Source organism: Syzygium oleosum, unplaced genomic scaffold (genome assembly GCF_021117445.2).
Source record: "Syzygium oleosum isolate NSW1041296 unplaced genomic scaffold, Sole_v2.1 Sole_v2.09, whole genome shotgun sequence".
NCBI lineage: Eukaryota > Viridiplantae > Streptophyta > Magnoliopsida > Myrtales > Myrtaceae > Syzygium > Syzygium oleosum.
This window is the reverse complement of record NW_026607493.1, coordinates 1,453,503-1,698,575: the sequence shown is the minus strand read 5'-3', so window position 1 is coordinate 1,698,575 and position 245,073 is coordinate 1,453,503. Positions and strand designations below refer to the sequence as shown.

Sequence of the window (245,073 nt, the reverse complement as noted above, 5' to 3'; positions counted from 1 at the left end):
CTAATAAAATCAATTCAAATCCTAACTAATCTTTTTTTTGGAATTTTCTTTTTAAAGGAAATAAATCAAATAGACAGATAACCACCACGATCAAAACCAATCCACGCGATCCGCAAGATTTGTTTTATTATCTTTGAATTAGGGAAACGATATAAACCGTGATCATATCCATGTGGTTATGGATATTGATGGAAGGCTATTCGTTTGAATTTGGAACAAAATAAAATCTACTATCGTATCCAAATAATTATGGACCAGGATAAAGATTTTCCGTCTTTTCCGGAAGTATCGTATCTCATGGTTGAGATCGGATAATCGTCCCGACACGTTGTTAAGTTAGGAATTTCCTAACTTAGTATTTTGGAATCTTGCGAATATGCCATGCATCATTCGAATATATCCTAATAACTAACTCAAAGACAAAAAATCACTCAATTCGGAAAAATCGAACGCTCTCTATTTCGGATAACTTCGATACTCTCTTTCCTTTCCAAATTTGAATCTCCGTCTCGACGTCCACGGTGGGTGATCGACGTGATGAAGCCTGATGAAAGAATCAGCAACGAGGTCTTCGAACCTCGTGAACAGCAGCAGCTCACCACGGAGGTCACCGTCATGCAATCGTTCGCTCGGGGACCGTTGGCTCCACTCGAATCCCAAATTTTCTTTGGTCCTTTTACTGACCAATAACAAACTTTGATAACCGCTTACTCTCTCTCTCTGTTTGCTCTCTGTGTCTATTTCTCTCTCAATTCTAACTCTCATTCTCAAACCCAACATCAAGTTCTCTACTCTCTCGCTAACTACCACTGGGCTATCGCCGTACAAAAAAGTGTCAGGCGGTGAGCCCCCCTCCCTGCTCTCTCGTGTAATCGATCGTCCACTTGCTTCGTCTTGAGAAATCCTTGATTCCGTAGCTTTAAGGAACTGTTGATCCGAGTCCATGAGCATTCCCGGTCTGGTGATGAGCGGATGACAGTGTGAATCTTCCAGTTTCTTGGAATTTTGCTGCTTCTGAATTGTCTATTTTTGCGGAAAAATGCACGAAATGATTGCGATTAGATTACGAATGACTGACTGACTACATCAGCTGAAATTTGGAGCTTGTAACTGTGCGTTGCTAGTTCTATTGAGGATTGAATCTAAAGATTGATTTTAACTTTTCCGTGAAGTATTGACAGAGATGAGGAGGCCTTGAAATTTTAGGAAAATCTGCAATTAGATGCGGCATCGTCGTGCGGTTCTCACTCTCGGTTTCCTTTTTCTCTCAAGTGACTTGGAAGAGATTGTGCCTCTGAGATGCTGTGAAAATAGGAATTCGGCTGCCTGTGTTTGCGTCCTCATTTATCTATCGGTTCTAGAGTAATCTCACAACTCACTTTAATAGAGATTGTACTAATACACCGACACTACAAAAAAACAGGGGTTTTGCCACGAATTTTGCCACGAAATTAGTGACGAAAAAATTTCATTGCTAATTCGAAGTACGTCGCAAATTTTGCAAACAAAAAAATTTCAATTTTCGTTGGTAATTCAGAGAACAAACCGCGCCCGCCACTCCGTCTTCCCTCTTCATGCCAAGTTCGTTGCCGCTCTCTCTCCCTCTCTTCCTTTCGTGCAATCGATCGTCCGCTTGCTTCGTCTCGAGAAATCCTTGATTCCGTAGCATTAAGGAACTACTGTTCTATGTTGATCCGAGTCCATGAGCATTCCCGGTCTGGTGATGAGCGGATGACAGTGTGAATTTTCCAGTTTCGTGGAATTTTGCTGCTTCTGAATTGTCTATTTTTGGCGGAAAAATGCACGAAATGATTGCGATTAGATTACGAATGACTACATCAGCTGAAATTTGGAGCTTGTAAATGATTGCGATTAGATTTCGTTGGTAATTTGCGAAGAAAAAAATTTCGTAGATTAAATTCGTGGGAAAATTCGTTGCAAAAATCGTGGCAAAATTCGTCAGTAATTATTCGTGGTAAAATTCATGGCAAAGCGAATTTCCGACGAAATTAGCGACCAAAAAAAATTCGTCGTCGGAAATTTAGGCGACAAAAAATTGTAATTTTCGTTGGTAATTTGCAACGAAAAAATTGTTCAAAATTCGTTGCAAAATTTCGTGGCTAAAATTCGTCGCTAATTATTCGTTGCAAAATCGTGGTAAAATTCGTCCGTAATTATTCGTGGTAAAATTCGTGGCAAAACGAATTTCCGATGAAATTAGGGACGAAAAAAAATTCGTCTCTAATTTGGCGTCGGAAATTTTTGCGACAAAAAATTGTAATTTTCGTTGGTAATTTGCGACGAAAAAAAATTTGTAGCAAAATTTCGTGGCTAAATTCGTTCGTTAATGAATTTAACCACAGAAAAGTAAAAAAAAATATTTTTTTTTTGAAAAAAAAAGTATATAAAAAAAATTCGTAGCAAAATTGGTCGCAAATTAGCCACATAAAAATAAAAAAAATTTTGAAAAAAAAATTATATAAAAAATATTTCGTGACAAAATTCGTCGCAAATTCGTCACAAAAAAATAAAAATATATTTTTTTTGAAAAAAAAATTATATAAAAAAAATCCATGACAAAATTTGTCACTAATTTGCCACAAAAAAATAAAAAGAATAAGGTTTTTTTGGTCACGTTTTTTGCGACGAACTTATTCATGGCAAAATTCGTCGCTAATTTGCCACGAAAATTTTTTACTTTTGCAACGAATATTGTTCCGGAACGAATTTAGCGACGAATATTGTTTAGGGACAATTTCGATTTTAATTTCTAGAATTTATATTTAACATTGATTAAGCAGTTAATAACATCAAAATATTATAATGATATATAAATGAAATACATTCATCAACATTTGCCACACGAATGACAAAGTTCAAAGTAATTCACCTCCTTCATCGATGTCTAGATGATAATTTAGAAGCAACTATCAGTGTTTCCCTCTCGCCTACTCCCACTGTGTTCAACACAACATATCAAGATTGATTGAAAACTCAATAGCTTAGAGTAGATCGCATATTCTGAAGAGAGTGTGTTTGAAGGACTGCCACACATTGACGTTATTAAGTACTTCAAGCAATCTTCTTGGATCTGAACAGCCATCACGAAAGTATTCAGCAACCGCAATATTGTGGAGGACCTGCATTGCACTAATGTTTTTAGCTCAGACCATGGTGATTTAGGCGAGTTATACAAAAAGAATAACTTCGTTATTCAAGAAATTCCATATATAAGCACTAAAAGAAAAGGCAAAGCACGCACAGTCAGGAACAGCCCAAGTGGATAGGAAGTCAGAATTTCAATCAAGACCCAGAAATTAAACCTCAAACCAATAGAAGATACAGCATGCTTACCATGTAGAAGAAAAGCTCACAACAGACCCAATGGATAACTAAACATGCGAATCCGAAACTAGAATTTGTTTACTGATCAAATAAAGTAAACTGTCTAAACTTAGGCATACAGAAAACAAATATGGTGCCATTATCGAGTATACAGTGCAAGAGCTAACCCTTTTGGAAATTTGAACAATGCAAAAGCTAACCCTTTTGCTCGACATGTTCTTTTCAGATAAAAGGGTGAAGAATTTGTTGGTTGTCAGGTTTAATTTCTGATGAAAAACAGTGCAAAAGCTAACCATTTTGTTTCAAAGAGTAAGAGCTAAACTTGACAAAATGAAACTAACTTGCTATTGCCTCTGCCACCTATTACATGATTTTACAGTGTGAACCCAATGTCATCACAAGTTCTCACCAAAATGACAATCGAGAATGCAGCAGCAAAGTGTTAAACTAGAGTTGCTATTTCTGTATAAAACTCACTGAAAACTTGTTTACCACCAAAAGAGCTTACATACATCATCATGGACTCAGCACCAATTTAAAAGGTCAAATACAATCGGCACAGTAAAACATACCTGGTACATCTTTAATCCTGTTTTGTTATTTGAAGCAGGGTTGGCACTTCCAGGCTCCAATGAATCATCTTCCCCATTGGCAGCAAAAATCCCACTACCGGTGATTTCTTTCAACTTGTAGGCAGAACAAGACTTCCTAGAAGATTACAAAAGCGCTATTCTATGAAGAAGAAGACAAGGAAAAAGCCACAATAAGCGGAGTCCAAGTGCAAAGGCATTATGAAAGCTTATGTAACTCTCTTGACAAGGAGGATATAAAAAGGTCACGTGTGCATGAGAGCGTGCCCACAACCAAACATGCATGCTTGTGCGCCTTTGTGTGGGTGCATGTGCATTTGTGCCAAATATTCATCCCCATTCTATATGTGTACGAAAAAAGATAGATAGATAGCCAAGTAACTGGCTTTTTAGATGGACATGTTTGTGCGTGCATGTATTTGTAATTGTATATGTAATGACTTTTCTGTATGTACATACTTTTCTGTATGTACATGTTATCCATGGATTGAACCTTTTCCTAATCTAGCAACAAACAATTGTTTCTATTGCAGCACTTTTTAGAAGGATGTTGACGATGCACTATTTGTGACTTACCAATCCTCAGCAAAATGCCATCTCCTTTCCATGAATGGACTAAGAACAACCTACTCTTACATGGACTAGAGCTTTCACATGTCAATAACATATTTCACATACGCAAATTGAAAAGACATCAAAAATAAGTTCGCATCAGCTAAGCACCTATTACAATTGTATCTAGATCAGAGTTCGGTAGATTGTCAATGGGATGATCAAATCGGCATTTTCATGACCGCAGAAGTTCAGCAGACATTGAAGGAGCCCCATATGATAGTCGCCAAAGAAATGTTTACTTCTCGAATCTGGACATCTAAGGAACTTACGCTGTCCATCTAATTACTATTAATTGAAGAGCCATTGAATGGAAGGGGAATGACTGGACTATCTCAATTAGACATGAGGGCTTGCAATAGAATCAAGCTCAAGAGGCCAACCAGACTTCTAAGGCCAAGGAAGATGAGCAAGCTCGACCTACCAAGGCATCTGAAGTTCTAAGATCCACCCAATTGACCAAGATTACTCCATCAACAGCCACCCCCAAAAAAATTTCCCTTCTTTTGTAATTTAAATGAAGGTGGTAAAGATTATCATGTTGGATTCAAAGTTTCTGCCCTCATTCCCCGCAGATCGATCACTACACATCCACATTGAACCTATATTACACAATCCAACCATAATTTCTAAAGAAAGAAAATCCAAAGCATTGGAGAACATGGAGAGAATGCGGACAAATAGGTAAAACGGTGGCGACCCATTCCGCCAAATGAAACATTGCATTTAAGGGGAAAAAACACAAAACGTCATCAACAAACAAGGAGAGGGGAAAAAAACCAAGAAGAGCAGATCTAACCTTTTGTTCAAATTCTCAGATTTCTCTGCAGTCACTTGGACCTCCAAACACCACCTTGCTGATCCCATCCGAAGGCTAACAGCATCATCCCCCAGAACAACCCGTTAAAAAAGGAAAGCCCAAGAAGATAAAAAAAAAAAAGGCAGAAGGTGATAGCGAACGCCGCACCTGGTGAGAGCGAGCATTGGAGCGAGAGGAAGCCGAACCGGGCGCGACCGAATCGTGGGGAGGCGGAGTCTCCGACCACGTGAGCAGATCTGAAGTCGAAGTGTGAGGCTTCCTCACCGGCGTACTCCTCTCCATTTTCTTCCTTTTCCCCAGAAAAAAAAAAGGAAGAACACCCAAGAAAGAACTCACGCCGATTCGAGCCTCGCCCCGCTCTCGCTCTCCGCGAACGCGGTCCCGAAGAACGGGCTCCGCGCGGCGATGCAGAGCTCGCCGATCCCGCCCCCGACCACCACGCAATCAACCAGTCCCCCGCCGGCGGCCCTCGGCAACGAAGCACCGGATCCCGGCCTCGCCCATGGCCACCGCTCGCCCTCGCCGTCGCCCAGAGGTCGAGCAGCCATGGGCGAGGTCGAGCGGCGGCCATGGGCGAGGCCGCTCGACCTCGCCCAGATCTGGGGCGAGGGAGGGCTGGTGGGCGCAGAACGGGCGTATGGCAACGGAGGACGAAGCGACGGCGATGGTGGTGAGGGTGGCCATCATGGCTGGCGGAGGGGAGGGGGGAGCGACGGAGAGGTGTTTGGCGGAGGGGGGATCTGAGGAATAGCAGAGAGAGAGAGGCAGAGAAAAAAAATTAGGGTGAGGGCGGGCAGATCTGAGAGAGGGCGGGAAGCAAAATCAGCGACGAACGTTATCTTTCGTGGCTAATTAGGGTGCGCATGACAATCATTCTGTACCTCATAATTATTTCTACTCAGAAATGATTCTATTTTATTCTGTATCCGGAAATAATTTCTGAGCATTTGAAAGCGTTTGCTAACTATCCAAAATTTTTATTCCTGGGATAGAAAAGAACAGAAATACGTTTGGTAACTACACAAAATTTCTTTTTATTAATAATATTTTAATAATATTTTAAATTATTTAATATTTTTTTCTTTTTTTTTTTTTCTACCCTTCCCTTCTTTGGCCATGGCCGGTCGCTGGCCTTGGCGGCCAGCCACGGGCCGGCCACCGCCGCTCGCCTCACACGCGCCGCCTCGCCGCCGCACTGCCGCCTCGCCCGGATCAGCGAGGCGAGCCTCGCCGTCGGTTGCTGACGGCGAGGTCGGCATCGCAGGTGGGTCGCGACGGCGAGGCCGACCTCACCGTGGGTCGCGACGGCAAGGCTCGGCCTCGCCCGGATCGAGCGAGGCCGAGCCTCGCCGTCGCGACCCACGGTGAAGCCGACCTCGCCGTTAGTCGCGACGACGAGGCTCGGCCTCGCCCGATCTGGGCGAGGGCGACCTCGCCATGATCGACGGCAAGCCACCTTGGCCAGGCGGCGAGGGTCCAGCCCTCACCCTCGCCGGCAAGGGCCGTGACGCCCTTATCGGCCCTGGGCTATGGCCGGTCGCCGGCGACCGGCCACAGCCCAGGGAAGAACAACACAAAGAAGAAAAGAAAAAAAAGAAAAAGAAGAAAAAGAGCTTATTCTCAAAATTATGCTGAGAAACAAGAAGCAACTTTTTTTTACTTCTTATTTATTTTCCAAAACTGTTTCTGGGCACAAATTTTTGCAAAAATGTGCTCGGGAACAAAAAGTTTACCAAACCCATTTCTGTTCCCAAACTATTTCTGGGAACAAAAGAATAGAAATTTTCACTGTTTGGCACGTTACCAAACGGGCCCTTAGCGACGAAAAAAAATTCGTGGCTAATTAGCCACGAATTTAGTGACGAATTTGACCTCACAAAATTTAAAAAATTTGCGACAAATTATTTTTCGTGGCTAATTCCGTCGCAAAATTTTTTCATTTTTTTTAAATTGATAATGTCGAGTTCATGGCTAAATCCGTCTCTAATTAGCCACGGATTTTTTTCGTGGCTAAATTCGCCGCAAATTAGCCACGGAAAAAAATTCGTCGCAAATTTTTTTTATTTTTTAAATTGGTAATGTCGAATTCGTGGTTAAATCCGTTGCAAATTAGCCACGAATAATTTTTGTAGCAAATTAGCCACAAAAAAAAATTCGTCGCTAATTAGCGACGAATTTTTTTTTCGTGGCAAATTCCGTCGCAAATTAGCGACGAATATTTTTTCGTCGCTAATTTTCGTGGCGAAATACTTGTTTTTTTGTAGTGAAACAGTGATGACAGTTTTATATATGTCCTTTTCATTGATTTGTATTTGCCAAAATCCTGATTTCATATAAAATTTATAAAATAATTTTGAATTGTGTAATCTATTCTATAAGTCTTTTTTATTAGGAATTGGATATCTTATCCATTTCAGAGTTGTATTTAAAGGTTTATAGTTGATTACCGATATTGGAACTCCTCTTTCTAATTTAGCATTTTTGTTTACATAAAAAACAGAGCAACTCCAAGATGATTGGCCCTTTCTAATGAGATTTTTATCAAGAAGTTCTTGGATTTCATTTTGACAAAAATTCATGACTTCCTGATTTATTTAGGAAGGTCTTGCCTTGGTCGAGATTTCTTTTTCAAAAAATTAAGATTCATAAGGTAAATCAACTATATGATATTTTTTAGACCAAAAAGCATTAGGAAGTGTCGAACATATAGAACTTTTTATGCAAATTTCAAGATTAGCAACTATTTTCTTAATAGTAGAATCAGAAAAATTTTGCTCAATTCTTTTATGTTCAAGGTCTTCTTTTAAATATTGAAGGTGGTTTTCTTATTTTGGATAATACAATTTATTTCAGAAACGGATTGTTCCTGAAGTGTACTTAAGTTCTTGGTTTGTGGTTTGCTTATAATATTAAAAATTATTTTCCTTTTTTAAAAAATTTGGTCTCGATACCATCATTAGTAATTTTAAAAGGTTGTATAAGTCCTATAAAAGGAGTCCCTATAAGTCCCTAAAATGATAATTTTAAAAGGTTGTATAAGCCCTATAAAAGGAATGAAGTTTTATAAGAAGTATTATCTTTTATTATTTCGGCTTCTGGAATCTTATAATTAATATGTAATTTTGCGACGAACTTTTTTGTTCGTCGCTAATTAGCCACGGAAAATAATTCGTCGCAAATTTTTTTTTATTTTCTAAAATGTTAATGTCAAATTCGTCGCTAAATCCGTCGCTAATTAGCCACGGAAAATAATTCGTAGCAAAATTTTTTTATTTTCTAAATTGTTAATGTCAAATTTGTCGCTAAATCCATCGCTAATTAGCCACGGATTTTTTTCGTCACAAATTTTCTAAATTGGTAATGTCAAATTCATAGATAAATCCGTCGCTAATCACCACGAAAAATAATTCGTCGCAAATCTTTTTTATTTTTTAAATTGGTATTATCGAATTCGTGGCTAAATCCTTCGCAAATTAGCCACCAATAATTTTTCGTCACAAATTAGCCACGAAAAAAAAATTCGTCGCAAAATTTTTTTATTTTTTAAATTGGTAATTGTTTGTCAGCTTTTTTTTAAAAAATTTGTGGCAAATTTGCCATGAATTTCAAAAAAAAGGTATTTATTCTAGTACTATTTTCGTGGCAAATTTGCCATGAATTTTGCCACGAAAATCAAGTCTCGTGGCATTTTATTCTAATATGTTCTATTTTTGTGGCAAAATTCGTGGCAAATTTGCCACGAATTTCAACAAAATGCATTTATTCTAATATGTTCGACATTCGTGGAAAAATTCGTGGCAAATTTTCCACGAATTTTTCCACGAAAATCAAGTTTCCGGCATACCCGGCTTAATTTGATTTTTCGTGGCAAAATTTGTGGCAAATTTACCACGAATTTCGAACATATTAGAATAAACGCCTTTTTTTGAAATTCGTGGCAAAATTGGTGGCAAATTTGCCACAAATTTTACCACGAAAAATCAAGTTTCCGACTTACCGGCTTAATTTGATTTTTCGTGGCAAAATTCGTGGCAAATTTGCCACCAATTTTGCCACGAAAATCAAACATAGTAGAATAAATGCCCTTTTTTGAAATTCGTGGCAAATTTTGTCACGAATTTTGCAACGAATTTCGAACATATTAGGAAAAATGCTTTTTTTGAAATTCGTGACAAAATTCGTGGCAATTTTGCCACGAATTTCGAACATATTAGAATTAATGTCTTTTTTTGATTTTCATGGCAAATTTGCCACGAATTTTGCCATGAAAATCAAGTTTCCTGCATCCCCGGCTTAATTTGATTTTTCGTCGCAAAATTCGTTGGCAAATTTGCCACGAATTTTGCAACGAATTTCGAACATATTAGAAAAAATGCTTTTTTTGAAATTCTTGGCAAATTTGCCACGAATTTTGCCACGAATTTCGAACATATTAGAATAAATGCCTTTTTTTGAAATTCGTGGCAAATTTGCCACGAATTTTGCCACGAAAATCAAGTTTCTAGCATACCCGGCTTAATTTGATTTTTCGTGGCAAATTTACCCCGAATTTTGCCATGAATTTCGAACATATTAGAATAAATGCCGCGTTTTTTTAATTTGTGGCAAATTTCGTGGCAAATTTGCCACAAATTTTGCCACAAAATTCAAAAAAAGACATTTATTCTAATATGTACGAAATTCGTGGCAAATTTGCCACAAATTTTGCCACGAAAAATCAAGTTTCCGGCATACCAGCTTAATTTGATTTTTCGTGGCAAGTTTGCCACGAATTTTGCAACGAATTTCGAACATATTAGAATAAATGCCTTTTTTGAAATTCGTGGCAAATTTGCCACGAAAATCAAGTTTCCGGCATCCCCGGCTTAATTTGATTTTTCGTGGCAAAATTCGTGGCAAATTTGCCACGAATTTTGCAACGAATTTTGAACATATTAGAATAAATGCTTTTTTGGAAATTCGTGGCAAATTTCGAACATATTAGAATAAATGTTTTTTTTGAAATTCATGGCAAATTTTCTACGAATTTCCAACATATTAGAATAAATGCATTTTTTTGAAATTCGTGGCAAATTTGCCGCGAATAATTTTTTCATGGCAAATTTGCCGCGAATAATTTTTTCGTCGCAAATTTGCCACGAAAAATTTTTCGTTGCTAATTTGCGACGAATTTAGTTTTCGTGGCAAAATTCGTCGCAAATTTGCGACAAAAATTTTTTCGTGGCTAATTTTCGTGGCAAAATCCTTGTTTTTTTGTAGTGCGAGTGACGAGCAGTATACATTTGATTACCTATGACAGTTTCCTGTCCTCCATGTTACAACATTTCATGCTAGTGTCTGTGTAGTCATCTGCTCTTCTTATGGAAGGAATGAAGACCAAAATTGTTGAAGTCCACTGTCTGGCTTCTTCACATGAAAAAGGGGTGGAAAGTTACACTCCTAAATGTAGCTATTGCAATGTCTTTGGCTTTGGCTTGTTAGGAAGTTCTTGGCACAAATGTCTTTATGCGGTCATATTTAGAAATTTTGAACAACAGGTGAAGGTTTCCACTTTCTAGTCTTTGGCTCTGGCTTGTTAGGAAGTTCCTAACTTGAAGAGCAATGTCTGAACAGCAAGTTGAACTTGTGTAACATATTACAATGTGGACATATGAAGGTTGGTGGGTCCGGTTCCATAGACCCACCCGGGAACCGGACCGGACCGGCGGTCCGATTCCCGGGTGGCTCTATGGAATCAACGGGCGGTTCCCGATTTTAGGGTGGGAACCGTTCACTCGGACCATGCTCACCCCTAGGGGGAATATCCCTTTTGAGGAAATTTAGGGTGCATTTGGTAACTTGCCAAATAGTGATTGATTCTATTCTTTTGTTCCCGGGAACAAAAAAAACAGGAATCCGTTTGATAAGGCACAAATTTGTTCCCAGAATCAGTTTTGGAACAGAATCAAGAATAAAAAATTTGATTCTTGATTCTGGGAACAAGAATCAGAAATAGAAGAGATATATATATATATTTTTTTTTTTCTTCTTTCCTATTCTTCTTCTTTCCCAGTCGGCGACCGGCTATAGGCCAAGGCCGGCGAGGGCGAGGGCTGGACCCTCACAGCTTGGGCAGGGTCACCCTCGCTGGCCTTTTCCAGTCCTCGCCCTCGCCTAGGCTGCGAGCCTCGATGGTGGCCCTTGCCGGCTCGAGTGAGGGCTAGAAAAAGCCGGCGAGGGCCGCCCTCGCTGGATCCGGCGAGGGCCGCCCTGAGGGCGACCCTCGCCCAGGCTGCGAGAGTCCAGCCCTCGCCTATGGCCGGCGAGGGCATGGCCCTCGCTGGCCAAGAAGGAAGAAGAAAAAAAGAAAAGAAAAAAAAAGAAGAAGAAAGAAATATTAAAATATTATTAATAAAAAAAAATTTGAGCGATTACCTAACGCATTTATGTTCTTTTTCTATTTCAGGAATGAAAATTTTGGGCCGTTACCAAACGTCTTTAAATGCTTATAAATTATTTTCGGGAATAGAATAAAAAAAATCATTTATGAGTAGAAATTAATTCCGGAAACAGAATGGTTACCAAATACACCCTTAGTTTACAAAAATTCGGCGTGATGAATTTTCCTCGAATATTTAAATGCGATTCATTTATCGAGATTGAATTTTTACAAAGCACACGTGCGATCTTGATTCATCGGGATTGCCCGTCACGTGATTTCGTAATGCTAGCGATTGGGTCTTGAATCGCTTGATTATATAACAAGTTGACTCATTTAATTTTTTCGCCATAGCCGGCTCTCGGGAAAAACTGATTGCTCAATTTCGGGCTATACACGACTTTAGTTGGACACGTCTTTGACATGGAAATATAAAAATATTTAAAAAACCTCTCATCAACAACATTTGACGACAATGAGATAATTTTGCATCAAATAAGCTATACAATCTCAATTTTAAGGAAGCTCGTTCTCACTATTATGTCTATCGCATAGTAGGGTTTTCCACAAAGAAATGTATTAAATTTCACCCGTAATTTGACCCTCACTTTCAAATGCTATATCGGAAGGCATTAACGATAGAATCACTGTTGAAACATGCGTACCTAGAGTCTGATGTGGAAATGGATGCTGACATGGCTCATATGAATAGAATTACATATAACAAAAACAGTGACTTCTTCGACCGAACCAATGATAACCTGGAGTCGCTTTAAACAACATTAGTCCCACTCTCGCTAAACAAGTAGAACGACGTCATTTTTTAGCTAACGATCAAGGTTTCCAGCAAGCGAGATAGTTATATATACCCGAACCAGGACGAAATTATCCAGTGAATGTGCTTCGATCCTGTGCACTGTGCAGAACCCTAATCCTCGATTCACTCACTCCTTTACGCCAATTGCTATGTCGGCATCCTTCTGCCACCTCTCGATAGATGTTCTAATCGCAATCAAAATCATCCTGCGAATGAAAATTAGTGTCTTTTCAAGTGATACTCCGAAATTATGTTTTTTTTATGCGACCCAAAATTGTCCATATATTTTTGTGGTCAAGGCCCTAGTATATAAGTTATAGTGCTCTGGTTTTTATTGAAAAACCCCTTCATTATTCATAGTACTACTAAATATCCTCTTAAGTAAGAAGTCAAATTGCTTCGTCTTAGGATTCATGCGTCGAACAAAATCACGACGCCAGAAAGGGAAAAGGACAAAGACCAGATAACGACGAAAGAAAGAAAGCCTCTCTCCTCCCCTGGCTCGCTCTGCCTCCCTCAACACGCAGCGAAGCGAACTCCCTCAATAATTTCCTTTCGCCAGTCGATAATTCAAATATCTAATGAAAATGTGATTCTACAAAATGTTTTAAATGCTAATTTTTGGTATACACGTGGGATTGAGCCTGAAAGGTCACCGTGTTCTCTGCCCCCGAGAAGATGACGTGGCATTAAACGAGTTGATCTCTTAATGGTTGTGAATTCAGTTCACGACACGATAAAAGATAGAGAAAGAAAAACTATAGCAAATCTCCTCAAGTCTCATTTAAACGACATAGTCCGTGAGATTTGAAAATTAATGAAACAATTGATCAGAACGGTAGACCACAGGCCAAAACAAAATTCATCAAAAACCATATAGCAACTCGAGAAATCAACGTGGTAAACCGACGTCCGTTAAAAACGTGATTTCCCAATTTAACGAACCAAACCTAATTAGGAGTTTTGGAATTCTTCTTTCCGTGACATTGATGCTAGAGATTATTTGTAGGCTGCATACCAATTAATGCGTAAATAAAATCATAGGATGTCTATCGAATCGTGCAAAAAAGACTAACTCAACAATATATTGTGTACACAAGTGATGCCACGTCGCATTTACACTAGTCCATTCAGTGAGCCCACCTATCAGAAATTGGTAAAGAGTCTCCCCTCTCTCTTCACGGTCTCTCTCTCCCTCCTAACTCACACACTCTGCTCTCTCTCCCTATCGACTCACAGCAAAAAATTTAAGGAGAGATGAGCAGCGATCTGGAAATACAAAAAGGACAATTTCTGATAGGTGGAGCCAAAAGCGACACGTGTCGCTCACTGAACGAGCGAATATATATATACGACGTGACATCACTTGTGTACACAATATATTCCACGACTCTGGTCCGTCCTTAGCTCTCTTGTTGTCGTTGTCAAAGGAAACCAAAAAAGATAAAAAAAAGATAAATAAAAAGGAAAAGAAAAAAGAGAGAAAAAAATCGGGACCGCGAACTGCAAAGAGGGGGAAGATAGTTCCAAAAGGGGGAGGCCACGTGACTTCATGAGGGAGATGACCGAGGGGCCATGTGATCTCGACACGCGTGTCTCGATTACGGCATGCGGCAAAATCAGCGCCAGTTTCGCTCCTCCTCAGTGCGGGATAGATACAGAGGGATTGTGAATAGACGAGATTACCCTCGCGCTTCAAAGGGGGGAATATCCTTTTTGAGGAAAGTTAGGGCATGTTCGATAACCGGTCAAATAGTGCCTAATTCTATTTTTTTATTCCCATGAACAAAAAAAGAACAGAAATTCATTTGATAAATTTTTTGTTTCTGGGCATAAATTTGTTCCTAGAATCAGTTTTGGAACATAATCAATAATTAACTTTGTTTTTATTCTTGATTCTGAAAACATGAATCAGAAATGGAAAAGAAACTTTTTTTTTCTTTTTCTTCTTTCCTAGCCTATGGCCGGTCGCCGACACCAGCGACCCGGCCATGGGCCAAGGAAGGAGAAGAAGAAAAACAGAAAAGGAAAAAAAAAGAAAGAAATATTAAAAAATTTAAAATATTATTAATAATAAAAAAATTTATGCAGTTACCAAACATATTTCTATTCTTTTTCTATTTCAGGAATAGAAATTTTGGGCAGTTACTAAACGTCTTCAAATGCTTAGAAATTGTTTTCGGGAATGGAATAAAAAAAAATTATTTCTGAACAGAAATTATTTTCGGGAAGAGAATGGTTACCAAACGCACCTTTAGTTTACAAAAATTCCGATGTGATGAATTTTCTTCAAATATTCAAATGAGATTCGTTTATCGAGATCGAATTTTTACAAAGCGCACATGCGATCTTGATTTATCAGGATCGTCCGTCACGTGATTTCGTAATGCTAGCGATTGGGTCTTGAATCGCTTGATTATATAACAAGTCGACTCATCTGTCAAGTTTAATTTTATCGCCATAGCCGGCTCCCAAGAAAAACTGATCTCTTAATTTCGGGCTATACGCGACTTTAGTCGAACACATCTTTGACATGGAAAAATAAAAATATTTAAAAAACCTCTTATCAACAACATCTGACAACAATGAGATAATTTTGCATCAAATAAGCTATACGATCTCGATTTTAAGGAAGCCTGTTCTCACTATCCCGTCTATCGCATAGTAGGGTTTTCCACAAAGAAATGTATCAACTTTCACCCACGGTTTGACCCTAACTTTCAAATGTTGTATCGAAAGGCATTAACAATAGAGCCCACCGTTGAAACATGTGTACCTAGAGTTTGATGTGGAAATGGATGCTAACATGACCCATATGAGTAGAATTGCATATAATGAAAACATAGTCTTTTTCGATCGAACCAATGATAACCCGGAGTCGCATTAAACGACATTAGTCCCACTCCCACTAAACAAGTAGAACAACGTCGTTTTTCAGCTAATTATCAAGGTTTCCAGCGAGCAAGAGAGTTATATATACTTGAACCGAGGCAAAATTATTTAGTGAATGTGCTTCGATCATGTGCACTATGCAGAACCCTAATCCCTAATTCACTCACTCCTTGACCCTAATTGCTATGTCGGCATACTTCCGCCACCTCTCGACAGATATTCTGATCGCCATCAAAATCGTCTTGCGGATGGAAAATTGGTGTCTTTTCAAGCGATACCCCGAAATTATGTTTTTTTTATGCGATCCAAAATTGTCCATATATATTTTTGTGGTCAAGGCCCTAGTATATAATTTACAGTGCTCTGGTTTTTTTGTTGAAAAACCCCTTCATTATTCATAGTACTACGAAATATCCTCTTTAAGTAAGAAGTCAAATTGCTTCATCTTAGGACTCATGCGTCGAGCAAAATCACGACGCCAGAAAAGGAAAAAGACAAAGACCAGATAATGGCGAAAGAAAGAAAGGCTCTCTCCTCTCCCCTGGCTCGCTCTGCCTCCCTCAACACGCGGCGAGGCGAACTCTCACCTCTCCGACACCATTTCCCACCTCCCTCCTTCTCTCTCTCTCTCTCTCTCTCTCAATTCGCTGCATAAGTATGCAGAGAGCAGCACGCAGAACGCAAACCAAAAGATCTGATTTTTAACGAGGAAGAAAATCCAAAGCCTCGGAAAGTCCCCACCCTTTTTCACCCTTATCCGTTTCCCACAGATTCCCCTCTTCTTCATTCATCCCTGTCTCTGTCTCTCTCTGCGTGTGCTTAGTCAGCATCGAGCGTTTCACTTCACACGCCCTCTTCTGCTTCCATTAACTGATCCCGGGGCGATTAATGAAGTGAAGCATATCTGTTCTTTAACTCCCCCCAATTGCGCGACCACGCCGCTGATGCTTGCGGTGGCTCTGTTTCCATAAGACTCTGCGTGGGGGGGTTCGTGGGTTCCTCTCTTTTTGCCTCCCGAAAGGAGCGTTCTTTTCTTTTTCCTTTTAACGTTCCTTCCTAATCCTCTGTCTGCCGATGTTTTGGACGAAATCAGATCTTCTTTTTTTTACTCTTCTCCAATTTTGTCTGCATCTTTGTTTGATGTTTTGGGTGCAAGATGATGATGAACTCCTTTTGGGTTTATTTGATCCCAGAAGGTTGTGGGGGGTTTTTAGCTTGGTGAATCTTGTGGTGAATTCAGTTCATCCAGCAATTAACACACGTTTGCTTAAATTAATGCGTGATTAGATAAAATTGATATATCTGCAAATCTTGATCCAATCACCGAGGTCTCTTGAGATATAAAATCCACCTGTTTGACGGTTCCATGCTTTTGTTTGATTTGGACACCACGAGACAAAAACGACACGTATCAAAGCCCAAGGAAAAGAGGTTCGGACTCCTGAGCGGGGTAAGGCCCATATCAAAGCCCAATACGGGATGAGGGTATCCTCTGCTCCGTACACGTGTCTCCATTCCGTCTCCGAACCATTCCGACCGTCGATCCGTTCGACCTCACACCTTTCCTTTGTCAACAGACATTGGCCGGCACTCAGCAGTTTGAAATGGCTACTTGGGCTATACCATGTACGTATTGTCCATATCTATGTATGTATATATGTATCTGCCCCCTGATTACTATCATACCGTACATCTAAAAGTATCTCTCCCTGTTGTAAAATTTGAATCTTTTCCATCTTATGAATTATCGTACAAAAAGAATTTCAAATTTCGTCGGTAATTTCCTTTCACCAATCGATAAGTCAAATATCCATTGAAAATGCGATTCTACAAATTGTTTTAAATGCTAATTTTTGGTATACACGCGCGATTGAGCCTGAAAGGTCATTGTGTTCTCTGCCCCCGAGAAGATGACGTGGCGTTAAACGAATTGATCTCTCGATGGTTGTGAATTCAATTCACGACACGATAAAAGATAGAGAAAGAAAAACTATAGCAAATCTCCTCATGTCTCATTTAAACGACATAGTCCATCATAATAATTTTTGATTCATACAAAAAATCTCGTGAGATTTGAAAATTAATGAAACAATTGATCAAAATGGTAGACCACACCCCAAAACAAAATTCATCAAAAGCCATATAGCAACTCGAGAAATCGACGCGGTAAACCAATGTCCGTTAAAAACGTGATTTCACAATTTAACGAACCAAACCAAATTAGGAGTTTTGGAATTCTTCTTTCCGTGACATTGATACTAGAGATTATTTGTAGGCTGCATACCAATTAATACGTAAATAAAATCATAGGATGTCTATCAAATCATGCAACAAAGACTAACTTAACAAAATATTGTGAACACAAGTGACGCCACGTTACATTTACACTAGTCCATTCAGTGAGCTCACCTATCAAAAATTGGTAAAGACTCTCCCCGCTCTCTTCACGGTCTCTCTCTCCCTCCTAATTCACACACTCTGCTCTCTCTCTCCCTCTCGACTCACAACAAAAAATTGAAGGAGAGATGAGCAGCGATCTGGAAATACGAAATGTAGGAGACAGACGAGGTGGGGGCGGCGTGAAGAGAGAGGGGAGAGACCATGCGTATTTCCAACAAGTGGAGTCAAAAGCAACATGTGTTACTCACTGAACGAGCTAATGTACATATACGACGTGACATCACTTGTGTACACTATATATTCCACGACTTTGGTCCGTCATTGGCTCTTGCGTTGTCGATGTCAAAGGAAACCAAAAAAGATAAAAATATATATAATAAAAAGGAAAAGAAAAAAGAGAAAAAAATCGGGACTGCGAACTGCGAAGAGGGGGAAGATAGTTCCAAAAGGGGGAGGCCACGTGACTTCATGAGGGAGATGATCAAGGGGGCATGTGTGTGTCTCGATTCCGCCATGTGGCCAAATCAGTGCCAATTTCGCTCCTCCTCAGTGTGGGATAGATACGGAGGGATTGTGAATAGACGATATTACCCTCGCGCTTCAAAGGGGGGAATATCCCTTTCGAGGAAATTTAGGGCGTATTTGGGGCGCGTTTGACAAGTTGCTAAATAGTAACTATTTTTATTTGTTTGTTACCGGAATCAATTTTGGAACAGAAATCCATTTGGTAAATTTTTTGTTTTTGGACACAAATTTGTAAAAATTTGTTCCCAGAATCAGTTTTGGAATAGAATTAAGAAGCAAAAAAAAAAATAGTTTCTTGATTATGGGAACAAGAATCAGAAATAGAAAAGAAAATTTCTTCTTCTTCTTTTTCTTCTTGGTTTTCTTCTTCTTCGTTCCTGACCTGCTAATGGCCGCCAGCGACCGGCCATAGGCCAAGGCGTGGCGGCCCTTGCTAGATCCGGCGAGGGTGGCTCGCGGCCTGGGCGAGGGCGACCCTCACCCAGGTCGCCGAGGGCGGCCCTCACCCAGGCAGCTAGTGGTAGTCATGGCCACGGGCCGGTTTCGACCCGGTCAAACCAGGGCTCGGCCCGTTGACCGGGCCCGCGGTTCAGAACAGAAATCGGAACTGGAACCGACGGTTCCGGTTCCAGTTCCAAATTATTTTTTTAATAAAAAAATTCATTATTTAAATTTTTTTTATAAAACAAATTGAACTCTAATTGCCATGCATTGTAAGTGCATTGATCTCCAATTACAATGCTTGGCTTGGGTGTATTGAACTCTAATTACAAGACTTGGCTTGGGTTATAAACAACCCCTTTGATTGTCTCTTCATTCCCATTCGATGTGGGACTCTCGGCTTGCCTTGAACACCTTCAATGTGAGACTCTTGGCTTGTCTTCATGCAAATGCCAAGAGTCCCACATCGAATGGGAATGAAGAGACCATCAAAGGGGTTGTTTATAAAACCCAAGCCAAGCCATGAGCATATGAAGTTGTATGCCTTTTATGGCTACGATCCTTTGCTAGTTAAGAGCAAAGGGTTCCATTTGACCGCCTAGAACCGCACTGGACCAATGGTCCGGTTCCCGGTTCTATGATTTGCCGGTCCGGTTCCTAGTTCTAAAATTAAAGGACTGGTCTTACCGGGTCGGTTCCCTGTTCCGACCGGGGACCGATCACCCTTACAATTTTCATTTTGATTGTAATTTATATTGAATAATTCATTATTTCATATTTTTATGATTCATTATTTTTTTATTTCATAATTTATTTTTAAAATTTTTAAATTATGAACCGGAACCAGAACCGCCCAGCGGTTCCGGTTTCGGTTCACACATGGCCACGAACTGGAACCGGCCGGTTCCGAACCGTGGCCATGACTAGCTAGCGGCCCTCGCCCAGCCGCAAGCCGCCCTTGCCTAGGCGGCAAGGGTCGCGATGCCCTCGCCGGCCATGGCCAAGGAAGGGGAAGGGAAAGAAAAAAAAAGAAAGAAATATAAAAAAATTCAAAATATTATTAAAATATTATTAATAAAAAGAAATTTTATGCAGTTAGCAAACGCATTTCTGTTCTTTTTCTATTCTAAGAATAGAAATTTTGAGTAGTTGCCAAATGCCTTCAAATGCTTAGACATTGTTCACGGGCACGAAATAAAAAAAAATCATTTCTGAGCATAATCAGCTTCCGGGAATAGAATGATTGCCAAACGCACCCTTGGTAATTTGCCAAATAGCGATTGATTCTATTCTTTTGTTCTCGGGAACAAAAAAAGAACAGAAATCTGTTTGGTAAATTTTTTGTTTCTGGGCACAAATTTGTTCCCAAAATCATTTTGGAATATAATCAAGAATAAAAAATTTGATTCTTGATTCTAGAAACAAGAATCAGAAATAGAAGAGATTTTTTTTTTCTTCTTTCCTGTTCTTCTTCTTTCCCAGCCGGCGACCGGCTACAGACCAGGGCCGGCGAGAATGAGGGCTGGACCCTTGCAGCCTAGGCAATGACTGGACCCTTGCAGCCTAGGCGAGGGTCGCCCTTGCCGGCCTTTTCCAGCCCTCGCTCAAGCCGGCAAGGGCGGCCCTCGTACACACTGCTCTCTCTCCCTCTCGACTCAGAACAAAAAATTGAAGGAGAGATGAGCAGCGATCTGGAAATATGAAATGGAGTCGACCGACGAGGTGGGGGCGACGTGAAGAGAGAGGGGAGAGACCATGCCAATTTCCGATAGGTGGAGCCAAAAGCGACGCGTTTCGCTCACTGAACGAGATAATGGATATACGACGTGACATCACTTGTGTACACAATATATTCCACGACTTTGGTCCGTCCTTGGCTCTCGCGTTGTCGATGTCAAAGGAAACCAAAAAAAATAAAATAAAAATAAAATAAAAAAGAGAGAAAAAAATCAGGACCGCGAACTGTGAAGAGAGGGGAGATAGTTCCAAAAGGGGGAGGCCACGTGACTTAATGAGGGAGATGATCGAGGGGGTTCGTGATCTCGACACACGTGTCTCGATTTCCGCGTGCGGCCATACCAACGCCAGTTTCGCTCCTCCTTAGTGCGGGATAGATATAGAGGGATTGTGAATAGACAAGATTGCCCTCGCGCTTCAAAGAGGGAAATATCCTTTTTGAGGAAATTTAGTTTACAAAAATTCCAACGTGATGAATTTTCCTCGAATATTCAAATGCGATTCGTTTATAGAGATCGAATTTTACAAAGTGCACGTGCGATCTCGATTCATCGGGATAGCCCCTCACGTGATTTTGTAATGCCAACGATTGGGTTTTGAATCGCTTGATCATATAACAAGTCAACTCATCCGTCGAGTTTAATTTTATTTCCATAGCCGGCTCCTGAGAAACGCTCATCGCTCAATTTCAGGCTATATATGACTATAGTAGGACACGTTTTTGACATGGAAAAATAAAAATATTCAGGAAACCTCTCATCAACATGTGATGCCGATGAGACATACGATCTCGATTTTAAGGAAGCCTGTGCTCACTATCACGCCTATCGCATAGTTGGGTTTTCCACAAAGAAATGTATCAACTTTCACCCACGGTTTGACCCTAACTTTCAAATGTTGTGTCGAAAGGCATTAACAATAGGGTCACCGTTGAAACATGTGCACCTAGAGTCTAACGTGGAAACGGCTGACATGACCCATATGAGTAGAATTACATATAACGAAAACAACGTCTTTTTCGACCGAACCAATGATAACTTGGAGTTGCTTTAAACGACATTAGTCCCACTCCCGCTAAACAAGCAGAACGACGTCGTTTTTCAGCTAACCATCAAGGTTTCCAGCGAGCGAGATAGTTATATATACCCGAACCGGGATGAAATCATTCAGTGAATGTGCTTCGATCCTGTGCACTGTGCAGAACCTTAATCCTCGATTCACTCACTCCTTTACCCCTATTGCTATGTCGGCATTCTTCTGTCACCTCTCAATAGATGTTCTAATCGCGATCAAAATCGTCTTGCGGATGCAAAATTGGTGTCTTTTCAAGCGATACCTCGAAATTATGTTTTTTTTATCGACCCAAAATTGTCCATATATGTTTTTGTGGTCAAGGGCCTAGTATATAAGTTACAGTGCTCTGGTTTTTGTTGAAAAACCCCTTCATTATTCATAGTACTACGAAATATCCTCTTAAGTAAGAAGTCAAATTGCTTCGTCTTAGGACTCTCATGCGTCGAACAAAATCACGACGCCAGAAAGGGAAAAAGACAGAGACCAGATAACGACGAAAGAAAGAAAGGCTCTCTCCTCCCCTGGCTCGCTCTGCCTCCCTCAACACGCGGCGAGGCGAACCCTCACCGCCCCGACACCATTTCCCACCTCCCTCCTTCTCTCTCTCTCTCTCTTATCTCCCTCAATTCGCTGCATAAATATGCAGAGAGCAGCACGCACAACGTAAACCAAAAGATCTGATTTTTAAGGAGGAAGAAAATCCAAAGCCTCGGAAAGTCCCCACCCTTTTTCACCCTTATCCGTTTCCCACAGATTCCCCTCTTCTTCATTCATCCCTGTCTCTCTCCCTGTCTCTGTCTCTCTCTCTGCGTATGCTTAGTCAGCATCGAGCGTTTCACTTCACACGCCCTCTTCTGCTTCCATTAACTGATCCCGGGGCGATTAATGAAGTGAAGCATATCTGTTCTTTAACTCACCGCCCTTTTCCACCCCTCGCCCGACCCGACAAGGGCTGCCCTCGCCCAGGCCACAACCCTCGACGGCAGCCCTCGCCGGCTCGGGTGAGGGCTGGAAAAGGCCAGCGAGGGCAGCCCTCGCCGCTCGCCTAGATCGCGAGGGTGCAGCCCTCGCTAGATCCGGTGAGGGTGGCCCTCGCCCAGGCTGCGAGGGTCCAGCCCTCGCCGGCCTTAGCTTGTGGCCAGTCACCTGCCATGGCCAAGAAGGAAGAAGAAAAAAGAAAAGAAAAAAAGAATAAAAAGAAAGAAATATTATAAAATTTGTGCCGTTATCAAACGCATTTTTGTTCTTTTTCTATTCCAGAAATGGAAATTTTGAGCCGTTATCAAACGCCTTCAAATGCTTAGAAATTATTTTCGGGAATGGAATAAAAAAAATCATTTCTAAGCAGAAATTGTTTCCATGAACAGAATAGTTACCAAACGCACTCTTAGTTTACAAAAATTCCGACGTGATGAATTTTCCCCAAATATTCAAATGCGATTTGTTTATCGAGATCGAATTTTTACAAAGCACACGTGCGATCTTGATTCATTGGGATCATCCCTCATGTGATTTCGTAATGTTAGCGATTGGGTCTTGAATCGCTTGATTATAAAACAAGTTGACTCATCCGTCGAGTTTAATTTTTTTGCTATAGCCGGCTCCCGAAAAAAACTGATTGCTCAATTTTGAGCTATACACAACTTTAGTCGGAACACGTCTTTGACATAGAAAAATAAAAATATTTAAGAAACCTCTCATCAACAACATCTGACGACAATGAGATAATTTTGCATTAAATAAGCTATACGATCTCAATTTTAAGGAAGCCCGTTCTCACCATTACGTCTATCGCATAGTAGGGTTTTCCATAAAGAAATGTATCAACTTTTACCCATAGTTTGACCCTAACTTTCAAATGTTGTATCGAAAGGCATTAACGATAGAATCACCATTCAAACATGCATATCGAGAGTCTAATGTGGAAACGGATGCTGACATGGCCCATACGAGTAGAATTACATAGAACAAAAATAGTGTCTTTTTTTGACCGAACTAATGATAACCTAGAGTCGCTTTAAACGACATTAGTCCCACTCCCGCTAAACAAGCAGAACGACGTCGTTTTTCAGTTAACCATCAAGGTTTCCAGCGAGCAAAAGAGTTAAATATACTCGAATCGAGGCGAAATTATTTAGTGAATGTGCTTCGATCATATGCAGTGTGCAGAACGCTAGTCCCTAATTCACTCTCTCCTTTACCCCAATTTCTATGTCGGCATCCTTCTGCCACCTCTCGATAGATGTTCTGATCGCCATCAAAATCGCCTTGCGGATGAACATTGGTGTCTTTTCAAGCAATACCCCAAAATCATGTTCTTTTGATGCGACCCAAAATTGTCCATATATATTTTTGTGACGTAGGCCCTAGTATATAAGTTACAGTGCTCTGATTTTTTTTGTTGAAAAACCCCTTCATTATTTATAGTACTACTAATAAATATCCTCTTTAAGTAAGAAGTCAAATTGCTTCGTCTTAGGACTCTCATGCGTCGAGCAAAATCACGATGTCAGAAAATGAAAAAGACAGAGACCAGATAACGACGAAAGAAAGAAAGAAAGAAAGGCTCTCTCCTCTCCCCTGGCTCGCTCTGCCTCCCTCAACACGCGGCGAGGCGAACTCTCACCGCCCCGACACCATTTCCCACCTCCCTCCTTCTCTCTCTCTCTCTCTTATCGCCCTCAATTCGCTGCATAAATATGCAGAGAGCAGCACGCAGAACGTAAACCCAAAAGTTCTGATTTTTAAGGAGGAAGAAAATCCAAAGCCTCGGAAAGTCCCCACCCTTTTTCACCCTTATCCGTTTCCCACAGATTCCCCTCTTCTTCATTCATCCCTGTCTCTCTCTCTCTCTCTGCGTGTGCTTAGTCAGCATCGAGCGTTTCACTTCACACACACCCTCTTCTGCTTCCATTAACTGATCCCGGGGCGATTAATGAAGTGAAGCATATCTGCTCCTTAACTCCCCCCCATTGCGCGACCACGTCGCTGACGCTTGCGGAGGCTCTGTTTTCATAAGACTCTACGTGGAGGAGGGGTTCGTGGGTTGCTCTCTTTTTTCCTGCCCCGACGTTCTGTAGATGGCGGTGGTGCGTGCCTTTCCGTGATCCTCCTGTCCCCTTGATTCCCCGATATCCCTCTTTAATTCCCCTCCTTTTTCGCTAGCGCCCCTTGTTTTGGGATTTTGCGTGAACTTTTCGTGCGTCTGCGAATATGGAAATTATCCTCTCGCTTTATTTTCTTGCTCCTTGAAGCTCCCCCTGCCCTTTTCGGAACAGAGCACGTTGGTGAAAAGTCAAGTGGGTGTGTGTCAAAGTCGTCGCTTGGGCTGATTTTCTAAAAGCGTTGGCCCCCTCTTAAATTCCGTCGGAGCGGCCGCCCTCGGTGCTGCGCTGGGAGCGTTCGAGATGGACTTTGATTTGGAAGCTTCAATGGCGTTTTCGAGAGGCTGTGACCCGCCTAATCTGCAATGCTTTCTCGACTCGATCACTCCAGTCGTTCCTTCAAGAACAGCTTCTCAGGTAAAATTTTTCCGTTTTTTTTCCCCACTTCGCCTGCATTTAATTATGATTCTGACGAGAAAAGTGTCTGTTTTTCCCCGTGTTGTTTCTGATTCTTTTGCTCGATTTTTCTTTTCTCAATGTTGGTTTCGCTCCGAAAGGAGCGTTCTTTTCTTTTTCCTTTTAACGTTCCTTCCTAATCCTCTGTCTGCCGATGTTTTGGATGAAATCAGATCTTCTTTTTTGCCTCTTCTCCAATTTTGTCTGCATCTTTGTTTGATGTTTTGGGTACAAGATGATGATGAACTCTTTTGGGTTTATTTGATTGCAGAAGGTTGTGTGGGGGGTTTTTAGCTGGTGAATCTTGTGGTGAATTCAGTTCATCCAGCAATTAGCACACGTTTGCTTAAATTAATGGGTGATTAGATAAAATTGACATGTCTGCAAATCTTGATCCAATCACCGAGGTCTCTTGAGATATAAAATTGGTTATTATGTGATCATAATGTGGACATCCAAAGTGTCAACCTCAGAAGGGATAGACACAGGATCTGCTCAAGAGTGGGCCATGCATTGTCACTAGCGTCGACCCTCGTGGGCCTTGAAAGCCCTTGAATTTCTTGGTACTTTTTCTTTTTCCGTGGAAAAATTTCTTGTACTTTTTTTTTTTTTGGCCTAAAAAATTTCTTGTACTTTAGTTGGTAATATTCCTTAGGATATTCCCTTTTCGGTACATTTTACCCTCTCTACGTTGCCTATGTGCTCTCCTGCATTTCGTAGTCATGCCAATGGATGCGGCCATAATTCCGTTGACTATTTAAAGTATGCCTGTGATGAGTGCAAATATTGTGGATAATTGGAGAAATCTATGCGGCAAAATGCCTAATATAGTTTGATCATTTTAGCACCTTGAATTGACCTTGACTAGTGTTAACACTGGTTTAACACTGACTATGTGCAATTAAACTACTGTTGTTTGATCTATGTCGGTTTCGGCATGTTATAATGCTTCGTTTGATTTAGGACTTTTATTAGATCCACTGCCGGTATAAATAATTTACACACCGACCATTAGATTATTGACACGTGGAAGAATTAGGTTATACAATTAAGTTGCGACACACATGTCACTCATCCATTGTGGATGTATAAGTTTTCTGTTACACTTGCGGTAAGCCTAATCTGCTGATTTAATACATGACCTTTCTCTCGGCTGAGGTGGAACATCCAAGATCAGCATATCCAACCCTCAGGAAGGCTACAATCTGTATGATTATCTCATACTTTTCGGTCAACCGATGAGTCGAGTCTTACATGAGTAACCGATTGATTTTCAATACCGTCGTGCAATAAAGTTGCGTGAGAATCAACTTCTTGGATGATGACAATGACATGGGTTCTACGCGCACGTGGAGCGGATATGTTGAATGCGCATTAGACACCCGTGGGACATAAACTCATGGCGCTGTCTTTTTCTCTGCTCCTTTATGTTCGAATTCTTTAGATTCTGAATTTACATTTAAGAAATTCAATCATTCCATATCTAGAAACAGAATATCTTAGTCGTTCTAATTAGGTGAGGATCCCTGCCTAGATGAAAAAGAATGCATTTCTTAGGTGCAAGGATACACTGTGAAAATCTTACGACTTCTCAGCATCTTTTAAAGTTTGAGGCTGATTTGCAGGCCATTGTCAGGCAGATGTAGGATCCATTATAACTGTTAAGTTGTGATCCAGTTGACTGCATGGGGAGATTACGATTTACCAGATCATTGTTTGCTTAGACCAATGTTATCATTACGGTAACCCTACTACCCGTGGAAAACGGAAAGATCTGCCTTTGCTTTTAACTAATCTGTTCCAGTGCGTTACTTTTCCATTTCGCCCTTCACTCTTTCAGAATTCTAGGACTTGAAATGAAACCTCAGTCCAACAGGCTTAGGGAATTGAAGCTGCCATTATTTTCTCAGAGTCACAATGTGGACTCAAAAAGTCATCTTGGTAACTCGTATTCGTTAACTTGGGATCCTGAAAATGTCTGGCCAATTGTCCATATTTATCTGAATGTTGTTATTTTGATAAACTAGAGAAATGCATTAATGACATCAACAATCGCCTTACCATAGTTAACATGAAATACCTGCAGAGCCACATTCATGATATCAACCATCTATGGCAACCTGCTGGTAAGGAAATGATCGAGTACTTTGAACTGAAAGACCTTTGGCATAGCTATGAAGAATGGAGCGCATTTGGTGCCAGAACTAAAGTCGCGTTAAGTACTGGACAGACGGTTAAGCAATATTATGTGCCCTATCTCTCAGCAATTCAGATTTACACTAACCTGTCCATTGTTTCCACCAGGTACTTCCGATTGCTTTTTTAGTCATTTCATTCATTTTTCCTTGCTTCTTTTCTCCTATTTTTGTCCTATTTCGTCCAGTTATATTGTTTCGTCCGAGGCACACTAACATGTCAGTTACATATAATACTTGATTTATTGGAATTTACTTTATTTGGTCGTAGGAACAAAGCGGAGGGAAATGTCGCGGTGGAATTCGAAAGTGACTCTTGGAGTGATGATAGTGGGAGTGATAAGCTATCAAGGTCGTTAAGCAACAATTCGAGCAAGGCTTGGGATAGCATCTCTGAAGATTCGAGCCCGGACCATCCAGTTTCATGGTCAATGAGGGATAAGCTTGGCTCCATCTACTTGGAGTACTTCGAGGCATGTTCTCCTAACTGGAGAATTCCTCTGTCGAATAAGGTGATCCTCTTTGACTGGTCACATCAATGAAGACACATTCTTATACGAGCTTCCTCCAATCCCTTGTCAATGAATAGAAGAGTTGTTAGTTATAATTTAGCAGTGCAAGATCTTGTTCATTGAATGAAACCGTGGTTCTGTCTGACTCAGATAACCGAATTAGCAAAAGATCATCAGGCACTGACAACTCTTAGAAGCATGGATATATCTCCAGCGAGCTGGATGGCTGTAGCTTGGTAAGTTTTGTGGCATTTCTTTTCATATTCTTGGCCAATTTTCGTCATGCTACATTAACCAAGGAATGTTCGACATCATGAATGTTCTCTTCATACTAATATTTAGTCGTTCAAGCCTTTTCTGTTATTTCGAAACGGAAATGAAGTGAATGCTTTTTCTCGACAGGTACCCAATTTACCATATTCCAAACAGCAGCAACAATAAGGACTTGCAGACTTGCTTCCTGACTTATCACACATTGTCCTCATCGTTCCTAGGTACACGACTCACCACGGCTTTGCCTGAAGGACAAATTTATAACGTTAGTCATTGGCTGAAAAGTGTGCGTAATATGTAATGGGCTATTTCAGTCGATCTCCATCGTCATTTATTGTATCAAGAAAACAATAGCAGGTTTCCTCCAAGACTCATGCACTGGCCACTAAACTAGCAGCGTCCTTACAAAATTCTGATTGAGGCCTGTATCAATGTGTTGCTTTAGTAAACATTTCGAATCAAAATGGGAGTTTTTGTTTGCTTGCATTTCTAGTGACAAAGATGGTTCTCTTTTCTTTCTGAATCATAGTGGTAGAAACTCTTGTCAATTCAGTAAACGTGCGACGTCCACCACTGATGTCATGCTGTTTCTTCTGCGATTTCACAGATAGTACTGATGATTTTTATGAGGACGACCAATGCCATCCTCTTCACATGGACACTAAACTGAAGGGGGTCGGTTCTGACAAGATTCCGCTTAGTCCGTTTGGGTTGGCTACGTACAAGATGCGAGGCGACCTCTGGGTGAAACCGGACACGTTCGAGCATCTCAAGTTCACCCACCTCCACAACGCAGCTCATTCCTGGGTGAAGCAGCTCAACGTTTACCATCACGACTTGAACTTCTTCAGCCGCGACTCTATTGAATAAACTTGTTCTGTAAAGTAGCTCTTTTTCAACCGGCTTTTTTTCCTTTTTGTCAAATAGAGCGCTCCAGCACCACCCCCACCTAATTCCGCAACTTAGAGGATGCAGCAGAGGGCCCCAATTCTGGTTGCAGCATGAAATGGAGGAAACGGTTTCATGCTCTCTTGCTATGGCTTTGGTTTAGGAAGTTTTGTTGGAGAGGAGCTAGCTGTGGACACAGTTTGTCTAATGTTCATGTACCAGGGAATCTAGGTGAGCGTACTTATGGTGGTGATCTCATTGCAGGACTTTTTTAGATCTCATGCGTTTTTTCGCTTTCTTTTTCTTTTTCTGCTTCATGTCGATGCGAAGCGCTGGCATGTACATTCGAACTTGAGGATCAGTTGCAGATGATGCTCTCTATGTACAAGGGTTTTTCTGTAATTGAAAAGGGTTACTCCGATGTCTTGAAAGGCTCTTAGATTGTTTGCACTTGAAAAGAATGGATGCATCGGAAACATAGCGTTCACTTGATTTCTACTGTTGCTGCGTTAGAGGACATTCTTGAAACGAAAATGGCAAATTGAAGAGGGCAGAGTAGATAGTTTGGCCATGAAGTTTCCTTTGAATTGTCCTCTCAATTATTATTACCCAGTTTTTACCCTTAAAATATTGATCTGTTCATGTTCCCCGATTCTTCAAAAGGAGATAAATGCTAATTAGTGCGCATGACAACGATTGTCCTGGAACATATTCCTGCTCGAAATGATTCTTTTTATTCTAGCCATTGATTCTCGAGCATTTTAAGGCGTTTGTTAATGGCCCAAAATTCCATCCCGGAATAGAAAAAACAGTAAATGCGTTTGAGAACGCCACAAAATTTCTTTTTATTAATAATATTTTTAAATATTTTAATATTTCTTTCTTTTTTCTTTTCTTTTTTTCTTTTCCTCCTTCTTGGCCATAGCCTGTCCCATGACCGGTAAAATATTTTTTTATTAATAATATTTTTATTAAAAGTATTTTTTCTTTTTTTTGCCATGGCCTGGTCGCCGGCCATGACCAATAAAATTTTTTTTTTTATTAATAATATTTTTTTATTAAAATATTTTTATTAAAAATATATATTTTTATTTTTTTTGGCCATGGCCGGTAAAATTTTTTTTTATTAAAATATTTTTATTAAAAATATATATTTTTATTTTTTTTTGGCCATGGCCTGGTCGCCGGCCATGGCCGGTAAAATATTTTTTTTATTAATAATATTTTTTATTAAAAATATATATTTTTTTTGGCCATGGTCTGATCGCCGGTCATGGCCTGTAAAATATTTTTTTTATTAATAATTTTTTTTATTAAAATATTTTTATTAAAAATATACATTTTTTTTTTGCCATGGCCTGGTCAGCGGCCATGGCCGTAAAATATTTTTTTATTAATAATATTTTTTATTAAAATATTTTTATTAAAAATATATATTTTTTTTTTTTGCCATGGCCTCGTCACCGGCCATGGCAGGTAAAATATTTTTTTTATTAAAATATTTTTATTAAAAATATATTTTTTTCTTTTTTATGGCCATGGCCTGGTCGCCGGCCATGGCCGGTAAAATATTTTTTATTAAAATATTTTATTCTCGTCAGATCCGGTGAGGCGGTCCTCGGGCCGGACATTAGAAGCTAAATTAAAAACTAAGAAAATGAAGAAGAAAAAAAAATTGATTCTCAAAATTGTTCCCAGAATCAAGAAGCTACTTTTTTTTTATTCTTGATTATGCTCCAAAACTGATTATGGGAACAATTTTTGATAAAATTGTGCCCAGAATCAAAAAATTAAACAAACGCATTTCTGTTCCCAAACTGATTCTGAGAACAAAAGAACAGAATCAAACACTGTTTGGCAAGTTGTCATGCGCAGCCTTAGCTTACCGAGTAACCAAAAGAATAAAAATTTTATGCAGTTACCGAACGCAATTTTCTTTTCAAGAAACTCGTTTATGAAATAAAAATAAAAAATTATTCTCGAAAATAGGAAAGGTTAGCAAACGCACTCTAAATAGTTGCTAATTGAATATTATGTTGGAAAATTTGATATTATGAGATGGAGAGAGTGGTATTGGTAAGTCCAATTTTAATTTCCTTTTTCACGTTCTAAACATTAATAAACAAAAGATTTCTTATAATAAGATCCAAAGCCGAGGAAATATGCGTGGAGATTTATAGCTACCGTCTAATGAAAAGCGTAATTCTACCAAAGTTCATGTTGTTCGGCTAAGTTCGTATATCAGAAATTAAAATCAAACGCTACGAAAACTAACCTGAAAGCAGTACAACCAAATAAGCAGAATGTTGATCCGAGCCCAACGAATTAACGTCGTGTCCTTAAGACAATTTGGCCCCTCAATCGCACCCGAGGATATTGGACAATCGTCTCCCATGATAGAACGGATCTCGTTTCTCCGAGCGGTACGTATTCGGAAGACTCCAACGAACGCAATTTTGCGTAACGATCGCACCAAATGACAATGATGAAGTGAATATGCGTAGAGTGCGTCGGGAAAAAATGAATGCCACGAAGTGATATTTTTTTTTCGAACTAAACTGCTCGGTCCTTATTCAAGTGGCGAAAAATGAAGAGTTGCGAGTTTTCGTGAACAGTAGCGAAGGTTCACTTGAACCGGTTTGATTCGTGAACAATCGCGAAGGGCTTCGGTTTTCCGTTCGGCGAACCGAACCTCACAAAGACATGTTTATTTGTCCAAAAAATAAATAAATAAATAAATTCTAAACAACGTGTCTGTTCGGAAAAATAAAAACCGATGGAGAGTGGACCGGAACGGAACCGAGCCGGCCGACGGACGGCGGCGGCGGCGCACGCGCGGGGGTGGACCGACCTAGCTTGACGTAGGTCCTCTCTCTTCCACAAAAGTGGGGTATCCCTTGGGCCCAAACCCATTTGTGAGGCTCAACTATTTGAACCCATCTCCCATCTCTCTCTACCCTATGTGGGACACTTTCACCCACACACTTCTCATTCAATTCTATGGGATTTTGGTGCCAAAATCCCAACAATCCCCCACATGAATGAGAAGTTCAGATATCACGACTCTTCGTGTATGCATGAGATGCAATGTGCGATTATTCCATGAGAAAACGTTGCATCGGGATAAGTAGTCGAGACCTTGAACTTTACTTAGTGAAACCTATCGGACTTACTCGGTCAATCGATAGACTTGATGTCTTTGAACTGTCGACCTTTGGTGTAAGCCTAGACAATAGAAATCACACAATTGTTTCTCGAACAAAATTGGTTCTCACCGTTGTGTTCGTTTTGGCCATGAACACGCCTTGGTCTCATGAGTGTTTTAGAGAATTCGGCCTTTTCAATTCTCACGAAGCGGCCCTCACTTCACACTCACATAGGTGATTTCGAACATATAGTATATCACATACTCAATTCGGAATCATTAAAAGCCTTTGCTTAACCTTCACATATTAGTACTTGTCTTCATCCAGGAATGAGTAAAAATTTGACAGACTCTACACTGTCTTCATAACTTAGTTGTCCCTTTGAACCTAGATCTTGGGATCTCCAGTCAACTAGGTAGGGTTTCCGCTATGATGACTTGTTTATAGGCCTTAAACCCATTCCCCTTGATGTTTTTGCAACCATCTCTTTAGTTAGGCCTTTTGTCAATGGATCCGCAATATTATCTTTTGACTTCACATAGTCAACGGTGATAATTCCACTAGAAAGAAGTTGTCTTATCGTGTCATGTCTTCGACGTATGTGTCGAGACTTACCGTTATACATGACATTCCTTGTCCTTCCTATTGCCGCTTGACTGTCACAATGTATACAAATAGCGGGCCTTGGTTTAGGCCAATTAGGAATATCTTCCAAGAAATTTCGAAGCCACTGCTTCTTCACCGGCTTTATCCAAAGCAATAAATTCGATTCCATAGTGGATCTAGCAATACAAGTTTGTTTGGATGATTTCCAAGACACTTGCCGCTCCCCAAGTATGAATACATATCCACTTGTCGATTTTGTGTCTTTAGTGCGGTTATCCAATTTGCATCACAAGATCCTTCAAGTACCGCGGATATTCTGTAAATGCAAAGCATAATCTTGAGTATGCTTTAAGTAGCCCAATAAACGTTTCATAGCTTTCCAATGATTTTCATTTGGACTAACTAAATCGACTTAGCTTGCTAACCGCACAAGCTATGTCCGGCCTAGTACAGTTCATGACATACATTAAACTCGCCTAGTATACTAGCATACTCATTTTGAGCCTTACTTTCACCAGTATTCTTTGAAGATGTAAATTAACATCTATCGGAGTCTTTACTGGTACAATATCTAAATTCTTGTACTTTCCAAGAATCGTCTCGATATAATGAGATTGTGATAGAGCTAATCCTCCATATGTTTTATGGATTTTAACTTCTAAAATAACATCTGCAACCCCCATATCTTTCATATCAAATTTACTTGTGAGCATGCGTTTGGTCGCCTTAACAACCTCACTATCGCTGCCCATTGTAAGCATGTCATCTACATATAAGCACAAAATGGCAAAACCATTATGAGTGTTCTTAACATATACACATTTATCACACTCATTGATCTTGAAACCATTCGACAACATGACTTGGTCGAATTTAGCATGCCATTGTTTCGGTGCTTGTTTCAATCCATAAAGTGACTATCTTGTCTTGGAACAATGAACCCTTCGGGTTGTTCCAAATATATTTCTTCTTCCAAATCCCCATTTAAGAAGGCCGTCTTAACATCCATTTGATGGATTTCAAGCTTATACACCGATGCTATGGCAATTAGCATCCTTATAGATGTAATTCTAGTAACAGGTGAATAAGTATCAAAATAATCAAGACCTTCTCGTTGCTTGTATCCTTTTACTACAAGCTTAGCCTTATATTTATCAATAGTACCATCCGCTTTCATTTTCCTCTTGAAAATCCACTTACATTGTAGTGGTTTATTACCAGAAGGAAGGTCAACCAATTCCCATGTATGGTTTGACAAGATGGATTCAACTTCACTATTGATAGCTTCTTTCCAGAACGGGGCTTCTGGCGAAGTCACAGCTTCTTTGACTGTCCGAGGCTCATTCTCTAACAGATACGTTAAGAAATCAGGTCCAAAAGACGTGGAAGTCCTTTGTCTTTTACTACGTCTAGGTTCATCCTCAATTGGATCATTTCTAGATATAGTATCTCGAGACATCTTATTATTATCAATTGGCTTATATACTATGTTATACGGAAATATGTTTTCAAAGAACGAAGCGTCCCTTGATTCAATGATCGTATTAACATGTATATGGGATCTCGACTTGTGAACAAGAAAACGATATGCATTGCTATTCGAGCATATCCAATAAAGACACAATCAACAATCTTTGGTCCTATCTTAACCTTTTTAGGCTTAGGAACCGCAACTTTAGCCAAACACCCCCACACTCGAGATAATTCAAGTTAGGCATTCGCCTTTCCATTTCTCATAAGGAGTTTGTTGTGTCTTTCGTGGGTACTCTATTTAAAATAAAATTCGCCGTCAAAACAGCTTCCCCCACAAATTCTGTGGTAAACCGGAACTATTCAACAATGCATTCATTGTTTCCTTTAAAGACCGGTTTTCCTTTCCGCCACTCCATTATATTGCGGCGTATAAGGAGGAGTCATTTGGTGAACGATACCAAACTCAGCACAAATTTTCTCAAAAGGAAATTCATATTCACCTCCTCTGTCACTTCTTATCATTTTAACTTTCTTATTCAACTGAGTTTCAACTTCGGACTTATAAATTCTAAAAGCATTCACAGCCTCATCTTTGCTACTAAGCAAATAAACATAACAATACCTTGAGCAGTCATCTATAAATGTGATAAAATACTCATTACCACCTCTTGACGGTATTGATTTCATATCACATATATCTGTGTGTATTAAATCTAAAGGTTCTGAGACTCTATTGTCTATAGAATAAAACGGAGGCTTAGAAAATTTAGATTCAACACACACTTGGCATTTCTCACTTGAACAATCGAATTTTGGCAATAAACCCATGTTCATTAACTTCTTTATCGACTTATAGTTAACGTGTCCTAATCTAGCATGCCATAAATTAGGAGACTCAAGCACATAAGCGAAACAACTTTATTTATAATATCATTGGGTACAACAGTCATTACATTCAACTTGAAAAGACCATCACGAGGTAACCCTTTCCTACATACATCTCATTCTTGGAGAGTACAAACTTATCGAGATACAAAAACCAACTTGAAGCCATTCTTGCTAAGAAGAGATCCGGACACTAAATTCTTGCGTATGTCTGGCACATGTAGGACATTGTTTAGTGTCACAACTTTCCCAGATGTCATCTTTAGAGCAACCTTTCCAACACCTTCAACCTTAGAGGTCGATGAATTACCCATGTAGAGTTTTTCATCACCTTCCATAGGCATGTAAGATGAGAACATTAATTTATTGGCGCAAATATGACAAGTTGCTCCGGTATCAATCCACCACTCCTTGGGGTTTCCCACCATATTACACTCGGATATCATAGCAGTTAGATTGATATCATCAACACCATTGGAAATTTGTTTCACCACATTAGCCTTGAGTTTTCTGTCTTTTCTTGGCTCTGCTGAGTCTTTGGCTCGATGTCCAGACTCTTGCCATAGTTGAAGCACTTGCCAACGAACTTCTTCAGGCCTTGGGTGAATCCCTCTCCAGACTTGCTGGGCATTTTCCCTCTTCTTGTTGGGTTTTGATCCTTCTTCAACAACATTGGCTCTTGAGACCGCCAAATTGCTGCCAACTTTCTTTCGGAATTTCTATTGTCTTCCTCTATCCTCAACCGAACAATCAAGTCTTCAAGTGACAACTCCTTTCTCTTGTGTTTGAGATAATTCTTGAAATCTCTCCAGGATGGTGGCAGTTTTTCAATGAAGGCAGCCACTTGAAATGTCTCACTTAGAGTCAGTCCTTCAAATGAATATCATGTATAATCACTTGAAGCTCTTGAACCCGACTTAAGACGGTCTTTGAATCAACCATCTTGAAGTCCGAAATTTACCGACAATGGATTTCTTCAATCCGGCATCTTCGGTTTTGTATTTCTTGTCCGACTATCCCATAACTCCTTAGCCGTTTTAGCGTACTATAGACGTTATAGAGAGTATTGTCCAGGACCGTTGAGGACATAGTTGCGACACGGGAAATCGAATGATTCCATGCATCCACAAGCAGAACCTTTTCTTTATTTGTCTCTCCAACATCCAATTTAGGACCATCCTCATTGAGGAATCTAGCCAAGTTCAAGGTCGTGAGATAGAACAACATCTTTTGTTGCCATCTCTTGAAATCAGTACCATTGAACTTTTCTGGCTTTTCTCCGTGATTCGGAATAGGGTTAACCGAGTCGAAGCCGAAGCCATTTCGAAATATAAAAATAGAACATATTCACAAGCGAGAATCGGAATTATATGACTACGAATAGAATCGTTTGTTCATGAACAGAATTGAAAATTTTAATATGAACCGGAACGAAAAATTGTACCAAGAACAGAATGTGTGAAAAGAATGTACGAACAGTACAAGCGGATCGAAAACAAAATAACAATTCAACGAAAATTCGTCTTAAGATTGTTGTTCGGCTAAGTTCATATATCAGAAATTAAAATCAAACGCTACGAAAACTAACCTGAAAGCAGTACAACCAAATAAGCAGAATGTTGATCCGAGCCCAACGAATTAACGTCGTGTCCTTAAGACGAATTTGGCCCCTCAATCGCACTGAGGATATTGGACAATCATCTCCCAGGATAGAACGGATCTCGTTTCTCCGGCGGTACGTATTCGGAGGACTCCAACGAACGCAATTTTGCGAAACGATCGCACCAAATGACAATGATGAAGTGAATATGCGTAGAGTGCGTCGGGAAAAAAATGAATGCCACGAAGTGATATTTTTTTGTCGAACTAAACTGTTCGGTCTTATTCAAGTGGCGAAAAATGAAGAGTTGCGAGTTTTCGTGAACAGTAGCGAAGGTTCACTTGAACCGGTTCGGTTCGTGAACATGAAGGGCTTCGATTTTCCGTTCGGGCGAACCGAACCTCACAAACAGACATGTTTATTTGTCCAAAAAAATAAAAAAATAAATAAATTCTAAACAACTCAATCAGTACCCGAGGATATTGGACAATCGTCTCCCAGGATAGAACGGATCTCGTTTCTCCGAAGCGGTACGTATTCGGAGGACTCCAACGAACGCAATTTTGCAAAACGATCGCACCAAATGACAATGATGAAGTGAATATGGGTAGAGTGCGTCGGGAAAAAATGAATGCCACGAAGTGATATTTTTTGTCGAACTAAACTGTTCGGTCTTATTCAAGTGGCGAAAAATGAAGAGTTGCGAGTTTTCGTGAACATAGCGAAGGTTCACTTGAACCGGTTCGGTTCGTGAACATTCGCGAAGGGCTTCGATTTTCCGTTCGGGCGAACCGAACCTCACAAATGAGACATGTTTATTTGTCCAAAAAATAAATAAATAAATAAATTCTAAACAACTCAATCGACTCGAGGATATTGGACAATCGTCTCCCGGATAGAACGGATCTCGTTTCTCCGAGCGGTACGTATTCGGAGGACTCAACGAACGCAATTTTGCAAAACGATCGCACCAAATGACAATGATGAAGTGAATATGGGTAGAGTGCGTCGGGAAAAAATGAATGCCACGAAGTGATATTTTTTGTCGAACTAAACTGTTCGGTCTTATTCAAGTGGCGAAAAATGAAGAGTTGCGAGTTTTCGTGAACGATGGAAGGTTCACTTGAACCGGTTCGGTTCGTGAACGTCCTTGAAGCGAAGGGCTTCGATTTTCCGTTCGGCGACGAACCGAACCTCACAAATGAGACATGTTTATTTGTCCAAAAAAATAAATAAATAAATAAATTCTAAACAACGTGTCTGTTTGGAAAAATAAAAAACTGATGGAGAGTGGACCGTACGGACGGACGGACGGCAGGCGCAGCGAGGGTGGACCGACCTACTTGACGTAGGCCCTCTCTTCCACAAAAGTGTGATGCGCGCAAACCCATTATTAGGCCAACTATTCGACCACATCTCCTATCTCTTCTACCCATGTGACACTTTCACCCACATATTTCTCATTTAATTCTATGGGATTTTGGTGCCAAAATCCCAACAAGTTCACGGAGGTGAAAGTGCAGAAAAGCTGAAATAGATGAGGCATGAGGGATAAAGATTCCTACTTTCCGTTTCTTTATTGTAAATTCTTTGCTATAAATCGAAATTGCGATTCTGGGTCGGGGAGATTGCGCTTCTTTCTTTGAAAGGACGTTCGCTTTTCATTCTTGAAAAGTGGAGAATCTAGGAATGAACTTTTTTTCATGTCAACGACATGATAAGAAAGGTAGCTTGAATCGGACATTGCAGATTAACTAACCAACGACCCGACCGAGGATTCTTGATTTTTGGTCTGTCGTCTTCTTCGTCCATTCAATCCAACACCCAGGTACTTGCCCCGAGTTAACAGCTATCTTCTACTGCAATTCTGGATCTATTTCTCGGTCGCTGTAGAATTTTCTGTACCAGATGAAGAATTAGTCTTCTGTCGACAGTTCTTTGTGAGCTAAAAGTGATGATTATCTTGAATTCATTGCTGGGTTTCTTGATGGCGAAACCAGTCGAATGTGTGAAAATGCATGTGCTGTGTGATTGCTGGATGATGATACACAGTTGTACAAGAATTCATTGGATGATTATAAAGCAGACCAAGCTCTTGCACAAATTTCACGCCTTTTTGTCGAGTGATTGATATATTGATAATGGGTGGTTGGTCCTTCCCTCAGTGTAGATCAACGGATTAGAATGGTTCTGAGGTTAGCCTCCACTTATACGAGCTTACCTCAGACCCCGCGCGGTTCAAGCTCTCTTTCCCAACGCATCCCTTTGAGAAAATTTGGAAAGATGTGGAAGAGGGGTTGCACTAGGAGGCCGGATATATTACCTTCCCTAAATGGAGATGACGCTCGTCTACGTGTTTTTGTGCTCTCGGATTTGCACACAGACTACTCGGAGAACATGAAGTGGGTCGAATGCCTGTCAACTCTAAAACACAAGAGAGATGTGCTTCTTGTTGCCGGTGATGTGGCAGAAACATACAACAACTTTGTCCTAACGATGTCCCTCTTAAAGGAGAGATTCGAGCATGTCTTTTACGTGCCTGGAAATCATGATCTTTGGTGCCGTAGAGAGTCTGAAAATTATGTGAGTGACTTCTATTTATCTTAGTGTTTCGAAGTTTGCTGAGTAACAGTTGTAGTTTTACATCTCCTCTTTTGAATCCGTGGAGTACTGTGGCAAAGTGTGTGATTGCTGTTAGTGTTATACTCAATCCTTGTGTATAACCTGTTGATATATTGTCCTCGGATGATGTAGGAAATCTATGATAATCTTGTTGCCTTTCCCTTAGTCTAAAACTTGATTGCTGGCCTTTTAAAGAATGCTGGCCATCTCCGTACAACTCAAAATCCTTAAATGATTTATGACATTTACAGTGTTTCGCTTTTTCCTTTCAGTCTTTCATCTCTGGAATGTGGAGAATTGCAAATTACTTTTTTGTTTCTCAAAGGAGTCTTGTTTTGCCCTTGCATGGAGACATTGTTGATGTGGCTTCTTTCCTCCGTTGCCAAGCTGACTAAGAGAAATGGAGAGAAGGCTGCTGAAATTCTTAAAACTGAATTTGTTAGATTCATGCTACCCAAGCTTTATCAGCTCATATGAAATATACCTCATAGAAGCAAATTAAACATCATATGAACTGACTGTGAAAATATGATACACAGCTTGGTTCTTTGGAAAAGCTGGAGAAACTACTTGATGCATGTAAAAGACTTGGCGTAAAGACCGATCCAATGGTTATAGGCAGCTTGGGAATCATTCCTTTGTTCTCTTGGTATCACGAGGTGACTGAGTGATCTAAGAGATTGTTACTACACATATTATTTGATAATTTTCAGCCTTCTGCCTTCATTTAACCAAAGAGTTATGCTTCCTTTTAGAGCTTTGACAGAGAGGAAGACATAACCAGTTTCCGCATCCCCCCTTTGGAGATGGTGATTCACTTTCCTTTATGCTTGTAAGAATTATTAAGGGCTTCACTTATGACAGTAAGCTACAGTCTCTACTGATTGATTATAGAATAAATTTCAGACAGTGTAATTTATCTGTGATGTTTAATCTATTCTCGTATGATTTGCACCTGCAACCTCAATTTTGTCACCTAACATGTATATTGCTCTCAAACACATCATCCATCGCAGTCCAACTCCAAACATGTTGCCAGCAGACTAGTCAAGGTTTAAAAAATCTACTCAATTTTCACTATGATTTGCGTAGTGATAGCCAGCAATTAGTATATAACTATAGATAGAGTGCAGCACAAGCTCATCCTGATATGTTAAGTTCTGTGCTATGTTGAATTATGTATAGATGCAGTTGCAGATAATATTGGAGATACTTGCTCTTGTCTTTCACTTTCTCGAGTAATATGCCTGAATCTCCAATGTCGCAACAAATGATGTATTGTCTTTCTGCTCCCCTCAGTCTTATTATACTGTGTTAGTCAGCTTGAGCCAGAGAGAATTTCCTCAGATGGAAGATACTCCTGAGTTTGTTGGAGTAGGTGTCTACTTGAACTTCCTCATAGTTCTATCATGCGCTCGCCCTTCATGGGTTATTGAGTAGATTCTCTTCCATGACTGGTTTGTCCCTTTTCCACTCACTTCTTCTGTAGCTTTTCCATTGTACAAAAATGATTCATTCCAACCTACACTTCTTTTCTAATAGTGTCCTAACTGATTTGCTTGACCCTTTTCCTTTCTAAATTTGGGCAGCTTGCATTTGTTAGTCATATTGGCAGTAGCTGCTTAAATACCGAACAAAATCGAATTTCCTCGGTGCAGGCATGTAAAGACTATCATGCATGCAAGTGGCCAGAGGAGCTTTCAAACAAAGATACTTCCCTAGCTTCCTACTTTGATGCGATGAATGAAGATAATATGGATGTGATGGAAGTTATCAAGAAGACATGCGAGCAGATCATCACATTCTCTCACTTTGTTCCGAGGTAATTTATTTCCTTGTAAACCAAATTCCTATTTAGTTTTATCGTTATGATTATCTAGTTATTTGCCCTGTAGTAGTAATTTTGTCTTATTTCCATCCTTATTGGAAGCCTACTTAGTAGTTCTTGTCACTCTGCCTAGCTTAGTTTGCTTCGTTTATTTTAATACGACATCTTATAATTTTCTACTCTGGATATCGATTTGGTTGTCTTGTACCATACTTTGAGGTGTGAAGTTTTAAATATGCCCTAACTGTAGATTAGCCGAAGGCCACCTTTGTTTGTCAAAGTCTCCCTAGATGATGATTTTGAAGTCATGTAAACTTCATCTCTTCCAGGTCAGCTCTTACTGAAAATCATTTTCCTTTCTGCCTCGTCCGCAGAGGAGCAACTCACTGGTTTGGTGAAAAATTTTGGAAATGTGTCAAACGGTATAATGCCCATGCTTGAATATAATATTATGTCTAGAACCGTGAAAGTATTGTCCAGCTCCCTGATACTATTGCGTAAGCTCTTTACCAGTGTAATGACTGGAGGGAAGATGACAACTTTCTTGAATATGTATATGGCGAGCAATTTGCATTGCAGACTTCGAGAAGAAAGATCAGGGGACGAACTTGATGGCAGTGTTGTGCGACTATACAGTTTAAAAATGTCTTGGCAGTTCAATTTTTTGCTTTCTTTGGTAAATTGTAGCTAAGTCTCACCTATTATCATGAGTTGGATCACTCAAACCACTGCAAGGTCTGGCAAAAGATATCCACGTGACGCTTGATATCTAGTTTTTATATCCTTTGCTTGGTCTATCTGCTCTTCTCCTTAGTAAAACATGGAACGATGGCCAACTTATGCTCATTGCTATATTGCCAGACAAGAGTTATGCCCAGAAAAAAGGATGTTGTTCTATCCAAATCTCCCCAAGATTATCGGTTCTGATAGCCTCGAGGTTCGCCTAAGGTCCATACACGGGGCCGAAGGGAGTGGTTCAGCTTGCCATGTCTTTGGCCATACCCATTTCTGCTGGGACGCCACGCTCGACGGAATCAGGTACGTTTGATTTCTTCTGCCACGACCTAGTGGTGAAGCTTTTGCAATCACTTCGAGTTCAAATGATCATTTGTTGTATCAAAATGAAGTTTAATGTTACATTCATGATCGATGTGGCTTACTGAGTTTTATCGCATTATGTAGATATGTGCAAGCGCCTCTGGCATACCCAAGAGAACGGAAGAGAAGGATGAATGGCGGCGAGAATTGGCTACCCTTCTGCATCTACTCCGACAGCGAGTTTGCCGAGAGGCTCTCACCATGTTACTGGTCAGATTACTACTCTGTAAACCCTCGACAATCCCATAACACTGAACTTGCACCCTGGGTTGCCAGATTCTACAGCCAAAGAATAACCACATGATTACTTGTTGTCAATATTGTATTGAGTCGAGTTCATATGGAGAAGAGCCCTTCTTTTGGTGTCACCAGCATTTTCTCTGATACAATCAAGGTACAAATTTGGAAGTTGTGATCTTAGCTCCATTTGTATGTTTTTTTCTCTTTTGATTCTGATCATGCTCTCTTGCCACCTTTAAGCCTTGATTAGACAATGTAGGTGAAACGAGATCACCAAGTAGTATTGTGATTTTAGCTTTGCCATCTCTGATTATTGCTTGATCTTGCGAGGTGACATGATCATAAAATGAAGCATTCATGAAATCTGATTGAGGCACTCGGAAGGATTTGGAAATCAAAACCAGAGACCAAAGAGAGGGTTTCACCAAACTCATATCCTATATAACATTCCTCAGTGAACCTTTATTTCACATGACTACAGGAGTTCAATAGCAAAATGTTTCGACCCAAAAAAAAAATAGCAAAATGCACTGAAATTCAGAGTGGAGAGATGTTGACTTCATGACATTACACACAGACAAGTTCACAGAAGTAGAAGGTTATACAATGCATTTGAATACAAAACCCAACATCAACAGGCATAACTCAAAACTGAACTGAACCCACATGACTCGGCTAGTACGTAGTCCTCAGGAGCCAAGGGCTGGTGGTGAGTGTGAAGTGGTGCCTCGGTCGGTATCACCAGGTACTCATATATCAACCCCGCGAGAGCTCCTCCAATGAGCGGGCCGAGCCAGTAGATCCAGTGGTGCCTCCACCTCCACCCGACCAGGGCTGGTCCAAATGCAAGGGCTGGGTTCATGGCCGCCCCATCGAATGGCCCACCCACAAGGATGTTCGCCGCGAGGATCAGACCGATGGTGAGCAGGGCTATGATTCCCAAGCTGCCCCTCCTGGGGTCGATCGCCGTTGCATAGACAGTGTAGACCAGCCCGAATGTCATCAGTATTTCCATGAGCAGCCCATTCACTTCTCCCACCCCTGATCCAAGGATGAATCCAACTGGTCTCTGCAAAAGAATCAACAAAATTGATATTGTTGTCCCAAGAAGAAAGGAAAATGCCCAGTGACACAAAAATCAAAGTGGTTTTTCAGTGGAAATGGTTCGACCATTTACTAAATTCATTGTCCTCATGTATGCTATTGGAAGCTCAGGACTGACTGATAACACGAAGGATAACGTAATATGAACATGGCCTAATTCAAAACAAAACAAGCGAAAAGCTAACACAAAACCGATGTGGATCGACCCATTATTTGAGATGAATATCTTGTTCTTCACTCGCTAGAAATAGCAATACACATTTTGAGAGTCGAACAGAGGAAACTGATTTTGTTTTCGAGCACTTAAGAGTTGAAGTAGCAACAATAGCAACAGAGGTCATATTTTAAGGCTGCGCATGGTAACCATTATGTACTCGGGAACAGATTCTGCTCAGAAATGATTCTTTTTTATTCCGTGCATGGGCACAATTTCTAAGCATTTGAAGACGTTTGGGCTGCGAATGGTAACCATTCTGTTTCTCTATTTCTATTCCAGAAATAGGTTTGGAATAGAAATCTGTTTGGTAACGAAATTCCAATTTCTATTTCTGGAACAAATTTTTGTTTCAGAAATAGGTTTGGAACAGAAATCAGAAGTTAAAATTTTTTGCTTCTCTATTTCTTGAACAGAAATGAGAAACAAATTTTTTTTATTCTTCTCATTACTTTCCCACACTAGCCCTGGTCGCTCACCCGCCCATCATTGCCGCCGCCACTCGCCGACCGGGCCGCTACCGCCGCCGCCGCCTACCCTCCTCCCCCTACCGACGGCCGCCACCAACCACCGTCTCCGCCGCCACCCGCCTCCCACCACCAGCCTCCCTCCTCCCGCCACCGCCGCTCGCCTTTGGCCGCCGCCCACCTCCCACTGCCGACCGCTGTGGGCCGCCGGCCTCAGTAGGCCGGCCACCGTCTCCCGCCACCACTCGCCTCCCACCCAGCCTCTCTCCTCCCGCCACCACGCCCACCTCCCACTTTGCCCGGCCGCCATCCACGGCCACCATCTCCCACCACGCCGCCTCCTCCCGCAGCCGCCGCCGCCGTAGTCCATCGGCCACGATCTCTCGCTGCCGTGGTGGCCACTATCTCTGCCGCCAATCACCTCTTTTGCGCCACCACCTCCCACCGCCGGCCACCGCCCGCCATCCATCGGCCACCATCTCCCATCGTCGGCCACCGTCCTCCCACCGCCGGCCACCGTCTCCCGCCACCCGCCCTCCTCCCGCCTCCATCCACCGCCCGCCAACCACTCGAGAAAAAGAAATTTTGTGCTGTTATCAAACAAATTTCTGTTTCTAGAACAGAAATTTTGTGTTGTTATCAAACGAGTTTTTTTTGCTAAGAAACTCCTCTAGGAACAGAAATAGAAAAATCAATTTCTGGCCAGAAATTGATTTCTGAAATAGAATGGTTATCATTCGCAGCCTTGGTAACTGCCCAAAATTTCTATTCTTAGAATAGAAAAAGAACAGAAATGCGTTTGGTAACTACACAAAATTTCTTTTTATTAATAATATTTTGAATTTTTTTAATATTTCTTTCTTTTTTTTTCTTCTTTTTTTCTTTTTTTCCTTGGCCATGGCCGGTCGCCGATGTCGGCGCCGGCGATCGGCAATAGGCCAAGGCCGGCGAGGGCGTCGCGGCCCTTGCTGTCGCCACCCCCGGCGACGGTGAGGTCGAGCCTCATCTGGCCAAGGCGAGGCCGACCTTGCCGTCGCCACCCCCCGCGACGATGAGGTCGGCCTTGCCATGGCCGGGCAAGGCTCGACCTCGCCCAAATCTAGCGAGGCCGACCTCGCCGTCACCGGGGGTGGCGACGGCCAGGTCGGCCTCGTCAGATCTGGGCAAGGCCAACCTCCCTGTCAGCGAGGGCCACCCTCGCTGGTCGCCGATGGTCGGTGGCCGGCGGCGGGTAGGGAAGAAAATGAATAACAAATAAAAAAGAAAGAAGAAAATCAAGAAGAATCAGAAATGGAAAAATTGTTCAAGAAGCTACTTTTTTTTGCTTCTTGATTCTGTTTCAAAACTGATTTTGGGAACAATTTTTTGCAAATTCGTGCCCGGGCACAAGAATTTTAACAACGGATCAAACTGATTATAAGAACAAAAGAACAGAAATTTTTACTATACGGCAAGTTGCCGAACAGCCCCCTAAGCTTGTCACTACCTGGAACAGTGCATGAAACAGCGTTTTACTTTCACTAGTCAATCCAAGTTGACCAATTGAGCTAAAGCATTTCACTCATGATTAATGAAGAAATGAGCTGATGACAAATGACAAATCACTTGATATAGCTTCAAATTTCAACGTTAATATACAGGCACAATAGAAACTAGACCTCTCTGAAAAAAAGGAAGAGCAATTTGGACTTGAGATATGGAAGTGTTTACCATTCCGGCAGTTACGAGCCTCAACATGAGTGAGGCAAATATGGCCCAACAAGAGCTGAGCCACCCAATAGTATATGGCTTGGATAAACGAGATCCTCCCTCCGACGAGCGAGCCGAGAGTGACCGCAGGATTCACATGGCCTCCCAAGATGTTAATGCTTGACGCGACCGCTGCGAACAGCGCTAGCCCGTGTGCAAGTGCAATTGGCTATCAATGAAGATGCTGGTCTAGTTACACCGGTATCTATCGGGTACATTTTGTCTACAAAACGGAACATACGTATGGATGATTTTTAACATGGCTTGCACGTATCATCTAATCTTCACATTTTAATACAGTAAAAAGAAAAATAAGAGCTTGAACAATTATAAATAGATGGCTTGGACTTTCATGCATTGTGGTCCGTGTAATTGCATGCGAAACTTGATTGAATCAGTTGTTTACGAGTGCTACTCGGGTAGCGGGTATAGTGAAAACTCGATGTTCTTGGTCGATCATCAAAATCGATACGTCGAATCCTCTCGGTATCACGAAGTTTGATACTCAAGACTGCCTTGTTTATGTAAAACCCATTTCACGCAGCCATCTTTTACGGTCTAGGAGTAAATGAAAGAGCATCATTAAATATCAAAACCATGCACTCACAAGACAAGTCTCAAACTCGTTCAATATCTACATGTTAAGCGCCATCCTCCTCCAATCATATTAAGAATTCGATGGTGATCGAAGAGAAAGAGACATGGGGAAAATCAACATACCGAGAGCGAGAGCCGAGCCCTCGCCGGCGAAGATGAAGATGAAGGTGGAGAGGAGCTTGGCCAAGGTGGCCCTCATGGAGTCCGGATGGGTCGCCTCGTTGGCCCTCCCTCCCGAACACGTACGCACGAGCCGGAGCTGGCATTTTGAGCTTGCCTTGCCGCTTCAGAAAGAGAAACTATCCAAGCGTTGAGGGGTTTGTGAAGAATCGAAACAATGGAGAAGGTGAGCAAGATGGAAGATGGAAGATGAAGACGGAAGGTTGGTGATGAGAGAGAGGGCTTCTGCATGGGCGAGAAGTGGAGGGAGTGTCTGCATAAAATGGACGAGGAGAGGCTTAGAGCCATGTGGGACACTTGTTGATGTTCTTTGCAATGGAGTTGCCACGTTGAGAGCTTGGGGTGCTGAAACCTCCCCCGTCTCTATCCCTTTCTTCTGCTTACTTCATTCATAAGGAGTTCCAAGCCTCACCTCCTTGTAAGATAATGAGCGACTTGAAACAGATTACTTTAAGAGACTCGTGGAAACATCCTGTAAATCACACGACCAGCTCGAATGCAAGTTTTGGTCCACGCAAGTAACGTCGATCTGGATCAGCTCGCATGCAGTTTGCGAGATTTGAATGGGCTATCAAAAGTTTCGGGGCGACCTGATTAATTACGTCAATTCTGGGGATGACAATCGAGAGTTTAAATGTGGTTTCACCGTTAAATTATTGTATCGATTGAACTTGACAATGAAAGAGTACTTCATAGTGAGTATCATGCTTAAAAATATACCATCGTACATACAAAAGGAAAATGACACAAATAGTCCCTAAACTTTGGTCAAATGCTTCATGTGTCCCTATATTTTTAATTTGTTCAATATGACCCTTGAAGTTTCCCCCAATGTGTAATGTTGTCTCTGAAACTTTTAATCAGTTCAGTGTGTTTCCTGGTCATTTGGTACGTGTTCAATTTTCAATTTCGTACCTGAATTATATGTAAATGTTCAATATTTTCCTTGAACTTGAATTAATAGAAGGACCATGGACTAAATCGAACATGTACCAAAAGTCCAAGTACAATATTGAACAAATGAAAAATTCAAGGACCGCATTTCATATTGGGGTAAAGTTCAGGAATAACACTGAAAAAATTTAAATTTTAGGGACCACATCACACATTATGCCAAACTTGATGGATCATTTGAATTATTATATCTCTATGTAAAAACAGGATCGCGATGAGTCTCGTCCATATATTTTGAAGAGCCCTATTCGATACGCATTAACCATTTCATTAACAAGTATGCTCGAGGCGTTTGGGAAACAACAAAAATGAGAGAATTTGGAAATTTTCGAAAATTATGCTACTTTTTTGGAGAGTTTATATGTTCTTACCAAACATATCTAACTAACTGAGATTGTTTAATGGGCGGGCCGACACCAGTTCGGGTCGGGCTTTCAAAAAATGATTAGGATTGTTGAATCCCTTGATCAAGAAGACCGGACTGCCACTAACGAGCTCGCACGCCCATTCGATGCCTGCGAATCCCGTCTCCCTCTCTCTCTCTGCACGGAGAGGCAAAGCTCAAACTGCACTCCTCCAGTTGATCAAGCGACGGCAAGCGATGAGATGAAAGCAGTAATCTTTATCCCTCTCTTTCGATTTGGAAACGTCTTAGGGAATCTAGTTTCTGCCGTGCGTTCTTGTTGTTTGCTGATCTTGTGGTCTTCCAGATCAGTTTTGGGCCTTCCTGGTTTTGAATCTGTTTGGAGAGACGAGAAAATGGATGGCCTGGTTGTTGTTTATGCACGTGACTGTATGGATATACGCTCCCCTCATTGAAGCGGCCATGGTTGGCGGGTTTTAGGTTTCTGCTGCAGTCGCTTCGAGAATGTCTCGTGCACTGAATTGGTTAAGATACAAAACTGAAAACACCGAACGCGGCCCGTATCTTGCTGTTGTATTTCGTTGTGGCTTTATGGGATTTTGCTTTATCAGTTCTTGCTCTAGTCATGTGAACTGATTTTTGAGTTTCCAATTCTATGCACACCCGCAATTTGCCGGCTCGTCTTTACATTAATAGCTTCTTGGGGGGAGTTTCCTGATTTTCTCGTTTTCGAATCATAAGTTTTATCACCACACCAAGCCTTACGGCTTCTGTTGTGACGGAAATGTTGCATGATTCTACCACTCTTGCACCCCCACCAAAGGTGTATGTAGTTTACTTTGTTTTGGGGAAATCCATATTCCATATCTGTCTGCTAGCTGCCGCTGCTGCTGCCGCTGCAGCATCACATTTCCGCAATAGTTTCTCTCTTCTGCTGGTCCTTTAGGGAGGCATAAGTAGATTACTTTGATATAGACCATAAAATGTTTGAGCTCTCACCTTGATCTCATCTCTTGTAATGATCTTCTTGATTTTAGGGTTTCCTCCATGCCCATGGTTCTGATTCACTCTAAATCAGTGATATTTGAAAAAGTGTAGCGATGGAAGGCTGGACTGGCAAGGACTATAAGCAAAGTTCAGTGGATGTTACAAACACTGAGGAAACTAGTGGTGTGTCATTTCACTTCAAAACGATCACCTTCATGTGATGATTATCTATTTTAACACACTTTTTCCATACTTCCGTCTTTTAATATTTATCTACATCGGTTGCTATTCTCTTTAACTTATATATCTAGGTCTGTGGCTTGTCTAACTTCTTAACAAATCAGATGCGGTGAAAGAAAGGTCTAGAGATCAGAGACTGGCTTTCCCTGGAGACCCGAAATGTGTGATATGCGGCCGCTATGGTGAATACATATGTGATGAGACAGAAGATGATATTTGCAGCTTGGAATGCAAACGGACTCTACTTAGCAGGATCAGTAACTCTTCCAGAGGTGGTCATCCACCTTCAAAGAAATTACCGACAATTGACGAGTGCTATTATGTTAAAGATGGCAATGATAAAACAGGATCTCAGTCTTTACCTAGTGACCAATCTGAAGTGCTTAGGATGAGACTTGGCATCCATGTGAAGGGAAATTCAGTTCCTGCACCCATTTTGTCTTTCCCCTCTTGCCACCTTCCGCAGAAGCTTCTAGAAAATATCGAATCTTCTGGGTATGAAATGCCCACGCCTGTTCAGATGCAAGCAATTCCTGCGGCTTTGACCGGCAAAAGCCTGCTTGTTTCGGCTGATACAGGGTCAGGGAAAACAGCAGCCTTTTTGGTTCCTGTAATTACATACTGTGCAAATAATGGCCTGCAGAACTCTACCAATGGGAGAAAGCCCCGTGCTATTGTATTGGAACCAACTAGGGAGCTCTGTATACAAGTTGAGGAGCAAGCAAAGATGCTTGGCAAGGGTTTGCCTTTCAAAACTGCACTTGTGGTTGGAGGTGACCCTATGGCTGGACAACTTTATCGCATTCAGGAAGGAGTTGAATTGATAGTGGGGACTCCAGGAAGACTTATTGATCTATTGACCAAGCATGACATTGAACTAGACGACGTCATGGTTTTTGTTTTGGATGAGGTGGATTGCATGCTTCAGCGGGGCTTCCGTGATCAGGTGATGCAGATCTTTAGGGCATTATCACAACCCCAACTGTTGATGTATTCAGCAACTATCTCTCCGGAAGTTGAGAAGATGGCAGGAACCATGGTCAAAGATGTAACTGTTGTCTCCGTCGGCAAGCTCAATACTTCAAATAAAGCAGTGAAGCATATAGCTATCTGGGTGGAGACAAAGCAAAAGAAGCAGAAACTTTTCGATGTGCTGATGAGCAAGCAGCATTTTAAGCCACCAGCAGTGGTGTATGTGGGTTCTAGACTTGGTGCAGATATGCTAGCCAATGCAATAGCTGTTAAGACTGGAATGAAAGCCTTATCAATGCATGGGGAGAAGTCTATGAAGGAGAGGAGAGAAATCATGCAGTTATTTTTTATGGGAGAATGCCCTGTCATTGTTGCAACTGGAATTTTAGGTCGGGGAGTTGACTTGTTGGGTGTGAGACAGGTGATCGTTTTTGACATGCCAAATTCAATTAAGGAATATGTCCACCAGGTTGGGAGGGCATCTAAGTTAGGTGAGGAGGGTACAGCAGTTGTGTTTGTGAATGAGGAGAATAAGAATGTGCTCCCTGATTTGGTCGAACTTCTAAGAGCTTCCGGTGCCCCTATTCCTCGGGAGCTCCTTAATTCGCAATACATAAGGAGTTTTGCTTCTGCTGGCAAGGGGCAGAAAAAGAGGAAGCATCGCTACTAAGGTTTTGATCATTATTTTCTCACGCTGCTTTATTCCAAACTAGTTCTGCGGTCCTTTCTTTTAGTGGATTTGTTTTCTCTGCTATGGTAATAAATCATTTACAAGTCGAGGAAATCTGATAAACGAGGTAATAAGATACCGATTTATTTACCTTTTACATCCTCTGCTATCCGGGTTCCACTAAAGCAGTGCTTTATTTTTATGGTAGAACTTCCCAGTCGTCTGCTTGAGTGCCGTTTTTGTGCTGAGTTAGAGGGCCTTGTATGTTGGTCTACATTGGTAATTCGTGGGCGACATAAACAGAGAGCGAAGTGTATTCGTTGGAGAATTTATATGATGAAGACTCTCAAGGTTATGTATGCCACGGCTTTTTAACTTCCCACCACTAGGATGATGTAATTCTATCATCATGGAAAACCTTCTTTCAATTTCTAAGTCAAGTTTGAGGATGAAAGGTACCTGAGGCTGTTCTACTTCTATATACTGGTACTGTTACTTGCCAGAGATGAAGAGCTAGATTTGAGATTCTGGTGGAAATACCCCTTTACATTGATTTTAGTTTCTAAGACACACGATAGTAGTATCAGCTGTTCATAATTCAATCGAGAGACAGCGATCGCCTGTGTTTAGGATGAGTTGAACCTATGGGAAAGGTTATGTGCAATGAGTTTCCAAATTAGCAGACATGTTGGTGATGACAGAAACCAGTTTGTTATCATCCAGCCATCTTCAATTCCTGGTTGCGTTAGAATGTATGGTCTTTGTGCAGCTGAAGTGCCTCAAACAATAGTACTTACATTGGAACTGAATGTCTTTAGGTGAATGCTTTCCAGGAACAAAAAGTTCTTATAGCAACCTCTCGTCATGCAGACATGATGTCGCTTGTCACAAAAGATGGGCGAAATATAGTGGTATGTTTCTCTTTGTTTATTTTTCTGCTTGATCATTAGGAGAGGTTATCATCTGTAAACCATGTTTCCCATACAGGGGGATGTTAAGCGGTTTTGACCAAGCTACGAACATCAATTTCAATGAATCTCATGATCATGTGTGTCCTCTACCATGGTTTGTCTCCGTGTGCGTTGTAACAATTTGCAAGTTCCTTGTCTTCTCTCTGTGCAATGGCTTTCGAGGATCTTCTTAGTTTCTGTGAATGGTTGCTGTGATTTTCTTGGATTGCTTCAGTTGCCTGGGAAATGTTAAACATCTAAAGCTGGTACGATAGTTGCTACTGTGAGTGTTGCGTACTTCTTTGAGTTTCCTACCCGTGTATCCTTTTCCCTCTCTGGGCAGGATCAGTTTCTGAGTCATATGTTCTGATCTGCAGGAGCTGTGCAGCAACTGGTGCTGGGTGTCTACATAATCTGGGGAGACTAAATTGTGATGCCATATTTAGGGTGCCTCTTTACTTTAGAGAAAAACGATTGCCTCGACAATAGGTGCATGTTGAATCAGGATCATTGCAGCGTCATTAACGGGGAACTAACTGCTAGCCTTGATCTGTCTGCACCGCTAGGGACTAATTCCTTGGAAATAAGATATCCAGTGTCCACCGATAAACGGCGAGATCGTCTTTCTGGGGATAGCTGCAGATTATGCTAAATGTCATGTGAAGATGACAAATACTAATGCTTTACAGAGAATTCCTCCGTCCCAACGTCAATGGATGCGGATGACTAGAGCTTGAGCTCGACAATGTTCAAGTTTTGTGTTGGATGGAAGGAGGAGCTCGAAGTTGATCAGTCTTTCAAAACTATTAACAAAAGTAGCAGTGACTCTTTTTTTTTGGACGAAAGAAAATTGTATTAATTGTTCATAAGAATACACGAGAAGTACATAAACCTTTCATAGCAAGGCAAATCGAAGCATAATAATACCCATAATACTACAAAGTAAATCCAAATCTAGAAAACAAGGAAGGTCAATAGAGCACTAAGTACACACTCTTTCCATATAGGGATAATGACACAAACAGTCCTTGAACTTTGACTCAATGTTCAATTTGGTCCCTGAATTTTTAATATGTGTTCAATTTAGTCCCTGAACTATATAAAAATGTTTAATATAATCCCTGCACTTGAATTAATGGAAAGATTGCATTGAACATTTTTAAATAGTTCAGGGATTAAATTGAACACATATTAAAAGTTCAGGGACCACATTGAACAAATCAAAAGTTCAGGGACCAAATTGAACATTAGGTTAAAGTTTAGGGACTACATTGAACAAATTAAAAGTTTAGGGATCAAATTGCACATTGGGTCAAAGTTCAGGGACTGTTTGTGTCATTTTCCCTTCCATATAATGGACATGTCAAGTAAAATAATCAGTGACCGAATATTGGATTTCGTATCATTGTCAGCCTACACTAGAAATGGCAGTGTAGCCTAGGTTTGGCTTCCTTTTACACTATTGCTGTACGGGGACAATCAAAATAGGTTGAACAAACATAGATATAACGTTTGGAAGTACAAATTATTATAGTTCAGTAAGAGGCCAGAGCTCTTATGATAACCATTGAAACTAGAGATAGAGGACTTGTGCGACTTCCAAACTATTATAGTTCAGTAAGAGGCCAGAGCTCCTATGATAACCATTGAAACTAGAGATAGAGAACTTGTGCACGTACAGAGTATAGGGGTATTGAATCTCCAAAAATATTATCAAACTCCCAAATCTAAATCATGAGAGGATAGTTCCTAGATCTCAGATTTAGAACTAGATCGGGAGAAAAGAGCTCTTAAATCTATATCAAAAGAGATTAACAAAAAATAAGAGAAGAACAAAAAAATTCAAACAAAATCAACAAGAGCGAGAGGGGAGGGTAAGACAGCTCAAACATACTTCTCCCATGGCTGAAATTTGAAGAAGACCATGAGGAAAATTCTGCTTCAAATTCCTAATTTTTGAGATCAAATTCAAGGGCAAAAACAAATAAAAACTCGATGTCGTCAAAATAATATCTTATCTAGCGGAGGAATAAGTAATAATAATGGCGCGAATGGTAACCATTCTGCTCCTGAAATTAAATTCTTGCCAGAAATTGATTTCTGGAATTCTTGCCAGAATTAATTTTTGGAGGAGAAATCTGTTTGGTAAAACAGAACTAAGGCTGCGCATGACAACTTGCCAAACAGTGTTTGATTCTGTTCTTTTGTTCCCAGAATCAGTTTAGGAACAGAAATGCGTTTGTTTAATTTTTTGATTCTGGGCACAATTTTGTCAAAAATTGTTCCCAGAATCAGCTTTCAATAATAAAAAAAAAAGTAACTTCTTGATTCTAGGAACAATTTTGAGAATCAATTTTTTTTCTTCTTCCTTTTCTTGGTTTTTAATGTAGCTTTTAATGTCCGGTCCGAGGACCGCCCTCGCCGGATCTGACAAGAATAAAATATTTTAATAAAAAATATTATTAATAAAAAATATTTTACCGGCCATGGCCAAAAAAAAGAAAAAATATATATTTTTAATAAAAATATTTTAATAAAAAATATTATTAATAAAAAAAATATTTTACCGGCCATGGCCCAAAAAAAGAAAAAAATATATTTTTAATAAAAATATCTTAATAAAAAAATTTACCAACCATAGCCGGCGACCAGGTCATGGCCAAAAAAATAAAAAAAATATATTTTTAATAATAATATTTTAATAAAAAAAAATATTTTACCGGCCATGGCCGGCGACCAGGCCATGGCCCAAAAAAATAAAAATATTTTAATAAAAAATATTATTAATAAAAAAAATATTTTACCGGCCATGGCCGGCAACCAGGCCAGGGCCAAAAAAAATAAAAATATATATTTTTAATAAAAAATATTTTACCTGTCATGGCCGGCGACCAGGCCATGGCCAAAAAAAAGAAAAAGTACTTTTAATAAAAATATTATTAATAAAAAAATATTTTACCGGTCATGGTCGGCGAGCAGGCCATGGCCAAGAAGGAGGAAAAGAAAAAAAAGAAAAAAAATATTAAAATATTTAAAAATATTATTAATAAAAAGAAATTTTGTGGCGTTACCAAACGCATTTCTGTTCTTTTTCTATTCCAGGGATGGAATTTTGGGCCGTTAACAAACGCCTCAAAATGCTCAGAATCAATTCCGGGCACAGAATCAAAAAGAATCATTTCTGAGCAGAATCTGTTCCCGGGCACAGAATCGTTATCATGCGCAGCCTAATTCTGCTTCAGAAATTGATTTTTGGAAAAGAAATCTGTTTGATAAAATAAGAGGAAATTTCTACTTCTGGATGAGAAATACATTTGATAACGGCGCGTCAGTTCTATTTCCGCAACAAAGATAGTTCGAACTCAATTGAAAAATATTATTTATCTTAACCTATAATGCATGATATTGAGGTAAAATCTAGTACATTTTTTTAAATCCTCAAATAAAAAGAACATAAATTCCAAAATAACATGTCATTACAAGAAGACCTGGTACCAAATCCTCAATTACACATAATACGAATCCTACAATACAACATTACATTATAAAAGGCAAAAAAAGCAAATAATCAACAAAAAAACGATTCTTTAAAGCCGCAAAGGATCTCTCAATGATATTCCTTAATGAAGAATGCCTGTGGTTGAACAATTCCTTTGCTGTTGTTGGTCCCCCACTTCGTCGAAGAATGCATGTAGGTAGACTTAGAGAAGGCACCAAAAGCATAGCTCCTGAAGCAGTTCAGCACACTAATATTCTTTAATTAGAACACATTCATACACATCTGATCAAGACATGTACCAACTTACCCTCATAAAAATATTGTAAAGGAACTTCTTATGAAACAATATCCAACACTGCACCCACCAACCTCTCACACGTGAACTTTAAAAGTTCGTACAATGACATCACCAACAAAAAAGGGTCACATATCCCTTATTTCTCTTATCATTAAGGGCGCGCATGGAATCCATTCCGGAGTAGAAATTCTACTCCAGAATGCATTCCGGAACAGAAATGCGTTTGTTAAAAAATTTCCGGAATGCATTATGGAGCAATTTTTGCATTCTGGAATAAAAATGCGTTTGTTAAAAATACTTGATTCCAGAATGCATTCTTGATTCCAGAATGCATTTTTTATTCAAGAATAAGTTTTGGGCAAGAAAAAGAGAAGCTACTTTTTGTAGCTTCTTTCTTCTAGAATGCATTCTCCCTATTTTCTCTCTTTTTCTCACTAATTTTTTTTTCAAAAAATGCATAAAAATTGAAAAATTCCAGAAAAATTCATAAAAATTTCCAGAAAATAAAAAAAAGTCAGATTTAGGGAAAATAGGAAATTTGGTGAATTTTTTTTCAAAAAATATAAAAAAATAAAAAATTTCAAAACTTCACAGAATGGCTTAGAATACCTTTGGGCACCCACTTTGAGTGAAATTTAATTTTTTTGAGGTGTCCAAAAAAATAAAAAAATCAAAAATTTCAAAACTTCACAAAATGGCTTAGAATACCTTTGGGCACCCACTTTAAGTGAAATTTTTTTTTTTAGGTGCCCAAAAAAATAAAAAAAGATTTCTGTTCCAGAAATCAATTTATAGAGTAGAATTAGTCATGTTTTATCAAACAGATTTCTCCTCCAAAAATCAATTTCTGGCAAGAATTTGATTTCTGGAGCAGAATGGTTACCATTCGCGCCCTAAGTGACTGATCCACTTCAGTAGACATTTCAAAGATAATCCTAATAAAGATATCATATGATTAAGTAACATGTCCTAATGCTCATTATTATGCATTCAAATTGCGTTCACATTAGAAATGATGACAAGCATCCTGCCAATTAGCCACCGAAGCTATATACCTTGCCAACTACAGTTTCAGATACAACAGTTTATTCAAGTAGTCTTCTACAATCCATTTAATAGTGCCAATTAAACAGGGCTGGACCTTTCTCGTTCCTACAAATTATATTTTCACTAATTGCCACTACACAGGAAAGTCAAAACCACATGGCACACATGCCTTTCATAATTTCTCATCTAAAACAATTTATCAACACAGTTTATGCATATGCTAAAGCTTCAAAATACCAGATTATGTTGGAACTCAACGATAAAATTATTCTTGCATGATTCTCTATATGCCTTCGGATCACATATTATGCATTGTTACTATTCTCCAAGATCGTTATAACTTCGGTCGAAGCAGCAAACATTGTAGTTGGCAAAAATGACATCAACAGCTAAAAACACAATTCAGGATAGGTTGAATACGAACTCCAATACCACCAACTTGGATTGGCTATTGCACCCTACATAGTTGAGTATCATCCTAGTCCATATTCTTTGCATGTTCAAGGCCCTTTTCTGAAATTTCTGGTGCCTACTCAGAGTTGCCTAATCCCTTTGACATAGAATATGTCCAGGAAATTGCAACCCCACACAGGAGAATAGTATGAGTCGAGGATAGCCTTCGAAAGAGATAAATTGAATGAAATGTCATGGTTTCCCCTCACTATCTCAGGCCAATATCTTTCACTTGTAGGCCGTCCTCCCAATCCATAAAATTTAACCTTCCCGGGGTAAACCCATCATCTAGTGCCTGTGCTAAAACCAAAGCCAGTGCTTGAGATGCCGCCCAGAAATGATAATCCAGATAAAAACGAGACAAAAGCGCCAACTACTTGCGGCAATTCGCCGCGAACCGCAGAGCTAGACATGAATGACGAAACAAACCGATTTAGCCACACAACCCACACATCATAGCCCTTTCGAAACCGAAATCCCACGGCTCGATTTCAACCTCAACCTCAATCCGCAACATGCTAATCAAGTTCTCGCCATACCACTCCGCGGCGTCTCGTTCCCTCGTTCTGACTCGATCGAGCGAGATTCGCGCGGGCCGCGTGCCCTAAACGGGCAGCCACGTCGCACACCGCGGATTGCACCGAAGGAAAAAGCTAACGAGAGGAGGTGAAACAGTTGGAGGAATCGAAGACTCACCAGCTACGCATGAAAAAACGGAACCAGCGGAGATAGGGAGAGCCAAATCGATTGCCGCCGTGTGAGGTGGCGGTTCCGGTGAAGTCGCGAGGAGGGATGGAGGGCACGAAACTGAAGAGGCGGGTTCTGGTGCAGTCGCGAGGAGGGAAGGGGAGGACACGAAACTGAAGAGTTGAACGAGATGGAAGAGAAAGAACGAAATTAGGGCTAGAATGAATTCCCAAAGAGAGAACGAGATGGAAGAGAAAGAAAAATGGCCAGAATGAGTTCTGGAAAGAGAGAAGCTACAAAAAGTAGGGTGTACAAAAGAACCGGGACCCGCCCGGACCGTCCGGAACCGCCCGGAACTGGACCGGAACCGGTGGTTCCCAAGGGAACCGGTCCGATTCCCGGTTCCAATTTTTTGGAACCAGTATTGTTTGGGCCGGTTCCCGGTGTGGAACCGCCCACCCGCCCACCCGGACCGGACCGGTAATATAATAATAATATTTTTTATTTAATTTAATTTTTAATTAAAAAAATCTGACCAAAAAAAAAATTAAAAAAGAAGAAGAAAATTTGTTATCATGTCTGAAGCTCTTGTGTAGTTGGGATACCTTTGTCATTTTTCCCAATAATTAATGGGTACCCACTTGATTTATGGATGATGTGATTAATATAATCGATCATAGTGTAGGAATTGTATGAAAAATTATGTTCTTTTTCTTTTGTTCTGTTGATCCGATGTTGGTTCACAGATTTTTTTTTTATTTGTCTAGAAAAACTTGTTGAGACCGGTTCCATGGACCCGCCCAAGAACCGGACCGAACCGGCGGTCCGGTTCTCGGGCGGGTCCATGGAACCGACGGGCGGTTCTCGGTTCCAATTTTTGGAACCGGTCCTGTAGCGGGCGGTCCACGGTTCCGGGGTGGGAACCGCCCACCCGGACCATGCACACCCCTAACAAAAAGTAGCTTCTCTTTTTTGGTGGAAAACTCATTCTGGAAGCAAAATTTGATTCTGAAATAAAAAAAAAGAATGTGTTTTTACCAAGCGCATTTTTTATCCAGAATGCAAAAATTGCTCCATAATGCATTTTGGAAATTTTTTAACAAACACATTTCTGTTCCGGAATGCATTCTAGAACAGAAATTTTGCTCCAGAATGGATTTTATGCGCGCCCTAAGTATCCGTGCTGAACGAGAGACTCGACAACATCCTTACCAAATCCGGACGAAGACGATAATCTAGCATAACCGCAGCTTTATTACATCAATGTCCAAATCCACGCTCGCACATTTTTTTGGTTTTTAATAAGGAAAACCGGAAAAGACAAACCGGCGACGGGACAACAACGCCGAAGGCGGCTCGCGCTATACCTCGTCCGCCGGTCCACATTGACTCGCCAGCTCGTTAAAACCCTCGCTCTCGTTTTCAAAAACCCTCCCTTTCTCTCTCTCTCTCTCTCTCTCTCTCTCGGTGACATCGGTGTTGTCGCGCGCGCAGAAGAGGTGGCCGTGTACGCGATGAGCAGAAGCTGAGACCGAGATGAGGATGTTGCGGATCGTAGCAAGAGGACGGCGACCGACCCTTCTTCTCAATTGCTCCGCTGCTGCTAAAGCTGGTACCTTTTCTTGTGTCCCCCCACCCCTTTCTCTCCCTTCCCCATTTGGTATATCATCTTTCGTCTTCCGCCGTTTTCAGTTTTTTTTTATTATTTTCTCCATATCTGCGTCTCTCGACTTGAATGGCCGGCGCTTTGAAGGAATCACCGCCGGGTCTGTTGTGGGTCGCGGAACCCGAAGATGTTCTAATTTGGATGGAGGGCTCGTCTGCTTTTGGTCGCTTGAATGTGCAAAATGCAGTTGGTTCCTTGGTTTTGTTCTCGAATAGGTGCGTCTAGGCTCAAAGAAAAACCGGAGAGGGTCGAAAGTCGCGATATGAGATGAGATGAGAAAAGGCTTGCTGGAAAAGGATTGTGTTTTGCTGGGATGGATGTGTTTGAAGTCACTGCTAGTAGTGCTTGAAGTTCTGTATGATTAGACCGGCAAATTACTTAAAGGGTTGAAGCGGATTGAAGAGCTTTTCTTGATGTTGGTGCCTTTTTGTGGAGAACCCAGAACGTCTATTTTCCTTTAGGGGGGCGGGTGACATATGTAGAGGTGATGTATCAGGAGATTGACGGTGCATTTTCTTTTTCGTTCAATGAATTGCTTTTGCGCAAGGACATATTATGAACACTTAGGGTATTGCGGATGTCGTGTAAAGGGTACGTGTACATCCCCATTGCAGTTGATGTTAACAGACTGACATTGTGACTGGGCAGTTACCGGGGATGATATCTGGCTTGGGCAATTTTTAAGTAGCTATATCAGCCTTATTGGGAGAAAAAAACGTGGATTATTCTGGTAGAAGGAGGGGGTTCTTTTAATGTTGTTGTCAACTAGATGAAATCACATCAAGAGATCGACTCTGGGGGGTTATTATGTGGTTAGTCAGTATCCAAAATAGAAAAAAAAAATTCAATTGCCTATCCCTTGCACACACCGACTTAATGTTGCGTTCAGGCTAGGTCTAGATATGAGCGTTAATGAGAAATCAGCATCCAGTTATGACTCGTGAATCTACTTTCATCTCTTGACATCTTTAAGAATTGAAAACTTCTAATATTCAGTTTTTAAATTTCCATTCTGCATGGAAACTGGTTGCCCGTTCCTTTTCCGATCATAATTCGTCTAATTCTAGTTCGATATCTGACAGTATTGACCAACAGAACCGATGCTCATGGATCAAAAGTTCAGTGGTGCGCTATATCGAATGCCGCATCTGTTTCTTCTGAGCTACCAATTTCTCGTAAAAGTCGCAAGCGGATTCCAAAAGATGAACGTCAAGCTATGGTGGAACGTTATGTTAATGAGTATGTATAATAATGCTCTATCCTTTTTACACCATTTTAAGAGCAGGTGGTATATCTGTACCACTTTCTATTATGCTATGCTCTTCATATATGGTAATTGTGTGAATACCTATCAAATTTCCTCTCTGGAGCTGTTGCTTCTTATACAAAGTTAACTGAGATATTTTTCTCTTTAGAAGACCGTGCTTACTAATTCTAGGTGGCTGTTTGTTACGTGAGGCTCTCGAAAGTGAAGTAGACTGCTTTTTCACTTTGAAGTTTTTCTTTGCTCCATCCCTTGAGAACTTCTTTTCATTGCCTCGGTGTTAGCACTAGTTACATGCTTTTGCAGATTTTCATGGATTCAAGAGGAGATTGGCCATTTTAGGATTCACATACAGATCATTTGTAGTGATATGCCGATATGCTGAAATGAGTTTTTAGTTTCGAGACCATTTCCTAGAAAATCATAAGAGTAGAAATGGTTGTTGCTTTTCTGTCGGTAAACGGTAGGAGGTCAGGTAATAGATTGATAGTTGTCCATTGGATTTGAAAAGGAGCTGTCCTTTCTACGTATGGCATTGCTCCTCTTCCCTGGTCTAGTAGAAAAGTTGTCTTGTCAAAATCACGTTTCTTTAATGTTGCTTCTGACTATCATTCTCTTAACGTCAAAGAATAGTCAATGCTTTCACGTAAATTCATTCCCATTTTAGATCAGTCAAGAGCTGGGGAGCAATACGATGCAGGTATCCTTCCCTGGAATGTTATTGTTTTGACTAGCGGTGACCATTTATATTGAAAATAGCAAGAGAGAGTGGCTCGCATTGGTTTTGTTATCATGGTTTTGCAAATTGTTATTCTCCGTTTGAGCAAGTAAGAAATTTTACAGGAATCGCCTTTGCAGGTACAGAGTAAAGAATGCGGGGAAGTTTCCAACTGCTTCTGATGCTATGAATCATGTTGGTGGTTCTTATTATGTCATTAGAAAGATTATTCAGGAGCTAGAGCACAAATCCAAGTTACCTCAATCGACTAGCGGAACTGAAATATCATCAGGACCCAAGCTAAATCTTGTGAAGAAATCCGGGACTAAAGTTGACACCTATAGCAGCAAAGTGTCTGTGAATGCTGTGACTGAAGTTGAAGATGATAGGTTGATGATTGTTGTTGCTGAGAGTCAGGGTTCAAGAGAAGAAATTACAGATGTTTCTCATTTGAGTCGTGACAAATTACAGGATATTAAGAGGAAGGAAGTATGGGATGATGATAGCGATAGTGTAGCTGAGAAGAGTAGTGTCGAGATGGAAGTACAGAATGTCTCTTTGGATGTTCATCCACATGAAGATAATGCTAGGGATTCCCTCAGAGAAAATTTGACAGATTCTGGTGCTTCAGAGCTGCGAAAGGAGCCTTCACACGATGTTGAGACAGAAGAATCTGTTAAGTAAGTCTCACTGTCTATTATCATATCATCAATAGGGCAGTTCAGGCTCATCCCTGTGTTCTTGCATTGCATCCTCTTTTAATTAGGCTCAACCAGTCTTTACATGCAATATATTGAATGCCCTACAATACCTCAAATAAAATTCTGGAAATATTGACTCTCATATTAGAATTGGCAAATGATAAAAGGTAAAAATATTAGAGTTATAAATGACAAAGCCTCCTGATAGAAAATGATGAATCCTTATTATGATTTCTTCTGCATTAGAGTTTGTTCTGCATGCACCAAACCTGCTATCTGAACATTATTGACTGTCTTTTCTATTGAGAAGTATATTTTTGTAGAAGACCCGAGGACATCTGTGCTTTTCTCAGATTCAATCTGTGTGTATGCGTGCGTGCATGTGCATTCGTATGTGTGAGTGCTCTCTAGTGCATACTCAAGCAGGCATGAATGCATGCGCTAATATGGTCATGTATGTATGCGTGTTTGGATGAGCACACCCATGCAGAGGAAGGCATGAAAGCATCTGCACACACTTGCATTTACATGATAAGCATCAAATATTGAGTTATCCAATTGTGACTGCCTCTGTAGGTAGGAGTTTAGACTTAAAACATATTTCTTTGCACGTCATGAATTATTACCGTCTTATTATTGGCTGCATGCTAACTAGAAACTGTCATTCAGGAGGAACGATGACGTGGACGTATCCAGAGAATCATCTCTGTGGGCAAATCTTAAATCTTTTGCAGTAAGTATCTGGAAGAAACTGTAAATTCTCGAGGTAATCGTTTGGACTTTACAGGAACCTGTTTTTGCCAAATGAGGTTAATAGATGGATGTCCTCCTTTAGTCTTCCCGGTATTTCTTGTATGTTTATGGAGAGAGAGAGAGAGAGAGAGAGAGAGAGAGTATGTAAATACATTTCAGCGGCATCCTCTGTGGAGCCACGGGGTCTGGCGCTGACCTTCCTAAAACTAATGAGTGACGAGTCGCTCACAAGTTAAATATGAACTGCTCATCATCATTTCAAGAGCACACAGTCAGAAGACTCGGAGCCCCAAAGATGGTCGACCGGCCTTACAAAGCCCGGCAGCCAAGTCTCTTACGATGCCAAGAAACAGGGGCACGACGAGAGTGAAATTCTTAAGAGTTGAGTGTGGAAGCATCGCTTTGTGCGAGGACTCGGGGAGAATTTCTCTTTCTTATCTAATACAGAGGTTCTGGTGGGGGTAAGATGCCGCTTTGAGCTGCGAGGTTTGTCTCGTGAGCAAAGGGTCTCTTGGAAGATGTTGTAATGTTCCTGAAGGTTGTGCTGAGCACTTAGAATTGTCAATATGCAAAGAACAAACACAACAATTTATGTAGCTCTATGCCCAGGCAGGATAACGGTCGTCCCTGGTTTCCTCAGCTTTGTACCATCTTTCTGGACTCTTTAACTAGCTTTATAGCCCGCCCGATGCGGAGACTGAATGATAATAATTTAAACTAGGACATATGTAGAATTTACCTATGGAACTTCATGTTCTCAAAGTCCGCTTATGCTACGTTTAATGGAAAGTTTTAAGATGAAACATTAGGTTTGATATTTTAAGAAAATAAAGGCAGGGTAGAATAATTTTCGCGTAACTTTGTTTTTCTAACATTCCGTATTTTCAAATTTGACAACTTCATCTTTCAAATTTTGTCTAACATCGGATACGTTGTACTCTTATTTCTCCAAGATCTTAATTTGTTTCTAAGTTCCGATTACCCGTTTGTCACTTTAATTTGAAAATTGACGGACCCGATCGAATGAAAGGATTTGAAGCAAGGAAAAATAAATTTCGAAGGCCAAAAAAAAACTATATTGTCTGAAAAATTTATTCGTCCGGGAGCTTATTTGCAACAATACTTTTTCTCGAGGGCCCAAAAAAAATCACTTTTCGTTAGTTATTAAGTGAAATTGGGGGACTTGTCCGCTTCGAGAAGTATTAAAAACAAAACTACCTTATCATTGAAATCTCAAAATGGGGGAGATGCTGTCGTGTAAACCGCCGAAGCAAAGCAGCCATTCTATTTCAAGCTTCTCTTATCAATGACAACAATTCCAAAACCAACTGAACAGACTCTGGAAGCCTTCCTAACCAATTTCCTTAAGCTTGTTTCCCATTATTTATAAGCCCTTCCCTTTTACGTTTTGTTTTCACTAGACGCTTAACATGGGTTCTCCTCTCGCCATGACCACCGTCACTTGGCACTTTGCCTTGGCATTCTTCCTCATTGCCGTCCTCTTCTCTCCGACCCCGGGTCTCGCCCATGGATCGAACGTGATCGACCAGTGCTGGAGGGGAAACCCCAACTGGCGGAGGCAGCGGCAGCAGCTGGCCACCTGCTCGGTCGGTTTCAGCGGGAAGATGACCGGCAACATCGGCAAGGGGACCTTGCGGTACACCATCACCGACCCGAGCGACGACCCGTTGAGGCCGAGACCGGGGACTCTGAGATATGGGGCCACTTTGATAAATGGCAAAGTGTGGATCACGTTCAAGAGGGACATGACCATCAGGCTCCAGAAACCTCTCCTAGTGAGCAGCTTCACGGCCATCGATGGCCGCGGCACGAATGTTCACATCACCGGAGGTGGATGTTTGTTGGTCTATAAGGTATGTCCAAGCCTTCCTGCATTATTCTAGTTTCCTTTTCTGTTTGAATTTGAAAAGGTTGCATAAATACTTTGGAAAGTAACTTCCCTAATGTGATTATGAGAGATTTACTTGCTTGTGATCAGGCCACGAATGTGATTATCCACGGCCTATACATCCACCACTGCCAAGCGCAGCCACCGAGCCAGGTGATCGGGCCGGACTCCAAAATCCTGCCTCTCGGCCAAGTAGACGGCGACGCCATCCGGCTCGTGACGGCATCGAAGGTGTGGATCGACCACAACACGCTCTATGCATGCCAGGACGGGCTCCTCGACGTCACGCGAGGGTCCACCCAAATCACCATCTCCAACAACTGGTTCAGAGACCAGGACAAGGTCATGCTCCTCGGCCATGACGATGGCTATGTTCGCGACCGCAACATGAAGGCCACCATCGTGTACAACCACTTTGGCCCTAATTGCAACCAGCGAATGCCGAGGTAGTAGCTAAGTTCTCGGTTATTCATGCCGACGAGTAGTTGGTGATGTCATTGACCGGAGATCATCTCCTTCTTCCTATTCGCTCATTGACGGATTCATTCTTTATGTGAACTAGGGTTCGACACGGATACGCACATGTGGCGAACAACTTGTACCAGGGATGGGAACAGTATGCAATCGGAGGAAGCTCAGGCCCAAGCATCAAGAGTGAAGCAAACCTGTTCATCGCGCCAGAAGGAGGCAACAAGGAGGTATATGAACATGGATCTATCGCATTCAGATCAAGCGCTTTTGAAGTTCCATTTTTTTCGGTCACAATCATATCGGTGAAATTGGTGATTTCCATGATGTTGATGCACAGGTTACATGGAGATTAGGAAGCCACGCGAGCAAAAGGGCTTGGAGCTTCTACTCAGTGAGGGATGTGTTTGAAAACGGAGCTTCTTTCACGAAACAGGGAAGACTCGGCGGCGCGAAACCTTGCTACAATAAGCAACAGAGCTTTACAGTCGGTGACGCGCAATCTGTGAGATCGCTGACAAGCTCGTCGGGCGTTCTCAAGTGCTCTAGAAGATCGACATGCTGAGCGATACCCAGAAGCTCGATCTAACATGGCGAAGAACACGGATCGATCTGTGCTCAAGGCTAAATAGAACTGGAAGTGTCTGCATATTTCAGACTCTCGTCTATGTACATGACAGTTTGGAGAATGATAATAAGCATAGCATTAGTCCAATATTGGTGTTCTGAACTGTAATGTCATGTATTTGATTCTTGAACGTGTTCTTGCTCCATTTAGTTTTTGATTTGATTTTTCATCGCATTAACAATTAGCCCATGTTTAATCAAATTATTGGATATAATACAAATAATTCTCGTCTTAAAATAAAATAATTGTCAAATCATTAGTGCAGCTTGGATATTGATAGGGCAATAAACCTAAATTGATGCAACATTAAAAAATTTCATTTTTCCACTTCGAAATCATTGTAGTGTAGCAATACGCGCATATCTCGTCGGATACAAATTTCGCGTGATTTTTTAATTGAACAAGTTTCGAATCCGATCGTCCCTTTCTTCCTTCTTAGCCTCGAAAGCGCAAGAGAAATTGCAAACGATACACAGAGTGAAATTTTGATTTCTGTAAATGTGGAAAAAAAAAACATAAAGTTGAGAAGTATTTACAACAGTAACAGTTTTGCAGTCACTTGGGTGATCGAATCAATCAGAGTTGACTTTGCCTGTTCAAGCGCACTTGGAATCCGTTGACTAGCCTCGCCGATGGGAAGAAGGACATCCTGTCTTCCTTCAATTGGGTCCACCTGCTCATATTAAATTGAGTTTATCAGAATTAACTAAATTTATAAACAAAGATGCTCATTCTCTTGATATTATTAGAAAAGAGATGGAAAAATTAACCTGTAATTAGTCACAAAATAATGGAGAAAGAGAGCAATCTGAAGTCGAGCTAGCTCTGCGCCAGGACAAAATCGAGCACCTCCACCAAACGGTGCATAGAATGGACTATTTCTCCAATTTCTCTTTTCCTATTTCATGTCACAACAATAGTATATGTATAAAGAGTTAAATTATCGAATGCTTCGAAAACACTTATTAAGTATACTTAATGAAAATATTACAATTTTCAAGAACACCGATCATACATTATGTAATTGTAAAAGTCACATTGTCGTATATGGACCGACCTGATTTTCGGGGTTTAACCATCTCCAGGGATTGAAGCTGAGAGCTCCGGGGTACAAGTCCTCGTCCAGATGAACGGCCGAAAGGAATGGGACGACGAAGCATCCTTTGGGGATGACATAGTCTGCATTGGCGGTATTATTGTAAATCCCGCGTGTTTAATTCTTATCCAATTAAGAATACCAAAAGAAGAAAATGTTAAGGGAGAGAAAAACTAAATAAATTCAAAGACCTTGATATGCAACGTCCTCCTTGGCTTCCCTCATCAACCAGATTGCAATCCCCCCAAGTCGCAGTGTCTCGTCTATCACCTGCACCAAAAAGATTAGGGTTTCTGAGTATTTGGCGTCAGGACAAACTTTTAAACTCGGGAAACATCATTAATATCATAGATTAGGTAAGACGCGAGCAACTTCTAAACAGACGTTGAGGGTCAATATACCTAACGTGGACGTTAACTAATCTCAAGACTAGGAAGTAAATTCTTGATGAGATGGCCGGAAAATGGGAGTTTTTGCATTAATGATTTGATAAATCGGAAAACCGGGTTTTTTCTTTTTGGGAAAATTGTAAATATATTTCCCTTCTCATTTCCTAGGGAAAAAGCAATAAGAATGACTTACACATTGTGTGAAGGGCATTGCTTTGTAGTCCTGCCATGTGAGCATCTCAGCTTCATCTGCATTGTGCCTCTTTAAACCCTCTTGCTCTTCCTGTTCAAACAGTAGATTCACCCTTTCAAGAAAAGGTCTTTCTTTCACTAAATTAGAAGAGAACATAGTTTCTTTTTTCTTTTTGGCTAATTGTTCTTTTGGCATGTTTGTTGTTTACCTGGAGTTCCTTCAAAGCTCTAGGGCACTGAGTGAGGAAGTAGACGGCGAAAAGCATGGTTTTCGAAGTGGTCTCGTTCCCGGCAAAGATCAGATTGATGACAAAGTCGGCGACGGCTTCGTCGGGAAGGCTCTCTTCGTCGAGCAGTCTTCCGAGCACGCCATTGCCCACGTCTGCTGAGTCTTGAAGTTTCCTGATCTTCGCGATTGTCTCGTTTATCTTGCTCACTATGTTGCTCCTAGCCTACCAAAAGTCATATGTACATAATCTCATCACTTTAGTCCTAAATTTTGGTGTACAAAAATAAGAAATTTATTCTTACTTTTTATTGAAAAATTAGACCGATTATAAAGTTTGTCTACGCCTACCAAATCCAACCAATAAACTTTATCAATAGGCCTATTGACCCACCAATCGGCTCGGGTCAAGTGGGCCCAACACTATTTTAGGCTGGCCTAGACAACACGTAAGGCCTAATATCGGCTTGGACTCGATCGATGATCATCTTAGCAACCCAACTTTAAAGTATAAATTGAGCGAGCCTGAATAAGCAATTTCCTTCTTAATAAGTCCACTCATACATAATCTTTTGTTATGCAGAACATTTGCATCTCATAAATAATGCGCGGGTTTGGGTAAGTCTTTACTGTTTAGGCCTAGCGTACGGTTCGTCCATTGATCAGGTCATTTTTACTGATGTAAATACTTTTTGACAACATAATCATGCAAGTACATGAATATACCTTCATGGCAGTGTGGTAGGCAAAGCCGGGCAAGTTGATGGGAAGAGAGAGACAACCATCGACGAAGTCGGAGAAGAGCCGAGCCATGTCGTCGATGTCCGACTCGCTGGTCATCCCCAGCAGTTGATTCACCATCAGGTTTATTGCCACCTGATTCATCATCAACCCAGAAAATTGAATAACCAAAGCAGTCACTCTAACATAAAATCGCTCATGTCACTGTGTATTCATGTCCTAGAGTTATTAAAGTCCGTATTAAAGCTGTTAAACTTGCCTTTCTGCAAACATCTTGGAGGACGATGACTTGATTGTCCGGAAACTCACAGATGCTCCGGAGCATGACAAGCTGAATGTCCTCCAGGAAGTGGCATTTGAGCTTCTCCAGGCGCATCATGCTGGAAGCGATGCCGTGGAGCTGCCTCTGCTGCTCTCCTTGGGCCGTGATCACTCCGTTCTTTCCCACCAGGTCCCGGAACGACTTCGGGTAGCTCGATTGGAACAGCTTCCCCTCATGCTGCATCACGAACCGGTTGAATGCCGGGTCCGCCGACACCACCGCCCGCTTCCCCAGCAGGCTGCACGAGAATATCTTCCCGTACCTGCTCAAAAGAGAATCGACCCATTCGTAGCGAAAATTCATTATTCTTGTGTGCATCTTCTCTTTCAGAAGATTGACCATAACATATTTGAATACTCAAAGTCAGCCAAAGTTATGGTATATCAAGGGAAATCGCATTAAACATAGTTCATAGCATAACATAAATTAACAAGAATAGCTTTTAGTGTCTTTTTAATCTTATCTATTGTAAAACTAAAACAGTTTCCATGATAAAGGCCTATGTACTTATTCAGCATCATAATATAACATTGTAAAAAGGAGTTCGACGTGGAAAGATTTTGCTTGTCTGAAGAAAAACTAAGATTGATGACAAAGAATACTTAAAGTGAAATCAACCTACATCATTTGTCCTTTGGGCTAAGAAAATGTACGCATGCATACCTTTTGACTTGTTGCTCGACGAATTGAGGCGGGTGCGAACTCGCCACTGCGCCGAACCAGGCGAAGGTGTCTCCGACGAGTAGCCACCCCGTACTCCCTGGTGGCATCTTGCACCCGCCACGGCCACCTCCTCTTCCGCTTCTTCTCCTCTTCGTCTCCGAAATCAACTTCACGAGAAACCCGATAAATACTAGCGTCGTCGCGAGGATGATCGCGTAGCTCAATGGCCAATGATCTCTTGAACCAGTCGTCTTTTCTCTCATGGTGGCGAGTAGATCAACTCGGGAGAGGGATCGGAGCAAATCTGCCGGAGCGACGTTCGTCGTCATTAATTGTTGTTGTGCAATGGCTTAATCACTTAGTGGAGCAACACATATGGTATATTATATACGTACTTGAGAAATTTATATTAAGCACAGAAAGCGAGGGAATATAAACAAGATGTTGTTTATAAGGTTGGCAAAAGCATGCTCGTTGACCTAACTCCGAAGACCTAAGATGGCCACGTATGTATTTGTACTTGAGCAAATTTAATAATTGTTTTGTGTTCCTAGAAAATTGGTTAGATGATCAGGAGAATATATGTGATAAGTCTTAATGGTCGCCATTGTTCGCCAGAATAATTTAAAAAAAAAAATTGGGTAAAAGGATGGCGAGATCTTGCTGATAAAGAAGTTTATTTTAAGGGAAATGATGAAATTAGCTAGGATACTCAAATTTTAATTACCATGCATTCCTGTCTAAATGGTGAGAAAAACAATAGAGAATTGACATTAATTATAAATAACAATCGAAGCTGCGAAAGATTATCTAAATTCGTTCTTTTCGTATGTATGAGTTGTTATCCCTGTAAGAAGAGCGCTAGGTTTGTAAATACTACATTTTAGTTCACCAATATATAAGCTTGGCTTATATGTCAATTTTGACCAATATATAAGCTTGGCATAAATGCAAGCCGGATTAGGAACGGCATGCGGAATTTGACTAATTGGGAGCTGCACATGTGAATGGGGTAAAATATGGTTCCGATACGATATTGGAAAGCCTAACAAAAAGACTTAAGCATATAGGTGGAGGGAGAATGCTTGCATCTGAAGAGCATATAAAGCCGTAGAAATACTTTAACAGTACTAATGAGTTGTCATCCCAGCAATAAGGGGACTAATTTAATAGATACTAACTTCGAGTTCATCAATATAAAGGGTTGGCATATATGTCAATTTTCACGAACCCTTACAATCTTTCTTTTGATTTTTTTTTTCTTTTACTACGACTATTTGGAACCCTAGGTACGTAATTTTGGTCTTCATAATTTTAGTCGAGTTACTGATGATGCGGCAAATCACCTGTTACTAAGTAACTCTTCAAAACATTGGGTCATAACTCATTAAACAAAGGGTGGCGGCTTTTCTTCACTTCATCTGCAATAAAAACTCAGCCGTGTGCCATTCAACAGGCACGATGAACTCTTACATAGCATTAGTAGCATCTCCCAAGAATGAAATTATCATAGTTATTTTCAGCAAAATCAAAGACGTGATTTTCTTTTCTTTTCTTTTTACGGAAAAGACAATGAGAATCGCGACCAGGGTTTGCAACCCCATGGGAGTTATTATAATAGGAGCTTCACAGTTGTTGCAAGCTATCTCAATAACGTAGGATTGTAATGAACTTGACCGAGAAAGAACCTTCTACAGATATTATAGAGAGGATACCTCAATGTGTGTAAGAGTAGCAGATGAAGTGCGAATAAACTTCTTCTGGCTCGTTCACCTCCAATAACAATTCCAGGTTTCACTTGGCAGAGAGGCTTCAAACTTTGAAGCGAAGTGGGTAGCAACCAACTCTAGCTTTTCTCTATGCTTCTCTCCTTAACTACTCCAGTTCTGAATCACCAAGGAGAACAGAACTGTAGCAGATTAATATAAAGAAGAGATCCAAAGAGAGGTCAGTGTAAAAACTGCATATTAACTTCTTCCCAACACATAATAGAAGCATGTGAGGTCAGTGCAAAAACTTTATATTAACTTCTCCTACCCATATAATAGAAGCTTGTGCTTATCTTATGGAGAAGAAGAAGACCCACCGCACTTAGAGAGAGAGAGAGAGAGAGCATGAAAAGAAGAGCTTGATTCTCTAAAAGAGACATGATTATGAGTACGTGCTACAGCTGAGCCTAGGAATATATGGGTGATGGAGAACAAAATGAAGCAAAAAGCAGGAAGGATAAACAAACAAACTATGAATGGAATAAAAGAGAAAGCTAGAAAGATTATTCTCTAATGATAGGCGATACTAAAATAATCTCTATATGAATTAAACCAAATTAAAAAGAGAACCAAGGGATCTTATAACCAATGAAATGAATAATGGGTGCAGTAATACGGAATATATGCATCACATGCATGTGCAAGAGAGTAGATATAAAGCAAAGCAAAGAAGACTAGAAAGCACCTCCTAGATACCTTGGTGTGGAAGATAGATACTGCAATTCAGTTGTTATATTATTGCTTCTTGGCTGAGGCGTGCCAAGAAAGAATATATGATCTTCCCACTTTGAATCTAGACAATAGAAAAATTAACCATAATCTGTCAAATAAACAACAACACTCTTTTGTGGATGCGTTTGATGTTTCAACAACACTCTTCAGTAGCTCTGAGAGTCCCTCCAAAGCTTCAAGAAAGAAACTGTGAGACCTGATAATCAATGCGAAACCACACAAACGTTATCTTTATGCACGAGAAAAGGCTTCAAACATCATATATCGGCAAGCGCGCAGAGAGAGAGAGAGAGACTGAAGTTGTTAATAATTATGCTTAACGTCTGCTCCCCCAAAACAGCATAAAACCAGGTGAGTAAGCTTCAAGTTGGAGAGATTCCCAAGAAGACAAGTTTGATCATCAGACTCAAAACCAGTTTGACTCGCATAGTCTAACGTTTAAATTACAACAGGCCACATTGGACTTGCCACCTGCTTGAGTAACATCTGCGCATCATAATTCACGAGAGAGAGAGCGAGAGAGAGAGAGAGAGAGAGAGAGAGAGAGAGCATTGACCAGTTATGAGCTCGAGACTAAAGAAACAGCTCGCCCGTGCTTTTTCCCCAACTTCCGTGCGGTTCTTGGTATAATTACGTTAAACTTCTTCATGCATGCGTCTTAAGGCAATACGACTCTTTTACCCATCAACCTGCCCTGGAGATGAACGCCATCCGGGTGGGTAACAAGGTCATTGCAGGAGGGTAAAACTAGGGTTATCGATGAATCCTGGAGCCACTAAAAACCCGGTCAAAGAAGAACGTGCAAAGGACAGTTTGAAAAAGGTTCAGATGTAAAAAGTTTACAATTTTCTAAATTTCAAAGCCTAAAATTCTGCCGAAATTTAGCCCCCACATCATCGAAATCATCATGACCAAGACGTGCCAAACCCTAATAAAAAGAAAAAAAAAAAGGTTTGCTTCCTTCGAAGTGGCATAAACACTCCAGACCAGCTTCCATGTAATTACATATACAGAGTCTTGCCCATTAGGGTTTGTGCATGTGCATTTACATGTCTCTCGGTCATGCATGATGTGCGCCATAGTTTAATGCAGAATCCAAAGGTGATGACTATATATTAATTGTGCTCGCACATCTTTAAGCAAGTCTGTTGTTAGGCCTTGACCATCCCATTTTATATATATATATATTCATAGACATCGTGCTCATTTATTTTATGTTCACTATGATTGTATTTTCGAAAGTACCGATATATATATATATATATATATATGTTTTATATATTTTCATGGACATTGTGCTCATTTATTTTATGTTCACTATGGTTGCATTTTCGAAAGTGCCATGTTGGTCCATGTCGTTTTCTTGAGATAGGGTTTCTCTTTCTCTCATCGTCTCCCTCTTGTGCCGCGACTTTGAAGGTCCATCGAGAAGGTGCGCCCTACATGGGAGACCATATGGTTTTAATTAATTGAACAATACGTCTAGTCGTACTTTTGTCATTTTCTGACCTTTTAAATGTGCTTCTATGGTTTTATTGTTATAATATTAGGAATTAAATTAACTGTTTGGTGTCTTCACGCTGGGAAATTTTCATGTAGTTAAGAGTGTAAAGGTCTTTTTTTTTTTTTGTATTTTCCTTTGATTATTTGGATGAATAGATGATGTACATTTTCCACTCATGACGTTCAGCGAATTGCCAACGTTCTTCTTTTTTTAGTATAATTTATTAGCACTTAACAGAATATTTACTAGCCTATGACTAAACATGGATTTGGTTAAATAGTAGTTTGTCAATTTATTTGGTAAATATCAATATTTGTTGGTTGATATTTGATGAATTTAATAAGTAGAGGTTTCGATTTATCCATAACTACCATTCAACTATCATAGAATTTGCAATGGGTTAGCATGCTTCCGTTTTCTCTAGTATTGGTAACATTCATCAGTGAGTAAACATGTAAACATTAGGTATGTCTTCATTTCTTATGGTGAAAAAAAAGAGTATTTGCATATGCAACTAAATGCTTGTAAATACCGTTTTATTTGGTTAATTGCAACATCCACTAAATCTTTGCAGAAAATTCTATTTTTTGTCCCTATACTTTCAAGCCTTTTTCTTATCATGCTCATTGTTAGAGTAATTAAATATTAAACCACGCATGCATCTAAAAACTTAAGCTTTTAAAACAGTTGACTGTAGTCCCACAAAATCTCTCATGATATCAGAGTTAGGCTCCGAGTTCAAATCTTTGCGGACCCTATTTGCCTCCCCAATTAAAATGTCCATGCCTAGTACTAAGCAAAAAGACCAGACAAAGTGTGAGGAAGAGTGTTAGAGCAATTAAATATTAAACTACGCATTCATCTAAAAGTTTAAATTTTTAGAATAGTTGGTTGTAATCTCACACTCATGTACTTTTAATATATCCAATCAAGTTCTTCTATTTTTACAAACTTTTGACCAAGTCCATCCAACACAAGTTCTGACTAAATTCAATCAACATGGCCGTCAGACAACCCCAAAATATGATGTAGATCAAATATATGAATACCCACACGAATGTGTGTGGAAAAATGTAGCTAATATAGATAAAGTCAATGTATGATGTAGATAAATTTAGCCAATGTGGATGCCCACCCCATGGCCATCCATATTGATCAAAAACACATCAGTTGGATTTGGTTTGATTTAGTGTCGGAGATTTTTAATTATAAAAACTTGTAAAAGTAAACGGATCTGTTGATTAGATAAATTACAATGCAAAGACTTGATCAAAAAATGTGTGAAAGTACATTGACGGAAAGCCGAATTATTCCATAATAATGGTGATACTATGAATCAGCTTATTTTTTGTTGGGTTAGAATTTTCCGATACCCTTGGTAAATATGAGTATTATCAACGCTTATAAGTAAATTTTGGTAATGATCAAATATATTTCATAAATCTCTTATCCTTACCTATTTTCTCAAATAATTTTCCATTTCATAGTAAATAACTTATTCCCTGTTGTTAAAGAGTAATAGTAAGTATCGGTAAATAAACTTTAATATATTGGAACTTCTATAGGATAATGGTAAAATTTTATTCCTTATGCTAAAACTTAGGTGCGACTGCTTGATGAGGCAGTAGAAATCAATATACAGTGATACTTCTTAGCGTGTTTGATAACCCCTATTAAGTGTTAAAAAATAAAAAATTCAGCACTTAATAAGATTAAGATTGTTTGATAACCTTAAGCCGAATTCAATTAAACATAAAATCCACTTAATTTGGTAGATAAAGTTACTCGATTCGTTTCATAGAAAAAAATTTATTATGATTAGAATCATGTCAAATTTATTGATAAAACCTACCAATAATGGTAATATTTTTATATTTGGTAAGAGCTTAATAGTATTCAATTTCCAATTGTAACAAATTTTTATTTCTATTTTTACACTTAAGATTATGAACACTTAAAATTTAATATTTAAACTTTTAGCTAACCCATGATTTTTTAAGGTAACTTAGGATGCGTTTGGTAACTATTCTATTCTCGAAAATAGTTTTTGCTCAGAAATAATTTTTTTTATTCCATTCCCGGAAACAATTTCTGAGAATTTGAAAGCGTTTAGTAATTGCCCAAAATTTCTATTCCTGAAATAGAAAAAGAACAGAAACGCGTTTAGTAATTGCACAAAATTTCTTTTTGTTAATAATATTTTGAATTTTTTAATATTTCTTTCTTTTTTTCCTTTATTTCTTTTCATTTTTTCTTCTCCTCCTTCCTTGGCCCATGGCCGGCAAAGGCGAGGGCTAGACCCTCGGAGCCTGGGCAAGGGCCGCCCTCGTCGTCGCCCTCGCCAAGCCGCAAGCCACCCTCGCCGGATCTAGCGAGGGTCATGCAAGGGCGACCCTCACTCAGGCAGCGAGGGTCCATCCCTCGCCAGATCAGGCGAGGGCGGCCCTCATCCAGGCAGTGAGGGTCCAGCCCTCGCCCTCGTCGATGAGGGCCACGACACCCTCGCCGACCCTGGCCCATGGCTGGCCATCGGCCAAGAAAGAAGATGAAGAAAAAAAATTATTTTTCATTTCTAATTCTTGTTCCCAGAATCAAGAATCAACTTTTTTTTTATTTTTGATTTTGTTTTAAAACTGATTTTTGGAACAAATTTGTTCCAGGGAACAAAAAATTTACCAAACGAATTTATGTTCTTTTTTTGTTTCTGGGAATAAAAGAATAGAATCAAGCACTGTTTGGCCGGTTACCAAACAGGCCCTTAACATGCTAGAAATTTAACAAAGACAGAGAGAATGTACCAACAACCTTTTATAGTCCACTTAACAGAAATTTAAAATATAAAAAAATGGGCAAAAGCCACCAAAAATCGCAAACTATATCCGCTGTGACATATTTACCCTAAATTGTTTTCAGTGACATAAAAAATCTCAAACTTGTAAGTGTGCAATACATTTACCCTCAGTCAAAGTCCTGTCAATGAAAACTGTTAAAAATCTTCCTACATATTGGAAAACAAATGTTGTTGACATGGCGCTTACGTAGTTTAAATGAAATAAAAACGACAGTTGTTTTGATTAAAAAATCATATGATAGAACCTTGGTAAAGGGTAAATGTGTCACAAGAAAAATTTTAAAGTAAATTTATTTCGGGTTTTTTATGTCACAAAAAAAAATTAAGGTAAATGTGTCATAGTAGACATAGTTTTGGATTTTTTGTGATTGTTTCCCTAAAAAAGGTTAGAGTCAACTTTTAATCTAAGTTGTTTTTTTTTTAACTTTTAATTTGTCTAGTTAAATCAGTGAATCAAACTTTTCTGATTAAGTCCTTGCGTTTGCAAATTAAATCAACGAGTTAATATTACTATTTCAGCCTACAAGATTACTGTGAGGGAAAATTCTAAATAAAGGTCTAAAATGTCCTCATTTTATCAAATAAGGGGATATAAACGATTTACTGACAACGATTCTTTGTTTAAAATTATTCTTTTTATTCTCGGGAATCGATTCCCGAGCATTCGAAGGCGTTTGGTAACGGTCCAAAATTTCCATTCCTGAAATAGTAAAAGAACATAAATGCGTTTGGTAACGGCATAAAATTTCTTTTTATTAATAATATTTTAAATATTTTAATATTTCTTTCTTTTTTTCTTCTCCTCCTTCTTGGCCATGGCCGGTAAAATATTTTTTTATTAATAATACTTTTATTAAAAATAATTTTTTTATTTTTTTGGCCATGGCCAATAAAATATTTTTTTATAAATAATTTTTTTATTAAAATATTTTACTAAAAAAAATTTTATTAAAAATATTTTTTTCTTTTTTTTCGCCATGGCCTGGTCGCTAGCCATGGCCAGGTAAAATATTTTTTTATTAATAATATTTTAATAAAAAAATATTTTTATTGAAATTATTTTTTTATTTTTTTCACCATGGCCGGTAAAATATTTTTTTTTGTATTTTTTTTATTAAAATATTTTAATAAAAAATATTTTTTTATTTTTTTGCCATGGCCTGGTCGCTGGCCATGGCCGATAAAAAAAATTTTATTAATAATATTTTTTTTATTTTTTTCACCATGGCCTGGTCGCTGGCCATAACCGGTAAAAAAAATTTTATTAATAATATTTTTTTATTAAAATATTTTAATCTCGCTAGATACGGCGAGGGTGGCCCTCACGCCGGACATTAGAAGCTACATTAAAAACCAAGAAAAAGAAGAAGAAAAAAAAAACTGATTCTCATTTTTGTTCCCAGAATCACGAAGCTACTTTTTTTTTATTCTTGATTCTACTCCAAAACTAATTCCGGACACAAATTTGCAAGAATTTGTGCCCAGAATCAAAAAATTAAACAAACGGATTTCTATTCCCAAACTGATTCTGGGAACAAAAGAACAGAATCAAACACTATTTGGCAAGTTGCCATGCGCAGCCTAAGAGCCTGAAGTGGACCTTATTTCAAATAAGAACCTGAAGTGGTTTTGTTTTCTCAAATAAGGGTCTAAAGTGAATTTTGTTTCAAATAAGGGCCTAAAGTGATTATATCTATTTCAAAAAAGGGTCTGACTTTTCAGGTGATAAGGGCATTTTTGTCATTTGACTTTTTAAAAAAAAATTTCCCTTTTTTCTTTCTTTTTTCCTTTTTTTCTTTTTCTAGTTTTTTTCTTTCTTCTTCGGTGGTGGTCGGCGAAGCCCGAAAAGGGTTGGGCGAAAGTCGCCCTTGCATGATCAAGCGAGGCTGTCCCTTGCCGACAGCTGGCAACTAGCAAGACGACCCTCGCCCAGATCTGACGAGGGCCAGTCTCCCCCATGGCCAAGAGGGTGCCCTCACCTAGCCCTTTCCTGGCCACTGGTGAAAAAGGTGGTGAAAAAGAAGAGAAAACCAGAAAAAGGAAAAAAATAATATAAAGGAAAAAAGAAAAAATAATTTAAAATTAAAATTATCTTTGGATGAAAATGTCCTTGACCAATTGGCGACCGGCAAGGTCAACTCCTTATTTGAAACTATCATGGCCACTTTAAGCCTTTATTTGAGACTGACATGGCCATTTTAAGCCTTTATTTAACACAAAATCCACTTCATGCCCTTATTTGAGAAAATGAGGGTATATCAAGTCCTTATTTGAAATTTTCCCATCGTGTAAAAAGAGCTTTTAAAAATGTAAAATGTTAGCTAATGCACGGGATCAAGAGTCTTGAAGATGAAAACAATGATCACAAATTGAGCTAACAAATCAACGTGAAAAGTAGAGAGAAATTAATTTAGAAAGTCTTTCCGATTAAAGGACATGGATAAACAAATTAAAAGTATTAAAGTTTTGATTGAAAAAATGTGGAGATTCAAGGACTAAAATGGATTTTCGAAAAGAATACAATCAAATGAAACTAGAAAAATATCGTGAAAAAAAATGACGTATTTGTTCAGTTTAGATGAAGTGATTAAGGGATATCGAAAGGATTCACATGATTTCGAGAAAAGAAAAGAAAAGAAATTGAGAGATTAAATTAAAATGTTATACGAGTGTTAACAAGGAAAAAAAAGGCGACTTAAATATCTTTTAATAATTGTAAAAATTGAAATAAATATAATAATTCATTTTTTTCGCGAAAAGCATTTTCCTCATTTTGCGACGTTTGGATCACTTAGGAAATTGAATCAACGAAAAAGGTTTTCCTACACAAAACTTAAGTTCAGAAAAATAATTTCATTTTTAAGAAAATCGAAAATCATCTTTTAAAATATAACTAGATATGAACGTTTGAACCAAAACTCTGCGCTTGGGCACAAGAACCCCAACACTTGTTCCCAGATCCTTGGTAGCTAGGTTGGGACTAGAAGTTAGGGCCTAGTCCCCGATGCCCGGATCCGGGACCATTGAAGCCATGCATAGGATCCCAACGCCCTGGCCTAGGTCTATCTAGGCACGCCTGAGATCCTGGCAACCGCACCCAAGTCCATCGAGGCTGGGCTCGAGTCCTTGGTGCACGTGCTCGAGTCCATCGAGGCCGAGTTCGGGATCCCAATGCCCATGCCTGGGTCTCCTACTCCCAAGCTCGGGTCTTTTGAGGCTAGGCCGGGCTCGGAACTCCCATGCCTAAGCGCCATCGAGTTGGGCCCGGTCTTCCTAGACCCGAGCCAAGGCACCAGGGAGCCAAGCACGAGCACCGAGTTCTCAAGTTCGATTTTGGTGGACCCAAGATCAATGCCTTTGCTTGTCCTTGGGAGTCAGAGATCCGGGCTTGAGACTTCAGTGCTCGTGTAGATATATTTTCTAGTTTATTTTCAGATTTCAGTCAAATATCGAAAAATATTGTAATTTTTGTAAGAAAATGACTTTTGTCAAATTTTTCACGAAATAATATCAATGAAAAGGAAAAATAAACTTTTTTAAAATTGCACGAATCCCTCCAAATCTCTCAATATTCGGAGAACTACACTTTTGCTGTACTAATCTCTGTGGAAATAGACAAAGTAGCGGTGCCGGCGATGGCGGCTGCGAGCGCCGTGCATGTGGAGCAGCTCGAAGTAGACGACGACGGCGGCGGCGAAATGGTGGTGGGGCTGGGTTCGTACGGAGGGAAGGTGAGGTTGCTGGGCTCCGGCGGAGGTTGCGACGAGGAAGGAGAGGCGGCGGCGGCGGAGACGATGCTGCTGTGGGGGATCCAGCAGCCGACTCTCGCCCGGCCCAACGCCTTCGTCTCGCAGTCGTCTCTCGCCCTCGCCGTCGAAGCTTGCGGCCACTCCCTCTCCATCCTCCAATCTCCTTCTTCTCTGGTACGGTCTTCGTTCTCGCTAGGGTTTAGTGGAAGCGGAACTTTTTCTTTGATCGCTCGATTCGATGATCTGAGTAATCTGCTAATACAACTGCTATTAGAATGGAAATTGGGATTCGTAAAAGGTAGAAATTTCATACCTTTTGGATTTCTATGACGAACAAAGAGGTCCGAGTGATTGATTTGTGTGTCGAAACAATGTGACGCGTGAGAACAGAATCTTCGCTGATCAATCTTTGTGGTATGAATGAGAATCTACGGTGCTTTTTTTTTTTTCCTCAAATGATTTGTTTTGATGTGGTTATAGATTACTCCTGGAGTGACTGGATCAGTGATGTGGGATAGTGGAGTTGTGTTGGGGAAGTTCTTGGAACATGCCGTGGATTCCGGGATGCTTCTTCTTCAGGGCAAGAAGGTTGTCGAATTGGGCTCTGGATGTGGATTAGTTGGGTATAAATATCGTAATCTTTTGAGTCCTGAGACACATCGAATGAAACACGGATTCTTACTTCGTGCTCATTGCAAAAATTATGATTTACGACGAGGTTAACTCCTTGTGTCACAAACTTATGGAGAATATTACAAGTTTACGATGAGTTGGATATGCTGACCTGTCTAGTTGTATTCTTGCCTATTTACATCTTGGCTGAGTGGTTCCGTTGCTTACTCGAGGGTGCTTTGCATTTGGTTTCAGCTGCATTTCAGCTCTTTTGGGTGCTCAAGCGATTCTTACTGATCTACCAGATAGACTAAGGCTTCTCAGGAAGAACGTCGAGACAAATTTGAAACATAACGATATGCGGGGATCTGCGGTCGTGAAAGAACTGATTTGGGGAGATGATCCTGAAAGAGAGTTGATTGAGCCTTTACCAGACTATGGTAATGGTGCTGTGTCTCTTCTCCCTCAATTGATAAATTTTTTGTCCTTCTCTATGCATTCGAATCTTGTACAAGAGACATATCAAATTATTAATTACTCCTTACCAAAAAAAAAAAATTATTAATTACTGGTTATCTTCTATGGAGCTTTTCCTCCTACCTTTAATTCTTTGTGCCCGTGTGCCTCTGCATGGGTTGATCTTGTTCGAGCTAACCTCTCTTTGATGCATTTGCCGGTTTTGTCATTAGAGAAGAAACTATTTGCCGGTTTTGTCATTACAGAAGAAACTTACTTTTCATGATCAAGGATTTTCCCTAATCAAGTTCTCATGCCTTTTTCCTCATATCATTGTTTTCATTTCCTGGGGTTCAGTTCCTGCATTTACACAGAGGGAGTCCTTCAGCTACAAGAATTAAGTAATGCCTGCGGGGCTTTCTTCAATAGATTATCTGCTTATGGTTGTAATATTACCCGTCTTTGAAAGAAGAATGGTTCTTAGGCAGAACTATAATAATCTATACCTTGGTTCTTAGGCAGAACTATAATAATCTATACCTAACTTTTTGGAAAGGAAACACTGTCTCTTGATCAAATGGCAACAATTCTGTTGCAAAATTGTGTGATTGTGAAAGAAACCATACATATGTTCTAAGTTTCTCTATTTCTTGGTTGATGATATTCTTAAAATGCTTCCTGTTCATTCATAAGAACTGGAGATCATAAAATTCTATGTGATTTAACTGTGCTTGCTTTGTCAGTTTTGGGATCTGATGTGATTTACAGTGAGGGAGCAGTAGAGGATCTGATCGAGACATTGCTGCAACTTTCTGGAACTCAAACAACCATCATTTTGGCTGGAGAACTTCGCAATGGTATGCTTTCCATTTGTCCACGTGTGTGCACGGGTGCATGTTTGTGAGTGAATATGTGCATTGGGCAGGGGTATATATATTGATTCATCTTCTACTTGGCAGATAGTATCCTCGAATACTTCTTGGACGCTGCGATGAAGTATTTCATTGTGGGGCGCATAGATCAGGCACAGTTCCATCCAGATTATCACAGCCAGCGAGTAGCAATGTATGTCCTGGTGAAAAAATGAAACTTGCCGAAACTGAAGATGGCTACGACTCGGGGAGTGAGTTCTGTTACAAGAAGTCAAACGGTTAGGCATACCAATGCATTGTGATTTTGGATTGATGGAGATTAGCTGTTACATTTCACATACATGTAGCAAGTAGCATGTCTCAACTTCTAGAAAAATCCGGCCGTCTCTTGCCATCTAAAGGTGGATCAGTGAGATGAACATTTGTGTCTCGGACTCATGAATAGTGTATTTTAAGCTGTCAAGCCAAAATTGTCTCTCTTCAGCATCAAAAGATCTTTATATTGAAGGTTAAATACATTAATGCTGTCGCTAATCTTCGCTGGGTCTTGCCTTGTCAAAGGGTGTGCAGAACCTTCTTTCTGGAACTGAACATCCCAATTCATTTCAATCGATTTTGATGGAAATAAAAAAATTATTCTAATACAGACGTAACATCATACGGGAGCAGTACATTGTGTAAGTATTTGAAATGGCAAATGAACAAAGAGGAGCAACAATTCGAAGAGCTTTTCTACAATTCGCTAGACGGTGGCCAGAAAACACATTAGTCACCAAGACAAGACCGAGTGAATTTTTCGATAATCGCGCATTGAGGGAACTCTAATCAGATCAGACAGTTCTTGCCCAGAGCAAATCTTGTATTACAGCACCCACGACCCGGCAGATGCAAGATCAGATGGCTCTTTCAGTTTTCTCATGAGTTAGAAAAATTCAAGAAAATTAGAATGAAAACAGAAGAAGTAGAAGCATCAATCTACTCCCACTCACCAACTAACCCCAATCTCTCTCTCTCCCTCCCTCTCTCCCTCCTACCTACCACCAAATGACACTATAGAAACGAAATTCAACGTTTCAAGAGGCTACGTTGAACCCATCATCTTCCTTCCGACTTCTTTGCTTTGCCTTGAGACTTCACCCACCCAACGCTCGCGCGCGCATCTCCCGCTTTCCAGCCACCATGCCGTCCTCGCCCTCCGTCATCACATGCAAAGGTTGAATCTTTTTCTTTACTTTTGAGACATTTCTCTGATTTCTCTGCCTTTTCTTATGTGGTCTTGTTGGGTGTTCATGCGTTTCTTGATTCGATGTTGAAACCCAAAAAAAAAAAATTTAGCTGCGGTGGCATGGGGAGCTGGACAGCCTCTGGTGATCGAGGAAGTGGAAGTGAGCCCGCCTCAACCTCAGGAGATCCGAATCAAAGTCATCGCCACTTCCCTCTGTGGCAGCGACGTCTCCGCTTGGGAATCCCAGGTAACTTCTTCTTGTTGTTGTTTCTTCTTTTTGTCTGTCAGCCTGAGCCCGATATCTAAACAGAGAAAGCATGGAGGCATCGTTCATGTGAAGCTGGGCCTGACAATAAATCTAGAATTGGGCTTAGTGTCTTGTCCTGCCATCGCTATAGTCACATTTTCTTTAAGAAAATTATCAGGTAGAGTGCGTTCTCAAGCTGCATCTTGAATCCACCAGAACCATTACATGCAATGGGTCTTAAGTACGAGAACTTTTTTTTCCCTTTTTGGAGAGACGATGGCCAGATCGGATTAAATCTATAATATGAAAGCTACCCCAAATGGGACACAATCTTAGAACTTTGGTTGCATTTGGTATCAATTTACTTAGTCGGTAACATTAGAATTCTTCTCTCCCACAAAACCACTGATTTATTATTACCCCTCCAAACTCTATATTATTTTACTGCATCATATATTCTTGCTGTATAATTACGATTCACTTGTTTTTATATATTGAGCTTAACTTGATCTAAATTTTTTTCGATGTTGCTTTTTAGAAAAAGCGTCTATTATCGCTATATATGAATTTGAGAGGTACTAAATTATTCGTGAAATATAACACGTCACTTTATGTTTGTGCATTTCTATCCTTGTACTAATTAGTTGTTCCAATCTTTGATAACTTTATATCTGTGTATCTTTTACAACAAATGATACATTGAAATTACATCGTATTTCAACTCATGGATTTACATCCAGTTGTTGAATGAATTTGAGTACACCACCGGTAGTCGGTACATGCAGTAACATCTCGTAATGTTGGAACCCACACTATACTAGTCTACCGGAATATGATTGGTTCTGTTTGTTACACCTCCTCTAGCGTTTGCCACATCACTTATCGATTAAGTGTACACTGTTAGAAAGTTCAACTCTATGCAGGGAGTCTATCTGAAAGTGTAGATCATGGTAAACTTTATATAAGCAAGTGACGCCGCATATCTTTACATACACAATAATTTTCCATGGGTCATTGTTGCCTTTTACAGGGGGAAAGAAAAAGAAACATACTCTCTTGGTAACATATAAGGAAGAAAAAGAGATAGTTGATCTGAAAGCTCACTCTCTGTATGTATAATATCAGGTTAAGTGAGAGATGCAGCTCGGTTAAGCAAGCCTTGAGCCTTTAGAATGAGATAGATACCTTTTGCTGTGCTGTGAAGTAATGTAAGTAGAATGACAAGTGACTGCAGTAGAGATTCATTCCAACCGTTGTCATTTCGGGAGGCTAAGCAAGTGGAGGAAAGACTAATCGTTCTTTTTGGTTTATCTTTTTGTTCATTCTCGACTCCATGGCATCTCGAACCACATATGAGGAAAGGTGCTGCTCTTAGAAAATGGGGTCATACTTGGCATTGTTTAGACCCACGTGCTGCATTCGGAATTCTGAGTTTTTTATTGTAGAGTAGAACACTAGAATGTTTTTGATAAATGAGTGAGTTGAAGGTGAATTCTGCTCTGGAGTATCAACTGTTTCGGAGAATTCCAAAGCACAATATTGAGGAGATGTCCATCATTCTGATTTTCCAATAAATTGTCAAATCATGGTGAATCACGGCCAAGTCGGGAGTGATGTTCATTTAGTTGATTTCGACAGTAATATTCAGGTGCCTTGCAGAATGAACTCCTTAGCTTCTGCCTATTTTAGATAACTTTTCCAGCAAGTTCCCGTTTGTTCTGATATTTGCCTATCAGTTTGTCGTCTTTGGTGAAGCAACCTGCGACATAAGTCTATGGAGTCTCTACATTGATTTTTTTTTTGTCTATTCTTTAAATTTATTCCTATGTTATGAGATAATTCGTTGAACTTGGGGAGGTATGACTATTTGGAGGTCGCATATTCACAACTCTTTTGATTCATCTTTTAGTTTTTAGAATGATATTCTCTATTCACGTTTCTATGATTCTATCTTCTGAAGAAACTGTACTTGACTAACCGGCAAACTCTTTTCCTGTGCAGCCTATTTTTCCTCGCATATTTGGCCATGAAGCAGCAGGGTATTATGCTTCTTCCCTCTTTCTCCTTGTGCCGCTTCATTTTATGCTAATCTCTTTGAGTTCGTGTCAAATATTATACGACTGCCTATTTGAACAGATCTCGGTCAATATAGCTCATGTTAGAGAGAGCAGGACTAGTCCTCCAGCATTGATTCTTGATCAAAGAACAGATTGCTGAATTAACCAACAAGAAAAAAGGACAATTCTATGTTAAGACTTTTATCATTGAATGATGTTAACTTATTATTAACTTGATTATGCAGGATTGTCGAGAGTGTTGGGGAGGGAGTGACCGAATTCAAGGAGGGAGACCATGTGTTGACGTTGTTCATGGGAGAATGCAAGAGATGCTGGCACTGTACATCGAATAAAAGCAACATGTGCCGAGCACTTGGGTTGGAAAGGAAAGGTGTAATGCACAGCGACCAAAAGACGCGCTTCTCCATTAGAGGCAATCCCGTATATCATTACTGTGCCGTTTCGAGTTTCAGCGAGTACACGGTGGTGCACTCGGGATGCGCTGCCAAAGTCAGCCCAAAGGCGCCTCTAGAGAAAATATGTATTCTCAGTTGCGGAGTAGCAACAGGTAACACATCTTACCCAATAGCACATGGAATCAAGTTGGTCACAGTACAGTAAGTTCTCACTGCTGACATCCTTGAGCAATGAGATTACACAGGTCTAGGTGCAGCTTGGAATGTGGCTGACGTATCCAAAGGATCAAATGTAGCAGTATTTGGTCTTGGAACTGTTGGTCTTTCTGTGAGTGCTTTAGATAACTTCCTGTTCTTCCCTTATCCAATGAGCATTGCCCATCATTGTTGTAACTTCTCTTAAAAAAGGTTGCGCAAGGTGCCAAACTTCGGGGAGCTTCTCAAGTAATTGGTGTAGACATTAATCCTGAGAGGGGCGTGAAAGGTAAACAAACGGATATATTTTCTTTCATTCTGAGAACATATCTTGTGCGCCGAACTAGCCTTGATAGTGATTGTGCATGCTGGAGCAGCAAAAGATTTTGGAGTTGATATGTATCTCAATCCAAAGGACTATGATGAACCCATTCACGAGGTATTTTATCCCAAAAGTATGATGCAATAGTTATGATTTGCATAATCTGTCGAAACTGATCTCTGGAGAGAATCAATCACTGAAATTTTTAATGCTTAGGTCATCAAGAGGATAACTGATGGGGGTGCTGATTACTCTTTTGAGTGCGCCGGCGATACAAGAGCAACGACAACTGCGTTGCAGTCTTGCTGTGATGTAATCTTTCTTTCACTTAACCTCCTTCATTTTCGTTAAGGAATGTTTTCAAAAGGAAAGTAGTGAAACCTCTTGTCCAATGTTTCCTTAAGGGATGGGGTTTAACTGTGACCCTTGGTGTGCCGAAAGCAAAGCCAGAAATAACAGCTCACTACGGACTGCTGCTCACCGGGAGGACACTGAGAGGTTCCATGTTTGGTGGATGGAGACCAAAATCCGATATACCGTCATTGGTCGACAAGTACTTGAACAAGGTAGTGAGATTCTATACATCCCTAAGTTCAATAAACATGAAGTGGCGTCCTGTTGCGGCAACTTGCATTTTCCCTGGGGAAAAGCCTACATATTTTTGACATGTCCAGGAAGTTGCTAATGAAAAAAATGGAAGTTACTAAAATCAAATTCCTAAGACATTTGGGTATTAACCATCCCTGGTTAAAAATCACCCACCACGGATGAAAAATCTATATAGCCAACAGATCTGTAGAATTGACCGTGATCAGGTAACAGAAGGCAAAAAGACCATCCCGTTTTTGGACAATAGAAAATGCGCCTTCGATGTGTATTAAGAATGTGCTTAATGGCGTTGTTATGCAGGAAATCCGGGTGGATGAGTTTGTCACCCATGATTTGCAATTTGAGGATATCAACAAAGCTTTCGAGCTCATGAGGGAAGGCAAGTGTCTGCGCTGCGTCCTCCATATGCCAAGGTAGATTGCTTGCTTATGAAGAAGACGGTATAGTTGCCAATTCCCGGCAATGCATGAGGCTAAGAACGAATGTTTGGGAAGCCTATTTCACCAGGAGAGAGGCAGGAACTTTGGTGGCCAGAACCATTCTTTTTGTTTCTTCTCTCTCTCGTGAATGGGAAAAATTAAGTCTTTGTAATCGAGTAGCTGCTAAGCAGATTGACACTTCAAAATTCTGAGACCGGTGGTGCTGATCCTGTCAGATAATGATTTACCAAAACCACGTAGATTCAGCGTTGGAAAGAAAAATTAACTGCTCATCTTAGACTCTGGCAATCATAAACAACACAATTTTATCGTTCTGTGTCCAAAACTACGGATTTTTTCACCGGTGATAAGTTTCATCAATCAGTGGTCGTGAGTGTCAAGAAAAAATGTTGGTAGTAAAATGATTGTGACTTTGTTCCAGGTAATTTGGTGGTAAATATCTATACTTTTCTGGGCTTGCCTTTTTTTTATATAATTTGTATATCATCGGTTTTGATACTAACTTACCAATTTTGATTTGCATAACTTACTAATGTTTTGAATTTACTAATTCTTATACGAAATTATTAACTTAAATTAAGGCGTCGTTACAACTTTTGTCCAGGTAACTAACTCTTATTGGAGTTTTTTAACCAACTTTTATTAGTCTTAGTCAGCAATCTCTTATGTTTACTGACTCCTTTTAAAGATTACGAACTTTTCTCATATTAAGATAGTAACTAATATTGGGCCAACCATTCCATTTGTATTACTTATTGACGTTTATTAATTTTTTTTATTTGTCAACTTTTCTTCACTTTTACAAACTTTTATTTGCATTCATCTACAACGCTTTAAATTTAACAACTCTTCTTTTGGTAACCCAAAACTAGTTGTAACTTGATCGAGAAAGTTTTTAATTTCTAACGGGTTGGTAATTAATGTAAATAAAAGTTGGTAACTCAATAGAAAAGTTGGCAAATTCTTTCTTTAAAAAGCCAAATAATTATTAGTAAGTAACTCAAGTGAAAGAGTAAAACCAAAATTAGATCATAATGTAAATAAAGAAAATTCGATAAAATGAAAGAAGAAAGGTTGGTTTTTTTTTATAATTGAAGGCATATGTGAGAAAGACGGACAAAAATTAATAAAAGATAAAAAAAAGTTGATCAATTATAAAAAACCAATAAATTAAAAAATAAAAACCGAATAAACCTGGTCAGTAACTTAAATGGAATCCAATAGGAGTCCGTAATTTAATTGGAAAGAAGTTAGAAACTCATTCAATAAAGATCAATAAATTCATATAAACTTGATAAATTCATAGCATTTGAAAGAAAGACAGATAAAATTTGATAAAAGTAAGAAAAATTCGTAATCTGAAAACTGCGAGAGCGAGTTGATAATTTCATTAAAATGTCAGCAAGTTACTAATAAATAACCCGTTTTTTTCTTTTCCTGACATAGTTTTGACACTAACCAACTTTTGAAACGGATTAGAAGAATTGTTCCAGTTAACTTCCGTAGACCCTTGATAACATCCGATGTCGAGATGAAATCCCTGCTGATATCATCTCGCAGTTTTCCCGGGCGAATTGGCACCTTGAAGTCCCAAACGCATAACGTACAAAATCTTGTTTAGAATAATTGGATAGAGCCACTTGGCACAATCCCAAAACAGTGTCCAAGTGCCAAGCCTGTCCAAGTGCCAAAACCAAAAAGTAGCAAGAGCTTTCGATGATTAAAAACTCAAATCAGCGGGACTTCTTTCTTCTGTTGGTGTTGTTTAACTCCTCACACAATCAAATGAAACGATTGTTAGATGAACCACCCCACGCAAACTTGCCTTGTCTTTGTACGTCTTGGTAGGTGGGGAAGTTGGAGGACCTGGAGAACTGTGATCCTATATCCACTCTGAGGAACACATCAACCATCTCATCTCATCAAGAAACTTGTCTAGGTACCGAAGGTGCTTATACAATCAGCAGGAATTTCCGGAATGCATCGTCAGGTTAAGTTTGCTATACCAGAAGCAATGGCAGATAACCAGAGAATTCATCCAGTGGTTCCGGCTGCAACGAGCGCCACGGCACCTTCAGCGCCGCCGAGCTCTTCTGTTTCAGCAAAAGGAACCCAGGTTCACCGAGCTTTTCCATTGCAAGGTGGCAGACCCGTGATTCCCCCGAAGCCAAGGAAACGAAAAGGCTGTTGCTGCAGGTTCTTGTGCTGGATCATTAGCCTCCTCCTCCTCATACTGATCCTCATTGGAATAGTCGCAGCAGTTATTTACTTTGTCTTCCAACCAAAACTTCCACAGTATTCGGTTGACCGCCTTCAAATAAGTGCTTTGAGGCTCAATTTCGACCTGACCCTGTATGCACAATTTGACGTGAAGATTACGGCCACGAATCCAAACAAAAAGATTGGAATCTATTATGAGAAGGGTGGCAGATTAAGCGTGTGGTATGCAAATGATAAGCTATGTGAAGGATCATTGCCAAAATTCTACCAAGGTTACCAGAACACAACAAGACTCGGCATTACCTTGACTGGCCAAAGTGAGTCTGGGAGCACCATAATGACAGCACTGCAGCAGCAGCAGCAAACAGGAGAAATCCCTCTTGATCTAAAAGTTGATGCACCGGTGTCAGTTGAGCTAGGCACAATGAAGTTGAGGAAGGTTAGAATCTTGGGCAGATGTTCCTTGGTGGTGGACAGCTTGAGTACCAATAGCATGATCAGCATCAAAGCAAGTACATGTAGGTTTGGGATGAAGCTTTAAATTGTATAATTGTCATAGTTACTTCTTTTTTCTTCAGTTTCTTTTGTAGACTCAATTTCTTGTATTCTGTAGACAGAGAAGGTTCATTTAATACAGATTGTCGGAAACTATGATTTGTCAGATGACTTCCTCCCTCCCTCCCTCCCTCCCTCTCCGCGCGCACGTACAAGGAATCGAACATTTTGAGAAGCATACATGGTACCTGAGAATACAAAAAAGACAACAGTTCATCGGGAACTGCCTCAACAGCTAAGAAGCAAGGAATATGGTCCAACCATTTTAAACGATGCGCATGAATCAATCCTCAGATGAATGACATTAAAGTCGCAATGTTTCTATGTTTCTGTCACTAAAAAGAAAAAGGGAAGTATAAATGCCATCAATTTCGGCTATTCACCTCAAAGGAATTCAATTCTATCATAACAATCTAAGAAACTGAAAATTGAATATTCTGAGTGCAAATAATGAGCTACAGAGGAAATGTATCCAATATATTGCAGTCTCACAGGAACAGAGAGAGAAAGTCCTACACATCTCGCATTGACACATTGTCCCAATTTGATTAAATTGGCAGTCCAGAATTTTTTGGTAATCATCAAAATAACATGAGCATTGAATTTACGTCAAAATTTGCTTAATCTAATATTTAATAACCTTCCTTTTCCAAGATAAATTCTGAAACTCTACTAAGATTTTGTGTTATGCTATTAGAAACAATGTCGCAACAACATCTTGCTTAAAATGCTAGATCTGTCTTCCAAAAAATCAAGTTTTAAATTCCAGGACTTCAAACGGTGAAGTAGGCAGAACTAAATCAGGCTAATTGGTGTGGGGTTGAGGCAGGTTTTTCTTAAGACATTTTAACAGTTAAATAATAGTTGAAAATATGTTCAACAGAAAGGTAACACATCACTCTGCAGGTAAGGTAATCTATATACAAGTTTGGACCAAAAAAACAAACTGTATACAAGTTAGTTGCACATATTACCTTGAAGTCCACTCGCAAATACATGTCGAGCCACTTTCAGAAAAAAAAATTGTAGCTAATTTCCAGTCAAAGCACGCGGTCTATGCTCAATCGTATGGAGAGACATCCCGGTCTGAGAAACTGCTCTAACAAAAGCCATATTTGCAGTTAAGGTCGGCGCATGCCAGTAATCTCCAGTGCCAAAAACGACCTTGTTTTTTAGAGCAAGCTTTCTGGTGGTTAGAAGGCCGATCATGCGATCTGAAGGATTATCGGGAACAACACTGTTGCAAATCTAACTCGTTAGCTCAGTGAATTGCCTTTGATCAATATTACCTTTATAAGTAAAGAACAAGAATGATGCGGTAACTGTAAAGCAAACATGATGACCAGAAACTATAGAAGATTGATTTCGCTAACACCCTCATCTTATCCTGAAAGTGAACAAGGGACCAACTTACGTAAGCCATTTTAGTATCTGATCTGCTCTTAGCTTCTCCTTGGTCCCTCCATACATTGCTATTAACTCTTTGAACTCTGAAAGAACACTTTCACATATCACACCATTCTTTCCACAAATTACTGCACCCAGATCTGGAAGGATTGGTTTCTGAATCTCGGAGTTTGCCTGGAAATTGTCAAAGCTGATATTACTGATGCTGAACATAACACTTAGGAGATAAAGGAGAAACCAATGCGTTCACTCGGTAAAATTAATGTACCTGTGCAATCACAAAAGGCAAGTTGCCTTTGAACCGCTGCCTCAACTCACTTTCTGCCGCATTCAAAAGTTTCTCCGCACCACCATTACTAATGTCTGATACAAGAGCAATTAGAGCTGTCGTATCAAAATTAATGAGATCACCTCCACTTAGTACCTCTCTTGTTTTAGCAGAAGCCATATATTTCCCTTTCATGGGAGGTCTCAAGCCAGAAATTAGAGTGTCAAAGGTAGCAGGACAATTCAGGTTCACATTTCCCTCCGGATTCTCTGCCTCTCCAGCACCCAGAATTGATTCTCCAGCTCCCCATTCTGGATCTCGAGCCGGTTTCTCAAAACTATCCACCTTTATTTCTAGCGCAACTGATTCTTGGTAAGACCTTGCAATTATATTTATCCACTCACCTTCCATTTCCTCCAAAAAACCAACAATGGAAAGGGGGAAGTCAGCTTCCATTTTATACTTAATGGCCCCAAATTCGTCGACAATCTTCTTGAGAATGGAGTCGGTCACACCACGTGAAAAGAAAAGAATAATCGACGAAGGCCTCAGCGTCCGTGAGAACTGAGCAGCAGCGACAACTTGCTGAATTCTCAATCTCAATCCCTTGCCTCTACGGCCATCGTGCCAGGATACATAGCTTGGGTTCCTATCGGACACAACGACCCAAACCGGGTTTCCTTTCAGCGTGCACACGACATCGACATGAGCGAACTTCGAACCAACATCAGTTCTCCGCACCTTGCCGCTCGCGGGCAACAGAGGGACAGGCTTGCAAACGCGCGAAACTCCCGTGACCGGAAGATGCCGGAGAATGTGAACAACAGCTTCGAGGTGTCCGATATTAACACTGCCACACATATTACTCATAAGATTGCAAAAACCATCCGAAAAATTTTCTCAACCAAAACGAAGTTTCACTTCTACAGACGAACTCGACAAAGAAAATGGAGTTCATCCTGTTCCTTCGACCTCCGCCCTCAATAGAGGCAATCAACCGGATACAAATCAACGATCGAGCAGAGCAAGGATATAATTGCACGGGCGACTTTGCCCCTATTGCGTACGAGATTTGAGAGCGCCGCCAACGGTCCGATCGTCAAAGACAAACCACGAGCTGAGAAGGACGCGGGGGGACTGACCTGAGAGGCGAATCCGAAGACGGAGAAGAAGAAGAGGCGCGTCGGGAGAGGAAAGAGAGCTCGGACTCGGCCAGCTTGAGGAGCGTGCGCTTGCAAGAGCCGGCGAGCAGCGACGGCGGCAACCGGCCGATCGCATCGGCGAGGCAGAGGCACCTCCTCCTCGCGTCGTCCGCGGGGTTCGCCTTCTCCGCCATGCCTGCTCTGGCTACTTGCTCGACCTGGATGAAGGAATGGCGGGAAGGAAGGGAATCGAGAATGACTGGGGAAGTGTAAAGGCGTGTGCGGTGATGAAGATGAAGATGAATCCTTCGATGTCTCGCGATTACTTCAAAACGACCTGCCGTATGAATCGGGGGCAACTATAATATAGGTTCTGATACAAATTTTAGAGAGCAAAAATATAAGGAAAAATGACACACGTTATCCCTACACTTTGACCTATATATGAACTTTAACCTAATATGCAATGTGATCTCAAAATTTTTAACTTGTTCAATACAGTCCCTAAATTTTTGGTACTTATTCAATTTAGTCCCTGAACTATATGTAAATGTTCAATGTTATCACCGATCTTAAATGAATGGAAGGAGTATTATAGTTCATATACCAAAAATTTAGGGACCGCATTGAACAAATTAAAAGTTCGAGGACCACGTTGAATATTGGGCTAAAGTTTAGGGATCACATTAAACAAATTAAAAGTTTGTGGATTACATTACACATTGAGTCAAAATTTATGGACTATTTGCGTCATTAGAGGGAATGGATAAAAAAATACAAAATGCACATGAATTGTGAAGGTTAAAAGAAAATAGTAAGAAATGATGAAATATGAACAGGATTGACAAGATATTTCAAGGAATAGAAACGCAATTAGAATGAAAGAGAAACGTCTCAATAATGAAAAGGTCAAGGAACGAAAATTGGATAGATCAATAACAAAAAAAGAACGATGGATCCAAAAACCAATGATTGGATAACATAAAAATCCGACTCTGCATTCTGTCAACAACGGCACGCGAATCATATATGCAAAACTTAGTTCGTTCTTCACATCCATACACAATTCTCTGACCCTTCTCACGGTCGACACACAGGCTAAATTTTCCGCTTTCACTGAATTTCACATCACACACCAAGTTGGCTTTTCGACAGCAAGACAACATTGCTTTGGTCGAGAAGGAAGGGGCCGCTTCTTTCCCACCGGAGTTGAAACAAATTACACTCACACCATATACTTGTACAATTTCGAAGGCCTCTCTTGAACTGGCTGTGCTGTGCCCGCGATAAATACAGACCCAATAAACACACAGGAAAACCGAAACTTAATCTGAGAAAAATTTCTGTCGTTGGATCCGAAGGAACTTCTCCGGCAATCCACTTTGCTTCTCTGTATCTTCCGCATCCAAGTTCTGCAGCGTCCCCCGTATTCACCGATAACATAAAAATGTACACTTCATCTTGTGTCCTTGGGCTGGTTGGCCTCCGGCTTGCCGCTATTTGTTTTCTCCTGATTCCAACAGCTATGCACTGAAGGGAGTTGGTAGTCGTCGGGTTTTAAGGCCAAAGCAAAATCAGGCAGGGTCGGTGCAATGTCCGTAGTCCTGCACAATAGAGTAGTACCGCAGGCGATCGATCAAATTTTGCTTGTGCTAAGATTCTTTCACGTTGTCTAGGACTTACTTATCTTGGGAGTACAGATCTCTGTTTATCCGCACTTTGGCGGAAGCATCGTTTGGGATTTTCTCAGAGATGTACTTTGCGGTTCCCCAGACTGGTGGATTTCTGCAGCAAGAGAAGTTGTTAGGTTCTTTTTTGCAGCTAGAGGAAATGCTGGTCTCTCTCTCTCTCTCTCTCTCTCTCTCTCTCTCTCTCTCTCTCAGAGGCACACACACAGACACACACATCAAGGCATAGACGCAAAATGCGGTCACACTCTCGAGCAGATAAAGCCAACTAAAGCAAAGACTAGTGCACCAAGCGATGCTGGCTAGTGGCCACAAATGAGCACTAACATAGTATAATTATAGCAGTAGGAAGGAGACTGTTTTTTAGACGAAATTGATCAAGTGTGAACCATTCAACATTTCGACAGGCACCTTGGTTTTTGCTCGCATCTTACCTAATGCATTGGGCGAGTGGAGTATTTCATGGGTTTTATATGAATACATCCAAATGATTCTGTTTCTATCATGGGTTACTAATCTTAGCCATAAACGAACTTCTAAACCTAGATCCTCTCTCTATCTGATGGACTACCAGGTTTGCTTAGTCAGCAAATGGTGATTTTCTGATAAAATGGAGAAAAGGAGCCACCAAAGTTGTAAGCATGGTAGAGATAACAAACTAATTCCAGTTACTGGCTGAGAAAATAAGGAAACTAACAAAAAGCAGCGAACAGGAAATTTCCAATTTGTCACCTTGACAGAGGAGGTGTTGCGTCAAATGCTGCAGAGAGCTTCTTACTTTCTTCAAGAGACTCGACTGCTACCTGCAAAGCAGCTGCTGCCATTCCATGGGACTTCCCCTCGTCAAGTATCAGACCATGGAAATAATATGCTGCAGCCTGGTGGAAATATATTGGCATAGAGAAGATTATTATAGATGAAACAATAAGAGATGTGATACCCCCTAGATATGGAAGAATGAGCAATCGTCGCATGGGGTTTTATCCCCTTATTTCGACCTGAATTTCTCTCTTCCTAGATGTTCCCAAATAAACTAATTAGTCTCTGGTTTGGCATGCTAATTTAGTATATCCTACATAATAATAATGGTAATGCAATCAACTACCAATCACCTTTTTTCATGCCTAGTCAATTACCGATATGAAGCACTAAACCCAAGTTTCTACGTTGAACAGGTAGCTATTTCATTGGTTGTGAGAAAAGGCAATGGGATAGTGATTTTCCAACCACTGGTTTGATGATCTTTGTTTGAAGGCCCATATGATAATGAATGCTGAGAACCAACTACAATTCATATAATAGAGCATTTTTCCTCTGGTTCCTCCTGATGAGACCGCCAGTCAAATGAGGAAGCTTGTCCATGTGTGTGGTATAGGCTATAGCCTCTCCAAATAAGAAAAACACTTACAGTTTCAAACTGATAATATTATCTGTAAAATTTGGCCTTAAAGGTGATGGAATAAACATAGCTTGGATGCATGGATGATGGAATGCATATGAAAGATACTGCACAACAGTAGCAGTCCACAAAAAACCCAGAATGTTCATGCTGTCGGATATTTAACACTCAACTGATTCAACCTAGAATAATACACCAAAGATTTCGTATGATAATGATTCCTTTCGTCCTGAAAAAGTTTAAGACGCGTATGCGCAATCTATCAAGCAAAGGGATAAAAGAGCTAAGCAGAAGAAAACATGCCAATACCTTTGCTTCCACGTACTTCCATTTAACATATTGGTGGTGCTTTTCTCCCCAACCATTCACTAAGGGAAGGTTCACAAGATTCTCTTGAGCCTTTAAAGCAAAAAAGCATTGAGAAGCCCATTCATAAGTCAGACAAAGGGTGTTCCAACGCCCAAATCAAAGAATACAATCATATCAAGAAGAAGTCAAAAAATGAAGAAGGCGTCATTTTGAGATTCTATTGGGCCTCTGAGTAATTGGTTCAAAGTTGGCAGATCTTACCTGCTGCCAGTATTTTACCGTCTCGCAGGCAAGCCGACGCTTCACCGCCAGAGTGGCTTTGGAACTGGCTATGGCCATCCCAAGTTGAATATCAGCAGCCTAAATCAGTTCTTGCAAAACATTATCCAATAACTCAGAGTGAAATAGCATGCATTAAGAAACAAGGAGTGGAAAAAACAATTATGCCACTAATAACAAAGGAAGGGATGCCCTTCTATATTCCAGAGCACTTCAAACAGGGCAAAAGAGGCCCTCTGAAGAAGCACCATACTAGATTTCTTGACACACACACACACAGACAGGATCATCCCCTAATTTGCAGTTTGTCCAGTGAGCATAATCTTTTCAAAAAGAGATACGGTGCGAACAGCATATGTGAATCAATACAAGTACCAAGTACGGGCACATAGTTGACATTATCAATCTTATGACCACCGCCCAATTAAATTTGGATCAGGTGGATTTTGCAAATTATAGTCTCTCCCCAACAGAGTCAAACCTAGCCCATTAATTCACTAAATCTTTGAGTTCACATAAAATTGTTCATAGAAATCTCGCATAAAGCACTCAAACTGCTATCGGGTTTTAAAGGTTTTAGCCCCTGTGATTAAACAAAAATGATATACAGATCACTGAATCTCTATCTAAACTGCCAGACATTATCCTTAACACTATTCTCCTCTACAATAAGTTCAGAAATTTAAGTGAATGCAGGTTTTCTGAAGTAGAAAAATACTTCAATGGTGAGAGTTGGTCTAAAATTGTTAAGCATTAGCAACTTGATTCACAAACTACATCTTCTCGGGAAAATAAACGTAATACCTGCCCCAGTGCTTGGAGGCAAAGTGCTTGGAGAACTCCATCTTGAAGGTCTACCGGTAACTCTCTCCTAAGATGCAAAAGAACCATCCACATAATTAGTACACATTCACTGCCCATAAAGCTGTGTATTCATGTAATGTTTGCCTGCAAACCTGAGTTCAGCAGGGAATTGAGGAAGAACATGCCGAACTGCATAGTCCAAGAACCCAGCTGCCTTTAGGAAAACATCGACAGATGCTCTCCTACATCCTGTGGCAGAGAGATAGGGAGGAGTTCAAACATACTATGAGGAAAGGAAGAAAGAAAACAGATGATAGGTGAGAGATCTGTTAAAAAAAACCTTACAGTTGTATGGCATTATAATAATCAAACGCCAGTAGACAATATCAGACTACTTTATCAGTATGATCCCATAACTAGATTTGTCCTTTTATAACCTTAATTGGACTTCGAAAATGCACAAGCTGTCCTCTAGTGAAGCTTTCTCCCATCTTTTTTCTCTTGTTAACTCTCACAATATCCATGCTGATGAATCCCAACCTAAATTATGTAAACTATGCTGAAAGTGCCAGAGGTGTCCCTGGCCAAATAAACAAGATCAAGCTCCTTTTCTCCACATTCCTTTATCGTAACCTATTGATGATTTTTTGTCCAGGATATCCTCCTACAACTACGGAACTCCCCAGGGGCCCAGAGTAGTTCAAATAGCCTAACGAAGGACAAACCTGTCTAATACAACTGTAGTTCTCTATGATAAACATAACTGTATAGAAGTCGCTATGCCATGACGGAAACTTTTCTAGGTAATTTGATTCGCGTACACTAAAAGCTGCTTCTCGTAGTGCTGAAGGTAGTATGGGACCAGACTGAAATATTCCCTTCTTATGTTCTGGTAAGTGCTTAACAGCCGCAGTGCGGAATCTTTAGCATCTCACAACCACCTTTTCAACCAATTAAAATGGACAGCAACATTCATGTACTAAAATATCTGAATTAATTCCTATAAACTGATGAATTAGAGCTATAATTTATGAACCATAGGAGAACAAGAAGAAACGGAAATTACACTCCACTGCATTCTCTTCCATCCACCCAGATATACTCGAAAATCATTGAAGCCTATTGGTCCAAATGCAAATTTTCAGTGGATACAGGTCATAGTACCAACCTTCGGAGACTTTTGACTGAATGCCATCGGCTGATGTCTTCGGAAGGAGCATTATGTTAGCTTGTAACAGTGATACAATTGCCATCATATGCAAAACTGACAAAACCTCATACCAAGCATTAGATATTGCGGTTTCCTGCAGATTACAGCTCACATCAATCCACCATAGCCTATCATGGCACCTCAGAAACAAGAATACAAAGTTAGTTCCTGACCTCTGCTTCATCCTCCTGATTAACCCAAACAAATTGTACTTTATGCATCAGATGGTTTCCTATAACATAGACATTACCAATAAGATCAGCAAATCTCATCAATCGCACACATTCCAAGAACACCAAACTATTTGACATTTACCTTCTTTGACCAATCCCAATAGTACGGGCAAGTATTCTTCCAGAGCATACTGCAGATCAGTCAAAGTTGAACCTCCTGTAAGAAGTTCATAAGTAGGTCGACAAATTGAGACCACAAACAATTGTAATGTGAAAGAGCAAAAAAAGAAAACAAGGTAATGTGTTGCAGGGTAGACCATGCTGAGTGGCATTTTTCCTTGTCGATGTCTTGACTGTAGGGACTCCTTCACCCGCCAGCACGGCAATACGGTTCCTTAGGGTAGTCAGGAGTTGCACCAAATTCCACGATAAATTGCTGCCCAGTGGCGGAGAAAAATTGACTGGTTTAGGAATCCGGAGACCCGGAACATAGACGGAGACCTCCCCAATGTCTCGTGGCATCCTTCTCATACCACCATTATCCTCCGGTGTTGACACCAAGCATCCCATATCTTGAGGCTTGGTCTATCTGTAATGACGACACAACTGATTCAATTTAACATGTGAACAGATTGAATTTAACATGTCGAAGAGACTCTCTCTCTGTCTCTCTCTCTCTCTCTCTCTCTCTCTCTCTCACACACACACACACACACACACACACACACGTGACACACACACACAAGCATCAAGCGTGCGCGCGCATGCACACAACCCGCCCACGACGCTTGCACGAGAAGGAACATGACGAACTCAAAAGTAAAAAAAAAACTCTCAGTTTATGAACTCCGGAAGCATTTCCAATTAAGAAGAGACAAGAACAGAGCTTCTTCTTTGTAAATTCACCGTATAACTAAGAACCAAATGCTAATCACGCGATCACCAGGACCAAATGCAGCAAACCCCATAAGCGGAGAGAACAAGAGAACCAGCGATTGATGAGGTAACTGCATAGCTAAGCATTTCTACGAACAACCAAAAACTACTCTCTTTTTTATTGGAGCAGCGAACATTGAATTGCGAAAGCCATGAACACGCACGCCGAGGCCTCGAAACCGTACTTTCCATCGGTACTACCTCAAAAGAATGCCGAAGCTCGAACGGCGACGAACCCCAACAAAAAAAAAAGAAAAACCACCTTGTCCCGACAGAAGAAGCAATCGCAATGCCCGAAAAAGGACACAGCTTTCCACTCGCCGAGGGAGAGAGAGATCGTGGAAGGTTCCGATCGAACTGTTGACAGAGGGAATAGAAAAATGGGTTGATGGTTGGGAAGACGCGATTTTTAAACCTTATTTTAAGAGTGGGAGGAGACCCATGTAACCCAATGACATACTGGCGCCAACCCACACGCCACCATTTTTAAAGCTCTCAAGCTCTCTCTCTCTCTCTACTGTAGATCTTCTTCACGTCCTTTTCATTCCCCTTTCCTGTGTTCCCATCACAGTCACATCCATGGAGGGATCTATTCCCTCGTTTCAACTTACCCGGTCAAAACCGGTCACATCTCCCCCATGAGCCAGAAGATAAAGAAAAAATTCAGTCTCCATCGTTTAAACTAAACCTATGGTGTGTTTGTTGCAGCGAAAAAATAGTTCGCGGATTTAACGTTTTGCTAAAAATTATTAATCAATAAAAAATTAATTACTTAAAATAGAAAAAAATGAATTTCCTAATTTGAAAGGAGAAAAGTGTTGTCCTTTGGAAATGATTTTCTTGAAAAAGAATTTTTCTATATTGTGAAATTTTTCCCTAGACAAGCGTGCACCGTTAAACTTGTCTTAAATTTTTTAGTAAGAGAAGCATATTCCAATATGCTTTGCAATGCATTTGTTTATGTTTGATTTATATTAAGGAAAAGACCACAAAAATTCTTAAACTATGCCTATTGCGATATATTTACCCAAAAAAAAAAAATTTGACATAAAAAACCTCAAACTACGCACATTGCGACACATTTACCTTTCGTCAGAGTTCTGTTAAAAATCTCCGTTAAAACTCTGACGTGGCGCTGACGTGGCGCCACATAAAAAAAAATCAAAAAAAGTCACTATTTATCGCGAGTTACTATTTATCATCTTCGAAGTTACTGTTCATCGTCTTCTCACTCGGCCAGCTCGCTCGGCCAGAGCTATTCCGGAGCTCGTCCGTTACTACCCACTGCCGCCTAGACCTCCGAGAGCTTCGTCGTAGCTGCCGACCATTACGACCGCGAGCTCAAATGGCTCCACTCGAGCTCGAAGTTTGGTCATGGCAGCCGCTCGAGCTCGAAGCTTGGCTGATCTTCGCCTTCCGGGAGCTTTGTCGCCGCAAGCTCGAAGCTTGGCCATGGCGGCCGCTCGAGCTTGAAGCTTGGCCGAAGTGGATCTTCGCCTTTCGGGGGCTTCGTGGCCTCAAGCTCGAAACTTTGGTCATGGCCGCTCTCGCGACAACGAAGCTCCCGGAAGGCGAAGATCCACTTTGGCCAAGCTTCGAGCTCCAGCAGAGCGGCCATGGCCAAGCTTCAAGCTTGCGGCCGCCATGGTCGGCAGCTACGACGAAGCTCCTGGAGGTCCAGTAGGCAGCGACGGACGAGCTCTAGGAGAGCTTTGGCCGAGCGAGAAGACGATGAACAGTAACTCGCGATGATCGGTGACTTTTTTAAAACAAATTTTTAATGTGGCACCACGCAAGCGCCACATCAGAGTTTTAACAGAGATTTTTAACGGAACCCTAACGGAGGGTAAATGTGTTACAATATGTATAGTTTGGGGTTTTTGGTGTCACAAAAAAAACTTGAGGTAAATGTGTCATAATGGGCATAGTTTGAAATTTTTTGTGGCCTTTTCCCTTTATATTATTTGCGATACACATATTGTTTCTATCTAGTCTACCCCATACCGTCCTTTTGATCCTTCCCTGTGTTTGCATTTACTTTATACGAAGACAATCGGAATAAAATCGAAAAAATGGTTAATATTAACTGATGAAATATTTAAATATTAAATAACAGTCAACGCATGAGACCAGTGTTAAAATATATAAATAAGAATATTTTAATATATTAAATCACGATTTCATTTAAATTTGCAGTGATCTTACTAACAAACGAATTACATAATTAATAACCACACTCATGAAATTAAAGATGCATACCACAAAAAACCCAAAATCATGCATATTGCAACACAAATACTCCAAATTTTTTTTGTCACCAAAAATCCTAAATTTGCCCACTACATCACAAATATCTCAACTTTTTTTATGTCAACCCCAAACTTACACATGCGTTTCATCTAGGGTATATTTGTCGCATTGATATAAGTTTTGGATTTTTTATGACACAAAAAATTATGGGTATTTATATCACAATGGGTAAGTTTAGAGTTTTTAGTAATACAAAAAATATTCGGGATAAGTGTATCGCAATGTGTATAGTTTGAGGTTTTTTGCTACGTGGACCCAAAAGTTAATAAACATGCATGGAAAACAATTCCTTTTTGCGCTAAATTCAAAAATAATCGGTGTCTACCCGCTCGACCGTTAAAAATAGTATCTCTGCTTCAAATTCAAATGAGTGTCAGAGAACGACAAGCCAGCTCAGGTCAAATTTCTTGTTTCTGATACCTCGTGTCTGCCCGTAGTAAAACCGACACGTGGCAAGGTCCCCAATTGTTCGGGGGGGGGGGATTAGCAATAATTGGCGGGGAGCACGACCCATTTGCCGGACACGTGTCCTGCACATGGGAGTCCCATGGCCAGGACATCAAACGACCCACCACCAAGCATAACGTTGTTCGATGCTAAAGAAAGCAGAGAGATTGATCTATACTTCTTTTTTTCTGATTGGCGATTGACCTATACCATATGGGGTAGAATCTCGTCGAACGCACGCCGAAAATGATTCACTTTTCTAAATAATCACTCTCGATTTTTGTAAAAGGCTACTATAAACCAATCTGTGCACTAAATTACGGATACATAACATCAATTTTAAATTTTCGAGACTGAATGATCACCTCTTAGCATGGTTGATCAAGTTTGAGCAATCGTGGTTCTTTCTTTCTCTTTGTTGGCAACATCTGACTAGCATAACAAAGTGTCACTGGTTCACAATCGATGATATCATCTGTCATTGGTTCCCCATGGGTGATGAATTAGATTATCCGTTTATTACGATTATATGACTCATTTTTCAATGTAATTAAAGAGACATCGGGGATTATTTTGTGCTGTTATATGTTTATCCCGTCCCATATTTTATATGGGTGGATAAAGACATCCTTGAATTTTACTACCATAAAAAAATGTACGTTCCAAAGTTAGATATCGATGACATCCAATCGCGATGCCTTAAATAGATGTTGATTCTTTCTTTTTAATGACGAGGAAGTCTACCCCAAAACATGTAAGCTTCGTGTTTATTAAATGTTCTGCTAATTAATCTCATGAATTGTGTCGAAAGTTTGAAGCAATGACTCAAACTTATCAAGGCGAATCTTATACACCCGAATTGGTTCGTTCTTTAAAGTCGAAAATATATATTAAAAAAAAAACATACATCACTTTTGAATTACATGCCTTTATTTTTGTAAATACCATGTACATACCTCTAAGCAAAACCTTAGATCGAAAAAGACCAAATCGCCCCTCCTTGCGAATTTATTTTAGTACCTAGCTTATGGCTTGGCTAGTTGATTTTGAGTTAGTTTTGAGCGTTTTGGATAGGTGCAATAATTTCACATTCGAGGCTTGGGCAGTTTTTTGAAAAAAAAACGACGCTTTAGTAAATAAAGATATTGCAATAATTGATGTGAACGTGCAAAGCCTCTCAAAAGATAAAACCCGAGTTCGTACTTGATATTCTCGAAGGTGAAAATGTAAATGGTTATTGCTATCCCATCTCCAAAAAGCTAAAAAGGTTATCGTTGAATGTTCTCGACACATGATGACAAACTCGAGGACAGCTTCCAAGCAACAAAACAATCTTGACTAGATCACGAGTATCCAAAGAATCCTCCATCGAAACGAAGGAATAAAATCGTGGGGAATTGGGAAAAAAAAACAGATCCAGTCGCCTTGCTTTTTGGCGAAACCTACAGCTCGGGATCACGACGCGCGCGCGCGACCTTTCAGGAGAAAAAGATCTCTCTCTTTTAGCCAGCACATCTTCCACCACGTTGCGGCCCCCGTCGATACGCGGGGCCCACCCGTGCCCTGATCCCCACGTACGCACGCCACCTGGCCGCCGCCCAACGCCCTCCGTCCCTCCACGTGCACGGACGCGTGGACGCGTGGCCTGTGTCCCGGTCCGTGACGTCACTCTCTGCGCGCGCGCCCCCTCCCACAGCTCCCCGAGCGTATCCGTATCCGCGCTCCGATTGGTCAATTCGCGAAAAAGGACGGTGATATTTTGCGAAACACGGTGATAAGAGAGCGATCCAGGGAGCGACACGCGTCGTCCCGATCTGCAGCGCCGCGCGAAATTACCGTTTCAGGCCGCGAGCTGACGTCACGTGGCGTTTGCCGCCAGACAGGGCTCGTGATTATCGAGGTTTCTGCTTTTGTTTTTTTCTTCTTGGGGTGGGTTGGAATTCTGTGTCCCTGCGGAAGGGTTGACTTGGAACGCAGCGGACGGCTAGAACATTGCCGCGCGGAAGTAGGCGCGACGTGCGTCCTTCGCAAGAGCCATGATTGGTGCGAATCTCGCCTCGCTCCTTCAAAGTCAAGGTCCAGCTGGAGGGCCGACATAGGTGCCACGTGTGGTCTCCCGTGGACCGTGCCCCGCTGCCAGAAAGATCCCCGCTGTCATGGCAATCCAACCAACATCCAATTCATCCTCGCGTGGCATGCCCATCGGGTCGTTGTCCGACGGGACGAGGAATGGCGTTATTAGGTTGACTTCCACGTCGATGAGCTGATCCATCTTTGTCTTGCCCTCCTCTTCGTAACACGTGGATAGCCAGAGCTAAGCACGAAAAATTCAAGTCACGTCGATTCGAAAGGGATCCGTTTTATTGAACCGTGGAACCGATCGTACATGAGAGATGGAGAGACTCTTAACTCCATTCAAGGGTGATCGATTTTGGAGTAAGCCGGTTCCCAATCTCGAAACTACAAATTGGATCGGGTTTGGGTCGGGTCCGACCCATATTGATACATTTAATCCATTTTGATTCGTTTTCATGTAATGTAAATCTAATGATTCATACCCGTACTCGATATATATCAGACCTGACCCGTATTGCCGAAACACATTAATATTTTAGGAAAATCCATACCCAACCATTCAACCCATTATAAGCTATTCACATGTATATGTTACTTGGTCAAATTAGAAAAAGCAAATTAATCAATAAAATTGGATAAAACAGAACAACAATTATTGAGTGAGGGTAATATGGGAAATGAAGACTCATTAACTGCGCTTCTCAGCATTCTGAGACAGCTGAAAAGTTGAAGGCGGTTTTAGCAAAAAAGAAAGAAAGAAAAACCGATGGCGGTTTTGTCCATGCCTATGGAGAACTCCTTTGCAAATGCATTAGATTGGACGGATGAATTTTGAATTTATTTTAAAATTTCGTTTATTTAGTAAAAACATGATAATTTAATAAATATTTTCTTAATCACATTAATCAATAATTTTTTTCATTATTGACAATAATTTTGTGTAAACATTTCTTGATGATTGAAACATTTTGCGTTCATTCATTCTTGTAGATGATACGAATAATTATTTTTTTCGTTATCAATAATAATTTATGTCTACATATTTTCTTGAATATTGAAAATATTATTCGTTCATTTATTTTTTTAGGCGATACAAGCGATCATTCTAAGAAAGTATTTTTTAAATCATTCATTTTTCATGGAGCTAACAAAACCTTAATAAAGGCATGAACTTTTTGTCGAATGCCTTGATGGGCTCAATGTGTTTTGCTAATGTTTTGCCAAATGGACCCTCAATGTGTGTGGCTCAGAGTAGATCGATTCTCAAACTCATAAGATCTGAACCTCGAATTACCAAAGAGAAGGCACTTAGTAGCAAGCGATTTTCCAGTTGAGCTAGTGGGGCAAATCATACATATTCGCAAACGCGAATGACTAAATTGCGATATCTTTGTTCGATTCGTAAATTTTTAGATATGCTTTTCTGACCAATTAAAATTTAAATATGGATATATGGAGAATAACAGAGAAACGAGAGATAGAAAGAGAGAGCGAAGTCACAAGATAAGTAACAGTAATATAAATAAATACGCGGGTTTCTCTTATTTGTGATTTTTAAATTATGTTTTTATCCTCAGATGTAATATATCTTACATAGAAATCAATGGTTTTTCAGAGGGAAATAGAAGCACTCACCTAACTAATGCGATGACCTAAGCTATTAATATTAACAAATGTTGAAATCACTAAAGAAAGTAAAACTTTGTTTATTCATTATCGCTTTGAGAATTGTGCAAACCATGCAAACTTTGTGTAAATAAAGAGGAAAGGAGAGTGGAGAAGCAAATGAGAAATTGAACGGGTGAAACTCGTGGCACTTTTGTGGATGTACATATTTTGATGTTTCTTTCCTTTGCAAATTTTAAATTTATATACATTTTTTCATATAATTAGGGAAAATTGTCCAAAAGAACGACCGCAAATTCAATCATAAATTTTACAATCTGGCCAATGCAATCTTAAATCTTTTGACAATTTTCCGATGTAATCCATCCAGCCAATTTAGACCGGAGCTAACATAGCAGTTAAGTTAGCGCTGGTCATCCTATGTAACACGGCCGGCAGCTAATGCGTCTTATCTTAAATGAAACAACATCGTTTTGCATTTAAAAAAAAACTTAAATTATCTTAAATGAAACAACGTCCTTCTTTTTTAACCCATATATCAATGAATAGGTCATAAATGAGTTAGTTATATTCACTAAATAAGTCATAAATGGGTATAAACATAATATGAGTGTTAAATATGTTGTAAATGGGTCATAAATGGATTTACAATTTATTTAAACTCAATTCATCTCTCTCGTCATTATTCAATCTTGCGCTCATTCACTTCGCACTCTCATCTCAGTTTGGATTCGTGTTTTCCTAAATTAAGTTAAATATGTAAGTATTTTAGCAATATGGGTCGGGTCGGGTATGAGTCATAAGATTTGCATTACATGTAAATGGGTCAAAATCGGGTTATTCGACCCGATCCAAACTCGATCCGATCCACCCGTTTGACAGGTCTACTGCTCACCGAGGCCTCAGTGATGGTTGGTGAACTAAGGCAAGTCCAATGAGGGAAGATTTGGGCGAGGGTCCCGGCCATCATCGATCGAGGGCCCTGGCGACCTCGCCGGCCGGATAAAACTCATAAAATCCTGGCGGCTCCAGCAATGCCGTACGCACACCGGATAAAACTTATTGGGCCTGGTCGGCCCAAATCCGTTGCTGTCCATTAGCAAAAAGCGCGTCGCAACGGTCGAGAAATGTACCTGGCGGAAGTAGAAAAGGGAGCGCGCGTAGCACGACAGCCTTAACAGAGTCTCTACGATCGTCGGGGCGAGGGCAGTTTCGTCCGATCACATCGGGTTTTGAAGGACCTTCGTTATTTTTCCCTCTCTTCCACTTCCCCGACTTCAGTCCCTCTCTCTCCATCTCTTCGCTCGGATCAGACAGACAGAACCCTAGGGTTTCTCCATCTCTCTCTCTCTCTCGCAATCGCGCAGGTCCTCTTCGCTTCGATCTTCCACGCATCACGCGATTCGCGATCGTTTTTGCTTCCGATTAGCTCCGGTTTCTGTTGCGATCGCCGTTCGACGATGGATCAGGAGAAACGCGAGGTGAGCGGAATGGCGACGAGCTCGGAGGAATCCGCGTTGGCGTCGCGGACGCCTCGGAAGGTCGGCGAGCCTCTGCGGAGCCAGACTGAAGTCGCAGATGAGTAAGGACCTGGACGATGCTTTTTGCTTGTTCTGTCGAGGATGCGTTGTGTTTGTGTGTGTGTGTGTATTTGTGTTGAGGATGATGATGATGATGACGTTTCTCGTAGCTTTAGGTACGAGACGATTGTGGAGCTCTTTGATCGCATGACCTGCTCGCTGAGGTTGCTTCGTCTGTGTAAGAAGTCTCCCACGTTTTGGAATGTCAGCGCTCAGGTGGAAGTTCTTGCGAAAAGGTAATCGCTCGGAACCTCCCTGCGGTTTCCTCGCTCTAGCAATATATCGCCTTCACGCGTATTGTCATGTTGGAAAGAGGTTCTCGTGCGGTCGAGGCTGTTGTGATTGAAGTTCTGAATGTGCTGAGCGTGTTATCTTGTACGCTTGTTGTTGATGATTTTACTGTAGTATGTAGTATAGTCCCTTATACGGTTCTTTTTCTTTCCGGTCAAAAATAGGGGGAATTTGATGAACATGTGAGATTTTCGTAGCGACTATTACTTGGGATTCTCTCGGTGAATATTTTCTTTAGTTGCTCACAATGTCCTCTCTCTCTCTCTCTCTCTCTCTCTCTCTCTCTCTCTCTCAGAAAATTTCTATACAGCCATCTTGCACAGATTAAATACTTACTTCCTGAAGTCATACAGCTAGAGAAGCTCCTTATATACGATAAGAAAACTTCATGCATGAGGCCAGATATGAAAATCACAGTGCAACTTGATGCCATTGAGATTTGCCGTGAACAATCTGGCTTCGTGGCACTGCGGGAACTTTTCAAGTTGAGGCTTGTTGATTATTTCACTGACCATCCGGAGGTACTACTGTCCTTTTCTAGTAATTTTTGCTTAAGATCATCGTGAAAGGCATTTGAATAAGAAAAACCCTTGACAAATGGAATGAGGCAAGCTTTTAACAATTTGATAGTGGTTTTGCTCTATCGAATGGTTGGAAATGAGAAGTAAAGTTCCATATCGTCTGAACTGAAGTCCTTGCACAAACTATGCTGCAGTTATAGGTTTGACATTTTGAGAGAGTAAGAGAGCTTTAGCCCACAATGTAATTCAATCGGTTGACCTGATTATATATTCTTCCGACTCTACTAAGGAAAATGGGTTGACTTGATCAAATAAGTTGGTAGAATAAACAAAATACTTCCATTAGCTCCTTATTTGGGTCATTATTGCTCTGAAATAGAACTACAACTTCATTAGTCTTGTCTCATAAAATAGGATTATGCTCCTGCATCAGTATGTCAGGTTGAGTGTGCAGTATAGATTTGTCTGGCATTGACTTTCTTTATGTGCTCATTTAGCTTCTAGTTAAAAAAATTGGAGATTTGAACATTTGGTCATTCATCAGCTATTGTGTTGTATCCTCCTCCAGGCTTCGGTTGTTCCGGGGGCCATGTTACCTGGGCCTTTTAACCAAGGCAATCAGATCATCGCCGTCCAAGATACTCTTGGAGATTCTGCGTTCCAACGTCAGTCAACAGTTGCTGATGGTGTAATATTGTTGGAGGCATCTGGTTTACCCGAGTCTTTTAGCAGACACTTCTCTCAGAAGGTTGTTGTATCGGAGAAAACTCAACTTTTAGCATCACCGGTTACCCTTTCTTCTTCCTCATGCACCAATCCTACCAATCGGGAATTGCAAGGCAGACAAGAGGGACACTTAAATGGCGTATGCCCTGAACCTATCGGTGAGATTAACCACAATATCAGTATGGAGCTAGAGGAAGAAGCTTCTTCCAGTTGTTGTACGTCCACCTTCGTTGTTCCTAATGTTGAATCGCCTTATCCACACTCATCCGTTGACCCTATCACCAAGGAAAGTCCTGCAGTCAGGTTTTCCTCATCTTCTGGAACTTTAACGATTGACACACCGGCACAGATGACACCAAAGAGATCAATATCTGGTTGTGACAATATTAAATCAATGAGTAGCAAACAATGTCAGTCATGTCAGAAGCCTGCAAAAAGGTCTCTGGACTTCTCTTCTCCAAAAGGTGATAGAAGTTCCATGGATAGATCAGAGACCTGCAAGCATGTCCATGATTACAGCCCATGCTCTCTGAAACTTGTGGAAGAAAAGAATCTCTCAGGTTTTGCAGCGGTATTGCATCAGGTGTGTAACACTTTCATGGTTTGCTTCTTTTCAGTTCTTTGTAGACACAGCATCGGGGCCAAGTCTAATATCTGGCAAGGCTGCGGATTTGTGTCCTGTCTGTATACTTGCATTTATGACGTGGACTACATTTGACATTGATAAAACTGGATCAGCTTTTCCCTTTTCCCCTTTTCCCCAAATAGAAGTTGAAAATTTAGGACAAGCTGACATGATGCCCCTCAAAGCGCTGGTTTATAATAAGATAAAAAGCTGGTCAATGATGATGAAGCTTCGTGAGAATTGTTCGCTAAAATGCAGGATTGAAAAGAAGTTATGTTCCTTTTATTAGTTGAATCTTCGCGGAGCATTATGAGCATAAATAAATAAATAAATCTGTATGAAAAGAACTTAAACGTGAAATTAAATGGTAGTTATTATTTTAACAGAGAATTGCATTAGGAGTTTATTACATGAACAGGATCTATGGTGCTTTTGTAGACCATCCATTATTTGATTGGCGATAATTATGTGCTCATTTTGCATTTTTGCACACTTCTCTTAGAGACAATTCATGCTTGTACCACACTTTGCCTTGACCTATTATTGCCTTGACATTTACAGTCACAGGAGAATGAGAGAGGTCATCTTTCCAAGGCCGAAACTTCGACCAAAAGAAGTTTAAGAATGTGCGAGGACCTTTCTTACTTGAATCGAATTGCTGCCACTGTAAATTATGTTTTCCAGTCAGTTGGCTGCTCTTCAATCACTAGAGAAGAGCTTGTACACAAGATAATAATGAATAACTTTGAAGTTCTTGAGAGAAGTATGTAAATGCTCTTTAGCTCTGTAATTACTTTATATTAAACTTTAATTATTTTATATCAAACTTCAATTGTGATGATTATAATATCCTATCTGCAGAGGAGGTTGAAGAGCAGGTTGAGCTTCTTGGGAAATTGTTTCCTGATTGGTTCTGCCGAAGATCAACACATGGCGGAGATATTTTGTATAGGTAAAACCCTAATGCTTTCTTGTAATTACAGCACAAAATTATAATTTGCTCGTTCCGAATATACACAGTTTTGGGTTTAGATTTGGCGGAAGAAACACGAGAAAGTGGAATTTCAAAGTTATCAAGTTGTTTACGTGGATGACCCAACCTGACTTGTATTCTTTTTTTATGGAGTTGTGAGACTACATATAGAGAAAGCCTTTTTTAAGGTTCGGAATAGCATGGGATTGTTTGTGGAATCTCTTCAGTGTTGAAAATGAAGCTAGGACAGTATTTTCTGATAGATTTTTATCTCTGAATTTAGCTCATACTTTCAGACTTTCTACAAAGTATTTCCTTTTCATAAAGCTCTCTTCAGATTTCCTTGAGCTTAATCAAGCAATTCATATCAGAATTAAGAGTTCTTCTCCATGACTGCTTGAGGTTATTGCTGAGATTTATCTATCATTATTATAACTATAATTATTAAAACATCATCATCGTTTGCACATGCATCATCACAGAGACCTTTTTAACCTTTTTGTTGCTGTTACTGTATTCTCGCGAATCTACACTTACATCGTACTTCATGTCATTTCTCTTGCTGTGATGCTGTGGCCACATCATGAAACTCATCTTCCTTTTCGGTCACCTGCAGCATAAGGGAAGGGACAAGCCTGGAGTCAATTGCGTCGAGGCTCATCAGCAGTTGACAGTGTTGGGAAGCTACCGCAACTTACAGCAGGTATTTCATTTTGTTGCAAATTAGACTAGGAGGAGAAGGTGCCATGAAATGGTTCAGTTGACATTGCTTGCGTCTCGAATATATAGTCGAGGTTGTACTTTTTAACAGATGCAACAGATTCCCTGATTACTGCCTACTTTTTAACAGATGCAACAAATTCCCTAGTTACATGTACTCGGTCCAACTACATTCTCGATTCTTCTTCATTGCATCTATATGTTTTTTCATTACCACACTCCAATCATGTACACATTTCCTCATCATGCATTCTAGTATAAATAGTTTTTTATGCCAAAGTTTATGTTCGATCGGCTTTGAGTAAGTGGAAGACAAGTGACCACTATCAGCTACCATTCACATTTACTGGGTACCACCAGAATCCTTTATGGGGTTCAAAATTTTAAGCACTACCCAGAAGATGGTGTTTTTAATCTTGACTTTCTAGTTTGATTGGGGGTCGTGAATCTGTGATCCAGATCATTATTCACATAAAGACTACTGGCGATAAAACTTCTTCGTGTGACATTGATCCGATACAAGAACGAGTCCATTCGGTCTGTTGTCAACTCGAATACGCGTCCCGACATGCCAGCCGAAAGACGGCTCAAGATTGGATCATGAGACGCGAAATTGTCCAGCTTCGAGCATGCATTTTTCACGGCATTTGTCTCTTACCATGCTTATTTCGCGTACTCATGTTGATGTCCATAAGCTCTTGCCCCACCTGTCCGTACTTAAAGCCCGCGGAATCTGGAGCGCATGATGTAATAAACGGGGCGGTGTACCGTGTTCTCATCCGGCTCGATATGGCAAGTACCCACGTGAGGTTCAGTTTGGAGGATTTGTCATCTGTTTGACCGGAACACGTCCAAATCGGGAAAGGTCCATCGTATACGGCCAAGGACAGATCTCCTTATAGATGGATAAGGGACGTTGATCTTTTTGCAAATCATCTCGGACTTGTCCTTCCCTCCGTTGATTAGTCCGACCTTCAAGAACAGATCAACCCCGACTTTCAATCCATAGCCAAAATCGTCCTCTTATTACCTAAGTCCCCAACGTTATCATCCTTGTCAAGGGGTTATTAGTTACCAGTTTTCGATGTCGTAAACTTCATTCCTAGCGAGTTCTGAATTCCATGCATGTGTGAAAGTCAAACCACATGAATGCATCGTCACCCACCTCGCACCATCCGTGCTTTCATACCCTATCCCCATATATCTACAGTTCACGCCTACACATCTATATATATATATATATATATATATATATATATATATATATATATATATATATATATATATATATATATATATATATATATATATATATCGACTCACCAACGTTTCTCCACACAAATCAATCTCGTCACCACACCATGGACATGAAAACTCCACTTCTCACCCCACTCTCTCTCCTCCTCTTCTTCCTCCTCTCCTTCTCCCCCAAACCCTCCAATGCATCATCCCTGGTCCTCGACACTGATGGCCACGAGCTCCAGACCGGAGTTGGCTACTACGTCTTCCCGGTCATCCGCGGCCGAGGCGGCGGCCTCACGCTAGGCGCCTCAAGGAGCGGCACCTGCCCACTTGCGGTTGTCCAGGAACAGAACGAGGTCTCCAATGGCCTCCCCGTCAAGTTCTCCCCTGCAGATGCCAGCACTAGCGCCGTTCACCTCTCGACTGATCTCAATGTTTGGTTTGATGCGGCGACTATTTGCGTGCAGTCCACTGTGTGGAGGCTCGGCACCTACGACGAGACAGTGGAGCAGTACTTCATCGTGAGCGGCGGGGTTCTGGGGAACCCGGGACGCGACACCGTAAGCAACTGGTTCAAGATTGAGAAGATGGACGAGGATTACAAACTTGTGTTCTGTCCCACGGTGTGCGACACTTGCAGGGTGATATGCAGGGACGTCGGGGTTTATGTGGACGGTGGGACACGGCGTTTGGCCCTGAGCGACGAGCCGTTTAGGGTCATGTTCAAGAAGGCATGAGGCGCAGGTGTGACCGAAGTGCATGCAGATTACGCAAGGCATATTTTAGACAACACGCAAAGGGAAGGAATAATAAGTGCTAAATAAATAATTTTATGTAAATCTTATCTTTGTAATGGTATTTCAAATAAATTTCTAATAAGAAGCCCGTGAGCTGAATAAATTTCTAGATTATTGAGTCGTAGTATATTCTAATTAGAAATAAAATACACTGTATTGAAATCAATTTCGAAATTATGTTCGAGGGAGTGACACGTGTAAATTGATCAGATGCATTTTTATCATCCTTTCGACTGCTAATGAAAGAGACACGTCAAGTAATTTCCAGTCAGTTATCTCGTGCATACTTTACGCTTCCGCATGTTTTTAGAATACATGAGTAAATTTATCGAGTTAAAATGGATTTCTCTCTTTGTAACCGTAGATCCTAGCATGCTTATTCTTGCATAATTCCAGAAACAACATTAACTGCATCGCGTTCGATTTGAATCCATTTTGTCGAATGCCTTGATGGGCCCAATGTGTTTTCCTAGTGTTTTGCCAAATGGACCCTCAATGTGTGTGGCTGAGAGTAGATCGATTCTCAAACTCGTAAGATCTGAATCTCAAATTACCAAAGAGAAGCCACTTAGTAGCAAGCGATTTTCCAGTTGAGCTAGTGGGGCAAATGATACATATTTGCAAACGCGAATGACTAAATCGCGATATCTTTGTCCGATTCATAAATTTTTAGATATGTTTTTTAGACCAATTAAAATTTTAATCCGGATATATGGAGAATAACAGAGAAACGAGAGATAGAAAGAGAGAGCGAAGTCACAATATTAGTGATAGTAATATAAATAAATACACAGGTTTCTCTTATTTGTGATTTTTAAATTATGTTTTTGTCCTTAGATGTAATATATCTTACATAGAAATCAATGGTTTTTCAGAGGGAAATAGAAGCACTCACCTAACTAATGCGATGAACCTAAGCTATTAATATTTTCAAATGTTGAAATCACTAAAGAAAGTAAAACTTTGTTTATTCATTATCGCTTTGAAAACCATGTAAACCATGCAAACTGTGTGTAAATAAAGAGGAAGGCAGAATCACTAGGGTTTGCCCTAGTGGCCACCCTATTTACTTAGAAAGGGGGAGGTGGGGAGTTCGAATCCCTATCTTCTCAAGGGGGGCTAGGGGTGGGGACATGTAATTTCAGATGTGGATTTCGACTCCCACGTCCTGCAAAAAGTATGGTAAAAGTCTGAGAGTGAGTTGAGAGTTAGAGTAGGACGGACAAAAAAAAGAAAAAAAGAAAGGAGAGTGGAGAAGCAAATGAGAAATTGAACGAGTGAAACTCGTGGCACTTTTGTGGATGTACATATTTTGATGTTTCTTTCTTTTGCAAATTTTAAATTTATATACATTTTTTTCATATAATTAGGGAAAATTGCCCAAAAGAATGACTGCAAATTCAATCATAAATTTTACAATCTGGCCAATGCAATCCTAAACCTTTTGACGATTTTCCGATGTAATCCATTCGGCCAATTTAGATCGGAGCTAACATAGCAGTATAGTCAGCGCTTGTTATCCTATGTAACACTGCCGGCAGATAAGGCGTCTTATCTTAAATGAAACAACGTTGTTTTACATTTAAAAAAACTTAAAATTTCCATTTTTTTGCCGTTCCATTTCTTTCTCCTTCTTTTTTCCCTTGTTCTACTATTCATCTTCTTCACTGCTCGTTAGACCTGTCAAAATGGGTCATAAACTCATTTTTTAACCCATATATTAATAAATGGGTCATAAATGAGTTAGTTATATTTACTAAATGGATTATAAATGGGTATAAATATAATATGAATGTTAAATAGGTCGTAAATAGGTCATAAATGGATTTACAATTTATTTAAACTCAATTTATCTCTCTCACCATCATTCAATCTCACGCTCACTCGCTTTGCATTTTTATCTCAGTTTGGATTCGAGTTTTCCTGGATTGAGTTAAATATGTAAGTATTTTAACAATATAAGTCGGGTCGGGTATGGGTCATAAAATTTGCATTACATGGAAATCGGTCAAAACAGGGTTATTCGATCCGATCCAAACCTGACCTGCCCCACCCGTTTGACAGATCTACTGCTCATCGAGGCCTCAGTGATGGTTGGTGAACTAAGGCAAGTCCAACGAGGGCTTTGCAAGCCCTCCCCTTGGTCGCAACCCTCACGAGGGCAGATTTGGGCGAGGGTTCCCGGCCATCATCAATCGCGGCCCCGGCGACCCCGCCGGCCGGGTAAAACTCAAAATCCTGGCGGCTCCAGCAATGCCGCACGCACACCGGATAAAACTTATCGGGCCTGGTCGGCCCAAATCCGTTGCTGTCCATTAGCAAAAGGCGCGTCGCAACGGTCGAGAAATGTACCTGGCGGAAGTAGAAACGAGAGCGCGCGTAGCACGACAGCCTTAACAGAGTCTCCACGATCGTCGGGGCGAGGGCAGTTTCGTCCGATCACATCGGTTTTGAAGGACCTTCGTTATTTTTCCCTCTCTTGCACTTCCCCGACTTCAGTCTCTCTCTCTCTTTCTTCGCTCGGATCAGACAGACAGAACCCTAGGGTTTCTCCATCTCTCTCTCTCTCTCGCAATCGCGCAGGTCCTCTTCGCTTCGATCTTCCACGCATCCCGCGATTCGCGATCGTTTTTGCTTCCGATTGGCTCCGGTTTCTGTTGCGATCGCCGTTCGACGATGGATCAGGAGAAATGCGAGGTGAGCGGAATGGCGACGAGCTCGGAGGAATCCGCGTTGGCGTCGCGGACACCTCGGAAGGTCGGCGAGCCTCCGCGGAGCCGGACTGAAGTCGTAGATGAGTAAGGACCTGGACGATGCTTTTTGCTTGTTCTGTCGAGGATGCGTGCGCGCGCGCGCGCGCGTGTTTGTGTTGAGGATGATGATGATGATGACGTTTCTCGTAGCTTTAGGTACGAGACGATTGTGGAGCTCTTTGATCGCATGACCTGCTCGCTGAGGTTGCTTCGTCTGTGTAAGAAGTCTCCCACGTTTTGGAATGTCAGCGCTCAGGTGGAAGTTCTTGCGAAAAGGTAATCGCTGGGAACCTCCCTGCGGTTTCCTCGCTCTAGCAATATATCGCCTTCACGCGTATCGTCATGTTGGAAAGAGGTTCTCGTGCGGTCGAGGCTGTTGTGATTGAAGTTCTGAATGTGCTGAGCGTGTTATCTTGTCTGCTTGTTGTTGATGATTTTACTGTAGTATGTAGTATAGTCCCTTATACGGTTCTTTTTCTTTCCGGTCAAAAAGAGGGGGAATTTGATGAACATGTGAGATTTTCGTAGCAACTATTACTTGGGATTCTCTCGGTGAATATTTTCTTTAGTTGCTGACAATGTCCTCTCTCTCTCTCTCTCTCAGAAAATTTCTATACAGCCATCTTGCACAGATTAAATACTTACTTCCCGAAGTCATACAGCTAGAGAAGCTCCTTATATACGATAAGAAAACTTCATGCATGAGGCCAGATATGAAAATCACAGTGCAACTTGATGCCATTGAGATTTGCCGTGAACAATCTGGCTTCGTGGCACTGCGGGAACTTTTCAAGTTGAGGCTTGTTGATTATTTCACTGACCATCCGGAGGTACTACTGTCCTTTTCTAGTAATTTTTGCTTAAGATCATCGTGAAAGGCATTTGAATAAGAAAAACCCTTGACAAATGGAATGAAGCAAGCTTTTAACAATTTGATAGTGGTTTTGCTCTATCGAATGGTTGGAAATGAGAAGTAAAGTTCCATATCGTCTGAACTGAAGTCCTTGCACAAACTATGCTGCAGTTATGGGTTTGACATTTTGAGAGAGTAAGAGAGCTTTAGCCCACAATGTAAATCAATTGGTTAACCTGATTATATATTCTTCCGACTCTACTAAGGAAAATGGGTTGACTTGATCTGATAAGTTGGTAGAATAAACAAAATACTTCCATTAGCTCCTTATTTGAGTCATTGTTGCTCTGAAATAGAACTACAACTTCATTAGTCTTTTCTCATAAAATAGGATTATGCTCCTGCATCAGTATGTCAGGTTGAGTGTGCAGTATAGATTTGTCTGGCATTGACTTTCTTTATGTGCTCATTTAGCTTCTAGTTAAAAAAATTGGAGATTTGAACATTTGGTCATTCATCAGCTATTGTGTTGTATCCTCCTCCAGGCTTCGGTTGTTCCAGAGGCCATGTTACCTGGGCCTTTTAACCAAGGCAATCAGATCATTGCCGTCCAAGATACTCTTGGAGATTCTGCGTTCCAACGTCAGTCAACAGTTGCTGATGGTGTAATATTGCCGGAGGCATCTGGTTTACCCGAGTCTTTTAGCAGACACTTTTCTCAGAAGGTTGTTGTATCGGAGAAAACTCAACTTTTAGCATCACCAGTTACCCTTTCTTCTTCCTCATGCACCAATCCTACCAATCGGGAATTGCAAGGCAGACAAGAGGGACACTTAAGTGGCGTATGCCCTGAACCTATCGGTGAGATTAACCACAATATCAGTATGGAGCTAGAGGAAGAAGCTTCTTCCAGTTGTTGTACGTCCACCTTCATTGTTCCTAATGTTGAATCGCCTTATCCACACTCATCCGTTGACCCTATCACCAAGGAAAGTCCTGCAGTCAGATTTTCCTCATCTTCTGGAACTTTAAGGATTGACACACCCGCACAGATGACACCAAAGAGATCAATATCTGGTTGTGACAATATTAAATCAATGAGTAGCAAACAATGTCAGTCATGTCAGAAGCCTGCAAAAAGGTCTCTGGACTTCTCTTCTACAAAAGGTGATAGAAGTTCCATGGATAGATCAGAGACGTGCAAGCATGTCCATGATTACAGCCCATGCTCTCCGAAACTTGTGGAAGAAAAGAATCTCTCAGGTTTTGCAGCGGTATTGCATCAGGTGTGTAACACTTTCATGGTTTGCTTCTTTTCAGTTCTTTGTAGACACAGCATCGGGGCCAAGTCTAATATCTGGCAAGGCTGCAGATTTGTCTCCTGTCTGTATATTTGCATTCATGACGTGGACTACATTTGACATTGATACAACTGGATCAGCCTTTCCCTTTTCCCCTTTTCCCCAAATAGAAGTTGAAAATTTAGGACAAGCTGACATGATGCCCCTCAAAGCGCTGGTTTATAATAAGATAAAAAGCTGGTCAATGATGATGAAGTTTCGTGAGAATTGTTCGCTAAAATGCAGGATTGAAAAGAAGTTATCTTCCTTTTATTAGTTGAATCTTCGCGGAGCATTATGAGCATAAATAAATAAATAAATGTGTATCAAAAGAACTTAAACGTGAAATTAAATGGTAGTTATTATTTTAACAGAGAATTGCATTAGGAGTTTATTACTTGAACAAGATCTATGGTGCTTTTGTAGACCTTCCATTGTTTGATTGGCGATAATTATGTGCTCGTTTTGCATTTTTGCACACTTCTCTTGGAGACAATTCATGCTTGTACCACACTTTGCCTTGACCTATTATTGCCTTGACATTTACAGTCACAGGAGAATGAGAGAGGTCATCTTTCCAAGGCCGAAACTTCGACCAAAAGAAGTTTAAGAATGTGCCAGGACCTTTCTTGCTTGAATCGAATTGCTGCCACTGTAAATTATGTTTTCCAGTCAGTTGGCTGCTCTTCAATCACTAGAGAAGAGCTTGTACACAAGATAATAATGAATAACTTTGAAGTTCTTGAGAGAAGTATGTAAATGCTCTCTATAGCTCTGTAATTACTTTATATCAAACTTTAATTATTTTATATCAAACTTCAATTGTGATGATTATAATATCCTATCTGCAGAGGAGGTTGAAGAGCAGGTTGAGCTTCTTGGGAAATTGTTTCCTGATTGGTTCTGCCGAAGATCAACACATAGCGGAGATATTTTGTATAGGTAAAACCCTAATGCTTTCTTGTAATTACAGCACAAAATTATAATTTGCTCGTTCCGAATATACACAGTTTTGGGTTTAGATTTGGCGGAAGAAACACGAGAAAGTGGAATTTCAAAGTTATCAAGTTGTTTACGTGGATGACCCAACCTGACTTGTATTCTTTTTTTATGGAGTTGTGAGACTAGATATAGAGAAAGCCTTTTTTAAGGTTCGGAATAGCATGGGATTGTTTGTGGAATCTCTTTAGTGTTGAAAATGAAGCTAGGACAGTATTTTCTGATAGATTTTTATCTCTGAATTTAGCTCATACTTTCAGACTTTCTATGAAGTATTTCCTTTTCATAAAGCTCTGTTCAGATTTCCTTGAGCTTAATCAAGCAATTCATATCAGAATTAAGAGTTCTTCTCCATGACTGCTTGAGGTTATTGCTGAGATTTATCTATCATTATTATAACTATAATTATTAAAACATCATCATCGTTTGCACATGCATCGTCACAGAGACCTTTTTAACCTTTTTGTTGCTGTTACTGTATTCTCGCGAATCTACACTTACATCGTACTTCATGTCATTTCTCTTGCTGTGATGCTGTGGCCACATCATGAAACTCATCTTCCTTTTCGGTCACCTGCAGCATAAGGGAAGGGACAAGCCTGGAGTCAATTGCGTCGAGGCTCATCAACAGTTGACAGTGTTGGGAAGCTACCGCAACTTACAGCAGGTATTTCATTTGTTGCAAATTAGACTAGGAGGAGAAGGTGCCATGAAATGGTTCAGTTGACATTGCTTGCGTCTCGAATATATAGTCGAGGTTGTACTTTTTAACAGATGCAACAGATTCCCTAGTTACATGTACTCGGTCCATTTACATTCTCGATTCTTCTTCATTGCATCTATATGTTTTTTCATTACCACACTCCAATCATGTACACATTTCCTCATCATGCATTCTAGTATAAATAGTTTTTTACACCAAATTTTATGTTCGATCAGGTTTGAGTAAGTGGAAGACAAGTGACCACTATCAGCTACCATTCACATTTACTGGGTACCACCAGAATCCTTAATGGGGTTCAAAATTTTAAGCACTACCCAGAAGATGGTGTTTTTAATCTTGACTTTCTAGTCTGATTGGGGGTCGTGAATCTGTGATCCAGATCATTATTCACATAAAGCCTACGGGCGATAAAACTTCTTCGTGTGACATTGATCAGATACAAGAACGAGTCCATTCGGTCTGTTTTCAACTCGAATACGCGTCCCAACATGCCAGCCGAAAGACGGCTCAAGATTGGATCATGAGACGCGAAATTGTCCAGCTTCAAGCATGCATTTTTCACGGCATTTGTCTCTTACGATGCTTATTTCGCGTACTCATGTCTATGTCCATAAGCTCTTGCCCCACCTGTCCTTACTTAAAAGCCTGCGGAATCTGGAGTGCATGATGTAATAAACCGGGCGGTGTACCGTGTTCTCATCCGGCTCAGTATGGCAAGGACCCACGTGAGGTTGAGTTTGGAGGATTTGTCATCTGTTTGACCGGAACACGTCCAAATCGGGAAAGGTCCATCGTAAACGGCCAAGGACAGATATCCTTATAGATGGCATCGTATACGGCCAAGGACAGATCTCCTTCTAGATGGATAAGGGACGTTGATCTTTTTGCAAATCATCTCGGACTTGTCCTTCCCTCCGTTGATTAGTCCGACCTTCAAGAACAGATCAACCCCGACTTTCAATCCATAGCCAAAATCGTCCTCTTATTACTCAAGGGTCCGTTTGGTTCAACTTTGAAAATGCTACTTGGGGGAATATAAATACCTTTGGATGAAAACCCATATTACTTAAGGGTCCATTTGGTTCAATTTTGAAAATGCTACTTGGGGGAATGTAAATACCTTTGGGTGAAAGTCCATTGGGGAAATGCAAATGGTGTTTGGTAAAAATATTTTGTAAAGCTACTTTGGCCAAAATATAGTGTTTGGTGAATTATTTTTGCAAATGGATTTTGGAAATAAAAACCCTAACTTACCCTTCGCCGGAGCCGGCGCCGGCTGGCCACCGGCGAGCCATATCTGGCGCTGGCAACTGTCACCTGAGGTCGGGCGACCGTTGGCATGGGCCGGGCGTCGCCCGAGGCCGGTGACCCTCGACGGGGTCGCGGGACCGGCGGCCGCCGGACGCGGGACCTGACGGCCGCCCCGAGGTCGCGGACGACCAAGTGGCCGCCGCCTGGTCCCGTGACCCTTCGCGAGGGTCGCCCGGCCTCGGCGACGGCCGCCGCCTCTTGCCGATCCGTCCGTGCGTCCGGCGCCGGCCACCTCGCCGGCCACCTCACGAAGAAGAAGATGAACAATATACACGAGGGGCAAAACCGGAATAAGCCAAAATAACTAAGGGTAGTTTGGGAATAAAAAATTTGGGTTCAGCATTTGCCAAACGCTGAAAGCCGAAAGCTCGTCCGGACTAGCTTTTTGGGCTTTCAGCATTCCAATTGCTAGCATTTGGCAAATGCTGATCCAAACGGTTCAGCATTTTGGCCTTTCGAGGCTAAAAGCCCATTCCAAATGCTGAACCAAACGGGCCCTCGGTCCCCAACGTGATCATCCTTGTCAAGGGGTTATTAGTTACCAGTTTTCAATGTCGTTAACTTCATTCCTAGCGAGTTCTGAATTCCATGCATGTGTGAAAGTCAAACCACATCAATGCATCGTCACCCACCTCGCACCATCTATACTTCCATATCCTATCCCCATATATCTACAGTCCACGCCTACACATCTATATATATATCGACTCACCAACGTTTCTCCACACAAATCAATCTCGTCACCACACCATGGACATGAAAACTCCACTTCTCACCCCACTCTCTCTCCTCCTCTTCCTCCTCCTTTCCTTCTCCCCCAAACCCTCCAATGCATCATCCCCGGTCCTCGACACCGACGGCCACGAGCTCCAGACCGTAGTCGGCTACTACGTCCTCCCGGTCATCCGCGGCCGAGGCGGCGGCCTCACGCTAGGCGCCTCAAGGAGCGGCACCTGCCCGCTTGCGGTTGTCCAGGAACAGAACGAGGTCTCCGACGGCCTCCCTGTCAAGTTCTCCCCTTCAGATGCCAGCACTGGCGCCGTTCACCTCTCGACCGATCTCAATGTCTGGTTCGACGCGGCAACGATTTGCGTGCAGTCCACTGTGTGGAGGCTTGGCACCTACGACGAGACGGTGGAGCAGTACTTCATCGTGAGCGGCGGGGTCCTAGGGAACCCGGGACGTGACACCGTAAGCAACTGGTTCAAGATCGAGAAGATGGACGAGGACTACAAACTTGTGTTCTGTCCCACGGTGTGCGACACTTGCAGGGTGATATGCAGGGACGTCGGGGTTTATGTGGATGGCGGGACGCGGCGTTTGGCCCTGAGCGACGAGCCGTTTAGGGTCATGTTCAAGAAGGCATGAGGCGCGGGTGTGACCGAAGTGCATGCAGATTACGCAAGGCATATTTTAGGCAACACGCAAAGGGAAGGAATAATAAGTGCTAAATAAATAATTTTATGTAAATCTGATCTTTGTAATGGTATTTCAAATAAATTTCTAATAAGAAGCCCGTGAGCTGAATAAATTTCTAGATTATTGAGTCGTAGTATATTCTAATTAGAAATAAAATACACTGTGTTGAAATCAATTTCGAAATTATGTTCGAGGAAGTGACACGTGTAAATTGATCAGATACATTTTTATCATCCTTTCGGCTGCTAATGAAAGAGACATGTCAAGTAATTTTGCAGTCAGTTATCTCTTGCATACTTTACGCTTCCGCATGTTTTTAGAGTACATGAGTAAATTTATCGAGTTAAAATGGATTTCTCTCTTTGTAACCGTAGATCCTAGCATTGCTTATTCTTGCATAATTCCAGAAACAACATTAACTGCATCCCGTTCGATTTGAATATATCTTGCATACTTACAAAATAGTCGCATATATTCACCCATCTAGAAAGTGCTTGATGCTTATAACACAAAATTGGATGTTCTGCTGCAGAGCATTCTTCCCATGCCCTGCATCTGAAAACACATTACACTAGCACAGAGGAGTCCACTAATTTCACTAAGTTGACCAAGATCATCTCGTTGGCCTTCCTTTACATCCGATTAGCCACTGTCATGGCCTTCTCAAGATTCTTGAAGGCCTTCTCGTACCTCAAGAACCCCATGAACCAGAACTCGTAGTCATCTTCTGTGAGTATTTCTATGTACTTCTGCGCTGGATTGTTCACGTTCTCGCTCCGGTTCGCTCGCTTTATCTTCTCCGTCGGTATCAGAACCTGCAAAGATTACAACAATCGTCCATGTCATTCGTTGATTCATTTCGTACTTTATGTTCTTTAGAGTAGGTTTTGGAGCTTTGTTTTTCACTTTAGAAGAACTTCCCCACAGATTGCAGACTGAAAAGGTTTTCCCTATACATAAGCGCAACCCACTTTTCCATCACAGTTTTTTCAACCCCCGAAAAAGAGAAACTATCTGCTTTATTTGTGTCTTTGGAGTACCTTGTAAGGTGATCTAACTAGCTTCCCATTAGGGGAAGGGAAGGTGATGGATCTCTCACTGCAGAAGGCAATCTTCTTGGTGGAGATGAAGAGGAGGCCAGCAATTGGGCCAGCAGTGGTTGACAAGTAGCACTGTGAGGCCTTGAGGAACTCCTCTCCTTCCTCCATCCGAAACACCTGCTTGAATATGCTCTCTCTCCCTCCTCCTTGCACAATTTTTGCCCCCAATCTCAGCTTGCCCTTCACCGTCTCCGATAGCTTCGGCCCCAGTTTCACTGCAACATGTTAGCGTTCACTATGAAGGAAGGAAGATGTTTCGTTCTTTAAGGAAAGTGCACGAGTCTCATTGTACTGTGAATCTCAATATGTTCATGGTATGATACCGTGGTCGCGGACTCGGAAGGCGAAGCTGCTGCTCTTCCTGCCAAACTTTCTCTGGCGCCCCGGGTAGGTCTCCTCTTCATCTGTGCATGCCGAATTTTGCTAATTATGTAGGTTATCGAATTCAAAGATAAGCCTTCTCCTTTCCAGCATCATAATCAGATGAGAGTTCACATTAAACCCCGATTCACCACGAGATCTTAGCAACTGAGGGTTGCCAAGAACTCATCGTTCGGGTCAAAAGAGTGATTTCATTGGCATGGGACAATTCGTAGATAATAGACAACTTCACACGGCATATATCAACAGGACATCCTCAATATTCAGCAGAATTTTAAGCAAAAGAGAAGCAAGCCATGACCCATGCCTTGTGGAAATGCCTTGTAATTACCACAAGCGGTTCCAGAACAGCGAAGATTAGCATACCTCATGGATTAAAAGGGCAGTTGACATTAAATTAGCAGGCTACTCACTATGTCCTAACATAATTTCCGCTGATTCTAATACAGCTAAAGCCACCATATCTTTGTCTAGTGTCTGTGTAAAAGAGAGGGGATGCACAACAGTTGCATACCGATCTTGAAGGAGTTGAAGCCATCTGAAGAAGAGGGGCTCTGGATCACACTGGCCGGTTCAGACACAGAGAAGGGTCTCTCCGGAGTGCTCTCATATGACCTCATCATCAATGGACTCCCAATGATTTGTTCCTTCATCTCTTCTTGCTCTCTCTCTCTCTCTCTCTCTCCCCTCTCTCTCCCCACAAAAGCAGCCTCCTTTTCTTTCCTCGTTATTCTTGTCCCTCTGCAAGGGAAAGTGCAAGTCATGGAATATATAAAAGCCGCTGAGGGATTCTGTTAACTCCACGTCACTCTCATTCAACCTAAACAAAAAGATCAAAAAAAAAAATTTCTACATCGCGGGTACCCGAACCTTTCGGTTTTTCACCGATCCTGATGCACGCAAATTGGGCCGTCCACGTGAATCGGGTAAATCCTCTACACACAGGGTGGCAAGTCCGACTCCCGATCTTTCAACGTCGCTTAATCAAGAGCTTAACCACTCGGTCAACAGGGCTTTAAAAAGTTGTAAGATGAACGACACACCTCATCAGAAGACCATTGGTCGGCTCAGGAGGTTTTTCCAACTTCTTGTGGCCTTCTCTGCACCCTCATCTCAAGATTCTGAATTTTTTAGTGACGGATAGAAGCATCTGTCGTGCAGGGCCTCGCTTTCCCAGCAGTTTCTCGTGCTTGAAAAGTGAGCCCCGCTTCCCCTATTCCACGAACAGGTTCCCGGGTCAACATTAGTGGGCAGATTAAAATCAGTTCTTGTTGACTAGTTTGCCAGCTGCGACCGGAAAAGATCGAATAGAGATATTCAAACTTGCTTTGGGGTCAGTGGAATTTAGTGGTGGGTTTCATGGAGAGGAAAAAAACAAGGGAAGGTGAAGAAATTTCAGGACTTGATGAGTGATCACGTCATTGTTTACGCGCTCAAGCTTTGAACCGAGGAGGAGGGACTTGCGAAATCTGACTTTGACCGAGTGACACGGACCAATGTGCACTAAGAATTTCTGGGAAAAGTACTAGGAAAAGTCTTAAACCTATTATATTGGTATCAATTCAGTTTTAAATCTTTCAATTGAATCAATTTATGGTCCTAAACCTTTTTCATATTGGTACTAATTCAATCCAACCGAGGAATTTAGGCCGGAAATTGCCGACGTGGAGGTTGACCGTCTTATGTGGCATGGCTGGCGGACGACCAATCCTGACGTGGACCTTTCAAAATAATTTTTTAATATTTTATTGAATTTTTTTAATAATTTTTAAAAATTTTCCCTTTTTTCCCTTCTCTTTCCTTGACCGCCCACAAGCGAGGGCCGGTGAGGGCATCGCGGCCTGGGCGATGGCTGCGACACCCTCACCGGCCACATGCCAAGGGATGGAGAAAGAAAAACAGAGAAAGGAAAAAGGAAAAAAAATTTAAAAAATCCAAAAATTATTAAAAATATCTACGTCAGTGCCGGCGTAAGACGGTTGGCATCTACGTTAGTAATTTCTGGCTTAAATTGGCCAGATGGATTGAATTGGTACAAATGTGAAAATATTCAGGACTAAATTAGTCCAATTAAAATATTTAGGACTGAATTGGTACCAATACAATAAGTTTAGTACTTTTTTTATACTTTTTCTTGATTTTCTTACTAAACTTTGTAGGGACTGTTGATATAACTGCAAGTGAGAACTTGAATTTAGTTCACATGACTCAAAACAGACTTAAGGTGACTCTTGCAAGGAGTGAGTTGCACTTGCAACGACTCTAAAATCGCTTGGATTTGCATGTGATTTTCGCAAATTAATCGCCAGATTGCCCATTTAGCGGTACCGTCGAGATTGTATAAGAATTTCGCAAAGACATCGAGAATTTCATTAGGAAAAAACATTACTGTGTTTAGTGATTCTCTGACATTTTATCCCTTGGAAATTGCTTTGTCTTTGGGAAAATTACCCAATCGGTCCTAATAAATTATACGTATGTTAGTTCAGTTTCAAACTTTTCAATTTGCCAATTTAATCTTAAATTTTTGCGCAAAATTTCATTATAGTCATTATGGCAAAAATTAACCGGAAGGACTCGCCGGCCATAGGTGAGAGCGTCGGGCCCTAGCCTAGTCTGGACACCCTTGCCCCTCGCTTGTGGCCAACGAGGGCATCGGCTTTGTTGCGGCCCTCGCCCTCGCCAGACGTAGGCGAGGGCTGCGACGCCTTGCAAGCCACAGGCAAAGGCCACCCCTCGCCGGCCAAAGGTGTATGAAAAAACAAAACAAAACAAAACAAAACGGAGGAACAAGAAAAGCAAACATTGATAAAAAAAATTCGAAAAATATTAAAATATTATTAACGAATGTCCACATTAGCATTGTATTTGTGCGCCACATGGGAGGACCAGCGACCACTTCATCAATTTCCGGCCAAAATTGACTGCATGGTCTCAATTGACAAAACGTGAAAATATTTAGGACTCAATTGATAAAATTTAAAAAGTTTAGGGCATAATCGGTAAAAGTTGAATAGATTCAGGACTTTACGAGCAATTTTCCTGAGAATAGACCGATCCAATGGGCCGTCAGCCCACGATCAGCCACGCAAGAGCGGTATAAACGATCCCGAGACCGACCTCCACAGCTTCTTCTCCGAAAGAGATTTGAGGAAATCTCCGCGACCTCTCTCCCCGCTCGCGCCGGCGAAAAAACCCTAAGGGTAGAGAATCCATGGACCCTCAGCCTGAACCAGTCAGCTACATCTGCGGAGGCAAGTCGTCTCCTTCTTGTGCTTCTTCTTGAACAATCTCTCTTTCGATGCTACGGTGTGGGGTCTCCAGGTTTCTAGCTCGGCGATTCTGGTGCCTTTGTTGGGTTTTTGTGATATGGTACTGAGTTGGCGGCGGTTGCTAATGGTGGTTGCTAATGGCGGTTGCTAATGGCGTGCAGATTGCGGGATGGAGAACACGCTGAAGCCCGGGGACGTCATCCAGTGCAGGGAGTGCGGCTACCGCATCCTCTACAAGAAGCGAACCCGCCGAAGTAAGCTCGACGTCGCCCTCCCCTCAGCTTGCTCGACCCTGCTCTCTTTCATTTTTATTTCTTTTTGGTTCGCGCCCTGTTCGGCACTTTTGTGTTTTGTTTATGGTGTTGTGCTTATCTGCGTGGCTCTGCGAATCGCGATCGGTCGGACCGAGGGAGCAATTGCCTTTTGGGATAGATAAGTCTTGGTTGATGACTTGTACTGCTAGTTTGGGATGTAGTGTGGACTGGGTTCCTTGTGTTGTCCATCGAACTGAATTGGCTTTAAGTTCGATTGGTGCCGACGCGGCTTGGGGTGGCCTTCTTGTGTTGGTGCGCGCGGGGTTTTGCTGTCGATATTTTGGGTCCTGAACGAGTTGAGCTTGGCAGGTCGTAGCCATCATGGAAAGGGAATTGACCTAGCCGGTTTTGCAAGGTCCCATAGCAAAGTTTCCATGAATGAAATTATCTACATTTTGCTATTATGAGGACCTTTTTGTTGAATGGGCTCGACTAAGTTCTCTAGTACCAGTACACAGAGAATCATATTCTGTGTTAAGAGTCAGGTTAGGAAGCTACTAGTATCTTTAGATCATCAGCTTTTTGTCGGGATCCTAGTGGTTTTCAATATAGCATGTACACAAATTCAATTTGCTTTAGTTTTGTGTATTGAGCTCTCTATTTTGAATAAGTCATCTACGGACTAAGTAGCTTCGTTTCTCTATCTTGTTATGGTAGATTTACCTCATTAAATGAGGAGTTTATTTGGAAGGTTTCTCAATCATGGTTATCTAGGGATATCTTGCAAAGCCTCACTGGACAATGGGATATTGCCACATATGCAAGAAGGATCTTTGATTTCATAATAAAGTTAAAACACGTCCAGAATCTTTTTTGAAATTCTTTTGTTACGCTCCATGAGTTTATTTCTGCTTGAATTTGGGAAGAATGAAAGGTGATTGCTTTTCGTTTTGCCGGTTGGAGAAATTACTATCTGGTTTGTATAGGTTGTACCGCTTAGGATCTTTTCTAACGAAAGAGGGCCAACCGCTATTCATGATTATGAGTCTGCAGTGAAGGTCCATGCCCTTAAAGCTATTGGAACCTGGACTCCATAGAATTGGTGACTTATGGGCACCTGTGTTTAATCGTAATAAGACTCATAACCCTCTATTGCAGAGTCTTTTGCGGTGTTGACACAGTGATTTTGGTACTTAGATCCATGGTCTTATCTATATTCAAGATCGTAAGGTGCACAACTATCAGATCCAGACAAGTTCAGTTTGAAGTTTTCTAAACTGAATTGGACTTAGGGACATTTTTCTTGTAGTTGATGAGGTTTTATGGAAGGATACACACTTTACCTTTAAATATTCTGCAACTTCCATGGACCCATGCATGTGATATGATTTTTACGGGGCTGAGTCTTCTCTCTCTAGTCTCTTAAATATACTCTAGCTCTTCTTTCATGTTCTTGAACTTGAGTTTCTCTGTGCTTTCTACTTCTTTCGTGGAACAGACAATTGCTTACCTCTTTTGATTTGTGATTCTTGCAGTCATTCAGTATGAGGCCCGCTGAAAGAACTTGAGGATTCGAGCTTTAATTGCCGTACAGACTTCTTTGTCATTGTGACTGGGGCACGCTGTATGTCTTTGGAAGGTAGTCATTAAAAAAAAAAAACAGAGAGGTAACTGCTATGCAGTAAGCATGTGTGAGTGCCAACTTGTCAAAGTGTGGATAATGTGGATATATTTTTGGAGTCCCTATTAAATGTGTACTGTGACACCGGTATGTTCTAATTTTTTTCTCTGGTGGGAGCAGATTTGTCTGTCGATTAACTCGTCTTCATATAACCCGGTGTCGGAAGTTCGCATGACAAAATTGATGCAATCAGATCAGCGTTGAAATATCACATTGGTTTGCGCTAAATCTTTTGCTGTAGTTGCGGCTGAGGGGGATTAAGAATATTAGCGTGTTGTTTCAGAATGCATTTGAATGGTAAATCACTAAACGATTTGTGCAAATGTCTAGGTGAGTACCTCTGCTTTCCAAGATGCTTGACAGTTTTGAACATGAAAATCTGTGAGGGCTCAACTTCTTTCTTCTGTTGGCTTGGGTTAGATTTGCGTGAGTCGAAAATGAGTCGTACAAATTGACCCATTTTGCCCCTATCCTTTTTTGTATAATATAGTTTTGGGAACTCATACTTGACTATACTCGGACCCAACCCGTACCCATCCCGACCTGATGTCTGTTAATTTTTCTTCCTAACAACAATTTAAAACCCAAAAAAGCCTAAATGTTCTTGGAACCACAAGGTGGCTAAAGAGCCACCATATGGCTAAAAATTTGCATACATGGCAAATAGAAATCTTTAGCATCATCGAATGAAGAAAAAGAACTAGTGTTGAGTGCATCAGTGAGAGAGGAGCATGATTCGATATGAACACTTGCGTCGTCGAGGGCAACGACAATTGAAGAGAGAAGGGCACGAATGCTTTGACTTGCTGCAGAAACTGGACATTGCTCCGGCGACTCCAAATGTGAAATCAAGCTACCTACAAGCGAGACCGGCAAAAACAGGAGAGGAGAGGAGAGAAGAGCACAGATTTTGGTTTTATTTTCTTCCGAGTTTCTTCTAAGTTAAGCCTCCACATCATCCGTTTTTGTCTTAGAAGGCCAAACGAGTTAAAATAGGAGTCATTCAAGCAACCCATCATGACCAGTTTTACCGGGCCTTGTTTTTTCGTTAATTCATTTTGCCTTACTTTATTGCCAAACAAGTCAAACACGAGTCGCAATCGGGGCTCTAGCTCTAGCTAAAAATCAGACACGCGCAACTTCAATCACCAGTCACGATGCTCAGCCCTCTTGAAACAAGGACTAGTCTTTCCATTCCATCGAATCCGGCCTTAATCGTGGTCTGAACAATTCAAGTTCCTCGTTTCGCTAAGATCCAATTTCACAGCGAGCTCAGCGAATGTGAATCCCTTGACTTCTCGTTCCCATCCACGTCGTTCCCCATCATCAGGCTCTTGAGCCTTGATCAAGAAAGCGATACGACGGGGACACACTCTGTTTCGTGCGTCGATGTGTTCTCCTCTTTGCCGAGATGGAGACGGGGCGGAAGAATCATTCTACGCTCTGAATCTTCCCACTTCCGATGAAGGAGGAGGGCATTGAAGATTCACGAGATGGAGACAGGGCAGAAGAATCAAACGGTCTCCAAAGTCCGAGCAGCGTGCTGAGCCATTCGGAGCCGAACTAGATTGCGACTCGGGTTCGGAATGTCCGAAAACATCCAGCTGCTTGAAAATCACCTCTTCTTTGAAAATACCAGTCAGTCATTTGTCTTCTGCTGGCTAAGTAACTGCGGACGACGTGATGTTTTGATTAAAGGGAAAAAACTATCAAAAATCTCAAATTATGTTTGCTATAATATATTAAATCATAAACTTTTTTGGTGACACAAAAAATCTCAAATTTATATCAATGACGCATTTACTCTCTATCAAAATTCCGTCCAAAATCTTCATTAAGCCATATTGATTACCCTATAATCCCCACTATAATACATGGCGATGCAGCTAATTACCAAAGGCATGATAGCACCGTAAGTTACATCAATCACAAAACAAACACAAAATGACAGGCCAAATTTTTAACACACCCGATTCATTCCCCAGAATTACATTAGATACTAAAAACGCCCACGCGGTAACTATGTGGTTCGACGATCTTGAGCTGTTCGCATCGACGAATTTGATCGACTTAAAAGAGCCTAGGCAATCTATTGACATAGTTGTGATGACAAGCTTCAATGCCTCTCCCAATGTTGTTTCGGGTCGGGGCATTCGATCGATGTGCTCCAAAGGGATAGTTGTTTTTGCGGTGTGACCGAATCTAACCTCTTTCGACCAAAAAAAAAAGAAGAAAAAGTAATCTAATCTCTCGATAGGGCGTTTCTAGAGAGATTACTTGCTTGGGAGAACCAATCATGTGGATCGACGATCTCGAGCCGTCCCCATCGACAAATTTGATCGACCAACCCCCCATGTCGTTCGGGCCGGGCATTCGATCGATGTGCTTGAAGGGATCGTCGTCTCTCGCGGTGCAAACCGAATTTGAATCTAACGAGCGCCAAATTCGAAATGAAACCCGTGATTTTTCGAGCTATCAAACTAATCGATGTCCTTGGGATGTTGAGCCAATTATCACTGATTGTATTGGCCTCTTGGCTTTTTTTGAGAGTCTAGAATTGATCATTTACACCCGTGACTCAAATAGATGAGCAGACTGGGTTGTAAAAGCGTCAAGGTGTAAGATCCTCCCTCGAAACTGGATTTGTAATCCCCCTTCCCCTCTTTAGGAAAATCTGTGTTTTGATGCCCCTTAATCCTGTAGGTGGGCCCGGGTTTAATGAAATGATATCTCCATTTCGAAAAAAAAAAAACTAATCGAATCTCTCAATGGAGCACAGCAGCTAGAGAGATTACCCCGCTGCGGGAAACCCACCGTTGGCGATTGGTCTAAGGAACGGAACGGCGGGGGATCGGAAACTCACGAAGACACCGGCGAAAAAACACTTCCGGATGGGCCATGGAACTTCACGCCGGCCATCCCACGACGGAGGGAGCCGGCGGAGGGGTCAACCTCGTCTGCTGGCCAATCGTCCTCACCGCCGCACCAGCAAGAAACGCCATCAAGATCCGTCCTTTTCCCGACATCATCCGTCGTTTCCGCCCGTCTCGACCTCATCGAAGTACGGCAAGCGACGAGGCGGGCGTCGCTGTCACGGTGTGAACGCGCCAGGAGTAGGAACGGTGGACCAACCGAAGTCGAGCGAGCTTGACCCGTAGCTAGCTCGCTCCTTTAAATTCGCCGCCTCGTCTCGCATTGTCGCCGTGACGGGCAGGGGGGAGGGATCGATAGCCTTAGAGGCGCAGGCGGAGGAGGGATGGGTCTCGCCAAAGACGAGCTGGAGATGGCGGAGCCAAGCGATCGCTCGACGGACGGCGGGAATCGGGGGAGGGACGATCCGGATTCCGCGGCGAAGGAGGAGGAGGAGAAGAGGAGCGGGGAGGACGTGGGCGGCGGCGGCGGCAATCCGTCAGTGGAGAGGATCTTCGAGGGGCTGGAGGTGCCGCCGTGGAGGAGGCAGCTGACGGGGAGGGCGTTCGTGGTGAGCTTCGCGGTGAGTGTCATGTTCGCCTTCATCGTCATGAAGCTGAACCTCACGGTGGGCATCATCCCGTCGCTGAACGTCTCCGCGGGCCTCCTCGGGTTCTTCTTCATCAAGACGTGGACGAAGGTCCTGAACAGGTCCGGGCTGCTCCAGGCCGTCCCCTTCACGCGGCAGGAGAACACGGTGATCCAGACCTGCGTGGTGGCGTCTTCCGGCATCGCTTTCAGCGGTACGTTCCCCTCGTCTTTCGCTCTCTGGCTGCAATTCGAATGGTGCGAACTGTGGAGTGGAAGTGCTCTGTTTTAGCAAAGCTTTGTCTGCTGACATGCTCTGTCCCTTTCGTGAAGATTTCAATTGCTATAATGATGATGGGTGTTTCTTTTTAACGGTTAAATTAGACAGATTGCATTGATGCACTCTTTTGTGATCGAAATTAAGCGTACATGATTTCACCCTCCAAACTTTTTTGCTTCTCATAAGTTGAATAGCCCAAAGTTATCACTGTAGCCACAACCAGAACAAGCGCCATCTTCTACTTGAACCTCTGCTGAATTGAGGAAGGAATCCTGGGTTTCTGATGGAATCAACAATGCATAACAACGCCAAATTTCTGATGTCATGTTTCATTTTTTGCTTTTTTCTTGAGCTGGTTCTACTTCATTGACTGTTGGGTGGAGAATCAATTAGGATTCGTATATGGGTATGGAATTTTCAAAGCTTTCCTCCTTAGCATCTTTTGTAATGAATAAAAAGTCTACGAGTCAGCAGTCAAGGTTCCCTCAAGCTGTGGTATCCTTTTTATCTAGTTTGGGGTCCACCACGAATGGTGCTCAAGCCGAACTGCTCCTTGGTCCACAATTTAGGCTCTTTGAAAGCGGCACGGTCCTTGCATCCCAGCATGCATATCAAGGTCAACTATAGGCACCGATATTTTGAGCCAGAAAATTTGGAAGAACTCATAATTAGATGGCGAAAAGAGAATTTCAATGCTACTCCACCAGTTTTTTTCTTTGTCATAATTCGGGAACTTCTGTCTAATGGGAGCGCTGTTATTTTACTGAGGGGAAATTTATGGAGGTGTAAGGGTTCCAGGAACGCCATATGTTTTTAGTCAAAAGGAAGGATTGGCTTTTTCTTGACCATGCCAAACCAATCTCTATCTACATCGGGTCTTATCTTTGTCCATCTCTTTCCTTGGACATGTAGATGCCATTAACTGACTTTAACACGAAGAGGCGGGATTGTTTTATTTGATATCTTTTTATCTCTTCTCTAGCTGGAGAAAGAAAAGAAACTGATTGAATAAAATGACAACAGAACCATGAGATGGTTATAAGACGCTTTGTCTGATAATGCTTATATTTTGTTATTGCTGTTTCATACGATTTTCGGAATAAGTTACATAAAACAAACTGAACATGGACAATTTGCGCTCAAGACATCAAGAAACTTAAATGAGACAGACCTAAAAGTTTGCTCATTGATTTAAGAGTCTCTTTTCATCTATATGACCTCCTTTGCACGGAAACACCCGTTACTCAGAAATATTTTAATTTCATGGACTCTATATGAACTGTACTGCATATACACAGATGACATGTATGATGGTTGTTTCTATACAAGCAACGTGATGTAGGGTACTTGGCCGTAACCATATTGAACAGTCAGCACACTAATTTCATGTGCATATTTGAGGTCACGTGTTTCTTGGAACATATTCTGTGATAATCAATGCCAATGAGCTCAAGGGGTATGCAGAGATAACATTCATGTATTCTTTTGAAGTAATTATTCAGATGTATGGATGCAACTATGCAAAAATGAAGGAACCTGTCCTAAGTTTGAGTGCATTGCTCATTGCTCATTTGCTAACCATCTCCAAATAAAATCAGTTGCAGATAGCGAGTTTACCTATTTTCACCACTGCTTCTATTTCTTTTGGGCCAGACCACTGCTTGTTCAATTCAATTCGTTTTCCCAGTTTATTGTCGTGTGTCTAGTGTCGTTTCAGTTACATGCTTGAAAAGTATTTCAACTGGAAGAGAAAGAAAAATATTTTGACTGGAAACTACTATGAACCTCTGCTTCTCTCAACAAAACAGATAGAAAGGCTCTTGCTTCTGTTTCATATGGAATATTTATTCAACTACAGTGGTCTGTCTTTAGTCATTGACCTCAACTTATCACGTGTTAAAAATAACCGGTGACTTCCTATCCAATAATAATCTCCTTGTATTTGATTAAACTTCTATTGGAAGAAAGTAATTGTAAGAGATGTAACCTTGCGTATCATTTTTGGATGAATAGCTAGAGCTATTTACAGTGTGGTGCTCTGTGATTTTCTACGAGCAGGAGGTTTCGGGAGTTATCTCTTTGCAATGAATGAGCGAGTTGCTAATCAATCAACGGATAAGCAGGGCGCTCTTGATTTCAAGAACCCATCACTGCCGTGGATGATTGGTTTCCTATTTGTTGTCAGTTTCCTTGGCCTCTTCGCCGTGGTTCCTCTCCGAAAGGTACTCTTTGCATGTTGCATTTTTTTTTTCCCTGTAGCACTTGCCCTTGAAAATGTGGTTAGTGATTGCCAATTAATCTCCACAGTACACTTCACTTGAAAAAATTCTCTTTGGCCATGAGGAATCAAACTGTGGGGGTGCTTGCATGTACTGTTATGAGTACTTCACTCACGCTTGCCCTTCTCTGGTTTCAGATTATGATTATTGACTTCAAATTAACGTATCCTAGCGGCACGGCAACTGCTTATCTTATAAATAGTTTCCACACACCGGAAGGAGCCAAGCTAGCTAAGTAAGACACTATAAGCTGGAAAGCCTTCTCATTAGTGTGTCAATATGTTGGCTCTCATCGGCTTTAATTTTTCTCCTGAAGGAAACAAGTCAAAGCATTGGGAAAGTTCTTTTCCTTCAGCTTCTTGTGGGGCTTTTTCCAATGGTTCTACACAGCTGGAGATAATTGTGGTTTTACAGAGTTCCCCACTTTGGGGCTTAAGGCTTTGCAATACAGGTGTATAAGCTTAACAAACTTCCACTTTACAGTCTACAACTACTTTGTGTTGGAAGCTGGCCTTTACTTCGATGTCATGCACTCTAATATGCAAAACTATTAGCTGACTCTCTTACATGGAAAATGTGAAGGTTTTACTTTGATTTCTCCGCGACATATGTTGGAGTTGGGATGATTTGCCCATACATCATAAATATCTCAGTCCTACTCGGAGGAATTCTATCCTGGGGTTTGATGTGGCCTCTAATAGAAACCAGAAAGGGAAATTGGTATCCTGCAGAGGAAAGCCCAACCAGCATGCATGGCCTTCAAGGTTATAAGGCAAGTCGAGATATACATGCAAATGTGCAAGTTTGTTTATGTGTTCTGTTTATCCTTTAATCTTACAATACCAATTTGTCAGGTTTTCATTGCCGTTGCCATGATATTGGGTGATGGGCTCTACAACTTCCTCAAGGTGCTTAGCCGAACGCTCTCTGGCTTGTACCATCAGCTCCGAGACAGACAAACGAGGAATGTTCTCCCCATTGCAAATGATTCCTCTCCTGAGAACCCTCAAGTGTCTTATGATGACCAACGAAGGACACAGCTTTTCCTAAAAGATCAAATCCCGACATGGTTTGCAATTGCAGGCTACGTCACAATAGCAGCCATATCCACAGCTACTCTTCCGCACATGTTCCACCAACTCAAATGGTATTACATTTTAGTCATTTATCTCTTCGCTCCAATCTTGGGTTTCTGCAATGCCTATGGCTGTGGGCTCACTGACTGGTCCCTTGCCTCGAACTATGGGAAGCTGGCCATCTTCGTGATTGGGGCATGGGCTGGTTCCTCACACGGTGGAATTCTTGCTGGTTTAGCTGCCTGTGGAGTCATGATGAATATTGTGTCTACAGCCTCAGACCTGACTCAGGACTTCAAAACGGGCTATCTGACCCTGGCTTCACCACGGTCCATGTTTGTGAGTCAAGTGATTGGTACCGCCATGGGCTGCATTATTTCTCCATGCGTCTTTTGGCTTTTCTACAAGGCATTTAAGGATCTTGGACTCCCGGGAAGTGAATATCCTGTCCCCTTTGGAATTATTTATCGGAGCATGGCCGAACTAGGGGTGGAAGGCTTCTCTTCCTTGCCCAGACACTGCCTCACACTCTGCTACGGGTTTTTCGCGGCCGCCATGATCATAAATGGGTTCAGGGACTCGGTTGGTAAGAAGTGGGCCCGTTTCATCCCGCTGCCGATGGCTATGGCAATACCCTTCTACATAGGGCCATACTTTGCCATCGATATGTGTGTCGGTAGCTTAATCCTGTTCATCTGGGAGAAAACCAACAAAGCCAAGGCCGACGCGTTTGGGCCGGCGGTAGCTTCAGGTCTGATCTGTGGAGATGGCATATGGACATTGCCTAGCTCAATACTCGCTTTGGTGGGGGTTCATCCGCCGATTTGCATGAAGTTCCTGTCGAGAGCCATGAACAGTAGAGTCGACGCCTTCCTGGGATCTTAGTCCTGCAGTTTAAACTCACGAAGACGGCGTGAAATCTCAAGCGCGTCGGAAGTCTCTGGATGGACGTCGTGATCTGCTCTATCTTCCGTTTTTTCTTGCAATCGTCTCCTAAAATCCCAGTGAAGCAGTCGTAGCAACTGGTAGCTGTGAAATTACTCTATATGTAACCCCAACTGGGTGGAGAAAAAAGTGTCTTGTGGCAATAAACGTATATGGTATTATTGTCTTTTGTGCTTCTCTTCATGCCTCCTAGAATCCCCATTTCTGGCAGTAGCCCATTATGTTTTCACGTACAACCATCGACAATATGGAACTCTAGGGAAGATTGAACTGCGCTAAGGCTAACCCCGTAAATATGAAACATAGACATTATATGGTTTATAATTTATCGCATCATATGTCAATTTGGTAAATCGATCCTAATATATGCAGCATCGCTCGTACATGGCCCATTGGGCCAGAGAAACAAACCCCGTTGCCTAATAATAAAATAAGTTCACCATTTTTCTCCTTTTCATTTTGATTGTGACTCCACTCCCTCAAAGTTATGCTCCATTTATCTATCTAAGTAGCACTGACACGCGACACGACACGACACGACACGAAACGCCGATACGTCATTTTTCAAAAAATAGAGAAATCCGACATGTTGGGACACGTTGTATATTTAATGTATATTTTTATATAGGGAAAAAACCACCAAAAATCCCAAACTTTTTCACTTGTGACACATTTACCCCGAACTTTTTTTAGTGACACCAAAAACTCCAAATTTTGTTATTTGTGACACATTTACCCCAATATACATAATAAATGATCATTTTTATGATTATTTCAATCAAATTAATTTGATTCAAATTCATAAATAAATAAATAATAAAAAAAAGAGCGTCGGACGAGTGTCGGTGTCCAATACGACACAGAAGCCCCCGAAGAGTGTTTGTGCTTCCTAGCCATTTATATCATAAACTTATGTTTTTTTTTCATTGGATGGCAAGATTTGTTCCGGTAGATAAGGATAGACACAAGAAGTACAGATAGAAAGTAGATATTAGAACATAACGGTGCGTTTGGCTGTTAGGACGAAAATTGGGATAGGATTGGATAAAGCGGGATAAAAATATCCCGAATATACTAATGTGGATATATTTAATCCTATCAAATATTCAAGACACTTCAAGATAAGAAAGGAAAATAAATAAAAAATTCAATTAGATTAAAAGACTAAAATGGAAAACCCTAGATCTAGGGATTGCACCACCGCCACCACCATGTTGGCCGCGATCCAAGATGATCACCGCGTGCATCACCTTGCAAATCTAAAGTGATCTACAAAAGAGTAGAACCGCGATGCTTACTTAATGGCTTCCTTTTCTACCATATGACTTCACCGCCACACTAATTAGTGATCACCAATAAAGTAAACGACGATTCGCGATTGATTAGTGATTTGTAGGCCGGTTTGGTTTGGAAAGAAACGCGATTGATTAGTAATTGCCGGTAAAGTAAATGACGATTCTTAAAGCTTTTTTCCTTAATTTTTTCTTATTCAATTCGAACTTTATCCCAACTCTTCTCCTGAACGTGCTTTCCGGCATTTTATCCATATACATCCGGGTTTATCCGGTCCGGAGGGCGTCCCCAAAACACCGGATAGGATAACAACCTATCGAGCACAGCCCAAGAGTTTATGGTAGCCCAAGGACAGCAACCTCAAAAAAAACAGGCTAATCCTGAACTTCACTGGGGAAAAATCACAACAAGAAGTAACGTCGTACTCTTGCATCCGAGGAACATTCACTTCCCCCCTTTCACTTTTCTGGCTCCGCAGCGCATCCCAAAGCAAAGACCCCTCATCCGTTTCCGCAGTTGACTCTGCAAGTAGGGTTCTCTCATCTCACTCGCTCAGTCCCCATAAACCCCTCCCACAGAAATCCTGCAACTTTCTCGAATTTCGCCCATAAAAATCCGATCTTGATGAGGAATTAGCCGCCCCCCGATCCACGCTCCCCCGATCCCCTCTCTCTCTCTCGCGCGGCGCCCCCACCCCCGCTCACCATGGTCGGCAAATCCGAGCCCAGCACCAATGGCGCCGCCGCCGCCAAATCCCCAGATCTGCTCACCAGCTACTTCTCCTTCAGGGCCCTCAAGCTCAAGACCAAGCAGCAGGAGCTCCTGATCCGGGTCTCCATCCTCTGCCTCGTCTACGTGCTGGCCTTCGCCACCCGCCTCTTCAGCGTCCTCCGCTACGAGTCCATGATCCACGAGTTCGATCCTTACTTCAACTACCGGACCACCCTGTTCCTGACCGAGAAGGGGTTCTACGAGTTCTGGAACTGGTTCGACAGCGAGAGCTGGTACCCGCTCGGCCGCATTATCGGCGGCACCCTCTACCCGGGCCTCATGGTCACCGCCGCCGCGATGTACTGGGGCCTGAGGTTCCTCAGGTTCGCCGTCCACATCCGGGAAGTCTGCGTCCTGACCGCGCCCTTCTTCGCCTCCAACACGACCGTCCTCGCCTACTTCTTCGGGAAGGAGATTTGGGACACGGGCGCGGGGCTGGTCGCCGCGGCGCTGATCGCGATTTGCCCCGGGTACATATCGAGGTCCGTCGCGGGGTCGTACGATAACGAGGGCGTGGCCATCTTCGCGCTGCTCCTGACGTTTTACCTGTTTGTGAAGGCCGTGAACACGGGTTCGCTGGCCTGGGGGTTGGCCTCGGCTTTGGGCTACTTCTATATGGTTTCGGCTTGGGGTGGGTATGTGTTTATCATCAATCTGATCCCTCTTTATGTGCTGGTCTTGTTGATAACTGGTCGGTACTCGATGAGACTGTATGTGGCGTATAACTGTATGTATATTCTGGGGATGCTGCTCGCTATGCAAATTCGTTTTGTCGGGTTTCAGCACGTGCAGTCGGGAGAGCATATGGCGGCCATGGGCGTATTCTTCTTAATGCAGGTTCCTTCTTCTGTCAGATGATCCCTTTTGGTTTGTTGTTGAGCTTATACTTGTGTTTTGCGGTTCATTTAAGATCCCAATATCGAAGTAGCAATCAATGTGCTTGATTTTGTTAATGTCACTTACCAAAAAATATCAATTGTGTGTCGATTTTAGTTGGGAATAAGGTCCTGGAGTTCCTTGCTTCGTGTATAAAAACTTAAAATGACCGTCTTTGTTTAGAAAGACGATATATCGAATCATAGCACGGGAAAAAAAAAAACGAATCTTTTATGGCTTAAACTCTATGTAGAGCGGCCATTGTGCGTTTTCCTTTCCATTTCCCCCTTTTCTCCGCTTCTCCTCTTCAAAAAGCGAAAGTGTTCACGAACCTTTGCATCATTTAGTCAGCAGGTCTACCGAGCAATGTGCGAGTGAATGCATGATGAACAACACCAATTCAGAGTTGTCGTGGAAGAGAGTCTGTTTCTCATTCATGTGAGTCGGGCCTTACTTTAGGCGAAGTCTTTTATTAAACCGATTTATTTGCGCAGGTGTTCTACTTCTTGGATTGGCTGAAGCACCTTCTAAGTGACGCCAAGTTGTTTCAAGCCTTTCTGAGGATGACTGTGACCTCTGCTGTTGGTGTGGGTGCCGTGGCTCTGGGAGTCGGCACGGCATCTGGATATATCTCTCCATGGACTGGCCGTTTTTACTCTCTGCTTGATCCAACGTATGCGAAGGACCACATACCTATTATAGCCTCCGTCTCCGAGCACCAGCCTACAGCATGGTCTTCTTTCATGTTTGATTTTCAGATTCTTCTCTTCCTCTTCCCAGCAGGTCTCTATTTCTGTTTCAAGAGGTTGTCAGATGCCACCATATTCATAGTTATGTATGGCCTTACAAGCATGTATTTTGCTGGTGTTATGGTTCGTTTGATTCTCGTCGCTACACCTGCTGTGTGCCTCATAAGTGCGATTGCGGTGTCGGCCACCATAAAGAATTTGACCTTATTGTTGAGAGCAAAGACAAAGGCTCCCCAAAGTGTTTCCGGCAAAGGTGGAAGTAGCGGCAAGGCTTCTTCTAAGGTGACAAATCCTTTAGGCTAGTCTTTTGCCTTTTCTAATTGGTCGAGTGCCGAACTATTTCTTCGGGAACTTTCTGAGTAATTGGCTGCAGGGAGTTTTCTTTGATCTAGGAAGTAATCTGTGAGCAGTTAATCCCAAATGCATGCGTAGGTGAGCCACAAAAATCATGATGTGAGTGCTTCGTTCTCTGAATGGGCTATTAGCAACCGAAATGGAGAATCATGCTAGCTTCGTTTCATTTGATTTTGCTGTTTTAGGCATTATTGGGGAGGTGGGTAGGGGAATTGGCAGCCTTAATTTTCTTTTTCTTCTTTTTTTGTTTTTTGTAGTAGTGGAAGAGGTTTCTTGGTGATTTCTTTTGGCGACTTCTGTGATTTATTTTCCTTTTCCGAAGCAGGGCTCACTTGATCAATCCCAGCCTTTCCAGAAAAATGGTGCTACTGCGCTGCTATTTGGTGCTTTCTATTTGCTGAGCAAGTATGTTACCCACTGTACTTGGGTCACCTCTGAGGCATACTCGTCCCCTTCAATCGTGTTGGCCGCAAGGGGCGCTCATGGTAACCGGGTCATCTTTGATGACTATCGTGAGGCATACTTTTGGCTTCGCCAGAATACCCCTCCTGATGCTAAGGTGATGTCGTGGTGGGATTATGGATATCAGATCACTGCAATGGGAAATAGAACTGTTATTGTCGACAATAACACCTGGAACAATACACATATCGCTACTGTCGGACGTGCTATGTCATCTTATGAGGATGAGGCGTATGAGATCATGAAGTCACTCGATGTGGACTATGTTTTAGTCGTGTTTGGTGGTGTTACTGGTTATTCTTCAGATGATATTAACAAGTAAGCCTTGACATCATCTCATCGTATTCAAGCTGTTGATGTAATTAATTGTGGAAAATTGTCCATAAACCTGAAAATTGCTGCCTGATCTGAAGCTTCATATTTAAGACGACTATTTAATAAAGGTTTACACTGAACAACCTGACCCTTAGTAGATTTTGCTACAAGCTGTTAAAACGTCAGCATACCATTGAACTCTATGAGACTATTGGGTCTATGGCTGCAAAAAGACGGATCCCTGAATGTGAGTACTTCTGCTATAAAATGAAATTGATTGAGTTTGGCTACTTTGGTTTGCTTCAACTCGAAGTGATTACTAATAATTAAATGGGTCGTTTTTTGATGAACTGATCAGATTTAGGCAATCGTTTCCTACCACTTTTTCTGTTGAAAATTTCAGATTCACACTTGAAATGAGTAATCTTCTCAGTCTCTTCTGTTTGTTTGTTTTCTTCTTTTATTGTGCTAGATTTCTCTGGATGGTTAGAATTGGTGGTGGAGTTTTTCCTGTAATCAAGGAGCCTGATTACCTTGTTAATGGAGAATATCGTGTTGATAAAGGTGCAGCTCCCAAGATGTTGAATTGTCTCATGTAAGTTTCCTGGAATCTCTGGCCCCTGTGTTCGTACCTGTCTCATGTATTGTCTTTTCGGAACTCTGTCAAAAAAAAAAAAAAAAAAACAAGAATAATTTGCTCAAATAGGCCTAATTAAATTCTCTTTTGCTATTTTAAGTGATCAAGTGCGCCTCAAACGTTTCCACTGTGATGGTACTGGATGATTCTTGTTATTGGTTGTATGAAGAGAAGACAGTTGTGTTTAATTTTGGCAGTCGAGTTTTTTATTCTGTTTGTGATGAGATGGTTGGGAACTCAAGAGTGATCTAGTGAGATCATTGTTACATTAGTTTCTTTATTGACTGATGTTTGATTTGGTTGAGCTGTAATTCCATCACTAATGAGATCTGAAAGTGACACGGACACTTAATCTGTCTAATAGTTAAGTTCTCTTGGTAATTTTTCATTATGATCCACTACCTTTTGTTAGTATCATCATCCCCTTTCTTTGTTGTAGGTATAAATTGTCCTACTACCGATTTGGAGAGCTGACAACAGAATATGGCAAACCTCCTGGGTAAGTTGAAGATCGTCCTTTTCTTCTCATAAGCTGCCGGAGATTTTTCTTTTCTTTTTGTTTTTTTCTAGAAACACATGAAAATGTTAACCTTGAAAGCATACATGCTGTAAACTCGGTAATTAATGATAGGTGGAACATCAAGCGTAGGTTTTTGGTTAAAATTAGGGCTTACGGCACATTTCAAAAATAGAAAAGATGAAAAAGATTGCTGATACTTATGTATATGTAACCTTTTTGTGTTTTTTATTGGTCTTTGAATTCACCACCCTCTAAGAGGCCTTTGTTGCTCTTTATATATGGTTGGGCATATGCTTTGTTATGCTTCATCTCTTGCCTATGAGACTAACCATTAGTTTCTCTTTGTAATGTCAGGTATGATCGTGCAAGGGGGGTTGAAATTGGGAATAAGGATATAAAGCTTGAATACCTGGAAGAGGCATTTACAACATCTAACTGGATAGTTAGAATTTACAAGGTCAAACCACCAAATAACAGGTGGTGAGATCCATACTCCCTCTAAGTCTTACCTTCCATTCCAGACTCTCTTCTTTTCTTTAGAGGACAGAAAAGCAACGGTAGGACTAGACTCTGAGATTTGAATCTTGGAATATAGTGACAGAAATGGAGGTGAAGCGTATAAGAGAAGGTAGCGTTGGTACTATTTAATCCTCTTTCTCCCCCTTGGCAACTCTTGCTTCTGAAAATGCCTTCATGGAGATTTTGTAATGCAGAGGATTTCATTTTCTGAGGCTGTGTTGAATGTGGTGCATAAGATGTTGAGCTTTTGGCAGTGTAATTCTACCGACTTACTGCATTGAATGGTCGTAACATATTCCTACTGATTCTCTGCTATTATATTGGATCATTTGGTGCAGCTGGTCTTCATGAAAAATCAAGTGTCTTTATCGAGCACAGGCTTCGTTAGCAGAGTAACATCTTGTTCATGTGTTCTGTTTAGATTATCTACTCATTGTTGGTTTTAGTTGCTGCGATTGCCTTATGGAAAAGTTGCGCTTCAAAGTAAAAATCTTAGCTGAATAATCTGTGTAAGGAAATGTGAAGATAGCTGTAGGGTGGGCAAAAAGTATGTCACACGGTTGCTCTATGCTGCAAAATTTTTCCCGGTTGTGAGATAATTGATTCTCCGATCACTGGCATGCTCAAGCAATTGCGATTTGGAAATCCTGTGAACTTAGTAATAATTATGGATGATTCCATTGAAATCTTTTTAAAGTCTTCTGTGGGAGATATAGGCAGATCTCTGCCTAGGCGTGTTAATTCAGTTCTCGACTCAACTATTTTGTTGGACATGATATGACCAGAAAGTTGCCTGAAACTTTAATCTATTGTTCAGTCTTTGGAGATGTTATTTGAATGTTTGAACATGGACCCCTCCTCTGAAGTTGAAGTAGGCAATCATAAAACTTTGAGAAAGCATATCGCTGATGCTAGACTGGACCAATTGCTATATATATTCATAACTCAAACATAACACCATCAGAATTTGGGCAAGCACTTTATAGAAGCCAACAATTTTAGGAAGCAAGAAACATATCAATTGTATGAATTCTTCAATTTATTATTTTTTAATCAACATTTTTGCTCATTTCAATTTGCCAAATTTGGAGCTTTAGTTTGTATAATCCTCTTTTTTAGCATCTATAGCCAGGAAATAACCATATATCAAACAGGTCAAGAATAGGTCGATCAATGTACTTTTATGCGCCCTAATCAAGGGCAGTTTTACTCCTCCATCCTGAAATCGTTATTGGCAATGCCAAGCCATCGAGGATTGGCCCCGTGAGGGATGCTGCTGAAAACAGTGGGAGGTCTGGTTTCAAGCTCCACTTTGATGTTTCCCAAATTGATGAGGAATTGGTTGTGTCTTGAATTTGTAAGCTTGACGCGCTCGAAGCTTTTTGTAGTCCAGGATGTTCATTCACAATTATGTCGTCTCCCGCTCCCGCTCGAGTTGAGTTTGTCCAGCTTGACTGTGCATCAGTGGCCAGTGATGTTCGGCTGGCTGACTTAGCTCTCAAAACCAAAGCCTTCCCTCTAGTTGCTAAGAAGCTACTGTTTCCGCCACCATTTTCTCCTTTCAACAGCTTCTCTGGTGTGGCATTCGGAGAACCGGCCTCGGTTTCTTGACAATTCCTAGTAGATTTCGTATTAGATTCCTCACCTTCACTATCTATGACATCGAAGATGGATGTGTAATCAATAGTTGAACAATTCTCCACCAAGGAACCGGTGACCATCTTTCGATACTTTGAAGTTGAACCAGAAGCAGGCAACTCATGACCCTTCAGTCGGTTGTTGTGGATCCAGCTAGTACCTATACCAAAATTATTCATTTCAGCTCCTTCAGCTAATCAATCCTTTAGGATTTGAGAGTTTAACCCCGTAATGTCTTGAAGAGCTGATGGATGGAGAAGCTTTCTGTTGGGATGACTTACATTTAAATAGCTCAGAGGACTTTGACAAATTGTAGTGGCCTGTACTTGATGATGCTTTTTCAGCATTTTTGTCCCTACAAGAAAGCAGAAACTTGAGATCATACACACCAAGGCGTCCATGCGGTCCCTTTGCTCGGCTGTTAGTAGGAACATGCACATCCAATTCGTGTCCAACAAAGTGCACGATAAAGAGGATATGTCGCGCGTAGCAGGTTCTACCTGCACATCTTCAAACTCGTGTATTTTCTGCTCCTTCGTTGTGCTCTTTAAGTTAAGAAAAATGACAGGATAAAAAAGATGGATCACAATTATTGCACTATTATTATAGATTGAATCTAAGGGTGCTGGGCATCTGAAAATGATCTCCAGCAGACATACCTGCTCAACAAACATGCTGAACTAAACTTATCCAGAGAAAATAAATTAAGGATAACAGGTATGTAATTTACCCTGAAGAAGCAGCACTATTAGGCAAAGAGGCAGGAGGGGGATGCCTTCCGGGTAAAGGTATCCGTACGGTCTTCAAGGCGAAGATTTGAAAATCCGTGGCCAACCCGTTTATTCTCTTAATGTCAGCCACCTAAAAGGTACAAATATCGACATTAGGAGAAAGCGAAAAGCGATGATTCTAGACATTCATAAACTGCCATGCCCTGTTTCTGGCATGAAAAACTCGAGGGAAACTAAAAGCCCTGTCGATCACATCTCTTACCAAACATTGGTTAAAGAGAAGGATGGTGCTCATGTCTCTTCCAGACCATGAGTAAGAAGGAAGATTCGAATCCTTTTGGGGTAAAGACCTTTTAACATATTCTGCATGATTTTCAGGACCAATAGCACTGGATGGGCAATTCACATGACTCTGGAAATGTTAACAAAAAAAAGCCTGAATCAACTGGCCAAGTTTTTCGCTTTCTTTTTTGCATCCGATACACGAGTACCACACAACGCAGGATACAAACAGGAAAAGTTGGCCATGTTTGATCCGTGTGCTTATATGAAGCCGAGCCACTATAAGCAATTACCCATCATACGTTTCCAGGAATCATACTGCAGCAACCTAGACACCAGACGGAACTTGTTGCTTCCACATACTTACAGTCCTTGTGAATTCCCCTCGAATCAGTGATATTATCTTTATGTCCACAAGTGAAGAAACAGTTTGAGGGGAACAGATCGACAACCACTTGGAAGAAGACAATTTACCTCGACACCGTACTTGATGGCGATTCCGGCCAGTGTATCCATCTTGGACACTTCGTGCTCAATGGAACCATAGCCATTCGCAGTTCCCCAAACATTCCCACAACTTCTGCTTGAAGGAGACATCCCCAGATATGAGATGTCACCGGAAAGACTATCAGCAAATTGTCACGGAGAGAGAGAGAGAGAGAGGAGAAGGATAAAGAACAGCTAGAAAATGGAATGATCAGAGGATGGCATTCATGAAATTCCTAGGTTGCAACTGTACTCGAATCTCAAAGTACTAGTCTATATTAAATGAATGAGTCGTAACCCAAAGGTGGCTTATATTAAATAAAAAACAAGGAAACGCAGTTGAACAAACATGGGTTGCTTCACGTTTAGTTCGAGTCTTCTCATGTAGATCTTGAGGGAGTGACATGATTAGCTGGTACGCGTACATTGTTTCTAAATTTTTTGCCAGAATTTTGACCACCACCTTACTGATCTTATAATATCAAATCACATGGCATGACTTACGGATGATTGCTGGGTCACATATTTTTTCCCAAATAATAATAATAATAATAAATTTGTTTTCTTGAAATTCAACATGCTTGAAATGCGGACTTCCGCTGTAAAGGACGAAGTATAGGTCAGCTGGGGTGGGGACAAAAAATAAATGAATTTAGTTTGGCCATTTTCATGTAATCTAGGTCAAACCAGGTTGCTGTTGAGTGAACTATAAGCTCTGGAAAAGATTCACATCATAAGCATCGTCAACCTTATACGAATTCAAGAGCTTCATATGCACTAAAGCCAGAGAATAGTGAAAAATCAGCTATCCTGAAAAAGGGCAATGGTCGTTCGATTGCACCACTCACTCGAATTTCAGCTCGTGTCGTGCCGCATCCAAGAGATTGGCGAGGAGCTTTATGAGTTGAGACTTTCCTGCCTTAAGCGGACTTCCACGTCAAAAATTTGAGATACTATTAGAGTGCGTCCAGGTACATTAAGTGATGCATAATCACTAATAAATTTTTGCATTACGGACCATGCGAATCCGCTTATTTCGTCATTTTAAGTCTTAAAACTTATGTGCGCAGACAATGGTAGAGAAGCACTTTGTGGATAAAAAAAGATCGTATGAGAGTGATTTGACTTGTGCACAAACCGACAAACATGCGACCACCAGGTTCAGAAATCAGCAGCCTCTCTGGAACGCGCTTGACTCTCACCGACACACAAGCGGACAATATTAATATTACCTAAGTGTCCATTGCTATTTACTTGAGAAACTGAAGGACGATTTTGTGCTTTTGGCTTAAAAAAACTGGTTTTCGTCTATCTTGTGATGCTGTAATTTGGTAGAACTGTGGTCACTCTGAGAAAATCCAATACATTTGACCTGACGAGTGAACCGACGTCCTGTTCTTCTAAAAAAAAACGTTGTGGATCGAGAAGTACTTGCCAAGCAAAAATGAGCAGCTATAGAGTTGTCGAATGTGGACATTAATGCAAACGGAGTTCCTGTTCAGACGGAAGAACCACGAAACATAAGATAGCATAATGACAGTGTCACTCAAGATGAATATCATGAAAACCGGAGCAACATCTGCACATTAGTATGATTGAGAATGATGTATGACTACTGAATATAGCCTAGGTTAGAATTGCTCTTACAGCATTTCATTTAACGTCTTAGAGATACAATCAAAAGCTCATGCACACCCGCGCAGGAGGGAGAGATAGTTCTACGTTCCATTGGGTGATCTTGGACTGCCTCCTATGTCAAGTTCAGCCGACTTATGCCCATTTCACTTGATAAATGTTTCTCCTAAGTGCACCCAATTACTCATATCAGCAAGCGTCTTTCAGCAAATGAATCAAGTAAACTTCAATCCAATGAAATAATGCCGGCAAACTGCTTGTGTTTGCAACAGCACTCGGATCCTCCTAGTAAGCTTCTCCTTCAAAAACCTGCTGGTGATTCTTTCCGCTTCTTTCTGGCATTATTTTGGTATCCTCTGAGAGGCGGCTTGTAGATGATATTGACAAAATCCTATGCCATCTGCAGATATACAAACCAGATTTTGCACAGTGAAACATACTTGCAGAGAAATACTCATTATGGAGTATCTAGCTCTAATTCCTAAACATGGTGCCAAGCAGTGATTATGACGTTGAAAACCCATGTGCTTATAATGGCTACAAAGATCAGACCAATCAACACGGTGAGAAGTAAGACGGTCAAAAATCAACCTTCTAGGACCAGGAGCAATAGGCATACCAAGACTAATATATTAAACCAGCGTACCAAGTGATGTGCCAGACTACTAATGGGACTTCAAACAAGTCATATTAACATCTAGTAACAGTTTATATCACTTAGTATACATACTGCTCTCCAGATCGGTCTTAGTATAATTAGAATTTCTCCTTGGAACCATCCTTGCCTAATTAGAATAATTACCATTCCTTCCCAATGCCATTACGTTGCTTCTCTGCTAAAGACTGCAATGCTCCATGAACATTGTTTATATCAACAGGGCTTTAAGCCCAGTCAAATAACAAGGAGCAGTTACCACCGTCAGCCTCATCATTAGTCATCTAGCCATCAGCTAAAGCTAGCGGCCCACTTTTCTCCTGACTGATCCAACTGGACCCAGGCAATTTCCTTACATCAGAAGTCCCCATTAGCTCTCTCATCATCCCAACCCCATCCCAGTTCCTCAAACCAGCGAACATATTTGATAGCAGCACATAAGTTGAAGGGTCTTTTCGGTCCAATTGCAATGCATGATCAGAAGCGCGCTTCGCAGTTTCCATATCCCCATCAGCGAGGGCAGCTCCAAGCAGCGTCTGCCAGATAAGCACCCCTGGTTGAAATGGCATGCTCAAAATCAATCCCTCAGCTTGTTTAATTTGTCCATTACGTCCAAGTAGATTAACCATACATGCATAGTGATCTTCTCCAGGGGAAATGCCATGATGCTGACTCATCGAGGAAAAATATTTCCACCCTTCATCGACAAACCCTCCCTGGGAGCAAGCATAGAGCACACAAACAAAGGTGATGTCATTCGGCTGGGCTCCTTCTTCAATCATCTCATCAAAGAACTTGAGAGCCTCTCTAGCTTGACCATTTTGTGCGCATCCAATGATCATTGTTGTCCATGACACAACTGAATGCTCTTTCATGGATTGGAAAACACCTCGTGCAGCATCCACGCATCCACATTTCATGTACATATCAATCAGTGCATTTGCTGCACAGATGTCAACATCGTTCCCCAGTTTAATCCTTACACCATGAATTTTCACCCCTTCTTCCAAAGAAGCAATGTTGGCACACGCATTTAGCGCGGTAGAAAGAGTAAATTCGTTTGGCATAATCCCGGCTTTTCGCATTTCTGCAAAGACCTCAAGCGCTTTGACCGGCTCTCCACACAATAGACAACCAGCAGCCATTTGGGTCCACGACAAAACATCCCTCGAGCACATTTCTTCAAAAGCTCTAAATCCTTCATCTAATCTAAGATTTTTCAAGTACATACCTACCAAAGAATTCCCCACACAAATTTCACTTCCGTGGCCATACTTAACAAGCTGCGCATGAACCTGCAATCCCATATCAATATCTGAAAGAGCGGCCAATGCAGTGAGAACACTCGAAAAGGTATAGTGATCAGGCTTGACCTCTGCTTCACGGATCATACGACCCCAAAACCAAGGAACTTCAGCATAAGATAACTCCAAGTATCCTGCCATGACAGCATTCCAAGACACGATATCCCTAAGCGGGCACTTGTCGAAAACTTCCACAGCCTCCAGCAATCGACCGTTCCTTATCAAGGCCGTCGAAAACGCATTGATCAAATACACATTGCACTCGAATCCCAACCTCACGACATGCGCATAAACTTGGCGAGCCAGACCCGATTCCCTGAGCAAAGAACAAGCGTGGAGCGTGCTCACGAGCGTGAACTCGTTAGGCCTCGCGGTCCCCTCGCGGTTCATGCGGCCGAACAGCGAAACGGCGCCCTCGGGACGGCCCTGCTGCACGAAGCCCGCGATGAGGGCCGACCAGGACACCACGTTCCGCTCGGGCATTTCTTCGAACAGCTGGAGACCGCTCTCGAGGCCGCCGCACTTGAGGTACGCGTTGAGCACGTGGTTCTTGAGGAAGAGGGAAAAGGGTACCGACCCTTTGAGGAGCCGCGCGTGAATCGCTCCCCCATTGCGCAGATCGGAGGCTCGAGCGCACTTTTGGAGCTCGCAAGAGAGCAGCTCTTCTGCTTGCTCCGCCGCCGGCCTTTGAAAATGGGTTGGTGGGAAAGCCGCAGCAACGGTCGGGCAGCTGGAGAGGGATCTCCGAGCGCGATGGAAGGTTGGGCCGAGCATGAGTGCGGAAGCGTTTCATGTCGGCTTCACAGTTCAATCATGTCGGGCTATAGGAAGAAGCCCCCTGTTCTGTTCTGCTTCTAAACTCGCCTTGGCCGATTGAACGTGACGCAGTAGTCTCTATAGTATTGTTAAGTTTCAATTGCCCAACAGAGGAGCGGGGATAGCTCAGTTGGGAGAGCGTCAGACTGAAGATCTGAAGGTCGCGTGTTCGATCCACGCTCACCGCATTTTCTTCCTCTTCCTCCTTTTCCTTTTTTCTTGGTGAGATAATGACACAAATAGTCCTAGCACTTTTGCCAATTGTGCAATATGATTCATGAACTTTATATTTGTTCAATATGATCCCTGAACTTTAGCTCAATATGCAATGTGGTCCATAAATTTTCAATTTGTTCAATATGATCCCTGGACTTTTGATATAAATTCAACTTAATATGTTTAATGTTGTAGATAAATAATGACACAAATAGCGTTTGAACTTTTGCCAAATATGTAACATAGTTTCTGAACTTTTAATTTGTTTAATGTGGTCTATGAATTATAGTCCAATATAAAATATGATCCTTAAACTTTCAATTTATTCAATATGGTACCTGATTTTTGGTACATGTTCTAATGCGGTCCAAGAATTGTAGCTCAATATAAAATATGATCCCTAAATTTTCAATTTATTCAATATGATTCGTGACTTTTGGTACGCGTTCAACTTAATTCATCAATTGTACGAAAACGTTTAATGTAAAGTTCATGAACCATATCAACTGCAGTGAACATTGTGCTAAAGTAAGGGACCGTATTGGACATTGAATATGTGTGATTATCCCTTTCCTAGTCAGAGTCATCATCATGCAAACCTAAAATCTGAGAAGCGTCCCCCAACGATCTTTATCCCTCTTTTAATTTTTTTTTTTGTTCCCCGTTCGATCACATCCGCCGGCAGTGTGGGCTTCGCTTCGGGTTTGCATGGCTTCCAGAGCATCGAGCGCGTTGCTGTCGAGAGCCGGCAGGATGAGGTCCAAGCTCCAATCCTCGCTCGAGGCGAGCGTCTTGGAGATCGAGGACGTCTCGCACCAGCACGCCGGCCACGCCGCCGTCCGCGGGAGCGGCGCCGCGGAGACCCATTTCAACGTCAAGATCGTGTCCTCCAAGTTCGAGGGGAAGAGCCTCGTGAGCCGCCACCGCCTGGTCTACGACGCGCTCGCCGACGAGCTCCGGTCCGGGCTCCACGCGCTCTCCATCGTGGCCAAGACCCCACAGGAAGTTGCCCCCAAGTAAATTATTAGGTACTGATCTCGTTGTCTGTGATGGGTGTTGTTCGACTTGGAATCTTGAATTGTTGGAGCCTGGGGCCTACGTTACCTGTTTGACGAATTGCCTGAACGGGATGTAACTTGCAAATCCTCTTTAAATGGTATTGCATTGTGATTTATAGGTTGAATTGTATGTTTTTGGCTGCCGTGACTTGTCTTTCGCGTCAAATGCGTAGGTAAGCACCGTACTTGGTGAATGTGTAGTCCATGTACCCGTGCTTTTTAGCTAGATTGAGTTCATAAATGGTCCGAATTCTCACGCGGGGGAATACGGTTAATACAGCAGTTCATTACAACTGGTTACCAACAGATTCTGTGAGAGAGTAGCCGAGCCAAGTTCTCCCTCTAACTAATTCACCATCAAATGTCCGTCAAAGTCTGGCTTGCAAGTCTAAATATTCTAACCTTGCGACTTGGACATTACGATTGTGCCTGACTGAAAGGTTTTGCTAATTTCATCTAGCTGATGGACATTTGTCTTTGGTCCTAGCTTCCTGCTTAGATAGTTGTCATTTAACTGGTAAATATAATATTGGCAAGGGGGCATAAGGACTGTATAAATTTGAATTTCCTCTTCCTCAGAAATAGATTGACTTCATTTCTAACCATCTTTGGTCTATGACACATTGTTGAACTTGCTGGACCTTTAAACTTTATGCTGAAGATGTAATTGTTCCAAGCTCTGAAGAATTCTCGGATGTACTAGTACTAGCGAGTGCATCAAACATGCAATTATCGATTCTATTCTTGCCAAGTACATATCGTTGTTTAACTGAATAACTAAATAAAAATAGATTGACTCACTTATTAAGCATCTATAGAAATATTTTGGCAAGCAGTTGAAGTGAATAATGTGGTGTCCACACCAGCAGAATACTATGGCACCCATGAGAATTTTTCTGCTGTGTGTTGTAGGGTGACCTTTGTTGCCAGAAATTTTAGCTGTTGGGAAATTGATTAATTATGTTATATAGTATATATCTGAACAGTCTCTGTAATGTGTAAACCTGGCCTTACGCATGAAATCACACAGAATATGGATTAAACCTCACCACCAAAACCAAAAAAACGCAATTACAAGAAATTAGGCAATATGACAATTAAAGGGTGTTGTAAAATTCCAACTCTTGACCTGTGCTCTTTTATCACATTAGACAACAATTTTGGCAAAGTTGTAAGTTATCAGGATATGGGTCCATATATACGTATAAAATAACTCGTAACTCATGCTCTGTTTTTGAGCTCGGCACATTTGGTAACAATTTGATGTGGGCTTTAATCAGTAATGTATTCACATGAATCCTTTCTGGAGGTGTTCTGGTCTCAGTAAGCACTCTCAAGCTCAACCTAGGGGTGCCTTCATGCATTTATACCTTGAGTCATATATGGCATTTGGTTGAAATGTATATGCTGTCTCGCCTTCAGAATATCAAAAGGGAGGTTTTGAACTTTGAACATGGACCTGGCCACCATAATAGCCCTTTAGTTATCCATTGGTCTCGGAGCTTATTGGGCTACAGGACAGTATAAGACCGAGCCCTTAGATTATTATGGTGTTACGTGAGTACCTGCAATGTATGTGTCTCCCCTAAGTAATAGTAAGTGCATGCTTCCATCTTAAAGCACCTTATTTTGGTACACAAATGGTTATTATGCTGCTTGTGCTACTGTGGGCTGTTGATATGGAATATCTGTCATGGAAGCATTAGTCCTTCATTTAGAGGATGTCTGCTGCAGTTAAATCCTCATCCCACTAATTTACCTGGTCAGAGTATGGAATTCTGGTTTGAAGATTGACAATTACGCCTTTCTGCATGCATGACATAACATTTGCTTTAGCCTTTATGGATCTTCTATGATCAATCTGGCTGGAATGGCCCAAAAAATTGAAGAAAGAAAAGAAATACATTCGCATCTTAATATGCTCCTTAATAACTAGATGGCATTTCTTGAGGATTTTGAGGGTTCACCAATATGTATAGGCAGTAGATGTAAGTTGTCAGATTGAAGTTCCAATTGTAGCAGTGGCTAGCTAAACTGCCAATGTTGCCCCTTGTACGATTTTTGGGGTAATTCAATGCTTTTTGATAGCTTTTACCTGCACAAGGCTTATTAATATTTGTTTCTTAAACGATCTTGATGCACCTGTGGAGGTCAAAGTGGTGGGGTTTTCATGGTGGTTCTCACTTCTCCTCTTTCAATAGATATGCAATATTATCTAGAGGACATGAGAGATTCTTGGAGCTTTCTGCATTGATTGTAGATCATGATTGTTCGGTTGCTATAGGTGCAGTCTCTGTGGGAGCTCGTTATGATCTGCATGGCACTGTGTTGGTAGCGGTAGCATTGTGTTGTTCCTCTGTGTATCCAGTCTCTAACTTCTCCATCATATGCCAATTGGAACTTTTGCAATTGTCTGATGACCTTTTCCGGTTGAATTAGGTTTTTTGAAACTGATTATTTAGGCTACCATTGACGTTCTATAGGAACTAGGAAGTACTCGAGGAAATCTTTTATCTTATGGCCATAGAACTTTTCCTAGCCATCTATCTCAAATGCTTATAACATTCTATTGTACCTTGTTGTCTTCCATTCGAAATGTAAATAGTCCTTTCACTTTGTGAAAAGCTCATGGAAGTGGAGGAATTATGGATAGATAATCTGAGAGAGAGAGAGAGAGAGAGAGAGAGAGATACATCGTCTTCCAACATTGACCCATCTTCTTTAAATGGATGCCCAACAAAAGAAATCAAGATGAATTGATTCGTACTCCTTGTTATTTCATCTGCATATTCAATTCTGAACCATGAGGAAACAGAGTATAATATGTGTTCTTTAAATGGATGCCCAACAAAAGAAATCAAGATGAATTGCGTCGTGTTCCTTCTTGTTTTTTCATCTGCATATTCAATTATGGACCACGAGGAAACAGAGTATAATATTTGTTGGGTTTGGACTGTTTGTCCACCTTGCCTTTAGATATGGAGGCAGCTTTATCATTGCATCATTATTTTCTCCTATTTTCTGGTATATTATATTGCCCAATTATTTCAAGATTAATGACGTGACATCTCAACTGTTCAGCGTGTTCTGCCTTCGATCCCTATCACTGTACGTGGCATTTAGAACAAAGTGTTATTCTGTCATGGTTGTCAAGATTAAGAGAATGATGGTTTATCAATGATCCGTTGGTCTCAGTCTCAGATATAAGAGCTGTCAGTTAACTGATGATGTTTGTGCTCTCTTTCATATGTGAATTTATATGGCGTAATTCTCAAAAAAAAATTTTGTTTTCTTTCTCTTTTTATCCCTATACCGTAATTCAAGAAAAACATGACAGTTTTATTGTTTCAATTATTTCGGTTGTGATGGCCAAATTGTCTAGTTGCTTTTTCTCTTTAACAGTTGACAAAAACATTGAAAAATTATGATTGCCAAATGACACTAAATTCTTGAAAATGGGTAGTTTTTTCAAGTTGATTTATCATTGGAGAACTTTTGCAATATTTAGATAGGCCAGATGCGTAGTTTAGCAAAGATACAAGTGAAACTTGACCTCAGGTTTCCGAGAACATTTCTTTAAAAGCAATTTGGCAACTATAAAAGACCCAGGAGAGTTCGGTGAAGTAACAGTTGTCTCAAAGATGGAACGGGACAAGTGCTCACAGTTGCTTCTCATTTGTTTAGTGAAGACGCAAATGAAACTTGAGTTGCATGGTTTTTTTTCTAATACCATGTACATAAAATACCTTTTAATTGGTAGATTAGAGTTAGTGTTACAACATCATCTTCCTTGTTGGGACTCCTTTAGAACATAGCAGAATACCAGTCCTTGTCAACAGCCCAGCAGTGCCCATGTGACTGTGGGTTGGTGTTTGAATGAAAGTAGGGTTCCTTTAATTATGTTGAATTTCTTATTGGAGATGGATGAACCTGAGCCCCATTTGATTTAAAATAAAGTGATAACTTTGATATTTCAATTCTCATTTGTTCTTTATTATTTCACCCTTTTTCTGGTTTATCTTTTGGCGCCACCTGTCGTCACTTCAAGCTTCGCCTCGCGAATCTAAGAAGAGCACAAACAAATAATGTGAATCAACTTAATAGAAATTATATCGACAGAGAATTAAACATTGTAGGACCTCATTTGTTCTTTTATTGTTCTTTGTCCATTTTCCTCTTGCAAAAAAGCTCTGTTTTATGGTAGCAGATGCTCTTAAATGGGAGTGCAATAACTAATAGTTGCCTTTTGCTTTCCTTTCTTGTTCTTTTGTTTTTTTTCTCTCCCCCCTCCTGCTTCCACCAATTTCGAATGGCCTTTGTACTTTACTCTTCTTGGATGCCTTTTCCTTTTGGTACGGTCTTAATGATAGAGCATTAGATTCTATTGCGAGGTATGAGAAGATTTTGCAGCCTAGATATAACAATAACAAACCCTCTTGATCATTGTTTTGGGCATTACCTAGTAAAGTTAGTCAAAGACTATTACTTTGGTGTTCAAGATGAAGATAAAGAAGACAGAAGATGGAAGAACATAAAAGAGGGATATTCCCTCTGGAGGCCCTTACAAGCTACTAGAGCCCGCACTAAGAAAAAAGGATAGCATAACAAGTAATCAACATCTTCGAGCCGATGATAATTTTTAAACGATGATCATTTGGCAGATTGTAGTTTGAAGCTCCATTGGTCAGTATAACACCTGAAGATACCTTACCATCGGGAAAACTATAATATCGGTTGGTGTACTCACATGCATCAACCAATTCCAAAAGGAACAAAACTGTTGTTATCAGTGCCTGCAATTTTTCTCTTTTGATCTGGACGGCTCACTTAACGAACAGTTCATCAGTATGAGTGGTCAATTCTGCGTATTATCATGGATGTACGAACAACCTAATAAAACATCCGAGTGGTGTCAGGGATTAACGACGAGATATATGGAAAGAGACGGATGCTTATGCTGAATGACACTCTTTTCTATAGCATTATCAAAGTTTGGAGGGTCCCTTATCGACTAATCTATTTCTTCTGCACATGGTTTCAAGTATCTACTGTTTGTACAAAAACTCTTTCTTAGTTTGTCATCTTCTCTCATTGTTTTTTATCTGAGTTCATGGGACATGCTTCTTTAGCTCATCCACCCACAATTTATCAAGACATGGTGCACCTAAACCTTTTTCCATCTTATCTTTTCCTAGATATCCTCTGTATTCCATGTCTCTTAAGTAATTCTTCAGGCTCGGTTGGTACTGGCTCTCTCTTTCGCCTCTTCCCAGAAAGATTTTGGAGATGCTCAAAAAATTCTTCACCAAGCTATCTCTCCCATTTGTTTAAAAGCACACAACATTAATTTTAAAATTTCAGGTAAAGAAATGAAAGTTCAATAGTATGAAGCTTCGGTTCTGCATTGTTTATTCGGATGGTCATTGTTTAATTCCAAGGAATCGTGAACAGAGACCTTCTAGGAACCAATACCATAGGCAAGCCCTGGCAGATTCTTCTCCTAGCAACAAGCAAAGACCTGGAGGTGTCAGAAACTGTCCTGTTTAAAGTAGACCAAGCTAGTTCATGATGAAGGAAAAAAAATCTTATTGTTATTGTATAGAATACAGTCACGGCTATATTAGAATGGGATTGAACCCTTTGGGATTGTTCTGTTTTTGGGTATCTAACTGCGGAAATCATGATCAACTTATCAGCACATGCCTCTTTATGCTTATACTCTTTTTACAGCCAGAGTTTTGATAAAAGCCCTCAGCTTTCAATTTCCCTTTCCTTCAAAACCTTATCCCTCAACAATTCTTAGCTCAACGTGCCTGTTGTTTCTCATCCTAGAAGCTGTCAGTTTCATGATTCATTCTTTCTAGTTGCCCTATCCGCATGGCGCTTGGTGTCTTCGATCCGCAAATTGCCCGATTCACGCATCCATTAGATGGAGCAGCCTTTCTTTCGCATCTAGCCTAAATTGGTACTGGCATTGAATCTTATATGGTGATTGGCATGTTAGCTGGATGGATCTCACTCAGAGTAAATTGATACCTAGATATGAAAAAGCTTATGATGTATTTCTTGCTTATCCCATGTCACTACGATAGCGCATTAATCCGCCGGTCACAACTTATTATCATTCCAAAATGGCCTACCTTACCAATTTAATGCAGAAACCGATTGAAAAGAAACTTAACCTGATTGGCATCATTGTCTGTGTCATACCCCAAGAAATATCCATGTAGCAACCCCACAGTCGAGAGAGGATGCCATTGTTGTTCGTGGTTGTATCGTATTAATCCTTGCTAGTTTTGCTTTATATGGTTTCTTTCGGATAGCATTGTGTTATGTACTGTTCGATCTTTATCCAGTCTTTGAGATTGACATGCAAATGAAAGTTCAAGCACACCATAGCATCACATGAATTTGTACGCCCAAGCTTTCCCTTTCTTGATGAGGAAAGATGGGCCACAAATTTCATGTGCGGTTGAATTTGCACTTGTAAGCGTGAAATGGGTTCAAGAGAAGCAATTCAATTTGGGTGCAAGATTCAATCAAACCTTCCAAAGTGCTCAAGCCAAAGGAGCCATGAAAAGTACTAGAAAAAGAGGTGCAAGGTGCACTAGAAAAAGTATGCATACGTACATATATATATAAATCATAGAGGAAATGGGGTGCACGAAATGATGACAGAAGGGACCCAATCATTCTATTGAGCCAAACTTTACAAGTAGCTTAGCTTAGCAACAAAGCGTGAACCGCCCCAGCAAAAAAATCGTGCACTAGTCTTCAAATTCAAGCAAGTACAGAGCATGCCTTCTTATTGCCGATTCAGACAATCTAAAGGACCCCATGCAACATCGAAAGGAAAGGGACTCCTTACATGCTAGATACCCTTTTGAAATGACCCTTCCTACTTAAGAAACACCCAATTGAAAATAAAAGAAGAAAAAAACAGAGATTTTTCCCCCCAAAAAAATGGGGAAAAGGAAGGGAAATTAGTAAAATGCGAGAGCGCCGTCAGGTGGAGCCACCCCACTATCACCACCAATCTTGGACTGCAGTGGCTTATACAGTTCGATCGTTGGACACTATATAGCCCCCTAAATCGTGAATCCTTTGGTGTCTCCATCTATAGGCTCATGACCAGTCTATGTAAATTAGGAACACTTGCATTTATCTCTTTCATTTCCTTGAAAGCAAGCTCTGGTTTTTGGCTAATACCCATGATTTTGATTTGTTCGATTTTGTTAATAACCTTTCGAGCAGCAACGAGCTGATGGAAAAGTTAATGGAGTCTTGCCAAGATTGCAGATACTGCAGATCTTCTGCTTGGAATTTTAATCTGCATGTGTCTATCTCCTACACCCTCACACATTGCTGTCTGCAGGATGATCTATCATGGTTGGTGGGTTGGTTTCAAAAAGGCACGAAGTTTATTAAAGAAGCACAAATAATGTTGATGTCAATTTAAAGCAGGAAGCTTGGTGATCACAAATTCATGTTGCATGCCCGTATTTTCCAATTGTCCTGATAAACAAACGCATTAAAGTCAGATTGATTTGATAAAATACAGGAAAAGTCAACACTGGCAAAGCCCACCTACTCTCTGACCCAAAAAAAAAAAAAAAAGCCCACCTACTCAACTGAGCTTATAGATGCAACGCCAGGATACAAAGACTTTTTGCCAAAATTTTAAGGTACCCCAAGTCAGCAAAGCTTTCGATCCAAATGTGGCATGGAACTTGGAATTTCAAGAGCAAAAATTAATAAGGAATCAATCAAGAACGCGAGTGTACATAGAATTCTCTCTTCAAAGACCACCTTGATGGAGTCAAGGACAATCATTTGAAGGTGGAGGATGGATTTGATTATGCCCTAGCTGTTAATTATGTTCTCTATCCCCTCAATTTCACTTTTGATTACTTTCCTTTAATTACTCCCCATCGGATTAGGCGAGCGCGCGCGCACTTTTTCATTCCGCTCACCATATATGCTTAAAAAAGAATTCACTTTTGGCGAAATAATGCGAAATTTTTCACTCTTTTCAATCTAAATAACATTAAAATTACATTTTAGAACCATGAGATGCCATATAATTACATTTATATCTCGACATCGCTATACCATCTCTTTTATTCATCTTCCTGCGAAGCGAATTCAGCTAAATTAGTGTTCGAACATATGTTTGTATGATCTTACAGACAGATCAGTTGAATGGTCATGAAAAATTCAGAATTCTTCTGGACGGTGCAAAAGGCGAAAACTCAGGATGGTGGGAGATAGAATGAGAAATTGACATTGGTTTTGAATATCCCCACATTACAAAGGCTCGTGCCTTTTTATCAATTTCACTGTGAGACAATGACCTGACGTTAGATTCAAATTCAAGAGTGCTCCTTTGAATGTGTAGTGTACGTTATAATTGAAAGAGAAGGACTGATGAATAGCTGGTTTTTTGTTATTTTGTATTCGTCTTGTATTCACATTATTATTTTTTAGGTGCGAGAAAATAAAACTTAAAAATATTGTAAAAATACACGTGAGTACGTGATTCATATCTATCATAATATATAATGATAAAAGAGGTTCCTATGTTTGAAGAACTTAATCTTACATGTGCATCTTTCCTAAATTTCCTTATACTACTTATCTTAAATATAATGGGTGATTAAAGTTGGTAACTTCAGAAAATTCGGAGAAAACCCTAAACATTATTTTATTCTCTTATAATTTATTTTTTTGGGGCCAAAATTGGATAAAATTTTTTACTTGCTTATTAATTCTTCACTAGTTTTAAGCATTACTGTTTTTTCTTTGCTCTCTTTCTAATAACAAGAAAATAATTTATCTTTCCTACTAATATATGAAAGATTTTATTTGGTTAGCATAGAAAATAATTTATCACGACTCTGGCGAAAACATAAAAGATAAAAATCGTAAAAGATGGCCGCTGTTGGATCTTTTTTCTTATATTGCAGACTGAAGTTGCTCCCACCAATCTCATCGTGCCTAATATGCATATTTATATGTGCCAGTTGCACTCATGAATGCGTATAGCTCTTGAACTTAATCGAAAACCTAATCAAGAAGAACATGAATTTATCCAAATGGGTACTCACCGAACTCTGACCCAAAACATGGAATGATTACAAGAAAGTCAAATCACTTTCTGGTGAGCTTTGTTGTTCGTTAAGAGTCTGGTATACGATAATGTAATTAAACTGAAGGAACGGATAACCCGTCCTTAGTTCTTCTAAGCACAAGAGTAAGTGAAAAGGTCATTGACCTAAGAAAAGAGCAAAAACAAAACAACTTCGAGAAGATAGAGGCAGATACCAGAAAAAGAGAGAGGAACTGTGGCAGAAACCACAAATGACGCAACGGAGAAAGCTACTTCAACTCCAAATTGGATCGTTACTCGTTTTTATGATCAATCACGACGTATAATACGATAATAAAGCTTTATGATTGATATTGTATGTCGATTGGTTTATGATCTGATGGATGATGGGATTTGAAGGATCCTGATTAAGTGAACGTGCGTGCGTCTTGATTTCAAAGGCGCTAAGAACGGGTGAAGCATATGACTTTCAGACGTCGAGAATGTGCATTTTAGACTTCTCTGTCTTTATCATTTGACAAAGCCACGTAAACCCTAAAAAAGAAAGATTATTCAATCATGAATCATCCATTTTGGTCCCTCAACTTTACCCGTGTCGACCAATACGACACAAATTGAAACGGGCAATCGAAAGAGAGAGATTCACAATTAGGGTTAAGGTATTCCACGCATTCAATTTTAGTTAGTTCTTTCTAAGGGTGAGCATAATTTTAGGGTAGAACGTGAAACTTAAGAACCGGACAATGAGAATCGGTCCAGTTCCAAGTTCCAAGGTATGCAGGGTAGGTTCTAGGTTTCAAAAATTGGGAAATTTGTTTCGACGAGTAAGTTTCAAGTTATAGCTAAGTAAAATCTAGAACCTAGAACTCGGAACAAGTTTTTGCGTTTTTCTTGGTGTGTATTTTCACGCGATCCTATGGTATTCCATGGCTTCCAATTATGAGTGTATAATCTGGAACCACTAATTTAAGCTTCCATTTTATGACCGAGACTTTTACTTTATTAATATTTCATATTTCTCATGTGTCTAAATATAAGTTATGATTAGTGGATGGTAGCAGCAAGTAGTGGTCATAAAATGTGATATTTAACTACAATCGTTCAATTAATAATACATGTGAAATTTGATAGATCTTAGAACCGATCCTGAAACCAGTGACAGGGTAAGTTCTAGGTTTCAGAGCATGCATGGTAAGTTTCGGGTTTCAAAAAATGAGGAACCTGTTCGAACGGCAAGTTTCAGATGGAACTTATAAGGAACCTGAAACTTCTGGAACCGCTCACTCCTAGTTCTATAGACACACGATGTTCAATATTCCTTTAGGACATTATTATCCTTTCAACTACTTGTGCATATATTTGTTACACTGGGGATGTTTCTCTATAGATCAAAAACAAATATGAAAATGAAGAGATGCCCGAAAGAAATATAAAGGAGAAAGTGTAAGAAAAAGGTTGTGGGGGTTGGGTTGGCAAATGGCCAAGCTCCTCATAATTCTCTGCTCCCTGGGGTCAGACAAGAGACCCCATTTCCCCCGTTGTCACAATATTGACCGTAGATGACTAAAGATATTTTTTCCCTCGAAATTTTTTTGAAAAAAACTAAAAGCTTCTTTTTTCAGTGATATAAATACTTATTTATTTATGGATCTGGAGTCACCTCACACCAAAACCACCACAGTTCTAGAGGCAACGACTGCCTTTTGGTCATTTTTGCCAAACAACTTGGATCCTCCAAAAGTCCTACTCGTCGATTTTGAAATGGTCTTGATGGTTGTTGATCCATCTTTTTCTAGGGCATGATGTTTGATATTTAGCAATTAATTTCCCGAGGGTCCTTTTCTAGCTTATAATAGTCGAGGTTCACGCACTTTGTCTTATCTTCACATTATTACCGCATCGATAAAAGTCTTTTCGGTCAATGGAAGGAATTATAGTAGATGGTAAAGTAGACAAAGCAATTGGTGTACATAAGTGAGCAACGATCAATTATTGCAACTTTACTTTCACAAACGCAATAGTGTTCGGAAACATTCAAAATAGAGCCACCCTTTTGTTTCATCAACTTGGTTTATTTTCATTCGTGTCGATCAACGCGACATGTTCAACCGAGTGCACATTTCGCCGAGTGGTCGACAACTTGGGAATGGGGAGCTTGAGCGTAAGGTAACCCGGGTTTTGAATATCACGATCGAGATAAGGAAAAAGAAATTTACAAAATCAAGAAAAGCAAAAGCATCCCCTAAAAAAAGAAATAAAGGAATTTGCATCTCATAGGATAATACTTAGAAATAAACCGGGGCCTGCCATGGATCCTTGGTGTTGGTTACTGAGGGTACCTCACCATAGCAGGGATATTACTGCCGATTGGGACCGCCCAACCTGTCTAGGTGTATACACCTGGCGGGCTAATAATACCGTGCTTCTTATTTTAACATGTTAGTGTCTGCATGCATAGCCTCCGATTGAAGAGAAAGTTTTTATTTCCTCTCTTTAGGGAATACCTCTGAATTTTTAATGTCCCAGAGTTCAGGCGAAGCAGTTTTATTACATACTTAGATCCAAGAAAAGCAAAAGTATCCCCTAGAAAAAGAAATAAAGGAGTTTGCATCACATAATAGCCTTCCCGAAAACTAAAACAGGCATATCAACCCCAACTTCAAATAACAAAAAAAAACACAACCAAAACCAGACCCACAGGGCCAAACACAACAAACATAGTCCAAGCAAGGCAGATTATCACACCATCCCATACTATTATATTTATATGGTATGATGATCGATGAATTGATGATCTACTTCGTTATTAAAGTCTTTCCACAGCTAGAGTCGCTCATTAGTGGACAACGCTGCATGCTGGAGCGGCGTTAAATTGAAAAAAATTGGATTAGGTTCTTTTGTTTAAGCTGTAAAATAGGGAAAATTTCAAATGAGTACCCAAAGTGGGGTCATTTTCTCAAAAAGGGGTCCAAAGTGGACGTAGTACCAAATAAGAGCATGAAGTGCCCAATCAATCTCAAATAGGGGCGAAGTGCGATTAGTCTCAAGTAAGGGCTAAGTTTGTTGGCCAAATGCTCACCGGCCGTAAGTACGTCACTATTTCATGATCGGAACAAGGGTAATTTCGTCTTTTATTTTTTAAATTTTTGTTGTTTCTTTTTGGCATTTTTCTATTTTTTTCTTTTCCTTTTCCTTTTCTTCTTCTTTTTTCTTTCCTCTTTTTTCTTTCCTCTTTTCCCTCCGAAAAAAGTAGAAGAAAAGGAAAAGGAAAAGGAAAAGAAAAAAACAGAAAAGGAAAAAAGAAATAAAAAAATTAAAAAGTAAAAGACGAAATTACCCTTATTTCGATCATCGGAACAGTGACGTGCTTGCCGGCCAGTGAGCATTTGATCGGCCGCCGAACCCAAGCCCTTACTTAAGACTAATTAGGCACTTTGGGTCTCTATTTAAGATTGATTAGGCACTTCATGCCCTTATTTGATACTATGTCTATTTTAGACCCTCTTTTGAGAAAATGACCCAATTTTGAGTACTGATTTGAAATTTTTCCTGTAAAATATGATGAATAATTGGCTCTAACTTTCTTATTAGTCAATGAACGCCACCACAAAAAAAAATTCTGAAAATTTTCATTTAAACATCGAACGCTTCTGGTGTGTGGGATATGATCGAGGGTGGGGCTTTGTTTAGGAGGGAGAAAGATGTTCGGTGTTTAAGCATCTCGCGCTTTTATAAAGCCCCTTCCTCTCCGGGTGGTCCGCTGTTCAGTGTAGTGCAGAGCAGAGAGACAGCTTGTGTACAGTGGGTGTCTTGAGGCGTTTGGTTGGTGTGTATGGGATCTGCAAAATCGGTTAAGCTCGAGAGGACAAGAACACAGGGCATATATAGTTGCTGATAGGTTCTTGCTTGCCTCTGCATGTTGCATTAGTTCATGTTCTTTCTTCTGGTTTTTGTGCCTTTGCAGAGTTTGAGAAGGGCTGGTGTTTGCGAAGCCCCGTTTGCTTCTTTTTGCTTTCCTTTGCTTTTGTGAGGAATCTCCTCTTATATTGTTCTGGAGGTTTCTTGTCCTTTTTCCTACTCTGCCCAAGAATTTTGAACTTGCTTGCGGAGGTTGTCGTTAAGATTTACTACCTCTCTCTTTCTCTCTCTCTCTCTCTCTCTCTCTCTCTCTCTCTCTCTCTCTCTCTCTCTGTCTCTGTCTCTGAATTGGCTGGAAAATGTCTGTTTCGTCAATTGAAGACACTGTCCGTGTTTGGTGTCTCAGGAATTCTCTTTTATCTTCCTGCCCGTGTTTGGTAAGTCGACCTGTAAACTTTGGAGTTGATAAATTTTCCAGAGAAAATGGCGGTTTTTAAAGCTGTTTCAGGGCATTACGTTTTCTCATTGCTAAAACCAGACGGTGGTGGCGAGCGGATTTCCATGTGCTTGTTCATCAGAATCTCTTGAATCTCCCCTCCTTTGTCTTTTACTTCAAGGATCTCAAAGATTCCCAACACCCTTTGCTCACTTTGGTTTTGAATTTTTCGAGAAAACCACTGTTTCAATAGCATCAAGATTTATCATTATTAAGACTAAAAGAATGGATGATCCACACAGAAAATGGTCGCAGAAAAAGGCTACAACATTTGAGACCACAATCTGGGCTATCAAGATAGCACTGATCTGTCTAGGAATTGGGTCCTCCCTAATTCTGTTCAAGATTGCAGTGATCCCATACACATCAACCTTCCTCGTCTCCACTATCCCCTGCTTCTGGAGCTCCATCAAGGTCTTTTTCGCCCCACCTTACATTTATATCCTCCTGAACATCATTATCGCCGCCATTGTTGCTTCATCCACCTTCCACCACCAGAGCCAGATCATGAAACCTGTGAAAAGGGCTCTCCTCCACACCGAAAAGAGCCTGAATCTGAACTTCGGTTTCAAACGTGAAGAAGATGAAGCAGCAGTCTTTGAGGTCGTTGCTTCGCAAGATGCCACCAAAGAGTCCCATCGTCAAGATCAAGAATGGAAAAATATCACCTTTACTCAAAATCAAGAAAAACAAGAAGAAGTGATCAAGCCCATGGTGGTGGTGGCTTCTGTCGACAAGAACGTGGACCCATCAACGGAAACTTCCGACGACGAGGCTCTCTCGGGCAAATCCGGCAAGCTTACCGGGGAAACCGCCGGGGAAGAGAAGGTGGGCTCGCCGAAACCCGAAGAACCAGATGACTCGCTGGACTCTGTTTGGATGGCCATCATGGAGAGCCAGGGGAGGCGGGCGACGCGGCAGCTGAAGAAGAGCGATACGTGGGATTCACCGCCGAGGGTTGTTACGGCGGCTCGGGCGGAGGCCTTGCCGCCGCCGCCGACGGCACGTCCGTGTCGGCGCGAGCTGCGGAAGTCGGACACGTTCAGGGAGAGGGTGACGAATCACGACGAGTTGCACCGGCGAGCGGACGAGTTCATAAGGAAGACCAACAACGACCTGAGATTGCAGAGAGAAGAATCCAATCAGCGTTACATCGAGAGGGTGAACCGCGGGGTCTATTGACTGCAAGAGTTCTCCGGGATCAGTCTAATCAGAGTTTCGGGAGGTACATTACGAGTTTTTCAGTGCATCACAACATCGGGCGACCGTTATCAAGAACTTCAAGGCTTTGTAATGTTCATGTTGATAGTTTCCGTTTCTTCTGTTGCCTGTCATCTCTCTCTTTCTCTTTCTTTTCTTTTGGGTTTCATAGATAGCGCTAGTAATGTACTCTCGGTTGCAGCTTGTAATATGAATGAAGTCTCTTCTGTTGTCTGTTCTGTATCGTCTTGTCTGAAAATGATGAAGTTTTCTTCGTATTTTCTTGGTTCTTTTTCCGAGAAAAAGTTCGCAGACAGAGAGACTTTTGGTTTCCATGGCGCCTCTAATTTTGTTTGCTGTCACCTCCATGGACTTGATTGGGTCCTCAAGGAATCGTTCGGCTTTTGCATGTGTGTTTGCCAGTTGTATCCAATCAAAGCTCGAAATGGATCTGCTCATGCTCACTCCAACTCCGACATGATGAAGGCAAGTTGAAATGGAAGTCCATCTTTTGAATAATGTCATAGCGGGATGATCATTATCATTGCACGACAGTCGTGCGAATCTGCATTCTTGTGTTTTTTTTTTGGGCTTGGGACTTGGGAGTATATGAAATTAATTAAAGAGTGGGAAATTGAAACTAAATTAAACCAATTTCATTACCGGCTTACGGTTAAACGTGACTGCCCGATAATAAAAGTACGGTATTGTCTATCATTAAATCGCGATTTAGAGCTATGTCGTGAACAAACCCCTACTTAGCATTCGATTGCGAGGCCGTGGCAACGGGACAGCTCAATGGGCAATCGATTCTTTGTCGGCACCTTAAGTCGAACAATCTTGCGGCGGGTGAGTCGGGTCTAAACACTTTTTTTTTCCCTGAGCAAAATAGTTATGGGACTCCTTTAGTTGTCGTTGCTAAGCTAACATAAAAGAAAGAAAGCAGAACCTTGTTTTATTAGTTTTGTCTACTAAATGATTAATCAAAGGTGATTACAAAGTACCACCGATCTTCCAGAAAATAGGACTATGATTGAAATTTTACACGAACACGAGATTAATAGTAGTCATGCCAAATAATTCTTTGACCTAATCAACAATCATGGGCAGACGACTAGATCAAAAGCAGTAAATAGAGAATGTTCAAAGCCCGAAAGAACATGGAACATGGAATCGATTGCACCAGGCCTTAGCCGGTTTCTTCAAAATGCTTGTCATTTGCCAAGGCCCAGAATCACTTGCAAGCCGTAGGCTCATCCGCACTCAACCTTGAAACCATGTAACTCGTGTTAAGGACTAGGGAAGGAAGCGAGTACCCAGTTTATTCTGACTTCGAACTGGGGTAGCAATTCGTCTTCGTGGGTCGTGTTCATGTCGTATCGACTTAAGGCTATACTGCAAAACAGGTCGATCCGAATACGACAAACTTATCGTGCCGACCAACTTGACATGAACACGATCCGAAAATCAGTTGACACGAAACGATCCTTGAAATACGACTAAATAATGGGTTAATATAATACGACATTTTTTGTCCTTCTCGATCATATACCGAATTCCATTTTGACCTTACTAATATATAGGGGTGGCAAAATGGGTCATGGATCCGTATTTTATTTCTTACTTAATGGTTTGAGTGAAACATGGGTTGCCTATGATTTGGAATATACGTAGGGATGGGTCTAACAAACCAAAGACCAATCAATGATGGGTTCTAGTGGGCTTGGAACGAACCCACTTTCAACCCATTTAATCAAAAAGAAATGCTAAGGTCATCTTGCGCGCACTCTCTAAGGCTTCGTTCGTTTGGCGGAAAATATTCTTCTTTTGGAAAATATTTTCTCGAAAGTCATTTTCCTGGAAAATATTTTCCCGGAACATAATTTTCCGGTGTTCGGCGACCAATATGAAAAAGTTTCGGAAAATATTTTTCGCACGGCGAACGACGGCGGCGGGCGGCGGCGTCCGGGCGGCGGCGACCGGCGACGGCGGCGGCGACCGGCGGCGGCGGCCGCACCGGCGGCGGCGGCCGGTGACCGGCGGCAACGGCGGCGGCCGGCGACCTTAGTGAAGAAGAAGAAGAAGAAGCTCCGGAAAATGATTTTTGCTTTTGAAAAAGCGGAAGTCATTTTCCGTAGACTTAGGCTATTTTGTGAGGGGGGAAGGAAAATATTTTCCCACGGAAAACGTTTTCCGCCCCCCGAACACCGGAAAACCCGGAAAATATTTTCCGGGAGAATATTTTCCGCCAAACGAACGGAGCCTAAAACTCCTTTTGGTTTGTAGAAAATTTTCTATAGAAAAATACTTTTCTCGTTATCCATTATTTTGGATCACTCAATAAAGTAAGTCGACGGAAAATCTACACTAAAATTTAGGAATATACTTTGTCTTTTAAAAATAAAAAACAATTTTCAAAGTATAACTAGACATCGGTACTTGGGTACGAGAACCCCAATGCCTGTACTCCAGTCCTCAATAGCGTGGCCCCAATCCCATAAGTCGAGCTTGAGACACAAATGCCCATGCTTTTTAGGTCATTGCGGCCATGTCTATGTACCAGGCTTCCCCCTCCCTAAACAATAGCGCTTGGACCTCGATCCATTGAGACTGGGCTTGGGACTCTAGGTGGCCATTCCCAAGTACAGTGCCTGTGCCCGGATCCTTGGTGGCCTGGGTATCCAACTCCTGTGCCCAAGTCTCCTCCGAGTGGCCTAGGTCCATCAAGGTCTGGTCTGAGTCCACAAAGATTGGACCCGAGACTTAATGCCCATGCCTGAGTCATCGGCGGTCATGCATAAGTACCTTGCTTCCGCGCCCAAGTCACTGATGCTAAGGCCCGAGTCCTCCTAGGCTCGATTGCTCGATGACTGGGCCCAAGTCCACAAGGTGGGCCCAAGGCCTAGTGCACTACTTGAGTCATCGATCATGTTCCCAACTCTAGCGCCCAAGTCATCGGTGCTTGGGCCCGGGTCCATCAAGGTTGGGCCCTAGATCTTGGTGGCCATGTCAGGCACCTAGCTCTCATGCTCAAGTCATTGATGCTCAAGCTCGGGTCCATCGAGGTTGGGCTTAGCTCGGGTCCTCAACAATCCCTTAGAAATGAAGTGAGGGGTAAGAAGATCCACGAATTGAAGTAGAACGCCCAAGATTTCAAATGAACAAGTTCAAATTTGAACATGACCTTTCTAATTTTCGAAAGTTAGGGGCAAGAAGATTTCTGAAAAAACTCTACCCTCTGCTTCTTCTTTTGCTTCGTGCCTCTAGTTAATGTTAAAGCTTCACGAATCCTTTGTAACTATTTGGTTCACATCGAAGCTCCGTGAAAACAGCGAGAGAGTTGAAATTCTTTCTCCTTAGTAGGCCTCCCGTTTACATCGAAACTTTATAAAAGCAGCAAGAGAGTCAAAGTACTATACTTTTCATAATCACAAACGTGTATGATCATGTTTTCTCTCTTGTACTAGATTTGACATTCGCCGGCCGATTTATATCGTCGATGTCGTTGTAGCCCATTTATTTTTCTTGCCATAGTTGAACCTGTAGCCCAAGAATGATGTAACGAGATCATTTGTTATTTATACGTATAATACTCATGGATTGATTGTTGTAGGGTGTCTCCATTTGTGCATTGGTGGTTTTTTTAGCAGTTAATCGCAAGAAATTTTTATCATCTCCCTTTATGTATTTTGAGTTTATTTATATTGATATGCAGTTCCTACTAAATAATAGACATATACAAATATATCCGATTTTATTACTGTAATTTACCGAACGGTAAATAAGATATAGCAAAACTCGTGAATTTTATATCCTCGCTAAGCTAGTCTTATTTTTACTAGAAAATCATATGACCAAACACAAAGGTTAGCAACCTGGGGACTGACCTCTGCCCCGATGTGTTGGCGAATATTGGAAGAAACAATGATACTGCTAATTAAGCCTATGCATCTGTTCTTGGAGACGTCCCTGGTGTTTTCAACCGCGACCTCAACGGTCGTTTTCTTTGTCGGAATCTAATCTGTGATTTGGGGGCTAGCTAATACCCCTGTACTTGAAGTCTATCTAGTCATAAATGCAGGGTGAATTCCCTAAATACACTGTCAACTATAGATCGAGTCTCAAATTTACTCCGAACTTTTTTTATCTTAGAAAAAATCTTAAACTTTAGGTCCAATCCCAAATCTGTCCTTAACTTTTTTTTATCTCAGAAAAAACCCAAAACTTTAAGTTGAATCCCAAATCTACCCCAAATTTTATTTTGTGAAAAAAAAATTAGCAAATTTCAATTTATTTTCAAAAATATACCCTCGTGATCCAGTCTCAACTTGACGTGGCACTTCCACGTCGATAGCAAATGCACATTAGCAAAGTAATGGGGCGATATGTACAGATCAACGTCGCATTTCCACTTCAATAACAAATCCAACCCAATAAAAATTATTCAAATTCTCCAAAATAAAACCGTTCTAGGATATGAAAATAAGGGACGATAACAATCCACCCCAAAAAAAATTTTTAATTTAAAAAAAACCTAATTTTTAGGTTCAGTCCAAATTTGCCTCGAACTTTTCTTTGTCTAAAAAAAAGGTCCCATTACTTTGTCTATGTGGATTTGTTATCGATGTGGAAGTTTCATATTAAGTTGAGACTGGATCACGGGGTGTATTTTTGAAGATAAATTAAATTCTGGTGATTTTTCTTATACAAAACAAAATTTGGGGCATATTTGGGACTAGAATTAAAGTTTGGGGTTTTTTCTATGACAAAAAAAAGTTCATGGCAGATTTGGGACTGGACGTAAAGTTTGAGGTTTTTTCTGAGACAAAAAAAAGTTTAGGATTTTTTTTTAGATAAAAAAAAGTTTAGGACAGATTTGGGACTTGACTCAAAGTTTAAGGTTTCTTAGGGAAATAGGCCTATAAATGCATAGTGTGTTGTCAAAAACACAAATAACTTAAAAGACAACGTTGTCTCATGAGTTATGTTGATATAATAGTTTTTGGGCTGCTGTAAGTAATAATATATTGTGAGTCATAAATTTTTGAAGGAATAAACTCCATAATAATTTATTATTTATTATTTTAATAATTTATAATATATTGTTAATCTCACAATAAGTTAATCATTTCTTTTTAATGCCCATTATATTCTCCACAAAATCTTCAATTATATCGCCACACGTCATCATCATGAGCGTCCATTAAAACCGTTCTTTGTATCGTAATAGAGATACTCGAACATGTGTACATACTACATGACATTAAGCAAAAATGAAATCCAGAAGGGCTGAAGGAAGAGTCAAACACATGTGTGGCCGTGGATTTTACAGACTGTCATTGAATCATAATAGTTGCTTGCTTTCTTCCAGTCATCTGCAAAATTGTCTGCTCGAAGCTAGAAACAAAAGAAAATCTAAGCAATAGATTTCATTTAAGCTGTGAAAATGACAGCACACGATGCTAATGGTATATAAATTCGAGTGCATAAATGGAACTGTCTCCGGACAGACCTATGGCTACTGAAGTCCTCTCTCTCTCACTCTCTCTGTCTGATTTTCCCTCTTGAGCAAGGAGGCAAAGCTTCGAAAATGAAAAGGAGCAGCAGCCCTGTCCGAATCTGACAAAAAGCCGCGTGACTCGGTCTCTCATATCCAAAAGATTGTCTTCCTTCTCCTCCTCCTTCGTCTCTCTCCCTCTCTGTCTCTCTTCTCTCCACCACGCTCGCTCGCTGGCTCGTTCGTAAGCCCCAGAGAACATGTCCTTGACGCTCTTTCAACAGCGGACTTCACAACTGTGAGTTTCTTTTTCTTTTCAAGAGCCACTCCACAGTTCTTCGGTCTTTCAAACTTGCTTATTCTCGTGCGGTCATATGCCGGGCGAAAGATGTCAGATGGGTTTTCTTGTTTCTTTTCCTCGTTGCGTCTTGCATCTTCTTTTCTTCTCCGTTCGAAGAACGGAAGGACTGGGTCGTCGACTGCAAGGAAAGAAGGGAATGAACGGAACAGAACCATGATAACATTTTAGTCATGCCAGTCTTTCAGGAATACAGGAACGTCAAGTCGAAGAAAGAGTTTAGTTTAATCTAGTTTAATAGTCTGAGGAGAGAGAGGGAGAGAGATATGGGACAAGACAGGTTAAGGTTTCTTGTTTTCTTTCTGTTTTCCTTCTGTGTTTACAGAGTATGAAAATTATTGCGTGGGGATGTGAGAAGGAACTGTTTCAACGCCGTGAATGTTCAGGGTTTTGCATTTTGGCCAAAATTTAACCCCCTCCCCCGCTCTCTCGAGATCTGCGTCGTCTTCTTCCCTCATCACACGTACAAACACAAACGTCTCTTTGACAAGCTTTCCCATTTACGCATGTCTGCATTGTGTGGGACGCTGTCTCCATCGTAGTTGTACGGTCTTTTCCTTGAGACCTCATTTATTGCCCTCTTCTTGAAAAGGACTAGACATTGGAAACCGTAGAGTGGTGGACCTGCGGAGGGAAAGCAAATAGTGAGACTATGATTTTCTTGGCAAAAATTGAATTTTTTTTGTTGGGTTGATGTGGTACGTCGTCTGTTGAAAGAGTTTGAACTTTGGACAGCATTTAAAATGCGATCTTATGGTGGATATGGGTGTCTTTGGTTGAAGGGATTTGAATAGGGTGGGTCCTTACGGGGTCCAGCAGAGAGAGATGATGAAGCAGCTGGACAAGGAAGAGGAGAGAGAAAGAGAGAGCGGCATTGGTGTTCTTTGTGCCATTTCCAAGACGCCGATGCAGTCGTCTCCTTCTTCTTCATGGCCCTCAAGAAGCTCCAACAGGACCAACACCACAACCCCTACCCCCATACCTTCATGGCTCCTCTCTTCCATTGCAGGTAACTTCGACTGGTCCCCATTGAAACTTTGACGCAAAGCCCATGTTCATTTTCACATGTTTGGAAGATGAAAATCACAGGCGTTGTTGCAGTGTCCATTGTTCATGCAAGTATCGGTCTCTCTCTCTCTCTCTCTCTCTCGGTTTTAATTTTGAAATGCTTTTTGGTCTCTCGAGCTGGCTTTTTCAGGACGTTCGGAGAGTTGATTAGCGTCTCTCCAAAAGCCATATCTAAGGAACCAAATGATTTCAAAATGGCCAACTTTGCGAACTGAAACTGCCTCATGAAATCTGAGGAAAGTAAAAGGCGACAATTGCTTGGTACTTGGAAGAGATTTGCATGTGTTAACCTTCTCTCCTTATTAGGCCCTACATAAAGTGCAATTGCTGCTAAAAGCGTATCCTCTTAGGTTTGTCAAACTTAATTTGAAATTATTGCTTTTGCAGAAAGCATAATCATTTCGTAAAGGCTGAACTACTTTTGAAGTCGGTTGACTTATCCAAGAAGCTCCTTTAATATGAACTTCCTTGTAGCTTACTTCTTTCTAAGTCATACTTAAGAATTTCGCAGTCACGAAGAGCTTGAACTGAAATCAAGAGATTAATTAGTTAACTAATTAATCCCACTTATAAATAACCTAACTTTTGAACATGAATTATATATATAAAGGAGCTTTTGAGTAGGACAAGATGAATGAATTACTGTAGTGTGCATGGACGTAGGAGGCTACCTTATCAGTTAGGTCTCATGATGGGTTTCTTTCCTACTGCGACCGTGTCTTCTTCTGTGTCAGTGTCTCGTCCCTCTTTTCTGTTCATGCATAATAAGCCCCACTCCCTTGTGTTTTTGAAATTTGAAACCATAGGCAGAAAAAGAAAAAAAAAAGAGAAGAATCTGTTTCTCTTTCTTTGCTTGCCTGCTTTGCTTTGCTTTGCTTGCTTGCTTGCTTCGCTTTCCAAAGGATCGTTTCGTTGGGATACGTTGACGGCGACCTTTCTTCAATGTAGTTCGATTTCGAATCTCGGAATTTGGATCTGAAAAGAAGAATTTCGATGCAAAAATGGTGGAAAGTAATGGACCAGGACAAGGTTGTAATAAATGCCCGCCTGTACCCTGGAGGCAAAAATGGTTGGCCTTGATTTTACGGTCCTAGGCATATTTGACTTGTGGACTCGAACTGACAAGAGCGAAGGACCAAAATCAAAAATGAAAATTTAGGGGCTTAAATCTTCAGTTCCTAGTGATTCATTTCCGAATAGTAGAAAGTTCAAGTTTTCGGGATTATTGAGGCAACAACAAGAATAAAAAAGAGATAGTTCCTTACGAAATCAAAGAGATGCAATGTTGATCTGAAAATTCAGAACTCTTTTGGTGCATTTAGCAATAGCTCAAAGATGGAAATGAAATTTCATTTTTGGTTCTGTACAGAGCATCGAATTATTTCACTCCTATCATGGTGCTGTACTGCCGCATCTTCAGGAATTTGTCCTTATTTGACTAATTATTGAGTCCTCTGATAGCACAATACAGCAGCTGTAGCATGTAGTGCCCATATGTTCTCTACATTAGGAGACATGGCATGAGACATTTCTCATTATTGCTTCTGAACTTCATTTGATGATTTGAACAGGATAGACTGGGTTAAGATATAATTTTTTAGGTTGATTTTTTAACTTTAATGTTGATTATAATTGTCAATCAGAAGTCTCGCGTGTCTCAAACGATTAAGTTTGCAGTAGGGTCACATTACGTTCTCTGTTCTGACTTGGAGCTTTATACTGTTGTAGATCTAGATGAAAAAATGAAGGCTGCGCTCGGGAACACTGACGAGGATGGAAGCGGCGATACGCTGGCAAAACGCGCCGAATCATACTACCAGAAGCGCCCTCAGCTCATCGCTCTGCTTCAGGATTTGTACAAGTCCTATCTCTACCTATCTGATCGTTACATCCAAGCCCTCTCCAAAAACAAGAATCACCCTCACTCCCGACAGTCCTCGCATGTGTCCGCCCTAACCGACCACGACTACTCCGAGAACGACAAGGAAGAGGACTGCTGGACGGTCCAGATCGATTCCTCGGATGCCGAGAGCTCGCTCTCGTACCAAAGTCTCCTTCCACTGGCCAATCTTGGCAATGTAGCGAGTCTCGATGCATTTGTAGCCGACCTTGTGGTCAAGAACGTGGAGTGCGACATCCTCCTGAATGAGGTCTCCATCTCCGAGCAACGATGCAACGACTCGTCGAGGAAGATTGAGCTGCAGAAGAGCCTTCTTGAGGTCCTAGAGTCTGAGAGGATGATATTGCTCCACGAGAACACAAGGTTGGGGTACAGAGTGAGCGCGCTAGTGGAGGAGAACCGCGAGCTGGTTTCGGAGTCGGTGTTTGTCAAGAGGAAGGCGGGCGAGTTGGCCCGGTGCATGATGAAGATGAGGGAGGACCAGAGGGTGCTGCTGCTGAGCCGCAAGATTGAGGACCTTCAGGGGCAGATATACGGATTGGAGAAGCGGAACAAGGAGTACTACGAGCAGCTCGTGAAGAGGGGTCAAGAGGATCATAAGATCGATGCTAAGAAGAAGAAGAATGACAGGGAAGTAACTTTGGAGTCTTGCCTTCCAATTGGGAAGCTCAAGTTGAAGAATAATGGCAATGAGAGCGTGAAGGGTGATGGCGGGAAGAGGGTGACCAAGTGGTGGGAGAGGGTGAAGAACATGGACATATTCATGTGTGGGATGCAGACAGATATTAGCTAAAGTCGATGCTCACCTTTTGCTATCTTTCTTCAGCTGAAGTAAGATGAACTATAGCATTATCTATTGAAGATGAACTATAGCATTATCAATAGTTCCAGACTTGCCCAGAATAATGTTTTGCTCTTCCTTTTTGTAGGTTGTTTGGATGGCAGAAACGTCGTTCTAACGTCTCCTCGTATAGTGCAAGAGACTTTTTTTTTGGTCGAAATAGTGCAAGAGACTTGGATAGTTGTCAAACTTGGGAAAAGTACAACCATGTTTAAGGTGTTTAATGTATCCGAGTGTAATACGGATGGTAGTTGTGAGGAATGCCTAATCTGCAGAAAACGTGGTTTCCAAGTTGGTTTGGAAATTCTCGGCGTGTAGTATTGTGACCAGTATTGTGACCGTAGATTGTTATATTTGAGAAGTTAAAGTATGCAAATCCGCATCGAGTAAAACAGAGCAACTTAACAGTTGAAACCTATGTGTTTCCAAATCCCGGTCAAGCATACAGACAGCCCGAAGGGTCATTTACTCAGATCAGCATGGAACTTGTGGTGCGGACGAGAAGGAGCATCCAATATGATTCGAGAAGTTCAAGCAAAGCTAGATTTTGTATGAAACCCCAACACCCACATAAAACTGCTGCTTACTTTATGATAACGTAAAACTCAGAGACCTGAAGGATCCGCATCTGAAGCGCCAATAATACATGATTTAGCCAGACAAATATTCAGCGATTTGAGTAAGAGAACTGCTCAGATTTCACAAGGCTCACGAGATTAAAACAATTCGTTGAAAGTAAAATGGAAAGACAGACGAGAGAAAATAAGGATTTTAATAGCACTACAAGTATTGAAATGACAATAATAATCCCTCTCTCTAGGAGGCCTGAGTCGCCTGACCCTCACCCTCTTCAGCGGCAGCCTCAAAGGTCTCGCCAGGTACAAGCTCAGGGACTTCGTCATCGTCGTCATCCTGCGCAGTGGCACCAGAACCAGTGGCCGCACCAGGCGCCTGCTTCTGGAATTGCTCTGCCAACTTCCTCAGGTTGTCCAAGTTATCAGGACCTGCATTATCTCCCCCAAGGAAAATTAAACATACACAGTCGCAAAGCAAATAAAACATCCATTAGTAAGAGAACACATGCATCACCTAATTGGTTAATGATGCCAGGGAGGATATCCTGTAGCTCTGCACGTATAAGGAATTCATGTCAAAACACATGTCAATACCATGTGTAAACTCTGGCATTTTCAAATCCCATTATTAACCAAGGAGAGAAGGAGAAATGCGTACTCTTGGTCTGAGGAGAACCACTAACTACCCAGGTATTTGCAGCAATGGACGCTTGAACTGCGTTTCCAAAGTAGAAAAATCATCACTCAATCCTAATGAAATATCATTCGAGTTTGCAATTTGAAAGGTATCTCACCTTTGGGATTCAAAAACTGGATAACTACATCATCCTTAAAAATGTTGACTTCTTCAATCGCAGGGATGGCATTCACCCCAATTCTCTTCAGGGTGCTTTGAAGCCTTTTATCATCTGTCGTGGTGGTCTTATGAACAGCCTTCTTCTTTCTGCAGTTGAGACCACCAAATGAGTAACGACAATCAGATGGCATCGGAACAGAGATCTTTATAACCAAGCCACAATTAAATGACAAATGCATGTTAGAAGTCCTATAAGGAAGGAAACCCTCACTTTCTATCTGTCAAAAAGAAAGGAGACCCTCTCTTCGTGTGACATACATAAAGTAGCATTTTATTAGGCTCATTTCAAAATTTCACGAAAACTTATAATCTGCCAAACGGATGTGAACATGCAAAGAAAATTGCCGTATGCTGATAGACCCAGATTAAGACACATCTAGGAACATCTGACTTATGAGTAGGACCGACTTCCAGACCTTCTCACGGTACCCTTTCCACCAGTGCGGACAGAACCCGCCATCTTCATAAGCCTCTCCCTATTCATCTGCATGGTAAAAAACGGCTAAGCAACAGTACAAACAACTTCAAAGCCAGAAACTCAGAAACACTCAAGGCATAATAGAAGTCGATAGAACTGTGGAAAGGACTGCACAAGAATCACCAAAAGACCAAGTACAGGATCACTGGACGACCAAAAAACCCAAATATAAAAGACGGAAAGAATAATGGCAATGCAGATTGTGAATTAAGATCTCAACTCCAACAGCATTCTCTTCCGAAAACCACTCTAGTCTGTCCAGTACATATGACGTCGTGCAATTTCCAGGACAAGTAATATATAACTGCCCAATCATTTCTTCAAAAGATGACACTGTTTCCCGTTGCTCAAATACTGGTTAGTAGTTTTCTTGACTGTCAACTAAGACGGAACACAAACTCTAGTTATTATCTCTACAGCCAAAAAAAAATGCAAGATAATCAGATCACAAAGAAGGGCCAATGTCAATCATGTTCTTTATGCGTAATTCAAACTTACTAAATCAGAAAATGCCCTGATAAAAAAAAAAAAAAAGACAGCAACCATGCCTCATTTATTTCTAACGAGGGTCGGCCACAGGGCCCACAACACTATCAATGACACATGCCAAAAAAAAACACATTGACACAGATAATAGATGAACAAATAAGACCAAAAGCAACAGAGACACCACGGTTAAGATAATCACCCCAAAGGTCAACCATAAATGAAGAATTTGAAACACTCAAACAAGGACCCACAACACAAAACCAAACTAAGCACAAATATAACCTACACAATTACGCATAACTTAAAACAAAAGACAACTATAAGAAAAGCCTCAAAGGCTCAAACACAATATCATAAAATGCTATAGCTAATAAGCTAACAATACTCTGCCTCTAACGGTAGAACACTAAAAACTTATAAAATAAAGCCAGATGAGGATAAAATGCAAAAACTTAAATATGTGAATTCTACATCATTTCAATTAAAAAAAAATGCCTAAGGTCTTAGACTAATCATACATAGCAACATTTGCAAAGGGACTGCTTTGACACAACAACAAATATATTGAACTTCTACCCGCTCTAAACATCACAGTATATACCGCCCTCGCTTTGACACTTTTAGAATGCTATCAATTGCTAACCAAATTATTCAGTCTCACAATGACTAAAACAAGTCATAATGGTCCCTACACCGAACTCTTCCTACTACTGAGCAACAGCAGCTGACTCCATGCCCACAAACAAAACCCACCTCAATTGCATCCATCCAACCAAGTTCAACCCACCCACTCAGCCACAAAACTTACAGAATATACAAGAGGGGACACGAGGCTAACCGCGTTACATTACCAGCTGAATTACTTTTTCTATTCTCATTTTCCAGACATTCACATTACACAATTAACCTGAGAAGGAAACATCTAATACTCGAGCCAGAGTGCTCATCTTTCTCCACGGCTTCCGCATCAACCAAACAAATGAGCAAGGCAAAGTGTTAGAAAGACACCGTCTAGAGCCTACACCACGATCCAAGACCAAACCCAGAAGACCCCATCTCTTAAAACCTCCAAAAAGCAAGGACAAGACAAACAGCAGCAGAAATGCAAGAAGATATTCCAACAAACCCAGCAATCAGAAGTTCCAACCCTAACCACAGATCAACTAACGGCTCAAAAAGATACTGCCCCACGACTCAAAGAATCGAGGGCAGAGTCAAGTTCGCGGTGGAGGAGATGGGTTTACCTCCGCTAGGGTTTTTGGGTCCGACTGAGGAAGAGCGGAGGGTTGGGGTTTTGGGGGAAGGAGAAGAAGAAGAAGAAGATAAGAGAAGAGCGAGAGAGCCCTCAGACGGCGCTCGCTATAATTTAAGGATTTTTGCCCTTCGCTTCCCCAAAGCCAAGGTTTTCCGACTGTTCCGCTTGATGTCCTTACCGCGATCGGACGGCCGAGACACGGCCTCGCGGGACACGTGTCCTGATCATGCGGGTCCTTGTGAGTTGGTGATTGCTTGCATAGATTTCGTAGGTATGTGCACTCGTTTTGTTAACATGAAAGAGTCATTTTGTTAAGATATAATTAATTATTCGTGTAATGGCAATTTAACCATTCTACTTACAAATTCGTGCGGATGAAATGAAAATCCCTAAGAAACAAATTATTACATATCTACGAAAATAATTCAGTCTCTCACACGTGCAATGTGTTGATATTCGTTTCGTTCGAAACGCGTGTTCTCTTATAAAATTCCCACTCGATACATTTTTTAAAGATATACGTAAATTCGAGCGCTTCACATCCGCGATCATATATGAATATTGTTATTAAAAAAATCATGCGAAAATTTTCGTAATTTCAATAAATATAAGGCTGATAACGTTCGTGTACTACTAATGGGGAAAATGACATAAAATGGTCCATAGATTGAAGACCGCGGGGATTTCCATCATCGCGTTGAGGGCCACTGTGAAGTAAAGATTGAAGTTGAGGTTCTCGACATTTAATTGAATGCCTAAGTAGACGAACCCGAGCCCGAAACCGGCTGACATTACCGGGATCATTCTTTGAGCAGCCCATTTGGTCCTCCACAGGCTCTCTTCTGGTTCAGCTGCCATTGATCCTCCTCCGCCCTCGTCTTTGCCGATCGTTTTCGAGGGAGACGGATTGGAAAGGACTAGATTTGAGGGCAGCTTGTTCCCATTGAGCCTTGCGAACTTCTTCAACACGTCGAGCACTTCTCCATCGCAGCCCTTGATGAGAGGCCAGCGCGGCAACTCGGAAACAAAAGGGACCAAGAGACAGCAATAGAGCAGGGGAAAGACGGATATTATCTTGTACAAGTCCCTCCAACAACTTCTCGTCGGATAAGCGATCAAGGGGAGAGAGAGGAACCCGACGGTGATGAAGAAGAAGCCATATTGCCCGACTTGCCCGCACCATTTGCGGCCGACAACTTCTGTGGAAAGGACAAGACAGTAAATGCCGATTCCCGATCGAGCGAAGCCATTGGTGAAGCGGAGGAAGGCATACGTCCATACATTAGGCGAAAGAGAGGTGAGGAAAGAGGTCAATGTCATCAAGCCGCAGGCAATCAGCACTGTTCTCTTCCGGCCTAGCCGCGCATCGGCCAAGTGGCCATAAACAGCAGATCCTGCGAACGAAAAACTGAATCGTGATTTGAAAGGAAACCCATGAGAAATGTACTTTTGAGTAGTGGCAAAGCATATGACTTTGTGAACATGTTCATCAATCAAATGTACCTAACAAAGAGCCGAGAAAGAAGAGAGAGATGGGTACGGCGGCGAGGAACTTGCGGTCGCAAATGAGACCCCATTCGGCGATCACCGAGCTGGTGTTGCCACCAGCCCACTCCCAAGTCCCTAGCTCGAATTGACAAACCGAAGTGAGGGTGCCTTCGTCTCCGCTGGCATCGATACACGAACCCGGCGATTTGCACCTCCAAGCCGACGGCTAGGCGTCTGTGAAGATCGTGACCAGTGCGCTCTGGGAGTCGAATATCCACGCGAGCGACACCAAGAACACGTGCAGCAGCTGTGAGAACCCGAGCGACCCGACGTACTCTTCCACGACTTCATCCATGGTTATCTCAAGCTTCGCAGGCGGCAGCGATGCGCTCTGTGCCAGGTTGATGTTCATGTTGATGTAGCTAGCAAGGATCATCTAGAGGGGGTGAATAGGTCATCTTAAATGATTTTGATCAATTTAAGCGAAAATGATTGATCACAGTTGAGTCTAAATAAAATTTAGATTCAAAACAATTTATATAGACAATGCTCTTGATGTGCAGTATGTAAAGAAAGAGATAAGGGATAGAAAAACTGCACACAAGTATATAGTGATTCGGCTTATAGCAAGCCTATGTTCACTCTCCCACGCTGACAATCTACTGGCTGGATTTCACAATGTAATCAAAAGGAATTACAGATTCTGAATGACAGCACTCTTGTGTATGATAGGACTCTCTATCTCACACAATCACTCTGACAAAGTGTCCATCAAGATCTTAATGTTTAGCTCAAGAAAGACAAGAGAAAGGATTGGAGTATGCTCAGACTTTGGACTTGTTGATTCTCGATTTCGTTCATTGCCTTCTGCTTCTCGTAGGTCTCCTTTTATACTCCTCCACTACCAAACTAACCGTTGGACAGTTTTCAGAGGATTATCTTCCAATCTTCATCTTGGACAAATTTGTATAAAATGGATTGAGTAGTCGTTGGTTGACAAAATCTGAATCCCGCTGATTCTGGTCGCCCATACAATCAGAATCTTGATTTCCATAAGTAGAGCTTTATCCGTTGTAATGCATACTTGTCATAATGTTTGATTGTCAATCAATTAGGCTGAGATTGAGTCAATCAAAACTTTCCTTTTGTGAAATGCATGCCAGATCACTAGCTATTGTGATTCGTTCCGAATGAGTTTTGCTTCTGCATCTGAAAAACTTCAGCGTCTGCGTCTGCATAATTTCTGCGTCCGAAGAATTTCTGATTCTTGCTTTACATTCAAAACCTGAGTCAGCGTAGGTGTTCAGTAAAATCTGAATCTTTCAAAATTAAAGTCTGAATGACTTTTATGGTAAAGTTTGAACTTCTTAATTCTGAGTTTGAACTTTTAGTTCTGAAAACTTGTAAAGTCTGATATTTCCTTCCGAACTTCCAGAATATATTAACCTGGAATGGAATGCATGTCAGATTCACAAGATAAATATAGAAAGTTTTGTCAGCTTCAAAATTTATTAGGAGTTTTCCTCAATAATCTCTCCATTTTTTATGGTGACATAACTTCCATGCAGATTCAATCAATGTCAAATAAATTTGAAGAAAATAATCATATTAATCGCATGAAACACAGATACAAAATAAACGTGCAAACTCTTAGGCTCCGTTCGTTTGGCGGAAAATATTCTCCTTTTGGAAAATATTTTCTCGGAAGTCATTTTCCTGGAAAATGTTTTCCGAACATAATTTTCCGGTGTTCGGTGATCAATATGAAAAAGTTTTGGAAAATATTTTTATTGCTGGCGGCCGACGGCGGCGCGCGGCGCGGCGCGCGGCGGCGGCAGCGGCGCAGCGGCGCCGCGACCTTAGTGAAGAAGAAGAAGAAGCTCCGGAAAATGATTTTCGCTTTTGAAGAAGCGGAAGTCATTTTCCATAGACTTAGGCTATTTTGTGAGGGGAAGGAAAATATTTTCCCACGGAAAACGTTTTGCCCAAACACTAAAACCCGGAAAATATTTTCAAGGAGAATATTTTTCCAAACGAACAGCCTTAAGATCTGTGTATTTCTCTTCCTTTGAGTATAACTCTGCATATTGAAATGTTAGTACGATAATATCTGCATAATCTCTCTCCCTTTTTGTCATCAGCAAAAAGAATAAAGCAATAATAAGCAGAATAATGCACTGATATGAACCATCCAAACAGTCTAACAGAGGCAAATGTTAAGAATACATAACCAGTTTGGAAATAAGAATGGTTTAAAAAGAGGGTATGAAAAGCAGGTTATTTCTTTGATGGGGTTCGAACAAGCTGAAAGTTCTCCAAGATAGAAACAGCTTCCTCAATCTTGGTAGAACATTGACCCATAGCTTTCTCCATATTTGTTGAACATAGAGCAATAGCTTCCACAATCTCTGCTTTGTCTTTTTTTGCCTGAAGACGTTGAGTCTGATTGTTTTCCTCAACAATTTTTTGAAGATTCTTCACGTCTTCTTTAAGTGCAGCTTGTTTCTCTTTTATTTCTAGCAGAAGGGTCAGAATGGTCATATTGTCTGAAATCTGTCCTTGAACATTTTTCGGTGCATGCTATTTAAACTTATCCCCTGTCTCTGTTGGAATCTCCCCCTGAAAATCTACCTGTCCTACAATAGTATTTTCATTCAAAGTCACTTCAGGATTAAGTGGAGATTGACTTACATCTGTCCTCTGTGGAATATCATCCTGTTGATGCAAATGTGAGTCCCCAGATACTGGTTCTGAAACATTTTCAGTAGGTTCTGAAACATGTTCTGGACCAACATTATGTCCTATTCCAAGGTGTTCTGATTCATCATCTTCATTTCGGAGAAGAATTCTTCTCTTCTTACTGTACACCCTTAATGGACTTGAAGACACAATCTGCTTTCTTGCTTTTTCTTTTCCTTTTCTTTCTTCTTTGTCTTTGTCGTTTTTCCTGCCAACAGATTTTGATTCTGACCGCTGAGCACCCTTTCCTCTGTCGGTACTTGCTCTTTCCTTTTTATCATCAAAATGCTTAAGATTCATCTTGGTAAGTATCTTTTCTCCAACAAACATTAAAGGAACAAAGGTTTTACACAAATCATCAGGAATAGTTATGTGTAAAAAGATAAAGATTCTAGAGATTAGTGCACCATAAGGAAGTTGGCCCTTGTCCTTTTGGAGAGTTCTGTACATGTGAAAAATGATAATGTGTGGAAGAGAGAAAGACTTTCCATTCAGAATGGCCCAAATAAGCTTGATTTCAGACTTGGACAAGTCAGTCTTGGAAGCAGCTTTAGGCCTTAAGCAATTGATAATGATCTTATGCAAGATCACAGTTCTTCTGGTCATATCAGAATATGAGATATGGCGTTTAGAGCCTCTAGCAAAATTCTGATTTTCTGAAGCCGCTTTGGAGGCATCTTCTAGGCTCACTTCTAATGGAGTAAACTTGTAATTTTTCGCTCCAATAATCAGAGCCAGATCTTCCACTTTCAAATCATACTTTTTATCACCAACAGTGAATTAAAGCCAATTTGGGGACAGAATGGAAAGATTTGAGTAAAAACAAGCAGTCAGTTCTGCATATACATGTGCAGATTGCAGACAAAATGCATAAATACCCAATCTTTCAAAAAGATGTTTCACAGAAATGCCAGCCTTTTCCAGATAGTCGAAATCCACACTACGATGATTCATAATCCCTCTAGCAAGTAGCAACTGATAGTATACATTGTGCTATGTATTTCTGAATAAACTGTCATTACCTTGAACACCAGACACAATTCCAACCTTCATCTCAAAGTTATGAAACAGTCTAGCATCATCATCAGGAATCGTAAATTTAGATGCACTGGTAGACTTTCTTGTCAGAGGGAGTGAATGGTTCCCCGACTTTCTCTTTTCCCTTCTTGGAAGTAGTCTCCTTTGGAGTAGTACTAGCCTGATCATGATCAGTTCTGGAGGAAAATTGAGAATTATTTCGCACAAGACTTTCTTCAGTATGAAAGTTGTTATCTTTTAGACATTGACGAAGAACCGATGTAGAGGCATTGCTGCGTTTCAACCTTTCGTATGCTTTCCACACAAGCTTGATATTACTGAAACGAAAATCAGTTTTGCCCGTAGTTTTTGGTGGAGACGATGGTTGTGGTTCTTGTGGTATCGCTTCTAGAGGATCTTGGTGGTGGTCCGATTCTGTGTCTAATATCTCCATGTATTCTGCTGGTCCTGAATACTTTGAATCTTTGTTGAGAATGCGCGATGATCGTCTTTTGAAAGGCATTGCGATTCACAGAGACAAAAAGATTTGATCTTGGAGAAGGATGATAAGCAGACTCTAAGTGTCGTGATAATCGGGAGTGAAAGGGTTCGTACTGTTAGGGTTTTATAAAAAGAAGATGACGGTTTTTGGAAAGAAAAACCGCTTTTAGAAGTTATAAGAAGTGATCCTATTATATATAAATGGTAAAAAAACTATTTTAAGCACACTCAATCAATCAGATAAATTATAATACATACCCGATTTGCTTCCAAGAGTAACATGTACGAAAATATCTTGCCAGAAATGCCAAAAATTTACCCGCGAAAATTTGAATTAAGGACGTACCTCGCTTTTGAGTCTGAAATGGACATTCAAACGAAGAACATTTGAGTCTGAAAAATTCCTGTTTAACAAATACTTCAAGAAAATGGGTAAGTAATGCATAGTTTATTTTTAATATATTCAAATGAAGACTTATCAAGAGGTTTTGTGAATATATTAGCTAATTGATTCTTAGAATCAATAAATTGAATATTCACATCACCATTATAAACATGGTCTTTAATAAAGTGATGCTTGATTTCAATGTGCTTAGCTCGTGATTGAAGAATTGGGTTCTTGGTCAAATTGATAGCACTTGTGTTGTCACATTTGATTGCAACACTTGAATCTTCAATAGCAAAGTCCCGCAACTGTTGTTTCATCCACTGAATCTGTGCACAACAACTTTCCAAGGTCACATATTCTGCTTCTGTTGTAGAAAGTGCAACTGTGTTTTGTTTCTTTGAGTACTAGGAAACCAATATATTTTCAAGTAGTTGGCATGTTCCTGTAGTGCTTTTCCTGTCCACTTTACAGCCAGCTAAATCAGCATCAGAATAACCAATAAGAGTAAAATATGATTATTTGGAATACCAAAGACCTAACATTGGATAAGTTCCAATGTATTTGATTATTCTTTTAACTGCAGAGAGATGTGATTCCTTTGGGTCAGATTGAAATCTTGCATACATACAAACACTAAATAATATGTCAGGTCGAGATGCAGTAAGATATAACAATGATCCTATCATGCTTCTATATACCTTATAATCAACCTTTTTACCATTTTCATTTTTGTCCATTTTGGATGAATGAGACATAGGAATGTCTGTTTTCTTGCAGTTCTGCAATCCAAACTTCTTGACAATCTCCTTTGCATATTTTTCTTGGCAAATGAAGGTTCCATCCTTGGTTTGTTTCACTTGTAATCCAAGAAAGAATGTCAATTCATCCATCATACTCATCTTGAACTCATTCTGCATATTCTTAGAAAATTCTTTGCAAAGCAGTTCGTTAGAAGATCCAAAGATGATATTGTCAACATAAATTTGAACAAGTAAAAAATCCTTACATTTTCTCTTAATGAACAAGGTTGTATCAACCTTACCTTTTCTCTTAATGAACAAGGTTGTATCAACCTTACTTTTTGTGAAATCATTTTGCAGAAGGAAGTTACTTAACCTATCATACCAAGCACGAGGTGCTTGTTTTAGACCATAAAGGGCCTTTTTGAGTTTATATACATAATCACTCTTCCTTGGTTCTTCAAAACCAGGTGGTTGTTCCACATATACTTCTTCTTTGATATAGCCATTCAGGAAAGCATTTTTCACGTCCATCTGAAACAATTTAAAGTCATGAAAACAAGTATAAGCTAAAAGTAGCCTAATGGCTTCTAACCTGACAACCGGTGCATAGGTTTCATCATAATCTATGCATTCTTCTTATGAATAGCCTTTTGCTACAAGTTTTACTTTGTTTCTTGTGACTTTTCTTTTGTCATCCAGTTTGTTTCTGAATACCCATTTTATTCTAATTACTGGATGATTTTCGGATCTTGGCACAAGTTTCCATACTTTATTGATTATGAACTGCTGAAGTTCTTCCTGCATAACTTCGATCCAGCTTTCATCTGATAATGCTTCACCAATTTCTTTTGGTTCTATTTCTGATATCAACGCAAAGTTGCTGATGTTTTCCTTGTGTTTAGATCTAGTCTTGATGCCATCTTCTATTTCTCTAATGACGAGGTTCTTCGGATGACTGAATTTATGCTTCCAGTTTCTTTCGAATCTCTCCTTCTGAATATCATTAGATTCTGAAGGTTCTGATTGAGTCTGGATTGAACCTTCTTTTCCTTCTTCTACAGATTCAACGATCTTTGGAGATTCTTGTTGAGCTTCAGATAACTCTTGAATATTGGGAGATGGTTCGGATTCATCTTTCTGAGTCTGAATATTTTCATCAAACCTCACATTTATTGTTTCTTCCACAGTCTGAGAATTCTTATTGAAGACTCTGTATGCTTTACTAGTAGTAGAATATCCAAGGAAAAATCCTTTATCTGCTTTCTCATCAAACTTACCAAAGCGGTCATTTGGATTTTTGAGTATAAAGCATTTACAACCAAATACACGAAAATATGAAATACTGGTTTTCTACCTTTGTAAAGCTGATATGGGGTTTTCTCAAGAATGAGCCTAAGAAAAACTCTGTTAATGATATAACAAGCTGTAAAAACTGCTTCTGTCCAAAAATGAAAAGGAATCTTGCTTTCAATCAAAAGATTTCTTGCCATTTCTTGCAAAGAACGATTTTTCCTTTCCACAACACCCTTTTGTTCTGGTGTATACGGAGTAGAAAAATTGTGTTGAAAGCCATTTTCCTTACAGAAATCTAAAAAACTTTGATTTTCAAATTCTCCCCCATGATTAGTTTTAATGCTGAAAATGGTATAACCCTTTTCATTATGAACTCTTTTTGCAAATCTTGAAAAATATGAAAATGCTTCATTTTTATGAGCAAGGAAGAACACCCATGTAAATCTTGTGAAGTCATCAACAATAACTAAACAATATTTCTTACCACCAATACTTTGTGTTCTGGTTGGTCCAAATAGATCTATATGAAGAAGCTGCAAAGCACGATTAGTGGAAACATGATGTATAGACTTAAAAGAGCTTCTTACTTGTTTTCCTAGAGTGCAGGCATTGCATAACTCTGTTTTCTTGTACTTCAAATCTAGCAGATCTTGAACCAATTTCTTGTTTGAGATTTTTGAGATTTGTTTCATACTAATATGCCCCAATCTTCTGTGCCATAGATCTTCATCCTCTTTGATTGAGATCAAGCAATGAGTGGAGTTTGGATTGACATCTAGAAGATAAATATTGCCATGTCTTCTTCCTGTAAATATTTGAGAAGAATCTTTGCTTGTTCCTGAGCATGTATTTTCTTGAAAGTTGATTCTGAAGCATGTATCACATAGTTGGCTTATGCTTTTCAAGTTGTAGTTGAGTCCTTTTATCAATGACACATCATTGATTGTGAGTCCTCCAATTTCAACTGTTCCTTTGCCAACTATCTTTCCTTTGTTATTTCCTCCAAAGGAAACTTTTCCACCATTCAGGCTTTGTAGTTTAACGAATATGCTTGGATCTCCTGTCATGTGTTTTGAACATCCACTGTCTAGGTACCACTTTCTTTTTCTCTTTGTGGTAACCTGCAAAATTCACAACCACTCAAGTTTTCTTTGGTACCCAAATTTGTTTGGGTCTTTGCGAATTAGTATAGGTTGTCTTAACAAAGTCTCTTCGAATTGGTCTCCAGACCTTAGGACATTCATTCTCAAAGTGCTGTGGATTTCCACATTTTGAGCACTTGAGTGCACTTCGGCCAACAGGTTTGACAAAGTTCCTTTTAAAATGATTTTTATAAACTTGTCGAGGAGGTCTTTGCCTTAATCTCTCCTTGACTTTTGGAAAATCAATTAAATTGTCACTTTCCTTCACAAATCCAAGACCAGATTTGTTGTAATAAGGAATTTGTATAGAAAGAATATGCTTCAACGTTTCTGAACCTTTTGAAAATTTGGAAGTAATTTCTGAAAATTCCTTTTTCAAAACAGCATTTTCTTTGGAAAGTAAATCTCGATTTTCTTTGGAAAGTAAATCTCGATTTTCTTTGACTTGATGAAATTCTTTTTGAAGGAAATCGATTTTTTCTTTTTGTGAAATATCCTGTTGCCTCAATGATGAATTTTCCTTTTTTAATGAAGAGATTCTTTTAAGAGCAGGCTTAAATTCAAAGCATAGTTCATCAATGTAATTTGACACTTCAATTGGCATTTCAGGATACTTTACCTCAATTTCAACTCCAGCACTAGAATCTGAATCTGAGTCTGAGTCTGAGTTGGCCATCAGACAGAAGTTTGAGATATCTTCATCACTGTCTTCACACTCTGTAACACTCCAGGTTTCTGATTTTAAAGCTTTCTTTGCTTTCTCAAATTTGGTCTTTTTCTTTTTCAGAAGTGGACAATTTGGCTTGATATGTCCACGTTTCCTACAATGAAAGCAGATTACTTCGTTTGATTTTTCTGTTTCATCGAGAGTCTTCTTCTTCTCAAAAGGCTTCTTCCTTTTTAGGTTTCTTCCTTTGATTTTCATCTTCTTGTACTTCTTTATGAAGAGAGCCAGTTCTTCATCGTCAACATTTTCATCTTCAGAATCTGCATCATCAGAATCAATATTAGTTTTTAATGCAATTGACTTTTTACCTCTGGATTCATTCTTCTCATTCAGTTGTTCAGTCTCATATGATTGAAGAGTTCTAATTAGCTCATTCACTAATAGAGGCATGATCCTTTGAGTCTCTCGAAGAGATATTTTGATATTATCCTACTGCTTTGACAGTCCTCTCAAAAGTTTGTTGACTTTCATCGTATCTGAGACTGGTTGTCCTTGATATGCAAGACCGTTTACTATGTCAACAAATCTGTCATACATATCAGCATCTGATTCTCCAGACTTCATTATGAAGGATTCATATTGACTAAGCAGTAGATTGATTTGAGTTTCCTTGGCTCGATCTGTTCCTTTATATGTAGTGTAGAGAGTATCCTAGATATCCTTAACTGATTCACAAGAAGCAATTTTCTTATATTCAATAGGTGGTAAAGCACAATAGAAAGAATAAATTGCTTTGGAATCTAAGGCTTCTCTTTTTTATATCTCAGTTTGCGAAAATGGAGGATCTGCTGGTATGCTTCCTTCTGTCTTTTCTTTTGAATCAAAAGGTCTTGGTTTGACTCCTCTGATGATGACATTCCATCGCATGTGATCAATTGACTTGATGAATGACTTCATCTTATTCTTCCAGACACTATATTCCTTGCCATCGAAATATGGTGGTCTATTGTTGCTTTGTCCTTCAATGAGACCTGAAGCACTCAAGCTAGCCATATAGATTGTTAGCTCAGAAGTAATACACTTCAATAAACGAGCAACCGGCTCTAATACCAATTGATGTAGCTAGCAAGGATCACCTAGAGGGGGGGTGAATAGGTGATCTTAAACGATTTTGATCAATTTAAGCGGAAATAATTGATCACAGTTGAGTCTGAATAAAATTCAGATTCAAAACAGTTTATATAGATAGTACTCTTGATGTGCAGTATGTAAAGTAAGAGATAAGGGATAAAAAAATTGCACATAAGTTTATAGTGGTTCGGCTTATAGCAAGCCTACGTCCACTCTCCCACGCTGACAGCCTACTGGCTGGATTTCACTATGTAATCAAGAGTAATTACATATTCTAAGTGACAGCACTCTTGTGTATGATAGAACTCTCTATCTCACACAATCACTCTAACAAAGTATCCCTCAAGATCTTAATGTTTAGCTCAAGAAAGACAAGAGAAAGAATCGGAGTATGCTCAGACTTTGGATTTGTTGATTCTCGATTTCGTTCATTGCCTTCTGCTTCTCGTAGGTCTCCTTTTATACTCCTCCACTACCAAACTAGCCGTTGGACAGTTTTTAGAGGATCATCTTCCAATCTTCATCTTGGACAGATTTGTATAAAATGGATTGAGTAGCCGTTGGTTGACAAAATCTGAATCTCGCTGATTCTGGTCGCCCATACAATCAGAATCTTGGTTTCCATAAGTAAAGCTTTATCCGTTGTAATGTATACTTGTCATAATGTTTGATTGTCAATCAATTAGGCTGAGATTGAGTCAATCAAAACTTTCCTTTTGTGAAATCCATGCCATATCACTAGCTGTTGTGATTTGTTTTGAATGAGTTTTGCTTCTGTATCTGAAAAACTTCAGCGTCTGCGTATGAAGAATTTCTGCGTCTGAAGAATTTCTGATTCTTGATTTACATTCAGAACTTGAGTCAGCGTAGGTGTTCAGTAAAATTTGAGTCTTTCAAAATTAGAGTCTGAATGACTTTTATGGTAAAGTCTGAACTTCTTATTTCTGAGTCTGAACTTTTAGTTCTGAAAACTTGTAAAGTCTGATATTTCCTTCTGAACTTTCAAAATATATTAACCTGGAATGGAATGCATGTCAGATTCACAAGATAAATATAGAAAGTTTTGTCAGCTTCAAAATTCATTAGGAGTTTTCCTCAACACATGTGCACAAGTCGTTGTGCTTCTTCATCTTCCATTGTTGGAGGGGACGAAGTTAAGGCAAGGGGATGAATATGCTAAAACTTAGATCAGCAAGACTCTGCATCTTCCCTTTGATTCTATGTCCATTATATAGAAGAAGGTCCGGCATATGTTAAAGCATGCATCATAAACCTTAACCTTTTGAAAATAATATATCTTAGGAATCATGATGATATATGCAAATTATGTGTCTGCTTTCTAAGAAAACCCTTGGAAATATATCTTTAACACTCTTGGCTTCTATAATTATACGAAATGGTTTATGTATCGCAATAAAAAATTATGCAAAAAAAGGAAGAACAAAAATAAGCGCAACATTTTGGCGTTTGTTTATGATGAAAGGAAATCAGTTTTTAAATTTTAATGAGATGAGAGGATTTCTTTTATTGCTAGGGATTAGAGAAAAAAAGACTTGTGAAGAGGACGAATCGAACATGACCCGAAACACAAAAACCGGATTGGGTCGGGTTTTCGGGGTTTTGTGCGTGTGTGTGTGCGTGTTTTTTTTTGGTTCAAGCTAATACAATTGTCTCCACTGGCCCCTCCACTCAATAATCCAACGCTTTCTATGCCTTCTATCTTCTCATTGAAACTTTTGGGATCTCCCCGTCAACTGATCCTTGAAGAGGCAAAGAAAGTGAAAGAAAAGGGAAGGGAAAGCATTCACCACAATCGGAATTCGGCAAGTGATGGAGAATTGAGTATGGTTCTAGGGTCCATACAAGAGATTTGAATGTGGGTGCGATGTTTGCTTGAGGTGTGACTGGTGACGCCGTGTGTCAACTTGCTATTTTTAACCGTTATGTTGTTTGCATGTATCCATTAATAGTCGGTGCTGGTGCTTTTAGATGTGTAATGCTTAGTAGTAAAATCTTCGGTCTGAGTAAATTTGAGAGCCAAGTTCATCATCCTCTCTGCTTGAGTCCTATTTGTTGCATACAAATGGGGCGGTTCCCATGTGTCGAGGGGATTGATCGAACCAAAGATTTAAATGTCCATGTTACGGAAAAAGAATCTGTGATCCTCGTCATCATGATTACAATCTTGTTCAGGACAGGCGAGTCAGGTTTTCTATCAATTTAGGTTATTTAGACACCCCAGTTAAACCCTCTTAGATCGTACGATACAAACAGGAGATGCATCCAAAAGGACCTTGAACAAAAATTATATATGCTCGTACGTAGAACGGATGGCGCAAATTCCACGACAAACCGAAGGACATAGCAATAACTGTCCATGAAGATTGAACTCGTCCATCCCTCACTACTTTGAGCACACATTACAATTTATTTACAAACAGCTCGGTCCAAGTAAAACAGAAGGGAAAAAAGGGACACAGTCAGAAGTCCAAAATACAACAAATGAAGGCCAAGCTCCTAGTCCATCTAATGCATACATACAGCGCAGACATACTGGTTGAAACTCCTAAACGACGCGAAAAAAATGACTTAAAAAATATTAGAGGATAATTGCCTGCTTAAAATCTTCTTAGCAGAAGAAGCTTATTTGGTCGAATTTCACTGCATGAGATTGGTGTTAATATGGGAGTATTTGTGCTCCAATCCGCTATTTTTTCCACGTTGTTGGAACCTACCTGGAATTTATAATTGAGTCAATCAACAGAAGAGAGATTATTTTGAAAAGTGTTGACTAACAGAAACCATTGAGAAGAAAGAATCTTTACTTTGTATTTCGGTTGTAAAAATAAAAATAAAAATATGTGTTTCGGTTCGGTTCGTGTTCATAAACACGAACAGAACCGAAACCATTGTGATACCCATTTGCTTAGCTAATCCTCGACCATGAAGTAGACCTGGCCCGAAAATGCCCGAAAATACCCGAAACATCTGGTCGGGTCTAGTCGGGTCGGTTCGTGTTCCAATTCGGGTATACTATTCCGTGTTGACACCCCTAATTCGTATGTCTTCCACAATGAGAGTTAAGATATTTGGTGAGAAGTCAAATCAAAATACTCGGCTATTTAGTGTTATGATAAAAAAAAAATGAAAATTTTAACTGAAAACTATAGACGCGTGTGACCTAACGAGACAAGACTTTTTTACGATGAAGTTGACTATCTTAAATAGATAAATCCCAGACGCACAAGACTAACTCGCAAACAATACAAGAGTAAGACACAAGAACCGAAATGAGTGGCGAAAACATAGTTTGTTTGTGTTGCGAAAGCAAGCGATTGAACGGTAAAATTGACAGAATAAAATAAATTGAACACTAGATTTACGTGGTTCGGTCATAATAATTTACATCCATGGGAAGAGTAGCAACAAATTCCACTATAGATTAATCGATATAGCGGAGATTACAACCACACTCGAGTCACTTAAGCACTTTCAGAGTGTTTTCCGGCCCTAATTACATCCAATAACTCACACAGTGTTTAGCTTCACAATTCCTCCCAAAATAATATTTCAATCTCACGAAAGAAATATACGTATATATCTTATCACAAGATTTAATCGACTTCAATACTTGAATTCTTTGTGTATTTCACAAACAAACCCACGGGGATAACCTATGCCAAGCACGCGCTTAAAACGGCGCTTCTCCGCTCCGTCAAAGGAAGTGTTATCTGACCCATGGGTATTTATAAATAGACCCCCGTGAAACCAAGTCTGACTCCACCAGGGCATCATCAAAACTGACTTCACCAAAGAAAGATATCCGTATCTTTTATATCTTTCTTGCACCCACGTTAACCGAGTCAAAGAAGAAAGCTCACTTGGACTTTTCTTTTCCTGACCCTGATTTCAAGAAGCAGGAAAGTGAATCTTTTCCTGTACATCTGTTTTTTCGTTCTCTAACACAAGTGGCAACAAGTCAACGATAGACTTTATGATTCCAATCTTGGAGTCCAATACCAAAATATTAAAGCCAACGTCAAATCAGAAGTAATTTTCGAATATGCAAGACTTGGGTTTCAACTTTCTCGCTTTATACATAATTTAATTCGGGTATGATTTTTTCAACGGGCTTAAATTCGAGATATGCTTTAATAATCTTCACCTCGGCTCAACGTTTAAATCAAATCACGATCGTTTCGCAAAAAATTCAAACTCTACTGTTACTCTCTCATAACCCCGCTAGGCTCGACCGTCACAGACATCTTCCAAGTCCAAGTCTTGCTTGAATTTCGCCATGACCGTAGACCTCATTAGAATGCCAACTCCGCTTATACTTTTAACTACTCCACAATGATTTTTCGATACAACCTCCTTTACCACAGATAAAGCAAAACAATCATTGCATTAATACTTGTTAGGAGATTGAACACGCACATTATCAATATTAGCAGTTACAGCAACCATTGGCTTTTCAGGCTCTACCTCGTTATAAGCATCATATGTGTCAATTACTTCACTAGTACTCGCTACCTCAGGAGTTTTTGGTTACAATTCCACTCAAGCTAAATACCATTCAGATCCGTATAAGCACTTGTATAATCACTCCTAGCCAGAAATACTGCAGACTCATCAAATGTAACTTCTCTATTGATAACAGGTTAATTTAATTCCGGTCACCACAACCGATAACCCTGCTCACCTTGTACATAACCTAGGAACATGCATTTTCTTGCCCTTCCATCGAGTTTACCGTAATTTACTTGAATATAACATGGGCAACTAAATATTCTAAAAATAGAATAATCAGCAACGTTACTTGACCACACTTTTTCGGGAGTCCGATATCCAATTGCAATCAATGTGATCTATTTTTTAGGTAGCTCGCCGTACTAAGCACATTCTCCAGGAATCTTCTAGCCATACCAGCACTAGAGAGCATTTCATGGGCCGTCTCTAATAATGTTATGCTCATCAACTCTGCAACATGTTATGGTTCACTGGCACTAATGCGGTGTCTCACTATGCCTTCATGCATAATTCATTTAACAGCTCCGAGCAAAACTCCATGCTATTGTGAGTCCGCACGTGCTTGATCGTCTTATCAATCTCCTTTTCGATCAAAACTCTCAATTGCTTGATCTCAAACTTGTGTCTAAGCACAAACACCCAATTCTTTCTCGAATAGTCATCAATAACTATTAACACAAATCTATCACTCTTCCTCGAAGGAAACTGCGACAACCAGCAAACATTCAAGTAAATCAATTCAGCAATTTTCGTGGTTTCTTTGACAATCGCACCGAATTGCACTTTCGGCTGTTGATTTAAATCACAACACCTGCATACATTAAGTTCGTTAGCAACATAGCCACATAGTAAATTCTTTTCACTTAGAACCTTTAGGCTTCTCTCGTTAATGTTCCCTAAACGCATATGCCATAATTCAGACAAATACATCTTACATCTCTACAGGGAAATTTATCATTGTCTCACCCTGAAGCTCATACAGGCCGTTGTGCTTGATTCCTTTAATTATCACCAAAGCACCTCGAATAATTTTCAAAATTCCACATTCTAAAGAATACCGACACCCAGCTGAATTCAGTGCACTCAAGGAAATCAAGTTTTTCTTCAACTCTGGAATATGCCTCACTCCAGTAAGGGTCCTCACAGTATAATCATGCATTTTGATTCTAACATCGCACTCAAAGTTGTTTTCCAATTTTACTTTACTACTATCAATGCATTGATACGTAGTGAACCAGTTTCTGTTTGGTGTAGCGTGAAAAGAACAACCATAATCCATAATCCATCCATCAAACGACGAATATTAGTGATGGATAAGACATAATTAGCATTATCCGAATTACCATCAGCTATAGCTGCGATATCATCTGCAGACTCAACTCTAATTCTCTTACCCTTGTCTTTTTTCAGCTTAAAACAATCCATTCTAAGATGCCCCTTCTTACCACAACTCCAACAGTCAACACCACCAGTCCTAGACTAACTTCGTCTATTCGAGTTTATACTACTTTTGCTAACACGTGTACTAGTTCTTCCTCTATTTTAATGTTCTAAAGTAGTAGATACAAGTTCACCAGATTCCCTTCTACGGATATCCTCACTCAAAATTAAATCTCGGACCACATTAAACGTCAAACTTCTGACCTCCACGAGAGACGTGATATGCCCTTCTTTTCGGGCTTCAGACACTTGGTTATGGTAGTTATGCAGGCGGCAGAGTTTGTTTGGCCGGTGAAGCTCCGGAGAGCTAATTTCGAAAATGTCGCCGCCTTCGAAGCAGAGTGAAGAAACTGTTAAGTATTTGACACTCTGCCTCTAGTATTTCGAAATGTGCCCTGCAGAATCAATCAAGTCTTGTCGACAATTCAGCTTTGTAATCACAACAATCGCAATCCAATACAATGTGTACATTTTCCGATAGCTATTCGCACCTCAGTTTACCTGAACATCTTCACAATCACGCTAACGCTTGGATCTTCAAACCTAAATGAAGTTGCAACATGAAACAACGATCAAATATTTTACACTTTGTAGGCATCTGATTCTGGTCATCTGGTGTGCACGGTCTTTTCAGTTTCTATTCATACACTGTCGTGCAAATTGAAGCCGTCGCATGATCATATCGCCAGCGGGCTATCAACTTCTGACCTCCTTTCCGAGCTCAAAGCCCGAATCATCGGATGCGCAGCTCAGGCTTTCCTCCTCTTCTTGCTGTTTCAGGGTCTCGTAGAGAGGAGCATTCCTAGTCTCAGGAAGCCAGAGGCTCAAGACCCCGCTGAAGATGGACAGCGAGCCGAACACGAGGAAAGAGAAGGATGGGCTCAGTCGGCCCACCGCGACCAGCAGAGGCGCTATCGAGGCCCCCAACATGAGGGCTTGGCGCAGCATGGACACGGCGAAGTTCCTCACATTGGTGGGGAACAGCTCGACGCAGTAGATGTAAATCACGTCGAACGCCGTGGAAGCGGCCATGAACCCCACCCCTTCGATGATGAGTTGTGCCCAGCTCCCGCTCCCGCTCCCGTCCTGTTTATCCGCGTCGCCGCTCCCGCGGTTCTCTCGAGAAAAGAAGACGCAGAGGATGCACAAGACTCCGGCTATGAAGGCAGACTGCGAGAAGAGCAGGCGGCGGTTCATGAAGCTCAAGAGCACGCTCCCAATGAAGACCGCGGGGATTTCCATCATCGCGTTGAGGGCCACTGTGAAGTAAAGATTGAAGTTGAGGTTCTCGACATTTAATTGAATGCCTAAGTAGACGAACCCGAGCCCGAAACCGGCTGACATGACCAGGATCATTCTTTGAGCAGCCCATTTGGTCCTCCACAGGCTCTCTTCTGGTTCAGCTGCCATTGATCCTCCTCCGCCCTCGTCTTTGCCGATCGTTTTCGGGGGAGACGGATTGGAAAGGACTAGATTTGAGGGCAGCTTCTTCCCATTGAGCCTTGCGAACTTCTTCAACACGTCGAGCGCTTCTCCGTCGCGCCCCTTGATGAGAAGCCAGCGCGGCGACTCGGAAACAAAAGGGACCAAGAGACAGCAATAGAGCAGGGGAAAGAAGGATATTATCTTGTACAAGTCCCTCCAACAACTTCTCGTCGGATAAGCGATCAAGGGGAGAGAAAGGAACCCGGCGGTGAAGAAGAAGAAGCCGTATTGCCCGACTTGCCCGCGCCATTTGCGGCCGACGGCTTCTGTGGAAAGGACAAGACAGCAAATGCCGATTCCCGATCGAGCGAAGCCATTGGCGAAGCGGAGGAAGGCATACGTCCATACATCCGGTGAAAGAGAGGTGAGGAAAGAGGTCAATGTCGTCAAGACGCAGGCAATTCGCACGGTTCTCTTCCGGCCTAGCTGCGCGTCGGCCAAGTGGCCATAAACAGCGGATCCTGCGAACGAAAAACCGAATCGCGATTCGAAATGAAACCCATCAGAAATGTACTTTTGAGTAGTGGAAAAGCATATGACTTTGTGAACATGTTCATCAATCAAATGTACCTAACAAAGAGCCGACAAAGAAGAGAGAGGCAGGTACGGCGGCGAGGAACTTGCGGTCGCAAATGAGACCCCATTCGGCGATCACCGAGCTGGTGTTGCCACCAACCCACTCCCAAGTCCCTGGCTCGAATTGACAAACCGAAGTGAGGGCACCTTCGTCTCCGCCGGCATCGATACACGAACCCGGCGATTTGCACCTCCAAGCCGACGGCTGGGCGTCGGTGAAGATCGTGACCAGTGCGCTCTGGGAGTCAAATATCCACGCGAGCGACACCAAGAACACGTGCAGCAGCTGCGAGAACCCGAGCGACCCGACGTATTCTTCCACGACTTCATCCACGGTTAGCTCAAGCTTCACAGGCGGCAGCGATTCGCTCCGTGCCAGGTTGATGTTCATGTGCACAAGTCGTTGTGCTTCTTCATCTTCCATTGTTGGAGGGGACGAAGTTAAGGCAAGGGGATGAATATGCTAAAACTTAGATCAGCCAGATTCTGCATCTTCCCTTTGATTCTATGTCCATTACATAGAAGAAGGTCCGGCATATGTTAAAGCATGCATCATAAACCTTAACCTTTTGAAAATAATATATCAATCTCATAAAGGAAATATACACAAATCTTACCATAAGATTTAAGCCACACACTCGCTTAAAACGGCACTTCTCCACTCCGTTAAAAGAAGTGTTCCCTGACCCATGGGGATTTATAGATATACCCACTTGAAACCAAGTCTGACTCTGATAGGGCAAATATCAAAACCTGCTTCACCAAGGAAACATATCCATATCTTTTATTTCTTTCTTGCCCCCATGTTAACCAAGTCAAAGAAGAAAGCCCCCTTGGACTTTCCTTTTCTTGACCGTGATTTCAAGAAGCAGGGAAGTGAATCTTTTCTTGTATATATATTTTTTCATTCTCTGACACGAGTGGTAACGAGTCAATAATAGACTTTCTTTCACGATAATTCCAATCTTGGAGTCCAATGCCAAAATATCGAAGCCAACATCAAGTCTGAAGTAATTTTCCGATATGCAAGACCCGGCTTTCAACTTTCTCGGTTTACACACGATTTAATTCTGGTCGGGTTTGTTCAACGGGCTGAAACTCGAGACATATTTTAACAGTTTGGATTAGCAGTCTGAGAGTATTAACATCACCTATCCTGCATATAATGACATGACATAATTGTAGGTTAAGCCTAATTAACTTCACTATCATCCATGCTTAACACAAAACCCCAGTTCAAGAGCCTAAGGTATCTCATATTTCATTACAATCCAGGGGACGTGACCGACCAATGTGCTGAGTGCAAACTGCCAACGAGGCTAAAGGGAAACGCCCCGCCTTTAAGCACTATCTTTTTAGTCACAGGAAACCATCTTCCAAATGCTAAGTGCTCCATCACTTTGCTTCATTATGCACTTTAATGCAAGTGCAAGGAAACAGAAGAATTTCTCTAATCTAATTGGAAGTTTCGAGTCTCTGAAGGCCAGACGATGTCACTGTCTAAGATGTTGACGTTAATGCTACTTCTGAGATATGAAGGAAAATGGAACAATGAAATTTTGGGTGGAAAATGGGAAAAATAATCGAGATTTTTATAAGAAAGATGAGAAAAAAATTTGAAATTTCGTATATTTTCTCTCAAAATTCCCTGGCCCTCTCTCCCAAACATAGCATAAGAGAGAACTTCAAATCCCAGTTTCATCGTCACGGTAGAAATTATGCCGGCTAATAACTCCGGTTCAACGGTCCCTAAGGTCGATCTTTTGTGAAGCTAGGCTACACTCGACTAGATAATCATACAGTTTTCCAATTGGTTTACCTAAATCATCCGTACATGTTTAAGTACGCACAATGCAATACAATGGCATCATTTATAAGTAGTGTTGAAACTTGAAAATTGAACACCGTTCTCCACAGCAAAGTTGGGAGCGTGGTTTACCCTGTATGCGAAACTGGTGTGGTGATGATTGTGTTGTTCTCCTATCACAATAATGTAAAGCGGCGCACGTATTAAGGCACTAAATCGCCTAAAGCATCTTTTTTTTTAAGTGGTGACAATCCGAGCAAGACTCCTAATGCTGACGGGCGGGCCATAATTTATTTTCGAGGTCTTTCGCTTCTTCAGGATTCCGAGGAGAGGATGATGTCCACGTCTTCTCTTGAGGATCATGAAGTTTCTGCTCATCCCCCACCATCCGTGGAGGAAGAGGTTGGAGTGACCTCAGCTTCATGCGAAAGATCTTCTGTTTGTCCCACTATTTCTCATCCTGGAAATTCGGTAAAGTCGAAACTAACCGGTTTGACATCGTTTCCACGTGTAATTGATCCTATATGAACAGGACTCGCAGTAAGCAGTCGGATGCGTGGAAGCGGCTCCCATCGAATGGTGGACTCGGACCGGACACCTCATCAAAAGGTAAAGAACTCCTGACGCACTATGATACCATACATACCCGATAGGATCGTGCTAAGTTGCTCCTAAACGGAATATGTGCTACTTAACATGATTCTTTAGGGATATAAAACATGAACCCTCATCCAATTTCGCAACTAATGACGTGAACCAGGAAAAAAGCTGATTGTGGGTGCTCTTCCCATGCAGGACACAAGGTGGGACGGGTGCTTCTTCAATGGGAAGGACGTATATGCCACTTGATAGACAAATAATAGTGAGTGGAGATATTTGAAAATGACAATAGATGGACAAGAAGCTTGTGGCCACATCTTATGTTTGACAAAATTGACGAATCTTTTCTTGCCCTCTCCTAGAAAGAGACCACATGCTAGAATCTTACAAGGCATGATGAGTTATTGATGCAATTTAAAGCAAACTACTGGAGCCAATGGATGGCTCAAGAATAGGTTCAGTTCCCTCCATCTTTCTACATTAGAATTCAGGTCTGAATGGCGTCTGATGAAAAACTCAAGTGTTCACTCACTTCCAAGATTGTACATGAAACCTAACCAACAGACATTCCAAGAGGCCTATGTTCAGAGCCAATCCAGTAATCAGACAGCATCCCAGTGAAGTACTACTATTTAGCTAACACAGCATATACTTGGAGTAAGCATGCAAACATTCTCTCACCCTAATGAATGCTTATATATTTATCTCTCGACAAAATTACATCCTGTGGCGTCTTGACTCTTCAGAGTGCTCAAATGATACAAGAGGCAAAAAGAGACAGTTGGACATACAATGAGGGAAGTCTCAGAGACAGTTAGCTAGCCCGAAAATCCAAGAAGAGACGCAATTTCTGCAAGAGGAGATCGCGAGTGCCAAATGGAGGCTTTGAATTGATGGTCCAATCCTTTTCAAGAATGCCAGACTTGGCACTGGCAAGCATTTCGTCATGGAAGGCAGACACTATTTGGTATATGGATGTCCTAAGAACATCAGCAATAGCATATGCTTTTGAATGCAGAGGAGAACCTCTTTTCTTACCCACAGTACTGGACGGAAAATATCTCCTTCCAGCATTTGGAGTCGCCCATTTAATACCACCGGCTCCCATAAAGTGGTGCTGGGATTGCAAGTGGGTCCTCTTCCCCATGAATGATTCAACGGCGAGTAGGCAAGACAATAGGTTAGATAAAACAGCAGCATTGCTGCCAGAAAGCTGAGCAACACCGTATCTGTCCTCCTTGTGTGAGTGCACGGTCAGAGAGGCAGCAGCTCTGGCACCCCACGCATACAACTGTACGAAATCAAGAATATACAAAACATTGAGTCATTAGAACTATAAGTCATCATGATTCAGCTATATAATTTTAATTTCTTTGCTACATCTAGTTAAAAATGACAGTCAAGTCACATGGCAACCTCCGTTGAGAAAGAAGCTCAAGTTGTTTAGACTCTCTACTGGCATAGGCACTCGAATATGTAAAGCATAAGTCCTATCTTTCGGCTTTCCATCTTCTAACTATTGCTCCAGAAGCTCTCTTGGGAGAGTAAAACACACACCATAACCACTCCCCCCCCTCTCTCTTTTTTTTCTCCTTTTCAGTACACATCAAATCTCGATCCGCAAGTTAACAACTGAGATTACTGAAAAAGATAAATAGATTACTAAGTTTGACAGGGTGGTGACTACTAGCAAAGCCAAAGCAACCAAAAAGAGGAAAAAAAGAGAGACGACTAGCACTCAAACCCATTGATAACACGCATGTCATTTCACTAGTACATTCTCCAGATCGGTACATGACAGAGAATGCATTTGTCCAATGGCACATGCATTTAATAGCTAAAGGAGACATGAAGGGGCATTTAACAGCCAAGAATATAAGCATGGCTGATATATACAGTGGATTGATTTGCAAACAAAGGTGCTTTCAAACAACGCTCATGTCACAAATGTGAACTGCAAAACAGAACAATGTCATTGATTTCCAGAATGTCAGGTTTAAGCATGACAAAAAAAAAACCCATGCTACAGTACTATCTGTAACGTTCTGCAAATGAAGTACAAAATGATAATTGCACACTATACAAACACCAGAACAAGTGCGGGAAGCAAAAGGCGACCAGGACGGATAGTTTGCCATACCTGATAATGATTTAGTGGTTCATAGCAAGATGAATCTAGCTGAAGGTCGGTAGGGGAGAGTAACTGATTTGAAAGTGGGTAGCTTTTATCAGCAGAAGTTTCTAGACCTTCAGCTAATTTTGATGCAAGCTTTTCCAAAGGCCTCAGGCATACAGCTATAACTCTTTTGTAAGTGTCACCAGTTTCTTCAAAGAAAGCAGCTCGCCGCCAAGTATCCACATTATTCTCACTAACCATGCAGAGATCAAGATAAGCAAGATAGTGAACAAGAGAACTTGGGTGACTTTCCTCCAAGGCTGCAAGAAGTGGTTCGCTTGGATTTGTTTCTGCTGCAGCCGATCCTCTTGGGGGAGCAAATATGAACCTCTTTGTATGTAAGACCTGAAGCCACACGAAAGATATCAGACAAAAGGAAATCAGATAAAGCTAACAGGTTTGGCAAGGAGACATGTAAATGAGGAAACGGCTCAGCGATACAGATGAGGCAACTCCAGCAAATCCTCTGCCACATGAAGAAAAGACACAAGAAAGCATATATTGATTACGACAACAAAACATGATCATTCAACTTAGTACATGAATAAACCAGAACAAAAAAAAAATCTCTTTCCTTTTGCAACCGTCAACAGACCAACAGTTTTCTCCTAAGAAACTTAGGCACAGAGGTTTTAAGGTTTTAACCCTTGCCTTCATCTTTAATAATCTAAGATGCCACTAAGCCACAAGGGCTTCAGCAGTCTTTCATCTACTTCAGCTGGAAGCTACCAACCAACTCTTCTTACTCAGAGATTTATCTTCTCCGAGCTGTTTTCTATAAAAGAAAATAAATTCCTCATGACCAAAGCTTAAAAAGAAAAGGTCTACCGATCTAACATCTTCTTGGCACTAATTAAAGGAAAAGGGTTCTAAAAGATCACATAAAACTCGACTGCTTATTAAAATTGAAAAAGATTAGTTTGAGGCTTGCACATGGTGGTTGCTCATATAGAATGCCGGTTCTTGGTTCAAAAAAGCTTTTTTATTTTTCCAGAATATATAGCCAAAAGGTCAAACGTCAAACATAATAGATGAAAACAGATTAATGATTGTCAACGTGAATTAACTGATTAGATTTAGCCGCATAAAACCCTAACTTGTCTTCAGTCACTTCATGTTTTATTTTTGTAGAAATTTATGGCTAAAAACAAATCCGGAAACAGAACACAATATGAGAAGTCTTATGTGCCTGTGAAGTAAAAAATTTCAGTTCTACAGTAACTAGATCAAGGATTTGGAGAGCCATTCCATAAGATAGATAGTGAAGCAAAGTGTACACATATTTTACATCTATCAAAAAGGAAATTAACATATACACACCTTACATACAATATGCAACCGCATTTCCTATAGCAACAAGCACTCACCTGGTGCAAATGATGACTCAATTCCCAGCAAAGGAAAACAGCAAGAGTCCCCATGTAAAAGATAATTTGCTCAAGCAAGAATCTTCCCATGCTAGTCTGAACATAGTGATGATCAGGAAGAAATGCTAACAGCAGAGATGAAAATACATAGGCAGCGCCAGAAAATTTAAAAGCATTTCTGGCAGCAGAAGGCAATCCCATCTTGAAGCTGAAGTATAGTGTCCGCTGTTTGGTAGAAATCAATGTCAGAAATCATGTATAATACTTACAAAAATATAGAGAAACCAACCTACTAAGTAACATAAGGAAATGAAGATTCTGTAATAGATAAACTGATAAATTCCGCAATTCTACTTGCAGATCCTCCCAATTCACCAAGGCACCTTTAGTAAACCACTCTGATCATATGTTTCACAGAACAGGTTGCAATCACTTATCTAGGGTCCCACTTAAAGTTAACTTGAGCAAACAAAAACTCTGCCAGCCAATTCAAAAGCCACATCAGCATCAGATTATTTGGAAGTTTGCAGTTTAAATTTTCCATAATTTTACACTTGAAGCAATCACTATCTTCCATGCAAAATAAGGTAGAAACTTGATGCAAAAACTATGAAGTTGCTGTTTCAAACCTCCCCAACCGAAAGGTCAGCCACACTGCAACTAAATGTAGCCTATGGCCACTGCTCGTGTGTGCAGCCATGTGAACATGTTCCCCCTGGTCTGGAGTAATCGTGCACGGAACATGAAACTTTCTCCACTAGTTAGCAGTGGCACCCAAAAAGAATTATTATTAAGTGCCTTTTTGGTATATATGCTTATCGCATGCCATGCATAAACTCCAAAGGAGACCGCATAAGAACTAACAATACAAAATACTCTTGATAGTTTGACCGATATATTTCCGCCCATCCCAGAGGTAGATCTCTACATACTTACAATAACCTCTTTCATTAGCTGGCAACAAATTTAGGCTATTTTGCTCCCTCGCCGACAGAGAGGTAATTGCATTCATTCTTCACGACCGCGGCATTAATTTAATGTGTCTGCAACTCATTAGTGTGTCTCAAGAAAACTAATCGATAATGATCTTACATCACAACAATTTTCTGCAGACTATGAGAGTGCACTTATATCCCTCCACATTGACATTCTATAAGTTCACCTGTGCTCCCATCTACGATTCCTGGTGTGCCGTCCCATGATTATATTCATCAGTCGACTACTTCTGCAGTTTAGAAACTTAACCAGAAACTTATCTTATAAATTGTGGTAATGATTTTCTTTTCCAACTAACACAGGAATTACACATTGAAACCATATAAAGGATGAACAAGAAAGGCAGTGAGGTAACACGTTGCATACAACACTAAACTTAACACAACAAATTTGAGGCTAACCATCAAGAACCAATCCAGACTTTTAACAGCAAAATGATTCTTGACCAACCTGAACAATGGGAAACTCCAATACCCATCTGCGCTTATAAACATACAACGCCCCGTACAACAGCCCAACCACGAAACCTCTAAACCCCACCACTCTCCCAATCGAATCCCCCGAGCTCACCCCCCAGCACACCGCCGCCGCCGACAAGAAGCTCGACACCGCGCACGCCGCCACGAACGTCGCGATGGCCAGCGAAGCCCTAGCTCGCCGCCGCAGCTCGGGCGGCGCCGGCCGCGACCCGACCGCCGACCGGACGAGCCCGAGGGCGAGCTCGAGGGGCGAGGCGGGGCGATCGGGCCGCGGGGCGGAGAGGAAGGAGAGGGAGGCGGAGGACAGGAGCTGCGAGAGCTCGAAGGCGACGAAGCAAAGCAAGAAGCCGAGGATCGACGCCGCCCTGCCACCGCGGCGGGGGGGAGGAGCGGCAGCGGCGGCGGGGGCGAGAGCGGAGGCGGCGGCCTTGGAGAGGAAGAAGAGGAGCGCGGTGGGTATGGACTGCCAGATGAGGAACCCTAGGAATCGCTTCCTGGGTATGGTTTCGAGAGGCAAAGGCGGCATCTTTCTCGGGGGAGGAGGAGGAGGAGGAGGACAGTCGGAGTGAGGAAGACGACGGGAGAAGGAAGGAGAAGAAAGAAGGAGGAGAGCGAGCGGGAATTTTTTTCTTTTTTCTCCCTTTTCTTCGGCAGGAAGTCCTGTCCGTGAGATTTTTGTTCAAGAGTTTTAAGACCAGTTTGGTTTCGATTTTCAATTTCAGTATAAATGTCACGAAAAAATGTTCCATTTTCATTTCGTTTGGAAACGAAGGGCGTTTGGTAACGTTTACTTTACAGGGCGATTTCTTTTCGAAATAGTTTTTTCTATTTATTTCTTGGATGAGTTTTTGAAGAAATAACGCGTTTGGTAACTGCACAAAATTTCTATTTCGGAATAGAAAAAGAACGAAATGCGTTTAGTAAGCTACTTGAAATTTCATTCCTGGAATAGAAAAAGAACAAATGCGTTTGGTACAACCAAAAAATTTCTATTCCTAATTTTTCATTGAAGTCTATATATTTTATTTAACTATAAGTACAAGTTATAAGTGAAAAAAATCAATAAGCATTGTTTATTGATTTGTCTAGTCCTTTTTAACTCACATATATATATATATATATATATATATATCTTTAGCATGCTCTTTCCATCCATCCATCCGAATCCGGACACACACTCCACATATCAACTAAAACATCAACATTGATCAATTACCGAATAGCCACAACCCACACAACCTTAAAAAACAAGACTATTCCATCTAAAAGGGTTCAACCAAACCAACTTCACGACACAAAAACCCCCAATGAGTGCCCAGAATCCGACTCCAACCCAATCCACACCAACAAGAACCCTAGCTCAAAGGCCAAGCACCATCTAAACAAGCACACGCGAGGCTCCTAAGGGAAAGAAGAGCATCCAATCGGTGAAGCGGAAGGTAGAACCACGACGAGTACCTTGCGGATCGGGCGCGAGGGCCGCCGTCGCCGCCGTCGAGCGAGGGTCGGTCACCCTCATCGATGCGGCGAGGGCCGCCGTCGAGGGTGCTCGCGCCCGAGATCCGGGCCGCCCTCGTCGACCTGGCTGGCGTCCTATAGAATCGCCACACTATCAAACAAAGACGAGAACAAAAACGACGTCGGGCGGCTTTCGACGGGCCGGGCTTCGCCGCGAGTGACGGGTGGTGGCCGGTGCTCGAGACGGTCTCGCCCACGTGATGACGGAGGACGGAGGAGGAGCCGAAGCCGCGGCTTGAAAGGGAAGAAGACTGGCCTCAGACGACGGTCCTCTCTGTTTCTCTTCCTTTACCTTTCTGTTTTTGTTTTTGTTTCTTTGATTCTATTTCTATTTCTATTTCTAGAAACAAAGAAGTAGATTTTTTCTACTTCTTATTTCTCGCTCCAAATCTATTTCTTGGCCACTTTTCTATTTCAGAAATAGAAAAATAAAATGCGTTAACAAACGGATTTCTGTTTTTTGTTCCGGGAATGTAAGAACAGTAAAAATAGAGAAATAGAAGCGTTACCAAACGCGGCCGAAGTTTCTAAAAACGACATTTTTTCCTAGTTGTATCGTAAAATGTGGTGCCCGTAAACCTATTTTTATCCAAACATATAGGACTTTCGATTGTCTTTTTAAGATTTTTGCAAAATTACATTCTGGATTTTGAAAATTTTACAGTTTGTACGACGTTGGCGGTGCCATGTATGCGAAGCATACATCATTGCATACTGAACTCACAAGCAATGTACATGTCTTTGAATTAAGCGGATTTGAATTGTTATTAGACAAAGTCTTCGGATGAATTCGCATAAAAAAAGTAGGGGCAATCTACTTCTTATGGGCCTCCTTGGAGAACTTTGAATCTTGGGCTGCCTAGAACGAGGAGGAGGAGTAGAGCTTCTTTTGCCAGGCTCATGGTTCATCTTTTGTTCCAAACATTTTTTCCTCTTTCCTTTTTGTCGTCAAGGACAAGCTGGAGCGTGCGCTCGAAGATCACAGTAGCAAGAACAAAAATAAAATTATTGATAACAATGATAAGACAATCCATAAATGTGATTACATTACTTCACACGGAGCAGTAGCTTTGGTACAGTTTGCCAGTGAAATCGAAAAGGAAAGGACAATGACACTTGTTTTGTTGCATCCGGGCATTATTCTTATTTAGTGCAGTCTTGGTATGGCTTCAAATGTTGAGCATGTCTCCCTGAGGTCGATCTGAGAGACGGCAGAGCTTCATCAGGGCATAGTATGAGAGAGAAACGAATGTCATCGTGAGACACCACCAATTCGAGGGCCATAGTACTCGAGTCGTTCTTCTTGAAAATCTTCCTCACTGAGAATAAAAACCTTCTCAGTTCATCATAGGTTCTTTAATACTCATTTGCTTTTCCTAAGTTCCATCAAACTAGAACAAGATTATGTGGTTTGTGCAGGTTTGTGTCTCCGTGTGCATTACATTGCCAACTGCTCGAGGTAATAAGCTTCTAAAGAACTTCAATGGCATTATTCTTATTGAGTGCAGTCTTGGTATGGCTTCAAATGTTGAGCATGTCTCCCTGAGGTCGATCTGAGAGACGGCAGAGCTTCATCAGGGCATAGTATGAGAGAGAAACGAATGTCATCGTGAGACACCACCAATTCGAGGGCCATAGTACTCGAGTCGTTCTTCTTGAAAATCTTCCTCACTGAGAATAAAAACCTTCTCAGTTCATCATAGGTTCTTTAATACTCATTTGCTTTTCCTAAGTTCCATCAAACTAGAACAAGATTATGTGGTTTGTGCAGGTTTGTGTCTCCGTGTGCATTACATTGCCAACTGCTCGAGGTAATAAGCTTCTAAAGAACTTCAATGTGCTTTTATAGTTTATGTTTCAGTTTTGCATTTGTATGTGACAGCGTGACGCATGCTTCTATGCTGTCATATTACTTTTGCCATTTGCCAACAAAATCACGTCACTTGTCTTGGTTCTGATGTCGGCTTTGGAGGTGCGGTCTCTGGCTTTGGAGCTGGTTCTGGGGGTTTGGTTTCCAGCATTGGTGTTTGTTCTTGGGGCTCTTCGATCCGGACAGGAACGTTATTTGCCTATTTTCATAGTTCGAATGAATCAAAACCTTCTTCTCCAGTCAAACAGAAGCCTTACAAACCTCAGAACTCGATGACTTACCAAGTTCCTGAACTGGAGATTGTACGGCATCTGAATGTATCTTCTCTTAGCTGGTTTCTGTTCCTTGTTCATTTGCCTCTGACTCCATACCTGGACCCCATGTTCAAGAGCTTCATTGTATATAATCTTCCATGTATAGCTGCCAAGAAGCACGATCAAGGATCAAATAGAAGTTGTGCACAATGAGTTGCCTCGTATGCCTTACTTTTTGTACTTACCAGTCGTTATGCGGTAAGACCAGCTATCGAGATGCTATTCCAATATTCAGGACTCCTTTCTGCATCTCTTGAAGAAATCAGAGATCTTGTTGCTTGATTCATCACCATCACTGGGATCAATGAGAAATCCTGAAACGCCATTAACAGTCATTTCTGCAGGACCCCCTTCATTAGTTGCGAACGTGGGCAATGCACAGGTCAGTGCTTCAATAACCGTTAGACCAAACCCTTCATATGGAGCAGGCTGCACAAAGGCTCCCCACATATCTGCAAAACAGCGGTAAAGTTCTCCTTTCCGACATCTGTCAATTTGAGCGGCTATCCATCTGAACTGACCCTTGAGTTGGTATTTCTCTATCAAGGAGTGCATTCTTTTTATTTCCATAGTTTCTTCCCTATCTTCTGATTTCGCTGGGTCAAAAAATCCTGTTACAACCACCAGATTCATCAAACTTCTCAGCTTTTTGTTCTCCCATACAACTCGGTTAGACCAGTGATATTTTTCATTTTATCGAGCCTTGTCATTGAGAAAATGATTGGTTTCTTCCGATTGGCAAGAAATCCCCTGTCCACGTATCCAAGAGTTAACAATGTCTGACATCAAACGCAAATGTTCCCTCCCTAAATAAACAGATTGGGAAAGGGACTAACAGATGCTTCTTGTTGTCCTCCTTGTTGTATTATAGTAGTTCCTCAATAGCAGGTGAACACTAGTCAGCCTCCTTTCTCTGTTTGAAGGGTAAGTACACAGAATTTTCGGCCCCTGGGCAAGCAATGTTCAACTTTGGTTCAAAAACATTGATGCCAGAGACCACCCGAAAATGCCTGGCATAGCGAACACTCTGTAACTTTCATGTGCCCCAGGCGTAGATTGGCTGGAGAAAGATAAGCATCCTGATCAACATCATTGAAAACAAGTCGCTTAACAAATTTGATCAGGTTTGAAGGACCAAAACTAACCTTCCTGCAATTTCTTGGTCTGTGCTGGTTATGAAAAAATCCGTCTAATTTATCGCAATCAAGTCTGCAGTAAATTGACATGAAAAGTGGTATTTCGGATCAAGCTCCTTCCACTTAGCGTCCGAGTCCTCATACTTGGTTTTCTCTAGGGCATGAGCTATAGTACCCTGGATTGGATGCAGAAGAAGCCAACATTCAGTAGCAAAAAAACAGCTCATAAGATTTTAGGTCTTCCATGGGCTTTACAGGATTAGCCTAGAACGAGAGGGAAAGGCAGATTATTAAAGATCACCAAACGTGTGTTATTTCTAGTTTGCTAGCAATAAGTGATCCCACCAGGTTTCCATCTGAGTAGTTTCCGATTATAAGATCCGGTTTTTAATCCATGTGTTCCATGACTCTTGCAGCCGCATCCTGACAAAATGAACACGCACACACATATATAAGACAATTATGCACCAACCTCCATAATACCTAAAAACTGCTGATGAAGCAAAAAGTTCCAGAATGAATGCCTGAGCAAATCTTTTCGAGGAAAGGATAGATATCAAAACGGGACACCCATTGGTGAAGAACGACTCCTTCTGGTGTCTTGAAAGGAACCCGAAGAATGTAAGAGTGCTTTGTCTTGAAGATTGGCTCCAACTCCTGGTCACACTTGGTCTGCTTTGCGTATGCGATAAGTCGGGTAACCTGCATAAGTGGAATTGCAAAAGATGAGACAGAGCAATCTTTCTATTTGGAGGTTATTGTCATCTAGACTAGAGAACTAATCTCCATGGTCTTGAGAGTCAATTACCACAAGCATGTTAGGCTTCACTGCAACGTTGTGCTGTTTAATTCTCAGGAGCAGTTCTTCCCCCAAAGCCTTCACTTGATCTAGAATGTAACCACCTGCAGAAAATGTGCAGCATCGTAACTTTTATGTAGTCAGATTTGCACTATGAATAATTGAAAATCTAAACTAGTCATAAATGGAATTTCCTTTTATAATTTACTACATTTGAACGATGTGCAATATCCATAAATTTAGTACCATGTCACCTGTATCTGGCAACCCAAGGGCATCTGACTGGCCAAAGTAGCCACGAGGAGAGATTATGACAACATTGAAAATCATAGGAAGCCTGCTAATGAACAGGTACATTTCTTGCTGGCTGGAGCTTGAAGCAACTTGGACAGAATATGCATGGTTTCTTTCACTCTTTCTGCAGTAGCACCCCAGCCTTTTTCAAAGCCTGGTTCTGTAATCCTGGAAAAAAGATAATTGGTAAGCCAAGTTTAATTGCAATACAAAAAGGAGTTGAGCATGTTTCTTTTCTACAAATGAGGACAAACTAATAACCTCTGCTCAAAGTGCTCTATAGGTGCATCTCATCCATTTCTCGCAGTTTCATAGAAATTATTGCATGGTTGATCGTTCTTTTTTGTTCTGTTTTCTTCTATTGCCGATTCCACAATTGAACATGGGTATCTCTCCCTGATGGATGAGGGCTAGCAAGGATTCAAGAAAAGACTTTGCACGTCGACTGTCCAAGCTGATCCTAGAGGTCATTAACTTTGTGAAAGAGTTCAATCCATTCTGAATAAACAAATGGAGTGCCATGTGAGGATCCCTGAAATCAATGGCTTCAAAATCTCTTTCCAGTGAATTGTCCTCGTTTGCCCTGCATAATGAATTAAGCCATTTTGCGCAATGAGAGAAAATATGAAGTTGGGCCATGGGGCTATGTCACTATAGCAGAGAACAATCGCATAAATAGCTATATGGCGCTTTGAACAAAGTTGTTATATAGATGAACTACACGAATAACTATTATCTGAAAGGTATTCTCTTTGAGATTCTATGATTTCTCAAGCACGTACCAGTTCTCATCAAAAACCGCCTCCTTCAACTTCAGGTACTCCTTAGTTGTGGTAACTTCTACTTCAAGATCACCAGCATTCACCTTCACATATTCCCAAATACCGGGATTTGGTCTAACTGCCAATGCAACATATGGGGGAATTACAGCTCCCTCCTGCATATTCTCAAGACAAAAATTTGACAGAATCTCAAGCACCAGATGTTAATACTAATAATGGAGGCTACAATTATGAGAATACATGAAAACCTAAGGCTGTTTAAGAACTGCATCAAGCCCTGCCATTCGCATCGATAGCCAATTATGCTGACATGGAACATACAAAACAGCGATCTTAAGTAATTTCATTAATCGACAACGTCTATACGAGTTAATCAAAATTTGGGCAGTTGTTAAAAGTCAGACAAATCTGCAGCCCCTGAATGTCTGAGAAAAGGGCCTTAAGTATATCTTGCAAATAAATCATATTATACAAGGCAGATAGCCAACAAACGCATGTGCGCATGAGAGAGAGAGAGAGAGAGAGCTGAGTGGAGCTGAGAATGAACCCACGCTGGCCTTCAAGAACCTGAACCCTCTCAACGCTGTCTTCAATTTACTGCTCCACTTCTTCCATAACCTCTCGAAGTTTCATCAAAGCTCTTCCCAGTTGCCACAAACCTTATCCAACCGAGAACCAAATCAAGAAACGATTGGACTTTATGTATTTCCATGTGACACGCATAACACACGAAAAGAAAATCAAGAACTTAGGAACCAGACCAGACCCCAAAGAAACCAAGAATCAACTTTCAAGTACCTCGCAAAGCACCTCTTTCATGTAATGCCTACTTGACTTCATCACGTCCTGCATGCTATCAGCCCCCAAATCCGCTCTCTTAATGACTGAACCCCAGGCCATTTCGGCTATTCAAGAAGTGCGAGAAACCCGACAAGACTTGGAATTCTCAAAGGAGATCTTGTTCCTTCTTACCTTGATGGGAATGTGCATATATAGTGAGAGAGCTGTGGGAGAGGGAAGAGGCATGGATTGGGATGAGGAGAAAGAACTATCATGGTTGAAATAAGTGGGGAATTACGAATGTTTAATTCAAGAAAGGAAGTTAATGTCGCAAAGCAAACCTCTTTTAAGTCTTCTCTGTCGCAAGAAAACCTTCTGATTCTTCTCTTCTCCGGCAATCTTGAAAAAGAAAATTTAGCGAAGTCTTTTAACTCGTTGTGTTCTCTCGTTTTGACCTTGCCGCCGCAGCTCAGGCGACGCCGGCGGCGACGTCATTGCCAAGCGGACGAGCCCGAGGCGAGCTCGTCGAGCGGCGAAGCGGGACGATCGGGACGCAGAGAGGGAAGGAAGGAGAGGGGAGCTGCGAGAGCTCGAAGGAGGCGAAACAGAGCAAGAAACAGAGCATGGACGACAGCTCTGCTCTGCTGCGAATGTGAGTGTTGTTGGGGGTGGAAGCAGAAATGGCGGGTTTTGAAGAGGAAGAAGAGAAACCATACGAGAAGCCCAGAAGAAGCTCTTCCCTTGGGATGGATTCAATTTTCAGGAGCTAAATGCGACATTTTTGGCAGAGGGGAGTGGAGGTTTTGAAGGTGGTTTTCAGGAGGATGATGATGATGCCATAAGGAGCGTGCGGGAATAAATTGGATTGTCTTCAAAATAAAAATAAACACGTGTTTTCCATATGAATATTAAACTATTCTTTAATTCGGAATGGGGATTTCGCATGTCACTTCTTTTATTTTTCAATTCGTAGTTATTTCTCTCATCTTTGTTAAAATATATCTCTCGCCTTTAACTCAATCCAAAAGTTTTACTCCCTAATTTCTTGAAATTTTATCTTTTTACATATTTAATCTCTATGATTCTTGACGGCACCAACAATCGAAAGTGTAAAACCTTTTTGAAAACCGTACCTGCAAATAAAAGGTGCTGTAAATAGAAAAAAAAAAAAAAAAGGCATGAGTTTTGAAATTAGTTTATGTAAATTGTAATTAGGGAGAATCTTAAGATACTTTCACACAGTTAAGTAAATAACGATAATCTTGAAATTGTGGGCTGCCAAGAACTGGAAGTAGGACTTCTTTGCCAGGCTCATCATTGACCCTCTGTTCTCTCTTCTTGCTATTTGTTAAGAACAAGCAATACAACTCAAAGATCACAGTAGTAAGTTGGTAACTATAAGAACGAAGTTATTGTCTTATTGATAATCATGATGAGACAAATCTACAAGTGTTATTATCTGTTCTTTACAGAAAATGCGCTTTCCATTGCAACAGGAGCTTTGATACAGTTCGCCAGAAAAATTATAAAGAAGATGACATTTGTCTTATTGAATCTGGGCATTATTCTTATTGAGTGCAGTTCTGGTATGACTTCAATGTTTGCCATGGTGCCCCTGAGGTCAATCTGAGATATAAAGCTTCAACAGGGCGTAGTATGAGAGCAAAATGAATGTCATTGTGAGGCACCACCAATTCCAGGGGCAAACTCGGTCCCCTATCCTCGAGGCGAGTGGCTTTCCTTGGAAATCTTTCTCCCTGCGAATTAAAACCTCGTTAGCTCATCATAGCCTTCTAGGTTCTTTAATACTTGGCTCCTCCTACATAAGTTTTCTAAAAACTAGAAGAAAATGATGTGGTTTGTGCATTTGATTGTGCATCTCCGTGTGCATTAGATTCCCCGATAAATGGGATCACTGCTCAAGGCAATACGACAGGTCGGGTAAAATTTCTCACCTTGGAAGCTCTGGTTCCGGGATCTTCTGGTCCCTGAAAGGTTGCAAAGTGTTAGTTGCATTCTAAAGAACTTCAATGTGCTTTTATGGTTTATGTTTCAGTTCTTTATTGTTAAGTGACTGGTGCAAGTCATGCATCGATGTTGTCATTTTGGTTTGCCAACAAAATCGTGCCACTTGCCTAGGTTCTGGTGTCGCCTTCAGAGGTACTGTCTCTGGCTTTGGAGTTGGTTTTTGGGGCCAGCTCTCCACCTTTGGCACTTGCTCTTGGGGTTCTTCGATTGGGATCGGAACGTTCTTTGCCTGTTTTCGTAGCTCAAATTAATCAAAGCATCTTTTTCGCATCGAAAGGAAAGCCTTATAAGTCTCCAACTCAGATAACTCACCAAGTTCCTGAAATGGAGATTGTACATCATCTGAATGTATCTCGTCTTAGCAAGTTTCTGTTCCTTGTTCATTTGCCTCCAAACCCCATACATGGACCCCATGTTCAAGAGCTTCTTTGCATAGATTTTCCACGTATAGCTGTGAAGAAGCACAATCAAGGATCAAACAAATGTTCTGCGCGATGAGTTGCGATGTTATCTAAGTTATATTTACCACTCGTATATGCGCTGAAGGCCTCCTGTCGAGATCCTATTCCAACATTCAGGATCTTTTTTGCATCTCTGGAAGAAATCGGCTATCTTGTTGCTTGACTCGTCGCCATTGTTGGGATCAATGTGAAACCCTGAAACACCATCAACAATAATTTCTGCAGGACCACCTTGATTAGTGGCAAATGTGGGCAATCCACAGTTCATTGCTTCAATGACAGTTAGACCAAAAGCTTCGTACAGAGCAGGCTGCACAAAAGCTCCTTTGGTATCAGCAATACAGCGGTACAATTCTCCATTTCGATATCTGTCGGTTTGAGCTGCAATCCATCTGAACTGACCCTTGAGTTCGTATTTCTCTATCAAGGAGTGCATCTTTTTAATTTCCGCGATTTCTTCCCTATCTTTCGATTTTGCTGGGTCGAAGAATCCTGCTACAACAACAAGATTCACCAAACTTCTGAGCCTTTTGTTCTTCCCATACCACTCGGTTAGGCCACCGATATTTTTTACGGTATCAAGCCTTGCCATCGAAAAAATGATTGGTTTCTTCCGATCAGCAAGAAAACCCCTGTCCACATATACAAGAGTTAACACTGGAAACATGCCTTAGAACCCAAATGTTCAAACCAAGATAAAATAATAGGGACGGGACTAACAAATGCTCGTTGTTGTCCTCCTTGTTGTATAGTAGTTCCTCGATGGCCGGGTGAAAAGTAGTCAGCCTCCTTTGTTTCTGTGTGTAGGAAAAGTAGACAGATTGATCGGCACCTGGGGCAGTGATATTGAACTTCGGTTCGAAAACATTGATGCCAGAGACCACCCGACAAAGCCCCGGCATAGTAAACACGGTGTGACTTTCATATTGTCCGGGCCTAGTTTTGCTGAAAAAAGATAAATGTCTTTAGCATCACTAGGAATACTTCGACCAACAAATTTTATCATTGAAGGATACTAAAACTAACCTTCCAGCAATTTCTTGGTATGTGCTGGTAATGACAAAATCAGTCTGATTCATCGCAATCAAGTCCGCAGTAAATTGACATGAAAAGTGGTATTTCGGATCAAGCTCCTTCCACTTGACATCCGAGTCCTCATACTTGGTTTTCTCTAGAGCATGAGCTATGGTACCCTGGATAGAGAGGAAGCCAACATTCAGCAGCAAAACAACATATCATAAGCATTGGGGGTCCTCCATTCGATTTTGCAGCATTGTTCATGAGAGAGAGGGAAATGGTAACCTGTGTTATTCCCAGTTTGCTAGCCATGAGAGAAGCCACCAGGTTCCCATCTGAGTAGTTTCCGATTATGAGATCCGGTTTACAATCCATGTGATCCATGATCTTCGCAGCCGCATCCTAATGAAATAATAAATGTATCGAAAAATTAAGCACCAACAATCATATGAACTAAAAGCCACTGATGAAGCAATGAAATCCAGAATATTTGCCTGAGCAAATCTCTCTAAGTAAGGATAGATGTCAAAACGGGACACCCATTGGCGGAGAATGACTCCTTTTGGCGTCTTGAAAGGAACCCGAAGAATGTAGGAGTGCTTTGTGTCAACGACAGGCTCCAACTCCTGGTTGCACTTGGTGTGTTTTGCGTCTGGTATGAGTCGCGTGACCTGCATAAGTGGAAAAGCAAAAGATAAGATGAAGCAGACTTTTCTATTGGTAAATTATCGACATCTAGAGGACTAATCTCTCTGTGAGTTGTGAGTCACTCGCCACAAGAATGTTAGGCTTCACTGCAAGGCCCTGCTGCTTAATTCTCAGGAGCATTTCTTCCTCTAAAGCCCTCACTTGATCTAGGATGTAAACCACCTAGAGAAATTGTGCAGCATAAGATTTTTTTTATGTCTTAGTCAGATTTGTACCATGAGAGTTATGAAATTAAATTAGTCCACTTTTGTCATGCATGGATTGCCTTTCATTTTTCAGTTTTCTACATTTGAATCGAAATATCCATATATTTAGTACCTGACCACCTGTATCTGGCAAACCGAGGACGTCTGACTGGCCAAAGTAGCCATGAGGAGAGAATATGACAACATTGAAAATCATAGGAAGCCTGCTAATGAACAAGTCCATTTTCTCCAGGTCCGGAGCTTGAAGCAACTCGGACAGAGTATGCATCGTCTCTTTCACTCGCTCTGCAGTATCGCCCCAACCTTTTTCGAATCCTAGCTCCTTGATCCTGGAGAACCAAAAGGAAAAACAATTAGGCAGGTTTAGTTACACTATGAAAAAGGAGTTTTAAGAAATTTTCTTTTTCAGGAATGCTAGAATAACTTAGTAACCTCTGCTCAAAATTCTGTACAGGTGCATCTTTGGGAAATGCGGAGATGAATGCTTCAGCTGCTATCAATGCTACTTGAAGTTTCGACACCGTGTTCAAGTTCTGGTTGATCATTAGATTCTGCAAATTGGGACCATAATAGAACCCGTCAATTTCTGGCGCTATCATTGGAAGTGTTGCATTCTTGTTGGTTGTTTGTTCCATTCATCACCAGTTTGGTAGTTGAAAATGCTTACCTCCCCGTGATGGTTGAGGGCAAGCAAGAACTCAAGAAAAGACTTAGCACTTTGACTGTCCTTGCTCAACCTAGACGTCATTAACTTTGTGAGAAAGTTCAATCCATTCCCAATAGAAGAAGGAAGTGCCATGCGAGGAGTGGTGAAGTCAGTGGCTTCAAAATCTATTTCCAGTGCATTGTCATCATTTGCCCTGCACAAAGAACAAAATCATTTCAAGCAATGAAATAAGATATTGAACTGGGCCGCGCCACTACTGTAGGAAACATTTGCATTAATTATGTTATGGCACTTCGAATAAAGTCATCGACATGGATGAAATGCATGATATAACTATTTTCTGAAAGTGATTCTCTTTGGGATTCCTCGAGTTCTAATGCACGCACCAGTTCTCATCGAAAACCGTCTCCTTGAACTTCAAGTACTCTTTAGCAGTGATACCTTCTACCTCAAGATCACTGGCATTCACCTTCAAATATTCCCAAATGCCAGGATTCGGTCTAACCGCCAATGCAACATATGGAGGAACCACCGCTGCCTCCTGCAAATTCACAGAACAGCAAATTTGACAAATGCTTGAGCACCAAATGATAGGAATCAGAGATGCTATGCTACTTTGACAAATTCACACGTAAATTTCAAACTTTTCAGGTTGGATCAGTCTGTGCTATTACTATATGAGGGAATTGGGTTAAACTGTAGTGTCTATTACATATTTATCAATGCATGAGGGGAGTCATATAAAGTAAATTGAAGAGAAACTGAAGTCCCTGCATGACTGGCAAAGGGACTTAATGTCCTTTCATAAAGCTAAGATTTTGTTTGCATATTTACCAAATTACGAGGATAGCAAGTCCAGTTTGCGAGTGCTCAGGCGCAAGCGTGCCTGCATGCATGCATGCGCGCAAGAGCGAGCAAGTGAGCGAGCGAGAGAGAGAGAGAGAGAGAGAGAGACCTGAGTGGAGCTAAGAATGAACCCGAGCTGGCCTTCAACAACCTGAGCCATTTCGACCTTGTCTTCAATCGACTGCTCCAACTCCTCCATCATCTGCTGACGTTTCATCAACCTCTTCCCACTCGCCACAAACCTTCTCCAAACAAGGACCAAATCATCACACAAACAATAAACAAAACTAAGCACCAATCCAGACCCACAATCACAAAGTACCAAGAACCGAGTGATTACCTGGCGAAGCATCTCTTCATGTGGTACCTACTGGGCTTCATCGCATCCGGCATGTTGTCGGCCACCGAATCCGCCCTCTTAATCCCCGAACCTGAGGCCATCTCCGCGATTCACGAAGCGCGATAAAACTACCAAACCCACAACAGATATGGACTTGCACAAAGGAGCTCTTGCTCTTGCTCTTGCTCTTGCTCTTGTTCTTGTTCTTGATCATGCTTGCCTCAACGGGAATGTGTATATATAGCGTGAGGGGTTCGGGCGAGGGAAGAAGGATGGATTGGGAAGGGAGAAGAGGGAGGAGGAGAAAGAACATTCTTTATTGAAATCAGTGGCAAGTCTCGAGGATTTAAACCAAGAAAGGAATTTTCCGGTGTGGCAGGGAAAAACCGGTGGCAGAGGTTTTCGACTGTCGGACGATATTCGAATGTGGAGGGAAAAGAATTTACTGGAACGTGTTCGGTTTTTGTCCGCCCCTGAAATGGACGACCTTTTGATTCTTTCCTTCGCCTCTCTCTCTCTCTCGATGGAAAAGAACGTGAAAGAAGCAAGAACCGACCGTTTTTCGAACAAGAAAGTTTTGGCGGACGCTTCTCACTTCACTTGTTCATGGGGCCTCCGCCGGGTCAGCCTCTCCAAGCTCTATCTTCAAACTATAGATGACCAGATGACAAAGAAAATATTCAGTGGTATCGAAGCGCTTAAAATATTTGAAACGGCTGCTCAGCTTTCTCGCTCCTCCTTCAACTCACTTTTTTTTCGTCCGTGACAAAAGAGAACGGCAAAAACCACGCCGAGGCGATTTCCCGTGAAGACTGCATGCGAGGAATCGGTGGAATTAAGGGGTGCCTTAGAGGCCAAGCGTAAAGCGAGAGCCAAGGATTTCGAGATGTGCAAATAAGAGAAGGTTACTCAATCACTGGGGACAATGACGCTTGGAAAGATACAGTAGTGTCTAGAGCTGTCAAAATGAGTCACATATCCATATATTGACTCAAATTTATTGAAACGGATTAGATATGAATCACGTGAAAGTTCGAATATGGGTTATAAATGAATCCAAAGAGAAAAGTCTACTAAAAACGGGTTTTAGTGGGTCTATTGTGAACCCACTTTTTTAATAGCAAGAGTATGCATAAAGTGTTGACGAAAAGGCAAAGACAAATAATAAGACGGTGCTTCGGGATTCTACTCTTTTCTCTCTCTCTCTCGCTTGCTCGCTCGAGTGTGGCAAGCCAAAGGGACCCAACACGGCCTGCAAACTCTCTTTTTGCGAAGATTGATTTAGGCATTAAATGTGCTTTTGGTCAGCTTTCTCTAAGGGCTTTTGACCTCCAAAGCCCCTTAGGAAAATACTAAGGTGTTTGGCAAGTCTTCTCGATGGGCTTTCAGCCAAATATTGGCATTGGGGAAGCTGAAAACCCAATGCTGGTATTGGGCTTTTAACATTTGGTTGAATGCTGAGGCTAGTTTTTTCTTTCAAAACTACCCTCACCAAATCTATAATTTTCCGATTTTTCCCTGTTATCGTTCATCTTCTTTGCACGAGGGCGGACAGCAAGGACCTACGAGGCTAGATCGGGCCAGCAACCGTCCCTTGGGTCGCGCAACCCCAGGTAAGGAGACCTGAGGTCGCGCGACCCCGCCAAGAGCCGCTTGGGGTCGCGCGATCCTCGTCGGCGGTTGCATGACCTTGGGCGATGGCCATCAGTGCCAGATTTGGCTCGCCAACGACCTTAGCCCTTCGCCGGTTTGATTTTTTAATAAAAAAAAGAAAATTAAACATAAAAGCTCTTTGCAAAAAGAAATTTGCTAAATAGTCAAAGTAGCTTTTTTTTTGTCAGAAAGATCAAAGTAGCTTTACAAAAAAAAAATTACCAAATACAATTTGCGTTTCCCTAGGAGCTTTTGGCCGAAGGCATTTGCATTTCTCCTAGGCCCTTTGCAAAGCCGAACCAAACGAGTCTAAGATAATGAAGAAGCAGATGATCAAAGCTATGCCTTTTGGATAGTCATGGCCACGGTTCGGAACCGGCCGGTTCCGGTTCGTGGCCATGTGTGAACCGGAACCAGCCGGTTCCGGTTCGTAATTTAAAAATTTTTTAAATAAATTATGAAATAAAAAAATAATGAATTATACAATTATGAAATAATGAATTATTCAATATAAATTGTAATCAAAATGTAAATTGTAGGGGTGATTGGTTCCCGGTTCGGTCCAGTTTCGCTCGGAACCGGCAACCGAACCGGTAAGACCGATTCCTTAATTTTAGAACTAAGAACCGGATCGGCAAATCATAGAACCGGGAACCGGACCATTGGCCCGGTCCGGTTCTAAGCGGTCCAATGGAACCCTTTGCTCTTAACTAGCAAAGGATCGTAGCCACAAAAGGCATACAACTTCACATGCTCATGGCTTGGCTTGGGTTTTATACACAACCCCTTTGATGGTCTCTTCATTCCCATTCGATGTGGGACTCTTGACATTTGCATGAAGACAAGCCAAGAGTCTCACATTGAAGGTGTTCAAGGCAAGCCGAAAGTCCCACATCGAATGAGAACGAAGAGGCATTACAATCATCGTGTATAAAACCCAAGCCAAGCCTTGTAATTAGAGTTCAATACACCCAAGCTAAGCATTGTAATTAGGCATCAATGCACTTACAATATATGGCAATTAGAGTTCAAATTGTTTTATAAAAAAAATTAAATAATGAATTTTTTTTAATTTCATTATTATTTTTTAAAAAATAATAATTTGAAACCGGAACCGGCGGTTCCAGGCCGGTTCCGAACCGTGGGCCCGGTCAACGGGCCGGGCCCGGGTTTGACCGGGCCAGTTCCGGGCCAAAACCGGCCCGTGGCCATGACTACTTTTGGATGGAGGCGAGAGGCGAGAGCAGGTGGTGTTGACGGTGCGTAGTGAGGTGGTGCGTAGTGAGGTGTCGGTATTTGGGTGGAGGAATTCGAAACTGCACGTCGGTGTTTGAGAAAGCCCGTCGAGCATTTGACGCGCTCGCAAAGTTCAGTAGCCGCGACCGTTACTCTCCTCGAGTGGCACTCCCAGTATTTCATTTCATTTCATCGGCCATGCAAAGTTGCAAATCGTAAGTGACAAATGAAAGCCCCCCTATTTTGCTTCAAAGTTCAATTAATCGTCCTTGTCCGCAATAAGGGCCAATTAATTAGCTTGATCAAGATCCTTGTTTCTCCACGAAAATTTAGTGCTCGTTAGATTAGAGAGGAATGCATACTGTATAATTTTATTCGAAGCATATCAAATCACGGGTCGCAAAAGGTAAGAACCGTGCCAGGCATTGCAAAAGTTACTTGGTGTAATTATTCAAATTTGGAATGATATGCTAAAAAGTCAATGAAAGAGTATAACCTGACTGCATTTGTAGCAAATTTTGATAAAACCATCATCTTTCAATCATGATATAACAGGTATTCCAATACGGAGAGCTTTAAAACTTAAAGATTACACTCCCATCCGTAACTCAACCAACTCCCTCACTGACTTGACGGGCCGATCCAAGAAATAGCCCACCAATCAGAGGGCATAATTCAAGAAGTCGTTAAGAATATACACCAGATCGAATCAGGTATGGTAGACATGGCCACGGTTCGAAACCGGCCAGTTCCGGTTCGTGGCCATGTATGAACCGAAACAGGCGGTTCCGGGCCGGCCCGGTTCGGAACTGGCAGGTAAAAATTAAAAAAATAAATTATGAAATAAATAAATAATGAATTATCAAATTATGAAATAATGAATTATTCAATAAAAAATGTAATCAAAATGTACATTGTAATCAAATTTGGGGAAAAAAAGAGAGAGAGATGGGGCTTGAATTTAATGAATTATCATTAAGTGGCTTACATATCTTCTTGGGGATAGAAGAATCAAAATTCATGTAGTTCTTTTACCCTCAGTCGTCGCTACCCGTTTCGGTACCGGTACCGGTAGTGGTGGTATTTCCGTCGTGAAAGAATTCGGATTCATTATTCCGATCTATCTCTTATTGTCGATATTGAGCCTTCGTCCAATCATCGACACAAGCTTGAGCCTCCACTGATTCCGGAACTAATCTTGAACGTTGTTCATCCAAAATATTACCTCCGACACTGAATGCTTATTCGACCGCAACTATTGAACATGGGGTTGCAAAAATTTGTTTTGCAATAAGAGAAAAGATTGGATATTGGCTTGCGTGCCTCTTCCACCAATCCAAAATTAAAAAACTCGTACTACCTTCGGATTCAGAAAACTCAAAGGAAAGGGTTAGATACATCTCTAATTCAGAAATGCTTCCTATTACTCCCTTTTGCTTTTTCTATGTAATAAAAGTCAGTATCCTCTATTAATTTTACCTGTACTCTCACTTTGTGTCTCGGTAGATTGAGAAGATCCAATATCACCTCCCTTGGTACAAAATTCATTATATAATTCTATTACTACGATTTTAACCTCCCTTAGTATGGTTGTAACATCTACCGTATTATAATGTAACCATTGATAATACATATGCAAATAATCACCTAAACCATCTAATTTACAACATGGATAAAAAACACAAGCAACTAAATAAATAATGAGAATTTCGCTATAATAATGTAGCCACTTCATTCTCATTGTTACTATGGTATTTTGTAATTCAACATCATTTTCATATTCCTTAAAAATTCCGACAATATTAATACATTCTACAAAAAATAAATGCATAGTAAGATAATAAACACCGGACAAAGTATAAGTTGCATAATTAAAAACCTTTAAAATATCTAAAAAAATTTTGCAAATATCCCACTCTCGTGCAAGCCCTGCTGCAAATTTTTTTTTTTTTTGGAACTGGACCCGCAGGCCATGGACTAGTTCTGGTTCCGGTTCCGAACCGCTGGCCCGGTCAACCGGCCGGTCCCGGGTTTGACCCAGGCCGGTTCCGGGCCGAAACCATGTCTAAGGTATGGGACGCTAAAACTGTATTGTGAATAAATGAGTCAAATATAGATTAAACCCATATTTTACCCGACTCACCCTTTGACAGATCTAGTCCTCTCTAAATGCAGCATCCCCAGTAGATGAGCAACATTTGGACCTAAGAAAGGGGCTGATTCAGTTCGCCAAATTGCCACCGAGGACTGGAAGAGACGTCGAACTCCATAGCCTGACTATCTTTTGATGAGCGTTACTACTAGCGAGGTGAGTAGGGTCATGCATCAGCTCAACGAATAATTGTGTTCTCGTTACGCCAAAGAGCAACATAAATAATCAAAGCAAGCATTGAACGAAATGCCCGAGCTGAGCGAAAAGCAACGAGGTAGCCCAATTCAACAGTGTACATAAGCGTCTTGTAGCGTGTGGCCAAATCAATATCAATTCGTCGGGGCTACGATTGACATGGGATATGGAATGGGCAGGGTAGCGTAAGGCATGAGCTGTGCAAAAGCAGCGAAGATCATGACCAGAATTGGGCTGATAATTATCTACTTTGCATGCGAGCGCAAATGACCCTAAGATTCGGAAGGACGCGAGCTCAAAGAGCTACAACCCAAATGCAGTCCTGTCGTGCCGTAAGATTCCAAAGGACGCGAGCTCAAAGAGCTACAACCCAAATGCAGCCCAGCAGATGAGAGGACGCGGCACTTAACCACCCTTTCGAATATGATTTAACTATATCACTTAGCTAGGCTACTGGCCAGCCTTCTCATTCTCAACCCTACCTCTGTGTCGATTGAGCTTCTCCGAGATCCTGTTTCGCTATAAAGCTACAAAATGCGCAAAGCACCCACTAAAGACCCACTCAGCATCCAAAAAATTCAATATCACCGAAGTTAAGGAATTGTTTATCCAGATACTGGCATGAGCATAACCCACCTAAACATTATATTCCCAGAAAGATAGTGCGAAATTTGGGAAGCAGACGGAAAAGGTCAATGAAGCAGTTACACGAGAGACGACCCACCAAACTTAGCAGTAAAACATAACCTTCTTGACGTTCTCTTTGAGGGCAGGCAGGGGTCTGACAGCAGCATTGGCTCCTGGCGCACGAGTGCTCCGTGAACCAGCAGCACCCATACCAGGTGGTCCCCCACGTCCTGTGGCAAGTCCACTAGTCACAGAACCGCTGTCCGATGTCTCTGGTTCCATGTAGAAGCGAGCACGGAATGCAGCAAGATGAGCATAATACGCAGGAGGCACTGCAGGAACAAGAGATTCATCAATTAAAGTTCGAACCTATATCCCCTTTTTAATGTGTGTGGAGGCACGTGAGGAAGAGAGAGAGAGAGAGAAGACTCACCAATAGAGACAGATCGAGTACACCTCGCATAACTGCATAATTAAGAAGAGTAAATCAGGTCTAATTAGTAGTCACTAGTACGGTTAATGAGAAAAAGAAAACTTTTATCTTCTGATGTACAAACATTTGGCAAACATAATTCTTACCAAAAAAAACATTTGGCAAACATAAAGCACAACGATTTGCATAATTCCGAATGTAAACGGGGCTTCCAATTCACAAACGTAACAGAGATTAAATACTAACGTGTAGCAAAGATTGTTAGTCAGAGACTGAAGTCCATCGGCAGTAAATTTGTTCTCATCCCAGAGGACATGATAATGCGCTGGACGGCTGGTACCCTACCAATATCCATCCCAGTGTTTAGTGCATCTTCTGAATTGAGGTCCATAAATAAAAGATACAAATGTAGTTTATCTATGCCACGTGGAATACCTGAATACCAGCATGGCTGCACAGATAGAAATCGAACTCTGTAGGATGGCATATCTTGGAGTCCACGACAGTGCCTGCTCATAATTTGCAAATTGTATATTCAACAATCGAAATAGCGCCAACAAACAAAGCTAATTCTGAGGTAAGCCAAACCCTTACCGGGCAATATATTCCCACTCCTATCAACTGTATTGCGGTCGTAGTGATTATTAGCAAACAACCTTGTGTGGTGTCGTTTCTGAACAACGACAAATGTCACAGGAGGCTGATAGTTTGGTTCCAGGGAATTACATGCCTGGAATTACAAGGAATAGGTTGAGAAATCAGAGAGTTGCTACTTAATGAACTATTTGGAGTCCAGAGATCGAATAAGCAAGTTGCTAATGACTAAACCATTGAGAGTACAGAGACCAAAGCAGTTGTTACACTGCAAGTAAGGAACTTTTACTCGAGAAGAGGTTACTACCTTGCGGATAGCATCAAGCTCATAGAGCAACACCTGATAAAATTGTCCTTCACTGACACCATCCCTACAAATCAACCAGACAAAAAGTTGAAATACCATACCAACTGCCAACTGTTTTGAGTTATAGAGGAAGAAACAAACCTGTAGAAAATGATGCGCTGAGGTTTCTGTCCCGTCGCTCTGCGAAACGATATGAGCAGTTCCCTGGGAAAAATTACAGACAGTTCAGTCATCCAAATGACTTTACTGACAGAAATTGACATTATGCAGGGTCGGAAACTTGGAAACCTGAACTACTGCTTACCTACAGGCACCAATTAGTATCAGATGCACATAAAATATCAGAGAGAGAGAGAGAGAGAGAGAGAGCATACTTTATCATGCCACCAGTCACAGTCCCTCTAACTGGATCCTGCCAGGTCTTGTACAAATCTTGAATCAGCTCTTGTCGATGGGCTTGAGCACATACCAAACCAGCATATTTGGTAACTTCAGGCCAATCTTGAGAAGCTACAACCTAAAAAATGAAAGCGGAGAGACTTTCAGTTATAATAGGTAACATGGACTCAAAATAAAATAAAACAAACTAAACCAAACACATGATCAGATGAAAACAAAAAACGTACAGCAGCTATAGATGGACTAGAATCCTCTCCAGGATGAGGATGCGTTACATCAGCACCAAAGATAATTGTAGGCCGATCACTGACTAGAGGAATTCGCCTAGACAGTGCATCAACAAGAACCGTGTTCCTCCCTCCAACCTTCACGTTGATCTTGAGGGCGACATTTGCCAAGTACTGTTTACTTTTCTTAAATACATGTTTCGTCAAACAACACTGAGAAACAAGCCCAAGATCAGTTTCACAAATTCGCTTTAAATCCCCTGCAGGCAAAATGAATATAAGACATCATGAGTGAAGATCGATTTGAGAATTCGAGGAAGACTGATGCTCATTGAGTATCTCCTACCATAAAGTGATCCATTATTATCAGGCAGAATGACGATAAGGAGGTCAATATCTTTGCCCTTTGGCTGGAGTCTTGTCATGGCCTCATGGTATCGAGCTTTAAGAATCCTCTCAACTTGATCTGGACGGCCGCTTATTGGCGGAAGAATAGGTTCGGGGTTGAAGGCCTTAACAACCCATTAAAAGGTGAGACAAATCACCAAAAAATTGAATAAGTCAAAAAAGCCCATTGAACAAATCGTAAAATAACACAATCAATACCATGCCAGAAATGTAGCACATATGAGCAAGCTCGTGACAGAAATCGCGTGCCACAGTATCTTGAACGCTCCTTGAAAAGTTGATGCAGAACCAATTGGTCACTGTGCCTCCATTAACCATTTTCTGCAAATTAAGGTCGATGCAATCAAATGCTTGAAGAGGCGACATTTTATGAGATGCAAAGGAATGCAATAGCATTGATGATATCATAGAAATGGACCAAGGTATACAAAAGAATGTCAGGGCTGAAATATTGAAGATGTATAATCCACCAAACAACACACTGGACTTGTTCCCACACTGATGTAGCACGGATGAATGGACATATGAGAAAGTGAGAGAGAGAGAGAGACTTTCTTCAGAGGAAGAGTCAATTCACACAAGCACATGCTGGCAAACATGAGCACAAATTAAAGGAGCATCCCCAATTTAAAAATCTCCAATCAAGATCACAGCAACTCCACACCAAGATACAAGCTGATCAAAAAGCTAAAACAACCATGTCCTACAAAAAGGCAAAAAAAGTCTCAGCTGCAAACAAAATACCACGAAAGCAGGCCACATTCTAGGTCGCTGTAGCCCTTATTTCAAAGCTTCGTATATCCAACAAAGACACTAAATAACACATCAATATATGATTGTTAAGACGCCCCGAAGCATCGAAAAATCTGCCAAGCACAAGCCAACCTCAGGAAGTAAAAGTACACAGTACTTAAATTGGGTCTCTAGTCCCGCTAACTACTTACTTTATTCATCATATTCCAGCACCCAACCTCAGGCAGGCAATCCTTTATTCTGCCCGAATCGTGATACTTGAGCTGCACACAGGAGTAATAATCATAAGTAAGAATGATTTCCTAAACTATTGCAGAGACCAGGGACAACAACCAGGTGCACAGCAATTTACCCAAGGTGCAGGGAGAATGCGTGCTTCCACTTGAGCAAGCCTCTCACTAATTTTTATTCCAAACTCCTTAGCATAAGGGTCCTCATGGTACGCATTATGATGAACAGTCTGGATAATAGAAAACAGACAGAAAATTATCACCTCCAGGCAGCAAAATCAATATTAATCTGACTTGATATGTGCAACTATATCAAATTAGTACATAAAGTATTTAACATTGACAATGTAGTGCAAGAACCTCCAATGACAGTACCAGTGTATGACTCCTGGTCTAATATTAATCCGACTTATCAACACCAGGCAGTGTGACTTGATATGTGTCAGTATATCAAATAATAAAATAATGTATCTAATTTTGACAATGTAGTGCATGAACCTCCAATGATGGAACCAGTTTACGACTCCTGGTCTAAAATCATACCAACAGGTGCACCAAAAGGAGAAAATCAATAGAACATGGCAGGAAATCCAAAGAAAAGTAGATTATGAAAAGGACGGATTGGCAAAAGGCATGGCCCTAGATATACAAAAGGAAACATTATTTCAATTAGCATCCAAGAAACATCATTTCCATTCAATAATAAAATGAAGGGCAAGTGGAAACAGAAATTGCAGGGTAACAATAAGGCAGCAGGTTTTCAAGGACAATAACTGAGCAGATCAATCAGCTTTGTGCAAATAGAGACCTCAAGGCTCAGACCAAATGAATACCCAGGGACTTTCCTTGTTCAACAAGCATGCGCCTGCGAGTTGCAGCGGAACGAAGAAACTTTCTTAATGTAATTATTCATTAAGTACATGCGAAAATTTTGCACTTCCGGTATGGCTATCATTGAGACTGTTAGTGAAAAATTATCTCTATTGTTTGTTATCCCAGGATTATGGTATGGCAATTATTGAGACTATTAGTGGAAAATTCTCTACTTTTTTCTATTCCAGGAGTATGGTGACTCAATCGATTGCACAACATGAGATAGGTATATACACTTTTGATCGAATTTCAAGCGTCACTTCATGTTTCTTTCACGATTTCTCTTCAGCCACAAGTATCAACTAATACATACAGCAAAATCATATCCACACTTTACCAAGGGAACAAAGGAAAGTTGCTGAATCCTAATTTCCATAACCTTCTGTATCAACAGGACGGAACTGAAAGGGCACAGCAATCAGTAGACAAAATTGAAATCATAAAATGCAAAAGAAGCACATGAAGAAACGGAAACCGAAATATTTCTATAAAACCAGCAACAACTTTTTTGACGTGTTTCTTCAAAATTCTCACCCGCATGATGTCTTGCTCTCTTGCCTCGGGACGCTGACAGGTCACCTTCAACAAGGCCGTAATCTGCCTCTCATTCAGCCTTTTAGAGTACCTCTGACCCTCCACAATCTTGCATACCTGAACTTAGAAACGATACAATCAGATATGAAGGACAACAGAGTGACAACAAAAAATCAAAAATATAAGTTGAAGTAGAGCAATGACCTCCATTGGCAAGTAATTCGGTCTATTCTGATTTCCCACTTGTAAACAAGGCCATTGGGTGTGTTGAATAGCAAAACCATAAGTCTCATAAAAGTACTCGACCACAGATTTCATAGTGCCTCTCTCATCAACAGGAAAGCTAAAACAAGAAACCGTAGAGAGGAGTCAATATCGTCTTCCAAGAGACATACAAGTGCTATGATCAATCAGATAGGCTCCAAGGATAGAGAAGTTAGCCAGACAATTAAAAAAGTACTCACGTCAGCTCCCGTGTCGCCTGAGATGTCAAACCTGATATCCTGTACTTCCTCCGCATATTACCACGGTGAGTGACTTCAACTTTCACTCCTCTGAGAGCCTTCTTTATCTGCTCGGGGTGAAAAAATCAAAATAACATAAAAAACTAAAAGACATTAAAGCATACAATTATCAAGATAAAAAAACTGAAGAATGCCCAACCTTCACACGATCAGCATCAGATAATGGTCTGGAGGAGACGTCGCGACTCAGCAACTGAATCACAAAGTCAATGACTGGCAATGGCTCGATAAAAGCAGTGGAGGACATATCTGCAGTGCAACAAAAAAAAGTTTAACAGAGAACAGATCTAAAGAAATTATCAGAGAACCAGTGCTTGAAGCTAAAAGAAGGTATCAATCTTAAGGACAGAAAAAGACGAAAGAATAAGCAAAGTAGCAGTTGTACCCACCAATATTCAAAGACAGGCCCATCTGAGTTGGTCGAATACTCTGATAGAAACCTCTCCAACTTTCAAGTCCCTCACCAAGCGGCTGCCTTTTCCCAAGATCAGGAGAATAAAACGATCGACCAACTGGACAGTACCTGGAGAAGATTTTAACACGGCACAATTTAATGCATGCTGAAGGCAACATTGCATATAAAGCACATCATTTGTTTCATACTTATCTAGTATTAGGCAATTCACAAAAAATAAAAAAAATAAAAGAATACAATCAAGAATCTCATTCAGAACTGCCTTTTTTCACATCAGCAAACGTATTCATACCTAGTAGTGGGCAACTCACGCAAAACAATGTCTAGAACTTGTAGAGCTTCCTGAGGTGCATCAGCTTGCCTTCCTTGCAAGAACAAACCTAGATGGTGTAGGTCTGCACGAGCAGCCAACTTGATAACTACTTTAAATTCTCTCTCCCTCCTGTATGAAGACAGAAACAGTTAGAAACATATACAAACAGATGGAGTCAGAACGCGACAAAAAAAAAAGAGAGAGAGAGAATGGTAACCTTGGCCCACCCGCCCCTTCATCATCATCAATAAGAATGATTTTAAATTCTTTTGACATAAAAGGCAGAGGCCCTGCAGTATAAAGTGATTTGCGACCATCATAAGCTGGAAGTCGCTTCCCCAGATGAGATTCTCTGTACGAATCCACTAGTTTCTTCATGACTTGGCGATTGACAACTCGTGATGAGACTTCAGGTGATATAGAAACCTAGTCATCATTAAGAAAATAAATAATGAATGTGAAGGAAGGCGTGCGTCTTAAGTCAATGCATCCAGATAGTGCATGAGGACCAACTCACATCATACTGGTGCAAATCTTTGTCTGGTAACTCGGCAAAAAAGTGGTTGGCCTTGACAATACACCTTGTACCGTAGCTACCTTTGCCAGGACGAAGAGGGAACGTCATTGATTTACTTGAGGGTGGTGGATGTTGTGCAGCACCCTCTTGCTCGATGGAAAGCTGCTGAATTTTTTCAGCCAATTCCGACGGTTCAGGTGGCTGTGATGATGAACTGGCCTCCGTCTGCTGAGGAGTCACCACGGCTTGATATGGAGCCTGGGTAGCTTGGTGCAGCTCGGGAACTGGAAATCTGGATGGGCCACCAGGAGGTCCACCTTCACGGCTACCCCCCATGCTGCGACTGCCGCTATACCCACCCCGGCCACCATGTTGAGGAGGCCCACCCCTTCCTCTACCTTGATATTCAGGCGGGCCACCATACTGTTGCTGCTGCTGTGGCATCCCACGACCACGTCCTCCGCCATAACCTCCATGACCTCCTCTCTGGCCCTGGGGACCCCAACCTCGACCACCCGGATGTCCCCCTCCCTGTTGAGGTGGAGCACTTCTGTCAGATGGGCGTTGAGAACCACGGCCACTACCCCCGCCTTGCTCTTGGGTCTCAGAGCTCTCACCTCCGCTTGAACCTTCAGATCTCTTCTTCCTCACCATCGTGACTCGAGATCTGAAGAAGAAAAATCATGTGAGCAAATTATAAAATGGGACGCTCAGCTTCCAAAGTATTTAGAGGAATAAGCATTAGGGAGGAAAGAACACAAGGACAGGTACATCTAAAATATGAAAGGACAAAACATCTATACTCAACGAGGGGGGAAAAGCAAGTAAGAAAATTGGGACAGCGAGACTTGCAAAATGTTAGGAGAAAACCTTTAACGAGAAAGGAGAAAGACATTAAAAGAAAATAACAACAGCAAACCAACATAAGCAAATAATTTTACTTACATGAGCATTTTCACTGTAAACTAATCAACTGTGTATTAGCAACAAAAGGGAGAAAAAACCAAAACATGCTCTTTGCACAGAACTGAACCAGGCTCCTTGCAGAAAACCGAACAAACACCAGCACCGACTTCGGTCAACAAAAAAACCGAAAATGATACTGCCATGTTTATTTCCAGAGCATTGCAATAATTAAATTCGAATAATAAAACTCGAGAATTCTGGCCTACCCATTTCAGAATAAACATCAAGATTCTCTACCACAGACAGGAATAAGTTTCACTACTTTTTTCGGACTCCCAATGATCACCTTAAAATCTGCTTGAATATCAATCGTACAAATTACAGAGAAAATGGACAACAACTTATTATGCCTAGATTAGTATGACAACACTTCACAAAACCACTAAACGCAAGATACCCCCCCCCCAAACCAGCCCTGGTGGAGTTAAACACAGTAACCACATGAACAAAAGAGATGGATTAAAATCGGCAGAAAGATTTCAATGAAAGCGTGATGAAAGCATGAACAGGCCTTGCCATGAAACCGAATACTCAAGAACACTCAGAACATGCAACCTACGGCATGATCATAATGTTAATTGCTAGGGACGGAAATACGCCGAGCATTTCAATGACGGTATGCAACTCAGAAACAGAAATGGACCCTACCGTGTTCGGATTTCACTAACAAAAACAGACAGCAACGCGAAGGCTAAGCTGCAGAAATCCCTCCTTGAGCAAGCATCAACTAAAAATGATCGACGGCGAAGAAATCAGAAGGCCAGTGAGCAGTCAAAAACCACGGGACACAAGCGAAGAAAAAACGAAACCCTAACAGAAAACCTCTTTTCCTACGGTATCTGTTTACTCTTTAAGGCACTAGCGCTCACGGCGAAGATCGACAGACCAAAAAACACCGCACAGAAACAGACCGATCACCGAAAACAACATCCAAAACCTAAAACACAAATCCAGCGTCCGAGATCTACCGAACCGAAAGCGAAACACGACCGAGCCAAAGCCCGAAAAGGCGACACTGAAAAACTTCACAAAACCGAACAGATCAGCACAACCGGCCACCGGAGGAACCGCCACAACCACCACCCCGGCCGGGACCGAAGCGCGCCAGATCCATTCGCGGACCAGGGCGGAGAAAACGAAACGCCGGCGACGGCCGCGGAGGGGACGGCCCCGGGGAGAAGAGAGAGCCGGAAAACCGGAAAAGCCCTAAGGGAATGCGGAGAAGCGGGCGGTACCTCGGAATCGGCGGACGGGAATCGGCGCTCCGGCGACAATCGGGGCGAGCGGAGGACGACGGTGACGGCGACGGCGGCGACGGCGAAGGCGAAGTACAAGCGGACCGTACTAGCACCACCGCTCTCTCTACGAGCAGAAAGAGAGAGAGAGAGAGGAGCGAAACGACGCAGGAGTACCAGACCTCGCTGTACTGGTAAAATCTACAAGAATGCCACCCAGGGGCAGCTTATAAAGCAGTGGTTGGTGCTCGAAAATGACAACTTCGTCCCTACTTGCCATCTCCTCGCCCTACCGTCCCCTTTTTTGCTCTTTTTCTCTTTTTCGTCGATGGAATAATATTTTCTGTTTGGCGCATAAGTCCCTTTTTTTAATATTAAAGTCGCTTTGGATTTGCTCGAAAAGGAATAAATTAATTTCGGCTTTTTTCCTGGAAAATTTTAAAAAAAATTAAAGAAAAATATGCATCTGTATTATACGTAAGGAAAAATGCTCTTTGTGCCGTTTTAAGATTTCCTTAAATTGCACTTGCTTCTTCTTTTTCCCTCTCGTGCTTACCCATATCATCGATATCCACCCACTTTTCTTCCTATATTGTAAATATGAGATTTCCAGAGATTATCATTGCTTTCTTATGCGCTTAAACTAGCATGGAATTCATGCCCAGGTCTCGATGTGCAAATTCGCATACAATTTTGTGGAATTTTGAACGATGTTTTTAATTTCGACCGGAAAGAAAAAAAATCGCTTTTAAATTTTTATTTAAATGCGAATAAAACAGTCATATGCATGTCAATGTTTTGGAAATTAGAAATTACGCCGGTTGTGGGGTTTAAATTAAAGGAAAAGTGCTGAAAATAAGTTATTAGGATAAGACGCATGTGTTGTTCCAAACTGTGGAGAGAATAGCATTGATTTCCACGTACAAGATAAAGGTCATTCATATAAGAAATCCACCGTCGGATAATATCACGAGACTTTTTTCCATCTCGATGTTAACCTTTCCTAACATTATCTCGTCTTTCGATTTGTATTAAGCTAAATTGAGAAGGTGATTGCGATTAACCTTCGAATTAGAGGACATCATTCATGGCAACAACCTTACTATTCATTGCTTTTTTTTTTCTATCTCGAGCATAATCTTGCCCCTTTCGTCGAGCAATAGGTAGCGACCCTAAATCGACCACGTATTCTTCATTGTGCATTTTAAGAAGTGACATTTCGCATTAAACGATGGATATGTTCTATCCGTAACGGGTGTTTAGATCATTGCACGTGTAGATTTCTTTCCATTTCGAGCTTTATATGATGGGTAAATTATTGCCGGCGTAATTCAAAATAACAAATTGGTATCAGCAGACGTAGCCCAGCCCCTCAATTTAACTAAAATCTATAAATTGTTATTAAAAAAAAGGAGGAACAGCATTTTTGCTCATGCTTAAAGCCCAAGTTGAGTAGATTGTGTAGGATCAAGGGCGTGTGCGATTGATAAAAGAACAAAAAGTATAGACAAATCTTTAAAAAATAGTATCAAAATTAAGTAAGCCGTTATTTCAAATACTAACTATAAGAATTATCAAATTACGAAAAGAAATTTTTGATGAAAATACACAACTTATAGAGAAAATGTACAATGATAAGTGGAAAAGATGCAAGTATTTCAAAATTCGAAACCTTTTCTCTGGGTAGATTGTCTTTTGATAAAGAAAAAGATTCGACTTCTAAATTTAAAATGCGGGAGAGATTATCCGGGAGTTATAAACTTACGCATTGACCCGCGAATTCTGTATTCGCAAAATAAGTTTTTTTAAGACATTTTGGGTATAGAAAAACAAAGATTGAGATTTATCAAAAGCAGACGGTATTTAGAAAAAAGATACATTTTCTACCGACTAATTACTTCAAGCAACATAGACGATGGTTTTTGGGTAAATAATTTCCAAACTACTTACTTTGAGCTCAACAAACGGAGCTCGAGATTTTCAAAATATTAGAAGGTGTATATATATTTTTTTCCATTATATATATAATACTTACAGGCGAAGGATATAAAAACTCCAGCCGAAGAAGGAGAAGGAAAGAAGAAGAGGGAGGCTAATGTTTTCTAGAAGATTCGCAGGCAGCGCGGTGCGCATCGGCCCCGGTCAAATCGGACCGTTGGTGGGGACGTACTCGACTTTTATCGAGAGCGGTCCGATGGGTGTGGCGCTTTTGGTACGAATTAGACAACTGTCCAATCATCAAATTCATCTGGCGTATTTTCGGCCCAATTTTTTTATTTTTGTTGTTTTCGTGGCCATTTCATTCGACGTTACGATCATTTTTCCCCCCTTCGCTTTTTTCTGTTTTCCCTTTTCTGCGTACCGGTGGCAAGGCCACGGGGCTCATCAATGCGGACCCCCGGCATGCCCGCTTTTGGGGGGGCCACGGCGAGCGTGTTCGTACGACGATCGCTTCGGTCCTAACTTTTGTTTTTTTGCCCCAAAGACGAAACGCGCGAGGAGAGGGAGCGGGTGCTCCTCCGGCCAGTCGCGACCGGACCCGCCGCCGGAGCCGGTGCCCGTGCCCGGCGGCGATCGACGGTCGGGGTTGCTCTGGATTCGACTCGAGCCATTCCACGAGTCCTAGTCCAATGAGTGTAGAAATGAGGTGACGGTCTCGTGTTCGACCGTAGCGTATCTCGGCTCTATAATAGGATACGGAACGAGCGGGGCTCGGGGAGCCCTAAAACCACACTCCATGGACGACCCATCTTGCGGCCGGACCCGTAAAAAACGGGTCATAAATAAATTTTTTGATCCGTATTTGATGGGTTGAGTTGTTATATATGTTAGTTATATTCAATAAACGGGTTTAGAATGATAAAATCCCGAATAACATGAGTATTAAAGGGATTCACAACTTACTCAAATCTCTATGATTCTCTCTCTCATCCTTGCTAGATCTCGCACTTACTCGTTCTGTACTCTTCCTTAAGTTTGAATATGAATTTTCTTTAATCGGATTAAATAAAACAGTATTTTAATAATATGAATCGGATTGAACACAAGTCATTAGATTGTGTCGCAAAGAATTGGGTCAATTTGACTCGAGTCATTTTCGATATAGTGAGACCCAAGCCTCCCGCTTGACGGGTCTGCCTGCGGCTTCCTAACTCTCGTGGATGACTTGACTTCACGCATTACTAAATCCCTAAGTTATACATGTACGGCATGTTCGGAGCTGGCCCCAATCAGGACAAGAAGTGGGGGGGATGACTGCGACCCCCTTCGTGCCTCGCGCGACTTACTTAATAACTTCTAATGGAGTTTAATAAAAGGGCGAAGGGGGCGGTTTCTAAAGTGAGGGCCAGCGCGGATGAAGGACGAGAAACCGCGATTCGAAGGTATCTTGCAACGCATTGATAACTTTGGCTGCACTCCCTCACAAGCCCACGCGAGATCTCAAGTGAGCAAAAACCACTTCGTAAGTTGTCCAATCAGGAAACATTTCTTATCGGGTCCGAATTTGGCACGAAACCCCCTCTTCTAAGATACGCTTCGGCAGCGGTGGAATCTGGAATCTACAAAAGCAGCGCAATTTGAGGCTCCGATTGTCTAGACGTAAAGTATTGTCGATGATGATCGCATTGCCATTGATTAATTATTTCGAGCGATCATTCGTCAGGAAAATGCTTTTCAGCACCATGCGTTTTCCAAGAGAACAGATCCCGAGACTGTAGACGATTGTTCCGAGTGAGTCTCCGGAGGAGGATCGCCCTTGGCCATGCTAAAAGCTTAAAGCTCCAACACTTTCTCGCACGTTGTTGGGCCGGGGGAGTGAGGCGGCTACTTCGCATAGGATGTTACGGGTCGCGTTAGCAAAAAAGTGCATGCGTTGGACGGCAAGACAACTTTAGGAAAGCACTTGACCACATATGATGTTCAGTGAATGTGTAAATATTCAGTTTCTTTACAGCCAAGAGTCACTGTATTGGCAAACAATTCGATTAAACTAAAACGATCGATGCTTTCTTTTCTTAATCGGGAAGCAAGCCAGGGAATCGAGTTTGGCATATGCTAACCATCCAGATTGAAGTTTTTGTCGTACGGTAATCGGAGTTTAGGCAAAGTTTATTCGCATGAAGCTGAAGAATTGACCGAGTCGACAAGTTTCAACTTGAAAGATGTCGTTTTTTTATTCTTTGAATGTACGTGAATTTAGGAAAAAGTACCAAAATAATTATAAATATATTGCATTGGTACCGATTCAGTCCTAAATCTTTCAATTGGATCAATTTAGTTTTGAACATTTTCACATCGGTACCAATTCAGTCTATCTAGCCAACTTAGGCTCAAAATTGCTGATGTGGATACAAACCGTCTTATATGGCACGACCGGTGTTGACATGGATATTTTTTAATAAATTTTCGAATTTTTTTTAATTTATCCCTTTTTTTTTTCTTTTTCTTTCCTTTGTTATCTCCTTTTCTTCCTTTGGCCTGTGACCTATACTTAGCCATGACCGGCGACTGGCCACAGCAGAGGGCTCGACCTTCACGGCCTGGGTGAGGGTCGCCCTCACCGAATCTGGCGAGGGCTCGACCCTCACAGCCTAGGCGAGGGCGGCCTTCGCCGGATCTGGCGAAGACCCTCACCGACGCTTCGAGGGTGGCCCATTGCCAGATTCGCAAAGGACGACTCTCGCCCAAGTTTTGAGGGTCTAGCCCTCCCCAGATCCTGCAAGCCCCGCGATGCCATTGCCTATGGTTGGTAGAAAAAGAAAAGAAAAAAAAGAAAAAGGAAAAATTTTATTAGAAACTATAAAAAAAAATATCCACGTTAGCACTTTATGTGCCATGTAAGACGGTCAACGTCTGCGTTAGCAATTTTCGATTTTAATTAGTCAGATTGACTGAATTGATATCAATGTAAAAAGGTTTAGGATTACATTGGTCTAATTAAAAAGTATAGCCTGTGGCCAGCCATCAAGGAGACCAGCGATCGCCGAGGAAGAAAGAAAAGAAAAAATTCACGTCAGCGCCAATAGCGCCACGTAAGACAGCTAGCGTTCACGTCGACGATTTTCGACAAAAATTGGTCGAATGAACTATATAGGTAAATTTTCAAATTGTACAAAAAGTTTCTTGCGGACACTCGTCGTTAAGCAAAATGTTGCGATTTTCAGAACACATCAATGCTTCGGGTCGAAGAGAGCAGAGCTCGAGATTGTAGACGATTGTTCCGAGTAAGTCTCCGGAGGATCGCCCTTGGCCATGCTAAAAGCTTAAAAGCTCCAACACTTTCTCGCACGTTTTTGGGCCGGGGAGTGAGGCGGCTACTTCGCGTAGGATATTACAGGTCGCGTTAGCAAAAAAGTGTGGTGCGTTGGACGGCAAGACAACTTTAGGAAAGCACTTGACCATATGATGCTCGGTGAATGTGTAAATATTCAGTTTCTTTACAGCCAAGAGTCACTGTACTGGCAAACAATTCGATTAAACTAAAACGATCGATGCTTTCTTTTCTTAATCGGGAAGCAAGCCGGGAGTTCGAGTTTTAGAATTGCCGATCTGGACACAAACCGTCTCATGTGGCATGGCCGGCGTTGACATCGATAATTTTTTTTTAGAATTTTTCGATTTTTTTTTTAATTTTCCCTTTTTTCTTTTTTTTTTTCCTTTCCTTCTTTTTTTCTTTCCTTTGTTCTCCTTTTCTTCCTTTGGCCCGTGGCCGATACTCGGCCATGGCCGGCGACCGGCCATAGGCGAGGGCTCAACCCTCGCCCAGGCTATGAGGGTCAAGCCCTCTCAAGATCCGACGAGGGCCGCGATGCCCTTGCTTGTGGTTGGTAGAAAAAGAAAAGAAAAAAGAGGAAAGAAAAAAATTAAAGAAATCAAAAATTTATTAAAACTATAAAAAAAAATCCACATTAGCGCCGTCCGTGTCGCATGTTAGCAATTTCCTGTCTAAAATGGCCGGATGAACTAAATTGGTATCAGTGCGAAAATGTTTAGGACTAAATTGATCTAATTAAAAGATTTAACCTGTGGCTGGCCATCAAGGAAGGAGAAAGAAATTAAAAAAAAAGAAATAAAATTGAACAAAAAATTATAAAAATTGTCTACGTCAGCGTCGACGGTACCACGTAAGACATTTGACGTCCACGTCAATGATTTCTAGTATAGAAAGTTTCTTGCGAACACTCGTCATTTAAACTATTGCAATTTTCAATACACCGACCGTTCTCGAATCAAAATTTTGAAACTCGAAAACTTTCATTCTTAAAAATGTTTAACGAGCTTCCTCGGCCATTTCTTCACAAAATCAAAATCTACTTTTCTCTTTCCGTTCTTGGCACCATTGCAGCCGAACAATGGAGTAAGAAATAGACCCAACCACGAGCTCGAATGTTGCGCCCGTGGCAGCTCGACCTCGACCCTAAACACGACATCGTTCTTACGAACGGGCTCCGACGACAAATTAGGCTCGAACCGAAGGCCACGCCTCGACCCGTCCATCGATCGCGGCCAGTAGCAAGGATTCCCCTCCCCGATGTATCCTTCAACGCGGGCATCTTTATCGACGCTTTCCAAGGTCACATGGCACCCTTTCTCTACTCAACCCACAACCTACACAGATGATGGCATGTGCAATAAACTGCACCTCGTGAATATCTTCATCGCATTTTGTTACAAATCTTCTTCTCTTACTCAATACCTTCGCGATCGACAGAAGTCGATGAGGGTTTCGTTTACTTTTTAAATTTTGCGTCACCAAATAGAAAGCTCAACTTGAAAAAAAAGCAAAAGCATTTTCATGCTCCAATTGGGGCATAAGCCTACTACCAATGCAGGAGCAGCCTTGTGCGATGTTAATTTAAGGGAAAATGACACAAACAGTCCCTGAACTTTGACTCAATATGCAATTTGATCCCTGAACTTTTAATTTATTCAATGTAGTCCCTGAACTTTAACCTAATGTTCAATTTGGTCCCTGAACTTTTAATTTGTTCAATGTGGTCCCTGAACTTTTAATATGTGTTCAATTTTGTCCCTGAACTATTTGAAAATGTTCAATATAGTCCTTCCATTAATTCAAGTGCATGGACTATATTGAACATTTTCATATAGTTCAGGGACTAAATTGAACACATATTAAAAGTTCAGGGACCACATTGAACAAATTAAAAGTTCATGGACCAAATTGAACATTAGGTTAAAGTTCAGGGACCACATTGAACAAATTAAAAATTCAGGGACCAAATTGCACATTGAGTCAAAGTTCAGGGGCCGTTTGTGTCATTATCCCTTCATTTAATGGCTCTTTTGACTTTTATGGCGTCACCATCTACATCTATCCATCCATCGTCGATCGAATCCCACGAGGCATGACATGCCCCACTCTGCAACACCCCGTGCGTGATCATTCGATAAAGCGTCGCAATTGCTAAATTTGGCTCCGCGGATCATGATGCTTGGGGAGGATGGAAATGCTAGTTCGGTGCAAACTTCTTTTGGGTGGTCCATGATTGATTTCTTTCGTGGAGGCACCGACGCGTGGAGTTGGAATTCAAGACGCAACGGCGAATGCTTTTTTTATCGTGACAACGACGTGTTCCCTAGATATTTTCGTAGATAAAAAAGAAAACGGGTTAATATTCACGAAAAACCTCGTACCGGTACACCCGTGACAATTTTACCACGAATTATTTTTTTTTACCATAAAAAACCTTAAACCGGTACACCTGTGACAAATTTACCCCCAACTGTTTTTTGACTACCAAAAACCCGAAACTGGTACACTTGTGATAATTTTACCCCGAACTAATTTTTTGACCACAAAAAATCCCAAACTGGTACATTTGTGATAAATTTACCCTCCGTTAGTATCCGTTAAATTTGATTAATATCATGAAAAATCACAAATTGGTAAACTTGTGACAAATATAGGGGTAAAACCCAAAACCGGTACACCTATCAATTACCACGTGTCATTAAACTTAGCAATTTGATAGTAAAATTTAACGGAAACTAACGGAAGGTAAATTTGTCACAGGTGTACCAGTTTGGATTTTTGGTCGTCAAAAAATTAGTTCAGTGGTAAAATTGTCATAGGTGTACAAGTGTGAGGTTTTTGGTGGTCAAAATATTAGTTCGGGGAAAAATTGTCACAGGTATACCAGTTTGAGGTTTTTTGTAGTCAAAAAAATAGTTTTGAGTAAATTTGGCACAGGTGTACCAGTTTGAGGTTTTTCGTGGTATTAATCCAAAGAAAATTTGTTCCGTTTACTCTCTTTTTTTTAAGTGATGTAAGAACGATCGTAACTAGGAAAACCCTTATTTGATTTTTGCGAAATAACTTGAGCCCTCATGCTCGAAATTCACGACATTGGAAATGCTGAAAGGATAGGATTTTCGGGTATCCTAATGTCTTTATTGCGTTATATCGCATTCGAAAATACGCCCGACCAAAAAAAAGTTGGCGGTATGAGCTGACTCGGCAAGACATCTTCCCAGTCGTTTTTCTAGAAAATTAAATGATATCATATGCCTATCGATCGAATG

General features: G+C 41.1%; 30 protein-coding genes, 1 non-coding gene and 3 pseudogenes across 61 annotated transcripts; 19 read left to right on the top strand and 15 right to left on the bottom strand.

Annotated features, from left to right (window-relative positions):
- Nucleotides 1–2,801: 2,801 nt before the first annotated feature.
- Nucleotides 2,802–6,200, bottom strand: LOC130138869 (uncharacterized). Its single transcript, XM_056314284.1, has 4 exons — nt 5,515–6,200; nt 5,347–5,421; nt 3,918–4,053; nt 2,802–3,140 (listed from the first exon to the last, which is right to left on the bottom strand). Exons 1-4 carry the CDS (start codon nt 5,529–5,531, stop codon nt 3,003–3,005), a joined length of 366 nt encoding a protein of 121 aa, XP_056170259.1. The 5' UTR covers nt 5,532–6,200; the 3' UTR covers nt 2,802–3,002.
- Nucleotides 6,201–24,335: 18,135 nt separating this feature from the next.
- On the top strand, nt 24,336–29,520 carry LOC115690262 (uncharacterized). Of its 2 annotated transcripts, none has more exons than XM_056314935.1 (6): nt 24,336–25,192; nt 27,298–27,535; nt 27,698–27,938; nt 28,089–28,174; nt 28,341–28,432; nt 28,819–29,520. In XM_056314935.1, the coding sequence occupies exons 1-6, from the start codon at nt 25,141–25,143 to the stop codon at nt 29,079–29,081; spliced, it is 972 nt and encodes a 323-aa protein (XP_056170910.1). In that variant the 5' UTR covers nt 24,336–25,140; the 3' UTR covers nt 29,082–29,520. The 2 variants fall into 2 exon arrangements, with proteins under 2 accessions (XP_056170910.1, XP_056170909.1); XM_056314934.1 differs by having other exon boundaries at nt 24,337–25,192; nt 27,318–27,535.
- Nucleotides 29,521–38,314: 8,794 nt separating this feature from the next.
- On the top strand, nt 38,315–42,900 carry LOC115690261 (uncharacterized). The gene is given in 8 exon segments (XM_030616555.2): nt 38,315–38,637; nt 38,975–39,392; nt 39,971–40,090; nt 40,187–40,240; nt 41,090–41,253; nt 42,121–42,297; nt 42,442–42,592; nt 42,594–42,900. Coding segments are annotated over 7 exon segments (1,125 nt in total). The 5' UTR covers nt 38,315–38,637; nt 38,975–38,993; the 3' UTR covers nt 42,654–42,900.
- Nucleotides 42,901–43,228: 328 nt separating this feature from the next.
- Nucleotides 43,229–49,281, bottom strand: LOC115690227 (probable aquaporin TIP3-2; annotated as a pseudogene).
- On the top strand, nt 48,459–52,936 carry LOC115690232 (DEAD-box ATP-dependent RNA helicase 41). Of its 9 annotated transcripts, none has more exons than XR_008817211.1 (6): nt 48,459–48,477; nt 49,264–49,396; nt 49,558–51,096; nt 51,929–52,006; nt 52,083–52,311; nt 52,423–52,936. XR_008817211.1 is itself a non-coding variant. In XM_030616508.2 (3 exons), the coding sequence occupies exons 1-2, from the start codon at nt 49,327–49,329 to the stop codon at nt 51,093–51,095; spliced, it is 1,608 nt and encodes a 535-aa protein (XP_030472368.1). In that variant the 5' UTR covers nt 49,073–49,326; the 3' UTR covers nt 51,096; nt 52,423–52,936. The 9 variants fall into 9 exon arrangements, 1 of the variants encoding a protein (XP_030472368.1); XR_008817213.1 differs by lacking the exon at nt 48,459–48,477 and having other exon boundaries at nt 49,073–49,396; nt 52,083–52,143; nt 52,281–52,311; XR_008817215.1 differs by lacking the exon at nt 48,459–48,477 and having other exon boundaries at nt 49,057–49,396; nt 51,914–52,006; nt 52,281–52,311.
- A 6,565-nt stretch (nt 52,937–59,501) lies between these two features.
- LOC115690258 (uncharacterized) lies at nt 59,502–63,878 on the top strand. 2 transcript variants are annotated; one of them, XM_030616550.2, is made up of 4 exons: nt 59,502–59,641; nt 60,778–60,934; nt 61,818–62,357; nt 63,048–63,878. In XM_030616550.2, exons 1-4 carry the CDS (start codon nt 59,566–59,568, stop codon nt 63,133–63,135), a joined length of 861 nt encoding a protein of 286 aa, XP_030472410.1. In that variant the 5' UTR covers nt 59,502–59,565; the 3' UTR covers nt 63,136–63,878. The 2 variants fall into 2 exon arrangements, with proteins under 2 accessions (XP_030472410.1, XP_056170984.1); XM_056315009.1 differs by having other exon boundaries at nt 61,803–62,357.
- Nucleotides 63,879–64,277: 399 nt separating this feature from the next.
- LOC115690256 (pectate lyase 1) lies at nt 64,278–66,275 on the top strand. The gene is made up of 4 exons (XM_030616549.2): nt 64,278–65,005; nt 65,131–65,486; nt 65,603–65,738; nt 65,849–66,275. The coding sequence occupies exons 1-4, from the start codon at nt 64,562–64,564 to the stop codon at nt 66,071–66,073; spliced, it is 1,161 nt and encodes a 386-aa protein (XP_030472409.2). The 5' UTR covers nt 64,278–64,561; the 3' UTR covers nt 66,074–66,275.
- A 437-nt stretch (nt 66,276–66,712) lies between these two features.
- Nucleotides 66,713–70,094, bottom strand: LOC115690255 (cytochrome P450 720B2). Its single transcript, XM_030616548.2, has 9 exons — nt 69,766–70,094; nt 69,040–69,364; nt 68,766–68,915; nt 68,023–68,265; nt 67,815–67,904; nt 67,424–67,502; nt 67,194–67,315; nt 66,907–67,034; nt 66,713–66,809 (listed from the first exon to the last, which is right to left on the bottom strand). Exons 1-9 carry the CDS (start codon nt 70,092–70,094, stop codon nt 66,713–66,715), a joined length of 1,563 nt encoding a protein of 520 aa, XP_030472408.2.
- Nucleotides 70,095–80,183: 10,089 nt separating this feature from the next.
- LOC115690226 (uncharacterized) lies at nt 80,184–82,780 on the top strand. Its single transcript, XM_030616499.2, has 5 exons — nt 80,184–80,544; nt 80,851–80,993; nt 81,238–81,422; nt 82,182–82,295; nt 82,398–82,780. Exons 1-5 carry the CDS (start codon nt 80,257–80,259, stop codon nt 82,523–82,525), a joined length of 858 nt encoding a protein of 285 aa, XP_030472359.2. The 5' UTR covers nt 80,184–80,256; the 3' UTR covers nt 82,526–82,780.
- A 542-nt stretch (nt 82,781–83,322) lies between these two features.
- On the top strand, nt 83,323–88,093 carry LOC115690224 (alcohol dehydrogenase-like 6). Its single transcript, XM_030616498.2, has 10 exons — nt 83,323–83,523; nt 83,646–83,782; nt 85,784–85,821; nt 86,085–86,407; nt 86,501–86,583; nt 86,664–86,739; nt 86,828–86,889; nt 86,989–87,084; nt 87,177–87,338; nt 87,682–88,093. The coding sequence occupies exons 1-10, from the start codon at nt 83,490–83,492 to the stop codon at nt 87,796–87,798; spliced, it is 1,128 nt and encodes a 375-aa protein (XP_030472358.2). The 5' UTR covers nt 83,323–83,489; the 3' UTR covers nt 87,799–88,093.
- Nucleotides 88,094–89,715: 1,622 nt separating this feature from the next.
- LOC115690238 (uncharacterized) lies at nt 89,716–93,741 on the bottom strand. 7 transcript variants are annotated; one of them, XM_056314829.1, is made up of 6 exons: nt 93,414–93,741; nt 92,272–93,121; nt 92,011–92,177; nt 91,564–91,833; nt 90,345–90,640; nt 89,716–90,171 (listed from the first exon to the last, which is right to left on the bottom strand). In XM_056314829.1, exons 1-4 carry the CDS (start codon nt 93,605–93,607, stop codon nt 91,626–91,628), a joined length of 1,419 nt encoding a protein of 472 aa, XP_056170804.1. In that variant the 5' UTR covers nt 93,608–93,741; the 3' UTR covers nt 89,716–90,171; nt 90,345–90,640; nt 91,564–91,625. The 7 variants fall into 7 exon arrangements, with proteins under 7 accessions (XP_056170804.1, XP_030472379.2, XP_056170805.1 ...); XM_030616519.2 differs by having other exon boundaries at nt 90,345–90,784; nt 91,571–91,833; XM_056314830.1 differs by having other exon boundaries at nt 90,319–90,456; nt 91,571–91,833.
- On the top strand, nt 89,800–90,700 carry LOC115690239 (NDR1/HIN1-like protein 6). Its single transcript, XM_030616520.2, has one exon. The coding sequence runs from the start codon at nt 89,800–89,802 to the stop codon at nt 90,580–90,582; it is 783 nt and encodes a 260-aa protein (XP_030472380.1). The 3' UTR covers nt 90,583–90,700.
- Nucleotides 93,742–94,390: 649 nt separating the features above from the next.
- LOC115690263 (uncharacterized) lies at nt 94,391–100,680 on the bottom strand. Of its 3 annotated transcripts, none has more exons than XM_056314645.1 (12): nt 100,413–100,680; nt 99,593–99,864; nt 99,418–99,492; nt 99,276–99,334; nt 99,061–99,196; nt 98,045–98,141; nt 97,893–97,959; nt 97,071–97,169; nt 96,810–96,899; nt 95,834–95,979; nt 95,097–95,198; nt 94,391–95,017 (listed from the first exon to the last, which is right to left on the bottom strand). In XM_056314645.1, the coding sequence occupies exons 2-12, from the start codon at nt 99,843–99,845 to the stop codon at nt 94,870–94,872; spliced, it is 1,272 nt and encodes a 423-aa protein (XP_056170620.1). In that variant the 5' UTR covers nt 99,846–99,864; nt 100,413–100,680; the 3' UTR covers nt 94,391–94,869. The 3 variants fall into 3 exon arrangements, with proteins under 3 accessions (XP_056170620.1, XP_030472422.1, XP_056170622.1); XM_030616562.2 differs by having other exon boundaries at nt 100,474–100,680; XM_056314647.1 differs by lacking the exon at nt 96,810–96,899 and having other exon boundaries at nt 100,474–100,680.
- A 7,238-nt stretch (nt 100,681–107,918) lies between these two features.
- LOC115666492 (CDT1-like protein a, chloroplastic) lies at nt 107,919–112,300 on the top strand. Of its 2 annotated transcripts, none has more exons than XM_056314951.1 (7): nt 107,919–108,252; nt 108,367–108,486; nt 108,837–109,062; nt 109,631–110,371; nt 110,975–111,176; nt 111,275–111,365; nt 112,003–112,300. In XM_056314951.1, exons 1-7 carry the CDS (start codon nt 108,131–108,133, stop codon nt 112,055–112,057), a joined length of 1,557 nt encoding a protein of 518 aa, XP_056170926.1. In that variant the 5' UTR covers nt 107,919–108,130; the 3' UTR covers nt 112,058–112,300. The 2 variants fall into 2 exon arrangements, with proteins under 2 accessions (XP_056170926.1, XP_056170925.1); XM_056314950.1 differs by having other exon boundaries at nt 107,922–108,252; nt 108,361–108,486.
- Nucleotides 112,301–113,416: 1,116 nt separating this feature from the next.
- On the top strand, nt 113,417–114,474 carry LOC130139023 (kunitz trypsin inhibitor 5-like). Its single transcript, XM_056314963.1, has one exon. The coding sequence runs from the start codon at nt 113,468–113,470 to the stop codon at nt 114,083–114,085; it is 618 nt and encodes a 205-aa protein (XP_056170938.1). The 5' UTR covers nt 113,417–113,467; the 3' UTR covers nt 114,086–114,474.
- A 2,153-nt stretch (nt 114,475–116,627) lies between these two features.
- LOC130139022 (CDT1-like protein a, chloroplastic) lies at nt 116,628–121,013 on the top strand. 2 transcript variants are annotated; one of them, XM_056314953.1, is made up of 7 exons: nt 116,628–116,943; nt 117,055–117,174; nt 117,503–117,728; nt 118,297–119,037; nt 119,641–119,842; nt 119,943–120,033; nt 120,671–121,013. In XM_056314953.1, the coding sequence occupies exons 1-7, from the start codon at nt 116,822–116,824 to the stop codon at nt 120,723–120,725; spliced, it is 1,557 nt and encodes a 518-aa protein (XP_056170928.1). In that variant the 5' UTR covers nt 116,628–116,821; the 3' UTR covers nt 120,726–121,013. The 2 variants fall into 2 exon arrangements, with proteins under 2 accessions (XP_056170928.1, XP_056170927.1); XM_056314952.1 differs by having other exon boundaries at nt 117,049–117,174.
- Nucleotides 117,482–178,084, top strand: LOC115690207 (kinase-interacting family protein-like). 6 transcript variants are annotated; one of them, XM_056314956.1, is made up of 5 exons: nt 117,482–117,499; nt 173,844–173,901; nt 174,037–174,085; nt 174,928–175,154; nt 176,942–177,997. In XM_056314956.1, the coding sequence occupies exons 3-5, from the start codon at nt 174,048–174,050 to the stop codon at nt 177,904–177,906; spliced, it is 1,230 nt and encodes a 409-aa protein (XP_056170931.1). In that variant the 5' UTR covers nt 117,482–117,499; nt 173,844–173,901; nt 174,037–174,047; the 3' UTR covers nt 177,907–177,997. The 6 variants fall into 6 exon arrangements, with proteins under 6 accessions (XP_056170931.1, XP_056170930.1, XP_056170929.1 ...); XM_056314955.1 differs by lacking the exon at nt 117,482–117,499 and adding an exon at nt 178,043–178,084 and having other exon boundaries at nt 173,780–173,901; nt 176,942–177,944; XM_056314957.1 differs by lacking the exon at nt 117,482–117,499 and adding an exon at nt 174,245–174,431 and having other exon boundaries at nt 173,842–173,901.
- Nucleotides 122,825–123,662, top strand: LOC115666493 (kunitz trypsin inhibitor 5-like). Its single transcript, XM_030588207.2, has one exon. It carries the CDS (start codon nt 122,876–122,878, stop codon nt 123,491–123,493), a length of 618 nt encoding a protein of 205 aa, XP_030444067.2. The 5' UTR covers nt 122,825–122,875; the 3' UTR covers nt 123,494–123,662.
- LOC115690211 (GEM-like protein 4) lies at nt 123,946–126,316 on the bottom strand. 4 transcript variants are annotated; one of them, XM_056314962.1, is made up of 6 exons: nt 126,069–126,289; nt 125,896–126,004; nt 125,540–125,766; nt 124,968–125,048; nt 124,585–124,859; nt 123,946–124,359 (listed from the first exon to the last, which is right to left on the bottom strand). In XM_056314962.1, exons 3-6 carry the CDS (start codon nt 125,676–125,678, stop codon nt 124,177–124,179), a joined length of 678 nt encoding a protein of 225 aa, XP_056170937.1. In that variant the 5' UTR covers nt 125,679–125,766; nt 125,896–126,004; nt 126,069–126,289; the 3' UTR covers nt 123,946–124,176. The 4 variants fall into 4 exon arrangements, with proteins under 4 accessions (XP_056170937.1, XP_030472343.1, XP_030472342.2 ...); XM_030616483.2 differs by having other exon boundaries at nt 125,896–126,289; XM_030616482.2 differs by lacking the exon at nt 125,896–126,004 and having other exon boundaries at nt 126,069–126,088.
- On the top strand, nt 128,161–130,363 carry LOC115690212 (DNA-directed RNA polymerases II, IV and V subunit 12). Its single transcript, XM_030616485.2, has 3 exons — nt 128,161–128,279; nt 128,459–128,551; nt 130,087–130,363. The coding sequence occupies exons 1-3, from the start codon at nt 128,240–128,242 to the stop codon at nt 130,107–130,109; spliced, it is 156 nt and encodes a 51-aa protein (XP_030472345.1). The 5' UTR covers nt 128,161–128,239; the 3' UTR covers nt 130,110–130,363.
- On the top strand, nt 133,443–138,487 carry LOC115690210 (probable metal-nicotianamine transporter YSL7). The gene is made up of 6 exons (XM_030616481.2): nt 133,443–133,945; nt 136,069–136,232; nt 136,427–136,524; nt 136,606–136,740; nt 136,872–137,061; nt 137,144–138,487. The coding sequence occupies exons 1-6, from the start codon at nt 133,489–133,491 to the stop codon at nt 138,248–138,250; spliced, it is 2,151 nt and encodes a 716-aa protein (XP_030472341.2). The 5' UTR covers nt 133,443–133,488; the 3' UTR covers nt 138,251–138,487.
- Nucleotides 140,294–145,179, top strand: LOC115690214 (dolichyl-diphosphooligosaccharide--protein glycosyltransferase subunit STT3B). 2 transcript variants are annotated; one of them, XM_030616487.2, is made up of 6 exons: nt 140,294–141,211; nt 141,745–142,281; nt 142,679–143,133; nt 143,603–143,725; nt 144,207–144,266; nt 144,642–145,179. In XM_030616487.2, exons 1-6 carry the CDS (start codon nt 140,309–140,311, stop codon nt 144,769–144,771), a joined length of 2,208 nt encoding a protein of 735 aa, XP_030472347.2. In that variant the 5' UTR covers nt 140,294–140,308; the 3' UTR covers nt 144,772–145,179. The 2 variants fall into 2 exon arrangements, with proteins under 2 accessions (XP_030472347.2, XP_030472346.2); XM_030616486.2 differs by having other exon boundaries at nt 142,676–143,133.
- On the bottom strand, nt 145,813–148,379 carry LOC115690215 (uncharacterized). Of its 2 annotated transcripts, XM_056314960.1 has the most exons (5): nt 148,307–148,372; nt 147,932–148,037; nt 147,175–147,305; nt 146,726–146,799; nt 145,813–146,604 (listed from the first exon to the last, which is right to left on the bottom strand). In XM_056314960.1, the coding sequence occupies exons 2-5, from the start codon at nt 147,971–147,973 to the stop codon at nt 145,997–145,999; spliced, it is 855 nt and encodes a 284-aa protein (XP_056170935.1). In that variant the 5' UTR covers nt 147,974–148,037; nt 148,307–148,372; the 3' UTR covers nt 145,813–145,996. The 2 variants fall into 2 exon arrangements, with proteins under 2 accessions (XP_056170935.1, XP_030472348.2); XM_030616488.2 differs by having other exon boundaries at nt 147,932–148,379.
- On the bottom strand, nt 149,372–152,363 carry LOC115690254 (putative pentatricopeptide repeat-containing protein At3g15130). The gene is made up of 2 exons (XM_030616547.2): nt 150,381–152,363; nt 149,372–149,978 (listed from the first exon to the last, which is right to left on the bottom strand). The coding sequence occupies exon 1, from the start codon at nt 152,309–152,311 to the stop codon at nt 150,518–150,520; it is 1,794 nt and encodes a 597-aa protein (XP_030472407.2). The 5' UTR covers nt 152,312–152,363; the 3' UTR covers nt 149,372–149,978; nt 150,381–150,517.
- TRNAF-GAA (transfer RNA phenylalanine (anticodon GAA)) lies at nt 152,469–152,541 on the top strand. The gene has a single exon. It is a non-coding gene; the product is annotated as a tRNA-Phe (tRNA).
- On the top strand, nt 153,132–153,752 carry LOC115690202 (sufE-like protein 1, chloroplastic/mitochondrial). Its single transcript, XM_030616468.2, has one exon. The coding sequence runs from the start codon at nt 153,278–153,280 to the stop codon at nt 153,587–153,589; it is 312 nt and encodes a 103-aa protein (XP_030472328.1). The 5' UTR covers nt 153,132–153,277; the 3' UTR covers nt 153,590–153,752.
- LOC115690253 (uncharacterized) lies at nt 166,413–168,529 on the top strand. The gene has a single exon (XM_030616546.2). It carries the CDS (start codon nt 167,316–167,318, stop codon nt 168,270–168,272), a length of 957 nt encoding a protein of 318 aa, XP_030472406.2. The 5' UTR covers nt 166,413–167,315; the 3' UTR covers nt 168,273–168,529.
- Nucleotides 178,085–178,628: 544 nt separating the features above from the next.
- On the bottom strand, nt 178,629–181,733 carry LOC115690208 (basic transcription factor 3-like). Its single transcript, XM_030616480.2, has 6 exons — nt 181,597–181,733; nt 179,802–179,869; nt 179,324–179,472; nt 179,188–179,244; nt 179,044–179,082; nt 178,629–178,958 (listed from the first exon to the last, which is right to left on the bottom strand). Exons 2-6 carry the CDS (start codon nt 179,867–179,869, stop codon nt 178,771–178,773), a joined length of 501 nt encoding a protein of 166 aa, XP_030472340.1. The 5' UTR covers nt 181,597–181,733; the 3' UTR covers nt 178,629–178,770.
- A 507-nt stretch (nt 181,734–182,240) lies between these two features.
- Nucleotides 182,241–183,510, bottom strand: LOC130138916 (organic cation/carnitine transporter 1-like; annotated as a pseudogene).
- A 15,251-nt stretch (nt 183,511–198,761) lies between these two features.
- On the bottom strand, nt 198,762–201,275 carry LOC115666911 (organic cation/carnitine transporter 1-like). Its single transcript, XM_056314695.1, has 2 exons — nt 200,742–201,275; nt 198,762–200,632 (listed from the first exon to the last, which is right to left on the bottom strand). The coding sequence occupies exons 1-2, from the start codon at nt 201,169–201,171 to the stop codon at nt 199,383–199,385; spliced, it is 1,680 nt and encodes a 559-aa protein (XP_056170670.1). The 5' UTR covers nt 201,172–201,275; the 3' UTR covers nt 198,762–199,382.
- Nucleotides 201,276–203,406: 2,131 nt separating this feature from the next.
- On the bottom strand, nt 203,407–208,790 carry LOC115690228 (uncharacterized). The gene is made up of 4 exons (XM_030616502.2): nt 208,144–208,790; nt 206,698–206,922; nt 205,295–205,675; nt 203,407–204,445 (listed from the first exon to the last, which is right to left on the bottom strand). Exons 1-4 carry the CDS (start codon nt 208,696–208,698, stop codon nt 203,969–203,971), a joined length of 1,638 nt encoding a protein of 545 aa, XP_030472362.2. The 5' UTR covers nt 208,699–208,790; the 3' UTR covers nt 203,407–203,968.
- Nucleotides 208,791–211,181: 2,391 nt separating this feature from the next.
- On the bottom strand, nt 211,182–216,486 carry LOC115690209 (sucrose synthase 6-like; annotated as a pseudogene).
- A 567-nt stretch (nt 216,487–217,053) lies between these two features.
- LOC115690206 (sucrose synthase 7) lies at nt 217,054–222,373 on the bottom strand. Its single transcript, XM_030616474.2, has 16 exons — nt 221,939–222,373; nt 221,708–221,840; nt 221,139–221,293; nt 220,753–220,945; nt 220,518–220,636; nt 220,198–220,414; nt 219,946–220,041; nt 219,666–219,842; nt 219,457–219,573; nt 219,181–219,347; nt 218,875–219,099; nt 218,220–218,786; nt 218,006–218,144; nt 217,801–217,922; nt 217,621–217,653; nt 217,054–217,422 (listed from the first exon to the last, which is right to left on the bottom strand). The coding sequence occupies exons 1-16, from the start codon at nt 222,037–222,039 to the stop codon at nt 217,287–217,289; spliced, it is 2,697 nt and encodes an 898-aa protein (XP_030472334.2). The 5' UTR covers nt 222,040–222,373; the 3' UTR covers nt 217,054–217,286.
- Nucleotides 222,374–227,742: 5,369 nt separating this feature from the next.
- LOC115690216 (protein argonaute 1) lies at nt 227,743–236,711 on the bottom strand. The gene is made up of 22 exons (XM_030616489.2): nt 236,530–236,711; nt 234,329–234,995; nt 234,029–234,237; nt 233,791–233,940; nt 233,473–233,606; nt 233,223–233,332; nt 233,024–233,130; nt 232,764–232,902; nt 232,560–232,676; nt 231,275–231,382; nt 231,114–231,185; nt 230,368–230,490; nt 230,108–230,273; nt 229,762–230,021; nt 229,510–229,652; nt 229,277–229,339; nt 229,136–229,199; nt 228,829–228,964; nt 228,670–228,743; nt 228,481–228,575; nt 228,235–228,266; nt 227,743–228,133 (listed from the first exon to the last, which is right to left on the bottom strand). The coding sequence occupies exons 2-22, from the start codon at nt 234,980–234,982 to the stop codon at nt 227,904–227,906; spliced, it is 3,186 nt and encodes a 1,061-aa protein (XP_030472349.1). The 5' UTR covers nt 234,983–234,995; nt 236,530–236,711; the 3' UTR covers nt 227,743–227,903.
- Between the last annotated feature and the right edge of the window lie 8,362 nt (nt 236,712–245,073).

Coding starts and splice junctions, on each gene's coding strand:
- LOC130138869 (XM_056314284.1), bottom strand. Junction 4,054..5,346: donor TCTGAGAATTTGAACAAAAG/GTTAGATCTGCT, acceptor GTAATCTTCTAG/GAAGTCTTGTTCTGCCTACA. Junction 3,141..3,917: donor CAGGATTAAAGATGTACCAG/GTATGTTTTACT, acceptor AGTGCAATGCAG/GTCCTCCACAATATTGCGGT.
- LOC115690262 (XM_056314934.1), top strand. CDS start 25,079: ATGGACTTTGATTTGGAAGCTTCAATGGCGTTTTCGAGAGGCTGTGAC. Junction 27,536..27,697: donor CTGTCCATTGTTTCCACCAG/GTACTTCCGATT, acceptor ATTTGGTCGTAG/GAACAAAGCGGAGGGAAATG. Junction 27,939..28,088: donor GAATTCCTCTGTCGAATAAG/GTGATCCTCTTT, acceptor TGTCTGACTCAG/ATAACCGAATTAGCAAAAGA.
- LOC115690232 (XM_030616508.2), top strand. CDS start 49,327: ATGGAAGGCTGGACTGGCAAGGACTATAAGCAAAGTTCAGTGGATGTT. Junction 49,397..49,557: donor AAACACTGAGGAAACTAGTG/GTGTGTCATTTC, acceptor TTAACAAATCAG/ATGCGGTGAAAGAAAGGTCT.
- LOC115690258 (XM_056315009.1), top strand. CDS start 59,566: ATGAGGATGTTGCGGATCGTAGCAAGAGGACGGCGACCGACCCTTCTT. Junction 60,935..61,802: donor GTGGAACGTTATGTTAATGA/GTATGTATAATA, acceptor GAAATTTTACAG/GAATCGCCTTTGCAGGTACA. Junction 62,358..63,047: donor GAGACAGAAGAATCTGTTAA/GTAAGTCTCACT, acceptor ACTGTCATTCAG/GAGGAACGATGACGTGGACG.
- LOC115690256 (XM_030616549.2), top strand. CDS start 64,562: ATGGGTTCTCCTCTCGCCATGACCACCGTCACTTGGCACTTTGCCTTG. Junction 65,487..65,602: donor TGCAACCAGCGAATGCCGAG/GTAGTAGCTAAG, acceptor TATGTGAACTAG/GGTTCGACACGGATACGCAC. Junction 65,739..65,848: donor CAGAAGGAGGCAACAAGGAG/GTATATGAACAT, acceptor GTTGATGCACAG/GTTACATGGAGATTAGGAAG.
- LOC115690255 (XM_030616548.2), bottom strand. CDS start 70,094: ATGACGACGAACGTCGCTCCGGCAGATTTGCTCCGATCCCTCTCCCGA. Junction 67,316..67,423: donor GGAGGACGTTGCATATCAAG/GTCTTTGAATTT, acceptor CCGCCAATGCAG/ACTATGTCATCCCCAAAGGA. Junction 67,035..67,193: donor GGTTAAACCCCGAAAATCAG/GTCGGTCCATAT, acceptor GACATGAAATAG/GAAAAGAGAAATTGGAGAAA.
- LOC115690226 (XM_030616499.2), top strand. CDS start 80,257: ATGGCGGCTGCGAGCGCCGTGCATGTGGAGCAGCTCGAAGTAGACGAC. Junction 80,994..81,237: donor TCTGGATGTGGATTAGTTGG/GTATAAATATCG, acceptor ATTTGGTTTCAG/CTGCATTTCAGCTCTTTTGG. Junction 82,296..82,397: donor GGCTGGAGAACTTCGCAATG/GTATGCTTTCCA, acceptor TCTACTTGGCAG/ATAGTATCCTCGAATACTTC.
- LOC115690224 (XM_030616498.2), top strand. CDS start 83,490: ATGCCGTCCTCGCCCTCCGTCATCACATGCAAAG. Junction 86,890..86,988: donor ATGATGAACCCATTCACGAG/GTATTTTATCCC, acceptor TTTAATGCTTAG/GTCATCAAGAGGATAACTGA. Junction 87,339..87,681: donor TCGACAAGTACTTGAACAAG/GTAGTGAGATTC, acceptor GTTGTTATGCAG/GAAATCCGGGTGGATGAGTT.
- LOC115690239 (XM_030616520.2), top strand. CDS start 89,800: ATGCATCGTCAGGTTAAGTTTGCTATACCAGAAGCAATGGCAGATAAC.
- LOC115690238 (XM_056314829.1), bottom strand. CDS start 93,607: ATGGCGGAGAAGGCGAACCCCGCGGACGACGCGAGGAGGAGGTGCCTC. Junction 93,122..93,413: donor TCTTCGGATTCGCCTCTCAG/GTCAGTCCCCCC, acceptor TATGTGTGGCAG/TGTTAATATCGGACACCTCG. Junction 91,834..92,010: donor CAGATACTAAAATGGCTTAC/GTAAGTTGGTCC, acceptor GATTTGCAACAG/TGTTGTTCCCGATAATCCTT.
- LOC115690263 (XM_056314645.1), bottom strand. CDS start 99,845: ATGGGATGCTTGGTGTCAACACCGGAGGATAATGGTGGTATGAGAAGG. Junction 98,142..99,060: donor TCAGTCAAAAGTCTCCGAAG/GTTGGTACTATG, acceptor TCTCTGCCACAG/GATGTAGGAGAGCATCTGTC. Junction 97,170..97,892: donor GCCTCCAAGCACTGGGGCAG/GTATTACGTTTA, acceptor GAACTGATTTAG/GCTGCTGATATTCAACTTGG.
- LOC115666492 (XM_056314950.1), top strand. CDS start 108,131: ATGGATCAGGAGAAACGCGAGGTGAGCGGAATGGCGACGAGCTCGGAG. Junction 108,253..108,360: donor CAGACTGAAGTCGCAGATGA/GTAAGGACCTGG, acceptor CGTTTCTCGTAG/CTTTAGGTACGAGACGATTG. Junction 111,366..112,002: donor GGCGGAGATATTTTGTATAG/GTAAAACCCTAA, acceptor GGTCACCTGCAG/CATAAGGGAAGGGACAAGCC.
- LOC130139023 (XM_056314963.1), top strand. CDS start 113,468: ATGGACATGAAAACTCCACTTCTCACCCCACTCTCTCTCCTCCTCTTC.
- LOC130139022 (XM_056314952.1), top strand. CDS start 116,822: ATGGATCAGGAGAAATGCGAGGTGAGCGGAATGGCGACGAGCTCGGAG. Junction 119,038..119,640: donor TTGCAGCGGTATTGCATCAG/GTGTGTAACACT, acceptor TGACATTTACAG/TCACAGGAGAATGAGAGAGG. Junction 120,034..120,670: donor AGCGGAGATATTTTGTATAG/GTAAAACCCTAA, acceptor GGTCACCTGCAG/CATAAGGGAAGGGACAAGCC.
- LOC115666493 (XM_030588207.2), top strand. CDS start 122,876: ATGGACATGAAAACTCCACTTCTCACCCCACTCTCTCTCCTCCTCTTC.
- LOC115690211 (XM_030616482.2), bottom strand. Junction 125,049..125,539: donor CTTCAACTCCTTCAAGATCG/GTATGCAACTGT, acceptor CGGCATGCACAG/ATGAAGAGGAGACCTACCCG. Junction 124,860..124,967: donor CTTCCGAGTCCGCGACCACG/GTATCATACCAT, acceptor AACATGTTGCAG/TGAAACTGGGGCCGAAGCTA.
- LOC115690212 (XM_030616485.2), top strand. CDS start 128,240: ATGGACCCTCAGCCTGAACCAGTCAGCTACATCTGCGGAG. Junction 128,280..128,458: donor AGTCAGCTACATCTGCGGAG/GCAAGTCGTCTC, acceptor AATGGCGTGCAG/ATTGCGGGATGGAGAACACG. Junction 128,552..130,086: donor CAAGAAGCGAACCCGCCGAA/GTAAGCTCGACG, acceptor TGATTCTTGCAG/TCATTCAGTATGAGGCCCGC.
- LOC115690210 (XM_030616481.2), top strand. CDS start 133,489: ATGGGTCTCGCCAAAGACGAGCTGGAGATGGCGGAGCCAAGCGATCGC. Junction 136,233..136,426: donor CCGTGGTTCCTCTCCGAAAG/GTACTCTTTGCA, acceptor CTCTGGTTTCAG/ATTATGATTATTGACTTCAA. Junction 136,741..136,871: donor CTTAAGGCTTTGCAATACAG/GTGTATAAGCTT, acceptor GAAAATGTGAAG/GTTTTACTTTGATTTCTCCG.
- LOC115690214 (XM_030616486.2), top strand. CDS start 140,309: ATGGTCGGCAAATCCGAGCCCAGCACCAATGGCGCCGCCGCCGCCAAA. Junction 142,282..142,675: donor GCGGCAAGGCTTCTTCTAAG/GTGACAAATCCT, acceptor CCTTTTCCGAAG/CAGGGCTCACTTGATCAATC. Junction 144,267..144,641: donor GAATATGGCAAACCTCCTGG/GTAAGTTGAAGA, acceptor TTGTAATGTCAG/GTATGATCGTGCAAGGGGGG.
- LOC115690215 (XM_030616488.2), bottom strand. CDS start 148,054: ATGTCTCCTTCAAGCAGAAGTTGTGGGAATGTTTGGGGAACTGCGAAT. Junction 147,306..147,931: donor CCATCAAGTACGGTGTCGAG/GTAAATTGTCTT, acceptor TGTACCTTTTAG/GTGGCTGACATTAAGAGAAT. Junction 146,800..147,174: donor AATAGTGCTGCTTCTTCAGG/GTAAATTACATA, acceptor GCTTTCTTGTAG/GGACAAAAATGCTGAAAAAG.
- LOC115690254 (XM_030616547.2), bottom strand. CDS start 152,311: ATGCTCGGCCCAACCTTCCATCGCGCTCGGAGATCCCTCTCCAGCTGC.
- LOC115690202 (XM_030616468.2), top strand. CDS start 153,278: ATGGCTTCCAGAGCATCGAGCGCGTTGCTGTCGAGAGCCGGCAGGATG.
- LOC115690253 (XM_030616546.2), top strand. CDS start 167,316: ATGGATGATCCACACAGAAAATGGTCGCAGAAAAAGGCTACAACATTT.
- LOC115690207 (XM_056314955.1), top strand. CDS start 174,048: ATGTCCTTGACGCTCTTTCAACAGCGGACTTCACAACT. Junction 174,086..174,927: donor CAACAGCGGACTTCACAACT/GTGAGTTTCTTT, acceptor CTTTGGTTGAAG/GGATTTGAATAGGGTGGGTC. Junction 175,155..176,941: donor GCTCCTCTCTTCCATTGCAG/GTAACTTCGACT, acceptor ATACTGTTGTAG/ATCTAGATGAAAAAATGAAG.
- LOC115690208 (XM_030616480.2), bottom strand. CDS start 179,869: ATGAATAGGGAGAGGCTTATGAAGATGGCGGGTTCTGTCCGCACTGGT. Junction 179,083..179,187: donor TGGTTCTCCTCAGACCAAGA/GTACGCATTTCT, acceptor TTATACGTGCAG/AGCTACAGGATATCCTCCCT. Junction 178,959..179,043: donor TGGCATCATTAACCAATTAG/GTGATGCATGTG, acceptor GAGATAATGCAG/GTCCTGATAACTTGGACAAC.
- LOC115666911 (XM_056314695.1), bottom strand. CDS start 201,171: ATGGAAGATGAAGAAGCACAACGACTTGTGCACATGAACATCAACCTG. Junction 200,633..200,741: donor CTTTGTCGGCTCTTTGTTAG/GTACATTTGATT, acceptor TTTCGTTCGCAG/GATCCGCTGTTTATGGCCAC.
- LOC115690228 (XM_030616502.2), bottom strand. CDS start 208,698: ATGCCGCCTTTGCCTCTCGAAACCATACCCAGGAAGCGATTCCTAGGG. Junction 206,923..208,143: donor TGGAGTTTCCCATTGTTCAG/GTTGGTCAAGAA, acceptor TCTACCAAACAG/CGGACACTATACTTCAGCTT. Junction 205,676..206,697: donor TGAGTCATCATTTGCACCAG/GTGAGTGCTTGT, acceptor GTGTGGCTTCAG/GTCTTACATACAAAGAGGTT.
- LOC115690206 (XM_030616474.2), bottom strand. CDS start 222,039: ATGGCCTCAGGTTCGGGGATTAAGAGGGCGGATTCGGTGGCCGACAAC. Junction 219,100..219,180: donor TACCAAGAAATTGCTGGAAG/GTTAGTTTTAGT, acceptor ATCTTTTTTCAG/CAAAACTAGGCCCGGACAAT. Junction 218,787..218,874: donor GAGGACAACAACGAGCATTT/GTTAGTCCCGTC, acceptor ATATGTGGACAG/GGGTTTTCTTGCTGATCGGA.
- LOC115690216 (XM_030616489.2), bottom strand. CDS start 234,982: ATGGTGAGGAAGAAGAGATCTGAAGGTTCAAGCGGAGGTGAGAGCTCT. Junction 234,238..234,328: donor AAGATTTGCACCAGTATGAT/GTGAGTTGGTCC, acceptor AATGATGACTAG/GTTTCTATATCACCTGAAGT. Junction 228,267..228,480: donor ACTAACAATCTTTGCTACAC/GTTAGTATTTAA, acceptor TTAATTATGCAG/TTATGCGAGGTGTACTCGAT.